The following is a 278,518-nucleotide window of genomic DNA, read 5'->3' on the forward strand; positions in this document are numbered from 1 at the left end:
TCTCAAAAAAAAAAAAAAATTAAATTTATGACTTTAGGGAAAGATTAATAAAATTTAAGGTAAAAAAAAAAAAAAAGTCAAGCACAGTAGTGCACACCTATAATCCCAGCTACTGAGAGTTTAGATGGAAGGATCACTTGACACCAAGAGTTCAAGACCAGTCTGGACAACAGAGACCTCATCTCTTAAAACTAAGGAAACAATATGTCTAAATTTTTTTTTCTAAAAGCCCCATAGCCTCAATTCTAGAGAATAGCTATAGTATTTCCTAAATCTCTTAGAACTGAGTTTTTTAGTAGGTACAGTGATTTGAATATTGAATGGTCTTTTGGAGGCTTTAGTAATTAGTTTTGCCCAAACTAATTGTGAAAAAAAGATCCAGCTGGATTTATTTATTCCCTTGTTCCAGACCCCATCCTTTGCCCTAGTTTATAGTTTAAGCAGAAGACATTTCCCCTTGGGGACAATAAAGCCAAGAAAACTGAACACCACATTAAATGTTCAACACATTGGACAACACATTAAGTGTATATACCTTTTAAAAATTAAAAAGGGCGTAAGTAAAATTTTTAAATGAATTAACACTCTCAGTGATCACCAGCCAACACTGCTCATGGCAAAAGCTCTTTCTACATTGCCAGTTTTTTTTGTTTTTTTGTTTTTGTTTGTTTTTTTTTTTTTTTTTGCCTCATAAACTTGGCCAGCTCAGAAGAATGAACGGGTAAGGAAGACTTCCAACAGCCATTGCTGCTGACCAGAAAGAAAAGTGAAGCTGGAGGCTACTTGCCTCCTCTCGGGGTGAGATGCAAGATACTTTGGCTCACCTGGAGCCTGTTGAGTCAGCCAAGTGTTTTAACAAGGTTTCTGGTGAAGACAAGCTATCAGTCTCTCGAGCAGTGGAGTTCCCCTGGCCTAGGTCAGAACCAAGTAGTAGCCATCTGGATTCTGCACCGAAAGCAGTAAAAAGGCACCAGCAGGACCAGTCAGGTCCTCACCCTCCAAGCAGCCTACAATGCGTCTGGCACACCCAAGTGTTTTTTTGTTTTATTTCTTTTTTTGAGGTGAAGTTTCGCTTGTCACCCAGGCTGGAGTGCAGTAGCACGATAGTTCACTGCAACCTCCACCTCCCGGTTTCCAGCGATTCTCCTGCCTCAGCCTCCCGAGGAGCTGGGATTACAAGTGCCCGCCACCACGCCTGGCTAATTTTTGTATTTTTAGTAGAGATGGGGTTCCACCATGTTGGCCAGGCTGGTCTTGAACTCCTGACCTCATGATCTGCCCGCCTCGGCCTCCCAAAGTGCTGGGGTTACAGGTGTGAGCCACCACGCCAGGCCACACGTGTCTTAAAACCCAACTTCACATCTACCTCTTCCTACCCCCTTGTGTACATAAGCCAAGCTGACCAGCTCTGGCATGTGGAGGGGTGGAAGGCAAACATCTGAATAACCAGATGCCAAGCAGACTAGTCAGAGGTGCCCTATGCCAGATGATGTCCAGGAAGCACCTGCCCTTCTGCCTTGTATCATGCCAGGGGCAGGTGGAGAAAAGTGGGGGCCTTACTTTTCCCTCTAATAAACTCCCTGACAACAGAAACTGGAGCATTTTTTATTTAATGAGGATGCATTTATTCAGTCATGTTTTTCCTAAGCAATAAATGTCTTTTAGCTATACAAATCTCTCTCCCCTTGACACAAAGCTGGCATTCACAGATGTTTGCTAGTTAATTGGGACACATCCCCTTAATCCCCTTCAAAGAGGTTTTTGTTTGTTTGTTTGTTTGTTTGTTTTTGAGACGTTTGAGACAGACTCGCTCTGTCACCCAGGCTGGAGTGCAGTGGGGCAATCTCGGTTCACTGCAACCTCTGCCTCCTGGGTTCAAGGGATTCTCCTGCCTCAGCCTCCCAAGTAGCTGGGACCACGGGCACGTGCCAGCACGCCCGGGTAGTTTTTTGTATTTTTTATAGAGATGGGGTTTTGCCATGTTGGCCAGGCTGGTTTTGAATTCCTGTCCTCAAGTGATCCACCTGCCTCAGCCTCCCAAAGTGCTGGGATTACAGGCATGAGCCACCGCGCCTGGCCCCCAAAGAGCCTTTTAGTCTCATTTAGGAGACGGAATATATGCTCAGCACACTCTTATCCCCCTTTATAGGGCCAGCCAGGCACACTCCTCTGCCTCTAAAATCCCTTTTTTCACCACAGCCACAAAGTATGATTCGTCCTTAAAATTCTGGACCACCTGTAAGAGTGAAGCGGGCACAAAGGCAATTTTGTTATTAGAGCCAAAGAGAACAAGCCATGCCATGGAAAAGAAAGCTTAATCTGAGGCAGAAGTGTTAGCGAGGCCTCCGTGGGGACTTGCGACAGGAAATGGCTGCCCTTTATCTGGTCACTGAGGAGAATGAAGATGCCCCCAGTGCCCTGGTGGAAAAGGCGATGGATCTGATTGGCTGGGATGGCCAGAGCTCAGCCAGTTTCCCCATCAGCTCTACAGCACTGAGTTCATCCAGAGAGATCTCTTGATAAAAGTCTTGGGGCATGGGCAACACAGAGGCAGGGGTCAGCAGGGGAAGGGAGTCCAGAGATGTGCCCACAGGAAACCAGGGGTGCCAGGAAGATGGCTATGGGGTGGGGGGAGGAGAAGAGGGAAAAGTTGGCTGGGTGTGGTGGCTCACGCCTGTAATCCCAGCACTTTGGGAGGCCGAGGGGTGGATCACGAGGTCAGGAGTTCAAGACCAGCCTGGCCAAGATGGTGAAACCCCATCTCTACTAAAAACTACAAAAATTAGCTGGGCATGGTGGCAGGCTCCTGTAATCCCAACTACTTGGGAGGCTGAGGCAGGAGAATCTCTTCAACCTGGGTGGCAGAAGTTGCAGTGAGCTGAGATCGCGCCACTGCACTCCAGCCTGGGCAACAGAGTGAGACTCCATCTCAAAAAAAAAAAAAAAAAAGGAAAAAAGTCTACTTCACCTCTCATCCCTCATCTTTTGGGAGGTGTCTGAGGGGAACCCCCAGTTTAAAGACATAGGACACCCACATATTAATGACTGGGACCCAAGTACATAACAAGATGATATTCTAATCCCATATGCTAATGGAGTGACGATCAGGTGGAGTGGAGGAGTAGAACATGGTGAATAAACCCAAGGAGACATTCTGGAAGGAGAGGGACTAATCTGGTCATGGAAGGTAGGGAAATGCCAAGAAGGGCATCCTGGGTCCCAGGAATGGTGGGGTATCACCATTCCTCTTCTAGGGAGAGGTTTCATGCAGCTACACCTGAATCTCCTATGTTCTGGAGAGAGAGGCCAGAACCTCACCTGAGTCAGGGTTCTTAGGAACCTCGTTCCCTTGCCTAGAGGTCTCCTGAGCCACATACAAAGTCAGTTGGTGACAGAAGGGCCTGGGCCAGGAAAACAGTCTATGTATCAGTCTTATACCTGAACTAACAGCTCCCACGTCTAGCCCCCATCCTAGGAGAGATCCCAGCCTCCTCCCAGGTCTCGAGGGAGGGAGGTCACTAAGTAGTTCTTAGGTATTTAACGAATGCTGGACACTAGGGGGAGAAAAAATGGGGAGGAAAAAACCCCACAGACATCTCTATCCCCAGAAATGGAATGAGGCAGGTGGGATGGCCACAGAAGGAGGAGGTCACAGGAGCCTAGCTTTTCACCCCAGCCCTGCCAGCTTTGGGTTGTGACCTCAGACTGGTCACTGTCCTTCTTGGGCCTGAGTTTCTTCTGTAAAAAGAGGGAGTGGGACTAAGTGGTCTTTAAGGTGACTTCTGGCTTAAACATTGTATGAGCCGGGCGCAGTGGCTCACTCCTGTAATCCCAGCACTTTGGGAGGCCAAGGCAGGTGGATCACCTGAGGTCAGGAGTTCAAGACCAGCCTGACGAACGTGGTGAAACCCCGTCTCTACTAAAAATACAAAAAATTAGACGAGCGCGGTGGCAGGCGCCTGTAGTCCCAGCTACTCGGGAGGCTGAGGCAGGAAAATGGCATGAACCCAGGAGGCGGAGCTTGCAGTGAGCCGAGATAGTGCCACTGCAGTCTGGCCTGGGCAAAAGACTCCGTCTCAAAAAAAAAAAAAAAAATTGGCCAGGCATGGTGGCAGATGCCTGTAATCCCAGCTACTCAGGAGGCTGAGGCAGGATAATCACTTGAACCTGAGGCAGAGGTTGCAGTGAGCCAAGATTGCGCCACTGCATTCCAGCCTGGGCAACAAGAGTGAAACTCCATATTAAAAAAAAAAAATTGTATGAAACATACCTGCTAGCTAAGTTAGTAAGGGCCACTACAGTGGGAAGGGGACCCTGGTTGGCAGTGCCCAGCACCTGGCTCTAAGAGTATTGAAAAGGCGGATCCCATCAGCAGCCCTGCAGATTTGGATAAGGTCCTGGCATGTAAGCTTCAGCAGATCCAGACCTGTAGAGTCAGACAGGGCCAGACTGAGGAAAGAGGCCTGGGATCAAGGGTGGGAAGTAAGGGACACAGTCTATTAGTCTACAAATAGCCCTAGTGTGCTCAGATATGGGAGTCAGGCTTGGATTTAAATGCCAGTTCTGCCACTTGTTAGCTGTGTGTCCTTGGGCAAGTTATTTAACCTCTCTGGGCACTGTCCTCAAGGAATAGTGTATAAATTATATGGGATAATTCGTGAGACGAGAGCCTAGCACAATGCTGGGCAACTCTTAGTCCCCAATAAAGGTTAGTTGAAGGGCCCACAACAAGCCAGGACAGAGACAGGCTTCCTGCCTGTGTGTCCCACCCACTCTCAGTCCCCTACAGGTCTGGCTCCTGCCAGACACTAGCCTCACCAGTGAAGTTGGCCAGCATCCAGCAGTAGCTGGAGAACCAGTGCTGATGCAACCATTGCTGTGTCTCTGAGATGGGGGCTTTATGGTTCAGATCCTGAGGTATAAAATGGATGGTCCAGGTAATACCAGGACCCAGGGACAGAACAAGAAAGGGAAACAGCCCCTCCCTTGGGAGGTCCCAAGTCTGAGAAGGGAGGCTCTTCCTGCCCAGTCCTATCAGGTAAGTTACAATCTATGGCCATATCACATCTGGCCACCAGGGGGCAGGGCCACTCCATTCTGGAGCTTGAGATGAAGCTGCGGAGAAGGCTTTGGGACAGTGGGGAGTGGGAAGGGGAAGGCTCACTTCAACTGGGCTACACCCCAAGGTGTCCAGAGCGAATGGCGGTGAGGAACAGAGCCTATGAGGAGGAGCAAAGGTTCAAGAACTCTGCGGAGCATTACAGCCAGTCTCCCTCCACCAACACCCTTCCTCCAGGCCTGCCCTGGGACACAGAGCTTGCTCCTGTCCTCACCCCACAAATTCCCCACCAATCCCCAGCCCTGCCCTTTGCTCCATGCCTGGGCTGGGAGCTCTTTTCTTCACTCTCACCCCAAAGGGCTGACAGGAGGTGCTCATCCTGCCTCACCTTTCTGGGGACAAGAGCCTGCAGGAGTGGGGAGAGGTCAGAGCCAGAGAGCTGAGAGGTGGCCGGGGCCTTGCAGGGGACTCCGGCCATGGCGAACACTGCAGGCAAACACACAGCAATGCTGGTCATTGCTCCCTTCTCTCCACCTGTGTATTAAGAGCTGACCAGGGGCCTGACAAGTGGACTGGGTTTCCACAGGAAGGAAGAAGTTAACCAGCCGGCGGGCCTGGGGCAGTGAGGAAGGGCCTTGGAGGAGCTGGCCAGGAGGAGCAGCAGTAGGAGGAGGGGGCCAGGCAGAGGGAGCACACAAGGAAGGAGGTGGCGATGGCCCGCGTAGGACAGGCAGCCTGGAGGGCGTCAGCTCCTGGAAGCTTCAACAACCACAGACAGGGCAGAGGGTGTCCTTTGCAGGAAGTGGTGGAGTCCCCAGGGGGCTGTGATGGGCTTGCAGCAGTCAGAGCCCTGGAGGCCTCCATTTCCCCATCTGTACCGTGAGGATCTTTTCTCCAACTCTCCCCTCCTGCTCTCGCCCCAACACACACACCTCCAAGAAGACAGTGCTCTCGCAGGCGGTCTGATACTTGTCCCTCTCATGCAGGGGCTGTTTCTCCATCTTCTCGCGGTCCATTTTCAGTTTCCGCTCCTTTGGGCTGCAGGAGGATGATGAGGAAAGCCTCAGGCTCCTTTCTTTTCTTTTTTTTTTTTTTTGAGCTGCAGTCTCGCTCCGTTGTGCAGGTTGGAGTGCAGTGGCGCGATCTCAGCTCACCGCAACCTCCGCCTCCTGGGTTCAAGCGATTCTCCTGCCTCAGCCTCCGGAGTAGCTGGGATTACAGGCTCGTGCCAACACGCCCGGCTAATTTTTGTATTTTTAGTAGAGACGGGGTTTCACCCTATTGGCCAGGCTTGTCTCGACCTCTTGACCTTGTGATCCACCTACCTCAGCCTCCCAAAGTGCTGGGATTACAGGCGTGAGCCACCGCGCCCGGCCCAAAGACTCTTTCTTTACCTGCCTGCCTCTCTTCAGTGGCTCTGTTGGATTGGCTGTGAGACAGAGACCAAGCCCCATCCCTCTGTGTACAGAAAAGGAAACAGTCCAAGAGATGGGGCACAGCAGGCTGAGGATCCACAGCAACGTGGGGCCAGAACCCACACAGCTGGCGAGGCCAGGTGACAGCCCTGAGAGAGAGGAAAATGGGCCCCATTGCTGCCTGTACCTTAAACACCTTGATGAGGCAGCCAGCTGAGTGCAGGTGGTCTAGCGGCAGCCCCTTGTCACTGGGCCTGAAGGTGTCGATCTGGAGGCGGAAAGGGATGCCTTTCTCTCCACCTTTCTTCCAAGGTGTGAACTGAGATGGAGAAGAAACAGAGAAAACAGGGCGACTCCAGATCCACCCACATGCAAGGGAGTCCACCCAAAACCAGTTACCCGCCTGCCACCTGTCAGCCACATACTACGACAGCAACTTTCCATCCCCAACCAGTGTCCATTCTGTTTTATTTTTTGAGACGGGGTCTTGCTCTGTCACCCAGGCTGGAGTGCAATGGTGTGATCTTGGCTCACTGCAACCTCCGCCTCTCAGGTTCAAGCGATTCTCTTGCCTCAGCCTCCGGAATAGCTGGGACTACCGGCGCGTGCCACCGTGCCCAGCTAATTTTTGTATTTTTAGTAGAGATGGGGGTTTCATCATGTTGGCCAGGCTGGTCTCAAACTCATGACCTCAAGTGATCCCCCCGCCTCGGCCTCCCAAAGTGCTGGGATTACTGTCATGAACCATAGCTCCCGGCCAAGCTTCCATTCTTTTTTTTTTGCCCAGGCTGGAGTGCAATGGCGTGATCTCGGCTCACAGCAACCACTACCTCCCGGGTTCAAGCAATTCTCCTGCCTCAGCCTCCCGAGTAGCTGGGATTACAGGCATGTGCCACCACACCCAGCTAATTTTGTATTTTTAGTAGAGACAGGGTTTCTCCATGTTGGTCAGGCTGGTTCACTGCAAGCTCCGCCTCCCAAGTTCACACCATTCTCCAGCCTCGGCCTCCCAAGTAGCTGGGACTGCAGGCGCCCACCACTACGCCCGGCTAATTTTTTGTATTTTTAGTAGAGACGGAGTTTCACCGTGTTAGCCAGGATGGTCTTGATCTCCTGACCTTGTGTCGTGATCCACCCGCCTCGGCCTCCCAAAGTGCTGGGATTACAGGCGTGAGCCAGCGCGCCCGGCCCCAAGTTTCCATTCTTAAAGCATCACTTTACTACGTTCTTTCCCTTGGTCAAAATCCTTCAATGGCTCCCCATGGTTATGAGACCAGAAGCAAAGTTCCTAACCCGGGTATTGGATCACCTTAAAGAGTCAAGTCAAGCGTTGCTGCATGGCTGCTCTTTCTCATCCGTCAGTGAACCCACTGACCCACCCTGCCTCCCTAATCAGGACCCCAACACACCTGCAGTTTTCCCCAGAGGCCTCTACCCAGAAAGCTCCCCTACTCACATCTGAGCCAAGACATCCCCTTCAAGGGTAGTAGAGCGGCCAGATAAAATACAGGATGCCTAGTAAAGTTTGAATCTCAGATGAACAACAAATAATTTTTAGTGTAAGTGTATCTCAACTATTGCATGGAATATACTTATACTAAAAAAAAATTTTTTTTCTTTTTTTTTTTTTGAGACGGAGTCTCCCTCTGTCGCCCAGGCTGGAGTGCAGTGGTGCAATCTCGGCTCACTGCAAGCTCTGCCTCCTGGGTTCAAGAGACTTTGTTTTAAAAAACATTTAAAATTTAAATTTGGCTGGCGTGGTGGCTCACACCTATAATCCCAGCACACAGCAGGAGACAGAGGCAAGAGGATCGCTTTGGGCCGGGAGTTTGAGGCCAGCCTGGGCAACAGAGTGAGACCTCACCTCTACAAAAAAATTTAAGAATTAGCTGGGCCTAGTGGCACGTGCCTATAGTCCCAGTTACTCGGGAGGCTGAGGCAGGAGGATTGCCTATACCCAGGAGTTCCAGGCTGCAGTGAGCTATGATTGCATCACTGTACTCCAGTCTAGGTGACAGAGTGAGACCCTCTCTATATAAAAAAAACAATAATTTAAAATAATAATGCTGGGTGCAGTGGCTCACGCCTGTAATCCCAGCACTTTGGGAGGCTGAGGCGGGCAGTTCACTTGAGGTCAGGAGTTCAAGACCAGCCTGGCCAACATGATAAGACCCCCATCTCTCTACTAAAATACAAAAATTAGCTGGGTATGGTGGCATGCTCCTGTAATCCCAGCTACTTGGGAGGCTGAGGCAGGAGAATCGCTTGAAACTGGGAGACAGAGGTTGCAGTGAGTTGGGATCACACCACTGTACTACAGCCTGGGCAACAAAGCAACACTCTGTTTCAAAATAAATAAATACAATGGGGAACAGTGGCTCATGCCTGTAATCCCAGAACTTTGGGAGGTTGAGGCAGGAGAATCACCTGAGGTCAGGAGTTTGAGACCAGCCTGGCCAACGTGGTGAAACCCTGTCTCTATTAAAAATACAAAAATTATCTGGGCATGGTGGCCTGTGCTGTAATCCCAGCTACTCAGGAGGCTAAGACAGGAGAACCACCTGAACCTGGGAGGCAGAGGTTGCAGCAGTGAGCCCAGACCGCACCATTGCACTCCAGCCTGGGCGACTCTGTCTCAAAAATAAATAAATAAATATAAATAAATAAATAAATAAATATAAATAAAGTAAAATTCAAAGGAGAACCACCTGAACCTGGGAGGCAGAGGTTGCAGCAGTGAGCCCAGACCGCGCCATTGCACTCCAGCCTGGGCGACTCTGTCTCAAAAATAAATAAATAAAAATAAATAAATAAATAAATAAATAAATATAAATAAAGTAAAATTCAAATTTGAGCATCCTATATTTTATTTGCTAAATCTGCCAATCCACTCCAGGAAGCCTTTCAGGCCTGCCACCCCGAGCAGCCTTCAGCCTCTGTGTTTGGCCTGGCACCAGGATTCTAAGGGTAAGCAGCATCTTCCTCTCTTCACACCCAGTACTCACAGTAGCCTGCCCATAATCCCATGAAAAACAGTGAAAGAGTCCAACTTTAGAGTGAGGAAACTAAGGCTCACAGAGGCTACAGGACCTGGGTAAGATCCATGCTAAGAAGTGGTAAGGCAGGCACGGTGGGTCACGCTTGTAATCCCAGCACTTTGGGAGGCTGAGGTGGGTGGATCACCTGAGGTTGAGAGTTCAAGACCAGCCTGACCAACATGGAGAAACCCTGTCTCTACTAAAAATACAAAATTAGACAGGCATGGTGGCGCATGCCTGTAATCCCAGCTACTCAGGAGGCTGAGGTAGGAGAATTGCTTGAAGCGGGGAGGTGGAGGTTGCAGTGCGCTGAGATCACGCCATTGCACTTCAGCCTGGGCAACAAGAATGAAACTCCATCTCAAAAAAAAAAAAGCAAAGAAAAAAATATATATCCTTTTTTTTCGCACCTGGCCGAGAGTCATTCTTATTTTCCCCTCACCCCTGCCCAAACTCACCTTCCTTTTCCACCTACACGGTTGCCACCCCCATCTGACCTCCAGCCTTTTCCCAGGCCCAGCTTCAGGCTCACCTGCAGGAAGAGAGATGTCCTCTTTGTTGGGTCCCAGTGAAACTCCACCATGTTGAGTTGTGAGAGCAGCACTTGGGGTTCTATCACTCCCACGGACAGTGGCACATCTGCAGGCACAGGGTGGCAAGCAGGGAGCCAGGCTCAGCCTTCCCAGTCCACAAGGACTCCTGAGCCAGAGCTCAGGCTCGAAGGGCCCCCGGCCTTTCCCCACTCATCGATGTCCAGGATGCGGTTCCTGGGCCCGGCTCCACCTCCACCCAGCCAGCTGCCGCTGCTGCTCTGTGTACTGCAGGTGCGGGTCGTGGAACACCACCTGCACCACACTCTGCAGCCACAGGAGGGCGTGGCGCACAGTCAGAGGACGCCAGCATTGAGGACCCAGTCTTCACACCTGTGTAGGCTGACCTTCCCACACCTCCCTTCCTACCCCAGGAGGCATTAGGACTTAGAATCACCAATCCGTGTTCAAATGCCCATCTGCCACTCACGACTGTGAACCAGAGAAGTAATCTAGAGACCCTGAGCCTCAGTTTCCTCATCTGTAAAAAGGGGGAGTTAATGCCTTCCCACCCTAGGCACGCCACCCATTTCTTTACAACATGTCACTGTTGGTCATTTCACAGAATATGTGTAATTACTTGTTTGTCTTAGTAGAATGCAAGCCTCCTGAGGAAGGGAGCCACATCTGTCTCATTACTGATGAATCCCTAGCTCATGGAACATTTTCTGGCATAGAATGGGGGCTAAATAGGTAATTTTTTGAGAAAAGGTCATGTGTGTGAATAACACTGTGTAAATATATTTTTAATTTTATTTTTATTATTATTTTTTTGAGACAGAGTCTGCTTTGTTGCTCAGGCTGGAGTGTAGTGGTGCGATCTTTGCTCACTGCACCCTCTGCTTCCTGGGTTCAAGCCATTCTCATGCCTCAGCCTCCCGAGTACCTGGGATTACAGGTGTGCACCACCATGCCCAGGTAATTTTTGCATTTTTAGTAGAGACGGGGTTTCACCATGGCTGGTCTTGAACTCCTGACCTCAGGTGATGCGCCCGCCTCAGCCTCCCAAAGTGCTGGGATTACAGGCGTGAGCCACTGTGGCCAGCCTACACTGTGTAAATGTGTTTCTAAATCTCAGTTCTGCTACTTGCTGGCTCTGTGTCCTTGAGAAAACACTTAACTTCTCTGTGCCTGTTTCTTCAATTCTTGCCCACCACGGAGCTGTTGTGAGGGTCCAATTAAATGACGGACGTGAGAGGGTTCTCCGTGACGATGACATCACTGTGATGACATTGGCTTCTTGCCCAGAGAAACAGTCATACCCAGCCTTTGCCACTTCCGGGGAGGAGTGTACCCACCTTCAGCAGCTGGGGGCACTGGGTGGCATCACACGGCTTGGAGCTGCAGAGCATCCGGACCTCATAGGACTGGCCTGGGAGGGATTAAGGGGTTGCGTGAGCCCCACTCTGAGGGGCAGAGTGGCACCTACCACCTCCAGCTCACCCTGAGCCCAGCTTCCGGAGCTCACTGCCCACTAGCTCCTCCCCTCTCCCAGGCCTAGCATACCCTGGTTCAGGTAGGTGAGGGTCTCCTCCTGCTGCTTCACGGCTGGCGAGGTGGCTGCACAGAGCACGTACTGGAACATGGGGCAGGGCAGCTCCGTGCCAGGGATGTTGGGCAGCTCCTCCTGCTTCAAGTAGGGCAAGGGCAGGGGCTCCCTGCCAGGAAGAGGAGGGCTCTGCCAGCTTTCTGCCCTGTCCATCCCCTTTTCTAAAGGTCTTTGACTCTCTATGCCAGACCTTCCCTCTGGGGAACCCACAGTTTCCTGTAGCAGGTCCCCAAGCTGCAGCCAGGGCCAAAGGGACCCCCATTCAGCTCCTCGGGCCTCCAGGAGGCCTCCCTGAAGGTGCTGATCTCAGATTTGTGGCTGTTCTACTCAACAGCTGCCATCAATTACTTGTCTTTGCAACCTCAAAGCTTGCCTGATACTGAGTAAATTCCCAACAAAAATGTCCTAAGTGGGATCAGGGTGTTTTTGAGATGTCCCAGGACACACTGAACTCCAGGTACATTTGACCACTTCCCCATCTCCAGAGGAGCCCAGGAATGGGAGCCCCACTCCCCTCAGCTTGAAATGGATGAGGTCCACTCCAACTTCAGACCAGCACTTTCCCCGGGACCTGGGGGATCCAGCCCTTACCTGAGCAGGCTGCTGGGGGGCCCAGGGTATAGATCCCCAGGACTGGGCCACAGATGCTCCGGCTGGTTGTGCCAAAACAGCATCTTGGAGAGAGGGCAGGGCCGGCTGTGAAACAGCTCAGCGTGGGGTTGGGCTGCACCCACTGGCCCCTCACCTGGGGCCTCTACCTTTATACACAGAAGCACACCCGCAAAAGGGTGGGGCGGGGCCTGGGCCTCTTATTGGCTGAGCACCCAGGGCTCTAGCACACTCCGGACCTGTGGGGGCAGCCCAGGTTGGGGGGAATCAAGATCTGGGTCCCAAGGGCTCCCCAGCAATCATTAACTTGAAGGGGAGGGTACAGCAAAACAAAGTCACAAGGATGGATGTCCAGTCCTCTACTGGTCCCCAAGAGGCCCAGGGGCAATGAGGGGCACCCTAATGTTTCAAGATTGGCCCCAGATCCATAAGCCACACAGAATCCTGGAGACCCCTGGGATCGGCCCCTCCCCTGACGCCACGGGAGAAGCCTGTCCACTCTAGGGGACAGGACAGGCAGACACAGCGTCACAGGGACCTGCAAAAGGGCCTCTGATGCCCACTGCCCTCCCTCCCTCCTCTGCCTGACCACACACACACACACACACACACACACACACACATACACATGCACTGGTGGCAGGACACCTGTCCTTTAGCTGGGGGCTACCTAGCTAGGGGACTGGAGTTTACAGAACACAGCCCAGCTTGTTGTGGAAACACTCCAGGGGGTGGTGCTTCCAGGAGAGGGAGGTGTGCCCAGGAGGGCTCCCCATTAGAGCAGCCCAGGAGCTCCAGTGGGGCTGGTCCTTTTGCCCCTTCCTTGCCCTGGGGCTTGGAGCAGGCCATGTTTATGGACAAATACAGTCAGCCTGGGGGCGGGCCTTTTTCTCCACACTGGGCACATGTTGTCACTGTACACAGACAGCCCCAGCCCCCTGCCCACCTCCTACTACTGTGTTTGATATAAACAGAACTAGGGCAGAGAGCAGAGATGGGGTACTAAAATGTGGCTGACTCATGGGACTCTAGCTACCCAGGCTCCCAGATTCTGAGGGGCCTGCCTGGGGGGCGGCAGAGCCAAAGAGATGCCTGTCCCCTGCTCTGCCACCTGCATCTCCAGGCACCTGGCACTTGGTCCCATGGGCTTTCTTCCCCCAGGAGTCTGGATGGAATCCAAGTGGGGAGGATGGGGGAGCGGGGTGATGGAGGCATTCCTGCTGCTAGGGCCAAAGAAGCAGCCAGAGGCCCTGAGGTCCCCTCCATACATTATCCCCAAGGCTGTGAGGACCTACCCCACGCCCTGAGTTGGATTCCAGGCTGGGAGGCACCCTCAAGACCTTGGGGAGGGCAGAGCAGGATCCCAGGAAGAGGGGGAGAGGAGGGTAGGAGGGGTCCCTGTGTGGCTTGGTGCTGGCCTGGGGGGAGTCGTGCCTGTCTGAGCAGGGCTGGAGCCTTTTTCTACTCCAACCAAAACATTTTGTTTTGTTTCCTATTCCCAGGCAACTTTCCAACCTGGAGAGCTGGAGAGTGAAGTTTGCCCCTCCCTCAAAGAAAGGATGGGCTGGGAGAGGAAGCTGTCTATTCATTCATTCATTCATTCATTCATTCAACAAACTGTTCTCGAGTGCCTACCGTATGCCAGGCTGTCTCTCAGGATACCTGGGTGGGTAGAATCCTGCCCTATCCAGAGCTCAGGCACCCCGTGCTCCCCGCATGCGGGTGGTCAAAAGGGCTGAGTCCTGAGTTCCAGGCAAAATTATGATGAAAGGGGTAGACTGGAGCACGTAGGATGTTTTTCGCTTACAGGACACACACACACACACACACACACATACACACACACAGCTGACAATACCATATGGCAATCACGGTGTGGTCTGTGCATCTGTGCACACAAATGTCTCCACCCCAGAAGTGAGATGAAGGGTCCCCGTCCCAGCTAAATGTCCCTGGCACCTCCGGGTACAGTTTACAGGGCACCATCTGCCCTGAACAGCGCCCTCTGGAGTTAGACCGTGAGTAGGGCTGGCTCAAACCCTCAGTCTTTTCCACCTGAGGTCCTCTCTAGCACCACCTTAAGTCTCTCCTGGGGAAGACTCTTTGCTCACATTTCAGACTTGCTGCCTGCTTCTTAGCCCTTCCCACAGACCCTCCAGCTGACGCTCATGTTCTCCCCGTCTGTCTCTGGGCTCTGCAGTGCTCTACCAAGGTCCTTCATGGTAATTATCCAACGTGCAGTGAAGGTTTGCGTACTTTGTCTAATGTCTTTTTTCCCACCAGAGTGAAAGCTCCCAGAGGGCAGGGACTAAGAGACGTGCACTAGTGTTGGGGTTAAGAGCACGTTTATTTTCTTTTCTTCCTTCTTTTTGTTTTTTTTTTTTTTTGAGACCAAGTCTCACTCTGTCGCCCAGGCTGAAGTGCAGTGGTGTGATCTCAGCTCACAGCAACCTCCGCCTCCTGGGTTCAAGCGATTCTTGTGCCTCAGCCTCCCGAGTAGCTGGGATTACAGGCACATGGACCACGCCCAGCTAATTTTTGTATTTTTAGTAGAGACAGAGTTTCACCATGTTGGCCGGGCTGGTCCCGAGCTCTTGACCTCAGGTGATCTGCCCGCCTTGGCCTCCCAAAGTGCTGGGATTACAGACATGAGCCACTGCGCCCAGCCAGAGCATGTTTCTTGAGATGGACTCTGAGAGTTCAAGCCCAGCTGTGTGGCCTTGGGCAAGTGACTTAACCTTTCTGAGCCTCTTGTTGCAACTGCATAAGGGGGATGATGGAGCTTTTACCCCAGAAGTAAAGACAATAATTGAGCCCTCAATAAATATTCCCCTTTTCTCCATCGTTTCCCCAGGGCCTAGTACATCAAAGGTTTATTTAACACTTAAGGATATAGGTTTATTTGTATAACACTTCTAAGTATAGAGGGTCTGTTTCTTTTTCTTTCTTTCTTTTTTTTTTTTTTGAGACAGAGTCTCGCTCTGTTACCCAGACTAGAGTGCAATGGTGTGATCTCAGTTCACTGCACCCTCCACCTTCTGGGTACAAACGATTCTTGTGCCTCAGCCTCCTGAATAGCTGGGACTACAGGCGCCCGCCACCATGCCTGGCTAATTTTTGTATTTTTAGTAGAAACAGGTTTTCACCATGTTGGTCAGGCTGGTCTTGAACTCCTGACCTTAGGTGATCCACCTGCCTTGGCCTCCCAAAGTGCAGGTGCTGGGATTACAGGTGTGAGCCACTATACCCAGCCAAGGGCCTGTTTCTTTTTTTCTTTTTTTTTTTTTTTGAGACGGAGTCTGGCTCTGCTGCACAGGCTGGAGTGCAGTGGCATGATCTCAGGTTCAAGCGATTCTCCTGCCTCAGCCTCCCCAGTACCTGGGATTATAGGCACTTGCCACCACACCTGGCTAATTTTTGTATTTTCAGTAGAGATGGGGTTTCACCATGTTGGTCAGGCTGGTCTCGAACTCCTGACCTCAGGTGATCTGCCTGCCTCGGCCTCCCTAAGTGCTGGGATTACAGGTGTGAGCCACTGCGCCCAGCCAGGTCTGTTTCTTTAGTAGGCTGTTCTTCAGTGCTCAGTGTGACTTCAGACTACTTTTCAAACTTTCTTACGTAGTAGATACTATTTTTTTTCTGTTACTCTATTATTGATCCCCATTCTATAGATGGGGAAACTGAGACTCAGAGAGGTTAGGTAGCTAGCCCAGGGTCACACAGCTAGGAGGAAACAGAGCCAGGATTTGAACCCAGGCCATCTGAGTCACAGTCCCTGCTCTTTTTTTTTTTTTTCTGAGGCAGAGTCTCACTCTGTTACCCAGGCTAGAGTGCAGTGGCGCGATCTCAGCTCACTGCAACCTCCACCTCCCGGGTTCACGCCATTCTCCTGCCTCAGCCTCCCGAGTAGCTGGGACTACAGGCACCCGCCACCATGCCCAGCTAATTTTTTGTATTTTTAGTAGAGACAGGGTTTCACCGTGTTAGCCAGGATGGTCTTGATCTCCTGACTTGTGATCCACCTGCCTTGGCCTCCCAAAGTGCTGGGATTACAGGCGTAATCCACCAAGCCTGGCTAGTCCCTGCTCTTAATTACTGCTCTATGCCCCACTCGTCAGGATACATATGTGTGGGCTTTTATTTATTTTTCTTAGAGACAGGGTCTCATTTTGTCTCCCAGGTTGGAGTGTAATGGCACGATCATGGCTCACTGCAGCCTCGACCTCCCACACTCAAGCAATCCTCCTACCTCAGACTCCCAAGTAGCTGGGACTATGTGCTCGAGCCACCATGCCTGGCTAACTACATTTTTTTTTTTTTTTTTTTTGAGACGGAGTCTCACTCTGTCACCCAGGCTGAAGTGCAGTGGCATGATATCGGCTCACTGCAACTTCCACCTCCCGAGTTCAAGCAATTCTCCTGCCTCAGCCTCCCAAGTAGCTAGGATTACAGGCACGTGCCACCACACCTGGCTAATTTTTTATATTTTTAGTAGAGATGGGATTTCACCATATTGGCCAGGCTGATCTCAAACTCCCGACCTCATGATCTGCTGGCCTCAGCCTCCCAAAGTGCTAAGATTACAGGCATGAGCCACCGTGCCTGGCCCTACAAAATTTTTCTGTAGAGATGGGGTCTCACTATATTGCCCAGTCTAGTCTCAAACTCCTTGTCTCAAGTGATCCTCCTACTTCAGCCTCCCGAAGTGCTACCATTACAGGCATAAGCCATGCCCAGCCTTTTAAAAACAAATATTGGGCCAGGCAAGGTGGCTCTTCCTATCTATTTTCACTGTGAAGGCTTTGGCCACCAGAAGGATACTAGGAGCCCACTACTTGGTCCTCTGTGTCTAGTATGCTATCCTCGGGAGCCAGAGAGACTTTCCTAAGACACAGGAATGACCCAATTACTCCTCTATGGAGAACACTCCATGGCCTCCTGTTACCCTCAGTGCCATCCTCAAGCTGGGCTGTGGAGTCCCTGGGTAACTATGGGTCATATTCCAGGCTATCCATGGCACACAATGGTTAGTGCTAAAAATCATATTTTTGGTAGGAAAACTAACACAGATATTCTTGGAGTCAAATGCAAGGCTTGCACCAATGTTTAAAATAGAGCCTTGTCTTTAAATCCCTCTCAAGTTTGGAGTGAACCACTTTGCCTGCTCCCCCCTCCCCGCCCCGCCCCGCCCCGCCCCGCCCCCCACGGTATCTCTGAATTGCTCTTCAGGGCTCCAGTGAATGAGTTCGAGAAGCCCCTTTGTGCAGAGAAAACCAGCTTCCTGATCCAGCATTCAAGGCCGTTTGTTCACTTTTTCCTGCCTTTGGCGCTCACCATCTCTCTCCCTCTGGGCTTTCCAGTAGCTCCGGAACCGGCTGTTCTGTTTCACACCTCCATGCCTTTGCCTAGGCTGTTCCCTCTGCCTAGGATATTCTAGTCCCCTCTGCCTTCCAGTCCACTCGATGGCCCCCGTTAGCTCAGCTTGATGTGGCCCTCTGTATTACCCCTCTCTGGGTCAGAATCTACAGAAGGGCCTCGAATGCAGGTACTAGGTGCCCCCGGTGCTCAGGACCATTCCATACACTTGGTAGGACCTCATGGTTTAGATGGTCTCCGATGCAGACCCTCCAAGGCCCCGCCTGAACCCCTGGGCTGCCCCGGTGCTGCTTTCTGTGCAGTCTGCAGGGGGCAGTGTGGGCCCAGGCCAGCCGCAGGTCCCCAGGCTGCTTCAGCTGGGTCTAGACTCCCCCGCCACAGGATCTCTCCCCAGGCGTTAACCCCAAGGGAGCAGTTAAAGGCAGGCTCAATCTTTCTGCCTCGAAGTCTCCTCGGCATCACCACACTCACGCTTGTCCCACACAGTAAGCCATGGGCACCCTCACCGCTAACACCCAATCCAGCTGCGACCAGACTTCATCCTGCCTCCTTTCCATACGCTCTCAGCCACAGCCCCTCCCCAGCCTGCGTGGGGCCTCCTCTCCAGCAAAAGATCCTCCATGAAGAATTCGGGGGTCCACAGTGCTCATCTCTCCAAAATTCTAACCCTCAACCATGCCCCTCCTCCGCAGGGCTCCACCCCCTTGCTTACCCCAAAGTTATGCTCTTGCTGTTACCTTGGTAACAGATGCTTTGTGGGTGGGTAAGGGGAATAGACTAGAGGACAGGAGCAGTGGCTTCAGGACACTGTTGGAAGCACAGGGGTGGGGGCTCAGTGTAGACAAACTGGCACAGGGCTGGGGAGGGGCAGCCAAGGGCTAGGACGCCCCACCCCCACCCCACCATGGCTGCTGTCAGCCCCGTGTCCCCAGCCTCAAGGAGAAAAGAAACAGAACAGAAGAGGACGTGTTCCTCGGAGAGGGGTTTTCTTCATTGAGGAAAAGGAAACAGCTATAACCTCACTATCCCTTCAGAACAACTCTCCCGGAGATCCTGGCTTTGTGGTAGGGAGAGGGGGCAGCAGGAGCGAGGGCGTGAGGGATCGCATACACAGAGCCCATGTTGTTCCCCTCCAGGAGGCCTGGGGTGCAGAGCGCGGGAACAGCTCACCCAGGGCGAGTTAGGGACAGTGCCATGGGCAGTGGGAGGGTGGCTCCATGCCAGTGTCCCAAGCTCCAGGGGCTGGAGGCAGCAGGGGGTGTGGGGGGGCCTTCTCCAGCCCCTGGGGACCTGGCTGTCCCAGATGCCACAGCCGGGAAGTATGTCAGGCACTTGCGTAAGAGCCTTCTGTATTTCCATAAAATCATAATTACCGCTGCCCTGCCATGAGCCTTAGCTCATTAGAGTGGTATATGCCTCTCGGGCCCCCAGGTGGGCTGGTGGGGGGAGGCAGGGGACGCTGGGGCAAGGCCAGGCCTCTCATTGTGGTCTCTGCATCCCTGGCCCTGCTGGGCTTGGACCCCCTTCCCTTCCCCAGCTGGGAGACAGGAACCCAGACTCAGCTCCCAACCACATTGGGCACCTCCACACTAGACACCCTGATTCTAAAGCTGCAGGGAAAGGCCAGTCACTTGTGTTTTCTGTCCTGGGTGACCCATGGGGCAGAGGCCACAGATGCAAAGGGCTTGGACTGGAGGTGTTGATGCAAGGATCACCACCATGGGAGGAGAAGCAATTCCTCACATCAGAGAATCTCAGCCACTCAGAGAGGAGAGTCCCTGGGGGTCATATAGGCCAGTGGCTCTTAATCTTTTGGGGATCTCAGATGCCCTGAGGAGCAGCTGAAAGCTCAACTCTGCCCAGAAAATGTTTATTATCTTCCATAATTTTACACAGCTTCAAGTGGTTCATGAACTCCCTGAAGCTCACTCACAAGTCCAAGGTTAAAAATCCCCAATAATAATATTACTATTAATAATAATTAGTAGTAATTAATGGTAACTAATAATAACATAAGAATTAACAGGCTGAGTTCAGTGGAACATGCCTGTAGACCCAGTTACTTGGGAGGCTGAGGTGGGAGGATCACTTGAGCCAGGGAGGTAGAGGCTGCAGTGAGCCATGACTGTGCTACTGCACTCCAGCCTGGGCAGCAGTGTGAGACCTTGTCTCAAAATAAATAAATGAATAAAATAACATCCATTTACTGTGCATTTATTCTGTCCATCTCTTTATTTTTTATTTTTATTTTTTGAGATTGAATTTCACCCTTGTTGCCCAGGTTGGAGTACAGTGGTGCAGTCTCGGCTCTCTGCAATCTCCGCCTCCCAGGTTCAAGCAATTCTCCTGCCTCAGCCTCCCGAGTAGCTGGGATTACAGGTGCCCACCACCCCATCTGGCTACTTTTTTGTATTTTTAGTAGAGATGGGGTTTCGCCACGTTGGCCAGGCTGGTCTCAAACTCCTGACCTCAGGTGATCCACCCGCCTTGGCCTCCCAAAGTGCTGGGATTACAGGCATGAGCCACCGCGCCCAACCCGTCCATCTCTTTACGTACATTAACTCATGTAATCCTCAAAAGAGTGCTAAGAGATGTATCATTATTGCCCTCATTTTAATCCAACTCCTCATTTCAAACTAATCTAATCCAATTCTGCCAGTCTGACAAGAAAGAAACTCAAGTACCTTTAGAGATAGACAGCTCTCTGCCCAAGGTCACAAAACAGGAAGCAAAAGGCAGAGCTGGGCTGAGGACTGGTCTCTCTTCATGTGCTAGACATTGTGCTGCATGCAGATTTGAAGTCATCCCTGTCCCAGGGCTCCCAAGAGCCCACTGCCCACTTTCCCAACAAGAGGCACCCCAGTAGTTCTATTGCCACTTCTGAGGGAGCCCTCCAGAGTGTGGCTGCCATTCGTCCCCCCGGCAGCACCTGGCCCTCGCTCTGCCTGCCCCTCGTTTCTGCCCTCCGAATCTGAGATGGGGCAATGCTCCTTCCTTCCCAGGAGAGGCTGGCCAGGCTGCTTCTGCCTCGTCTCTGATCCACTGCAGTGGGAGTTGTCAGTACTAAGAGCAATGACTCAGACTTAGTTCGGGAGAGACCGCTCTGAAACACAAAGGCTGCAGGCCAGGAAGGACATCCAGAGGTCATGGCATCCATCCCCCTGCCTCCGCCATGCTTGCCCCACCTCAGGCTTCTGATGTCCAGACTAGATGAGCCCCACAGTCCTCCAACTTCCCTGGCTTTCCTTGGTTGCCAGAACTACGGGTTCCCCTGGGAATTCTTCTCTGTATCTAGTTAGCATCTCTCTGTCCAGGAATCACCACTTCTGGGTTGGTTCCCCCACAGAATACCAGGCTCCAAATGGCCAAGGAAAGTGAGAGAAGGAAGCGGTTTTCTTCTCTCTGCCTCAGAGAAAGCACTGGGAAGGGACAAATTTCCCAGAAGAAAGGAGGGAAAGAAAAATAATGGCCGGGCGCGGTGGCTCACGCCTGTAATCCCAGCACTCTGGGAGGCCGAGGCGGTCGGATCATGAGGTCAGGAGATCAAGACCATCCTGACTAACACGGTGAAACCCCGTCTGTACTAAAAATATAAAAATTTAGCCGGGCGTGGTGGCAGGCGCCTGTAGTACCAGCTACTTGGGAGGCTGAGGCAGGAGAATGGCGTGAACCCGGGAGGCGGAGCTTGCAGTGAGCCGAGATTGCACCACTGCACTCCAGCCTGGGTGACAGAGCGAGACTCCGTCTCAAAAAAAAAAAAAAAAAAAGAAAAATAATGGACTTTCCTTGACTAGACGTGGTGGCGTGTGCCTGTAATCCCAGCACTTTATCAGGGAGGCCAAGTCAGGAAGATGGCTTGAGGTCAGGAGTTCAAAATGAGGCTGGGCCAGCAAAGTGAGACCCCCATCTCTACCAAAATAAACACTTTTTTTTTTTTTTTAATAAATTTTCCTGTCTTGTCTGGGCTAAGTGCCACTCTACACTATCTCATTCATTCTAGCAGTGGGGTAGGCACGATCACTGTTTTTCAGATGAAGAAACCAAGGCTATAGGCCAGACACGGTGGCTCATGCCTGTAATCCCAGCACTTTGGGAGGGTGAGGCAGGTGGATCACCTGAGGTCAGGAATTCCAGACCAGCCTGGCCAACATGGTGAAACCTCTCTCTACTAAAAATACAAAAAATTAGCGGGATGTAGTGGCGGGCACCTGTAATCCCACCTACTCGGGAGACTGAGGCATGAGAATCACTTGAACCAGGAGGCGGAGGTTGTGGTAAGCCGAGGTCCTGCTATTGCACTCCAGCTTGGGCAACAAAAGCTAGACTCTGTCTCAAAACAAACAAAATCTCTAAAAGATTGAGTTATCTGCCCGAGGTCACACACTTAATTAGTGACCAAAGAGGTACTGGCCCCTAAGGAACCCAAAGCCCCTGCTCTTTGGGAGGAGACAGGGGCACCTCCCCCAGAAGATCTCCAAACTCAGAAGAAGGCCCTGTGTGTTCCAGCCCAGGATAAGTGGAGGGCCTGATGTTGCTGTCTCAATGCTGCAAGCATCCCAGCATCTGAGCTGCCCAGAGAGGGAAGGCTGGACTGGCCTGGGCTGGGCAGGAGGGAGAAGGACAGTCCAGTGGGAGATGGGGGAGGGTTGGCCATGAACAGGCCTTTGGGGAGACTGATTTGATGGCGCTCAGGCTCCATCCCACCTTCCCCAGGAAATCTCGAAGTCAGAGCCCCTACAACCATGAACCCTCACTGTGCCCTTGTCCTACTTCTGCCACTGGCAAATAAATCTCTATTCCTGGACAGGGTAACCTGAGCAGGGCTCCAATGGTGAGCTCGTGCTTGGGAGGGCAGAGATCCTATGAATGGCTGTGTGCATGGGGGGAGGTGAGTAGCGGGTGGAGGTGTTCACCCCACCCCTCAACTTCCAGGCTAGCATGAGGGCCCCCTTCAGCACCTCAGGCCCCCCATGTGGCACCCCCCACCCACAATCTTACCACCCACAGCAGAGGAGGAGGGAGACTTAAACCCAGAAGTCTCTCCACCCACACCAGGGAAAGGTTCTCTCAGCCACCAGTGCATCTCCCTTTTCTTGGGCAGACCAAGAGAGGAAGCCAGATCTGCTGGTCAGAGCCAGAAGGGGCAGAAGGAAAGAGGGCTGGAGGTGAGGGAGGGGGACCTGAGAAAATGGGTCCCAGATAATCAACACGCATTAGAAGAGGTATCTTGGTCAGGTGTGGTGGTTCACACCTGTAATCCCAGCACTTTGGGAGGCTGAGGCAGGAGGGTCACTTGAGCCTAGGAGTTTAAGACTAGCCTGGGCAACATAGCGAGACTCCATCTCTACAAAAAATTTTAAAATTAGCTGGGTGCAGTAGCATGTGCCTGTGGTCCCAGCTACTTGGGAGGGTTGAGCCCAGGAGGTCCAGGCTACAGTGAGGTGTGATCAAGCCACTGCACTACAGCCTGGGCAATAGAGCAAGATCCTGTCTCCAAAAAAAAAAAAAAAAAAAAAGAAAGAAAGAAAGAAAGAAAAAATAAGAAGAAGAGAAGGAGAAGAAGAAATATTGGAAATATCTTGAACGGGCGCAGTGGCTCACGCCTGTAATCCCAATACGTTGGGAGGCCAAAGTGAGAAGATCGCTTGAGCCCAGGAGTTGGAGATCATCCTGTGTAACATAGCAAGACTCTGTCTCTACCAATAAATTTTAAAAATTAGCCAGGCATGGTGGCGTATGCCTGTGGTCCCAGCAACTAGAGAGGCTGAGGTGGGAGGATTGCTTGAGCCTAGGAGTTTGAGACTGCAGTGAGTTATGATCGCACCACTGCACTCCAGCCTGGGTGAAAGAGTGAGACCCTGTCTCTAAATAAAAAAATAAAAAATAGAAGGTTATTGTGGAGAGAGGGGCACCTTGGATGGTGATGGTGGACCTCTTCCCCCACCTCTCCGTATTATCCCCTGATCTAACTCCAGTTGTGGTAGGATCTTTAGGAGGGGAGCGTGTCTCAGAGAAGTTTGGGGACTTTGGGTGTGAGGACTGAGCCCCCATCTCTGCTGAAGTTCAGACGCCAAGACTGGGAGGGGATAGAGTCATCCTGCTTTCCATCACAAGGAGGAATTGTCCGGCCTGGCCTTTGACACATACACCATAGTCCAGTTGTGTGTATATTTGGAGAGAGCCTTTTCAGGGTATAAAGTCATCCAATTAATGGCACAGATGGGTCCCCATTCTTCCTTCGCCAACCTCTGGCATCTATCAATCTTCACTCTTTGGAAGTCCTAACTTCGATCTCACTCTCCGCTATCTTGCTGCGGCCCCAACCTATTTCTATTCCCTGCAACCCATCCAGACGCTACTATGATCTCCCCAAGCTTCCCTCAATCTGGTCACGCCCCTCCATCCCGGGTTTTTCAGTGTGAAACTCCCTCCTCCGCCTCTTTCCCCGCCAAGCCCCGCCCTATCGTGTCGAGCCCCCCAAGACTCCGCCCAGTTCGCCCTCCTGGCCACCGAGGCAGCCAATAGCTGAGAGCCTGATTTGCAGGGCTGCGCGGGGGAGCGGCGTAGGGCAGGGGGCGGGACCAGGCGACCTCCTAAATCAAAGTTGGGCGGCGAGGACTGGGCGGAGGGGCCGCCGGGTGCCGGGCTGGGGCCGGCGGGGGAGGGGAGGGGATGGGGGGCGGGCGCAGCGGACGGCGGAGCCGGCTGGACACGGACAGCTCCTTGGCTCCCTCCCTCGGCTCATCCCCGCGGCCCCACTTCCCTCCTCCCCGCGCTGCGAGCAGCATCCTCTGCAGACCCTCGGTCCTCGCGCCCGGGGTCGTCCCGCTCCTGAGGCTCAGCGTGGTGGCCTCCCCTCGCCCTCCACCCCGGCAACTTTCTCTGCCCGCTCCCGCGGGTTGGGGGCTGCCGTGCCGGGGGCTAACTGGGGGCAGCCTCTGGAGAAGGGCTTCAGAGTCCCGGAGACGCCCGCCACCCGCAGCCCGCCCGCGGTGGGCCTGCCGTCGGATCTCGGCACCCTCTCCTCCCCTCTCCCCGAACCATGACCGAGATGAGCGAGAAGGAGAACGAACCGGATGACGCGGCCACCCACAGCCCCCCAGGGACCGTCTCCGCCCTCCAGGAAACCAAGGTAACTTGGGGGGCGCGAGGCCTGTCCGCGCCCCTGGCCCGGGCGCCCTCTTCCCGGCGGGGTCCTCCTGTGGGCCCGGGCGTCCTAGGGTCGCGGTCGCGAGGCCCGCGTGACCACTGAGGCTCCGCGCCGCTCCCGGGGGTAGGAGTGGGTTGGCGACGAGGGGCCACAAGGAGCCCCCGATCACACCGGCACCGCACGCCCGCGCGCGCCTTCGCGACCTTCCAGGGAGGCGGCCACTGGTCTTCGTTGGAGAGATGGGCGCAGCGAGGCCGGAGGGCGCGCGTGGAGCGGTGCGGGCGGGGTACGCGCCCGGCTGTGCGTGCGAGGCGCACCCTCCAGCGGCCGCCGGGTCCCAGTCCCGGGTTCAGTCCGCGCCTCTATCCTCGCTCGTGTCTCTGAATTTGTCTCTACAACCTGCGTGTCTGTGTCTTGGTGTCTCTGTGTGCGTCTCTCCCCGTCTCTCCCGGGGTCTCCGGGTGTTTATCTCCGCGTCTCAGGGCGTCTCTCCCTGCCCCTCCGCAGTCCCGCATTCCCCGCTCCTAGCCCTGTTGGGCTCGGGGACGCGAGGCCGCGGCCGGGGGTGCGCAGCTGCGGAGTCGGCGAGGGGGCCTGCAGCAGCGCCGGCCGTCGGTCACGGGCGAGGACGGGGGCCTGCGGTTGTGGCTCCAGACCAGAAAGACAGGCAGCCCCGCGCCCCACCACGGGAGCGGGACCAGAGGAGGGGGAGCGGGTAGAAGCAAAAAGAGAAGTCATCGTAATTAATGAATGTCATCATTAACCCTAATTATGGATGATTGTTACTCCTGAGGGAGTCACCATGAATAAATTACTCCCCACGAAGGCAGGCGGAGCCCAGACTCCTGGCGCTGAAAGGGGTGTGGGGAGGCCGCCGCTCACACTCAGCACTCCCCCGACCTCTAATCCGTCTGCTCCCTTCCCAAGTTCTAGGTGCTGGCGACTGGCCCGCGAGAAGTTCTGTTTCTGCGGGATCAACCTGAGCGGGCCTGGGGTTGGGATAGAAAGGGCTGTGCCAAGGGCGCGCCCTGTCACCTCCCAGACTTCAGGCCAAGACCTCCTCCCTCCCCCTTCCCCCGGTATTTTGTTCCCATCCTGCTCCTGTTCTCCAGAGGCGAAAGGGGACAGTGAGGACCAGAAATGATGGGAGCCTGGGCTCCGGAGGCGTCCTGGGTTCGCTAGGCTTCTTTCCACTGTCCCCCTTCCTCCTTCCTCCATCTTGACCATCCCGCAGGAGCTGAGGTTAATTCAAGGTCAAGGTCATCAAGGGAGTGACCCGAGGAGGAGGCTGTAGGGTCAGGGTGGAGTCTGGCAGAGGCACCCCAGGGAGCCCCCATCCTGCACCAGGGGACCCAGCAGGTCTCCACATTCAAGTCTTCACATGCACACCTGACTCTCTCTTGCCCCCTTCTAAAAATGAGACTGTGGTCTGTGAGGCCAGAGCTGACTCCCCTTTAGAGAGCCAAGTCTCAGTCTCTCCTGGGAAAGGACTAAGATGTTTGGGTGGGGGGATATTGCTTGGAATATTTGTGACAACTTCTGTCAAGCAGAAGGTCTAGGAGCTGAACCTCCCCTGAGTTCCAATGCCCCTGATTTCGGTTGCCCTCTAGTCACCTGGGTAGACATACACAGTCCCCCTGCTTGCCTCCAGGGGCTTGGGGGCCTCCCAGGCCCTGCCCTGTTTCCCACACCAAGGCCTGTCCTCTCCAGCCTCCTCCTATGTGGGAGTGCTGGAAGGCGGGCAGGAGTGTGGGGTAGTGCTGCTTCAGTACTCCAGCAAGCTGCCTGCTCAGCTGTGTGGGGAGGGAAGGTCAAGGGCCGCAGGTCTGTACCTCTCCCTCTTCCCAGGCCAGGGACCCTCCAATGTTGTCACCTCTGGGTCTGAGCTTGGAGATTCAAGGAGTAGGGGAGGGGAGGGGTTACACCCCTGATCCGGCCCTTCTGTGTCAGGCCAGCTGGAGCCCCGGCCCTCCGCCCCTCCCCTATACATCACTCTTGTGAAGGATTCTGCACTAACACAGACTGGGCTGTGGGTTGGGTCGGGGGTATTCAGCAGGGCAGAGGTGGGCAGAGAGAGAACTCAGGACCCCTGCTAGCCTCCTTCCATCCTGCACCTCAACCTGGCCCAAAGAAGCTCCTGTCTCCAGACTGTGGGTGGAGATGGAAAAGAGTACAGTTGGGTGCCGCCCACCCAGCTCAGCGTGAGGCAGGTACAACAGAGGGGGCCAATGCCCTTCAGGCAGTGATGCCAACATTCCAGGCTTATTCATCAGTGTTGGTGCCCCCTGGGAATCACTGGCCAGCCTCCTGCTTGCCCCCAGGCTGAATCAGCCCTGCACCCAAGCCACCCAGCAACCTTCCTAGCGAGTCCTCCTCCTCTCTTGGTCTCCTTCCCTTCTTATCACATAGGGCCTGCCCATCACCCTTTGTTGCCACCCCTGGGAGGACCACCCCATGCCATCTCTGCTGTGAGTCAGCTTGTGCCACGTCTGCCACCACCCACTGCCAGATGCCTCATGCCCTTTCAGGAGACGCCGTGGGGAATTGAGGAAATAAGGGGCCGTCCAGGATATGGGGAGGTGGGGAGGAAACAGGCAGGCCAGGCCCTGTCTCTGGGAGGGGATTCAGAAGAACAGACTTTGTGGTCCAGGCTCCTAGCCGGACAAACTCTGGATGCGTTGGGAGGGAAGAGTGACCAGGCAGGCCCACTTGCCAAGGTACATGGCAGCTTCTCCCCATGCCAGAGAATGGGTCCCAGGGAAGTGAGGGCACCAAAAGTATAGTGGGGAGAAGAGATGGGCAAAGGTCCTCTCCAGGAATGAGGAGCCCCAGGAGCCGGAATACCTGGCCTGGCTGAGCCAAAATGTGGTTTGGGTAGCCAAGCCCGATGTCTCTGAAGTGGTCAGGCATCAAGTCATTTGGCAGAGATGCCCCAACCCAGACCTGTAGCCACAGTCTGATCTCTGCCAGCCACCCCAGGTAGCATGTCATTCCTTCTCGCTTCTCCACCCCCCTGGGATCTGGGGCCCACAGCCAAGCCAGGGAGTCGGCCGGCAGAGTCGGGGCTGCCCTGGTACCCGGGAACATTCTGTTCCAGAGGCCTCCGGTACCCAGCAGAGGTGGCTCTTGGCACTGAGACCAAGGGGTACCAGGAAAGGACACAGCCTGGAGGGTAGGGAGACTTGGAACCTCCTCCTATGAGGATTACTATGGAAACAAGGGCCTGGGGATGGGGGGAACATGACTGATGATGTCTTCAAATATTTGAAGGGCTGAAGTGTATGAGAGGGAGTAGCCCTTTCTGGAGCCAAGGGAGAAAGAAGGGCTGATAGGCGAAAATCCCAGGGAGGCAGGTTTCAGCTCTATATAGGGAAGCACTTTCCAGCGATTGGAGCTGCCCAAAGATGGAATGACTGTCCCAAGAGACTGCTTGCTTCCCATCACAAGAGGTGACCAACTCTTGAGACAGGATGTGGCCAGGCCATCGCAGGGTGATGAGTTGGGGACTGCTCTAGGTGGCCAGTCTTCCAGGTCCCTTCTCACCCTAAACTCTCTGATTGACCTTGTGGACAAGCCCCTGGCCCAGCTGAGAGGTGAGGGTGATGGCCCAGGCAGGGCCCAGCTGAGAGGCAAGGGTGAGGCCCAGGCAGGGCCCAGCTGAGAGGTGAGGGTGAGGCCCATGCAGGGCTCAGCACAGCAGGATGCTCCTGGTGCTTTGGGCTCAGCAGCCGAAGCCGCTGGTTCAAGTCCTGGCTCTGCTGTTTACCAGCTGAGGACTCCTGGGTGAGTGATTTAACCTTTATAAGCCTCAGTTCCTCATCTGAAAAGTGGGACAGTAATTATCACTACTTCCAAGGGCAGCATCAGGATTAATGAGATGCTGCATATAAAGTGCTAGCTCAATTCCAATGTTCTGACCATGACAGCCCCTCAGAGATGTAAGTTTCTGGGGATATTTGGACCTAGAGCCTTTTATTGGTTAGAGAGTGTCCAGTCTTGGCCAGGCGCGGTGGCTGATGCCTGTAATCCCAGCACTTTGGGAGGCCAAGGCGGGCAGATCATGAGGTCAGGAGTTCGAGACCAGCCTAGCCAATACGGTGAAACCCCATCTCTACTAAAAAAAATACAAAAAATTAGCCAGGTGTGGTGACAGGCGCCTGTAATCCCATCTACTTGGGAGGCTGAGGCAGGAGAATCGCTTGAACCTGGGAGGTGGAGGTTACAGTGAGCTGAGACCGTGCCACTGCACTCCAGCCTGGGCAACAAAGCAAGACTCCATCTCAAAAAAATAAAAACAATAGGGCAGGCATGGTGGCTCACGCCTGTAATCCTAGCACTTTGGGAGGCCGAGACAGGCGGATCACGAGGTCAGGAGATCGAGACCATCCTGCCTAACACGATGAAACCCCGTCTCTACTAAAAATACAAAAAATTAGCCAGGCGTGGTGGCGGGCGCCTGTAGTCCTAGCTACTCGGGAGGCTGAGGCAGGAGAATGGCGTGTACCCGGGAGGCGGAGCTTGCAGTGAGCCAAGATTGCACCACTGCACTCCAGCCTGGGCGACAGAGTGAAACTCCGTCTCAAAATAAGTAAATAAATAAGTAAAATAAAAAATAAAAATGATAGGCCGGGTGCAGTGGCTCACGCCTGTAATCCCAGCACTTTGGGAGGCCGAGGCGGGCAAATCACGAGGTCAGGAGATCAAGACCATCATGGCTAACACAGTGAAACCCCGCCTCTATTAAAAATACAAAATTAGCCGGGCATGGTGGCAGGAGCCTGTAGTCCCAGCTACTCGGGAGGCTGAGGCAGGAGAATCACTTGAACCCAGGAGGTGGAGGTTGCAGTGAGCTGAGATCGCGCCACTGCACTCCAGCCTGGGTGACAGAGTGAGACTCCATCAGAAAAAAAAAAGAGTATCTAGGCCTCCCTCTTGGATGTGGGGAAACTGAGGCTCAGAGAGAAGAAGTGGGGTGATTTGCCTTCAGGCAGTAGGTTTAGTTTTGCCCCCAGCCCCAGCACATCCTCCGGCGACCCTGTGTGCTCCATGCCTGAGGTCCCTGGACAGAACAGTGGACGGTTCACCTGCCTCTTGGGGCCCATCCAAGCCCCCAGAGCCACACTTGGTCCTGGCTGGCCCAGAGCCTGACCTGGGCTGAGTTTTGTGTTCTCATTAATTGTCTCTCCAGCCTTCTACCTATGCTCCAAGGCCCAGGCATCTGGGGCCTGGGGCCTTGCTTCTCATAGATACACAAAGAAGCCCACAGTGCTATCCAGGAAGCTGGGTTTGGAAGGCACTGAGCCCTTCAGTGTGCCAGACACCCCAGGGCTTTGGCCTCCCAGCTGGCACACCAGAGCCTGCCTTGTGCCCAAACATCCCCTCTGCTTCCCCCTCTGTCTTGCTGCCTGCTGGCCTCCCGGAGGCTGGTGGGGCCACCACTTCCATCCCCTTGGCAGGGTGGCCAGGCAGGCAGCCATGGCACATAGGCTACCCAGTGTGCCAGCTGGGAACCCTGGCCAATCCCTCTGCCTGGAGCCAGGCTGCTGGCCCCTGTTTCTGTCTCTAATAGAAAGGAGTGGGCAGGGGTAAGCCGCCTCTCAACGGGAAGGGAGACGGCCAAGGCTCTGGGTCAAGAGGTTTCCAGACCTCTCTCTGGGAAGACTCAGTAGGGTGTGTTTGAATGAGAGGTGGAAATAGCTCTGGCCTCACCGCAGAATCGACCCTGCCCTCCAGAATGTAGGCTTCAAGGAGAGTCCAGCCGCTGGCTCATGTATTCACCAAAGGCTGCTGATTGAGCACCTACTATGTGTTGAGAGCCTGCGTGGGGATTTGAAGCCAGCAACTGTGTCCGTCCCCAAGGGGCTCACAATCTCCTGGGGGAGTGAGAAATAAATAACAAGCATCACCCGAGTGGAGCTGTGGTGGAAGTTGGGCTGGATGCAGTGGACACCAGAGGAGGGAGTGGGTCATGAGACAGAATTCCTGCAGAAGAGAGTTCCTGGAGGAGGAAGGACCAGTGGAAGCATATTGGCAGGATAAAGAGGGTATGAACTGAGTGAGGCAGAGAAGAGGACAAACATGTCAAAAGCTCAGAGGCATAAAAGCATGGATGAGTTTGAGAATTGAGGATTCTCAATTCTCAATGAATTGAGAAATGAGTTTCTGGGCTGCAAAGGCACAGGTTGGAAGGACAGGTTTGACCAAGTTGCAAGGAGAGTCTCGTGGCTGGGGCGAGAGCCTTGGACGGTGTCCCGAGGAGTTAGGAAGGGTTTTTAGCAGGGTCAGGCATCACCTCCGCAACAGCGGTATGGAGGACAGGTGGAAGAAGGGGGCTGGAGGGGAGGCTGTGGCCTTGAAGCAGACTGGGGCATCAGGGCCTGAACTAAGGGCTGTGAGGTGACGAGTCAATGGGAGGGAGGGGAGGGCTAGAGAGACTTTCTGGCGGGGAGAATCAGTCCCAAGGATGAGGGTCCAGGACGACCACTCCTCACCCCCCACCAGCCTGTTCGAGAACACAGGTGGATATTACGTTGCCCAGGCTAGTCTCCAACTGCTTGGCTCAAGCGATTCCCTCCCACCTCAGCCTCTCAGAGTGCTGAGATTATAGGCAGAAGCCACCATATCGTGCCTATTTTTTTTTTTCTAAACTTGAGTAAATGGTACACCCATACAACAAAATACTTTGTAGCCATAAAAAAGAATGATGAATCTATTTATGTATGGGTATGGAATGATTTCCAAGATTTACTGTTTATGAAAAAAAGCAAGGCACAGGAAATATAGTATACTACCATTTCTTCAAAGAAAAATGGAATTAAACCACTTAAACTTGTTTCTATCCAATTTCACATAAAAGTCTAGATTTCTTTTGAAAAACTAGAAAACCTGGCAACAGCCTCAATTGGCTTGAGGAGACCTGCAGCCACTCCCTGGCCATCCAGTTTGCCACAGTCCCCACTGCTCTTGATTGCTGCCCACCTGGCCAGAACTCCTTTCTCCATGGAGGTCACCCACCTGGCTTTTGTGGCACCTGAGATTGCGAAGTGTCGTCGGGACCTGGGGAGCCTCTCTCTTGCTGTTTCATTTCGCTCTGGCCCTCAGTCCCCACGCTGCTGCTGCTGCTGCTGCCGCCCCTACCGCCAGAGACACCCTGAAGGGAAGCCCGCCCTGGCCAGCCCCCTCTAGGCTCCCACTCACAGCTCCCTCTTTTTCTCCCAGCTCCAGCGATTCAAGCGCTCCCTCTCCCTCAAGACCATCCTCCGAAGTAAGAGCTTGGAGAACTTCTTCCTTCGCTCGGGCTCTGAGCTCAAGTGCCCCACCGAGGTGCTGCTGACACCCCCAACCCCACTGCCCCCTCCCTCCCCACCACCCACAGCCTCGGACAGGGGCCTGGCTACCCCCTCCCCCTCCCCATGCCCAGTCCCACGCCCCCTGGCAGCGCTCAAACCAGTGAGGCTGCACAGCTTCCAGGAACATGTCTTCAAGCGAGCTAGCCCTTGTGAGCTGTGCCACCAGCTCATCGTAGGTAGGTGCCTGGGCACTGAGGCGGCCACGGGGAGGGGCCAGCATGGGTACTGGGGAGTGGGCCCATGTTGTGCCCAATATTATTGGGCTCTTGCTGTTCAGGAGCCCCAATACTAATTGTGCCTCTGTGCCTCTTTTTTTTTTTTGAGACAGAGTCTTGCTCTGTCTCCCAGACTGGAGTGCAGTGATGCAATCTTGGTTCACTGCAACCTCCACTTCCCTGGCTCAAGGGATCCTCCTGCCTCAGCCTCTGTAGCAGCTGGGACTGCAGGCACACACTACCATGCCCAGCTAATTTAAAAATATTTTTTGTAGAGATGGGGTTTTGCCATGTTGCTCAGGCTGGTCAAACCCTGGGCTCAAGCAATCCATCCACCTCAGCCTCCCAAAGTGCTGGGATTACAGATGTGAGCCATTGCACCCACCCCCAACTGTGCCTCTTACCCAAGGCAGAGAGAGGAGCACCACCAAGGGTGGGGGTATACTCAGTGTCACTGCCTCAGTGTTTACTAACACTGCCGTGTTTACTAACGACTCTGGCTTCCGTGCTCCCTCATACCCTGACTGTGTGAGGGGTAGGTGCTGGGCCTCAAGGCTGGCATGAGAATGCCCAACCCCTGCTCTCCTCATCCCCTAATGTGCCCCTCCTTTGCCCGTTGCCCACAGGGGTGTCCTCAATTGCTGAACCCAAATTCTTCCTAGGAAACTCCAAACAGGGCTTGCGATGTAAGACGTGCAAAGTCAGCGTCCACCTCTGGTGCTCTGAGGAGATCTCCCACCAGCAATGCCCAGGCAAGACGGTGAGCGGGGACCCAGGCAGAGATGGCCAGCTGAGTGCTGCCAGTACTGTCACATGGGGGAATGAGTATCCCTCAGGGCTGCTCCTTCCTGTGGGGTGGGCCCTGGGCTTGGGAAGGACCAAGTTCTCCATAGGCCATGACCTCCTCAAAACCTCTCTGCCCTCTCTTGCCATAGTCCACCTCCTTCCGCCGCAACTTCAGTTCCCCTCTCCTGGTGCATGAGCCGCCACCAGTCTGTGCCACAAGCAAAGAGTCCCCACCCACTGGTGAGTGCCCCCCCTGGCCGCAGTCCCTGCTCCCACTGTGGTGTGATGAGAAATCGACATCCCTGACCAGCCTGGCCAACACAGTGAAACCCCGTCTCTCAATTGCTTGAACCCAGGAGGTGGAGGTTGCGGTGAGCCAAGATCACGCCACTGCACTCCAGCCTGGGCTACAGAGCCAGACTCCATCTCAAAAAAAAAAGAAAGAAATCAACATTTCTGAGATGGGTACCTGAGTCACACTGGCACAGACAGTTCCTACCATTTCCCTTCTCTGGATGTTCCTGTCCTGAATTTGGGGTTCATTCATTCATTCACTCATCATTCCTTCAACAAGCACTTTATTAAGCACATACTAAGTGCCAGGCACAGTGCTGGACTCTGAGACACAGTAGTGAAGAAGGTGGAATTTATTGTCTGGTAAAGGAGATAGGACTGAAATGGACAGTCATGCAAATCATCAATCAATCACCATCAGCATGAGCGCCTTAAGTGGGGAAGATAAGGAATAGAGCATAGAATGTGTGCTGAAAGCTGGGTGTGGTGGCTCATACCTGTAATCCCAGCTACTTGGGAGGCTGAGGCAGGAGGATTGCTTGAGCCCAGGAGTTGGAGTCCAGCCTGGGCAACATGGTGAGACCCTGTCTCTAAATTAAGAGAAAAGAAAAAGCTCGCTGTCTTCATCTGCAAAATCAGGGAAGACTTCCCAGAGATGTGAAGGATGAGGCATCAGGGGTTCATCCATTTAGGATCTGGAAAGACTGGTGTGGGGCAGAGGGAAGCCTGAGAAAGGAAGGACAGGGAGTTAAAGAAAGGGCAAAGTGCCAAGTGTGGTGGCTCACGCCTGTAATCTCAGCACTTTGGGAGACCGAGGCGGGCGGATCACAGTGTCAGGAGTTTGAGACAAGCCTGACCAACATGGTGAAACCCCGTCTCTACTAAAAATACAAAAAAATTAGCTGGGTGTGGTGTCAGGCTCCTGTAATCCCAGCTGAGGCAGGAGAATTGCTTGAACCCAGGAGGCGGAGGTTGCAGTAAGCCAAGATCGTGCCATTGCACTCCAGCCTGGGCGGCAGAGCGAGACTCCATCTCGAAAAAAAAAGAAAAAACGAGACCATGGGTACGAGGCCTTGGGGTCCATTTTAGGGTAGCCTTTTGGACTTTCTTCTAAGGGCAATTTGTGTGTTTCTACAAAAGCTTTCTGGCTGCTGTGTGGATTGGCAGGGCTAGAGTGGAAGCAGGGAGACCAATTGAAAGGCCATGACAGTTGCCAAGAGAGTGTGGTGATGTGAATTAGACTGCTAGCAGTGGTGATGGAGACATGTGGATAGGTTGTAGGGATGCTAGGAGGGAGGACTAGGTGGCAGAGTGGCTGTGGGCAGTGAGGAGAGTGAGGAGTCAAGGATGCTCCAAGTTTCTGCATGGGCACCATGGGAGGACCCAGAGCCATCTCTGGGATGAGGAAGACCTGGGAGGGACAGGTGAGGGGGCAGCTGGGAAGCTCAGCCTGGGGCATGCTGAGCCGGGACTAGAGATGCAGGGCTTTGGGGCAGAGCCAGGCCTTGAGGGTGGATAATCTGCAGGGGACAGTGGGAAGGTGGACCCTGTCTACGAGACCCTGCGCTATGGCACCTCCCTGGCACTGATGAACCGCTCCAGTTTCAGCAGCACCTCTGAGTCCCCGACAAGGAGCCTGGTATGGTGGGCAAAAAGGGGGGGTCTTTTGGGGTGGGGTGTCTGAGCATGACAGTGGGCTTGGGGGCTGAGCCCTCTCCTCTCTCTGTCCCTAGAGTGAGCGGGATGAGCTGACCGAGGATGGGGAAGGCAGCATCCGCAGCTCTGAGGAGGGGCCTGGTGACAGTGGTGAGTGGTGGTGGGCATCAGGGGCAGGAATGGGGTACAATGGAGGGTGCTCCCTGCTGCCTCTCACCCTTTCCCTCTCCTGCCCCTAGCATCTCCAGTATTCACAGCCCCAGCAGAGAGTGAAGGGCCAGGACCAGAGGAGAAGAGTCCTGGACAGCAGGTGAGCCTGTACTGGCATTGGCCTGGAAGGTCAGGGTGGGAAGCGGGTGTAATTTCTCCTTGCCATTGATTCATAGGGGGGCAAGAGCATGGTGCGTGGGGATTCACTGCTTCCTCACTTATCCTCAGGGATGGGCAATGCCAGGATGAGAGGGCATGGGAGGCAGAAGGAGTTACCCTCCCACCCCCAGCCCACTGCCCATTGCACCCATTTCTGCTCTCCCAATGGCAGGCAGCCCCAGGGTACAGCAGGCAGAAGGGGGCTCCCCTCTCCATGCCCGTCCCAGTGCCCTTTGGGGTGGGTGAGCATAGCATGTATGAGGGTCTCACTTCTCCCTGCCGTTGACCCAGGACTCACTGTGTCCCCTCACAGCCCCCAGGGTAGCACACTCAGAGCGAGTGGAGAGTGGGGGGAGTGAGGGTGCTGCTTTCCGGTCACCGACCCAGAGATTCTCCCGCAGCCCCCCAAAGCCACCCTGCGGAAGGATGTGGGGCCCATGTACTCCTACGTTGCACTCTACAAGTTTCTGCCCCAGGAGAACAATGATCTGGCTCTGCAGTAAGTCCTCTTTGTGACCTGGCCCCGCTGGGCAGCTCTGCGCTCCCAGACCTTGGAGCACAGTGTGAGGGGGGCCTTCAGGAACCTTCTTGCATGCTTGAGGCTGCTGAGCCCAGACAGGAGCTGGAACTGCCCAGGGTCTAAGAGTGACTCATGCTAATGTCGTGTCTCCCGCCCTCTGACTGGGCTGCCCAGCGAGTGCCTGCTGTACCTGTGGTCACATGGTGTCCTCTGAGGGCATCAAGAATCCTCTCCCAGCGGGGCGCAGTGGCTCACCCTTGTAATCCCAGCACTTTGGGAGGCTGAGGCTGGCAGATCACTGGAGGTCAGGAGTTCGAGACCAGCCTGGCCAACATAGTGAAACCCCATCTGTACTAAAAATACAAAAATCAGCCAGGCATGGTGGCAGGTGCCTGTAATCCCAGTTACTCGGGAGGCTGAGGCAGGAGAACGGCTTGAACCCAGGAGGTGGAGGTTGCAGTGAGCCAAGATCGTGCCTCTGCACTCCAGCCTGGGTGACAGAGTGAGAGCCTATCTTAAAAAAAAAAAAAAAAAAAAAAGAATCCTCTCTCCCAGCTGAGGACTGCAGTGTCCCCCAGGTGCCCAGGGGCTGCTAGGATGGGGAGGGGCACTACTCCCTGCTCCATATGCGACCCTAGCTCTGTCCTCCCCAGGCCTGGAGATCGGATCATGCTGGTGGATGACTCTAACGAGGACTGGTGGAAGGTGACTTGGCAGGGTGGGGAGTGGAGGGACACTGGTAGGCACCCCAGCAGCCCCCACCCCCAATGGGCACTGCCCCCACCTTCTCTCCAGGCCCCAAAGACAACCTCTCCTCCAACCACTGGTCCCAGCCAAAACTAGGACCAACCCTTGGGACGCCCTCTCAGTTTTGACTCTCCTTGCCTCAGCTTTGTCCCTCTGCTCACCTTATGCTATTCCTGACCCAGAAGCCACCTGGCTGGGGGCTGGAATCCGGAGAGCCCTAGATCTGGAGGATGATGGCATTGGTGCTGAGTGGGAACCGGGTCTGGAGAAAGCAGTGGTGGGCAGCAGGGGTGGGGTGTGGCGCGGGTGCTCATTGCCAATCTCATCCCCAGGGCAAGATCGGCGACCGGGTTGGCTTCTTCCCAGCTAATTTTGTGCAACGGGTGAGGCCAGGCGAGAATGTTTGGCGCTGCTGCCAACCCTTCTCCGGGAACAAGGAACAGGGTTACATGAGCCTCAAGGAGAACCAGGTGAGTGTCTGAGGCCCAGCCCAGGCCCTATGGCGGAGGGAGGGAGTGGGCGGGGGAGACAGGCTGCGGTGTGGGGGTAAATGCTCTGCAGGAGGAGGCTGATCTTGGCAGTTGAGGGGAAAGCGGGTTAGAAAGAAAGGGTTGCAGGGCCCTCCTACCAGCCCCTGCTGGGGAATTTGGGCTGGTGACCAACAGAGACAGGAGACTGAATGACATTAGAGGGAGCTTGGGTTAGCGCAGGAGCACTGGATTCAGAGTCTAAAGCTCAGGTTTGAATGCTAGCTCTGGCTTTTTGTGTAATTTGAGGCAAGTCCTTTTCCCTCCACCTCCTCTGTGATGGGGGTGAGGCAGGGCAGTACAGCGGCTAATCCCCAAGGTCAGCCCTGAAGCGCTGCTGGGTGTCTGCTGACGTGCTGGTCTTGCTGCTGAGGCCTCTACACTCCTGGGATCTGGTCCCATCACTCCAGCAAAGGGCTCCATCCACATCTGACACTGATCCCATCATCCCCCAGGGTGGGTCCCCTGGGGGCCATGGGCAGGACTCAGGGCCAGGGCTGCAGGCCATGCCAGGCCTCAGCTCCATGTCTCTCTGGCTCAGATCTGTGTGGGCGTGGGCAGAAGCAAGGATGCTGACGGCTTCATCCGCGTCAGCAGTGGCAAGAAGCGGGGCCTGGTGCCAGTCGACGCCCTGACTGAGATCTGAGAGGAGCCAAGGGAACCCAGATGCCACCCTTGCCCATGCCTGGACCTTGCTTCTGGCCAGGGAGGGGATCAGGCCCCCTTGTCCACTCCATACCCTTCCTCCCTCTGTCCCTCTCCTAGGTGCCACTTACCGTGGCTTAGGAGCCTTTTGTACTGAGGAAGATTTTATTTCTTGGGTGGGGTGCCCTGAGTGGGTTGATCCTCTGGGACTTGGCGGGGATGGGGTGGGGTGGGAGGGAATGAGGAAGCTACAGGTAGGTCCACCCAACGCCCAGGCACCCCAGTCTACTTGCTGGGCTAAGTCCAGCCCTGGGGAAGATTCCCGGGGAATTTATTTGCTGCTTCTCCCAGCCTTCCCCTGCCCACACCACCTGCGCATGCCTGGCACACCCCTCTCCCCACAGAGCCTCTGCTTGGGTCTATGTGTGTGTGACTGTGCATCTGCTCCTTTGCAAGTGGGGTCTTGGGAGCAGGCCTTTTTGTGTCCTCGGCCCTCCACCCTTGGTGGGGAGGGGACCCAGGACCATAGGAAGGTCCTGAGTTCACCTCCTGGTCTCCACCTCTGTCATTCCGTCAATTCTCAGGAAAGTTTTGCAGGAATCTCTCCCGTTACTTGAAACCTGGGCAGACAGATGAGGGGAAGGCTGAGGTCCCTGGAAGGTGTAACAAATCAGAGACTATCTGTTCAAGTAGAAAACCCAAGAGCTGGCCAGGTGTGGTGGCTCACGCCTGTAATCCCAGCACTTTGGGAGGCTGAGGTGGGCAGATCACCTGAGGTCAGGAGTTCAAGACCAGCCTGGCCAACATGGTGAAACCCCGTCTCTACTAAAAGTACGAAACTTAGCCAGGCATGATGGGGGTCTGCCTGTAATGCCAGCTACTCCAGAGGCTGAGGCAAGAGAATCATTTGAACCCGGGAGGCGGAGGTTTCAGTGAGCCGAGATTGCACCATTGCACCCCAGCCTGGGCAACAGAGCGAGACTCCGTCTCAAAAAAAAAAAAAAAAGAAAGAAAGAAAAGAAAACCCAAGAGCTGCCTGGACACACGGAAACCCAACTGAGAACAAAATCCTGGCCCGTGCTTGGTCAAAGCAAACCCATTTCACTGTCAGGACCCCCGGTCACACAGGAACCACCCGCCAGGGGAGCCTGTGACTGTCAGTTCCTGTCCCAGGCTTTGCCCGGCCGCCCCAGGAACCCAACCCTCTGGGCTGACCTTTCTCCTGCTTCTCTCCAGGCTCTGCAGGGGACAGGGCAGGTGCTGCAGGAGTCCCTTTGCTGGCTTTATCTGCTCCCTTGTTCTGGACACAGAGCCCTGGGAAAAAGAGGGGGTGGAAGACAGACAAGGAAGGTGGAACGTTCTGTTTTGGCCACCAGGAAATGGGGTGGGGTGGGCATACACAGAGAGGACCCCTCTCTTAATACAGCTGCTTTTCTCGGTGCCAACCTCCCTCCCCCAAGCTCAGATCCTCCTCTTATGCCCTTGATTGTGCCAGCCCATGCCACCCCCATCCTGGGCACAGTAACACCCTCCCATGCAGTGGGAGAAACACAGACCCTCGTACCCAAAGGCCCCTGCCCCACTTCTCCCCCACAAAGCGGGGTCTCAAGCCACACTGCCCTGTTTGCTGCCATGAGGCCCTCCCCAGCAATATCCCAGGGGCGGGCCCAATGCCCACTGTACATGAGGCTGCATGATGGGTCTGGGGCCTTGCTGATTCCCCAGACCCCTAATTAAATGTTTCTTGTCCCAGCCCATCTGCTCTGTGTCTCTCACTGGGACAGAGGAAGGAAAGGGGCAGGGAAGTGGGGAGTGGGGTCTGGGGATGCTGAGAGGGGCAAGGCTGAGGGTGGAAGAATTCCTCCGTCTCTGAAAGGAGGGGTGCTGGGCAGGCGGCAACATGGCAGGGGTCCCAGGCCTCATCCCTTTCCTCCAGCAGCCCGAGGAGGGTGGGGTCTGGGGAGAGCCAAAAGGGGACCTGAGGAAAGTGGGAGGAGGTCTGGGGACGCTGGAGGGAAACGGCTTGGGGCTGCGGTCACTTTCCGCCTCCATGTGCACCTGAGTCGCGCAGGGGCGGACATGCTCCTGCGCGCCAGGGCCGTCGAGACCGATCTTGCCCACCCAGAGGTGCCCTCCGAGACCGGGCGTGCCGGGGGTCTGGGAGGGCTCAGTACCCATCCGAGGTCAGCCTCGTCCCCGCAGTCCCCCAAGCCGGAGACAGAAACGCTGGCGGCGGGGACAGTCGTGGTTCGTGGGGCCCCGGGATGACTCAGTCGCCCCTGTCATCGGAGCCCAGCATGGAGGGGCCGCACCCCTCCCGCCGCCGCGCTCGCCGCCCACCGCTCTGGCAGAGCTGCCTCCTTCCCCTCCGCCTGCCCAGCCGCGTCATCGCCACGGCGAGCACGTCCTGTGCTATTTATAGGCGGAGGGGAGCGGGGCGCCAAGGAGAGGCGGGCTGCGGGGGTGCTGGGGCACTGCTGGCGCTGCCCGGATGCAGAGTGGGGGCTGCCTTTCCTGATGAGCGCCCCCTCCTCCACCGGTTCCGTTTTACAGCCCCCGCCCCCTGAGCCAGGTAGGCCAGGTGGGCCCAGACCTTGGGTCCCCTCCTTGAGCTTTCTTTGGGCTCCTTGACTTGAGGAAGGCCCTGGAGGTTGGGGGTCGAGAGAGCCGGGAAAGGAGGGTGACCCTCCCCCTCCTAGGATCCCCAGCCCTGGGAGTGGAAGAAGGGGTCACAAGACCAGTGTGAATGCTTAAAGAGAGGGAACTCATAAATAGGCACCTACTGTGCCCAGGGAACCGTGCCAGGAACTTGATGTTACTTAATCCTTTCCAGGATCTTGTGAGGCGAGTGGGGGTGTCCTCCTCTCACAGGGAAGAACTGAGGCACAGCCAGGTTAGGTGGCTTATCTAAGGTCACACAGATTACCCAGCTCAACACTGCCCTCTTTATACATGGGGAAACTGAGGCCTGGAGTGGGCTAATGACTTGTCCAGGGTCACACAGCAAATGAGTGATCAAGCCAGTCTTGGAAACCGCGGCTTTTTCTTCTCCTTTCAGCTCTTTCCCTCCCCTGCCCTGGCTTCCTCAATGCCTTAAACTAACAAAATGGAGACAGAGACACCCTGAGACGCTGGGCCAGAGGCTCCAGGGATCAAGAGCCTGAGAGCCTTGCAGCCACACCTTATGCACACCCAGCCGTGTGTCTGCCACCAGCCGGCAGCTGGCCTGGACGCCCATCCCCCTCCAGCCTATTTGCCGCACTGCTGAGCACAGCAGCTTTTTTGGGTGGCTGAACCCCATGCAGCATGCTCACAGCCTAGGGCCTGGGAACAGTTGGTGCCCCACTGTAGGCTTTGCCCTCCTCTGTGACCACTCTGGGGGTGGACGGACCAGCAACACTACTGGCCTGGGGCAAAGGATGCCTAGGAAGCTACTGGTGATCCCAAATCCCACCATTTGGCTCTGTTGTCTCTGACCCACATGTGCCCTTCATGCCCCCCTACACAGAAGCTGAGCTTCACCTGGCTTGTGCTGTGTGAGATGAAGGTTCCCTGGACTTCAGGGAGATGCAGAAAGAGGAGGGAGTCTGGAGAGATGGATGCTGGAGGTGGGGAGAAGAGAGAATGAGCCCCTCGGTGCAACCCTACTCATTTTGCCAGCACTGCTTCCTTTGGCCCCTTCAACCTTCTTCACCCCCATTCTTACCCCCTGTCCACCCAATGCCTGGGCAGGTGGGGGCACCTGCTGAGGAGTGCAAGGAAGGCAGCCTCAGCCTCCCTGTGCTTTGCAGGAAGCCAGCCTAGGTTAGCCCTGCCGTAGCCTCAGAGGCAGTACTGGAAGGAGGCCAGGCCCCTCTGTACCCTCTTCTCCAGCTCACAGCCCTGCAGTAGCAGCTGTGCTCAGTGCCTCTGCTGCACCCCAATCTGAATCACACCCTCCCACGTTGGGAGACTGCAGCCTAGGAATCAGAGTCAGGCGCCAGTGTTCGTGCAGCACTGAGGTTCTGCACACCCCACTTGTGTCTGCCACCAGCCAGTAGCCAGCCTAGCCCTCCCACCCCCGGCCTGTTTGCCGCACTGCTGAGCACAGCAGAAGAGTCACTGGCTCCTCTGGGTCTCTGTTTCCTCCTCTAGAAAATCAAGCATTGGGTTTGCTCAGGGATTCTTTACGTGGTAAGGGTGTGGGTCACGAGCTCCTTGAAAGGGTGTGGAATTATATGATAGGGACACTTGTATGCTCTTGAAAGAAAAAACATTTTTTTTTACAATTTTTTTTTTTTTTTCCCCTGAGATGGAGTCTCTGTCACCCAGGCTGGAGTGCAGTGGCTCAATCTCGGCTCACTGCAACCTTTGCCTCCTGGGTTCAAGTGATTCTCCTGCCTCAGCCTCCCGAATACCTGCAATTACAGGCGCATGCCACCACGCCTGGCTAATTTTTGTATTTTTAGTAGAGCCAGGGTTTCACCATGTTGACCAGGCTGGTCTCTAACTCTTGACCTCAAATTATACACCCGCCTCGGCCTCCCAAAGTGCTGGGATTACGAGCGTGAGCCACCGTGCCCAGCCTACAAATTATTTTTGATATTTTTGTTTTAGAGACAGGGACTTATTATGTTGCCCAGGCTGGCATGCGGTGTCTATTCACAGGCACCGTCATAGCTCACTGCAGCCCCAAACTCCTGGGCTCACGTAGCCCTTCCCAGTCAGCCTCCAGAATAACTGGGACTACAGGGTCACGCCAATGTGCCTGGCAGGACACATCTTTTCTTTTTTCTTTTTCCATAAGTAAGGAAACAAGAGGACACATCTTTTCTTTTTTCTTTTTCCATAAGTAAGGAAACAAGAGGACACATCTTTTAATCAGATTTTCTCAAGGCTACAGGACCCGGAAAAGATCCAGCAGTTACTTTAGGGGTTCTTTCTGCTTGGGGCTCCTGTGGGAGTGGATCCCTCCTAGGCACTGGCCTGGGAAGGGGTTGGAGGCCCACGGTGGAAAGAGGCCAACTTCAGGCCTGGGGTGAGGTTAGGAAAGAAGTGGGGAAACCCAAGGCCTTCCAAGAGGTGAGTTCCTACAACTTCCTAACCCATCTCTTTCTCCCGCCCCCGAGAACAGACAAAAACAAAACCAAAAAAAAACTCCAGTGAGGCAGCAGCTGACACCTGCATCGACCTGTGAGCGAGTAGCACCATCTTCTGGTCCAGGGTGGAAACCAGCTTCTGCGCTGCGGGCTCTGGAATCCTGGGAGGGTCTCATATTGGGTTACCTCATTCTCCTTCCTGGCATTTTTTTTTTTTTTTGGTTGGGGGTTGGGGGGAAGGGTCTGGCTCTGTCACCAAGGCTGGAGTGCAGTGGTGCAATCTTGGCTCACTGCAGCTTCCACCTTTCGGGTTCAGGTGATCCTACCACCTCAGCCTCCTGAGTAGCTGGGACTACAGGGGTGCACCACCATGCCCGGCTAATTTTTGTATTTTCTGTAGAGATGGGTTTTCCCCATGTTGCCCAGGCTAGTCTCAAACTCCTGGACTCAAGCAGTTCTCCCGCTCGGCCTCCAAAAGTGCTGGGATTACAGGCGTGAGCCACCACACCCAGCTTCTCCTTCCTGTCATCTCTCTACTGCATGGAGGGGTTGGGGGTGGGCAGTCTCCACTACCCCTCCTCCTCTGGGCCAGGCCTGGGAAGCAGGTGTCCCACACACCAAGCTGGGAGCTTGGCCAAGACCCTTCCCTTTCTAGGCCTCAGCTTCCCCACTTCAAAGGGCAAGAGCTAATGGGTGAAACACGCTGGCCGCTCCAGTGGCCAGGGGGATCCAGAAGCCAGTGTCCTCTCATCCCAGGCTGTGAGGCATACGATGGGGGGTCCTCTGGACATTTTCTTTTTCTTGAGATGGAGTTTCACTCTTATTGCCCAGGCTGGAGTGCAATGGCTCTCGGCTCACTGCAACCTGTCTCCCGGTTCAAGCGATTCTCCTGCCTCAGCCTCCCAAGTGGCTGGCATTACAGGCATGTGCCACCATGTCTAGCTTATTTTGTATTTTTAGTAAAGATGGGTTTTCTTCACGTTGGTCAGGCTGGTCTCAAACTCCCGACCTCAGATGATCTGCCCACCTTGGCCTACCAAAAAGTGCTGGGATAACAGGCATGAGCCACTGTGCCCGGCTTCCTTGGGACATTTCTAAGTGTGGGCTTCCCTGCCTTCTGCTACCCACCTGCCCATCCTGCCCAGAACGGCATGAGGACGCCAGAGGCAGAGCTAGGAGGGGTCTGCTGGCCCTGACACCATAGCCAACCTGCCATTCCCTCTCAGGTCTTGCCCTTTTCCATCAGCCCATTACATGCCCTGAAAGGCACGCCAGCTCATCACTCCAACAGAAGAGTTCCTCAGAAAAGAGCTGGGGGGCCAGGCACAGAGGCGGGTGGATCATCTGAGGTCAGGCGCTCAAGACCAGCCTGACCAACATGGCGAAACCCCGTCTCTACTAAGAAATACAAAAATTAGCCAGGCATAGTGGTGGGTGCCTGTCATCCTAACTACTCAGGAGGCTGAGGCAGGGAGAGTTGCTTGAACCCAGGAGGCAGGGGTTGCCGACTGCACTCCAGCCTGGGTGACAGGGTGATTCTGTCTCAAAGTTTCAACTGTATCTCAATAAAGCTGTTTAGTGACAGCTTAGGTAGTAACCAGTAGTCCAAGCTCAGGTCCCATTTGTAACCCCCACTTGTCAGCTAAGAAGTATAAACACCCTAAGTATTTCCTATGGCTTTTGTAAAGACTGATTCCTTAACTGATGTCACAACTACTGGTCCCAACCAACATTCTGAGACCACTTCTCAGGTGTCACTCGTGCTTCAAAGGGCAGTTCTGAGGCACAGTATGTTGGAGGCTTGCATAGAAGCCATTCCTTTTCTCCCTACATCCCACTAAAACAAGGTAAAAGACTCAGTGAGCAGGCCAAGTGTAGTGGCTCACGCCTGCAATCCCAGCATTTTGGGAGGCCGAGGCAGGTGGATCACTTGTGGTCAGGAGTTCGAGATCAACCTGGCCAACAGTGAAACCCAGTCTCTACTAAAAATACAAAAATTAGCTGGGCGTGGTGGCACACACCTGTAATCCCAGCTACTCAGGAGGCTGAGGCAGGAGAACTGCTTGAACCTGGAGGTGGAGTTTGCGGTGAGCCAAGGCTGCACCATCGGACTCAAGCCTGGGCGACAGGGCAAGACTCATCTCAAAAAAAAAAAAAAAACCTCACTCAGTAACCGTAAACCTTGCAAGAAGCAGAGACGAAGGCAGATTAAGGCTTGTTTTATTTTAATGGCTGATCTTTGTCATCACAGAGGCCAGTATGTACAGACAAAGTGGGAGGTTTTATTTCTTGGTCTCTTCCTCCTTGGATAAAGTCTTGATGATCTCCTCCTTCTTGGCCTGGAGGCGCTCTTCACGGCGCTTGCGTGCTTCCTTGGTCTTAGACCTGCGGGCCTCAGCCTGGTCACTGGTCAGGGAAGAGAAAAGACGGGTCAGTTTGGGAAGAGATGAGATGCTGGGGAGACAGAAGCACATCCCCAGACCTCTCCCTTTGAGCCTAGTCAGCTTCTGGAATGAGTTGCTGGGCCCACCAAGAGCTCCTGCTTCAACTAACCTCTAGTCCCTACGAGACAGGAGGAGTGGGTGTGTACAGGACAGAGGAGTGGGTGCCTCTAAGGAAACAGCTGTATTCCTAAGACAGACTACGTGCAAGTCAAGACTTAGGCATTGGCACATTTTAAGTATCTAAGAACAACTCTCAAAGGTCTAAGAATGTTCCCCTAAGACTCTGAAAAGAAACTTACGCCAGGAGCTTCTTGCGGGCCTTGTCTGCCTTCAGCTTGTGGATGTGTTCCATGAGAATCCGCTTGTTTTTGAACACATTCCCCTTCACCTTCAGGTACAGGCTGTGATACCTGCAGGGTACACGGAGTGAAGAGATGCTGGTTGGTGATGGATCAGAGGCTGCCCTGTGAGCTGTTCCTCCACCCAAGGTCACTAAGCTTGTAGCTTCCTTTCTTTTCTCCTATTGCTGCATGAATTACTTCCTAAACCATGACTTTTTTGTGTGCAGTTGCTAGATAGAACTTGCCTGGCAAATAAACTGTTGGGCTATCCTGATGACATATGGGGAAAAAAAGAAAGACCAGAATAGAAAAACTTTCTTAGAAAGGCTCCCTACCCATGGCTGGGCGTGGTGGCTCAGGCCTGTAATCTGAGCACTTTGAGAGGCTGAGGCGGGCGGATCACTTGAGGCCAGGAGTTCGAGACCAGTCTGGCCAACGGTGAAACCACATCTCTACTAAAAATACAAAAATTAGCCAGGCGTGGTAGTACATGCCTGTAATCCCAGGTACTTGAGATGGTGAGGCAAGTGAAGTGCTTGAACCTCGAAAGCAGAGATTGCAGTGAACCAAGATCGTGCCACTGCATTCCATCCTGGGTGACAGAGCGAGACTCTGTCTCCAAAAAAAAAAAGCTCCCTACCCAAGGCCAGTAAGACAGATCGCTGCGGGCCAGGCATGGTGGCTCATGCCTATAACCCCAGCACTTTGGGAGGCCAAGGCGGGCGGATCACAAGGCCAGGAGATCGAGACCATCTTGGCTAACACAGTGAAACCCCGTCTCTACTAAAAATGCAAAAAATTAGCCAGGTATGGTGGCACATGCCTGTAGTCCCAGCTACTCAAGAGGCTGAGGCAGGAGAATAACTTGAACCTGGGAGGTAGAGGTTGCAGTGAGCTGAGATCGCGCCACTGCACTCCAGCCTGGGTGACAGAGCAAGACTCCATCTCAAAAAAAAAAAAAAAATCTCTGGGAAATGAACTAGCCATCAAAGCAGCAAATGGGTACTGGGCCCAAGAGGGTGTGCTTACATGTGGCGATCGATCTTCTTAGATTCACGGTATCTTCTGAGCAGCCGGCGCAAAATCCTCATTCTCCTCATCCATGTGACCTTCTCTGGCATTCGGGCATTGGCTGTACCCTTCCGCTTACCTGTGGAGAAGATGAGTTAGGAACGGGCCACTATCCAGGCCCACTGTGTATAAGTACACCAAGTGAATATAGTTTCAAGTCAGGGTCCTTAACTCATTTAATCCTCACAACCTCATTTTAAGTAGCATTACTTCCATTTTCCAGATGATGATCCCAACTACATAAGTTCTTTCGTTTACTCAATTTTAAAGGAAGCACAAATACAGCAATAATTCCCCATTCACTTCATGCAGAATGTGGGTGTAACAGGCAGTGCACCAAGGCAACACAGCACGTTGTAAGGAGCTTCCTTCGATCATTCTGAAACTAGAAAGTACAGAATCCTTGGCATAGTGTAGGTAGGGACTTAGTAAATGTGACCTCCTACCAGGGATACTCTCAATTCCAATACCAGCACCAACTTTCTGATTTGCACACAGGCAGAAAACACATCAAATATCAAGGAGTAAGAAACGGGCTCAAGATGAGACAGAGTGCTTAGATCCTGAATATATTTCAGCATAGACGCCAGCACCTATCATTTCTTAAGGAGAAGATGACCACACTTACCTATGCCCATGTGCCTGCCCTTCCGGCGGGCCAAGGTGTTTTTCCGGCATCGAGCCCGGGAATGGACCGTCACAGGCTTGCGGATGATCAGCCCATCTTTGATGAGCTTCCGGATCTGCTGACCTGGGAAAGCATAATGCACCTGGTCAGTCAACTGGGGCCCAAGCACATCCCAGAGTCCAAATAGGCCAGGCCAGAGACACTGCTCACATTCTTGGCCCCACGGTCTCAAAAAGGATGGAAACACTGGAACTTATTTCTTGCCTTCGAAAACCCAAAAAACCTCTATCTTTTCTTTTTCCTTCACAAACAGAGGTTGTGAGAAATACCCTTTGTCTTTGAGACAGTCTCCCTATGTTGCCCAGGCCGGTCTTGAATTTCTGGGCTCATGATCCTCCTGCCTCAGCTTACCAAGTAGCTGGGATTAAAGATGCCTGCCACCATGCCTGGCCATTTCTACATTTTAAATATATGAGAGCACACTCAAAAGAACAAGCCTGATACAATGACTCCTCCATTTTATAGACACTCTGAATGAACTTTCCTAGGTTTGTAACAAGTCAACACAGGCTAGGTGTGGTGGCTCACGTCGATAATCCCAGCACTCTGGGAGGCTGAGGTGGATGGATGACCTGAGGTCAGGAGTTTGAGACCAGCCTGACCAACATGATGAAACCCCATCTCTACTAAAGATACAAAAATTAGCTGGGTGTGGTGGCACGTGCCTTAGTCCCAGCTACTTGGGAGGCTGAGGAAGGAGAATCGCTTGAACCTGGGAGGCAGAGGTTGCGGTGAGCTGAGATCCTACCACTGCACTCCAGTCTGGGTGACAAAGTGAGACTCTGTCCCAAAAAAAATAAAATAAAATATAAACAGTAAATTAGCTGGGCGTGGTGGTGCACACCTCTAATCCCAGCTACTCAGGAGGCTGAGGTGGGAGAATCACTTGAGCCTGGAAGCAGGGGTTGCAATGATCAGATGGCACCACTACACTCCAGCCTGGACAACAGAGCAAGATTGTCTCAAAAAAAAAAAAAAAGTCAACACAATTGTGTTATCATTAATCTGACGCAGGAGAAAAGAAGGAAGTAGGGTGAAGAGACAGATCCCAGGTACTCACGGGAGTTGGCATTGGCGATTTCATTGGTCTCATTGGGGTCTAACCAGACCTTCTTCTTACCACAGCGGAGGACACTAGAGGCGAGCCTCTTCTGAAGCCTGAGCATACTAGACACACAAAAAACATGATTAGACTCTGAAAGCCAATCCTGGGCAAGAATGAACGTCCCCATCAAGACCTGCCCTTTGTGACCCACACCACAGCCGCGAAATAAGACTCTTCCCTAAATCATCTTTAAGGCTCTGGGCTGTGCAGCTGGCCCCCTTGGGTTTAAGACTTCAAAACCCACGCTATGCCTTCACCTCTCGGAGCCTCATGTTCGCATTTCTCCTCTGGAAAGTCAAGCCAAGGACTTATTGGATTGAACAGGGCTTATGCCATTTCTGGTACTCAGCGTTTAAAGAATATTCGAGGTGAGTAGACCTGATTTCTAGTCTAGGAATACAGGCAAGTTACTCTGTTTTCTGGGCTTATTTCCCTGTTTTATCACAGTAACAGTTCGGCTATTCGCAGAGATTTCCTTTATGAGAGGCCAAAGGAGTGAATGGAGTCAAGAGTTAGAGATCACCTCTCTCGGCAGTCGGAGGCCTGGGGCCTACACTAGGCTTGCCCTACATCACGTGAAAGCAGAGATCGGCTCCGCTCCGGGTGTGCCAAGCAAGAAAGGGCCCACGGCTTGGTCTTGTTCGCTCCCTTTGCTCTGCTCCCGTGGGTCGACCGGACACGTGTGCGGCGCCAGCCGGGGCAGACTTTTCCTGGTATCAGTTGCTGCGACGCTCCCCGACCCCCTCCCCACTCCGGCGGCCCGGGACGAAAGTGCTCCGGCCTACCCCAAACCCCGGGACCGGCCGCTTTAGGGCGGCCTCCATTTCATCTCCCCCAACCCCAGCTGCGGTCCCAAGACCGACAGTCCCTTGCCGACACGCGTCAGCGCCTGATGGAGACCAGCTCGCCCTCACCTCATGGCTGCGGCCGCAGCAGCGAAAGGAAAGAGCTCGCTCGGGCCAGGCTCCTCCCATTATCTGCGAGGGGGAGAGCCCAAACCCTGCTCCAATTTCGTCCGTATTCCTGTCCGGTTCTTTCATCTTCTGCCACACTAAACTCACTCATAGCCTCCATATAGGCCTGAAATGATAAAAGTCTAATATCAGAAATCGGTTTTAAACTTAAAAACATAAAAAAGTACCCCTTCCGTAGGGAAAGTGGTATAGTCCGACTTCCTACTAGACATGCGCAGCAAGGGTTCCCAATCACGTGGTTATCTGTAACCGGAAGTTAGCTGGATTGCGCAGGCGGAGTGAGAGAGGTTTTGCTAGAGTGGCCTGGTGTTTGCGGGCGTTCGGGGGGTTGTGGGTGCATGTTTTATTAGCTGAGAAAAAATCAGTTAAAGAAGCGAGAGAGAATGACAACAGATATCAGACAAAGGCGAACTCTTATTCACTCTTGTAGTAGATTGAAAACCCCTGGAGTGCAGAATCGATCACTAAAAGATGTTAGTGTTTTTACGCCACTGCGGGTCTTTAATTTCTTGGTGCCTCAATTTCCTCCTCTGTAAAGTGGACCTAATCCCAATATTTCTGTCATCAGTTGTGGAAATTACGTGAGGTAACGTTTGCAATTAGCAAAGGAAGGCATTAAGACAGCAAGCTCTTGGAAGGCGGGAACTAGTCTCAGTCTCATTTGGCTCACAACTGTACTGCGGCAGGCATGGATCCGCGATCGAACACACCTGAGAAATACCGCACTGGCTGAATGGATGAATGATTGCAGAAAGTAAAATTAAAAAAAAAAAATTGGGTTGGGCTCGATGGCTCATGCCTGTAATCCCAGCACTTTGGGAGGCCAAGGCAGGCGGATCACTTGAGGTCAGGAGTTCGAGACCAGCCTGGCCAACATGGTGAAACCCTGTCTCCACTAAAAATGCAAAAATTAGCCGGGCGTAGCGGCGCGTGCTTGTAATTCCAGCTACTGGGGAGGCTGAGGCAGGAGAATCGCTTGAACCCAGGAGGCGGAGGTTGCAGCGAGCCGAGATTGTGCCACTGCACTCCAGCCTGGGCAACAGAGTGAGACTCCGTCTCAAAAAAAAAAAAAAAAAAAAAAAAAGCAGTCCTTTTCTTCTGATCTGGAACACCCAATGTAAAAATCCAAGAAGAACATTCTGGGGTTTAAGAAGTCTACATCTGAATTGAGGCTCCACCTCATGATTGGTTCCTGCTGATCACCCTATCCGTTTCATCTCAACTTTCCTGGCTGAGAAAGTAGAAGAGAGAGAAAGGGAAGCAACATTTATGCTACTTCCTCACAACAACACGATTAGCGTTGCCCTCATTTTACAGCTAAGGTAGCAGATTCAGAACACAGATATTTCTGATTGCAAAGCCCATACTTTTGCGGTTATGCCAGCCTTTCTTGTCTCCAAGGGGCAGGTGGAAACCCTGCTCAGGGTTGGAACTCTCCTGGAACGTTTCTAATGGGCTTCATCTTCACTCACTGCTCCGCCTTCCCCAAGGTGTTGTGATCAGAGGAATGACAGACTGACCATTCACTTGCTATTAGAGTTGGGTGAGGAGGAGGAGTCCCATAGTCTCCTGTCCTGCGGAACACAGCAAGGTGGTGGCCTTATTTTAAGGTCACTTGACCTGGAGAGGGTCTTCTCCATCTCTCCTTTCTGTGGAGCAGGAGAAGGGGTGGAGTAGGAAGGGAATGGGTCCTCCTGTCATGAGTGACCCCTTCATTGAAACTTACAGCTTCTCCAAACACCCCAGCAATTCATTTAATTCTCCCTCATCCTCCCAATAATACCAGGTGACACAGACTCCACAGTACCAGCAACCCCATTTTATAGGAGAGGAGGAAACTGATGCTCAGAGAGGTGATTTGTCCTGGGCTATACAACCAGAAACAGCCTGAGCCAAATTGGCGCCAGGGTCTATTGCCCAGAATCTCCTATTCCTCTTCTCTCCACCAGTCATGGTGGGTGGCATCCAGATCTTGGATGTTTCTCCCTAAATCAGGGGTAAAGGTGGCGCAATTCTAGGTCAAAGGTCATGAGATCTGATTTTACCAGCTTCTCCTCTCTCAGCTCCATATTTCTTCCTCTTTTCTCATCCAAGAGCAGGGACCTCACCCAGCCCCATTCCTGGCCTTTTGGAAGAACAGGGGTTGGGGGGGCGGTGTATCCTAGTGACTGATTAGGGCAGAACTCCTGGACCCCTGGGATTTATTTTGCTGTCGCTATTGGACACCCTCCCCATCTCAGCCTCAGCCTCCCACCGGCAGCCCCAGAGCCATGTTGGAGGGAGAGGCTTTTCTGTTTGGTTTGAGGCAGCCTGGGCCCCACACTGGGGAGAAAGGAGTTAAAGCCAGGTCCCAGGATCACCGGGACCGGGAAGTTCCGGTGGCCCAAACAGGAGTGGGTTGGAGGGACCCGCAGGAAGAGAGGTTTGGGACAAAAGGGGGGTGGTGCCAGCCATGCCAATCCCCATCAGCGCTCGGCATCCACTGGTAGACCGCCCCCCCACCCCTCCCCCAAGTTCCACGCCTAGTTTCTCCCTTCCCGCCCCAGCGGGCCGCCTGCACCCCACGGCCAGTCAGAGGCCTACCTGCGGCCACCTAGAGCCGAGAGGGGCTTGCCTCCCTGCTGCCGCACGCCCATTGTGTGCGCCGAGCCGGCGGAGGGGCTGCGAGGGGCGGGGCCGCGCGGGCGGAGGGAGGGAGCGAGGGAGGGGCGCGGGGAGATGCTGAGCCTACGGGGGAGGCGGCGGCGGCAGTGGAGAGAGCGGGAGGAGCGAGGGAAGGCAGAAAGGAGGCAGCCGAAGGCCGAGCTGGGTGGCTGGACCGGGTGCTGGCTGCGCCGCGCTGCTTTCGGCTCCCACGGCCTCTCCCATGCGCTGAGGGCGCCCGGCTGGGCCGGGCCGGCGGCGGGAGGGGAGGCTCCTCTCCATGGTCCAGAAGACCAGCATGTCCCGGGGCCCTTACCCACCCTCCCAGGAGATCCCCATGGAGGTCTTCGACCCCAGCCCGCAGGTGAGGCGTGGTGGCCCGGCCCAACGGGAGGGGGTCGCTCCCGCGGACCGTGTTGAGGTCGGCTCGAGAGGCGCGGGAGAGGAAGGGGTTATATGCCGGGCGCGGAGGAGAGAGGGATGCCTGCGCGCCCCCCATCCTTGCAGGTTGTGATTGATGGGCGCTGGGCCTGGGGCTGGGTGGCGATGCTGCGGAGCGGGGAGGGGGCGGGTGGGCTGCCTGTCACCCTCGCCTCCTTATCTCCCCCGCGTCAAGGTTCCTGCCGCTTGGGCACCAGCTTCAGTGGGCTGAGCGTGGGGGTGCTGGTGGAGGGGGATCTGGGCCTTGAGAAGGGGAGGTTGAAAGAGGCTAGAAAGCGAGCCAGGCAAGGGGGGCGACGCAGAGCACGCTCGGGGGCTCCAGGCGGGTGTGGGTGGGGCGGGGGTGGCACGAGGAGGTGGCCGAGGCGATGGTCAGAGGGCGGTGCCAAATGCCAACAGGCCTTCAAAGCCGCAGACACTGGTTCTCGAGGGTGGGGAAAGAGCCAACCCCGGTCGAGGTCCCCTCCCAGCCACCTGGGCTCCATCTCTATGTCGGACCTGCTCCCCTCCCCCACACCCACGTTGATTTACCCCACCCCCACCCCCGCCCCACAAACGCCTCCAAAGTTTGGAAAGTTGGATGGATGCCAACTCATAGGAGGGGGGGAAAGCTGTTTTACCTGGGGGAGGGGTCTACTTCTCCATCCCCACCCGCACACTTTTCCTACACCCCTGGTTACCCCCAGGAAGTGGCATTCTTGGGCGCGGTGGGTTCCCATGGGGTGACCAGCAGGCTCTGGGATGGTCGCGCCAGGGGATTTCTTTGGGAGTGTCCTTCTCCAAGGATAGCATTAACTCTTCTGTTACTGTGGCCACCAGCTGTAACCACCATGATAATGTGACTGATGGGTATGTAGAGGGGTCAAGTCAGACCTAAAAATACCTTCCTCCACCCCAGGCCCCTTTGAGCCTGGGAGGCAGCTGACTGGGGCCTTCCTTTCAGCTGTCCCCTGTCCCTCTGAGTGCCACTCCCTTTGCCCAGCCTGGCAGTCGGGGGGAGGGTGGTGTCTGGGATTCACTGGGTGATCCTCCTAGGTTTGTAGGGAGCATCACAACTTGAGTTGGGGTATATGTCTGGTTTGAGAGAAGGGCGGGGAGGGGAGGATCTTGGAAGGGTCCCCAGGGGCCCTCCTCTCCCATTTTCCATCCTCTTTCTTGTACCCTGATCCCAGCAGCCAAAGCCCCCAGTCTGGTCATGGCCCCTCCAGGTTCTTTGGCCAAAGAAAGTCTAGGATGGAGACCAAGGGCGGGGACTTGGAAGTCTGAGCCCTCACTCACTCTCCCCATTCTGAGCTGGGCTGAGGCCAAGTGTGTGTGGGTACAAGCTGGGGAGGGCCAGAAGCAGCTCTTCTTACAAGAGGACTGGAAATACCTGACGCCCTTAACCTGAACGTGTGGCTTCCTGAATGGTCAGGCGGTATTTCCTCCATCCAGTCTCTGAGACTGAGCCAGCTTACCCCCTAGGGATCTGTGGGGCTGTGTCCTAGGCTCATGTGGTGCGGGGCCGAGGGACATTTAGATTGACATAGCCTGATGGGTACCATGGGCATGGGGCATGGGCAGTGGCAGCTGGGGGCCACAGGGTAGAAGCTTGATCCCTCTTGCCCCCTTGGGGAGGACTGTAGCTACTGTGATTGTGAGAGAGGGAGCTGAGAAAAAGTCCTGTCTGGGCAAGGGATGAGAGTGGGGAGCAAAATCTGCCCCCATAGTGCCAGGGATCAGGCTGGATGTTTACTCTCCAAATACAGTTCCATGCCCCTACTCCCTCCCCAGAAATCTGGCTCTGAGTCTCCAAGAGAGCTGTCATCCCCTCCCTACTCTGTGAATAGCGAAGGGAAGAGTTGGGCACAGGGGAGAAGCCAGGCTGGGCCCTGGGTTGGCAGTTCCTCCTCTCTGGGGGCCACCAACACAAACAGCCCTGCTCTGCTCCTGCGGAGGGGGAGTGGGGGTGACTTTCCCGCTCTCCCCACCCAACACCCAGCACTGCCGGCTGCCTCTCCCTTCCTCGGAGGCCTCTGCAGTCTGCCCAGCATCTTAATTAGCTCTGCTGCCTAATGAGCCTCCAGCTTCTCCGCGCCTCCCCCCTTCCCAGCCTCTCTGGCTTGGTTTGGGGGTTTCCGTGTGGGCCTTCTGGGGCTCTCTTGCACTGGTCCCCACTCCTGGCTGTGCTCTGGGCCCTCTCCATGAGGATGGGAGACCCTCCCTCCCCTTGGGTCGTACCACCTCAGGAGGAATGTGCAGGGGGGTGGAGGTGGGGCTGGGAGTGCTGTTCCCAAGCTTGGCTGTAGCTCTGGGGCTGGCAAGATGAGGGTTGGGAAAGGGCCCTTCTGATTCTACTCTTGTTCCTTTCCTGGCCTCTTCAGGGCAAATACAGCAAGAGGAAAGGGCGATTCAAACGGTCAGATGGGAGCACGTCCTCGGATACCACATCCAACAGCTTTGTCCGCCAGGTAATGGGGAGGCTGGGCGGAGAAGAGGGAGGTGGCTGGTTGGTGGAGACCAGCATTGGTGAGCCAGGTCTGCGGTATTGTCCAGGCACCCTACCCTGTGCCATTTGTCACCTGCCTGGAGCCACCCCATCACCCTGACACCCCATGACCTCTCCTGGATGTGCTGTCAGCGGCACCCACTCGCTCAGCCCCCGCCCCTGCCGGGCCCCTCCCCCAGCACCAGGCACCCTCCCCTGCTGCCTGCTGGCCTGCGTCATCTCATTCAGGGACAGCCTGGCCTGCCTCCCTCTAGCTTGCTTCGGGCTGTCACCCACTCCCCCTGCCGGCTGTCTGCTTCCATGTCCTCCCCCAGAATCTGTGACAGGGTTGGGTGGAGGCAGGTCCTAGGAAAAGCAGAGCAAGGATGTTTGGGTCCCTGTAGTCCTGGTGAGGTCCTGGCCAGGGAAACACGCTCCTCACCTCGAGACATGACTGTCTAAGAAGCGCAGAGAAAGGGTGATGGTGACGGGGGTGGGGGTGGTTGAGGCATGAGGTTGTTGATTTTATAATAGAGAAGACGGTAGCCCAGTACCCCTGCCTGAAAGGGTGTAACTGAGAATAGCTTTCTGGGGTCTTCTGTGCTCAGTCAGTAAGCGGCTGCTCTCATCTGTCAACCCTGGGCCATCTTAGGCTCAGGGTGAGGGACTGAGAGAGGCATGTGGTTGCTATGACTACTTAGCATCTCACCAAAGTCTGGTACCCAAAAAAGGCGAGAGGGGCTTGGGATTAGACAAGGAAAAGGCGTGTATTGAAGAGGAAATGGGCAGGGCATTTGAGGGCAGAAGACAGCACAGAGGAGGGGTCCTCTGGAGATGAGCCCCTCCCCTCCACCTTGGGCCAGGAGCGAGGGTGATGCCAGGCAGATCCACCACTAATTAGAGTGAGGCCCTTCTTTCCGTTTCTTCTGTCTCTACAGCACTTGGCACATGTGAGCCTCAGTCTGACTTGGGAGGTTCAGGAAGGGGAGGCTTCATTCTAGCCTTTTCTAAGTATAGGAACAGACAGGAAGTCCTTTCTTCAATCACTCCCTCATCCCTCCTGTTGCAGGACATGGCCAGGGCTAGGAAGAATGACGCTGTGCTTTTATTGCCCCTCTTGGCAGAAAAGGACCTTGGCTCCTTCAGTGTTTGCCAACCCAGGGAGTCAGACCCCAGCCTCCAATTCTTCTTCCTTTTAGCTCCCCAGCTCTGATCCCCGGTAGGTGGTGGGGAGTGGTGGGGGGGGGCAGTCCTTGCCACATCTCTGAGCTAAATATACCCTAGCAGTTTGCACATGTAGCAACTCTGCTTGTAACCTGAGCCCCCAAGGGAACGGGCAGTTTGGGCCACCCCCTAGGCCAGCAGGGCCAGGCACTGAGGGTGCCGGGATGGAGGCGCCCAGCCGGACCCTGGTGGTGGTGAGCTGGGGATGGAGTGGGGTGGCAGCGGGTAGAACAGCCTCTCAGGAAAGCTGACGGAGGGCAGCCTTTACTCCAGCGTGTCTCCACTGTTTCCTGTCTTCTGCCATTTCTGATGTGTGCGTGTGTATGCGCGTGCATGTGTCTGCATATGTGTGTGTATGTGTGCGCATGCCTACATGTGTGTCTGTGTGCACCTGTGTGTCTGCATATGTGTGTGTGTCTGCCCGCACATGTGCATCTGCATGTGTGTCTGTGTGTGTGCATGTAACTGTGTGTGTATGTGTACACGTGCGCGTGCCTGCATGTGTGTTGGGGTCGGTGAGTGTGTACGTGCGTATGCCTGCATTTGTGTTCGGGTTGGTGAGTGTGTGTGTGCACGCGCATGCCCGCGTGTGTGTTGGGGTCGGTGAGTGCCTCTCTGCTAGTCTGTCTCCCTGTCTGTTTCCCTGGCTCTTTGACTCTGCGTGCTCCCATCAGGGTGGAGAGGGGGAGCTACGCTGGTTTTCTCTCCTTCTCTCCTTCATGCCTCTTTCCCCACTTCTGTTAGTGACCCCCACTCCACCCCAACCCTTCCTCCATGGGTCTCCCATTTTCATTATTTGGCTGGGAAAGAGATGGGCAGCTGCACCAGCTAATGACCTGAGGCCCCTGGGGAGAGGTGGGACTTTGTTTCTGTCTTTCCCAGGTCCCCTCCATGCCAAACTTATGGACCTTCCTGGCCAAGTGACCCTTTTCTGCCCTCAGGAAAGAACCCCTACATCCCTGCAGTCCTCCTCTTTTGCCACATAACCTCCTATGCCTTGTCCAACACCACCCCTGCATAGTCACACAAATCCACACCTCTTGCCTCCTGCCCTCACATGTCCCCCAACCTCAGGGTCACAGATGTCTGGGAGCTCCCCCCCAGTACACTCACATGTGTCTGTACACACACAGTCATATGCAGCCAACTATAGAGCACACCCTCCTCCACACACTTGTACTTGCACATCCACACACACACATGAAGAAGCACGTGCATTCCCACTACCAGGTCTGTACGGGCAACATGTGTCTTACACATATGTGTGCATCCCTAAAGGAGTCCCTTGTGTTCTGGGTTGGTCATTGTGGTCAAAGCCAGCTGTCTGGCACCCAGCAGCCCTCATTTCAGGGAAAGCCCTGTCCCATATCCTGCTCTTAACCTGCCTCTTCGGTCTTTACCAGCCTGGAACTCTTGGGTTCTCTTGTGTCCTAGGAGAGCCTGAGGACTGGGGCTGTAAGTAGTGAAGTTTGATTCTGGCAATACCAGTTAAGAGGAGCAGGGGAGGTAGGAGTCTATCTCCCTCTACCCTTGAACAGAAGCTGGCAAAATCTGTGGTGGCCCCATCCTGCGGAGCAGGCCATCCACGGCTGATAGTGCAGAGAGCTCAGGCCGAAGCTGGTGGCTGCAGTCCCTGGAATGGATGCCACTGGACCTCAGCTGAGTCTATCTCAGCGGGTGCTGGGGGCAGGGGAGGGAAGGAGCAGTGGGAGTAGAGACTCGTCCCTGGCATTCCTCCCTTGCCTTGTGCCCCTATCAGGTTCCCACCCCTCCCTGGGCCCCAAGCAGCTGTCCTTGGGCCTGCCTTCATCTCCTGCTTGCTGCTGTCACCCTCACTAGGGCCACACTTTCCCCAGGGGCCTGAGAAATCTCAGCTCCTGGTCCCTTCCACCTAGTACCACCTTGTCTTAGCCCTTGTGGTGTCATGCTGGGCTGGCTGGGGCTTGAGGCATCCATGATGGGTGGCACCTCCATGCCTTCCCAGGCCCAGGAGCTGGGAGGGGCAGCAATGGCCCTGATCTGGCTCTCTCTATTTTCAGGGCTCAGCGGAGTCCTACACCAGCCGTCCATCAGACTCTGATGTATCTCTGGAGGAGGACCGGGAAGCCTTAAGGAAGGAAGCAGAGCGCCAGGCATTAGCGCAGCTCGAGAAGGCCAAGGTGAGAAAGATGTGGGGAGGGGCTGTGCTGGCATGATTTCCCCCAGTCCTGGGCTGTAGAGAGAGCCCAGACAGAACCAGGGCCAAGTCTTGACCCAGCCACTTCCTAGTACCCCTGAACCTTGCTCCTCTGTCCTTCACCTGCACAATGTGGGCTATAATACCTGCCTGCTTATACAGTATAATAAGTATAATAAGTGCCTGTTATTATACTGTTTACACACATAATAAGGACTTGATATGTGCCAAAAATTTTTTTTTGTTGTTTTTTGAGTTGCAGTCTTGCTCTGTCACCCAGGCTGGAATGCAGTGGCGCGATCTCAGCTCACTGCAACCTCCGCCTCCCGAGTTCAAGTGATTCTCCTGCCTTAGCCTCCCAAATAGCTGGGATTACAGGTGCGCACCACCAAGCCTGGCTAATTTTTGTATTTTTAGTAGAAACAGGGTTTCACCACGTTGGCCAGGCTAGTCTCAAACTCCTGACTTCAAGTGATCTGCCCGCCTCGGCCTCCCAAAGTGCTGGGATTACAGGCGTGAGCCACTGCACCTGGCCAGTGCTAAAATCTCTACGTCTTCCTGGAATCAAACTTCCTGGGCTGGAATCCTGGTCCTGACTCTTTTTTTTTTTTTTTTTTTGAGACAGAGTTTCGCTCTTGTTGCCCAGGCTAGAGTGCAATGGTGTGATCTTGGCACACTGCAACCTCCACTTCCTGGGTTCAGGCGATTCTCCTGCCTCAGCCTCCTGAGTAGCTGGGATTACAGGCATGCTCCACCATGCCCGGCTAATTTTGTATTTTTAGTAGAGATGGAGTTTCTCCATGTTGGTCAGGCTGGTCGTGAACTCCCGATGTCAGGTGATCAGCCAGCCTCAGCCTTCCAAAGTGCTGGAATTACAGGCTCTGGTCCTGACTCTTTTTTTTTTTTTTTGAGACAGAGTCTCGCTCTGTCACCCAGGCTGGAGTGCAGTGGCATGATCTCGGCTCACTGCAAGCTCCGCCTCCCGGGTTCACGCCATTCTCCTGCCTCAGCCTCCCAAGTAGCCGGGACTATAGGCGCTGGCTGCCACGCCCGGCTAATTTATTGTATTTTTAGTCGAGACGGGGTTTCACCATGTTAGCCAGGATGGTCTCGATCTCCTGACCTTGTGATCCGCCCCCCTCAGCCTCCCAAAGTGCTGGGATTACAGGCATGAGCCACCGTGCCTGACCTGGTCCTGACTCTTAATAGCTGTGTGATCTTAGGAAAGTCACATTAAAAGGAAGATAATAATACCACTTAACTTCAGAGGATTTTTTTATTTTTGTGATGAATATAAATGAGAGAATATGTGTTAAGTATGTAACATGGTACCTGGAACACTAAATGGTCATTACTGTCATTACTGTTTTTTTTAATTTAATTTTAGGCCAGGTGCTGTGGCTCACGCCTGTAATCCCAGCACTTTGGGAGGCCCGGTTGGGCGGATCACTTGAGGTCAGGAGTTCGAGACCAGCTTGGGCAATGTGGTGAAACCCCGTCTCTACTAAAAATACAAAACTTAGCTGGGTGTGGTGGCGTACGCCTGTAATCCCAATTACTCGGGAGGCTGAGGCACCAGAATCGCTTGAACTAAGGAGGCGGAGGCTGGAGTGAGCTGAGATCGCACCACTGCACTCCGGCCTGGGTGACAGAGCGAGACTCTGTCTCAAAAAACATAATAATAAATAAATTTAAATATTTATTATTTTTATGAGACAGGGTCTCTCTCTGTCACTCAGGCTGAGTGTAGCGGCGTGATCACAGCTCATTGGAGCCTTGACCTCCCATCTCAGCCTCCCGAGTACCTGGAACTATAGAGGCATACCACCACACCTGGCTGATTTTTTATTTTTTGTAGAGATGGGATCTTGCTATGTTGCCTAGGCTGGTCTTGAACTCCTGGGTGCAAGTGATCCTCCTGCCTCGGCCTCCCAAAGTGCTAGGATTACAGGCATGAGCCACTGTGCCCAGCCCCTTTTATTTATTTATTTATTTTTGAGATGGAGTCTCGCACTGCCGCCCAGGCTGGGGTACAGTGGTGCGATCTCGGCTCACTGCAGCCTCCGCCTTCCAGGTTCAAGCGATTCTCCTTGCCTCAGCCTCCCAAGTAGCTGGGATTATAGGCGCCCGCCACCGTGCCCGGCTAATTTTTTTTTGTATTTTTAGTAGAGATGGGGTTTCACCATGTTGGCCAGGCTGGTCTCAGAACTCCTGACCTGGTGATCTGCCTGCCTCGGCCTCCCAAAGTGCTAGGATTACAGGCGTAAGCCACTGTGCCCAGCTGCCCCTTTTATTTTTTAAAAACCGACAGGGCTGGCTGGGTGCGGTGGCTCACGCCTGTAATCCCGGCACTTTGGGAGGCTGAGGTGGGTGGATCACCTGAGGTCGGGCATTTGAGACCAGCCTGACCAACATGGTGAAACCCCATCTCTACTAAAAATACAAAACTAGCCAGGTGTGATGGCGCATGCCTGTAATCCCAGCTACTTGGGAGGCTGAGGCAGGAGAATCGCTTGAACCAAGGAGGCAGAGGTTGCAGTGAGCCAAGATTGCGCCATTGCACTCCACCCTGGGCAACAAGAGCGAAACTCCATCTCAAAACAAAACAAAACAAAACAAAACAGACAGGATCTCCCTATATTGCTCAGGCTGGTCTCAGACTCCTTCCCTCAAGCCAGTATTGGGATTACAGGTGTGAGCCACTGTGCCTGGCTGCTATTATTATTATTATTTTATTTTATTTTATTTTGAGACGGAGTCTTGCTCCATCACCCAAGCTGGAGTGCAATGGCACGATCTTGGCTTGCTGCAACCTCTGCCTCCTAGATTCAAGTGATTCTCCTGCCTCAGCCTCCTGAGTAGCTGGGATTACAGGTGCGTGCCACCACGCCCAGCTAATTTTTGTATTTTTAGTAGAGACGGGGTTTCACCATGTTAGCCAGGCTGGTCTCGATCTCCTGACTTCATGATCCACCCGCCTTAGCCTTTCAAAGTGCTGGGATTACAGGCATGAGCCATTGCGCCCGGCCTATAACTATTATTTAATTAATTTATTTTGTTTTGTTTTTGAGACGGAGTTTCGCTCTTGTTGCCCGGGCTGGAGTGCAGTGGCACCATCTCAGCTCACTGCAACCTCCACCTCCCAGGTTCAAGTGTTTCTCCTGCCTCAGCCTCCCAAGTAGCCAAGATTACAGGCATGTGCCACCACACCATGCTAATTTTGTATTTTTAGTAGAGACAGAGTTTCACCATGTTAGTCATGGCTGGTCTCGAACTTTTGACCTCAGGTGATCCACCTGCCTTGCCCTCCCAAAGTGCTGGGATTACAGCAGTGAGCCACCGTGCCCGGCCTGCTATTATTATTATTTTTTCTGGGTATCATTGTGGGCTTCCCCACCCCCAACCCTTTTCATTCCCGAGTGCCCCGCCTCTACCCTGAGAGGGCTGAATTCCACATTTTGCTTTCTTGTTTTTTATTGTGAAAGTTAATATACATGGAGAAAACCACACAAGCCAATTCAGTATACATTTTTTTTTTTGACGGAGTCTCACTCTGTCATCCATCCTGGAGTATAGTGGCATGATCTCGGCTCACTGCAACTCTGCTGCCCTGGTTGAAGTAATTCTCCTGCCTCAGCCTTCCAAGTAACTGGGATTACAGGCATCTGCCACTGCGCCCAGCTAATTTTTGTATTTTTAGTAGCGACAGGGTTTCACCATCTTGGCTAGGCTGGTCTTGAACTCCTGACCTCATGAATCCACCTGCCTCTGCCTCCCAAAATGCTGGGATTACAGGCGTGAGCCACTGCGCCCAGACTTTTTTTTTTTTAGACAGAGTCTTGCTCCGTCATCCAGGCTGGAGTGCAGTGGTGCCATCTTGGCTCACTGCAACTTCTGCCTCCTGAATTCAAATGATTCTCATGCCTCAGCCCCCTGAGTAGCTGGGATTACAGGTGTGTGCCACCATGCCCGCTAATTTTTTTGTATTTTTAGTAGAGGCAGAGTTTCACCATGTTGGCCAGGCTGCTCTCAAACTCCTGGTCTCAAGTGATCCACCTGCCTTGGCCTCCCAAAGTGTCAGTATACATTTTGTTGTTGTTGTTGTTTTGAAATGGAGTCTTGCCCTGTTGCCCAGGCTTGAGTGCAGTGACACAATCTCGGCTCACTGCAACCTCCACCTTCCAGGTTCAAGCAACTCTCCTGCCTCAGCCTCCTGAGTAGCTGGGATTATAGGCACCCACCACCACGCCTGGCTAATTTTGTATTTTTAGTAGAGACGGGGTTTCACCATGTTGTTCAGGCTGGTCTCGGACTCCTGACCTCAGATGATCCACGTACCTTGGCCTCCCAACGTGCTGGAAATACAGGTGTGAGCCACCACACCCTGCCCATGTCCATACACATTTCAAGGAACTATTAGAAAGCAAACATCCAAGTAACCACCACTACTGTCAGGAAGTTGTACATTACATTGTGGTTTGCCCTCTAGTTGCCATCCTCCCCTGTGTGCCTCCTCTAGACCAAGCCAGTGGCATTTGCTGTGCGGACAAATGTTGGCTACAATCCGTCTCCAGGGGATGAGGTGCCTGTGCAGGGAGTGGCCATCACCTTCGAGCCCAAAGACTTCCTGCACATCAAGGAGGTGGGTATCTGGAGGGAGGGCAGGGAAGTGGGTGCCAGGAGACAGGCAGCCAGAGTGCTAGTGGACAAAAGGCTTCTGAGCCAAGCAGAGCCAGGCTGAATCTGCTCTGTGACCTTAGACAAATCTCTCCACCTCTCTGAGCCTCTTAATTTTCTACTGGAAAAATGAGGTGGTAATGCTTAGGTCAGAAGGTTGTTGGGAGGGCTTGTTAGGGGGCCTGAACTGGCATGGCGGTGTGCCAGGGACATGTAGGTATCCGCATTTACTCCAGCGGCCTTTGTAGAGTAGGGTGGGCACATGGGGAGAAGAAGGACTCTCAGAATTGCATTGGGCCAGTGGCAGGGTGGTCCATGGCCAGAAAGCATGCTGGTCCTGGAGTTGTCCTGAGAATTGGCAGCTCCACTCAGAGGCTGGAGCCAGGGCTGGGGATTTTTGAGGGTGCCACCCCTGGGCTGGGAGGTGAGTCTGGGCGTTTCCCCTAGAGAGTGACTGCTAGCTTGCCCCTGCAGTTTCCCTCTTGCTCTTTCCACCCACCTGCCATATTCTTTGCAGAAATACAATAATGACTGGTGGATCGGGCGGCTGGTGAAGGAGGGCTGTGAGGTTGGCTTCATTCCCAGCCCCGTCAAACTGGACAGCCTTCGCCTGCTGCAGGAACAGAAGCTGCGCCAGAACCGCCTCAGCTCCAGGTGTCTGGGTGGGGCAGGGGAAGGGGATGCTGCCAACCCCAGGAGAGGCCATACAGCCTGGACTAGGCCTCAATGGTTGCCCCTGGCCCTGAGGGCACAGAGCTGCCTGTGGCATCACCAGTGGGGCTGGAGCACCTCCGGGGGTGCCGCATGTGAGAGGATGAGAGCCCCCCACGCCCACCTCTTTGCTCACAAGCTCGGTTTGCCTCTGCCCACACAGCAAATCAGGCGATAACTCCAGTTCCAGTCTGGGAGATGTGGTGACTGGCACCCGCCGCCCCACACCCCCTGCCAGTGGTAAGAGCCATCGCCATGCAGGGGTTTGGGAAGAAGCTCCTGGGTGGGGTGGTCTCCCCACTCCCTGAATCCTCCTTTCCCTGCAGTAGGAAACACCCCAATCCTGAGTCCCCCAAGCACATGCAGTGGTTCCCCCTCCATGAAGAGTAGGATACCCCTCAAGCTGGGCCTGTCATGTCTCTCCTCTCCCTTTTCTTTGGTAGCTCCATCTCTCTGCCTGATTCCCCTGCCCTGCCCCCATTCATTTCTCCCAGCCCTGTTCCATTCACCTCTTCTTCTTTCTTTTTTCCCCATCCCCATCCCTGCGTTCTGTACTTGTGTCTCCACGTTCATCTCACTCCTTCTCCCCACCTCGCCTCCCTCCTCCCTCTCTCCTGACTCTCCGGTCCAGGTAATGAAATGACTAACTTAGCCTTTGAACTAGACCCCCTAGAGTTAGAGGAGGAAGAGGCTGAGCTTGGTGAGCAGAGCGGCTCTGCCAAGACTAGTGTTAGCAGTGTCACCACCCCGCCACCCCATGGCAAACGCATCCCCTTCTTTAAGAAGGTAATTCTCGCTGTGTTCTTGCAAGAGGTGGGGGAGTCAGGGCCAGCACTTTGGTGGAGGGAAGGGGGCTGTAATGGATTCAGATGTGGTACCAACCTGTTCTGTGGGCATCAGGGCTTCCTGCTGAGGTGGAGGGAAGGGTAGCATGGGCACATCCCCCTCCACACACAACTCCACCCTGGCCCGATCTCCAGGAAGGAGATCTTGCCCTTGGAAGATTGCCCCCACACCTGGGGCAGCAGGGTTTGGTGGTCATGAACCCTGACCTCTCCCCTCACTCCCAGGGGCCTGCTCTGGTGTTGGTGTCTACCTTGGCATGTGAAGCAGGACATGGGATGGCATTCCTTCTTTGCCCTTTTTTGACTCTCTAGGTGGGCACATAGTGGGGGGTGGGCTGCTGGCTGCAAAGCAAGACAGTTAAGGGAACCCCTAAAATGGGCAGGTTGGCATGCACTGGGGGCAGGAGATGGGCACCAAGATAGGGGCTGTCACCCTCTCCAGCTCTTTTCCAAGACCCAGAAGAGGGTAGGATATGTCTGAATATTCCCACATCCACTGGACTGACTGTCAGTCCTGCTCCCAGCCCTGATCCAGGGCCACCTCTGGCTCCCCCTTGGCGTGGGGTCCCGTTCCCCGTCTCTGGCTCTGTCTGTCACTAACACGCATGCCCTGTTATCTCTCCTCGTCTGCCCGGCTCTCCCTCCCTCTCTTGTCCTGGCTCCTGCCTTGCCCTCTGCCCCTGCCTGGGTCCCCTTCCCTCTCTCCTCCCCCTTCCCTCTCTCCTCCCCCTTCCCTCTCTTGGCAATCTCTGGACCCAGCCAAACAGAAGCAGAAGTCGGTGAGTATCACAGCTTTCTGTGTCCTCCTCCCCACTCCCTGGGATGAGCTAGGGGGACCTTCTAACACCCATTCCCACATCTGTCCCCCATTTCCCCCACCCTTCCTGGTTCTCCCTGGCCATCCCTCCCCACCCCCACCCTGATCCCCACATCTGGGCTCTGGGACCAGGGTGGGGGAAGGCTGCATGGGGGAGCCTGGAGTCTGGGGGAGAGGATCTAATGTCATCTCCACTCTGGGGTTTCCCCTCCCTGCTTCCCCCCCCAGACAGAGCATGTTCCCCCCTATGACGTGGTGCCTTCCATGAGGCCCATCATCCTGGTGGGACCGTCGCTCAAGGGCTACGAGGTAGGACTTCCTAGAGGGTAGTGGATGCAGAGGGGCCTTAGAAAGATCTTCAGACCCCAGAGAGATCCCCTAGAGGGCCTGATCCCAAGGCATCCTCCCAGGAGGGCTACAGACTTTCAGAGACAACCCCCAGGGGGCCCAATCCGCAGAAAGACCCACTCAGAGGAGCCCCGTCCCCCAAAGAAACCCTCAGAAGAGCCCTCCCAGAGATGCCACTTACAGGGACCTTGGAACCAGAGACCCCAGTGGAGGCCCCTCAGACTCAGACCCCCGCCCGCCGTAAAGGCCTGTCCAGAAGAAAGTGGAACATGAGGGTACAAATACCCAGCGACTCAGAGTCTGAGCGGCTTTAAATGCCTGCCTTCTCCTCCCTCCCTCCCCACAAACCCCCACCCCCAGGTTACAGACATGATGCAGAAAGCTTTATTTGACTTCTTGAAGCATCGGTTTGACGGCAGGTAAGATCTTGGGAGCTGCTCCTCGCACCTGCCGTTGCTCTCTGCTGCTGGGGATGGGCAGGATGCCTCGAATCACAATCCTGGGACTCGGACTGAGGAACAGAAGGCGGGCCTGGAACTGGGGAGTGGGCAGGGCATTCCAGCCCACCCTGACCCCTGATGCCCCTCTTGCCCCATTCCCCAGGATCTCCATCACTCGTGTGACGGCAGATATTTCCCTGGCTAAGCGCTCAGTTCTCAACAACCCCAGCAAACACATCATCATTGAGCGCTCCAACACACGCTCCAGCCTGGGTGAGCCTACTCCTGCTGTCTTCACTCCCCCTTTCTGGGCCGGATGTGGGAGGGGTGGGAGGTGTGGGAGGTAGTGGGCAGGGCCATCTCCAGAAGTGTTCCCTCCACCTGCTGTTCCTGGGAGGCCACCTGACATTCCCCCATCCACATGACTCCATGCCCCCAGCTGAGGTGCAGAGTGAAATCGAGCGAATCTTCGAGCTGGCCCGGACCCTTCAGTTGGTCGCTCTGGATGCTGACACCATCAATCACCCAGCCCAGCTGTCCAAGACCTCGCTGGCCCCCATCATTGTTTACATCAAGATCACCTCTCCCAAGGTGGGTGCAGGAGCCTGACCCTGGCCAGGACAGCGTGGTTTAAAAGGGCTGCTTGGGTTTAAATCCCAGCTCCACTGCTTACTAATTACGTGAATTAATCTGCCTGAGTCTTAGTTTCCTTCTCTGTAAAGCTCCATCGTATTGTCAAGTGTTTCAACCTCATATGAATGTATAGCACTTAGCAAATGGTCTGATACAACATGTTAGCTATTATTTACTATTATTAGGGTCATGCAGACCAGTCCCCTGTCTCCACTCTGATTGACCTCCCACCCTTGGACTGAAAGAATTCTGTGCTTTTTGTTCCAGTGCCACCCAGCTACTTGGCAGTTGGGAGGTCTTTCCTTTCTTCTTCTTCTTCTTTTTTTTAAGTCAGGATCTCGCTCTGTCACCCAGGCTGGAATGCAGTGATGCAATCATAGTTCACTGCAGCCTCTACCTCCTGGGCTAAAGCAATCCACCCACCTCGGCCTCCCACATAGCTGGGACTACAGGTGTCCACCACCATGCCTGGCTAACATTTTTATTTTTTAGAGATGGGATTAGCTGTGTTGCCCAGGCTGCTTTCCTCTCTTGATATCAGCCCTTTTTGCTGCAGTGTCCTCATTTGGACTTTGATAGAGGGGAAATCGGTAGGAAGGCTGCCTTACTTTTTCCTTGTATTGCAGCACCATTAACTTTCCCTTCTAGATGCCAGTGGGGATCTGAGAAACACGGAGGAAGAGTTGAGGTGAAGGATTTGAAGTTAGAAGACAGCATGGGCTTGAAATTCTAGCTCTGATTGGTTTACATATTGATTTATTCTTATTGTTGGTTGTTTTTTATTGAACTTGGAATCTTGGGGGAATTATTTAGCCTCTGATTCTCTATTTCTCCACCTATAAAGTGGGGTTATAATCCCTCTCTTGTGTTATTGTTGAGAGGATTGCTGTAAGGAGCCCAGTATACTCTCTGATTTATTTATTTATTTATTTATTTATTTTAGACAGAGTCTTGCTCTGTCACCAGGCTGGAGTGCAGTGGCGCGATCTTAGCTCACTGCAACCTCCACCTCCCAGGTTCAAGCGATTCTCCTGCCTCAGCCTCCTGAGTGGCTGGGACTACAGGAGTGCACCACCACGGCCCAGCTAATTTTTTGTATTTTTTAGTAGAGACAGGGTTTCACCATGTTGGCCAGGATGGTCTCGATCTCCTGACCTCGTGATCTGCCCACCTCGGCCTCCCAAAGTGCTGGGATTACAGGAGTGAGCTACCGCACCCAGCCTACTCTCTGATTTATGAGGGCAGCCAATAGTGGTAACCATTATCATCCCATGAGCTGGGCTCCCTGGACCAGTTACTTAACCTTTTTTTTTTTGAGACAGCCTTGCCCTGTCACCCAGGCTGGAGTGCAGTGGTGCGATCTCACTCACTACAGCCTCCGCCTCCCAGGTTCAAGTGATTCTTGTGTCTCAGTCTCCCGAGTAGCTGGGGTTAGGATTACGGGCACACACCACACCTGGCTTTTTTTTTTTTTCTTTTTGAGAAGGAGTCTCACTCTGTCACCCAGGCTGGAGTGTAGTGGTGCGATCTTGCTCACTGCAACCTCCGCCTCCTGGGTTCCAGTGATTCCTCTGCCTCATCCTCCTGAGTAGCTGGGACTACAGGCACACGCCACCACACCTGGCTAATTTTTATATTTTTAGTAGAGACGGGATTTTACCATGTTGGTCAGGTTGGTCTTGAACTCCTGACCTCGTGATCCACCGGCCTCGGCCTCCCAAAGTGCTAGGATTACAGGTGTGAGCCACTGTGCCCGGCCACACCTGGCTAATTTTTGTATTTTTAGTAGAGACAGGTTTTCACCATGTTGGCCAGGCTGGTCTCAAACTCCTGACCTCAAGTGATTTCTCCTGCCTCAGCCTCCCTAAGTGCTGGGATTACAGGCGTGAGCCACCGCGCCCAGCCTACTTAACCTTTCTGAGTCCTCTGTTTCTAATGAGATAAAGGGGATGATGGGATTTAAGTACTTCCTGAGGGGAGTTGAAAGGACCAAATGAGATAATGGATGCAAAAACACTGAACTAGAAGGTAACTAATGCTTCCATTTCCCCCACTAAGGTTAAGAGGAGGGACTCTGGAACCAGGCAGCCTGGACCTTCTACTCCAGGGCTGTCACTTACTGGCTCTGTGTTCCTTTGGCAAGTGGCCAAACATCTCTATGCCTTGGTTTCCTCATCTGCAGCATAGGCATACTGGGTTTGTGAAGATTAAATAAATGGGTTAACCATGAAAAATGCTTGGTATTGGGCCAGGCACGGTGGCTCACACCTGTAACCTCAGCACCTTGGGAGCCCGAGGCCGGCGGATTGCCTGAGCTAAAGAGTTCAAGACCAGCCTGGGCAACATGGTGAAACCCTGCCTCTACTAAAATTCAAAAAATTAGCTGGGCATGGTGGTGGGCACCTGTAATTCCAGCTACTCAGGAGGCTGAGGCACAAGAATTGCTTGAACCCAGGAGGCGGAGGTTGCAGTGAGCCGAGATTGCATCACTGCACTCCAGCCTGGGTGACAGAGCAAGACTCTGTCTCAAAAATAAATAAATAAATAAATAAAAATAAATGCTTGGTATCCCAGAACTATATCTGTTCCATTTTGTAAGAAGATTTTCATTTTCAAATAATTTCAGATTTACAGAAGTGTGGCAAGAATAGTATCAAAAAAATCTTATTTTTTGAATATTCTTCACCAGGATTCACTAATTTTTTAAACATTTTATTGAGGTAGAATTCCCATACCATTAAGTTCAGCCATTTAAAGTCTATAAGCCAGGCTTGGTGGCTCACACCTGTAATCCCAGCACTTTGGGAGGCTGAGGCAGGTGGATCACTTGAGCTCAGGAGTTGGAGACCAGCCTGGGCAACATGGCAAGACCCTGTCTCTATTAAAAAATAAAAAATAAATTAAGTGTACAGTCTAATTTTTTTCAGATTCACAAATTTTGAAACATTTACTTTTATCTTTCTTTCTCTCTTTTTTTTTTGAGGGGGGACGAAGTCTCGCTCTGTCACCCAGGCTGGAGTGCAGTGGTACAATATTGGCTCACTGCAATCTCTGCCTCCCAGGTTCAAGTGATTCTCCTGCCTCAGCCTCCCAAGTAGCTGGTATTACAGGCGCCCACCACCACACCTGGCTAATTTTTATATTTTTAGTAGAGACAGAGTTTCACCATGTTGGCCAGGCTGGTCTCGAACTCCCGACCTCAAAAGATCCACCTGTCTCAGCCTCCCAAAGTGCTGGGATTATAGGCGTGAGCCACCATGCCTGGCCTATATTGTGTTTCTTAAGAACAACATCATTATCTTACACAACCATGATGCAATTGTAAAATTCAAGAATTATTTCTAAAATATAGTCCATATTAGTTAGTTTTTTTTTTTTTTTTGAGCTAGGGTCTCACTCTGGCTGCCCAGGCTGGAGTGCAGTGATGCGATCTTGGCTGACTGCAGCCTCTGCCTCCCTAGTTCAAGCAGTTCTGCCTCAGCCTCCTGAGTATCTGGGATTACAGGCGCCTGCCACCATACCCAGTTAATTTTTGTATTTTCAGTAGAGACGGGGTTTTGCCATGTTGGCCTGGCTGGTCTCGAACTCCTGACCTCAGGTGATCCACCACCCCCCCTGCCTCCCAAAGTGCAGGGATTACAGGCGTGAGCCACTGTGCCGGTATAGAATGCCCTTCATAGCAACATTTGCCCCAATGCAGGAACCAACCCAGGATCACTTGTTGCCTGTTGTTTTTTAGACAGAGTCTTGTTCTGTCGCCCAGGCTGGAGTGCAGTGGCACGATGTCAGCTCACCTCAACCTCTGCCTCCCAAGTTCAAGTGATTTTCATGCCTCAGCCTCCTGAGTAGCTGGGACTACAGGCATGTGCTACCACGCCAAGCTAATTTTTGTATTATTATTATTTTTTAATAAAATAAAGACAGGGTTTCACCATGTTGGCCAGGCTGGTCTTGAACTCCTGGCCTCAGGTGATCCACCCGCCTCAGCCTCCCAAAGTACTGGGATTACAGGTGTGAGCCACTGCGCCCGGCCTAGTTTTCTTTCTTTCTTTCTTTCTTTCTTTCTTTCTTTTTTTTTTTGAGACAGTCTCACTCTGTTGCTCAGGTTGGAGTGCAGTGGCGATCTCAGCTCACTGCAAGCTCTGCCTCCCAGGTTCACGCCATTCTCCTGCCTCAGCCTCCCAAGTAGCTGGGACTACAGGCACCTGCCACCATGCCCGGCTAATTTTTTTAGTAGAGACGGGGTTTCACCATGTTGGCCAGGATGGTCTTGATCTCCTGACCTCGTGATCCACCCACCTTGGCCTCCCAAAGTGCTGGGATTACAGGCATGAGCCACTGCACCCGGCCCTCTTTTTTTTTCTTTTTTTTGAGACGGAGTCTTGCTCTGTTGTCCAAGCTGGAGTGCAGTGGCACCATCTTGGCTTACTGCAAGCTCTGCCTCCATTCTTCTGCCCCAGCCTCCTGAATAGCTGAGACTACAGGTGCCTACCACCACATCCGGCTAATATTTTGTATTTTTAGTAGAGATGGGGTTTCACCATGTTAGCCAGGATGGTCTCGATCTCCTGACTTCAAGATCTGGCCGCCTTGGCCTCCCAAAGTGCTGGGATTACAGGTGTGACCCACTGCACCCAGCCAGTATAGTTTTCTTTAATCTGGAAGGCTTCCTCAGCCTTTCTTGAATTTTCCAGAGACTGACATTTAGGCAGAGTACAGGACAGCTATTCTGTAGACTGTCTGTCCCTCAGTGTGCGTTTGTGTGATTGTTCCTCATGATTAGTTTCCGGTTTTGCATTATTATAATTATGGTTCTTGTTGTTGAGATGAGAATGATAATAGCAGCTATCTAACAGGATTGTTGTCAGGACTCAATTGATCATGTGAAAAGCACAGAACAATGCTGGTATGTAGCAAGTGCCCCATAAAGGAAGACTGTTGTTGTTGCCGTTGTTAATATAGAGGGTGTGGCCGGGCTCAGTGACTCACGCCTATAATCCCAGCACTTTGAGAGGCTGAGGCAAGTGGATCACTTGAGGCCAGGAGTTTCAGACCAGCCTGGGCAACATAATAAGACCCTGTTTCTACAGAAAAATTAAAAAAAATTAGTGGGGTATGATGGCACGTGCCTGTAGCCCTAGTTACTCAGGAGGCTAGGCTGGGGGCTCGCTTGAGCCCAGGGTAGAGTGAACTATGTTCACACCACTGCACTTCAGCCTGGGTGACAGAGCGAGAACTAGTCTCTAAAATTAAAAAAAAAACAAAAACAAAAAAAAAGGAGGGTGGGCGGGCCTACAAACAATGTTAGAGAAGTTGAGAAGGAGAATCACTGCCCTTCATATAGCCCCTAAGGAAGGCTGGCATAACACCAGGAGAGAGCCTGAGCTTTGCATAGGGTAGACACAGGGCTGCTGAGGTCCTTTCTGCAGAGGTGCCCAGGGCTGAGAGTTATGGAGCATTCAAGGGTCTTGACACTGGCTCTCCATGCTGATCCAACCAGGACCCGCCTCTCTGACTGGGTGCATTGCCTGAGTCCCTCTAGCTCCTCTTCCTTTTCTCTCTCCCCAAACCAGGTACTTCAAAGGCTCATCAAGTCCCGAGGAAAGTCTCAGTCCAAACACCTCAATGTCCAAATAGCGGCCTCGGAAAAGCTGGCACAGTGCCCCCCTGTGAGTGCCTAGATCCCAGGGAAGGGAATGGAGGGAGAACATTTGGGTTGTCCTGGTTTCCTCTGGCCTACATGAGAGACAGGGTGACCAGGAACACCTGGGTCAGGCCTGTGGGTGCAGACTGGTCTTCCGGGAAGAGCGCAGGTCCCATCAGTCAAAGACTGGGTTCAAGCCCCAGAAGCACCCTTCTGCGTGGAGAGTCTAGCCCTGTCTCCCAGCCTTGGTTGCCTTATCTCTAGAATGAGGGAGTTGGACTGAGTGCCAAAACTTCTTGCAGTTCTGCCAATCTGTAGATCTGAGAGCTCTCCTTCCCTTCTACATCCAGAGGCCTCTTTTTAACCTTGTCCTTCAATCCCTTGACTCTACCCACTGCACCCAGGCCACACCCTCAACCCCCTTGGCCATGCCCCACTCATCCCAGCCCTGCCCCCTAACCCCGCCTTCACAGGAAATGTTTGACATCATCCTGGATGAGAACCAATTGGAGGATGCCTGCGAGCATCTGGCAGAGTACTTGGAAGCCTATTGGAAGGCCACACACCCGCCCAGCAGCACGCCACCCAATCCGCTGCTGAACCGCACCATGGCTACCGCAGCCCTGGCTGCCAGCCCTGCCCCTGTCTCCAACCTCCAGGTACAGGTGCTCACCTCGCTCAGGAGAAACCTTGGCTTCTGGGGCGGGCTGGAGTCCTCACAGCGGGGCAGTGTGGTGCCCCAGGAGCAGGAACATGCCATGTAGTGGGCGCCCTGCCCGTCTTCCCTCCTGCTCTGGGGTCGGAACTGGAGTGCAGGGAACATGGAGGAGGAAGGGAAGAGCTTTATTTTGTAAAAAAATATGATGAGCGGCAGCTTCTGGTGTCTGTGGTTTTTGATGGGTCTGGGGCTTCTGGTGCTGTCTTCCTGGGCCTGGTGCCATAGGAGCGCATCTGCTGCCCGCTGGATATGAGGCCTGATGGGAGCGCTTTTAAGACAAGGGACTAGGAAGGACATGCGAGGAAGACTGATAAACTGATTCGCTGGACTCCACACCCTTTTTAGACCCAACAGAGCAGGGGCCTTCAGAGCCAGGGAAACCTACGTTAAACCTGGACTCTCCCTCCCTGGAGCCCTGACTCCACAAGGCCCCTCAAGAGGGACCAAGAATGTGGCATCTTCTATGACTTGATGCTGAACCTTCCACCATTCTCCCAGTTAAAGTCCAGGAAAGGACCTCCCATGGGAGACCCATCCTGCCTTGCCCTCCTCCCATGGGAGCCACAGCCCACCTCTTGATTGCACACCATTAAGTATAAGGTCTTAAGAGCCAGAAGAAACCCATGAAATCATTCTAGACTGTAGCTTTCAAATTTGTTTTCAGCAACAGAGCCCATTTGTTCAATGAATCTTACGTGGAAGCTGAGGATGTAGATAATGCATCCTTGCTCTGCCCTGAGGGAGCCAGGGGAATGGCCTCCCCTCCACCTCCATGGGGACCCCTGAAGCACTTCTGTGCCCTTCCCACCCAACGCCACCCCAGATCTCTAGGTAACAGTTTGGAAACTGCTGCTCAGGTCTAACCCCCATCACATTACAACCAAGAAATGAGGCCACAGAGAGGGGAACTGTTTGCTTAGGGTCACACAGCTTGACATGGCAGGGAAGGGACTGGAACCCCTCTTGTGCCCCACCTCCACGTGACATTTGATGATAAGGACACTGGGCCACCTCTTCATCTTCAGTAGGAGGAGGAGACCCAGCAGCCTTCCCCAGCTTGCTGCTTTGAGTGCTTGTTGGGGGCAAGGGAGGAATCCCATCAGCCTTGGAGATGGTGTCATCTGACTAGGGAATGGTGGGAGAAGCATGGGGTTTCTGGAAGCCTGAGATTGGGGTTTGGTGTGGGTCAAAGAAGCCAGGGTCAGCAGGTTTGAGCTGAAATCCCGTTAATATATTTGGAAAACCAAAGGCAATGACTAACCGAATCAACCACTAATGAGTGGCAATACTGAGCTGTTAATGACAATTAGCCCCAAGATAGCATTAATGACCTGCACTGAGGAAGCGGTGACTCATGGCTCACGGCTGTTGGCCATAGTTGCCCTGAGAGTTCATATGTCCTCACATCTGTTGAAGGTCGGGTGCCCCCTGTCCCGAGAGAGGAGCAAATGCCCTGAGGTCTGTCCTCTGGCTGGGCTCCAGAGCCATTTGTCCCCGGGGCCCCTCCCCTAGAGCCAGCACCCTCTTCATCCAGGCCGGACCTCTTAATGCTGTCACTAACTTGCCTTGCTTTGTTGTGTTTTTCTCACCCCTGCCTGATCTGCATGGTGTGTGCTGTCCGTCTGCTAACCAGGGACCCTACCTTGCTTCCGGGGACCAGCCACTGGAACGGGCCACCGGGGAGCACGCCAGCATGCACGAGTACCCAGGGGAGCTGGGCCAGCCCCCAGGCCTTTACCCCAGCAGCCACCCACCAGGCCGGGCAGGCACGCTACGGGCACTGTCCCGCCAAGACACTTTTGATGCCGACACCCCCGGCAGCCGAAACTCTGCCTACACGGAGCTGGGAGACTCATGTGTGGACATGGAGACTGACCCCTCAGAGGGGCCAGGGCTTGGAGACCCTGCAGGGGGCGGCACCCCCCCAGCCCGACAGGGATCCTGGGAGGACGAGGAAGAAGACTATGAGGAAGAGCTGACCGACAACCGGAACCGGGGCCGGAATAAGGCCCGCTACTGCGCTGAGGGTGGGGGTCCAGTTTTGGGGCGCAACAAGAATGAGCTGGAGGGCTGGGGACGAGGCGTCTACATTCGCTGAGAGGCAGGGGCCACAAGGCGGGAGGAAGGGCTCTGAGCCCAGGGGAGGGGAGGGAGCGAGGGGCTCACACCTGACATGTATTCGCCTCCAGGGGGCGCTGTCTCCCTCCTTTCAGATGCCTTTGCTCAAAGCTTGGGGTTTCTTTGGTGTTACCATCCCAGCTCCCGGGAGGCCCTTAAGCCCCAGCTGTCGGTTTTTACCTGCCTGTTGTGGATGGATGGGGGATACCCACCTTTCTGAAGTGTCCCCTTTCTCCCATCTTAAGGGGCTCTCCTCCCTCACCCTCCTAGAGAAAAGGTGCACTTCCTTAACTCTTTCTACTCGGGGGCCTAAGTGACGGTCCTAAGTGGGATGGCTCTCCTTCTCCCAAGCTGCAGTACTGGGGAAGGGCTGGGTGCTTTTCCTGGAAAGGGAGGCCACAGATTCTTTCCCATGGGGGCTCTCTTCCCCAGACCCCAGATCCAAGGTCCCTCACCCTGCCTGCCCCTTCCTCCCAGCTTCCTGGCAGCATCGTCTGGTCGGTGAAAGCCATAGCATGGACACCCCATGGGGAGCTTGTCTTGGGGAGGGTTCTGGGTGGAAGCTGGCAGGCATACAGCACCCTCTACCCTCCGTGGCCATGGCAACGTCCAGGGCCCAGAACCCTGAGGAGTGAGCGGCCAAGACGCTGCTCCCCACCCCCGACCTCCATGCCTCAGCCTTTGCCTACCCCAGGAATGAGCTTGGCCTCCAACATCCCTTGCCTGCTGCCATTAGAAGAGGGGGCCCCTCTGCATCTGAGCCCCCCATCCCTGTGCCACCTGGGTGTGGAGCCCATGGAACACTCTGGTCCGCCTCATTTTAAACCAAAAAACTGCTCCTTCACCCTCACCCTGAGGCCCCAGGGGAGAGGACCCGTGGGATGGTGCCCAGGGGTTGCCTTGGGACCTCGGATCTCCTCTGGGGGGCTTGGCTGCTGCTGTTGCTGCTCTGTATTTGCCTCTCGTGATTCTGTTTGTTACCCATGTTCACTTCCCCCAGGAGAGGCCTTGGTACCCCCTCTCCCCTGGGGCATCCCTCTGCCTTGGCATCCCTGTAGCCCAGCAACCCTGCCCCTCCCCAGCATCCCAGCTGGGCCAGAGAGAGCCAACTGTGCCAACAAGGACTGGGCCCTGCCCGGCTGCCCGCCTCAGGGATGGGCACCTCATGCCTGTCTCGCCACCTCCTGTGCCAATGTCCCACCCTCCACCTGGGGGTGGGGTGCAGCTTCCACTTACTGATTAGAAGACACCACTGCCCTCCCTTCCCCCCTCCCTGTCTGGTGTCCTGTGCCCCCATCTGTCTGTCTATATTTGTCTGTACTCCCCTAGGAGAAGTATTTTGCCACATATAAAACCACTGTCCTGTCCTTTGTGGCTGCCTCCCAAGCCTGCTTCTTTGTCCTCGCCACATAGTCGTCAGCGTAGGCACCTGGGAGCTGCTGATATGCACGGGGAGTTGAAAGGGTGGGTGCCTGAAGATGTTGTGCCCTGAGTCATTGACTCAAAAGAAAAGATGATCCTTTGATTTTGGCCCTCTGATGTATTGTGCCCAAGCCAGGAGCTGCTTGGGCAGTCCCAGCTCCACACTGGCCCTGAGCCCCTTCACTTACCTGTCTCTCCACAAGTAGAGCCAAAGGCAATAGGAAGCTCAATGTTGCTCGGTGGGTGAGATCCAGACCCACTGGTGCAATGTCTTAAATACACATGACTGTTTTTCTGCTCTTGTGGCCTCACTGTGCCCCAACACCTCAGGAGAGGGAGGGGCTGAGCTTCTGGCTCCACTAATGCCCCCCTCGTTCTTGCTAACCAGCTTTGGGGACAGGGAGGCAGACTACTTGTGGGGGCAGGTCAGAGAAAATCAGGGATTCTGCCAGTCCCAGACTGAAAGTCAGCAGGTGAGTGTACCCATTCCTCCCATCCCCAGCTGGCAGGATGTGGACTTCTGACAGTTACTGCAACCACCTGTGTCCTGCCTCACACAGTACCCTCAAACTATTTCCCCTCCCTCCTGGTTCTTTTTCTTTTTCTTTTTTTTTTGAGATGGAATTTCGCTCTTGTCGCCCAGGCTGGAGAGTGCAGTGGTGCGATCTCGGTTCACTGCAACCTCTGCCTCCCAGGTTCAAGTGATTCTCCTGCCTCAGCCTCCCGAGTAGCTGGGACTACAGGCACCTGCCACCACGCCTGGCTAATTTTTGTATTTTTAGTTGGGACAGGGTTTCACCATGTTGGCCAGGCTCCTGACCTCAGGTGATCCACCCACCTTGGCCTCCCAAAGTGCTGGGATTACAGGCATGAACCACTGTGCCCACCCTGGTTCTTGTTTTTTGTGCTGGTGGCCGTGGAGGACTAAAATTCCTGAGTCCGCTGAGTGCTGAGGCCCAACACGAGTGAGTGTGTATGTGTGTGTGTGTGTTTGTGTGTGTGTGTGTAGGGCAAAAGACATCCCCCAAGACCCTACAGATGAGGAGTTAGTGGATCAAACGAAAGGGAAACTGGGCAGGCCCAGAGGTCAAGTGGCTGACCCCAGTTCCCTGGGGAGCCAATGGCAAAGTTGATGAGAGCCTAGTCTCTGCCTCCCAGCATAGTGCATTTCCCACTGCCTTCCTACAGAATCATTCATTCCTGTGTTTCTTCCTTGAACAAACATTTATTGAGCACCTCCTATGTACCAGGCACAAGTCTACGTAGGGGCCATAGATTATTTCAGCACAGCATAATGTACTCTCTGCTGTGGGAGCACTGGGTACTGTGGGAGCATTGGGTACTGTGGGAACCTGAAAGAGGGGTTAGTCCCATAACCTGGGGAGGTCAGCTGAGGCTTCCTGGCAGAGGTGAGGCTTGAGTAGAATCTAGAAGCATGGTTAGCAGACAAATGGGGAAAGTGTTCAAGGCAGAGAAAGCAAGGGACATGCATGACATATTCTTGGCACCTCACCACCAAAGTGTGCTCTCAAGGTGGTGGCCAGAGAGGAATTGGCAGGAGCAGGTCACAGTGGGCCTTGAGTCATGTTAAGGAGTTTGGGCTTTGTCCTGAAGCTCGTGTGCAGAAATGGAAGGATTGTAAGCAATTAGCAAGATTGCTTTGTTTGCAGTTTGGCGCATAAATTGGAGGCCTAGCTTAGAAACAGCTGTGATAATCCAGGTGCGAAAGGAGGGTTTGCCTTACGCCACAGCAGTGGGACTGGAAGGGAGGCAAAGAGGCCAGAGAGATCTAGCAGTCAGATGGCCAGGCTTGGTGGCTTATGCCTGTAATCCCAGCACTTTGGGAGGCTAAGGGGACAGGAATGCTTGAGCCCAGGAGTTTTAGACTAGTTTATGCAACATAGTGAGACCCACCTTTTTACAAAAAATTTTTAAAATTAGCTGGGTGTGTAGTCCCAGCTATTCAGGAGGCTGTGATAGGGAGGCTGAGGTATGGTGGATCTCTTGAGCCCAGGAAGTCAAGGCTGCAGTGAGCTATGATCACACCACTGCACTCCAGCCTGGATGACAGAGCGAGACCGTGTCTCAATAAAGAAATTAAATTAATAAATAAATGTTAGCATCTTGAGCTCTTGGAGAGCAAGTGGAGGCGGCTGATAAGAGAAAGGAAGGTGAGGCCGGGCACGGTGGCTCACGCCTGTAATCCCAGCACTTTGGGAGGCCGAGTTGGGTGGATCACAAGGTCAGGAGTTTGAGACCAGCCTGGCCAACATGGTGAAACCCAGTCTCTACTAAAAATACAAAAATTAGCCAGGCGTGGTGGCGGCGCCTATAATCCCAGCTACTCGGGAGGTGAGGCAGGAGAATTGCTTGAACCTGGGAGGTGGAGGTTGTGGTGAGCTGAGGTCACACCACTTCACTCCAGCCTGGGTAACAGAGGGAGACTCCGTCTAAAAAAAAAGAAAAAAAAAAAAAGAGAGAGAGAGAGAAAGAGAGGTGGCCAGGTGTGGTGGCTCATGTCTGTGATCCCAGCACTTTGGGAGGCCGAGGCGGGCGGATCACCTGAGGTCAGGGGTTCAAGACCAGTTTGGCCAACATGGCAAAACCCTGTCTCTACTAAAAATACAAAAATCAGCCGGGTGCAGTGGCACACGCCTCCAGCTACTCTGGAGGCCAAGCAGGAGAATCGCTTGAACCCAGGAGGCGAGGCTGTGGTGAGCTGAGATCACACCACTGCACTCCAGCCTGGGTGACAGAGCAAGACTGTCTCAAAAAAAAAAAAAAAAAGGGAGTGACTGCTGATGGTGGTCTTCTCAGCAAAAGCAGGTAAAAAAAAACCAAAGAAGTTAGGGGCAGAAGTGATCAGTCCATCTTTGGTCAAAGTGGGTTTGAGGTTCCTGTGGGACATTCAAGAAGAGAAGCAGAGGCTGGGCGTGCTGGCTCATGCCTGTAATCCCAGCACTTTGGGAGGACCAGGTGGGCAGATCAATTGAGGTCAGGAATTCGAGACCAGACTGGGCAACATGGTGAAACCTCATCTCTACTGAAAATACAAAAATTACCTGGGTGTAGTCGTGGGCGCCTGCAATCCCAGCTACTCAAAAGGCTGAGGCAGGAGAATTGCTTGAACTCGGGAGGTGGAAGTTGCAGTAACTGAGAACACGCCACTGCACTCCAGCCTGGGTGACAGAGCGAGACTCTATCTCAAAAAAAAAAAAAAAAAAAAGAGAGAGAAGAGGAAAAGACAGCTGGGTACATGGTCTGGAGCTCCACAGAGAGGTCTGGAGTGGAGTCTGATGTTTTGAATTAAGGTCAGGTATTATTAACTCCAGTTTACAAAGTTCAGAGAGGTTAAACTATTTGACCACAGTTATACAGCCATGAGGCAAGGATTTGAACTCAGATATATAGATGTCAAGTTCTGTGGTGCCTTTGACCCCCAAGTTCAGTGCTAATTCCCTTGTCCCAGGATGCATCAGCTTCTGCAAAGGTGGGGGCTGGGGGTTTGAGAAGGAGGAAGCAGGTGTCTGAGTGTATTTGTGCCCCATGTGCCTTCTGCCTGAAATTGCATTTGCAGCCCGGACACGGTGGCTCATACCTGTAATCCCAGCACTTTGGGAGGTCGAGGTGGGTGGATCACTTGAGGTCAGGAGTTCGCAACCAGCCTGGCCAACATGGTGAAACCCCCATCTCTACTAAAAATACAAAAATTAGCCGGGCGTGGTGGTGGGCGCCTGTAATACCAGCTACTTGGGAGGCTGAGGCAGGAGAATCGCTTGAACCCGGGAGGGGGAGGTTGCAGTGAGCTGAGATGGAGCCACTACACTACAGCCTGGGCGATGGAGGGAGACTCTGTCTAAAAAAAAAAAAAACAAAAGAAAAGAAATTGCATTTGCCTGGAACTTGCAGGAAAGGCATTTCTAGCTGGCTTGGAGATAGCGAGAGATGGGGGCAGATTCTTGTTTCTTGGTAATCAGAAGCTCTCAATTAACTCTGGCTACACCATCAGCAAGTTAGTGGTTGTCCATGTGTGAGGATTTCGACAACCATGAAGTCAGCCGAGACCAGGCAGGAACCGAGGGACTGGGGACTTCTGCTACCTGGGACCCTTTGTTTCCTTCCCTGACTAGCTGCTCCTGTTTTTGCAGTGGGTTCTGTCCCAGAATGAGGTGATGTGGGAGAGGCCCAGGTCCTATGTGTGGCTTAAGGTTTCCACTGTTCTACACTAAAGAGAACTAGGCTGAGGCCACCATGGTCCAGGGACAAGGGGCTGTCCCAGTTCAGTATCTTAGAGAAAAATTTTGTCTTAGCTCCAATAATCTTTTTGTGTCCAGAGTTGGTTCCTGCTGGTGGGGTTCGTGGTCTCGCTGACTTCAAGAATGGAGCCGCGGACCTTCGCGGTGAGTGTTACAGCTCTTAAAGATGGCACGGACCCAAAGATTAAGCAACAGCAAGATTTATTGTAAAGAGCAAAAGAATGCAATAGAACTAAAGCTTCCACAGCATGGAACGGGACCCGAGCACATTGCTGCTACTGGCTGGGAGGTGGCCAGCTTTTATTCCCTTATTGGCCCCGCCCATGTTCTGTTTCTGTCCTATCGGAGTGTGCTTTTTTCTTTTTCTTTTTTTTTTCCTTTCTTTTCTTTTCTTTTTTTTTTTGAGATGGAGTCCCACTCTGTTGCCCAGGCTGGTGTGCAATGGCCCGATCTTGGCTCACTGCAACCTCTGCCTCCCGGGTTCAAGCAATTCTCCTGCCTCAGCCTCCTGAGTAGCTGGGATTACAGGTGGGCACTACCACGCCCAGCTAATTTTTGCATTTTTAGTAGAGATGGGGTTTCACCATGTTGGTCAGGCTGGTCTCAAACTCCTGACCTCGTGATCCGCCCCACTCGGCCTCCCAAAGTGCTGGGATTACAGGCCTGAGCCACTGCACCCTGCCAGAGTGCCCTTTTTTTCAATCCTCCCTGTGATTGGCTACTTTTAGGATCCTGCTGATTGGTGCGTTTTACAGAGTGCTGATTGGTGCATTTTCCAGAGCACTGATTGGTGCATTTTACAAAGCACTGACTGGTGCATTTTACAATCCTCTTGCTAGCTACAGAGCACTGATTGGTGCATTTTTACAGAGCACTGATTGGTGCATTTTACAATCCTCTTGCTAGCTACAGAGCACTGATTGGTGCGTTTTTACAGAGCACTGATTGGTGCATTTTACAATCCTCTTGCTAGCTACAGAGCGCTGATTGGTGCATTTTACAATCCTCTTGTAAGACAGAAAAGTTCTCCAAGTCCCCACTCGACCCGGGAAGTCCAGCTAGGTTCACCTCTCATTTTCTTCAGAGAAGGGTGCCTTGCTTTCCTTCTAAATCAGGCCTTCCTACTGTCTCTCAGAGGGGTGTGTGTGTGTGTGTATCTGTCTGTCTCTCTAGACCACAAGCTCCATAAAGACCCAGACTGGGAATGGGAGCAGTGGCTCATACCTGTAATCCCAGCACTTTGGGAGGCTGAGGCGGGAGACTGTTTGAGTCCAGGAGTTGGAGACCAATGGTGAAGCCCATCTCTACAAAAAAAAAAAAAAAAAAAAAAAAAAAAAAAAAAAAAAATTAGCTGGGAGTGGTGGCTTTCACGTCTACTCCCAGCTACTCAGGGAGCTGAGGTGGGAGGATCACTTGAGCCTGGGAGGTTGAGGCTGCAGTGAGCCGCGATCCTGCCACTGGACTCCAGCCTGGGTGACAGAGCAAGGTTCTGTCTCAAAAAACAAAACAAAACAAAACAAAAACATAAAGACCTGGACTAGGTCTGTTTTGTCTACTTCATGCATTTCCTGGCTCATATTTGTCAAATGAATGAATGAACGAATGAATGCTTCTTAAGATCCGGGTCCTGGGCCTCAAAGTGGAGGCAGATCTTCTCGTCTGTTTTTCTATTTTCTTTTCTTTTTTTTCTTCTTTTCTCTTTTAATTATTATTATTTTTTTATCAGGCAGCTTCCAGAGCCAGAGTATGCTCAGAGAGATGGCCTCTCCTTGTCTGTTTACTGAATGTGTTTCCAGCTTGCAGAGTGTTACTTTCAATTCTGCAAAGAGGAGGTGGGGAGGGCAGCATGCACTAAGATGTTCCTCCCCTCATCCCACTACCCCCAGGAAACAGATGGTAAAATGCTTAAGACACTGCTGCTTCCCTCAGCATCCTTGGTGCCCCACCCCCCAGCCCCAGACTTGGCTCCTTCTCTCCTAAGGCTGAAATGCAATCAGCCCAGATGGGCTCTGGCAGTCAACTCTATCCTTCTAACTCTGGGCACCAAGCTGGGTGGGATGAAAGTCTGTATTTAGTGAGCTATTTTCCTTCTTCTTCCCGCAAACTTCCCAGCCTTCCTCAGTCCTCTTAAACTTGTGTTCACATTCCTTTTTTAATACTCCAAGTGCCATTTCTCAGGCTGTAGCTTAACTCATTCTACATCAGTCTGACAGCAACACATTCCTCCTGTGTGCAGGGTTCTGGACCAGGCAGGGAGTGATTGGGCTGGCGGGGGAGGTCATATGCTGGTTAACAAGATATGAATCCCACCCTGGTACTCACAGTTGATGGGAGGAAACAGACTTGCCCGTCTATAAGCCCAGTGTAGGGAGAAGCCCCATGTGGCTGGAGAACCAAGTCAGGGCTGGGGAAGCAGGTGGCTTTTATGGCAGGGCAGCTAATGGGTCTCAGGCATTCTCCTTTCTGAGAAGGTGAAAGGCACTCAAGGAGGAATTGCAGAAGCAAAGGCACCATCAGAAAGAGCCAGGCATGTGTAGGCAGGAACCAGTAGATACAGAGCCTGGGAGATAAACCTGTGAAGGCAGGTGGGGGCTGTTCGTGGAAGCTCTTGAAGGTCAAGTAGAGACTGATCTGAATCCAGTGAGCAATAGGGAGCCATTGAAGATCTATGAGCTGGGGGAGTTACAGACCCTGAGCTGTGCTTTAGGAAGGTTAATAGGGGCCATGGAGAGGATGCCTTGGGAAAGGAGAGGTAGATGCAGGGAGACCAGTTAGAAAGTTGTTACCTTAATGGAGGGTTGTTACCTTAGTGGAGGCTGCAGGAAGGCAGTACAGTGGGGTGGAAGGAGCTGGCTCCCTGGTGTGTTGGCTGGATCTCCTGCTAACCATTCCTGCAGCCTGAGGGCACGTTGCCTTTTGGACTTCTCCTTTTGTTATCTGATTTTTTGTTTTTTTCCCCCCAGCTTAAGCAAAGAAAGAAATTCACAAGCAACAGCAGGAAACTCCGCCTTCCATTCCCTCCTCAGGCCTGGCCTCCTGGTTCTCTGTTGGCCCACGTACTCCTCTGCCAGGTATCTGGGGCCTCTCTGCAGGGTCTCCAGCCGGAGGATCTCTCTTCATGTTCCATCCTTGTCTTCAGGCGCCCACTTTTGGGGATCAGGAAGCTGTGCCTGGGCAGTAGGTTTGTCCGTGAATTGTAGGAGTACTGATTTATCCTAGAAGTTGCCAAGCATCAAGGGGAGACCCTGCCCTTCCCCAGGGGAATGCAATTTGAGTGGGCCCACAAGACCCACGCTAGTGAACCAACTGCACATCTGTGGAGGGTTGGAATATTCTCCCAGCTCAGAGAGGATCGGTGAGCCCTGTCTGTACTACACAGCTGGTAGGTACAGAAAGTGGGTCGCCTGGGGTTTTGCTTCAGTCTAGTGCCCTAGACATGGCACTCAGAGGAGGGAGAGCTGGGATCCGGTTCCGCGCGCAGTGCTGAGTCTCCCCTGATTTGCGGTAGTGGAGCAGTCCACCCGGAGAACTCTGGAGTTTTCGCAGGGCGAGGGGGAGGGCTGGAGCCTGGAACCCCCATATTCCTTGCACCTCTCGGGCCCGGGACAGGCAGCCCTTAGTCACTGGGGTGTCCATAGTGCCCACGAAGGGCCAGCGTCCCAGAGGGTTCCCAGGTCAGGTTGGTGACGTGTGGGGCTTCCCTAACTTCATAGGCAAAATCTGCCAGACCCTCCCGGGGGAGCGGAGCTCCGAGTACCAGGGCCGACTCCGCTCCTGAGGCCGCTGAGCCCTCCTGCACCTGTCCGGCCCGGGAAGTGCCATGGGACAGCTGATCGCCAAGTTAATGAGCATCTTCGGGAACCAGGGTAAGGGGCGCACAGGGCATCCAAGCGAGCGCTTTGATCTCGCTCTCTTCTGGGACTCCTCTGATCTGTGGTCGGACGCACGGGGGGACCTCGGGCTCCGAGGGTCGTATATGGGCGCTCCTCGACTGCCCCGCGGCCTCCCCTGCCCCCGTCCCTGCCTGCTCCTCTTGGGTCCCGGCGCTTCGGTGCGCCCCAGGACGCAAAGCTGGGCGAGCCTCCTTTCTCCCCGCTAAACGGCGCCAGCGGCGGGGATGGGGGGCTGCTGCGAGTTTCCTGCGATTGTGACTTCGCGTTAGACTCTTTCTCTAAACACCGTCTCTTGGCAAGCCCAGAAGCGCCCTGGGCCTTTCAGACACTTTTCTAGAATGTGAAGGGAGGTGGGGGCTCAGCTGTCTTTTCCACCGTCCCGGAGTGGGGCAGGTGTCGGAGTCGGGTGGGAAGCAGACGCGGTACGGTGGGCAGAGGTCCCCAGCCTGCGGGGAGCGCTATCTCCTTCCTGGGAGGTCTGGTGGGGGCACACAGTCCCTTGGTCTTCGGGTTTGGCCCTGACGCTGCCCTTCCTCCGACGCTTCCAGAGCACACGGTCATCATCGTGGGACTGGACAATGAAGGAAAGACCACCATTCTCTACCGGTTGTAAGTGACTCTCGGGCGGGGAGGGTAGAGGGCTCGGCCTCCCACCAGACTGACAGGCAGAGGGACCAATCACTGGAGCTCTTCCCTGGGTTCCCGGGCTCCTCTGTAGTCCGGAGGAGCGATTGGGCACGCTGCTTGGACCTTCCTAGTACTGAGGCTCCTCGGTCTGGCATTCAAATCCTGCACCGTACAGGCAACCCTAGCTCCCACTGCTTTCCTCCATCTTCCCGGGGGTCCTGCCAAACCCAGCTCCAGGCCTGCCAAGTGTCCCAAACTGCCTCCCTGCTCTTCGCTCCCTCTAGCGGCAGGTCCCTCCTTTCTCACCCCTGTCCCCTCTGCCAGTTAACTTTCTTCCCCTTCTTCAAACCCAAAGGCTCACTGAGGCTCTGTAGCTCCTGGTCTAGCAAGCCTGGCACATATGGGTGGTGCTGAGTAAATACCGATTGCAGCTTTCCCCGATATTCGCTCTCTGGATGGCACCTCTCCCATTTTACAGCCTCCAAAGTACTTTACTTAGGAGAAGCTTTTCCATGAAAAAGTAATACATGTAATGATTTTAAAAAATTATAAAGGAAAATTTCAAACAATGGAGGAATACACGGTGAAAAGTAAGTTTCCTTCTTGCCTCTGGCTCCTAGTTTTCCTCCTATTGTAACTTTGCGTAACTTTTCAGAAGCATTATTTACATATAAAAGCATGTGTATATTTTCTATGTCACTTTAAACAAAGCACCTCTCTGATGTCCCTCACTGTGTCTGTCTCATTTTTCTAAACTCTTGCTCCTCAAAGTGTGGTCTACAGACCAGTCACATAGGCATCACCTGAAAGCTTATTAGGAATGCAAAACCATGGCCGGGCGCGGTTGCTCTCAAAGTGCCTGTAATCGCAGCACTTTGGGAGGCCGAGGCGGGCGGATCACCTGAGATCAGGAGTTCAAGAGCAGCCTGGCCAACATGGTGAAACCTCGTCTCTACTAAAAATACAACAACAACAACAACAACAACAACAAAGGGCTGAGCAAGGTGGCTCACGCCTGTAATCCTAGCACTTTGAGAGGCTGAAGTGGGTGGATCTACCTGAGGACAGGAGTTCGAGACCAGCCTGGCCAACATGGCGAAACCCCATCTCTACTAAAAAAATATAAAAATTAGCTGGACGTGGTGGCACATGCCTGTAATCCCAGCTACTCTGGAGGCTGAGGAAGGAGAATCACTTGAACCCGGGAGGCAGAGGTTGCAGTGAGCTGAGATTGCGCCACTGTACTCCAGCCTGGGCGACAAAGGGAGGCGGAGGTTGCAGTGAGCTGAGATTGTGCCACTGCACTCCAACCTGGGCGACAGAGAGAGACTACATCTCAAGGAAAAAAAAAAAAAGCAAAACTGTGGCCGGATGCGGTGGCTCATGCCTGTAATCCCAGCACTTTGGGAGTCCAAGGTGGATGGATCACTTGAGGTCAGGAGTTCGAGACTTGCCCGGCCAACATGGCGAAACCCCGTTTCTACAAAAATACAAAAATTAGCCTGGCGTGGGGGCGTGCGCCTGTAATCCCAGCTACTCAGGAGGCCGAGGCGGGAGAATTGCTTGAACCTGGGAAACATGATCGTACCTACACTCCAGACTGGGCGACAGAGTGAGACTCTGTGAAAGAAAGAAAGAGAGAGAAAGAAGGAAAGAAGGAAAGAAAGAAAGAAAGGAAGAAAGAAAGAAAGAAAGAAAGAAAGGCAAAAGCCTGGAGCCCTGCCCAGACTCACTGGGTCAGAATCTGCATTTTGACAAAACTCTCAGGTGATTCAACTGCATATTAAAGTTTGAGGAGGCTGGGCTCTGTGGCTCATGCCTGTAATCCCAGCACTTTGGGAGGCCAAGGCAGGAGGATCTCTTGACAGGAGCCCAAGGTCAGGAGTTCAAGGTAAGCCTGGGCAACACAGTGAGACCCTGTTTCTATAAAAAGAAAAAAAGAGATAAAGTTTGAGGAGCCTCCTCTAAGATGTTTCCCTTCTCTGGGGTCCAAGCCAGGGCAGGGCTTGGTCTCACTCCTGTCTTCATTCCCCAGGGCCCAGCACAGGGCCTGGCTCCCAGCAGGTGTTTGGTGAACCTGGGTGGACTTGTTCTGAGTTAGATTCAGACTGCTTTGGGAGTAGAGCATTTGGGGGCCAGAGTTGGGAGTAGGCTGGACTGAGCTCTTGGTGCCCACTCCTACCTCCCCAGCTTGATCAATGAGGTGGTCCATATGTGTCCCACCATTGGCAGCAACGTGGAGGAGATCATTCTGCCGAAGACCCACTTCTTCATGTGGGACATAGTGAGACCTGAGGCTCTGAGCTTTATCTGGAACACATACTACTCCAACACTGAGGTGAGGAGGGCACCAGGGCTGAAGGGTCTCCAAGGCAGGCGTGTGATATCAGACTGTCATGTAACCTTTCTGAGCCTTGGTTCCCCAACTTGTGAAATAGAGATTATAATGGTCGGTTCCTGTGGCTCACACCTGTAATCCCAGCACTTTGGGAGTCCGAGGCGGGTGGATCACCTGAGGTCAAGAGTTTGAAACCAGCCTGGCCAACATGGCAAAACCCCACCTCTACTGAAAATACAAAAATTAGCTGGGCATGGTGTCAGGCACCTGTAATCTCAGCTACTCGGGAGGCTGAGACAGGAGAACTGCTTGAACCTGGGAGGCAGAGGTTGCAGTGAGCCGAGATCACGCCATTGCAACTCCAGCCTGGGCAACAGAGCAAGACTCTGTCTCAAAAAAAAAGTTTTATATATACATATATATAATGATCTCCCTAAGTTGTTGTGAAAATTAAATAACAAACCAATATGTAATGTATATATGTCAGATACTCAACACAGTGCAGTGCCTGCCTGTTAACGTGTTTGAATACTTTCTGGCAGCTGCTGGCAGCTTTCTGTTTGATGCACTGGATGGGTAGGCCCCTTCTCTCTAGGGGCCTTACTTTCTTACTCCAGCAGGAGTAGAATTCAGTGGTTTAATTCTTGGACCGAGACAGAGCTGGGTTCCATTTCCAGCACTGCTACTCACCACCTGTGTGGTCAAGAGCAAGATACATAGCCTCACTGAGCCTCAGTCTCTTCATTTGTAAAATGGGGATACTAACAGTACCAAGTCCACAGGGTTGTGGTGAGGCCTAAATGGAGTCATGAACACCCAGTGCTTATGTAGCACAGCCTCTGCCACACAGTCAGAGGTGTGCTATTCCCATGTCTGGATAGAAAAGACAATTACAGGCCAGGTGTGGCAGCACACCTGGTGGTAATCCCACCACTTTGGGAGGCTGAGGCAGGCAGATGACCTGAGATCAGGAGTTTGAGACCATCCTGGCCAACATGGCGAAACCCCGTCTCTACTAAAAATACAAAAATTAGCTGGGTGTGGTGGCACGCGCCTGTAATCCCAGCTACTTGGGAGGCTGAGGTGGGAGAATCGCTTGAACTAAGGAGGCAGAAGTTGGAGTGAACCAAGATTGCGCCACTGCACTCCAGCCTGGATGACAGAGCGAGACTCCGCCTCAAAAAAAAAAAAAAAAAGACAATTATAATGGAAGCAGGGTGGTGAAATCTTGAGGCTGCATGCTTTCATTTCTCTGGGGCTGGCATCTGGGCAGTGCAGAGACCAGTGGGGAAACAAAGAGGGCAGGAAACACATTTACCAAAGAGAAAGCCTGTCTCTCACGGCTTCCCTCTGCTGCCCAGTTTATCATCCTTGTGACTGACAGCACGGACCGGGATCGGCTGCTGACCACTCGGGAGGAGCTATATAAAATGCTGGCCCATGAGGTAAGCCCCCTGCAGTTGGGAGAGGGCCCAGTGGTACTAGCTGTGTGCCCTCAGGCTGGTCACTTAGCTTCTCTGAGATTCATTCCTGCTGTCCCAGTTTCTGAGAGCCTCTATACCAGCAGCATGAGGAGGGCTGGTTTGTGCCTGATGAAGGGCATCAGTACCCTCAGTGCAATTGACTATAGAAGCCAGAGTTGCTGGTTCAAGTTCTAACTCCATCTTTCATTCACTGTAGGACTTTGGACAAGTGACTTCACCTCTCTAATCCTCAGTTTCCCCAAGTATAAAATGAGGAGGATCATCAATTCCCACCTATGGGATTGTCATAAAGAGGCTTTCCTTGAGCTGCTGATGTCATTTGATATGGTTGCTACCATTGTGGCAGGGCCCCCATCTCTGCCCCATCCAGGCATGGGCCTCTCTTCCTGGGACAGCTGGAGAGGGAGCCAGAGAGCGCCTGTGAGGCAGTAGGAAGGAAGGCTGGGCACTAGCAGGCTGACTGGGGCTGGGCTCCTCTGTCCACAGGCTCTACGGGATGCTTCAGTCCTGATATTTGCCAATAAGCAGGACGTGAAGGACTCCATGAGGATGGTGGAGATCTCCCATTTCCTTACTCTCAGCACCATCAAAGACCACTCGTGGCATATACAAGGCTGCTGTGCCCTCACCAGGGAAGGGTTAGTGGCTGCCCTACCTGGATCTCTAGGGCCTGGCTGAACCAATGGATGACTGACCATCAGAACCCTTCTCCTGCCTCTCTCCTATGAGAATCTGGTTCACAGTTGGCTCCTGGGCCAAGCCAATTGGGCATCTCCCCACAGGTGAGATGTGGTGGGTAAGCCACGAGCAGACAGCATCCCTGCTCTCAGGGGCTTGTTCTAGTGGAGAAAGAGGTAGCACTCCGCCTAAATGCAATAATCTCTCTCTCTCTTTTTTTTTTTGAGACAGAGTTTTGCTCTTGTTGCCCAGGCTGGAGTGCAATGGCATGACCTCAGCTCACTGTAACCTCCGCCTCCCACGTTCAAGCGATTCTCCTGCCTCAGCCTCCGGAGTAGCTGGGATTACAGGTGCCCGCCACCACGCCTGGCTAATTTTTATATTTTTAGTAAAGATGGGGTTTCGCCACGTTGGCCAGGCTGGTCTTGAACTCCTGACCGCAGATGATCCACCGGCCTCGGCCTTCCAAAGTGTTGGGATTACAGGCATGAGCCACTGCACCTGGCCGCAATAATCTTAGGTGCTGAGAAGTGATGTGAAGAATCCCACTGGTTACCAGAAATGGAGGGGAGAAGGATAGGTCTGATTTAGTTCTGGTGGTCAGGGCTGGCCTCTCTTAAGAGGTGACTTTTGAGCTGAGACCTGAGTGAAGAGTAGGAGACAGCCACAGGGAGACCTGGGGAACAAGCCTTCCAGGCAGAAATCATTGACTCACTCTGACTTCAGTTTCTTATCTGTAAGGAAGAGGATCATTATACCTCCTAGAGTTTCTGTAGAGTAAATGACACCATTCAGTACACAAATCTTTCTTGAGCACCTCCTTTGTGCCAGGTACTGTTCTAGGCACTGGAGAAACAGCAGCGAGCAAAACAGACAAAAATCCTTGCCCTCATGGAGCTTACTTTCCGGTAGGGGAGGCAGATGATAAACAAGAAAAATATATAGTCAGTTAGAAAATGATGGCGGGGCGCGGTGGCTCATGCCTGTAATCCCAGCACTTTGGGAGGCCAAGGCGGGCAGATCACCCGAGGTCGGGAGTTCGAGACCAGCCTGACCAACATGGAGAAACCCCGTCTCTACTAAAAATACAAAAATTAGCCTGGTGTGGTGGCAGATGCCTGTAATCCCAGGTACTTGGGAGGGTGAGGCAGGAGAAGCGCTTGAACCCAGGAGGCGGAGGTTGCGGTGAGTCAAGATCATACCATTGCACTCCAGCCTGGGCAACAAGAGCGAAGCACCATCTCAAAAAAAAAAAAAAAAAAAAAAAAGAAAAAGAAAATGGTAAACGGCTTGAGCCCAGGAGTTTGAGAAAAGCCTTGGCAACAGAGCGAGACTCTGTCTTTACCAAAAAAAAAAAAAAAAAAAAAAAAAAAAAAACGCTGGATGTGGTGGCACACACCTGTATTCCTAACTGCTCATGAGGTTGAGGCAGGAAAATCACTTGAGCCCAGGAGTTCCAGGCTGCACTGAGCTCTGACCATGTTGCTGCACTCCAGTCTGGTTAACATAGCAAGATCCTGTCTCAAAAAAAAAAAAAAAAAAAAAAAAACAAAAACAAGTGATAAATGATAAGGTGAATAAAGAGTAAGAAACAGAGATTGGGCCAGCATGGTGGTTCATGCCTGTAGTTCTAGCTACTGGAGAGTCTGAGGCAGGAGGATGGCTTGGGGCCAGGAGTTGGAGTCCAGCCTGGGCAACATATCCAGACCCCCATTTCCAAAAGCAAAAACAAAGAAAAGAAAAGGGAGAGTGGAAGTGTGTGCAGGGAATGTTGCAATTTTAGGTAAGTTATCTGACAAGGGACACTAAGCAGGTAGATATTGAGTAATCACCTGGAGGATTTTAAGGAGCTGGGCCACGTAGAAAGGGCCTTACATCAGGCCTGGAAAATTTCCCTTTCCTCTTACCTGTCAAGTGGAATCATGGCAGGCTGGGCACACAGGTATCTTTTTTTTTTTTTGAGGCAGGGTCTCCCTCTGTCACCCCCCAGGCTGGAGTACAGTTGTGCAAACATGGCTTACTGCAGCTTCAACCTCTTGGGCTCAAGCGATCCTCCCACCTCAGCCTCCCTAGTAGCTGGGACTACAGGCGCACACCACCATGCCCTGCTAATTTTTGTATTTTTGTAGAGACACGGTTTTGCCACGTTGCCCATGGCTGGTGTCAAACACCTGAGCTCAAACGATCTTCCTGCCTCGGCCTCCCAAAGTGAGGATTACATGAGTGAGCTACCACGCCTGGCGCAGATGTGTTTTTTGAAGAAGGGGAGACTTCAGGCAAGTCAGTCCAAGGGACCACACGTTTCTAGCAGTGTCCTTGCCACCCGCTGGGTCAGGAGAACCCTCTTCCACAACCCACAGTCAGTTCAATCAGCATTTTCCCTCCCTTCTTTCCCTCCCTCCCTCCCTCACTTCCTCCCTCTCTTCCTCCCTTCCTTCCTCCCTCCCTCCCTCCTTCCCTTTCTTCAGAGCGACTTGCTCTGTTGCCCAGGCTGGAGTGCAGTGGCGCAATCTCAGCTCACTGCAAGCTCTGCCTCCCAGGTTCACGCCATTCTCCTGCCTCAGCCTCCCAAGTAGCCGGGATTACAGGCATGAGCCACCACGCCCGGTTAATTTTTTTTTTTTTTTTTGTATTTTTAGTAGAGACGGGGTTTCATGGTGTTAGCCAGGATGGTCTCGATCTCCTGACCTCATGATCCGCCCGCCTCAGCCTCCCAAAGTGCTGGGATTACAGGCGTGAGCCACTGCGCCCGGCCACTTTTTTCTTTTTTTTTTTTTGAGTGGAGTTTCACTCTTGTTGCCCAGGCTGGAGTGCAATAGCATGATCTCAGCTCACTGCAACCTCCGTCTCCTGGGTTCAAGCGATTCTCCTGCCTCAGCCTCCCAAGTAGCTGAGATTACAGGCATGCGTCAACATGCCCAGTTGATTTTTGTATTTCTAGTAGAGACGGGCTTTCTCCATGTTGGTCAGGCTGGTCTCGAATTCCCGACCTCAGGTGATCCACCCGCCTCCGCCTCCCTAAGTGCTGGGATTACAGGTGTGAACCACTGCGCCTGGCCCAATCAGCATTTTCTAAGTACCCCCCATGTTCCCTGTGCAGTGCCAGACCAAGGCTGAGGATGATACAGAGATGACCAAGACTCCACCCATGCGCCGGAGTTGCTTACAATCTAATGGGGTAACTTGCGTAGGGAACCTCTTTCTGGCACAGATCACCGTGAAGAATCCTTGCCCAGAGACACAGCTAAGGGGCCCACCAAGGTGAGTCTCCAGGCTCCTTCCTCAGAGAAGCCCTCCCTGACTCTCAGGCATCCAGAGGCCTCTGTATATTTCCTTTATCACAGTATGTAATTACAGAATTATGTGTCTGACCATTTATTTAGTATCCATCTCTTCTACTAGACAGTAAGCCTCAGGGGCATGTCTGCTTTTTCACCAGTAACTCCAGAGCCTTGCACAGTACCTGATGCACAGCAGATACTCAAGCCAGTTCATCTCTGTTAATTGAATTATTGGATGTAACTTTGGTTCCTGCACCCAGTCCGATCTGGGCAAGGGCTGGAGACTTGAAGGCCATCATTCTCTTGGGATAGGCTGACCCCTCCTGTTCCTTCCTCCCTGCAGGCTGCCTGCCAGACTCCAGTGGATGGAATCTCAGGCCGCTGCTAACTGATGTTCCAGTCTGAGGTCAACCAGAAACTTTGGGGTTTTGCATGGTCAACATGAGTGGAAAATCAAGTGGCTATTTATTACTTTTCTATGGTTCTCTAGTGGGAGCAGTGGCTGCTATGGACAGTGAGATTGACACCATTCTCCCAACCCGTTGCTGAGAAGCTGGACTGCATACCTTGGATTCCTGCAGACAGCACAGCAGAAGAAGCTGCTCCTCTCTCCATGGCCGCAGGCATCCTTCTTGGAGACGTCAGGGAAATGCTGGATATGTTGCAGATTTAGGGAGTGGAACTCTCTCCCTCTCCTCAGCCCTCAGTCTCTCCGTAGGAATAATGTGTGTGTGTGTTGGGGGGGGCAGATTAAGAGACCCCTGAGGCTGGGCGCGGTGGCTTACGCCTATAATCCAGCACTTTGGGAGGCTGAGGCAGGAGGATCACTTGAGGTCAGGAGTTGGAGACCAGCATGGCTAACACGGTGAAACCCTGTCTCTACTAAAAATATAAAAATTAGCTTGGTGGTGGTGCACGCCTGTAGTCCCAGCTACTCGGGTGGCTGAGGCAGAAGAATTGCTTGAACCCGGGAGGTGGAGATTGCGGTGAGCCGAGATTGTGCCATTGCACTCCAGCCTGGGTGACAGAGCGAGACACCGTCTCAAACAAAACAAAGCAAAACACAAAAATTAGCCGGACGTGGTGGCGGGCGTCTGTAATCCTAGCTACTCGGGAGGCTGAGACAGGAGAATCCTTTGAACCTGGGAGGCGGAAGTTGCAGTGAGTTGAGATCGGGCCACTGTACTCCAGCCTGGGCGACAGAGAGAGACTCCGACTCAAAAAAAAAAAAAAAAAAAAAAAAGACCCCTGGAATTGCTCTTCATTTCCTCAAACCTCCTTCCACCCTCAGGCTTTTTAGCCCCTCAGCCATTTTTGTCCCATTCCCTTTGGGCAAAGGAGATTCTAGCAAGGTGAAGAAGGTGGGCTCAAGGGGAGGAGGGCAGAGGCAAAAACTGGAAGGGGAAATGGAGGAGGACAGGACGTCCCAGATAGGGACAGCCCTTTGCACTGCAGGGATTCCACTTCTCCTCGTCTTCCCATTCCCTCTGAGATGCTGACTCTGACCACAGCTCTTGGACTTTAAGCCACCCCACAGCATCCCCTTTACTTCTAGTGTCCTTCCAATGTGAATCCCACTCCTCCCAAATATACCAGATTCCTAAAGGGGCTGCTTGTTTGTCTTTGTGTAATGATTTTGTTGTTGTTGTTATTGTTGTTGGAGTCTCGCTCTGCCGCCCAGGCTGGAATGCAGTAGTGGCGCGATCTCGGCTCACTGCAACCTCCGCTTCCCGGGTTCAAGCGATTGTCCTGCCCCAGCCTCTCGAGTAGCTGGGACTATAAGCGCGCACCACCACGCCCTGCTAATTTTTTTGTATTTTTAGTAGAGATGGGGTTTCACCATGTTGGCCAGGATGGTCTCGATCTCCTGACCTCGTGATACGCCCGCCTCGGCCTCCCAAAGTGCTGGGATTACAGGCGCGAGCCACCGCGCCCGGCCAGGATTTTAAAAAAATACTGTATTAGGATTTTTATAAGGCTGTAGTAAATGCTATTGAAAAATGCTTACCTCTTATTTCAGCCTTCTCCTCTGTCTGTTCCTCAAACTGGCTTTTGGTTTGAGAGAAGGGGAGGAGCGACCCTGGGGTTGGAAAAACCCAGGAGACAAGATGGAGATCCAGTCTGTTCATCTGTACATCCCTGGACCTGGGGCGGTCCTGGGGACAGTCCTTTTCTCAAGCCGGTCAGTGGACATTTGGGGGAGAGTCTAGGCACGGATATAGAGGACCCAATATTCCTTTTTTTTTGAGACAGAGTCTCGCTCTGTCGCCCAGGCTGGAGTGCAGTGGCGCGATCTCGGCTCACTGCAAGCTCCGCCTCCAGGGTTCACGCCATTCTCCTGCCTCAGCCTCCCGAGTAGCTGGGACTACAGGCGCCCGCCACCACACCCGGCTAATTTTTGTATTTTTAGTAGAGACGGTGTTTCACTATGTTAGCCAGGAGGTCTCGATGTCCTGACCTTGTGATCCACCCGCCTCGGCCTCCCAAAGTGCTGGGATTACAGGCGGGAGCCACCGCGCTCGGCCCAAGATTCCTTAATCTAGTTGGTTTTCCGAAAGCGTGGCTATGAAGGAAGAACTCAGGAGTTCTAGCCATTCCCATTGTATTTTGTGTTTTTTTCAGTGGGTATCCCGACGCAACCCTCAGATTAAAACTTTAAGGGAAAATGAAGACCACACCCCTATTCCATAGAAATTAACTCTAATTACACCGTGGTGGCGTGGCGGGGGTATAGCTCAGTGGTAGAGCATTTGACTGCAGATCAAGAGGTCCCCGGTTCAAATCCGGGTGCCCCCTCTACGCTCCGGAGTTACCTCGTTTTGTTGGTCTCCGGAGGTCCTCTAAAGAGTTCCCGCACAGATGGAATGGGAGGGAGTCTCGAGCCCTGCCACCCTTTTTGCTTTCGCAGGCGAGTGAGGATGGAGTCCTGGCCCCTGCCAGTGGCTCAGCCTTTGTGTGTACCCAGGGTAGAATGCAATGCGAGTGAGGGCGAGGAGCTCCGGGCTGACCCTTGGAACACGGTACGGGTGGCTCAACCTCGCAATGGCAGGGCGGAGGCGAGCGCACCCCCAGGTCAGCCTGGCTCTTTCATGGCGGGAAGGAGGCTGAGTTTCTAAGGGCTGGGCTGGGGAAGACAGGTCGGGAGAAGCCGCGTGAGCATGTGGGAGGGAGAAAGAAGCTCCGAGACGTGGCAAGGGGTCTTCTGCAGGGCAGGAGAGTGGGACGCCCCCGAAGTGAAATATTTCGAGAGACTTCTCCTTCCACACCCCAGGAATATATTTTCTTACACTGCCAGTGGGGATCTTCAGCTCAGAGCTTCAGGGAACAACCCCTGCTTCCAAGTGAGTAATTCTTCTGGGAGTTGTATTTTTTCCATCTCTTGTAAACGTCTTACCCTACTTCCACTTCCCTTCGGGAACGCCACACAGCGCCTGCGCAGCAATACCACTAAACGACTACGTGCGGTCGGTTTGTCGGCAGAGGGGGTATAGCTCAGTGGTAGAGCATTTGACTGCAGATCAAGAGGTCCCCGGTTCAAATCCGGGTGCCCCCTCTTTGGCCTTTTCGAGATGCTGTTTTTGTCCTGGGTGTCGATTTTTCCTAAGCTGTTTGCTTTTACTCCTACTGGCAGACGAGGAGCAGTGAGGGACTGAAAGAAACTGGGGATTCAACAGCAGTGGCTCTCAAAATGTGGTCCTGGGACCAGCAGCATTACCTGGGTACGCTCGGGCCTCATCCCAGACCTAGTGAATTAGAAACTTGAGGGTGGAGTCCAGAAATCTGTGTTTTCATATACGCTCCCCATCGCTTGAGTCCGGGAGTTGGAAGCTGCAGTGAGCGATGATCGCAGCACTGCACTCCAGCCTAGGCAACGTGCGAGAACCTGTCTCAAAAAACTAACAAAATACATACACACACACACACACACACACACACACACACACACACACACACACCCTGCAGGTGATTACGATCTCAAGTTCTAGAGGCTTACATTAAAATTTACACATTTGCTTCTACTATTTACAAGTTTATGTTTCAGCCTGAGCTCTTCTTGTAAGACAGACCACGAGGTACCCCAGATGGAGGAATGTGCAAAGACGCCGGGGCTGGAGCTGGAATCCGTCCCGAGACTTCTCACCTTGACCTCGAGTAAGGCAGGAGGTCGGAGACAGGGGGTGGGCAGGCCGGGGAAAGAGGAAACCCTCAGGACGAGAGGGTTGTGGCTCGTCACGTGGCCACTTGAGGGCAGCAAGTAGCTGCAGCTGGAGGTAGCTGCCTATCTGATTCTGTTTGAGAGTCCGCCAAGTTGGGATTTAAATTAGACATCAAGAAGAATTTACAGACCGGCCTTGCCTTGTTCCACGGTAAGGGGACATTGGGTTTAGGGCTGGAGGAGGTAGTCTCTGGGACTCTGGGCCCGGCGGAAGGAGGAACCGGCGTTCTAAGAGATTAGAGAGCCTTTAGTTGTTTCCTTTCTTAGGTGTTTTTTTTTTTTTCTTTTTTTTTTTTTAACCTCAGTGCCACGGAATCCGTCTCTTCCAGCCCACAGTGTACCTTCTCCTGTCCCCACCCATATCCCTCCTCCTGGAAAATTTCTCCAATGGCGCTCAGCGTTCGCACCCTTCCTCTCCGCGGTTTTCTAGTCCCTAGGCCCCAGCCCACTAGAAGCCAGGATGCCCCCTCACCCCGTCTCCCACTCTCCAGCGCCCCAGCTCCTTGCCGTCACAAGAACGAAGTAGGTCAGGGGAGGGAAGAGGCATCTTCGTGTCCTGACCTGATTCCTTGCCGTCTATTAAATATCCTACATTGCGGGTATTTTTATTCTGTCCTGGAAGAAAAAATAAAAAGATTATCTATCCCCAGAGCCTGTTAGAAGGTGGTGGCAGGTGGGGTGAGCCATTTCCTCGTCTGGGGCTGGCTCTGAAGATTGATTGGGTCTGGCCCTGAGTAGGCCTGGAGACCCCAGAGAGGCAGGAGGCCTGGGTTACCTACTCGTGGGGAGGGGTCCAGACTGCTGCAGAGTAAGGGGTAGCCAGGCCCCCTCCACCCTCACGTCTGCTAGGCTTGGGGGGCAAATCGGTGCTGGAAATGGGGGGTGGAGGGATAAGGTGGAGTCATGGAAGGGGGGTGGGATTCAGGCCCCTCTTGGGGAGAAAAGCTGGGGGTCTTTGCTGCAGGGGGAGATTTCTGGGGGTGGGGGCTGGAGGACAAAGCATCAGAGACGCACAGAATTCCGAAGAACAGCTCAGGAAGTCGCAGAGCTTGAAGGAGCTGGGGGCGGGGGACAGGCAGGGGCCCGTGACCCAGGGATGGGGCGCCTGTCCCTTCCAGGGGTCCAGTCCTCGGGCCTTCTCTCTGCAGCTTTCCCGGCGGAACGGAGGAGGGAAAGGGAGCCAGGAGCTCAGTGAGGAGCGCGGGGCGGCTGATGCTTCTAGGGGTTCTCTCAGCCCGAGGGGCTCCCGCCCTGTCCCCTACTCTGCACCCCTTGCCTTGGGAGCGGCTGCAGGAGCTCTAGGGGAGCGCTCCGGTAGGGCTGAGGGCAGGCGCCGGGAGAGCCCCCAAAGACGCCGCGCCCCCCGCCCCGCCCCCTGCCCCAGCTCCCCCCCACCCCCACCGACCCAGCGGCCCCCCCAGCTCCCCGCCTGCTCCCGGAGGCCGCAGCCTCCCGCTCCGCTCGCGCTCTCGCCGCTTCTGCCGGCTCGCCCGGCCCCGCGCTCCGCCGTCTCCTCGCCGCCCGCCCCTCCGCCAGCCCCGGGGACCGCGCGGCCGCAGCCTGAGCCAGGGCCCCCTCCCTCGTCAGGACCGGGGCAGCAAGCAGGCCGGGGGCAGGTCCGGGCACCCACCATGCGAGGCGAGCTCTGGCTCCTGGTGCTGGTGCTCAGGGAGGCTGCCCGGGCGCTGAGCCCCCAGCCCGGAGCAGGTAGGACTGGCGGGAGCCGCCCCGGGTGGGCCGGGGGCGGGGAGGGACGGGCAGGCAGGTGTGGGCATGGGCAGGTGTGGACGGCCTGGCGATGTCCGCGAGGGGGGCATTGTCCGCAGGAGGCCAGGAGCGCTGTGGGCTGTGGGCAGGTGGATAGGGACCCCACTTTCCCAAACACATAGGGTGTGTGAGTGACGGTGAAGACACCGATGCCCGGACCTCTCCTTCTCTCCTGGAAGGATACTGGAGGGACCTTAGGAGAGGGGGCTCTATGTGGCCATGGGCTCTGAAAGGGGACAGCGGGAGAGTCATCAGGACCCCTGATCACCCCAGGCAAGGCTGAATTCTGATGAGATGGGAGCCTGGGGAGGCCCCTGCCCCAGCCATGCCTTCTTTTCCTCTTCTCTGCCACACCCCCGACCCCAAAGCTGATCCAGGCTAGGGATAGGTGGGAGCAGCCAGGGGGATGGTGGGGACACAGCGTCTCTGCCTGGGAAGGCAGCAGCCATTCGGTCACCTTCCCTTGCCTATTTGGTGTCAGTAGAGAGGCAGTGGGCCCAGGAAGAAGCAACTTGCTGCTTCTGCACCCCCAGCCTCAAGAGTCCCCCTCCTCACACCTGCTCCCATTTGCCCTGGCAGCCTTTGGCTTTCAGCTACTCTGGCTCTAGATGGGGCACTGGGGTAGGGGGTGGAGGGAGGCGTCCCATTCTGCACACTCCTCTTCCCCCCTACCAGTTCTCCAAACTCATCTCTCCCACCTGGAAGTCCTTTCTGAGATCTACCTGGAATCCCTCATGGTATAATTTTCATAGTCTCTGTTCTCCCCTAAGCACCTAGACTTTCTCTGGGGTTGGGGAGATGGGTAATTTGCAGCCTGGCCCCTCAGCAGAGATGATTAAGAAGATAGAGACCTGTGCATCATTGGCATGGGTGCCCCTCAGGTGGGGTGAGGGAGGCGCTGTTGAGGTGAGTGCTGTGGTTGACCTGCTGTGTCTCAGGGGTGTGCTGGCACCAGGCACAGTGTCAGTGGCAATGTTCTTGACTTTAATGGTCCCAGCATGTAGCTGAGACAGACCTGGGTCCCTATTGAGAAGAAGAGTATGTGGGGGGTGGGACGGGAAGGAAGCTGACAGTGGGAAGTGTGGGCAGAGGGCAGTGGAGCTGACGAACCGAGAAGCTGCTGGTGAGAACCACCAATTTTCAGGGAGACCACACAGAGGGTGGCCAGAGACGTGGCTTCTAGTCCCGCCATCTCACTTGCTGTGTGACTTTAGGCAAATTACTTTCTCTCTCTGGACCTATTTTTGCATTTATAAAGTGAGGCTGTTGGCAAAATCTTTGACTCTTGTGCGTGGAATAATGAAGGATCTTTTATAATTGCCTTTCCTTTTCATATTTGTTAGGGTCTTTATGGGTAACTGATACTTTAAAAAAATCAAGGTAAACAGGACAGAGTTGGATATGTTATGAATATTTTCTGGGCTCCTTTGAATCCTCAACCTGGTGTGATCTTCTGAACTCTGGGTGTAACAGAGTTTATGAGGGGAGGATCTGAACCTTTGGCTGGATTGTGTGAACCACAGAGAGCGCTAGGGAAGGGGGAATTGGGAGTTAACAAGGATGGGCTGGGAGATAGGCCAGACCCGGGCCTGGCTGAGGGCGGCCCCTTCAGAGTAGGGTTGGGGTAGTAGACGGTTGAGGAGACCAGGAAGAGTGGGGCAGGCAGAGACTTGAATCACTTCTCTAAGTAGAGGCCACCCTGTCTTCTTGGCTTTGACAGAGATTGAGCCAGGAGAAATGCACTTTTTCTGCAGCAGGAGGGATAGAGGTTAGACTTAAGGAATCTGTAAGAAGCCAGAGGCGGCAGCTGTTGACTCCCAGTCCGGTGCCCTTTTCACAGGCCAGGTGGGATTTCACAGGCAGGAGGACCTATGAGGAGGAAGCGGGTGTCTGGGGAGGCCAGATGTAGGAGAAGGACATTCTGGGGGAGAGTTGCTAAGGAGGAGCAGCCTGACCTGATTGATGGCGGAGTTGTTGTGACCAGTGGAAGGGCAGCTGGGAGCAGGACCTGAAGAGATGCTAGCATCCTTCCCCAAGGCTCTGGGTTTGCGGGGCTGGTGGGGGGCCTTGGGAAGTAGCTGAGATCTCCCCTCGCTCCTGATGGACAGGCTTGTTTGGTAGAGCCTTGAAACCTCATCTATCATTAGAACAGCAGCAGCAGAGAGATGAGTGGCCCAAAGATAGAGTCAGACAGCAGGGGAGACCAGGCTGACAGACAGGAAGATGGCCTTGGGGTGCAGAGCAGGGGCCCGGGGAACTGACAGTCTGGTCAGATGGAACCAGAGGTGCATATGACAGATAAAGAAGAGGCAGCGAGAGTTGGCATCCTGGCCTGGGAGTCCTGCAGGAGGCCAGGCTCAATACCAACTACTGGTGACCCTGACAGCTTCCTCCTTTCTCTGAGGAAGGTTTCCCCGTCTATAAAATGGGGGCTTGCACCAGTCGTGGTGGCTCATGCTTGTGATCCTAACACTTTGGGAGGCTGAGGTGGGAGGATAGCTTTAGACCAGGAGTTTGAGACCAGCCTGGGCAAAATAGTGAGACCCCATGTCTATAAATGATTTAGGCCAGGCAGGGTGGCTCATGCCTGTAATCCCAGCACTTTGGGAGGCCGAGGCCGGCGGATCACCTGAGGTCAGGAGTTTGAGACCAGCCTGGCTAACATGGTGAAACCCCGTCTCTACTAAATATACAAAAATTAGTATATTTAGTATTATTATTAATATTAGTATATTAGTAAAAATTAGCCAGGCGTGGTGGTGCATGCCTGTAATCTCAGTTACTCAGGAAGCTGAGGCAGGAGAATAGCTTGAACCCGAGAGGCAGAGGTTATAGTGAGCTGAGATCGCACCACTGCACTCCAGCCTGGGCAACAGAGTGAGACTCTGTCAAAAAAAATAAAATTAAATTAAGATAAAAAATTAGCTGGGCATGGCGGTGTGCGCCTGTAGTCCCAGGTACTCGGAAGGCTGAGGCAGGAGGATCGTTTGAGCCCAGGAACTGGAGGCTGCAGTGAGCTATGATCATGCCACATAGTGAGGGCAGCATAGCGAGGTCCCATCTTTTTTTAAAAAAAGGAGGGAAGGAGGTTGGACCAGATTGTCTCTAGGGCTCCAACAACCTGAGACTAAAATGCGAACTTATGGAGGTCAGGCAGCCCCTCCCTCATCCCACCATCTTCTCTAGCTCTCCCCAGATTCACCCCTTAACCCACTCCAGCTGCCGTCCCCTCCGATCGACAGATAACTAACTGGCTTCTTCTCATTCAGGTCTTAATCAGCTCAAGGGGACCCTCCTCAGAGAGGCCCACCTCATGGCTCTGTGTAGAGTAGCAACAACCCCAACCCTTTCCTCTGTCTGATTTTCTTCATAGCCCTTACCAAATAATTCATTTTGTATGTCTCCATGAAGAAAACTAGACTCTTCCTGGGTACAGGGCTTGTGTCCCCCCAGCACCCAGCGCAGTGCCTGGGACTCAATAAAAGTGTATTGAATGAATGAGTGAGTGACTGAGTGAGTATATCAGAGGTGGCACAGATCCCAGACTCTCCCCTCAAGGGACACACATAGAGAGCTGAACTCTTCTTGCTGTCCCTCCCTTCCCCTCCCCTCCCCTTCCCTCCCTTCCTCTTCCCTTCTGCTACCTGGTGGTCCCTCCCTGCACTTCCTTTGACTCCTTCCCTCTCCCCAGGTGAGGGTCCTCAGTGGGTCCCTGCCTGCCAGAGGAAAGGGAGAGGGTATGGTTAGGGGCTTTGTAACTTGGAGGCAGGATTTCAGTTTAGGGTTTGGAGCCTTCCCTGGCCCCTCTGAAAGCTGGTCCTGTGACCCTAACCGGTGTGTTGCCCACGGTGCAGCAAGTTGACACACCAACACCGAGGGTGCAGCAGAGAAAGAGTTTCATCATCGTGGGGCAGCATTTGGGGCTAGAGGTTTTATGGGGTTTGGGGTGGGGTGGTCAAGGTGTGGGAATTGTTAATTGGTTGAAGAGTGCATGAAGAAATAAAGAAACTGCATTCTCATGTTAAATCAGTTCCTCGGCTGGGCGCGGTGGCCCACGCCTGTAATCCCAGCACTTTGGGAGGTCGAGGTGGGTGGATCACAAGGTCAGGAGTTCAAGACCAGCCTGGCCAATATGGTGAAACCCTGTCTCTACTAAAAACACAAGAAAATTAGCTCGGCGTGGTGGTACATGCCTGTAATCCCAGCTACTCGGGAGGCTGAGGCAGGAGAATTGCTTGAATCCGGGAGGCAGAGGTTGCAGTGAGCCGAGATCGTGCCACTACACTCCAGCCTGGGTGACAGAGCGAGACTCCGTCTCAAAAAAAAAAAAAAAATCAGTTCCTGTCTGAGGGTCTTCGAATTGGCCCTTCTGCTGGAATTCAGGATCCGAAAACCATCTTAATCCTTGTTGTTTTTTTTTCTTTTTTGAGACAGGGTCTCACTCTGTTGTTCAGGCTGGAGTGCAGTGGTGTGATCATAGCTCACTGCTGCCTCAACTTCCTGGGCTCAAGTGATCCTCCTGCCTCTGCTTCCTGAGTAGCTGGGACTGCAGGCATGCACCACCACACCTGGCTAATTTTTAAAAATTTATTATTAATAATAAATTAAATTTTATAATACCTTTTTTTGTTATAAAAAAGACAAGGTCTTGCCATGTTGCCCAGGCTGATCTCCAACTCCTGGGCTCAGGTAATCCTCCTGTCTTGGCCTTCCAAAGTGCTGGGACTACAGGCATGAGCCACCATGTCCAGACTTTAAAAAAAATTTTTAGTAGAGATGGGGTCTTGCTATGTTGTCCAGTCTGGTCTCAAACTCCTGGACTCAAGTGATCCCACCACCTCACCCTCCCAAAGTGCTGGGATTATAGGCATGAGCCACTGCACCTGGCCTTAAACAATTCTTAAATAAAAGCTGGCCAGGCACGGTGGCTCATGCCTATAATCCCAGCACTTTGGGAGGCCGAGGCGGGAGCATCATTTGAGGTCAGGAGCTCAAGACTAGCCTGGCCAACATGGTGAAACCCTATCTCTGCTAAAAATATAAAAATTAGCTGGGTGTGGTGGCACACTCCTGTAGTCCCAGCTACTTGGGATGGTGAGGCAGGAGAATTGCTTGAACCTGAGAGGTGGAGGTTGCAGGGAGCTGAGATCACACCAATGTACTCCAGCCTGGGTGACATAGCGAGATTCCCTCTCAAAAAAAAAAAAAAAAAAAAAGGAATGGGCCAAAGTGCGGCCTGATTAATGCTTAATTACTCCTATACTTCTGCCCAGAACCCGGCATGTAATTCTTGTTAACCCTGAGAAGACGGTTTCAGTCCTCATGTGAAACCCAGGGAAGGCAGGGCGACTTGCTGGGTGCTCTGTGTATACGATTTTGTTAAAGTGTCAAACCTACCAAGTTTATGTTTTATCAGCCCCATCTCACAGATGAGGAAACTGAGTCTTAGAGAGTGTATGTAATTTGTCCAATGTCGTAGTTAGTAGGTGGTAGATTCAGGGTTCAACGTCTAGCTTGTCTGATTCCAAACCTGTGTTGTTTTACTGCTCTGATACTACAATGAAGTTCCAAGGGAAGGGTGTTTCCAGTTTGGTGTATCTCAGGTACTCAGGGCATTTAAAGATGCTCTCCCTTCCCTCCCCTCCCCTCGCCTCCTTTCTCTTCTCCTCTTTTTCTCAGCCTGTGGGACAGGATGAGCCAGGGACAGGTGAGCTGGAAGCCGGAGAGAGATGGAATCAAGTTCACCCTCTAGGTGGCTTGTCCTGGCTATGGTGGGGGAGATTAGCTCTAGGGCATTAAGGGTGGAGGCTGACCCAGGATAGAGGCTGTGGTAACCTGAGCTATGGGGTGGCCCAGGGCTGGGATGCCAAGTTTGGGTGTTGGGTGAGATGAGGATAGCTTGGCCCAGGCTCTGGGCCCGCACAACCTGGCCTCCTGAAGTCAGCCCCATTCCCCCTTGCCCTGAAATGGGACCAGTGCCAGCTGAGGGGACTGGGACGCTACTGCTGGGCTGTACCCTGCATGCTGGGGGACACAGTCTCCCAGGGAAGCTCTCAGGTTCAGGCCCAGTGGCAGCCTGAGTAGGGCCCTCCAAGAACCTAGCCCACATGCCAGCCCCACCCCGGGGCTGCCCCTGCACCCTGGGAAACAGTGGGGATTGTCGGTCACTTTTTACTGCACTTTCTGTGGTTCTGAGTAGGCTCTGGAGCCAGCCTGCCTGAGTTCAGATCCTGCCATGGACTGGTTCTCTGACCTTGGGAGGTTCCTTAACGTCTTTGTGCCTCAGTTTCTCCATTTGTAAAATGGATTTTAAACTAGTAACTATTTCATGGGATTATTGTGGGGATTAAGGGGGTGAATGTGTTTAAAGCCCCTGGAATAGTGCTAGCACAGAGCAGCATTCTCTGAAAGTCAGCTATCATTTTTATTACTAGGGTGATTATTATGGCATCCCACTGGACTGCACACTACTTGGGGCCGTGAGTGAGTGAATCAATGAATGAACAGCTTGTGTTCCGGAAGCTCCTTGGCAACACATGCAGGCGGGTGCTCTCACACATGCAGGCGGGGAACGGGTCCAGGGAAAATGGAGCTCTCTCCAGTGGAAGGCAGGTGGGGTGAGGAGTGGCTGAGGGTTGGGCAGGTGTCCAACTTGTGTGTGAGCACATACGGGAAGGCCGAGGCTTTCAGGCAAGTCTTTGTGAGCATGTGCACAGGCACGTGGGCCCCTGCACATACACGTGAGCAACCAGCTGTGTTGGCTTCTTTCATGAGTCGTGGGGATGACGTCCTGTCCCAGGCAACAGGGAAGGAAGGGTGGCCAGGAAACAGATGTAGTATGGGTTGGAAGAGTAAGATTCAGGGCTAGGCCGGGGTAGGCCAGGGTCCTGGTCAAGCTCCCTCTCCATCCCTCGCCCTGCCCTCTTTCATGGACTCTTTACCTCTTACCCTGGCCTGAGCTCTCTATAAAACCTCATTTGTGTTTCTCACTTGACGCTTATGGCAGCCTGTACTGTGGGCACCATCGTCAAATCCATTTGAGTCACTAGGGAGCTGAGGATTAGAGAGGAAAACTGATGGGGCTAAGGTCCCATAACCTGTGAGTGGCAAGACTGGGTGTCGAGGTCAACCCAGTGTCTCTTCCCTGGCCACCCCCAGCTGGGCCCCCTCCCTGTCCTTCCCCGTGCTGCAGGCCTCCACCATCCCGCCTCCTGTCTCGGCTCCAGGTTTGTGAATCCTGAAGATCCCCAACACTCCTCTCTGAGCCGCTGAGCCCCTCCACTTGTTCACTACCCGCTCTATCCTGTTCTGGCTCCTGCCCAGGCCCCAGGGCTGCTTGCAGGAAGACCTGGGGAGCTGGGCAGAGCAGCCCAGCACAAACAGCTCTGTCTCCAGAAGCAGCTGTGGGCCCCACCCAAGAGAGACCAGACAGCCCTGGCTTGGGCCTGGGCAGTGGGCAGGCTGCCTTCCCAGCCCTGGACTCAGGTCCATCTGTGGGCAGCCAGTGGGCATCTTGGGGAAGGGGTCTGGGGACTGCCCTCCTCCCCACGTGCTCCAGCAGCATCTGGTTGCTATTAGGGGCAGAGAAGTGAGAGGGGGCCGGCAAGGGTCCAGTAGGCGCCAGCAGCCAAGAATGACTTAATTGGATACAATGTCTAATGACAAAGCAGGGCCCCACAGCAGAGTTCTGGCCTCAGGCCTGGGCCTGGGCCTGGCCAAGCCTGGTCTCAACCTCTGTCCTTGCTGGCTCCCAGGAGCTACCCTATGCACTGCGTCCTCAATTCTGCAGTGATGGAGCACCTGCTGTTTGCTGGACATGCCAAATTTGAAGAAGGTGGAGAGAATCCTGGGGGAACTCAAATTTACCAGGGAGATAGGCACATAGTTGCACACGTAGGTGCTCTAGGAGAGGGAGAGCCACATCCAGGAGCTCTGGGGAGTGGGCTGGGGGAAGGCAGAGGTTGAGACAGGTATCTGACACAGGGTGGGCCTGAAATGGATGAGGGTCATAGGTGGGGAATGTCAGATCCACCTATCTGATGGTCTGTTCTCATATATACATCCATAGTAGGTGTGACCATTAGAATGACAATAAAAGCCACAGCTTTGGGGGGCATAAATCTTTTTGAAGTGGAAAAGGATGGTTTTTGTGTTGTTTATTTATTTATTTGGAGAAGGAGTTTCGCTTTTTTGCCCAGGCTGGAGTACAGTGGCGCAATCTCGGCTCACTGCAACCTCTGCCTCCCAGGTTCAAGCAATTCTCCTGCCTCAGCCTCCCGAGTAGCTGGGATTATGGGTGCCCGCCACCATGTCCGGCTAAATTTTTTGTATTTTTAGTAGAGACGGGGTTTCGCCATGTTGGCCAGGCTGGTCTCGAATTCCTGACCTCAGGTGATCCACCCACCTCAGCCTCCCAAAGTGCTAGGATTATAGGTGTGAGCCACCACGCCCGGCCTTTTGTTAGAACTAATTTAACAGACCTGGTGCAGTGGCTCACGCTTATAATCCCACCACTTTGGGAGGCCAAGGTGGAAGGACCGCTAGAGCCCAGGAGTTCAAGGCCAGTGTAGGCAACATGGTGAAACCCAGCCTCTACGAAAAATACAAAATAAAATAATAATAACTAGCCGGGTGTGGTGGCATGCAACTGTAGTACCAGCTACTCAGAAGGCTGAGGTGGGAGGATTGCTTGAGCCTGAGAGGTCAAGCGTACAGTGAGCTGTGATTGTGCCACTGCACTCCAGCCTGCATGCTAGAGTGAGACCCTGTCTCAAAAAAAGCATGAATTTAACAACCTAGAGGGAACTGGAGAGGAGATCATGGAACCTAAAGCCATTTCGCAACCTCCAGAAATGGAGGTTCGCATGGCCGCGAAATGGCCTGTGTGTAGTCACTTTCCAATCCTGTGCCCATGGCAGACGTTGCTTATTGATCTTCACAGTCCTTCCTGCTAAATACAAGAGGAGCCTTTGCATTCTCAGTTGGAGTGCCTCTGGCTGTCACGAATGGATTGCAGATGGCATGTGATATGAAACCTATTTGCCATCCTAGACAGTATCTAGGTAGTGATAGGAGTAAAACAGTAAAAAATTACCCCTCCCTCAATGGGGCAAGGGAGGGGTAATTTTATTCCCCAGGGGATATTTGGCAATGTTTGGAGACATTTTTCATTGTCACAGCCTGGGATGGGGAGGAGCATGGTGCTATTGGCATTTAGTGAGCAGGGGCCAAGGCTGCTGCTGCTAAACATCTTACAGAGCACTGGAGAGTTCCCGCATAACAATGAATTATCCAGTCCAATAACAATCCAATTTAAAAACAGGAAAAATATTTAAATAGACATTTCTCCAAAGAAGATATACAAATGGCCCACAAGCATATGAAAAGATGTTCGGCATCACTAATCATCAGGGAAATGCCAATTTATAAAAACGATGAGATATAACCTCATACCTGTTAGGATGGCTACTATAAAAAAAACAGAAAATAACAAGCATTGGCAAGAATGTGGAGAGATTGGAACCCATGTGCACGGTTGGTGGGAATGTAAAATGGTCCAGCCATTTTACATGGAAAACATTTTATATGGAAAACAGTATGACAATTCCTCAAAAAATTAGAAATAGAATTACCATACAACCTAGCAATTCCGCTTCTGGGTATATATCCAAAAGAATTGAAGGCCAGGTCTCAAAGAGATATTTGTACACCCATGTTTGTAGCAGCATTGTTCACAATAGCTAAAACGTGGAAGCAAAACAGACATCCATTGATAGTTGAGTGGGTTAGCAAAATGTGGTATATCCACACAATGGAATATTATTCAGCCTTCAAAAGGAAGTCAATTCTGCCATATGCTACGACATGAATGAACCTTGAATTTATTATGCTAAGTGAAATAAGCCAATCACAAAAAGACAAATATAGTATGATTCCATTTATATGAGATACTTAGAGTAGTCAAAATCATAGATACAGGCTGCGCGCTGTGGCTCATATCTGTAATCCCAGCACCTTGGGAGCCAAGGCAGGAAAATTGCTTGAGACCAGGAATTCAAGACCAACCACCCTGAACAAAATAGTGAGACCCTGTCTCTATAAAAAGTAAAAAGATTAGCTGGGCATGGTGGCGCATGCCTATAGTCCCAGCTACTTAGGAGGCTGAGGTGGGAGGATCGCATGAGCCCAGCAGTTGGAGGCTGCAGTGAGCTATGATCGCACCACTACTCCCCAGCCTGGGTGACAGAGCAAGGCCCCATCTCTTAAATAAAATAAAATAACAGGGGTGAATAGGGAGTTATTATTTAACGGGTACAGAATTTTAGTTTTACAAGGTGAAAAGAGTTATGCAGATAGATGGTGGTGATGGTCATACAACATTAGGAATGTATTTAATGTTACTGAATTGTACACTTGGAAATGGTTAGATGGCAAATTTTGTTATGTGTATTTTGCCACAATAAAAAAATTGGAAAAGGAATTATCCAGTCCAAATGTCAATAGTACCGAGGTTGAGAAGCCCTGAACGAAAAGAACTCTCTGGCTTCTAGTCCCCTGACCCCACTGGGAAATAGGATTATGTGCCATTTCTGCCAGAGAAATAAGAAACTGGTTTGGAAGGCTCAACGGCAATGGTTCTCACCCTTGCCTGCAGAGTTAAGTCCAAGACTCCTCAAAATCTCCCCTGAGGCTCTTTTAAGAAATCGAGGCTAGGCGCGGTGGCTCACGCCTGTAATCCCAGCACTTTGGGAGGCCGAGACGGGCGGATCACGAGGTCAGGAGATCGAGACCATCCTGGCTAACACGGTGAAACTTCGTCTCTATTAAAAACACAAAAAATTAGCTGGGCGCGGTAGCGGGCGCCTGTAGTCCCAGCTACTCGGGAGGCTGAGGCAGGAGAATGGCGTGAACCCTGGAGGCGGAGCTTGCAGGGAGCGGAGCTCGGGCCACTGCACTCCAGCCTGGGTGACAGAGTGAGACTCCATTTCAAAAAAAAAAAAGAAAAGAAATTGAATGCCCAGGCTACACCATAGACCAGTTACAAGAGATCTCTAGGGTGGGACCCAGACATCAGGAACTTTTGAAGCTGTCCAGGTGACTCCAGTGTATAGCTGAGGTTGAGAATAATCACCCTTTGGAGGCAGATCAGCTTGGGTTTGAAACTTACCTGCATGCCTAACCCACTGCGTGACTTTTAACCTCTGAGCCTCTGGTTCTTGTTTGCAAAATGGAGAACATCCTAACTACTGCGGAGAGCTGGCATGAGGATTAAAAGGATATGTGCGAAGTGCTTGGCCTGGAGCTGGGCACGTGACTCTCAGTACACATTGGGTGTCTCCTGTCCTGGTAGTCAGTCAAGTGTCTGCAAAGTCTACAGTGGCATGGTGTTGGGGCCCTTGCAGAATAACTGGGCTGGATTCCCCTCCTGATCTTCATTCCGGACTGCTGGCACTCAGGTTTCTGTCCCCTTCTCCCAGGTCACGATGAGGGCCCAGGCTCTGGATGGGCTGCCAAAGGGACCGTGCGGGGCTGGAACCGGAGAGCCCGAGAGAGCCCTGGGCAGGTGTCAGAGCCGGACAGGACCCAGCTGAGCCAGGACCTGGGTGGGGGCACCCTGGCCATGGACACGCTGCCAGATAACAGGACCAGGGTGGTGGTGAGTGCTGGAGGAACATGGAGGGGGAGCGAAGTGGGGGTGGGGGAGGTCTCACCAGCTGCCCCAGGTGTGCTTGTCCTACATGCAAATCACATATCATTTGGGGTTGGCCCTGGAGGACAGGGTGGAGAGAAGAATCCCAGGGGAGGGGATGGAAGCAGGGCCCAGACTGGGTCATAAAATCACAGCATCTCAGCGTTTCATAGGCTGCCTACTCCCTCCTGGACCCAGAGACATCAAATGGCTTGTATCAGGATGCACAGCCTGACCACAGCATTCCTGATACTGGACTCTCCCATGACTTGGGGAAGAAAAAGCTGACAGTGGCATTATGAGTCACATCTCAGCTGCCAGATGGGGCCCTTCCCCACCCCATTTCTGCCCCATCTACAGACTGGGGCGCAAGAGGATTAATGGCTGCTTAGCCTAAGGGCTGGGCACTCAGCAGGGGGCTGAGTAGAGAAGGCAATTAGGGTGCAGCTCCTGGAGACAACCTCCTTGGCCTGGGGCAGTTCTGGGGTGCTGGCACAGGGAGGAGAGGCCTGGAGGGAGTGCTCTTCTCTCAGGATTTCCGGGAGGCTCTTGGAAGCCTCGGTGTGTCTGGGGGTGAATCTATTAATATAATTGTGCGTTTCTGGGAATGGGTGTGTGTGTCATGGACGCTGGGTTCGCACCTGTGTCAGATGATTTTGTATATTATGTATGTGTACCTGTCTGTCACTGTGGGCTGTTTGTGGGTGTTTGTGATGAGCATGTGTAAGTGTGAGTGTGCCTGTGGCTGTGTGTGTAGGTGCCTGCGGCTGGGAGTGATGAGGGTGGATTCTTAGGATGCAAGAAGCAACAAGAGGACCTTCTTCTCAGTATAGATTTATTTTATATTTTAGTAACTATTTTCTTAAATTAGTATGTGCTGACAGTTAAAAAAAAAAAAAGGTTAAATAGTGCTAAAATCATAAAACAAAACAGCAGTCCTGCCCCTCCTCTCCCCTGGGGCCTGCCCCCTTCCCTTTCTCAGAAGGCTCTGTCTGGGCTGTTTCCTCTGGAGTTTACTTCCATATTTCCAAGGGATTTGCTTATACTGTACTGCTACCTCTCTGTGCACTGGTTTTAGGCCGTACGTATTCATGGCCTGCTGCGGCTCAGGGAGATTTGGCTTTTGTATACTCCCGCTGAGCAACCTTTCACCCTGACGCCCAATCTTCCTGTTCAATCCGTGTGCTCGGTTGTGGATTGTGAGGATCATGTACATAGTGTTCACTTCTAATCCAGGCAGGGTCATAACATTGTTTCTTTTCTTGTATGATTTTGGCTCTTCCTGGATCCTGGCCCCCTCTCCTGCCCTTGCTTACTTAGTTTTCTGTGCCTCCCGTAGCTACATTTTCCTACACGTCCCCTAGCCTCAAATGTAATTTCCAGTGTGGGCTGGGCATGGTGGCCCACACCTGTAATCCTAGCACTTTGGGAGGCCCAGACGGGTGGATCGCTTGAGCTCAGGAGTTCCAGAATAGCCTAAGCAACATAGTGAGACCCACATCTCTAAAAAATTAAAACAAAAATTATCTGGATGTGGTGGTTTGCCCCTGTAGTCCCAGCTACTTGGGAGGCTAAGGCTGGAGGATTGCTTGAGCCTGGGTGGTCAAGGCTGTGCTGAGCTGTGACCTCACCAGCCTGGGAAAAAGAAGAAGACTCTGTCTCTGAAAAAATATAAAAGAAAGAAAAAAAGATAATTCAGGGTGGTCAAACCTGTCAGTTCCTTTATCCCCCCGAGAAACTTCTCTCCTGTCCTGCACTCCAATCCCGCCCAGCCACTGGCCTGCTGGTACCACGGGTGCCATCCTGGGGCCTCCCTTTCTGTTCGTCCTGGGAACCCCTTTGTCTCCCTCCTGTGTTGGATCCTCTGTTCCCTTGACCCTGTGTCTTCTCTTTCCTGCTTCATCCTTTTGTTTGTTTAGCTTCCTGGGAAAGGTTGCACAGAGGGAAAAATTCCCTTGAGAACGTGCATGTCTGAAGATGTCTTTATTCTGTCCTTTCATTTGACTGGTGGTTTGGCTGAATATAGAATTCTAGATTGAAAATAATTTACTTTTTCTTTTTTTTGAGATGGAGTCTCGCTCTGTCGCCAAGGCTGGAGTGCAGTGGCACAATCTTGGCTCATTGCAACCTCCTCCTCCTCCTGGGTTCAAGCGGTTCTTCTACCTCAGCCTCCTGAGTAACTGGGACTACAGGTGTGTGCCACCATGCCCGGCTAATTTTTTGTGTTTTTAGTAGAGATGAGGTTTCACCATGTTGGCCAGGCTGGTCTCAAACTCCTGACCTCAGGTGATTTGCTAGCCTCTGCCTCCCAAAGTGCTGGGATTACAAGTGTAAGCCACCGCTCAAGGCCTTGAAAATAGTTTTCTTTCACAAGTTTGAAGGCATCTCTCCATTGTCTTCTGGCTTCTGATTCACTGTTCAGAGGCTTGGTGTGATTCTTATTTTTGACCTTTGTGTATGCCGGTTTTCCCCTGACTTCTGGAAGCTCTCAGGGTACTCCCTGTAACTCCAGCATTCTGAAATTGCAGTGACATGCCCTTCTCTGGCTGTTTTTGTTTGCCATGCTGGACGTTGGGGGACTGTTTCAATCAAGAGACTTACATTTGTCAGTTCTGGAAAGCGTTTTTGCTTTATTTCTTTCAGATTTCTCCTTTCTACAATTCGTCATGGTTAGATGTCCATTTCTGGAATTGATCCTTCAATTTTTTCTTCTCTCTTCTGTTGTGCGTCTCTTTTGCATTTTTTGTTGTTTATTTGTTAGTGTGCTTGTTGTTCTTCTTTCTGGAGGATTTTCTCAATCTTATTTTCATAATGTCACTGATTTTTTTCTCTACTATCGTATTGTTAATTTCTAAGAGCTCTTTTTTATTTTCAGATTTATTTTTCTTTAACAAAAAAGCATCCTGTTCTTTTTTTGTGGATGTAATATCTTCTCTCTCTGAGGATATTAGAACAATTTTGAGATTTTTTTCCCCTCTGCTCTCTGCATTGTTTCTGTTACTGCTTTTTTCCTTGTATCTCAGGCTCTGAAATGGTTTGGAACCATGACTAAACCTGTATTTCTTTAAAACTTTGGGCCGGGCACGGTGGCTCACGCCTGTAATCCCAGCACTTTGGGAGGCTCGAGGTGGGAGGATCCCTTGAGGCCAGGAGTTGGAGACCAGCCTGGGCAACATAACGAGAACTTGCCTCTATAAAAAACATAATAAACTTTTGATATTCTGTTCATCAAAATATTATTTTTTTGTATTCATTTTGATTTTTTAAAATATCGCATTGAAGTATTCTCTATCTTGATTCCTGAGTTTTGGTGCCATCTTAGATGTTGTACCCAAGGTAGGTGCCTCCTCACCTCACCCTAGTTTGGGCTCCTAGTTTGAGGTGGAACTTCAGGGGACATGGCATCACTCCCTTCCCAATCTGCCCTGTCTTCTTGATCCTGCAGAGCAAGGAGCAGGACTGCCATGGTGAGATGGTGGAGTGGAAGGACAGAGTAGGAGAGGCCCCTGATTAAGGAGACACCTGGCAGTTCATCCCTGACCCCACAGCTTTATTGGGCCATTGGTTGAATAACTGATAACCTGCTCAGGACCAGACACACAGGTCAGAAGGATTATGTCCCAGTCTGCACAAAGAGGACCTTTCAGAAAAGAGCCATGGAGACTTAGATTTCTGGAAGCAATTGTTCGTGGGTGTTCGGAAAGGACAGTGGGGTTCATTAAGAGCCAGTATGGATTCAATAACGCCAGAGCTTAAAAAACACCACAAATTCTCAGGCTCCACCCTGGATGGACTGGTTCAGAAACACTGGAGCAATGGATTTTGGGAATTTGTTGTTGTTGTTTCAAGTTCCCCATGTGTTCCTGGCGAAGTTGCAGAGATTTAAAAATGTGATTCTGATGGTCATGTAGGTGTGGGAACTTTTTTTTTTTTTTTTGAGACGGAGTGTTGCTCAGTTGCCCAGGCTGGAATGAGTGGTGTAATCTCGGTTTACTGAAGCCTCTGGCTCCGAGGTTCAAGTGTTTCTCCTGCCTCAGCCTCCCAAGTAGCTGGGATTACAGGCATGCGCCACCACGCCCAGCTAATTTTTGTATTTTTAGTAGAGATGGGGTTTCACCATGTTGGCCAGGCTGGTCTCAGAATCCTGACCTCAGGTGATCTACCCGCCTCAGCCTCCCAAAGTGCTGGGATTACAGGCGGGAGCCACCATGCCTAGCCGGGAACTTCTGATCTATAAGATTTCAAACCAATTTTATAATTGGTGACCCGCTCGATTGTCAGAACATGAGGCTTCCACCATCTCAGGGGCTTTGTGATCCCCTCTGCAGCTACACATCGAGGGTCCACACAGGAGCAAGGCCACCTGGAAGGAGGTCCCTCTGACAGCCATAGGGCTTGTCCCCGGCTCTGCCTAAAGACAGGAGGACCAGGCTTTAAGGGATAACTTATCTGGAGAGTGCAGATGTCAGGTCAGGAACCCGAAGGCCTCATGGGCAGGCTGGAATGACATCTGCCTCGGAACAGATGAAACTACTGGGATAAATATAAATCCTGGCATTTAAGTTTAGAATGAGTTGGGAGAGATGTGGTTTAGCAGCAGCTCACGAGGAAAAGATTTGGGGATCCCCACTTCTTGTGGGCTAGGATGAGTCAGGCGCATAAAGTGGCTGCCAAGGCTGGAGGTGGGAAAGCCAGCTGCATGATGGAAACCTGGGGACTGGGGCTGGGGCTCTGGGGGTCCTGCGGGCTATTTCTTGGGCCTGACTGCCATTGAAGGGCTTGTGCTCCCCTTTCAAGTGGTTTCCCAGACACAAGCAGAGTCCAGGGGAGGGCAGCTGGGGTGGTGAAGAGGCTTGCACTCTTGTCCCTGGAGGAATGGTAGAAGGCGTTTGGGGTATTTAGCCTGGTACAGAGAAGGTTCTAGATGTGGTTGTTTTCTTTCTTTCTTTTCTTTTCTTTGTTTTTTCTTTTCTTTTTTTTTTTAGAGACAAAGTCTTGCTCTGTGGCCTAGGCTGGAGTGTGATGGCATGATCTTAGCTCACTGCAACCTCCGCCTCCCGGGTTCTAGCAATTCTCGTGCTTCAGCCTCCTGAATAGCTGGGACTACAGGCACGTGCTACCAAGCCCAGCTAATTTTTTGTATTTCAGTAGAGACGGGCTTTCACTGTGTTGCCCAGGCTGGTCTTGAACTCCTGAGCTCAGGCAATCCACCCGCCTCGGCCTCCCAAAGTGCTAGGATTACAGACGTGAGCCACCACGCCCGGCCAATGTGGTGGTTTTCCAGCAGCTGCAGGGCTGTGACTGGGGCACAGGGAATAGACTTTATTATTTTTTCTTTTCTTTTCTTTTTTTTTTTGAGATGGAGTCTTGCTCTGTCGCCCAGGCTGTAGTGCAGTGGCACGATCTCGGTTCACCGCAAGCTTCGCCTCCCAGGTTCACACCATTCTCCTGCCTCAGCCTCCCAAGTAGCTGGGACTACAGGCGCCTGCCACCACGCCCGGCTATTTTGTATTTTTAGTAGAGATGGGGTTTCACCGTGTTAGCCAGGATGGTCTTGATCTCCTGACCTCGTGATCCGCCCACCTTGACCTCCCAAAGTGCTGGGATTACAGGCGTGAGCCACTGCACCTGGCCTATTTTTCTCCGTATTACTTATCACCTCCTGCATCAAATTATGTGTATCAGCCAGTCACAGTGGCTCACGCCTGTAATCCCAGCACTTCGGGATGCTGAGGTGGGAGGATTGCTTGGGGCCAGGAGTTTAAGACCAGCCTGGGCAACACAGTGACACCCCCATCTCCACAAAAAATCCATTTTTAAAAAGTTAGCTAGGTATGGTGGTGCACGCCTGTAGTCTTAGCTACTTGGGCTGCTGAGGCTGTAGGATCGCGTGAGTCCAGGTGTTGGAGGCTGCAGTGAGCCATGGTCGCGCCACAGCACTCCAGCCTGGGTGACAGAGCAAGACCCAGCCTCAAAAAAATAGAAAAGAATGATCCATGTATTGGTGTCTGTTGCCTATATTCCCCCTGGAATGTAAGCACAGGAGAGCCGGGACTGTGCCTGGTCCATGACAAGCACTCCTTTGAATGAACAAAGGAAGTAGGGTTTTCGACATCCTAGTCTCCAAAAACAGGGTTGTAGAAGGGAAGAGTTGTGCCTGGTGTGATTGTCCCTGGTGTGAGTCACTGGACACAGGAGCCTCTAAGGACCCCAACTCTGCTAACTTGGATTCCCACACACATGAGAGAATGTCAGTGCTTACACACACCAGGGTGTCTGCACACGCCCGAGATTCAGGTGGCTCCATACCCAAACTCTACCCTGCCCTCGTCCTGTTAGGCCTTGTTCTGGGTGGTGTTCACCTGAGAATGCTGGTGATACCCCCAGCAGCCAGACCGCAAACGCCCCTTCCCACTATCTGCCCACCCCCAACCTAGAGAATGGGTGGCCCTGGCTGGGAGTCCGGCACAGGTGTCCAGAGTCACCTGTTTCTCCCATGCCTCTGACAGCTCAGCATCACTGTGGCCTAAGGAAGTCTCATCTAGATGATGGGTTGGCGGCAGAGGGTGGGCAAGATAAGAGGAGAGTGGCAGGAAGGGGCTGTTTCAGCAAGTTTGATTTGGTCTGTCTCACAGAGTTTTCTTGGGTTTCAACAGGAACACTTACTCTGTTCATCTGGTATCACAGCCGGGTTTGGCCAACAGCAACCAGGCTCTGGGACCCTCTGCTCTGGGGCCATATCAAGGGAATGAGGGCTGGCGGGTGGCCTGCCATGCCTTTTGCCTCCCCCTACACAAACCCCAGTGCCCCATCACCCTCCTCCAACGTTCCTCAGTAACCCTCCTGGCTGCGGACCTCCCCTCTGGCTCAGCCCCCTTGACTCAGCTCCTCCATCCAGACCCTCTGCCCAGCAGCCTCCATTCAGCCCTCTCTGCCCAGTGCCTCTGCCAGGCACCCCCCGCCAGGCCATCTCACCACAATGCTCCTTCCAATTCAGAACCTCTTGCTTTGGAGGCCTCGAGGCGTCTGGCCTGCCCTCCCAGTCCCAGGGTGAGCTGGCAGCTCTGAGGACCCTGGTCAGAACCATCTCCTCCCTAAAATGCATTCCCACACCCAATCTACCACCACATCACAGTGGAAACAGGACTCTTGTCCAGACTCAAGATTTCCGGAGATTTTCCACGAAGACCAATTCTGAGGCCCTGGGGACACTGGGCGTTTCGGGGACGGGAGCAGGAGAACTGGGGAAGCCATAGTGCTGAGTCAAGAGATCCTGGGATGTGCTGAGTCAGAGATCCTGGGATGTGCTGAGTCAGAGACCCTGGGATGTGCCACAATTTATTCTCAAAGAGGCTGGAAAGGGGAGGAGGTCTTGGCAAAGATTCTCTTCCTTTGAGGATTTCAAAATTCTACTCCAATGTTTACTTGTCCATGGTTCAGGTTTAGAGCCAGAGTTTGGGGGAAATCAAGCATAAGAACATTTAGATTTGAGGAGGTGCCCCTCCCTTTCACCCCCCTTACCTCCCAATCTCCCCCATGGCCCAGCGTCCCTGAATTCCTCTCTCTTCTCTGGCTCAAGCAAAACCTCCTGGCTTGTACATCACCATAGCAGGCCCCAGGAATGCGAGGGACCCTGTGTCAGGGCAGGGACCCCATCATCCAAGACAGTTGGCAGGGAGAGTGCAAGACCTGCCTGGTTTCTACAACCTTCCAAAGGAGGCAGCTCCCGAAAGAAGGTTTTCAGAACGCAGGGCCTTGGGAGACAGGAAGCCAGTCAGACTCCTCGCACAAACCACAGGGGGCAAGCAGTGCTCCTCCAAGAACCCGGCCCCACCAGGGTGCTCAAGGGAACGAGGTAAGGAGGCCAATCCTGGAAGATTCTGGGAGCAGAGTTGGGGAGTGGGTGGAGGGAGGGGAAAGTTAGGAGCCAAGTTTTGAAGAGAGAGAAGATAAAGGTTGTCTGGGCATGGTGGCTCAGGCCTGTAATCCCAGCACTTTGGGAGGCCGAGGAGGGCATATCACTTGAGGTCAGGAGTTCAAGACCAGCCTGGCTAACATGGTGAAACCCCGTCCCTACTAAAAATACATAAATTAGCTGGGCGTGGTGGTGCACGCCTATAATCTTAGTTACTCGGGAAGCTGAGGCAGGAGAATCGCTTGAACCTGGAGGTGGAGGTTGCAGTGAGCCAAGATCATGCCACTGCACTCCAGCCTGGGCGACAGAGCGAGATTCTGTCGCCTAAAAAAAAAAGAAAAAGAGAGAAGAGATTCTGTGAGAAGAAAGCATGTCCAGGGAGGCAGGAGGTGGAGTGCAGATGTCGTCTCCAGTGCTGTGGAGGAGCCCGGCAGTCCTGGCCCTCGATCTTGGTCCTGACACAGACCAGCTGCATAGCCTTGGGCTGGACACTTAACCCCTCAGTTAACGAACCTGACATTTAGAGCCCCTCCAAGCCCTTGCTAGCTTCACATTTCCCAAATGGATGGCAAATACCAATCTCACAGAGTTGATTTAAGAGCAGAACATGAGGCCCATGATGGTTCTTGGTCCTGGTGGTCTCCCCTCTGCTTCGGGTCACAACACTGCTCCCGGCTACTCAGCCCCAGGTGGTTTTCTCCCGGTCCGGTTCCTCTTGCAGGCCATTTTCCTTTCTCCTTGGGCAGGGTGGTGTGTTGGTTGGTTGGTTACTTTCTTTTTTTCTTTTTTGTTGAGATGAAATTCACATAATATAAAATTAACCATTTTAGGCTGGGTGTGGTGGCTCATGCCTGTAATCCCAGCACTTTGGGAGGCCGAGTTGGGTGGATCATTTGAGGTCAGGAATTCGAGACCAACCCGGCCAACGTGGTGAAACCCCGTCTCTACTAAAATAATACAAAATTAGCCGGGTGTGGTGGCATGCTTGTAATCCCAGCTGCTTGGGAGGCTGAGGCAGGAGAATTGGTTGAACCCAGAGTGGAGGTTGCAGTGAGCTGGGATCACACCACTGCACTCCAGCTTGGGCGACAGAGCAAGACTGTCTCAAAAATAAAATAAAGTAAAATAAAATAAACCATTTTAAAGTGAACAATTCAGTGGCATTTAATAAATTCACAATGTTGTGCAACCAACCCCCCATCCAGTTCCAAAACCTTTTCTGTTTTGTTTTTGTTCTTGAGAAAGGGTCTTGCTCTGTTGCCCTGGTTGGAATGCAGTGGTGGGATCATGGCTCACTGCAGCCTCGACCTCCTGGGCTCAAGGGATCCTCCCACCTCAGCCTCCCAAGTAACTGGGACTATAGGCATATGCCACTACAACAGGCTAATTTTTAAATTTTTTGTAGAGACAAGATCTCACTATGTTGCCCAGGGTGGTCTTGAACTCCTAGACGCAAGTGATCCTCCTGCCTTGGCCTCCCTAAGTGCTGGGATTACAGGCATGAGCCACCGTGCCTGGCCCCAAAACATTTTCATTACCCAAAAGAAAACCCTTTACCCATTAAGCAGTTGCTCCCTGTTCACTCCTCCACCCCAACCCCTGGCAACCACCAATCTGTGTTTTATTTCTATGAAGTTACCCATTCTGGATATTTCATATAAATGGAATCATATAATATGTGATGTTTTATGTCTGGTTTCTTTCACTTAGCATAATATTTTCAAGGTTTATCCATTTTATGGCTGAATAATATTTAATCGTATGAATGTACCATAATTCGTTTATCCGTTTATTTATTGATAGACATTTAGGCTGTTTCTACCTTTTGGCTGTTGTGAATAGTGCTGCTGTGAACATGTGTAAATGTATTTAAATTTCTTTCCCTTTCTTTCTTTCTTTCTTTCTTTTTCTTTCTCTCTTTCTTTTCTTTTCTTTCTTTCTTTCTTTCTTTCTTTCTTTCTTTCTTTCTTTCTTTCTTTCTCCCTCTCTCTCTCTCTTTCTTTCTCTCTCTCTCTTTCTTTCTCTCTCTCTCTCTCTTTCTTTCTTTTCTTTCTTTCTTTCTGACAGAGTCTTGCTCTGTCGCCGAGGCTGGAGTGTAGTGGCGCAATCTCAGCTCACTGCAACCTCCGCCTCCCAGGTTCAAACGATTCTCCTGCCTGAGCCTCCCAAGTAGCTGGGACTACAGGCGTGTGCCACCATGCCTGGCTAATTTTTGTATTTTTAGGAGAGACGGTGTTTCACCGTGTTATCCAGGATGGACTCGATCTCATGACCTTGTGATCCACCCACCTCAGCCTCCCAAAGTGTTGGGATTACAGGATTACAGGTTTGAGCCACTGTGCCCAGCCTGTTTTTTTTTTTTTTTTTTTTTTGAGACAGAGTCTCGCTCTGTCGCCCAGGCTGGAGTGCAATGGCATGATCTTGGCTCACTGCAACCTCTGCCTCCTGGGTTCAAGCAATTCTTGTGCCTCAGCCTCCTGAGTAGCTGGGATTACAGGTGTGTGCCACCACGCCCAGCTAATTTTTGTATTTTTAGTAGGGATGGGATTTTGCCATGTTGACCAGGCCGGTCTTGAACTCTTGGCCTCAAGTGATCCACCTGTCTTGGCCTCCCAAAGTGCTGGGATTACAGGCGTGCACCACCGCATCTGGCATGAGTATCTGTTTTTTTTTCTTTTTTGAGATAGAGTCTTGCTCTGTTGCCTAGACTGGAGTGCAGTGGCACAATCTCGGCTCACTGCAACCTCCACCTACCGGGTTCAAGCCATTCTCCTGCCTCAGCCTCCCGAGTAGCTGGCACTACAGGCACGTGCCACCACACTCAGCTAATTTTTCATACTTTTAGTAAAGACAGGGTTTCACCATGTTAGCCAGGCTGGTCTCGATCTCCTGACCTCGTGATCTGCCCATCTTGGCCTCCCAAAGTGCTGGGATTACAGGCGTGAGCCACTGCACCCGGCGAGTATCTGTTTTGAATTCCTTGGGATCTATACCTAGGAGTGGAATTGCTGGGTCATATGGTAACTCTGTGTTTAACTTTTTGAGGAACTGCCAGACTGTTTTCCACAGCAACTGAACTATTTTACATTCCCACCAGCAATGTATGAGGGTTCTGATTTCTCTACATCCTCGCCAACACTTGTTATTTTCCCTTTTTAAAAAAATTATACAGCTGGGCGCTGTGGCTCATGCCTGTAATCCCAGCACTTTGGGAGGCCTGGGTGGGCGGATCATCTGAGGTCAGGAGTTTGAGACCACCCTGGCCAACATGATGAAACCCCGTCTCTACTAAAAAAATACAAAAATTAGCTGGGCATGGTGGCTTGTGCCTGTAATCCTAGTTACTCAGGAGGCTGAGGCAGGAGAATCGCTTGAACCCAGGAGGTGGAGGTTGCAGTGAGCCGAGATCGCGCCACTGCATTCCAGCCTGGGCAACAAGAGTGAAACTCTGTCTCAAAAAAAAAAAAAAAAAAAAAAAAAAAAAAAAATATATATATATATATATATATATATATAGAGAGAGAGAGAGAGAGAGAGAGAGAGAGACAGAGAAAGAGAGAGAGAGAGCGAGCTGTCCTAGTGGGTATGAAGTGGTACTTCATTGTAGTTTTGATTTGCATTTCCCTAATGATTACTGATATTGAGCATCTTTTTTTTTTTTTTTTTGTGAGATGGAGTCTCACCCTGTCACCCAGGCTGGAGTGCAGTGGTGTGAACTCCACCTCCTGGGTTCACGCCATTCTCCTGCCTCAGCCTCCCGAGTAGCTGGGACCACAGGTGCCCGCCACCATCATGCCCGGCTAATTTTTTGTATTTTTAGTAGAGATGGGGTTTCACTGTGTTAGCCAGGATGGTCTCAATCTCTTGACCTCGTGATCCGCCCGCCTCGGCATCCCAAAGTGCTGGGATTACAGGCATGATGAGCCACTGCACCCGGCCTTATTGAGCATCTTTTCATATCTTTTTGGGCTATTTTTATATCTTCTTTGGAGGAATATCTATTCAAGTCATTTGTCCGTTTCTTCCCCCTTGCCAATTTTTTAATTAGAATGTTTGTCTTTTTGTCTTGGGCAAGTTTCTTAGCCCCTCTACTCAGGAGCCCATTTCTTCATTGTCTAATGGGGATGCTATTGTCTGAAGTGTTATTGCAAAGGTGTTGTGCGGTAATGTCCATTCAGGGCCTAGCACACAGTGGGAGTGGGAAGCATGAGCTGACTTGGAATTCGGCTCTGGTCTAGGGGATCAACTATCCCGGGTTTCCCAGGATGGTCCCGGCTTTAGTTCTGACAGTCTGGCATCCTGGAAATTCCTAAGTTCTATGTAAACTGGGGCAGTTGCTCACCCTCCTCAGGTCGCAGATGAGGTAGACCGTGCGTATGCTTGCTGGGCCTTAACTCTAAACCTGTTTCCTCATCTGTAAGGTGGGACTGATCATTTCTCATAGGGTTGTTCTAAAAATCAGATGCACTGATTGCTTGAGAAAGTTAGCTAGAAAGATCCCTCCCAGATCTTACCTGAAAGTACAAAAATAGGATTATAGTCACAAAAGAGGATTTCCTGGCCTTGAAGCTTCAGGTGTTATCTTTCATATTCTTAATACTCTTCAAGGTGTGGGAAGGGACCGGCAGCACTGGCAGTGCCTGGGAGCTCGTGGGAAATGTGGAATGTCAGAGTCCTCAGACCTGCAGAATCAGAATCCGATTCCCAGGTACAGCAGGTCCTCCAATGACATCGTTGTGGTCACCGTTGTTTTGTTGTAGTGTTGATGAGAAAAAAATAAATGGATTCCCAGCTGGGGGCACCACTGGTGTGGAGTTTGCATGTTCTCTTCATGTCTCCAGGTACTCTGGTTTCCTCCCACATATCAAAGATGTGCACTTTAGGTTCACTAGAATGTCTAAGTTGTCCCAGGATGAGTGAGTGTGAATGTGTGTGAGTGTGCCCTGTGATAGAATGGGCTCTGAGTCAGTTCCCGCCTTGTTCCCTGAGCTGCTGGGATAGGTTCCAGCCACCAGAGACCCTGAACTGGAATAATTGTGTAAATAATTATTCTAACTTGTTTTTATGAGTCTTTTTTAAATGTATGTGTTACATAACTCACATTTATGTCTGTTTAATATTAGAAGTGTTTTGGTCTTTATTTAGTAGTTTGACTTTATTTAGAAGCAACTGGAAATATGCCCTAGGAACTTAACTCTTGCTTATATCAATTACTTTATGGTAAAATTGGTTTCATTATACGTTGCTTTGCTTACAGTCAAAGTTTCCAAGAACCCATCAACAATGTTAAGTGAGGGCTTACTGTAATTCACATGCACACTCTTTTTTGTTTGTATGTTGGTTTTTTGTTTGTTTGTTTGAGACGGAGTTTCACTCTTGTCACCCAGGCTGGAGTGCAGTGGTGCGATCTTGGCTCATTGCAACCTCCACCTCCTGGGTTCAAGCGATTCTCCTGCCTCAGCCTCCCAAGTAGCTAGGATTACAGGCATGCGCCACCACATCCGGCTAATTTTTATAGTTTTATTAGAGACAGGGTTTCACCATGTTGGCAAGGCTGGTCTCGAACTCCTGACCTCAGATGATCCTGCCTCAGCCTCCCAAAGTGCTGGGATTACAGGTGTGAGCCACCGCGCCCGGCCCATGCGCACTCATGTTTGAGAAGCATTGCTTTATACCAAAGGCTATGAAGCAGAGGAAGTCATCCAAGATATGGAAAATATATCAACAAGTTCATCACAGTAGTATTTATAAAAGCATCAAAATTGGAAGCTACCTAAATGCTCAATAAAAGAGAAATAGTGAAGAAAATTGTGGGTTTTCTCCTGAGTGGACTGTCATGCAGCTGTTACAAATGATGTTTGGAAATACCTTGTTTACCATCAAAAGCTGCTTTTGATATCATGAAATGTGACAGAAGCGGTCCATGAAACTGCATGATCAGCAGAACTGTGACTGTGAAATTAACATACATATGAAAAAACACTAGAAGAAAATAGGCCAGCATGGGACCAGATGAGGGATGGGGAAGGCCTGTTTTTGTTTTTGTCTGTCCTTGTCCTAATTCTCTGTGGCTATATGGTCTATATTTACCCTATCACAATCCCTCAAAAAGCCCACATTTGGGTCATTGCCAGGATAGGATGATTTTTCCATTTCCATGAACTGTTAGGGGTATTAAGAAATGCTTAATACCCCCAATGCCAGTCCATATCCTCTGTACAAGCCTAATCCAAAGCCCTGTTTCCAGGGCTTTCTTAGGTCAGCCTCACTCACTCTGACATCTCTCTACCCCAGACCCTCAGCGAGGCAGAGCTCTTTGTCTAGCCTGGATCTCCCCTTTCAGGGTTATACCAGGGGACATACTTTCTGCATTTCTGTGATGACAAATGTTCTGTGTGGGTTTATTTCAACCTGAGGTTTGGCTATGTCCAGAGGGCAGCTGGGGGTTATTGTATGGATACATGAGGTGAGAGAAAATAACAGGGGACATTAAAAGGAATTGCGCTTCAGGCCTGTAATCCCAGCACTCTGGGAGGCGGAGGGAGGGAGGATTGCTTGAGCCCAGGAGTTTGAGACCAGCCTGGCTGATAGGGTGAGACCCTGGCTCTACAAAAATTACAAAAAAAGTTAGCTGGGCGTAGTGGCCTGTGCCTGTAGTCCCAGTTACTCAAGAGGCTGAGGTGGGAGGATCACTTGAGCCCGGGAGGTGGAGGTTGCAGTAAGCTGAGGTGGCACCACTGCACTCCAGCCTGGGTAACAGAGTGAGACTGTCTCTAAATAAATAAATAAGCCCTTCCTGAGTGCCAGCCTCATTGTATGGCTTTATGTTTAATCCACACAACTACCTGATGAGGGAGGCATGTCTCTCTTTAGCTATCTGGAACAGAGAGGTGAAGTTGCCTATTCAGGATCACACAGCCAGTAAGTGGCAAAACCAGGACAAGAACCCAGGTCTTTGCCTTCAGAGCCTAAGCTCTTTCTCACAATTTAACTTAATTTAATTAAAAAAATATTTTGAGATAGGGTCTTGCTCTGTTGCCCAGGCTGGAACACAGTGGCGTGAACATAGTTCACTGCAGCCGTGACCTCCTGGGCTCCAGTGATCCTCCTACCTCAGCCTCCCTAGTAGCTGGGACTACAGATGTGCTCCACCACAACCAGCTAGTTTTGTCTTTCTTTGTAGAGATGGAGGCTCCCTATGTTGCCCAGGCTGGTCTTGAACTCCTGGCCTCAAGTGACCCTCCCTCCTTTGCCTCTCATAGTATTGGGATTACAGGCGTGAGCCACAGTGCCCAGGCAGTCTGAGCTCTTACCCACCGTCTCTTCAGGGACAAAAATGAGTGACGTGTTGATGCAGAAGGTACTTCTGGACCAGGACCTCTGAAACTGTGCTTTGCAAAAAATCCCCTTGGAAGTGCTTCCAAAGGCAGATGCCGATTCAGCAGGCTTGGGGTTGGGCCCAATAATCTGAATTTCTAACGGGCTCCCAGTGATGCTGATGTTGCAGCCCAGGGGTGCTCTTGGAAAAGCAGGATCTAGAATGCATTTCTGTTGGCCTTGTAAGGCTTCCTGGTATATGTGCCCTGCGATCGAAGGGCAGGGACTGGGATGTCCCCCTCCCCACAGTAATCCCATCCACGCCTCCTGGGTTGGACCCAGCTGCCTCAGCACCATCCTGACCAGCCTGGCCGGCCAAGCCTCTCTAGCAGCCCTGCAGGACGTCCTTGGTTGCTTGCCCCAGCATTTCCTCCTGCCAGTTGGCTGGCAGGTGATGGGCCGACTGTGACAGCTTAGCCAGAGTTCCTGTCCAGAAATGTCTTGAGCTCAGCCAAGGTAAATGCTGCCCCGCTGTCAGAAATGAAGTGCCTCTCGGGCCTCTGGGCATGACTAATTGAGGCGGAAGAAATACTGTAACTGCTGACGTTTCAGATGGAGCTGGGGGTTGCTTTGAGGAGGCAGCCTCCACAATCAAGCCCTTTCCTGGAAAGGCCCAAACAAATCAGGGTAATAGCTCCCACTTCTCAAATACCTCCTGTGGGCCAGGCACTGGGCTAAGAGCTTTGTGTTGATATGTTTTGTCTAATCCTTTCAAGAAACCCCTTTCAAGAACCCTGCAAGAGGCCAGGCGCGGTGGCTCATGCCTGTAATCCCAGCACTTTGGGAGGCCGAGGCGGGTGGATCACCTAAGGTCAGGAGTTCGAGACCAGCCTGGCCAACATGGTGAAACCCTGTCTCTACTAAAATTACAAAAATTAGCTGGTGTGGTGGCTCACATCTGTAATCCCAGCTACTTGGGAGGCTGAGGCAGTAGAATCACTTGAATCCAGGAGGTGGAGGTTGCAGTGAGCTGAGATGCGGCTATTGCACTCCAGCCTGGGCAACAGGAGTGAAACTCCGTCTCAAAAAAAGAGGAACCTTGCAAGAAAGGTCACTGATGAGAGAACTGACCCTCAGAGAAGAGAGGAATGCTGGACACCAACCATTACATAATGGAGCCCATTTTGGAACTTGGGTCTGTCTTACTCCACAGACAATATGTTTGATCCTAGAGCAATGGTTTTCGAATTGTGCTCCATGGAACCCCGAGGGTCTGAGGAGCGCTTCACGGGCTGCTGTGGGAGTGAGGGTGGCAGAAAAGGAAGTAGCTCAGCAAGCTAGGCTCCAACCCTTCTCTGTCCTTCTCCCAATGTGGCTTTACTTTGATGTGATTTGTGTATTGAGCTTCTATGAAAGATTTGTTGGAAGAAATGATTTCAGGACCAAAAATGTTTGAAATCCATATCACACTGCCTCCCAAAACAAATGTGGATTATTGATCAGGGCTTCTTGCACACATTTCAAGGAAACATCATTCCATTTGGTGGACTTGCCAAGCGGCGTGGCTCTTGGAACCCTCACTGAGCTCCTTTGTAATGTCAAGTCATCCCGGTCAGAGCTTCTACAATGGGCTTTGAATTGTGTGAATTCCTTGGGAAGGTTCACTGCCAGGCAAGGTCTCCACATCCTTTTTAAGAGGCACATCAATATGGATTATAGTGACCATACCCTGGGATAGACTGGCCTGGTGTTGGGGGCCTAGGTTCCTGCTATCTTGCGGCTCTGCCTTCTAAAACATGTGCTTTCCATTTTGTAGCTCAAGATGGCTATTTCAGCTCCCACCATCACATCTGCATCCCAGCCAGGCAGAGAGAGGGCACCCCAGTCTTTTTTTTTTTTTTTTTTTTGAGACAGAGTCTCGCTCTGTCACCCAGGCTGGAGTGCAGTGGTGCGATTTGGCTGAAGTGATTCTCCTGCCTCAGCCTCCTGAGTAGCTGGGATTACAGGTGTGCCTCACCACGCCTGGCTAATTTTTAAATATTTTTAGTAGAGACGGGGTTTCAACATGTTGGCCCGGCTGGTCTCAAACTCCTGACTTCAAGTGATCCGCCTACCTCGGCCTCCCAAAGTGCTGGGATTTCAGGCGTGAGTCACTGCACCCAGTCCCCCCCCCCTTTTTTTTTTTTGACAGAGTCTTGAACTGTCAACCAGGCTAGAATGCAGTGGCGTGATCTCGGCTCACTACAACCTCCACCTCCTGGGTTCAAGTGATTCTCCTGTGTCAACCTCCCGAGCAGCTGGGATTACAGGCGCCCACCACCACACATAGATAATTTTTGTATTTTTAGTAGAGATGGGGTTTCGCCATGTTGGCCAGGCTGGTCTCGAACTCCTGGCCTCAAGTGATCTGCCGGCCTCAGCCTCCCAAAGGGGTGAGCCTCCGGACCCGGTCACCCATTCTTATTACGGGCAATCTTTCTGCTCATCTTCCATTGGCCAGACATAGTCATGAACCCATACCTAGCCATAAGGAGGGCTGGGAAATATGGTTTAACTGTGTGACTGTGTGCCTAGCTATAACTGGGAGCCTCTGCAACTCAAGGAAGAAGGAGAGAGTGGTTATTGGGAGGCAGTTCTTAGTCTTTGCCATGGGTGGGGTTCCTCCATCAAAACTGCCCATGTGGGTGGCAGCGTGATAAGGGGCCTATGGTGGCAGTTGGGAAGTATCCCCAAAGTTGGTGAATTTCAAGCCATGGGACTCTTTTTCCCAATGGCCAGCCAAGAAGCTAGCAGTGATTGACTTTAGAGAAGAAGAATCACAGTGGTGTTGGCAGAGAAATCAAACTAGGAGGTTTATTCTGAGCCTCTATGAGCGATTGCAGCCTGGAGAAAACACAAACCCAAGAAGCCTTGAGTAAGTGATCCTGAGACAGGTGACAACTCTACTTTATACATTTTAGGGAAGCAGAAGTTACCGGCAAAGTCATAAATTAATATATGGAGTTTATATGTTGCTTTGGCTCAAAAAAGGTGAGCTATCTTGAAGTGAGAGCTCACAGGTCATAGGTGGGTTCAGAGATTCTTTAATTTGCAATTGGTTAATGGAGTAAGGCTTTGTTCAAAAACCTGGAGTCAGTAGAGGCCAAGTGCAGTGGCTCATGCCTGTAATCCCAGCACTTTGGGAGGCTGAGGTGAGAGGATCGCTTGAGTCCAGGAGTTTGAGACCAGACTGGGCAACATGGTGAAACCTTGACTCTACAAAAAATTTAAAAATTAGCTGGGTGTTTGGCCAGGTGCAGTGGCTCATGCCTGTAATCCCAACCCTGTCTCTACTAAAAATACAAAATTATACAAAATTAGCTGCGCATGATGGCGCATGCCTGTAATCCCAGATACTTGGGAGGCTGAGGCAGGACAATCACTTGAACCCGGGAGGTTGCAGGGAGCCGAGATTGTGCTATTGCACTCCACCCTGGGCAACAGGAGCAAAACTCTGTCTCAAAAAAAAAAAAAAAAAATTAGCTGGGTGTGGTGGCATATGCCTGTGATCCCAGCTACTCAAGAGGCTGAGGCGGAAGGATCACTTGAGCCCTGGAGGTCGAGGACTGAGGCTGCAGTGAGCCATGATCAGGCAACAGAGTGAGACCCTGTCTCAAAAAAAAAAAAAAAAACTAAAATAAATAAAAATAGAAAACTTGGAGTCAGTGGAAAAGAATGTTTAAGATAAAGAAGTTTGCTAATCATCATGTGATCTGCCAATCATATCATGCCATGTATGGTATGATCTGCCAGAGTCACATCATCTCATGCCTTATCTGATATGTCATGTGATATGTCAGAACAAGACTCAATATGCTGGGTCAGGCCAGGCGCAGTGGCTCACGCCTGTAATCCCAGCACTTTGGGAGCCCGAGGAGGGTGGATCACCTGAGGTCGGTCTCTACTAAAAATACAAAATTTAGCCGGGCGCGGTGGCGGGTGCCTGTAATCCCAGCTACTTGGGAGGCTGAGGCAGGAGAGTCGCTTGAACCTGGGAGGCAGAGGTTGCCGTGAGCCGAGATGGTGCCATTGCACTCCAGCCTGTGTTACATGAGCGAAACTCCATCTCAAAAAACAAAACAAAAAAGCGCTGGGTTACAGTGGCCTGCAGGGGTGCGTGATTTAACCCGTGCCTATCATGGCCTTAGGTCCTGTTTATAATTTGATATCATATTGCCACAGAGTCCATTCTGTCTGTCTTCTGATCTCTATTTTAATATTAATGCTGGTAGTTGTGTCTAAACTGCAAAAGGGAGGGGTTACAATGAGGTGTGTCTGGTCTCCCATCCCATTATGGCTGGGAACTCAGCTTTTCTGGGGTCCCATTGGCCAAGAGGGGGTCCATTCAGTTGGTTGGGGGACTTAGGATTTTATTTTTAGTTTACAGTGGCTGATGTGTTGCCAGGGAAAAGTTCTCCCAGAAATTTAGTTTCTCAGTTCTCTCTTCTCATTCATATTCTTTTTAAAAATGAAGTTAAAAAAAATTTTTTTTGAGACAGGGTCTCACTCTGTCGCCCAGGCTGGGGTGCAGTGGTGCGATCTTGGCTCACTGCAGCTTCGACTTCCCAGGCTCAAACGATTCTCCTGCCTCAGACTCTGAATAGCTCGGACTACGGGAGCACGCCATCACCCCTGGCCAGTTTTGGTATTTTTTGTAGAGATGGTGGTTTCAACATGTTGCCCAGGCTGGTCTCGAACTCGTGAGCTCAAGTGATCCACCCACCTGGGTCTCCCAAAGTACCAGCATTACAGGCCTGAGCCTCCATGCCCAATCTAATTTAATTTTTTAATTGACAAATAATTGTACATATTCATGGGGTACATAGTAATGTTTCAATACATATAATGTATAGTGATCAGATCAGGGTAATTTGTACATTCATAATCTCAAACACGTATCCTTGCTTTGTGGTGGGCTCATTCAGACTCTTGCTGTCTGTACCAATGAAGGACTGCCTGGGCTCACCCTGGAGGTTTTTCCTCTGATCACCTCATAAGCAAGGCTGTTCTATTTAAGGTCCTTTTGGTTCTGAGGAGCTATTTGAGCTGTCCCACAGAGAAGGATTATCGTGAGGGTGCAGAAGACGATCATGGGAGACCCAAGGGCTGGACATGAAGGACAGCCAGACCTCAAGGAAGCTGGAAAGCTGTTGGGAACCAGGTCCCCTCCCCCAGTTCTTGCCTCCTTTTCATTAATTCATCATATGTTTATTGAAGCCAGATGTATATAAGGTCTGCCTTTCCTTTCTGTGGATCAGAAGTCTTCTGCAGACAGCTCAGGATGGTTTCGGTTCCTTTTTTTCTTTTTTTCTCACAGACTCTGTTCATCTTGAATGGTTTCAGTTCCTAAGTCTCCAAGATCTTTCAACTCAGCTCTCTTGCTGCCAGCTTCTCAGTTTCCCAATTTCACCCTCCCGGGTGGTGATCTGATTGGCTCAGGCTGCACAAGCTGTAGATTGTACGCTTCCAATAGATGAGCTGCTTCTGAATCATGTGATTACCTATGTCCAATCAGTCTGAGGAAGCACAGGGTCACGTAGGAGACTGTGATGGGTGTAGTCAACTCAGCAGGGCCTACGGGTCGGGGGGCAAACATCATTGGGATGGGGATGGAGCATCCTAAAACATGTCTGGTACAAGGATATTATTTAAAATATAATGTCACTCCTGAAATTTTAGTTAGCAGGGCTCCATACAACATTGATGTTTCAGGAGCATCAGAAATTGTAGACTAGGCGGACATGGTGGCTCATGCTTGTAATCCCAGCACTTTGGGAGACCAAGGTGGGTGGATCACCTGAGGTCAGGAGTTCAAGAACAGCCTGGCCAACATGGTAAAACCCCTGTCTCTATTAAAAATACAAAATTAGCTGGGCGTGGTGGTATGCACCTGTAATCCCAGAGACTCTGGAGGGTGAGGCAGGAGAATCGCTTGATCCCAGGAAGCAGAGGTTGCAGTAGCCCAGATCTCACCATTGCACTCCAGCCTGGGCGACAAGAACAAAACTCCATCTCAAAAAAAGAAGAAAAGAAAAGAGAGAGAGACAGACAGAGAGAGAAAGAAAGAAAGAGAAAGGAAGGAAGGAAGAGATTGAGAGAGAGAGAGGAAGGAAGGGAGGGAGGGAGGGAGGGAATTCTAGACTAAAAGGACTGGCTCTAGAACGCTGCGGGTAGGTGGCAATAGCTTTAATTGCATCACTGATGCTCAGCCCTGAGGAACCTGGGTAAACTCTGGCCTCATAAAGAACTGGATGGAGACAATCAATACAGGCAATGGAGCAGCCCTGCCCCAGCTGAAGTCTCTTCTTTTTCATTCCACAAGGCCTGAGTGGTTGGCAGAATTGTTGCACCTCCCTGGGCATGTGGACAGATTGGAGGATGCTGGCCAATCAAACCCTTTACTCAGCTCTGCTTCCAGAAAGTAAAAGGCATGTCTCTTGGTTTTGTTTTGTGACAATGTCTTCCTCTGTTGCCCAGGCTGGAATGCAGTGGCATGATCATGGCTTACTGCAGCTTTAATCTCTTGGGATCAGGCAATCCTCCTGCCCCAGCCTCACAAGTAGCTGGGACTACAGGTGCATGCCACCATGCCCAGCTAATTTTTGCATTTTTTTTTTGTAGACTTGGGGGGAGGGTCTCACTATGTTGCCCAAGCTGGTCTTGAACTCCTGGATTCAAGCGATGTTTCTGCCTCAGCCTCCCAAAGTGCTTCTTGTCTTTTGAGAGTACTGGTTCATTGGTTGGATTCAGATGGCAAGTGGACATTGCGGTTGACTTTTCAACATATATTTTACCTTACAGTCTTGTACAATAGGAATGGGATCTTGGGTTCCATGATAATCCTACCCCCCAGCTGGTGTTTGGTTTAGGTGGAAGCTGTTTAGCATCTAGGGCTTCCTAGTCCAGAGGTGGCAGGGGACCCAGGTTGACCCTGCCATCTTGAAGCACACGTGTTCATTCAGTGGTCGGGGAGAGGTGTGCTGTGCCTGTCTTGCTTCCATGAGCCAGGGCTAGTTGCCACTGTCAGCCATCCCGTCACTACAAGATGCCTAGCCTTACAATGAAGCCCACACTGAAAGTGGCAGAGAAGAAAGACTGAAAGAGCTTGGTCTTGGTCATTGAGCCACATTCCCCGTCAACCCTGATGTCAGGCCTTTGCTCACCCAGCTTCCATTCCCCATTCCTAGCGGAGCCATGATCCCCAGTTCCTGGGGGAAGTAGACTGGTTTAACCAATCTGGCATGCCCTGGCCCTTGTAATAGTCGGGGGCCACATCAGACTGAAGGGAAGATCTTGTGTTCCACTCTTGGTGCGAGGTTTCTCCTTTTGAACCCGACAAGGAAGCATGCTGCCTCAGTGGCTATAGGCAGCCCTCTTTGGACCAGGAGGCAGTCACACTTAGGACAATGTCCTGATGACACGAGGATCATCCATGTTCCATGCCTGCTGCCAGGCTCTCAGACGCTTGGTCTAACACATGTCCTCCGTGTTGAAGCTGGGTTTCTCTTCCTTGCCCCCAAAGGTATCTGCCTTGTTGGCTTTACTTCCTCAGAGAAGAAATTGAGGAATCCAGAGACACCTTCCTGTGTCCAGGATGTCCCAGGTTTGGGAATGCTGTCTATGGGCTTGGATTCCCAGAGGAGGCAGCTGGTTCCTCCACAAGTGGCTTTGGTGTCACCTGCCACTGGAGATGGGGGAGGATGCTGTCCTTGTCAGAGCCACACTGCACATTCTCAGCACAGTCTTGACACCATTGGCTGCAGAATCCTTGTGATTCAGCTCATTTGGCAAGCAGATGCTGAACACCCACCAGATGCCAGGTGCCAACCCCTGCGCTAGGGAGGTGCTGGGGGCGGAGATGAATGTGCCACCATCCCTGAGCTCCAGCCTCCAGACAGTGGTCCTTCTGATTGAGAGTTTAACCGATGACTGGTAGGTAGCCTAAGTCACCTTCCCGGAGAGCTGTTGCTTAAAGATCTCAGAGACAGTGGATAGAGGAAAGGTCACTGTCTTTGAGTGGAACTGACCTGGTTTCATACAGTTACATTATTTCTTTTTATTTTTTGTTTTTTTGAGACGGAGTCTCACTGTGTCACCCAGGCTGGAGTGCAGTGGCGCAATCTCGGCTCACAGCAACCTCCACTCCTGGATTCAAGCAATTGAATCTACTGCCTCAGCCTCCCAAGTAGCTGGGATTACAGGCATTTGCCACCACACCCAGCTAATTTTTGTATTTTTAGTAGAGATGGGTTTCACCATGTTGGCCAGGCTGGTCTTGAACTCCGGACATCAGGTGATCCGCCCTGTCTCAGCCTCACAAAGTGCTGGGATTACAGGCATGAGCCACCATGCCTGGCCTAGTTACATGATTTCTAGTCTCAGTTTCCCCACTGAGAAAATGGGACTAATATTAGTGCTCACCTCCTAGGGTTGCCCTGCAGTAACAAATATGAAATGCCCAGCACTCTCCCATCACCACTCAGCAAATGCCAGCTTCCCTTCTCCTTCCTCCCACGCTCCCAAATGCTCCCCTGCAGGCTTTGTGCTTGGCTCTGCCCAGGAGTGATCCCACTGCAAGTCGCCCCCTCCCTCCAGGGTGCAATTTGGCCTCACCCATCACTGTGTGGCCACCCTCAGCCAGAGCTGAGTAGATATGGCTCCTGGCTTCACTGTCCTGGAGTAATAAAAGTCAGGCGTGCCAGGAGGGCAGTCTGTTGGGCCTGTTTGGGACCTGCAGCAGATTCTGCATGGCATTGCCCTTGAGCCAGTCCTCCCCCTGGCAGGCCAGCTGTACTTGGCACTTCTGAGGCCTGAAGCAGAGCTTGGCCTCACCCTCGCTGGCCTAAGTAGGGCATCGTTAGGCTTCGAGGCTCTTGCCTTCCCTGGGATCTGCTGACTCATTGGAGAGAATCAGCTTAGGAGTTAGAGGCAGCAGCTCGTTTCATTTCTGACTTTCCTTGAGTCAGAATAGGTGGAAGTTTTCTGTCAGTTAAGAGGTGCCATTGCAGGGGTCATTGGGAACTCCAAGAATGAGTCCAGGGATCATCCAGGTGTCAGAGCTGAGACACGTGACACAGGGCCTGGTTTCTCTGCAGAACAGCACTAGTTTGGATCAGACTGCTTGTCTTTGCTGTGAAGCAGAGAACTCTGAGCAACGGGCCAGGAAGATGCATTCCCAGGAAGCTCACGCTTTGCAGTCTTAGCTGAGGCGGCAAGAGACACGTCAGCATCTGTTTGGGCTTCACAACTGCAGAGCGTGGCTTCTGTCCCGGGCACTCATTTCAGACGCCCGGAGGTTTGGGGAAAGCTCTCGCTGTGCGGGGCCCAGGAAGCAGGCTGATTGAAACCAGACCTTTCTCCAAGCCTCAAAGCAACCGTCTTAAACACTGGCCCGCTCAGGTTCCCAGGTGGAAGCTGTATTCAGTTGACTCTGAGACTTACCTGAGAGCACCTGTTTAGCATCTGCAGCTGTCCTGCTTTGTTTGGTAAAATGATCCTATCCTGGACTTCAGAATATGTAGTGGTACCTGTAAAACAGGCAGCTATACTTTGTGGTCATTCTTTGCTCAACAAATCCTCCATTGAACACATACTCTGTGCTTAAACACGATAAATAAAGGCTGACCTTACTCTTGGGGTCTTACGATCTTACAGGAAAGGCAGACATGAAGATGTGTATAAAATCCAAGTAAATTGTCACAAGTGTGCAAAACACCAGGAGAAAGAAGCACAGGGTGTGATGGGAATGCAACAGGGAATCAGAGAGGCTTTCTTGAGGAAGTGACTCCTGAGCTGAGGCTGGATAGGTGAGGAAGGGTCAGCTCCTGAACAGGGAAGGGAAGAAATTTTGAGGCACAGGCGGCACCAAGGTCCTGAGGCAGACAACTGTGTGGTGATTCCCAGAACAAGAGAGCAGGGGAGAGGAGGAGGTGCTGAGTTGGGGCCAGACCACCATACGTGGGGAAGGATTTGTGTTTCCGTTTAACAGAGAGCTAAACCCAGGGACTTAAGAAGCAGCCCTCTAGCATGTCATCAGGGACCAAGTCTCCATCTAGTTGTCCACTTCACCATCCTTAGGGTGTGGCTCTTGTCCTTATACTCACAAGATGGCTGTTGGAACTCCAGCCATCATGTCTGCATTCCAGGCAGGAAGAAGAAGGGCAAAGATAAGAGGGACAAGCAGTCAAATTTGATCTTTTTCAGAAGGCTCCACTAGAACCTTCAGCTGATGTCATGAGCCAGCCTGTGTCACATGGTAACCCTTAAGACATCCAGGGAATGAGGTTTATTAGATGGCTACATCATCGCTGGTTGCTACAGAATCAATCTTTTTTTTTTTTTTTTGAGACAGAGTCTCACTGTGTCACTCAGGCTGAGTGCAGTGGCTCAATCACAGCTCCCTGCAGCCTCGACCTCCTGGGCTTAAGGGATCCTCCTGCCTCAGCCTCCTGAGTTGCTGGGACTACAGGCATGCACCACCATACCCAGTGAATTGTTTTATTTTATTGTATTTTTTGTAGAGACAGGGTCTCACTATGTTGCCCAGGCTGGTCTTGAACTCCTGGCCTCAAGTGATCCTCCAGCCTCGTCCTCTCAAAGTGCTAGGATTACAGGCATGAACCACTGTGCTCAATCCAAAATCAATTTTCTATTAGTAAAGAAGAGAAGGGAATGGCGGAAGGGGCGTAACCTTTGTTCTGAGTGCAACTGGGGAGCCACAGAATGGCCTAAGCAAGGGGATGATGTGGAGCAGGGAAAACAATTTCAGGTTGTCCCAACTGGGCCACAGTAACACACACCTGTGGCACAGATATTCATTTCCTAGGGCTGCCAGAACAAATTACCACAATTTTGGTAGCTGAAAACAATAGAAATTTATTCACTTGCAGTTCTGGAGGCCAGAAGTCTGAAATTAAGGTGTCAGCAGGGCCACGCTCCCTCTCAAGGCCCTGGGAAAGGAGCCTTCCTTGTCTTGTCCTAGCTTCTGGATCTCCTGGAAATCCTTGGTGTGCTTGGTTTGTAAACAGCGTCACTCTAATCTCTGCCTTCATTGTGACAGGGATCCTCCCTGTGTCTCCTCTGCAACTCTGTATCCACATCTCCCTCTTCGTTTACATAAAGACACCGGTCATTGGATTTAGGGCCCACCCTAATCCGGTCTGCCTTCATCTTGACTTGTTTCATCTGCAAAGACTATTTCCAAATAAAGTCACATTCATAGGTACCAGAGGTTCACACTTGAACATATCGTTTTGGGTAACACAGTTGAAACTCACTACAGCATGCAAAAGGATGGAAAGGCTATCTGGTGCTGGCTGTGCTAAGGTGGGCCACTCGTTTTCCCCTCACCCACAGATCATAAGATAGCCCAGGATTTAGGGAGGCAGGTTTATTTCCCTAATTTTAACACATTGCAAAGCACCAGTCCCCCTACCCCCACCTCCAGCAAACACTTCCTAAGCATGGAGGAAGTGAGGGACCTTGAGCCATAGGCACAGAGGTGACCTTGCCCATCCCTGCGTGTCAGGGGCTCGTAGTTCAGGGGCAAACAAACATTTAAATGATGGGCTGGGCTGGGCATGGTGGCGCACACCTGTAATCCCAGTTACTTGGGAGGCTGAGGCATAATAATTGCCTGAACCCAGGAGGTAGAGATTGCAGTGAGCTGAGATCGCACCACTGCACTCCAGCCTGGGCGACAGAGCAAGACTCCGTCTCAAAAAAAAAAAAAAAAAGAAAAAAAAAGAAAAAAAAAAAGATGGGCTGAATAGCATCTAAACTTGGTTTCCTTTCTTCAGGCAAAATTTTAGGCTAACTGATGTCTCTTAATAAGCCACTTTTTTGTTTGAACTGGGGGGGAAGAGGGCAGGCTGTAGCTATGGCCGTGGCAGGTGGTCCCAGGTGAACCATAACCAGCTTCAGAGTTGGAGTCCTACAGACTATCAGATGTACAGTGTTGGGCAGGGCCCCCTATATTTTTTTTGCTTGGAAGTGGAATAAAAACTGCTCACCTGTGAATCCAGGAAGCAGGCTGGGAGGCGGCCATCGGACTCTTCCTTTGTGCAGATCTCTCTGCACAGAGTGCTACGCACGGAGCTTTGTTTCTTGATGGGTGATTTTTTAAAAAATTGAGATAGGGGTCTCCAGCAGAGATGGGTGGAAATAGGAGAGACAGACACCAAGGAAAAACATGAAGGATTAGTTCTCCTGGAGGATGGGGAAAGGGGCAGAAACAGAGGGAGCTGCTTTCCCGAGGGAGGCTAAGAGCTCTGGGCAGAAGCAGTGGCTTCAGTGCCTGTGGGCAGAGCTGGAGAGCAGTGCGTCCCCCTCTGGGTACCCTCCCGAGACTCCAGGGCTGGTGGCTGTGGCAGCAATGGGAAGCAGCATCCTTAGCCCTCACCCCAGGGGCCGTGGCATCAGGGCAGCCCCCCTACCAGGTGGCTTTGTGAGTAAAACCAAGAATCCAACAAGAGTGGCCCCATGTAACTCTTGCAAATAGTACATATGAGTCACCCCTTGAGGACTCCCTGAAATAAGGGATGGTGGAGGCCACTTGCAGGGGGTGGAGGTCCTCATTGGGGAGGTAGGGGTGAAAGGCTGATAAGAAGGCAGGGTTTGGCTAGGCGCGGTGGCTCACACCTGTAATCCCAGCACCTTGGGAGGCCCAGGTGGGTGGATCACTTGAGGTCAGGAGTTTGAGACCAGCCTGGCCAACATGGTAAAACCCCGTCTCCACTAAAAATACAAAAATTTGCTGGGCATGGAGGCGTGTGCCTGTAATCCCAGCTACTTGGGAGGCTAAGGCACGAGAATCGCTTGAACCCGGGAGACGGAGGTTGCAGTGAGCCGAGGCCATGCCATGGCACTCCAGCTTGGGCGACAGAATGAGACTCTGTCTCAAAAATAAAAGAAGGCAGAGTTTAAGCCGAGTGTTGAATGACCAGGAATCTGTCAAGGGGAGAAGGCGAGGGTGGCCATTCCAGACAGGAGGACCAGCGTGGGCAGTGGCACGAGTGACCATTGGTGGCTTGAGGCTGGCAGGGGAGTCTGGTCTGGGGGGTGGGCACACAAGGATGCACAAGGTGGTGAGAGGAGAGAGAAGGAGCTAGAGAGAGGCTGGGGCTGGCTGATGGTGGGATCTTGCATGCCAGCCTAAGAGCTTTGGTTTTCGTCTCGAGGACAGTGTCTTCAGGGAGCCCTGGATAGCCTGTGAACAGAGCAAGGTGTTTTTGATTGGTTTGACTGCCGTGCTGAGGATGGGTGGAGGCATGGGCTGTCTGGAGGCAGGAAGGGAGGGCAGTGGCAGAGGGAATAGCCCCCGACACCAACCAACCATGCTTCTTCCGCTCATCGTCCCCCAGCCTGCCCCGACCCCAGGTCTCCAGATTGTGTCACTTATCGTAAGAGCAGAGTGCCTTCTGGCAGGTGAGGAGTGCAGGAACCCCTTGTCCCCGCTCACGCTGCGCCCAGGGCAAGGGCCGGCTGGGCAGCTGGCAGCCTGGCAGGGAGAATGTCGTTTACTCTGCTGTGTCTGCCGCCACCACCGCTGGGCAGCCTGATTAATGACCCAGGGCTCCTCACAGGTCAGCGGTCCCACCTCTGTGGCGGTGGCTGCCAAGGGAACCTGCCTGCCCTGCCTCCATTCCTCCTGCGGCTGGTGCTCTTGGGTCGGCTCCAGGAAGGGCTTCCACATCACCCCTCTCTGGCTCTTAAGTCTTTCTGCCAGCCATTTCCCTGGCCTCCTTTAAAGCCTGGCCCAAGTGCTCCTCTGCAGGAGAGCCTTTGCAGAATGAACCCCCAGCCCATAGCATTCTAACTTCTTTATTTCATCTCCATCAGGCACACAGCAAAGGCTCAAAGATATGCCTCGAAGGAATCCTTGCTGCTTCTCTCCCCTTCCCACCACCCTGGTGATGCTGTGTGGACTCTGGGTTCTGTATTAGCTCTGCTTGAGGGTCTGTGTCTGCTCCTCTGTTTATATAAGTCCCATTCCAGACTGGAAACTCCCCAGGACCAAGAGGCAGCCTCCTCCTTTAGACTGGTGCCTTCTAAGATCCAGATTTTTCTCCTTCTTTTGAGACAGAGTCTCGCTCTGTCGCCCAGGCTGGAGTGCAGTGGCGCGATCTTGGCTCCCGAGTTCAAGTGATTCTTGTGCCTCAGCCTCCCAAGTAGCTGGGATTACAGGCGTGTGCCACCAGGCCACACTAATTTTTGTATACTTAGTAAAGACGAGGTTTCACTGTTTTGTCCAGGCTGGTCTCGAACTCCTGACCTCCCGTGATCTGCCCGCCTCGGCCTCCCAAAGTGCTGGGATTACAGGCGTGAGCCAACGCGTCCAGCCCAGATTTTCCTTTTCCATTAAATAGGGTACTCTTCCAGGACAGGGACTATGACTCTCCCTCGGCCTGGAAGCTCCCTGAAAACAAGGGCCCGGTTTGAGGCCATCCTGTCTGTTCCTCCCTCATGCCCCAAGCCAAGCTCAGCCTTGGTCCTGGTCTGAAGGGATGCAGGGGCTGCCGGCCTCCTGGCTTGTCTGGGAACAGGAGGGCTGAGCATGAGGGCAGCAGGTGTGGATTTGGCTGTGGCCAGGCCTGTTGGGGCACCACTAGGGGCCAGCTAGTGAGCTGTCTGGGGCCAAGGGGGAGCCCAGGGGGTCCTAGGCCTAAACCAGCCCTTGGGGCCACAGGTCCAGTACCCTGGGAGGGTGGTGACTTCCTGTACCCAGAAATCTGAGTGGGGAAGGGCGGAGAGTCAGTCCTGGCATGCTGACTACTCACACCTCCTGTGGGCTTTATCTTGGGTGCCGGCAGGAGGACAACCACAGCTATTATGTGTCCCGTCTCTATGGCCCCAGCGAGCCCCACAGCCGGGAACTGTGGGTAGATGTGGCCGAGGCCAACCGGAGCCAAGTGAAGATCCACACAATACTCTCCAACACCCACCGGCAGGCTTCGGTGAGTGCCCCAGTCCCCAGCCATGCTTCCCTGTGCTGGGAGGCCGGGGGCCAACCCACCCTGCCTGGTCAGTGGGCATGGCTGTGGCCCGAGGTCTGTGACCTGGGAGGTACCTTCCAGGGATTCCCATGGGACTTTGCCAGAGTTGGGGTGCCCAGCAGTGGCCCTGGGCATGCCTGCTCCCCACTCTGTCCAAACAAGCATGAGGCAGTGTGGGTGCCCAGGCCCCTGGCCTGCAGCTTGGCCCGTGCTGACTTTCTCCCATCCCCTGCAGAGAGTGGTCTTGTCCTTTGATTTCCCTTTCTACGGGCATCCTCTGCGGCAGATCACCATAGCAACTGGAGGTAAGGCCACGTCGTGGGGCCCCGGGGAGGGTCTGGAGACCTCAGCCCGAACTCAGGGGCCCTCCCAGGGGTGGCTCACTGGAGACAGGGTTATATGAAATGGGAGGAATGCACATTTGGCTCTAATAGGAGTCTGATTCTCAGGAGGGGGGTCAGTGGACGTCAGAGCATCCCCCTTGCATTAGCTGACCTGCTCATGTGCGTGCACGTGTGTGTCTCCTCGGGCCAGCACGAGTCAGTGTGGACAGCCCTGTGTCCCGGAGTCGCTGAATAAGAGGGAGAGGGAGACTCCACTGAGAGCTTGGGCTCCTGGGGCCAGGCTCCCTGTTGATAGGAGGCACCTGTCTTTAATCCCTGCACTTCAGTTCCACATCCCACTTCCCCAGGGATGGGGAAAGCTGTGAGTCCCCTCCTCTTCCTGCCCCCTCGCCCTATAGTCTGTGCCCTGCTGAAGGGACAGGGAGGACCTTCTCCTATCTGGGGTCCTTTGGCTCCATACACACCAGACCCAGAGCCCGCCAGATGGGGATGGGCGACAGAGGTCTCAGGCTCACTTCCAGCTCTGCCTGCGCTGCCCTTCTTGCCCTTGGGGAAAAGGCCCCCAAAGCGGCCCCTCTGGGCCATTTCTGGTGACTCCTCTGCACCTCTCCCACCCTAGGCTTCATCTTCATGGGGGACGTGATCCATCGGATGCTCACAGCTACTCAGTATGTGGCGCCCCTGATGGCCAACTTCAACCCTGGCTACTCCGACAACTCCACAGTTGTTTACTTTGACAATGGTGAGACTGGATCTCAGAATTTAAGTCACTCAGCTCCAGGGATCCCTTGTCCAGTCCTTTAGAGGAGCACAGGGACTAGAGAGGGCAAGGGTCCCACAGTCCCACAGCAAAGCGGCCACCTACCTTTCTCTGCTCAGTTTCCTGACCTGTCAGATAGGGGCAAAAATGCCTGCTACCCAGAAGAATCTGATGAGATAACAAAACGACAGTGCTTGGCTCTTAGTCGAGGTAAAATAAATGTTAGGGGCCTTTATTGTTACTTACATTCACCAGGATGTCCCTTGAGCCCCGTCTGAATCCAGGAGAACAGACATTCCTCCTTCTTTTATCTCAAGGAGTCAGAATAGACAAGAAGGAAAGGGAAAGAGATGATCAAGTACAGTATCTGGGGCTGAAGCAGGATCTTCTGGCTCCTCTGCTGCTTGGAAGCCACCCTGCTTTAGTGAGCTGCCCAGCTCCTGCCTCCTTACATTTGCAAACTTCCCCATCATCCCGAAGGGACCCAACCTGTGGCCACTGCCCTCCGACTGGCATTTCTGTAGGGCCCTGCTCCTTGCATGATCTCCCATCCAGCTGGGTCTCTGTTCTTCTCCCCAGGGACAGTCTTTGTGGTTCAGTGGGACCATGTTTATCTCCAAGGCTGGGAAGACAAGGGCAGTTTCACCTTCCAGGCAGCTCTGCACCATGACGGCCGCATTGTCTTTGGCTATAAAGAGGTGAGTGGGCCCAGCTGCAGAGACAGCTGGGTCTTGGAGCCTTTCTTCATTCAGCAAATATTTAGAGAATTTGCAATGTGCCAGGCATGGGGCTTGCTGCTGGGAATACAGCAGTTAACAAGATGTTTGCGGGTCCTACCCTTTTGGAGCGGTAAGTCTGGTTGCGGAGGTGGACAATAATTACAGGGACAAATGTAGAATGACCACTGTGACAAGCGCTCCCAAGTAGAGGTGGCTGGTGCTAGCTGAGCCTTTCACAGACCTCTTAACCTTGGCAGAGGCCAGGGGAGGCTTTGCTGAGGAAAAGAGTTGAAATCTGAAGGATAAATACGAGTTCAGGAAGCAAAGAGGAGAGTGAAGTATGTTCTAGGAGAGACAACAGCACACAGCACGTGCAAAAGTCCTGAGGCAGGACAGAGCACGGCTGGCACAAAGCACTGAAAGAAGGCAGCATGGGCCAGGCGCGGTGGCTCACACCTGTAAACCCAGCACTTTGGGAGGCTGAGGTGGGTGGATCATCAGAGCTCAGGAGTTCGAGACCAGCCTGGCCAACATGATGAAACCCCATCTCTACTAAAAATACAAAAATTTAGCCGGACGTGGTGGCAGGCACCTGTAATCTCAGCTACTCAGGAGGCTGAGGCAGGAGAATAGCTTGAACCCAGGAGTTGGAGGTTGCAGTGAGCCGAGATTGTGCCACTGCACTCCAGCCTGGGCAACAGAGTGAGAATCTGTCTCAAAAAAAAAAAAAGAAAAAAGAAGGCAGCATGATGAGCCAGGGTGGTGGCTCATAACCCCAGCACTTTGGGAGACTGAGGCGGGAGGATTGCTTTAACCCAGAAGTTCAAGACCAGTCTGGAGAACATAGTGAGACACACACCTCTATTAAAAAAAAAAAAAAAAAATAGAAGAAGGCAGCATGGTTGGAAGGGAGAGAGTGAGGGGCAGGACGGGGCAAGGGAACCACAGATATGCCCTTGAGAAAAGTCACTCTGGCTTCAGAGTGGAGAACAGGTTGTTGGGGGCTTAGAGGGAATACTGGGAAGTAATTTAGGAGAAGGGTGACAGCAGCTTAGAGTAGGATGAGGGGAAATGGAAAACGGACAGATTTGAGAGCCACTTAGCAGGTTTAGCAACAGAATTTGGAGATGCATTAGATGGGGAAGGGAAGAAATGAAAGAAAGGGAAGGGAAAAGGGTGAGTCCCGGGTTTCCGGCCTGCATGGAGTGCCATTCACCGAGACAGAGGAAAGAAGAAAATGTGCTTGGAGGTGGTGTGGAGAGGACTTGGAAGTTGGGTGGGGTCCCACTGGGCTTCCAATGTCTTGGAGTCCTCCAGGAGATGGTGCCATCCAGAAAGATGGGTCTGGAGCTCACAGGGGAGGGCTGGGTGGGCCCCAGAGCGTTTGGGAGGTGGACGGAGTCTCTTCTCCCTGCCGCAGATCCCTATGTCTGTCCCGGAAATCAGCTCCTCCCAGCATCCTGTCAAAACCGGCCTATCGGATGCCTTCATGATTCTCAATCCATCCCCGGATGTGCCAGGTGAGTCTTCAGGGACCCCGCAGAGGCCTTGATGGGGGTAGGACTCCGCTCAGACTGAACCTGAGCTGCTGGGGGGATGGCAGTGGCAGGGAGTAGACAAGGGGCAGAGAGTTGAGAGGGAAACCAGGCAGGAAAGGATGCCCAGTGACTTCCAGCTTTTCTTTGTTATAGCAGAGGGACCATTTTCTCCAGCAAAATCTCCAATGGGAGGCACTGCTCTGGTTGTTGAGGTGAAAGGGAGCCACAGCCCTTCCACTCAGCCCCTGTTCTATGTAGAAAACCTCCAAAGATGCCCTAGTAAGGGGTTTGAGTCCTCCCAGAATACAACCATTGTGGCCTTCCCACTCCAGGTGATAAAGGGAGCATCATAGGATGCCAGGAGACAGGAATCCAGCCTCGGCCATGCTGTTACCTCCCTGTCCTTCAGCAAACCACATCATCTCTCTAGCCTCAGTTGCCTCATCTATAAAATGGGATAGTAGCTGAAGGAGTGCTTCTCCCTCCCAGGCCCTCCTCCAGTGCTGACATCTTAGGAGGTCATAGCTCTTTCTCCCCTGCTCCCGACCCCCATTGCGTGCTCACGAGGGTCTTGGATTTGTACTCCTGGGGAGCGCGGCAGGCATCCCATCCACTGCCGCTCCTTCTAGACCCTTGTCTCAGAGACTTTTTAACCTGACCTCTTCTGCTGAGCCGTATGCACAAGTTCTGCCATGTAGGACCCCGGGAGGTCTGGGGAGGAGCCTTTGTCTGCCCTTCCCACCCCACCTGGGCTTTGATGGGGCATGGGGGCATTCTCAACTCCACTCTTGCCATGCCAGGCTGGACGGAAGGACACGCTTGGGAGCCCCCAAGTCACCTTCCTGTAGAAGGGCAAGGTACCGCCGTTCTGTGAAATCAGGGCTTCCCGGGGGAGGCATCATTGCCTATTTCTGTTCGGTTCCATCAGTACACGTGTTCTGAGTTCCTGCTTACACACTGGGCCACTATGTTCCAGGCACTGTTGAGATACAGTGAAGAGGAAGGGCATCTGCCCTTGAGGCATTCAGTATCTGAGCACAGCCTTTTTTTTTTAAACAAAGTCTTGCTCTGTCATTCAGGATGAATGCAGTAGTGCAATTTCTACTCACTGCAGCCTCCACCTCCCAGGTTCAAGTGATCCTCCCACCTCAGCCTCCCAAGTAGCTGGGACCACAGGCACATGCCACCATGCCTGGCTAATTTTGTTATTTTTTGTAGAGACAGGGTCTTGCTATGTTTCCCAGGCTTGTCTCAAACTGCTGAACTCACACGATCCTCCCATCTTGGCATCCCAAAGTGCTGGGATTACAGACGTCAGCCCCCATGCCCCACCCCAAACCTCTGTCTTTAACAGAAATGTTAAGGGTTGGGGAACAATGGGGCCTTTAATCTATTTTTTTTTTTAATTCGAAGGAAAGGACCAGGGCTTAGTTAAAAGGCCTTACCCAGTACCTTCTATATGCAAAGTTCAGTGGAGTGTTAGGGGCTCAGCTCTGGAACTGGAAGCCTGAGCTGGAGTCCACACTTTCCACAAGCATCTGACCTCTGGTGAGTCACTCAACCTCTCTGCGTTTATTTCTTTATCTGTAAAATAGGGATAAGAGTGATACTTTGCCCCTACAGCTGCTGCAAACACGCAGGCGATAGTGTATGTAAAGTGTTGGGCCTAATGTCTGGCACATCAGGTCTGTGAGTCCGGTATAAGAATATCTCACTACAGTAGACTTTATAACTCAGCATTTTATAATCCAGCAGGACACCTTGTTCTGTAGCGAACAGTGCAGGACTAGGAACAAGCAGTGTCCTCATGCTGGTGTCGCAGGTCAGATGCCACCACAGCACTTTCACACTTTCATGCAGCTTTTGTGACTAGGGACAAAAAGTCACATGCTATAGTGGCGCAGAGTTTCCCTACCTTTACTTGTTTGCACATCCCTCTTTGAGATTTTTGCCATTTCCATGAATTACTATTCTTTTTTTTTTTTTTTTTTGAGACGGAGTCTCGCTCTGTTGCCCAGGCTGGAGTGCAGTGGCACGGTCTTGGCTCACTGCAACCTTTGCCTCCCGGGTTCGAGTGATTCTCCTGCCTCAGCCTCCTGAGTAGCTGGGATTACGGGCGCCGGCCACCACGCCTGGCTGATTTTTGTATTTTTAGTAAAGACAGGGTTTCACCATGTTGTCCAGGCTGGTCTCAAACTCCTGACCTCAGGTGATCTGCCTGCCTCGGTCTCCCAAAGTGCTGGGATTACAGGAGTCAGCCACCGCGCCCAGCCATGAATTACTATTCATTATTATTATTATTATTAGAGACAGGGTCTCAGGCTGGAGCGCAGTGTCCCCATCATAGTTCATTGCGGCCTCAAACACTTGGGCTCAAGCCATCCTCCCACCTCAGCCTCCCAAGAAGCTGGGGCCACAGGCACATGCCACCATGCCCAGCTAATTTTTAAATGTTTTTTTGGAGAGATGGACAGGGTTTTCCCATGTTGCCTGGGGTGGTCTCAAACTCCTGGGCTCAACTTAACCTCCCCTGCAAGCCTCCCAGTGCCCAATGTGCTGGGATTACTGGCCTGGGTCACTGAGCCCAGCTTATTTAGTAATGCATGTCTCTTTTTTTTTTTTTTTTTTTTTTGAGACGGAGTCTCGCTGTGTCGCCCAGGCTGGAGTGCAGTGGCGCGATATCAGCTCACTGCAAGCTCCGCCTCCCGGGTTCACGCCATTCTCCTGCCTCAGCCTCCTGAGTAGCTGGGACTAGAGGCACCTGCCACCACGCCTGGCTAATTTTTGTATTTTTAGTAGAGATGGGGTTTCACCATGTTAGCCAGGATGGTCTCGATCTCCTGACCTTGTGATCCACCCTCCTTGGCCTCCCAAAGTACTAATGCATTTCTTTATCTTCATTTATAAAGTTATATTTTTTCATGAATAAGTGTATCTGGTCTAAAATGCAAAAGATATAAAAGGATGTACAGAGATTAGGTTTTTCACCTGCCCCTGAACCCTGTCTCTCAGTTCGCCATCTCTCAGCTCTCCTCCCTGGAGGCAAAGGGAGGGGAAACCAGGGTTCTGGGTTATCTCCAGAGCTGCAAGCCTTCAGGTGAGTGTGTGTGTGTGTGTGTGTGTGTGTGTGTGTGTGTGTGTGTGTGTGTATTTGATAGCATACGATGTCAGTGTTTCTGCACTTGAACAGCGTACATCCTGCCCACTGTTCTGTCTCAGCACACAGTGAGCTGCCTCATTCTTCTCTTTAATGGCTGCCTGATAGTCCATTCCATGGATGGACGTTAATTTAACCTGTCCCCTGGGGGTAGACTTTTCAGTTGTTTTAAATCTTGGGCTATAACAAATAATACAGTAGGTACTTTCATGCCCCCGTGTGAGTATTTCCGTACGCTATATTCTCAGTGGTCCAATCATTGGGTCAAAGGGCAGGGGCATTTACAATTTTGATAGCTGTGGCCAAAGTGGGTTCCACGGAGACTCTGGCACTTTACCCTCCTCATAGGTGTGCATGCCTGTCACCTACTCTTTCGCTTGCCGTGTGTCCCAAGGCAAGGTCTGGGCTGTAGCTGTCACCATCTAATGAGTTGCCTCGAGCTACCTCAAGGGCTGTGGTGAGGATTAGCTGAGATATCCATGCACAGAGCACCAGGCACTGTGCCTGGCTTGGACGGGGTGCCCAGTAAAGGCTGGTTAGCACCCACCAAGCATCTCGCCCCAGTCCACACCTTCATCTGGGCAGATCTGTGGGTGGGGTGGGTGGCACTCAAGGGTCAAGGGGCTGGTGAATGGGGCCTGGTTAATTCCCAACAGGCCAGGAGTTCTTTCCCCTCTTCAGAAATTCACCAGCTTCTTTTTCTTCCACCTTCCTACAACCTCCCTTTCTATTCTTTCTTCCCAATATCTGCCTGCCTGCAGCATTCCCAGCTGGTAAGTAGGCATAGACTTGCTCCCCGAAGCATACCACCTCTCGGTAGGGCCAGCCGCTAGACACCCTTCCCACGCAACATTGCATGATATCGAGGGAAATGGCAGAGGGCAGGGCATTGGAGTGGAGGGGCATCTGATTTGCATATGCTACTAGAAAGGAGTTTTGTGGTCAAGTTTTTGCTGCTTCTACTTGGGACTAATTCAGCTCTCAGCATAACTAGGGTGGTCCCGGCTTATGGTTCTGGGAGCAAATGGCTCTGGTGGCTTGAGGGCAAAGCGCCCACTGCTAAGCGGCAAATAAGGAATCCTTCCTCCCTGGTCAGCATTTGGGTGGGTTATAGTCTTGATCCGTGAGCCAGTTGGCTGGTGGCTGTACCCCAGGCCTAGCCTGCCACAGAAGTGTGGGGCTCGCACCTCACCCTCCCTTCCCTTCTTCTCCGTCTCCCTTTTTAGGGCCCCGTGCCCTCTGTCTCCTTTCTTCCACAAAACTGTCCTAGATGCTGTGACTCATTGCCACCCATACCACATGGCTCCTCATGAGGCCTTTGTGCCCCAGTGGCCTAGACTTGGATATAAAGCTGGGCAGGGTGTCTGTCAGACAGCAGGCACCTACTCGATACGTGATACGTGTGAATGTCCCTCCCTCCTTCCCTTTCTCAAACATGGCCTTGAACTCTTCTGCGCGTTTCTGATATTTCAGTGCCTCTGTTATGTTGCTGCTACACGAGGAACTGTTTTTAAGCTAGTAGAGCTGTTTTCCTGTCTTTGCCATATGTGTATGGAGCAGTCTTTGAAACTGCACACAAGCGGCAACAGCAGAAAACTCTTCCTTCAGCTCCAATGTGTGGCTTCCCTTGCTCCATGCCATGGGGCCCTGTGGATATCACCTTATCCTTTAAGGCCCAGTTCCAACCCTAGATATTAGATCCTGGGCTGATAGTCAGTGCACCCCACTACAGTTGTATCAGTTGTCAAAATATTGAAATACCTGCATTCTTGTTGGCAAATTGCTGCTGATTTGAGCCCCCTCGTACCTCCCACGACCCCTCCTGCCCTCCCCTTAGCCCCCTGCACTCCCAGTCCTCTATCAAGTATTACAGCCTGGGCTCCAGGACCCGGCTCCATGGCTGCAGGCAGCATCTGCTCTGACTGGTTGGTAAACGCCTGTGTTGAGCCAGTTGATAAATCATCTCCGTATCACCTGGTTGCATTAGTTAGCTACAGCTGTATAACAAATTGCTCCACAATTTAGTGGCTTAAAACTGCAACATATTATCTCAGAGTTTTTATGGATCAGGAAGCAAAGCACAATTCAGCCAGGACCTCTCATTCAAGGTCTTTCACAGGCTGCGACTGAAGTGTTAGCCAGCGGCCAGGCACGGTGGCTCACGCCCGTAATCTCAGTTCTTTGGGAGGCCAAGGCAGGGGATCTCCTGAGGTCAGGAGTTTGAGACCAGCCTGGCCAATATGTCGAAACCCCATCCTTACTAAAAATACAAAAGTTAGCTGGGTGTGGTGATGGGTACCTATAATCCCAGCTACTTGGGAGGCTGAGGCAGGAGAATCGCTTGAACCCGAGGGGCGGAGCTTGCAGTGAGCTGAGATCGCACCACCTCACTCCTCACACCACTCACTCACGATTTCACTGGGTGAAAGAGTGAAACTCTGTCTCAAAAAAAAAAAAAAAGTGTTAGCCAGGGTCACAGTTACTCCCGTGATGGGGTGGCAGGTGGGGAGGGTTGGGACCGGCTTCAGAGCTTTCATGTGGTTTGGCAGGATTCAGGATTCAGGATTCAGTTCCCCAAGGAGGCCTTCTTTGGCTCCTTGCCTGGTAAACTTCCCCATGATATGGCAGCTGGCTTCCATCAGAGCAGGCAAGCGAGACAAAAGCAGAGGGCGAGGAAGACGCAAACCAGGGTCTTTTTATAGCTTAATTTTACATGTAACATCCTATCTTTTTTGCCACATTCCGCTGGCTAGAACCAAGTCACGGATCCAGTCTACGCTCAGGGACTGGATTGCACCTGGGTGTGGATACCAGGCAGCCACCGTAGAGGCTCTCTGGGGGCCATGCTAGCGTCTGCCTACCACACTGATTATAATCCTGTTTCCCATGCACTAAGCTGGACAGTGTCTTGGATCTTCCCCATTGTGAGTTTGTACATTTGTCCCTTTCTAAATGAGGACACAAATGTTCAGAGAGGTAGAGTGACTTATCCGTGGTCACACAGCTATGAAAGGAAGAATTCAAGTCCAGATCTTCTCCATTTAAATCCTGGAGTCCACCACTGAGCCTTTCTTAGACTGGCCCACTCCCATTCCACCCAGGGGAATCTTTTCCTCCTCAGCTCCCCCAAACACCCACAGAGTGGGGTGTGCAAACTCCCCAGGCTGCTTCTTGGGACTGTTCTTGGTGTCTGTGCCTTATTTCCTTCCCTATCCTGCATCCCGTGTACATTACTGAGCCCACTGTCGGGGCAGGGATGTGTCTGTTTCATCTGCACCTCCCTCACAGGGCTTCTTCCAGGCAGAGTCTCAGGAAACGTGTGCCTGATCAAGCTGTGGAATGAGGGTGAATTAGAGGGGGTCAGATCCCCGGTAGCATCTGCCTCTGAGGCTCCTCTGTGATTCTGGAATGAGAAGCTCCTTTAGAGCAAACCAGAGAGATGAGGGGTGAAGGGGGCGGGGAAGCACAACCCACCTGAAAGAGCAGGGAGGCTATGTCTGCTCTGCAGGATCAGGAGGAAATCTCGGTGGTGGGAGTGGTTGGAGTCTGACTCCAGGTGCTGTGTGCTGAGGTGTTGGGTCTACCTGCCAGGTGAAAGCCAGCACCTGACCCCCAGACACTGCCAGCAGCTCCCGGCCTTGTCCTCCTTCCCTCTGTCTCCTGTTCCTCCTTGTCACCATCAGATCCGATCACATCACTCTCTGACTCCTTGCTGCCCACAGGTCAGGTCAAAATCCTCAGTGTGGCATTCAAGGCTGGGCACAGCTGGGTGCAGTCAACCACGCAGGCGCATTTCCAAACCCTCCCTCTGCTCACCGCCCTCTGCCTGGGCAGCTCTGGTCTGTGTCCCCTGGGTTCCCTGAACATGCTAAGGGCTGTCCACATCGGTACGACACAGTCCCCTTGTATAAAACGCCTCTTACTCCAATCTTTTTTACTGCTTGGCACCATTCTCCCTCTCCAGCGGCCCAGGTCAGATGCTGTGCAAGTAACCACTCCGCCATGCAGTGGAATTCACGGCTTCCTCTTCTTCCCCCCGGCACTTTGCTGATACTTTTTTCTTCTTCTTCTTTTCTTTCTAGTGGTGGCGAGAACAAATGCTGATACTCTTAACATAGAACTTATCGTCCTCCCCAGCTAGGTGTGAATTCCTTGGGGGCTCTCTATGGCCCCCAGCACTAAGCCCAGTGGGCAGGCACTAACATTTTTAGAAAATGAGTAACTACAAGAAAGTGGACCTAGTTGCTGGGGTTAGGGCACCGCTGAAGGGAATGGACATAGCATAGACCTTGTCCTCTGCTCTATTGTGACTCTAGGTGAGAACAGGGGTCTGACACCACTTGAGTTTGGGAGTTGAGTGTTTTGGAAATTGCATCCCTTTTTGTCAGAGGTTTTTAGCTTACAGGAACAGGCATAAAATTCAGGAAGTCTGGGAATCTTAAAATTGTATATGGATTTTTTTTTTTTTTTGAGATGGAGTTTCACTGTTGTTGCCCAGGCTGGAGTACAATGGCGCAATCTCGGCTCACTGCAACCTCCACCTCCTGGGTTCAAGCAATTCTCCTGCCTCAGGTGCCCGCCACCATGCCTGACTAATTTTTGTATTTTTTAGCAGAGATGGGGTTTCACCATGTTGGCCAGGCTGGTCCTGAACTCTGACCTCAGGTGATCCGCCCACCTTGGCCTCCCAAAGTGCCGGGATTACAGGTGTGAGCCGTTGCACCTGGCCTTTTTTTTTTTTTTTTTATAGACAGGGTCTTGCTCTGTCGCTCAGGCCGAAGTGCAGTAGCACAATCATAGCTCACTGCAACCTCAACTTTCTGGGCTTAAGCGATCCTCCTGCCTCAGCCTCCTGAGTAGCTGAGACTATAGGTGTGCACCACCATGCCCAGCTTATTTATTTATTTATTTATTTATTTATTTATTATTTGTAAAGACAAATAATAAAATAGGGTGGTATTGAATTCTTATGCTCAAGCCATGCTCCGGCTTTGGCCTCCCAAAGCACTGGATTACAGATGTGAGCCACCGTGCAAGGCCTGTATGTGGAGTATTGAAATGCAAGTGGAACATGTTCACATCCATGCGTTTTTTTGGGACAGTATCCATGGCCCTCATTGGGGTTTAAAATGGGCCACAGCCTCTGCTCCTGGGGAGAAATGGCTTTTATGTGGCTAAGGGGTCAGATGACTTTGGGTCTCACATTCAATCCGGCAAGCAGGGAATTTGTTTGGATTAGATTGAGCTGCAGGTAATAGTAAACCCCAAATGATCATGTCTTAAAGGAAACAAGTTCAGGAAGAGCCATCTGGTCTGTAGACCCTATGATCACCATGGATAATCCTATTGACCAAGCCCACCTGATCATACAGAATGGGTGGCGTCACTGTCCTTGTGCCCAGGTTTGACTGCTCCCTGCCTGGGGCAGTGTGAGGAGGGGAGTTTGATTCCTCACTATTTAGGAATCCTCAGCCACTGAACCCTGTCTGGGGAAAACTCTCCTCCCCCAGGTTCTAAACACTTTCCTCCCCACCCCTGCTAGCGAAGGGGATGGGAGGTGCGATGAGGAGGACTCTTCACAGCCTCACTCCTGGGGGAGAGGGTACAAGAGGCTGAAAACCACAAGAGTTCTTACCAGTACTTCCTCGTATAAACTCTTCCGCAGGCTTTTCAGCAGAGTCTGCAAAGCATCTTTGGTGAAAAGAAAAGTCATGTGCAATTAGCAGCATCTGTTTGCAGAGGCACTCAAAACACACAGGACAGTGTATCCGCTATATGGCTGGGGAGACCGCCAGAAGTCAATATTATTTCCTCTGTTCATTTGCTTAAGAAACTCTTTATTTCATGGTTAGCATAAAAGCAACTTTAGCATGGCCAACACTGAAACTGACAGGGATTCTGAATTAGTGGGATCAGTTAGTGAGGATTTTCTTACAAAGAGCTCCAGAATGTAGCCTGCCCCTTGGCTGGCCCCGAATGGCCTCGGATGGCCCCAACATGCTGGTCTTCCTCCTTTACCGGAACTTTCCTGTCCTTTCCGAGGCAGACTTGAGTCCAGATATATGTCAGGGCCTGAGCTGTGTGTACCTTCCTGCCAGGCTGCAGGTAAGGGAGGGGTGGGTCCCAGAGCTGGCTACAGAAGGGATCTAGGGGCAGCCACGTGAGGAAGTGGGTGCAGGGAGAAGCTGAGGATCTGGCCGATTTTGCCTTTTCTGATAAAGGATCCTTTAAAGTGCCCTTCGTTGGAAGTTTTTAATCCATCTGGGGGCCCATCCTTCCCTCTTTTCCCTTCTCACTTCTGTTTTTCCCACTACTCTGCTCCCTGAGTCATTTCTGGCCTCTTCTTTCTCTACCTTTTTCTGCTTTGCTTCAATGCTGAGGGACCCCCCTACTTCTCCCCCGTGGGGCAGGGTCCCCTGCTGGGGCTCCACTCGTGATTATTGAATGAATAATCACATGAGCCAAGGAACAAAAGAATGCATGAAGACTTTTTCCCAACCCAACCTCTTAGATTTTTTTATACGGTAACCACCCATTCCAGGTGGGAGTTTGTGGATCGACCTGTCATCTCCTAACTTCTTCTGGCCAAGCCAGCACTCTCCCATGGGCATCTGGCATTGAAACACAAAGGGACATGCAAACCTCTCACTTGAACCATTAACATTACTTGTTTGGGGCCAGGCATGGTGGCTACGCCTGTAATCCCAGCACTTTGAGAGGCTGAGGTGGGTGGATCGTTTGAGGCCAGGAGTTTGAGACCAGCCTGGCCAAGATGGTGAAACCCGTCTCTACTAAAAATACAGAAATCAGCCAGGTGTGGTGGCGGGCACCTGTAATCCCAGCTCCTCGGGAGGCTGAGGCAGGAGAATTGCTTGAACCCGGGAGGTGGAGGCTGCAGTGAGCTGATATTGTGCCACTGCACTCCAGCCTGGGCGACAGAGCAAGACCCTGTCTCAAAAACAAAAACAAAAACAAAACACAACCCCCCCCCCCCCCAAAAAAAAAGACAAAAAACAAAAACATTTCTTGTTTGGGCAGCAGTGTTTGCCAAGTCTGGACCTGAGTATTTCTGAATCTTTGATGCCTGGAAGCAGAGATAAAACAGAACGCCTTAAACTGCCAGAAATGGTGCTCTGGGGCAGCCTGCGTCTTGGTTCCAGAAAGGATCTGTTGGTCATGGAGATGGAAGTCATTGTCTTGGGCAAGCTCCAGATGTTGGTGAAACAATCCAAAACAAATAACCCAGGTGGGGGGGGGGGCGTAAGGATTCTTTTATTAAAAAAATAAAAATATCACCAAACCCACACTCGAACAAGTACAAGCTGGCAGTTGAAGTGAGCAAATAGTTTCAATTAGAGATATAGTTCCACCCCCCACCCTCATCCCCCTTTCTGCCACCACTCAGCCTCCCCGACTCCGCTGGAAGGACTGTATTTTCAGAGGACAGCTGGCGTCCCTGGCTGCACCCATGCTTGGGGCACATCCCCAACTCTACCCCCCAGCCTGGATGGTGGGGAAACCCATCCCTAGAGCCTGGTGTGAGGTTCCTAGGAGACTTGCCTTCCCTGGCTGCCACTTGTGTCTCTATCCTCGAACTCAGTTCCCTTGAAAAGTCCGAGTCTCTATCCGTGCCCCACCCTGAGTCCCTTTGTCCCTCCCATTTCCCCTTCCTTCTGATGAGGGAAAGCTCTGCCCTGCAGCCTTGCAGGTGGAGAAATCCTGAAAGCCAGCTCTCCTCCCGCTTTGGGCTCTAGCTTAGGAGGGGGCATATCTGGTTTACTGTGGTCTTTCAGGGTTGTCCTTTTGAGAATGGCAGTAATTTGTGGTGGGCTGGGGAGGAAGGGCGTGCTTCCTTTGGGCTGTGGGCTGACGTTATAAGTTGCTGAGGTTTTCATGACTATTTGTAACCCATTCATTCACTCACAGTCATTTCTTAAGGTCCTGTTAAGTGCAAGGCCTGGTGCTAGGGGATGAGGTACAGAGATAAATTCCATGCAGACTCTGTCTTAGCGGAGCTTGTGGTCTGGCTGCGGGAGTGGCCAGGAGAGCAGATATTGACCAAGCGATGTAATGGGGGACACTGGACATTGCTCAGGGAGTTGTAGACTCAGAGTGGGGCTGGGTCGGGGGGCAGTCACTTTGCCTGAGAGTGGGGGAAGTCTTCAAGGAGGGGACGTCATTTGAGCTGAGTCTTGAAGTATGAGGCAGTTGAAGCAAGAAAGGTTGACATTGGACTCTAGAACCTATGGCCTCAGGCACCCTGGAAGTCAGGACATGGGAGACTTGGAGTTTCATGTTTATTTTTGATCCCATTGCATTTTGGTGCTGAAGGGGAAGGAGAGATGGCCCCTGGGAGTAATGAGTGGGGATGGTGTGTGAAAGTCTGCTTCAAACTTTCCATCCTCATCTAGATATTCCCAGGCCCCCAGGCTTACTCAGAGCCCAGGCCACCTTCTCATAGCCATTGGCATCACTCAGGGGCACCTGCAGCACAGGTGGCCTTGGTGCCACCTCTGGGCATGTGAATTACAAAAAGGTGCCCATCCTCCAATCTCTGTCAGATCCCACTCGGGCTTGGCAAAGGGTCTTTCTTGTGTCAAAGGGTCGCATATGTGTGTGCATATGAGTATGTGCTCATGTGCAGGTGTGTGTGTGTCTTGGAGGGCTGGGGTGTGCACATGCGTGTGCGGGGCTCTGTGGACCCCTCGCCACCTCAGCTTTCCATGGAGGGTTCCCTCCTCTTAGAGCCACAGTGACTCTGTAGACACCTGGCAGTTACTGCCTGATATTCACGAGGCTTGCCACGGGGTCTCCTGTCTCAGACTTAGGGTTCTTTAGGAGACAAACACACAGTCATTCCATCTTTTGGATTTTGGCTTAATTATATGTGTGTGTGTGTGTGTATATATATATATATTTTTTAAGACGGAGTCTTTCTCTGTCGCCCAGGCTGGAGTGCAATAGTGCAATTTCGGCTCACTGCAGCCTCTGCCTCCCGGGTTCCAGCGATTCCCCTACCTCAGCCACCCGGGTAGCTGGGATTACAGGCGCGTGCCACCATGCCTGGCTAATTTTTGTATTTTTATAGAGATGAGGTTTCACCATGTTGGCCAGGCTGGTCTCAAACTCCTGACCTCAGGTGACCCGCCCACTTTGACCTCCCAAAGTGCTGGGATTACAGGCATGAGCCACTGTGCCCGTAATTTTTAAATAAATTTTTTTATTTTTAAATAAACAACTGGGCTCGGTAAATTGTAAAGAGATGTGGCCTGACGCAGTGGCTCGCGCCTGTAACCCCAGCACTTTGGGAATTGGAGGCGGGAGGATTGCTTGAGGCCAGGAGTTTGGGACCAGCCTGGGCAACATAGGGAGACCCTGTCTCTACCAAAGAATAAAAAAAAATTACCAGGGCATGAGCCTTTGGTGGGGGAGGTGGAGCTGGGGGCAGGGACTGAAGTGGGAGAATCACTTGAGCCCACGAAGCCAAGGCTGCAGTGAGCCGTGATTGCACCACGGCACTCCAGCCTGGCAACAGAGTGAGACCCTGTCTCGAACAAAACAAAACAAAACAAAAAAGAAAGAAATGTAAATGTTTCCCTTTGACTCTTTTAGAAACACAAATCAGGAAGCTCTCAGCAGGGGTGTGCTGGAGATCATGTATGCAGCTGGGTTAGAGGCAACTGAACATGTCTCTTCCTAACTCCATGTTCAGTAACTTTTTTGAAAGGGTAGCTGGAAGTCAGCTACCGTGGAAGTATTTACACCACAGAAATTGGCAACAACAGCAATTCAGGACTCCTCTGCCCCTACCTGCACCCCAGCCCCCAGGCAGTTGTTAAATATTTATCTGCACTCACAACTTTGGTGACTTTCTGGAGCCACAGTGGCTTCCAGCCCTGAGGTTTTTTAAAAGTCTAGCCTCTGATTTTAAAACAAAGACTGTGTGGCTTTGGGCAAATAACGTCCCCTCTCCGATCTCACTTTTCTCCTTTGTAAAGTGGGGAGAGCAGCGATGTCTGTCTGTGCACCTCAGGAAGTTGTAAGGGGAAATGAGATGGTGCAGCTCCAGGGAACCTGCAAGGCTGCGAGCTCACGGAGTGCTCTGCACTCAGCACAGCCCCTGCACAGAGCAGGTGTCTGCACCAACATGCTGAAGGAGTCAACAAATGTGCTGCATGGTGGCGCTGTGCTCTTGTAGTTTTCTCGTTTAAGTAGATGTTTTCCGTCTACTTAATGGCTAGGCTTGGTAAATTGTAAAGAGATGTGGCCTGTGTGGTGGCTCATGTCTAGAACCTCAGCACTTTGGGAGGCCGAGGCAGGCAGATTGCTTGAGCCCGGGAGTTGGAGACCAGCCTGGGTAGTACAGGGAGACCCATCTCTACTAAAAATACAAAAATTAGCCAGGCATGATGGGGTGTGCCTGTAATACCAGCTACTTGGGAGGCTGAGGCAGGATTACTGAGCCTGGGAGGTCAAGGCTGCAGTGAACTGTGATTGCGCCATTACACTCCAGCCTGGGTGACAGAGCGAGACCCTGTCTCTAAATAAATAAATAAATGAAAAAGTAAAGTGCTATACAAAGTTGTATCCGTCTATGGGTTAATCTGTCTGAACCTCAGTTTCCCCACTTATGAATGAATGGCAAGACAACTTGATTTTTTTTTTTTTTTTGAGATAGAGTCTCACTCTGTTGCCCAGGCTGGAGTGCAGTGGTGCAATCTCAGCTCACTGCAGCCTCCACCTCCCGGGTTCAAGCAATTCTCCCGCCTTAGCCTCCCAAGTAGCTGGGATTACAGGTGCTCACCACCACGCCTGGCTAATTTTTTAAATTTTTAGTAGAGACGGGGTTTCACCATGTTGGCCAGACTGGTTGCAAACTCCTGACCTCAAGTGATCCACCTGCCTCGGCCTCCCAAAATGCTGAGATTACAGGTGTACAGCCAACTTGACTTCTTAACTCCCTTGCTCTCTCAACCTGATATGTCTGAGTCTCTGCAGCTGTAGCTCATCTCCTCTCTCATAAAGCCCACACCTGCGCAGTGCTCGCCTTGGGGACCACCTGGACTCCTCATCCCACCCACTCTGTCCAGCTGCTTTCCTGAGGAGGAGCAAGTTCCCTGATCTGCCTGGGATGGAAGGAAGGGAGGGAGACGTGGGAGGAGGCCTGGATCTCATTCTAAACCATCCGGCTCCAGTGCAGGAGTCGGGCGAAGGAAGGAGCTGCAGGGCTAGAGCTGTCATCCTCCTGGTAGGAAAGGAAGACCAAGGCTAAAGTCCTCTCCACCGCCTCTCCCCATGGGAGTCAGTGGGTGTGTGTTGCGGGGAGATGGATTCCAAGATAAGTACTCTCTGAGCAGCCCTCAGAGGGGGCGTGGGAAATTCACCTCAGTCTCCAGGGTCCCCAGTCCATTCACCACCTGAGCACTGCCGTCCCCCACTGCTCCCATGACCTCATTCTCCAGTGGTGGTAAAAGCAAGAAACAGTAATCAGGAAGAAACAAGGGGAAGCTAGGGTGGGGGCAGTGGCATCCACAGCAGGAGAAGCAGGCAGCCTGGACTGTGGGGGCAGCAGAAGAGAGGAGAGGCCTGCAGGATGACGGGTGGGAACAGGGCGTCTGGAGTGCCAGCACAGTACCGCGGTCAGGCCGCCTCTGTGGGCCTCCTCTCTCTCCACAGCAGCGGGGAACTGGGGGACCCATCAGACTTGCTGACAAGAAATATGCCGTCCTAGAGAGAGAGAGAGACAGAGGGAGAAAGACAGAGTAAGGACAGGAAAGAGAAAGCAATGCATGCCATCCTTCCTCCTCATGTTCAAGTTTATAAACATTGCTTAAGGTGGACTTTGAGGGGTTAGAAGAGGCTGAAAATGCCCTAGAGTCTCAGCCATGAGAAGAACAGCAAAAAAGCAGTCGGGGCAGAGAGAAAAGGGGCTCACATGCTTCGAGGGCTCCTGGGGTCCTTGTGCGTTGAGTGTCTCCCTTAATTCTCAGGACAACACCATTCGCATGGCATCACCAGCCCCATGTGTGGATGCGGCTCACTGAGTCCCTTGTCCAAGGTCACACAGGCGGTAAGGGCAGAGCCTGTCTGCCCAGCTGCGGCAACCCTAAGCCTCCTCTCCTTGTGTGGTCACCCTCCGGGGGCCGAGCTTCTTTTCCTCCATGCTCTCATCAGTGCCCCCATCTGCTTTCCCCTTTCCACTCGGCCTGGAGCAGCATCTGGCCTGTGGGTAGCAGGTGCACCCTCCTAGTGGCATGGGAGTGGGGGGCACCAGCATTTCAGACATAGGCCTCAGGGATGTAGATGCTGCTCAGCTCCAGGGAATCTTTACTGACACCAATGCCAGAGCAGTCTTCTTTTCACTGCATGGAATGACATTCCAAGGTCTTGAATGTTTCAGGGGCTGAAGTGTCCTGCAGCAGGGCATTGTGTTGGGAAGAGAGCATGCTTTGGTGCCAGACCCACGGGGGCGCAGTCCCGGGTTAAGTAGGAGGGACTAATTCCAACGTTAAGGATAAATAAATAATGAGATACAGGCCAGGCATGGTGGCTCACACCTGTAATCCCAGCATTTTGGGGGTCTGAGGCAGGCATATCACCTGAGGTCAGGAGTTTGGGACCAGCCTGGCCAATATGGTGAAACCCCCTCTCTACCAAAAATACAAAATATTAGCCAGGTGTGGTGGTGGGCACCTGTAATCCCAGCTACTCGGGAGGCTGAGGCAGGAGAATTGCTTGAACCTGGGAGGCAGAGGTTGCAGTGAGCCGAGATCATCCCACTGCACTCCAGCCTGGGTGACAGAGTGAGACTCAGTCTCAGTAAGTAAATAAATAACGAGATACTATGTGAACCATGGACAAAGCTCCTCTAGATTCCTTACATAGGAGGGGATGTGGGGGTGGGGCACCCAGCAGTGGCACAGGACGCCCACCCCTTTGTGGATGCCCCTACTCAGGTCTTCTGCCACCTTGGGAAATTTTCCTCCAAACCACCTTCAGCCGAGCGAGAAACGTATGTCCCCACCTACTTCTAGTGACGAAAACCCAATTCAAACTCGCTTAAATGGAAAAGGGGGGTGCACGGAGGATACTGAAGTAGCCCAAAGAACCAAAAGAAGAGCTGAATAGTGGGGCAGGTCCTGGAACCCCAGGGCCCAGAACATACCAGCACTTCCTGTTTCTCTCCATGAGGTGGTTTCATTCTCTGCCTTTCCCCATGAGCCCGGTACTGTGGCCATTCACAGGCTCTGAGCCTGCATCTTCTCAGCTTCATTACCAGACAGCAAAAGGCCTCTTGGTTACAGTTGAAAAGTCCCAGGGGAGGTCTCTGATTGGTCCAGCTCACAGCCGATACCCAGGCCTGGAACAATCACAGCGTGGCCAGAGAGGCAGGATCATGGAAGAAGACGGCAGCTGTGGTTCAGTCCACCTGTAGGAATGGGCCAGGCACAGTACCCCAAGGGGAATGCTGCTGTTTCCAGAAGACGAAAGGGTGTTGGGCGGACCAAACACTGAGTGGTTCTTTCCTCTTGTGGGGTAACTCATTCTCAAAGCTCAATTCCTGGCTGTCTGCTTCTTATTCTTTTTTCTTTCTTTTCTTTCTTTCTGTTCTTTCTTTTCTTTCTATTCTTTTTCTCTTTCTTTCTTTCTTTCTTTTTCTCTCTCTCTTTTTTTTTTTTTTTCAGTCTTGCTCTTGTCACCCAGGCTGGAGTGCAGTGGCACAATCTCAGCTGACTGCAACCTCTGCCTCCCAGGTTCAAGCGATTCTCCTGCCTCAGCCTCTCAAGTAGCTGGGATTACAGGCGTGTACCACCACACCCAGCTAATTTTTGTATTTTTAGTAGAGACAGGGTTTCTACTAAAAACCCTGTTGGCCAGGCTGGTCTCGAACTCCTGACCTCAAGTGATCCACCTGCCTCGGCCTCCCAAAGTGCTGGGATTACAGGCATGAGCCACCATGCCTGGCTGGGCTGCCTGCCTTTCAAAATTGAAGAAAACCAACCCCAAGTCATGGTTCCTGGGTGGGTATCGTGGCCTAGAGAGAAGTATCAGAGCACCTCAGATTGTCATTTTAAAAAAGAAGGCTTTCATCTACAGTTCCAGCTTTTTCCTCCCAAGGGTGTTGTGGTAGGTGTTTCTGTCTTTCCACTCCACAGACAAGAAACTGAGGTCCAAATGACTTGCCTGAGGTTATCCAGCAAGTCGTGAGCAGAACTAGAACGAACTTGGATCTCCTGACTCTGAGGTCCTGTGAGAAGTTTCTGCAGGGACCAAAGTAGGACTTGAGCCTGGCTGCAAGCCCTGAGCCTTGCTGGGGGATTTGTCCAGGAGGGGTGAGGTGGATGGTGGACAGCAACATGCAAAAGTCAGCCTGTCCATCTGCAGACATTCACAGAGCACTCAGCGAGGTTCAGGACCAGATGATCATGGTCTCACACATCCCCAGCCTCCAAATAGACCCTCATGTCCACATAGTGTGGTGAGTGCAGTGGGAGGGGGGCACCTGGCCTGAGCCAGGCAGAGGAGGGAGCTGGCCAAGGAGGGCTGCTCAGGGGAAGTGGCCCTTGAGCTAGATCTGCAAGGATGAGCTAGACAGGAAGAAGGGGTGGAAGAACATCTTGGGTCAGGGGAATAGCAGTTGTGAAGGCACAGAGGCAAGGAGAAGCAAGCATGGGATCCCATTTGTCCTGCCCCCAAGAGCAGCCAGGACTCTGCGTTGAGTCACTTAGCCTCACACCACAACACTCTCCTCTCCAGGTCCGCACCTGTCCCTGTCTCCAGCAGCGCCAACATCATTGTCCCAGGCTGCTGGGTGCACTTACTGCCTTCAGTGCAGCAGGCTGACCTGTCAGACTGTCCGGGAAGAGGCCTCGATGCCCTCTGCCTGTGATATGCTCCTGACAACAGGCTCTGCCTCTGTTTCAGAATCTCGGCGAAGGAGCATCTTTGAATACCACCGCATAGAGCTGGACCCCAGCAAGGTCACCAGCATGTCGGCCGTGGAGTTCACCCCATTGCCGAGTGAGTAGGGGTCATTCCACCATCCCGGAAAGAGCTCTGGAGTCAAGCAGACTGGCTTCACGTCCCAGGCCCATGACTGACTCCTGTTTTGTGCAGCCACCTAACTTTTCAGGGCCCTCCATTTCTCTTTTGTAACCCGAGCCTGATGCCACCTCCCTCCCAGAGATAGGGTAAGGGTGAGAACCACCTAGGTGGAGTTGAGCACATCAGCCGCAGCTCTGACACTGATGGGTCCATTCTGGGTTTGGGGTGGGGGTTAGGGCTTGATCTAGGACAGCTATTGTTATTCCCACATAACTGAAACCCGGGAAAGCTGTACCTCTGAGAACGCCTAGACTGAGCCCCCAGAAAAGGTGATCCAGGAACTAGATGGGCCTCAGTTTGTCATTGTATTCTCCTTAGAGGAGGTGATGCTGCGGTCCACAGGCAGGAGGCAATGGAGGGATTTAGCAGGTGGCCTCCATAAACCATGGGACCCTGGCCCTCTGCACCCCACTCACCCATGCTGAAGGCAGCCACCTGCTGTTGTGGAGCCCACAGGATCCGCGGTGGATGCTCCTCGGGATGGGGCTGGGACAGCTGAGACTGCGGGAAGGAGGACAGCATCTTCCTTCTTGTTGTTTTATGAAGGTCTTCATTTCCTCTCCCATCTTGTGGTGCCCCCAGCTTCCTGCTGAAGCCATGGCCTTCTCCCTGCCTCAGTGGCATTTCTTCTTTTTCTTCTTCTTCTTTTTTTTTTTTTTTTTTTTTTTTGAGACAGTCTCACTCTGTTGCCCAGGCTAGAGTGCAGTGGTGTGATCTCGGCTCACTGCAATCTCTATCTCCCAGGTTCAAGTGATTCTCCTGCCTCAGCCTCCCAAGTAGCTGGGATTACAGGCACCCGCCACCATGCCCGGCTAATTTTTGTATTTTTGATAGAAATAGGGTTTCACTCTGTCGGCCAGGCTGGTTTTGAACTCCTGACCTCAAGTGATCCACCCACCTCGGCCTCCCAAAGTGCTGGGATTACAGGTGTGAGCCACCACGCCTGGTGCTGGGATTTCAGGCGTGAGCCACCATATCCAGTGTTGGAATTACAGGCATGAGCCACCATGCCCGGTCTTCAGTGGCATTTCTTGCCTCTCTTTACCCCTGCTTCCTCTTCCTTGGAGGTCCTGAGAGCAGGGGGTGGAGAAGGAAGAGGAAGAGAAGGAGGGAGGATCTTCTCAAATGCTAGGCCATGTCTCAGACAGGGCTCAGCAGGTGTCTTTCCCTGGACAACAGAAAGGACTCAGACACCAGGGGGGTCACAGGGCTGGGACACTTTAGGGGTCACAGCCATACCCCAACCCTATCACTCTCCATCGGGGCAGAAGGCTCAGGGCCTGAGAACCAGGGTTCCTCGAGGACTGGTGAGAGCAAACCTCAGGCTCTATGATGTGGATAAAACTGCATTTAGGAGCAAGGACATCCAAGGGCAGGGCTGACTGCCTGGGTGGAAGCAGTGAAATGTTTTGGGAATGCATTTCTGGGACACTGTACATTTAAGGTACTTCTCACCCCTCCGGTGAATTTTGTGAGCATTTAATAGCATTCAGGCCATCTGAAATGTTGACGAGAAATAAAGGTCAGTAGGTGTTATGAATACCCCAGGAGGATCCCAGGAGTTTCTCTGTGGCCAGTTTGACTGGAGTCTTTTAAGGGGCCTCCAAAGTCACTGGGAAAGGCAAGGGCAGGGCTCCCACCTGGAAGCAGCTGGTGAAGGAGGGGTAATGCTATCAAGGCTGTGATTTGAGCCCCTGGGAAGCCAGATAGGGAGAAAACTCTCTGTATCCCCTGGCTTCTCCCTTACCATTTGGGTGTGGGAAGGACTTGTCCAGATTACTTCAGAGGGGTGAGTGGCTTATCTCCAAGCCATCGCATTCTGTAGCTGGTCCCTCCTGGTCCCTCTTCTAGGAGAGACCCATAAAAAAGTGGCCTGGGGTGGGAGTGAGAACTGAGGAAGGGGCAGGGGAAACCCACAGTGAAACCTCAAGGCTAAGAGCTCGATCTCTATGTTCAAACAGACCTTGGTTCAAACCCAGACCTCTCACTGTCAGCTCCACGACTCTCTCCAAGCCTCAGTTCCCTCCTCCATAAAATGGGGATAACAAGAGCACTTATATATTGATTCGACATACCATGTGCCAGGCACTGTTCCAGACCCTCTGGATACACAGGGAACAAAAGAGCCAGAGAGTGCTCATCCTCCTGCACAGGGCAGCCCCTGCTTCTTTCCTGCCTATGGCTCTTTCCATCCACTCTCCCAGGGCCTTCAACACCACGGCAGACAAAAGGACACAGTGCCACCCACTGCCAGTCCCTCCCAGAGTGACTGAAGGTGGCCACACTGTGCCCATGCAGCCTCTCTCCCACTCACCCAGGGCTGGTTCCCAGCTGCCATCTTGCTGGGGCTCCATGTAATGCACATTGGCTCCTGAGTTAATGGATCACATGAGAACTCACACAGGAAGAAACGCATGCAATGTTGATCAAATGAGTGGTCATTTTTCTGTTGTTAGTTGTCACTTCTTGTGGCTATCAAGGTGTTCTGTTCTGTTGCTTATAAGATAAGCCCTTCTGCACACAGTTGTTCTGGGTGAGTGCCTGTCTCTCTTTGCAATCAAATATACGGGCTTTGTGACAGCTACTTACCGCTCAGAGGTCATCTGGTTCATTAAAGTGAGTAGCACTGGATTGCAAGTGAACAGCTCTTAAATCCAGCCCCCGTGCCTACTGCGCCCCCTGCCCTGCTGCTCCTGTGCCTGGCCTGTGCCAGAAGGGTTCACGCACCCTCCAGCAACCTGGTCCCACTAATCTCTCTGCTCTCTGGCTTTGTCCTGCCCAGGCTGGGCCCCAGCTGTCGCTCCCTCTTCATTCGTACTAATTCCAGCCCCTTCACTCTGTGCAGCCTGGTAGCAGTTCTGGCTGCTGCTGGGACCACGTCTGGGCCGTTCCCCTCTCGGCTCTGCACATGGGACCTTTCTGCCTTGACTTCTTCTCTCCCAGGAGAGCTGTTTTCTCCCCATGGACCGAACATCAGGAGTGGGCAGTGAGTGCCCCCAACAAGCACTGGGGGCAACCAGAGCATCTTTTAAAACAATAACTTTTATTGTACATATTTCAGGTATACAGCATGATGCTATGGGATGCATATAGACAGTGAGATGGTTACCATGATGAAGCAGTTAACATATCCATCATCTCACAGTTCCCTTAGATTTTTTGTTCTTGTGGCAAGAGCAGCTAAAATCTACTCATTTAGCATGAACTCCACATACAGTACAATTTTATTACCTACAGTCCTCATGTTATACAGTAGATTCTAGCCTTGTTCATCCTACATACCTGCTACTTTGTATGCTCTGACCTTTAAAAAATCCCTTTCAACCCTTTGACTGTGGGATACACACCTGAAAGTATAATGTCTCCAACTAGGTGAGATTCCTTTGTACACACTTACAGCACCTTGTGATTTGCCGTCATAGACCTCATGACAGTTCTAATTCTGTAGTGATTTTTGATTATCTGTTTAGTGTCTGTGTCCCCATATGAGTCTAAGCCCTAAGAAGGCAGGGACTAGGTCTCACTGCTGAATCCCCAGCACCCAGTTTAGGGCCTGACCTTCTAGTGAGAAGGAAGGAAGCTAGGGAGGGAGGAAGCGAGGGAGGCAGGGAACAAGGGAGTGAGGGACAGAAGAAGGAAAAAAGGAAGGTAGGTAGGGAGGGAGGGAGAGATGGTGGGGAGGCTGAGGCAGGAGGATCACTTGAACCCAGAAGTTCGAGGCTATAGTGAGCCATGATCAGGTCATCACACACCAACCTGGGCAACACAGCGAGACCTCATCCCTTAAAAAAAAAAAAAAAAAAAAGAAGTTAGGAATTGGGGCTGGACTGGACCAAGGGAGGTGGCATTAATGACCTTAAAGGTCTCCTCAAAGTCAGGGGCTCCATAGTTCTGTAAATACCAGGAATTCAGAGTTGCACCCTTTGGAGCCCAAGGAGAGGCTCAGTGCTGAGCAGCCACTGCCTTCTCTCTTGCAGCCTGCCTGCAGCATAGGAGCTGTGACGCCTGCATGTCCTCAGACCTGACCTTCAACTGCAGCTGGTGCCATGTCCTCCAGAGGTTTGTGCCCAGGGTTACCTGCTGACTCCCACTGGCCGACCGTGGAGGGGAAGAGGGTGGCATGGCCCCGTCCTGGCCTCACTGCCCACAGTCAGCCAACATGAGAGTATCTCTGGCCAGTACCACTCTGACTCTTAGGACAAGAACATGGCCTGGGGGCTTCTGGAAGACCATTTAGGGATTCCAGCTACTCAGACTCCCTCCTCACACCCAGGAGGAGAGGGTTCATCCTGGAACAGGGCTTCTCAGAGTGTTCCACAGCTGTGGGCATTAGACCCTGGGCTCCAGTTAAACACACTGGATTCCTGGGACCCATCCCAGACCCTCTGTATCAGGATCTCTGGGAGAGAACCCAGGAAGCTGCATTTTAACATCATGCTTCATCTGCAAACAAGTGTGAGAACTGCCAGTTCAGAGACAAAGTCTGGTCCAAAGACCCATGACCCCAAAACACCACCTCAAGATGTTTCTTGGGCTGCAAGGGATTTTTCTGAAGACCAGGGGTGTGGACTACAGGCATCCATGGAAAGTTGGGAGAGCTAAAAAGCTGTGTTTGCTTGCTTTTAGAAGCTCAGAAAATTCTGGGTGAGATTCAGTTTCAGTGATAATGTTCTTAAATCCATCTCCTCTTCCACTCCTTGTTCTGAAATCATTTCCTCACAGATTAGACTCAGCATTCAAGCTCTGTTCCCTGTCCAAGATAAATAAATGACAGGAGGAGGGGGAAGAAAAAGATTTCCTTGGGGACTAGAGTTCTCATGAGAGTGGGAAGTCCTATGAACTCCAAGGGCTTTTAAGGCAATCTTGAAAATTGCTAAATTATAGTCTCTGAGTTCCTGTGCAGCTGTCGTGCTGCTCCTTTCCAATGCTCCTTTCCAGTGCTTTTTTTTTTTTTTTTTTTTTGAGACAGAGTTTTGCTCTTGTTGCCCAGGCTGGAGTACAACGGTGTGATCTCGGCTCACTGCAACCTTTACCTCCTGAGTTCAAGCGATTCTCCTGCCTCAGCCTCTTGAGTAGCTGGGATTACAGGCACACACCACCACACCCAGCTAATTTTTTTGTATTTTTCTAGTAGAGATGGGGTTTCACCATGTTGGCCAGGCTTGTCTCAAACTCTTGACCTCAGGTAATCCATCTATCTCGGCCTTCCCAAAGGCGTGAGCCACTGCCCCGGCCACAGTGATTTCCTTTGCCTCTGCACCATGGCCCACTCTGGAGTCTAAGAGTAACATTAATTCCAGGATTCCTTTGCTCCTTTCCAATATCCTGCTGCAAATGTAGAAGTTCTCGCCTTTATAGGCAGCCTGCCTAGCACACAGGACACAGCTCTGGGCCCAGAGGGGATGGGGTGTGCCCATCAGGTCTCCCAGGTGTTCTTCCCACCAGCTGTGCTTTTATTCACTCTCTTGGGGCCTCAGATTGTTTACCCTGTAAAATGGGCTGGGGTCATGTGATTCAGGAAGATGTGGGAACAAACACACTGTTATTTAAACTCCTCAAGCAGTTTTTGTTTTGTTTTGAGACAGGGTCTTGCTCTGTCATCCAGGCTGGGGTGCAGTGGTGCAATCACAGCTCACTGTGGCCTCAACCTCCTGGCTCAAGCAATCCTCCTGCCTCAGTCTCCCCTGTAGTTGAAACCACAGGTGCACACCACCACACCCGGCCATTTTTCTAATATTTTGTAGAGATGGGGTCTCACTTTGTTGGCCAAGCTGGTCTTGAACTCCTGGGTTCAAGTGATCTGCCCTCCTCGGCCTCCCAAAATGCTGGGATTACAGGTGTGAGCCACTGCACCCAGGCTATCAAGATATCAAGAAGCATTTTTTTTTTTTTTTGAGACGGAGTCTCGCTCTGTCACCCAGGCTGGAGTGCAGTGGCGCGATCTCGGTTCACTGCAAGCTCCGCCTCCCGGGTTCTGGCCATTCTCCTGCCTAAGCCTCCTGAGTAGCTGGGACTACAGGCGCCTGCAACCACGCCTGGCTAATTTTTTGTATTTTTTTTTTTTTTTTTTTTTTTTAGTAGAGATGAGGTTTCACCGTGTTAGCCAGGACAGTCTCGATCTCCTGACCTCATGATCCGCCCGCCTCGGCCTCTCAAAGTACTGGGATTACAGGCGTGAGCCACCACGCCCAGCCGCAAGAAGCATTTTTACAAAGCATTCAGCATCCTTCGCATGAGACTCACAGAGCCTCAGAAAGAATATGTAGGATAGACCCCAGGTTGGTTCTTCCTGGAGCAGAGCGTTGCAGAATAGTCTGCAGACTGTGAGGCTCTCCTTATACCTGGAGGGCTTGTAAAATGCAGATTCCTGGGCCCCATCCCACTCAATATGATCCTCTGGAACCAGGATCCCAGAAATCTGATTTTTGAAGTGGTCCCTCTTGTGTACTTTCAAATTTGAGAACCATGGTCTAAGCAACGGAGAGATGGCCTCAGATGAGCCCTGGGATCCTGGGGCTGGCTGCCACCACATGACTCAGCTTTCACAAGCGCTGAGCCATGAGAACTGCAAAATGGGTCAGATGACAGCCAAACTCTCCCATCAACACAACCCCCATTTAAAGCATATGCCCAAATTCAGAGACTATGAGTTAAATGAGGGTTGAGCCCTCCTCAACATTAGGAGGTTGGTCAGGCTGGGGGAAGGGCAAGGCCTCTGACTGTGTGCATCTGCAGGAGTTGTGTCAGCAAAGAGGAGCACAGAGAAACTCCACCTGGGGGAGCACGGCTGGTGCAGGCTGAAAATCATCCCATCCCCAGGCGCCCCATGGGCCTGGGCTCACTCCTGCACATTGTCCCTTCTTACAAGCTCTCTGGAGCCTCAGCTGCAACTGAGAGCTGAACCTAGGTCCCTAAAAACCCGGAGGGCAGGGCCAGCTGACATGGTCTCTCTGCCAACAGCTGCAGTCAGTCCCTGCATGGTTCTCTGCTCCCCTCCCCTCCACCCACTTTGCCTTTCACAGCCTCCCAGAACTTTTCTCCTTGCTCTTGGGCTGGAATGGATTTAAACAATTTCATCTCTCATGGCAGATGCCTGCCCGCCCCCGCCCCGCCATGACCCACTCTGGAGTCTAAGGGTAATGTTAATTCCAGGATTAGCTCCAGAAATGGGGGTCATAAACCCATACCAAAGGCTCAATCTTTGAAAGAATCAGTTAGCACAGTCTAAAAGAAACTTTTTTTTTTTTTTTTTTTTTTTTTTTTAAGAGACAGGGTCTTGCTCTGTCACCCAGGCTGGAGTGCAGTGGTGCCATCATAGCTCACTATAGCCTTAAATTCCTGGGCTCAAGCAATCCTCCTGCCTCAGCCTCTCAAAACGCTGGGATTACAGGCATGAGCCACCACACCCAGCCCTAAAAGAAACTTTAGTTCTCAGCCTCCAATAGCCTTCCTAATCCTCCATCCCCCAAAGTAGTGGGCATAGAGGACCTGACAGAAGGAGAGTGTGGCTGGCTCAGTTCAGCCATCCCTGCTGCAGGAGGAGCAGCTCAGAGCCCAGAGGCATCTGTAGAAGGAAAGACTGACAGCTCCTGGCAAGCCTTGGCCCTTGGCCTCACCAAACCTCAGTGGGTGCTGGTGCAGTTAACCTGCTGAGAATTCCTTCTTGGCACTGGTGGTTCATGATGTTATTCTTCCCATGCAGACATCCCTGGGCTTGAGTAGGGCTTGGTGGGTTCCCCTAGCACCAAAGAGTAAAGAACGAAAAGTTGGGAATGATGCATGGAGAACATTCTCTGGTGCATCGTCATGCCGCCATCCTTTCCCTACAGGGGCGCTTGGTGTCTTCCAGCCCAGCTGAGCTGTCCAATGCCCTCTCCAGAGACCCTTGTCAGTCAGTTGTCTCCCAGCCTCTGGCAGGACCGTCAGAAATGCCCTTGAATGATCACATGGGGAGGTGTTGACTAAGTCTGCTGAGGCCTACCTTTAGCCCTACTCTCTTTCCCAAGTTTAGGTCCCTCAACAACCAGGATGAAAACACGTATGTGAATTGCCTGGATTCTCAGCAGTGTCACGGCAGCTCAGAGTCAAGGCGACCTTGAGGATCACTGGAGCTCATGCAGTCCTGCTAGCCCCTACACCTACTCACATGGGCAGATGTGGCCTTGGTCCTGGGGAGCTGGGTGGGAAGGAAGGCAGGGATGCCACAAATACCTTCATCTTCCGGGGAAGTAGAGGGAATGGGAGTGCCTGACTACCTCAGCCTGGGGACCTTGGCTCCTCTTCTCACTATCAGCAGAGAGCTGTTACTGAACAGTGAAAGGGGAAGGCTTCTTTGTCGATCCCATCGTAACTCTGTCCTTTTGGTCCTCCTGCAGATGCTCCAGTGGCTTTGACCGCTATCGCCAGGAGTGGATGGACTATGGCTGTGCACAGGAGGTGAGAAGCATAAGTATCTGCTGCAACTCCTGTGCCAGGTGGTGGGGAACAGGAGGGCAGCCAGTAGGGCCTGCCCCTGGAAACTCTTCTCAAGGTGGCATTAGCTCTTGGCAATATCCTCCCTTCCATCTAAGATTTGTTTTCCAGACTGCCTTGAGCCAATCAGACCCACTTTGGAAGGTTTCAGAGGGCTCTGTGGGTCTCTGAGACGAGCATTCTGATGCCTTGACCTTAAGTGGGCAGCTCTCAAGGAATTCTTTTGGTGCATGCAGAGGGGATGTTGGGCATGGCCTCAGCCACTGCTGGCTCCTCTGGGAGACTGTGCACCTGCTGACCTTAATGATGCACCTGCTAAGCCTCTGGTCCTCTGGCTTTTGAGGAAGGCAGTCATTCTGGGAGTGAGGAGGGTGGTTCCAGGCATCTCCTCTTTAGAATCCCATCCAGGTTCCTTCTCACTGCAAGAATTTTCCAGTACACTCAACACTGATTCTGGGTGGAAAGCATCCTATTCTCACACCATAGACTAACATAGATGGGTCTATTCATCTGTGCCCTCTTTTTTGCCCCCTCCCTTTATATCTTCTTGCAAAGCAAGCATGCTGCATGTGCCAAGCATGTCACTGTGAGTTGCCCTACCCTCGCTCTTATTTAACCTGAACCAAAAGCTGGGGGCCATTGCCCCCATTGGTCGATCACAGGGGAAAACTGGGGCTCAGAGAAGTTTGATGAATTGGCCTGCATCTCGCCGCTAGAAGGTGACGGGCCCAGCATTTAAATATCAACTCTCCAGACCCCGTGGCTATACACTTACCACGGTCTATTTATTAGTCTGAGTCTGGGCTTTAAAAAAATCCTGTCCAGCCACCTACTTTTGAAGTTAGCTGTTGGTGACCGTTCAGATTTGCTCTATTTATTTAAGATTGGCATCTCAGCCCCTTCCTTGAGGAAGGATTTGAAGCAGCTGACAGATAAATTGCCCTGTAAGAGAAGATGCTTTCAGGATGAAGGGAAAGGTGTAAATGCATTCAAGACACAGCACTGGCTCTCTCCTGCAGGCAGAGGGCAGGACGTGCAAGGACTTCCAGGATGAGGACCACGACTCAGCCTCCCCTGACACTTCCTTCAGCCCCTATGATGGAGACCTCACCACTACCTCCTCCTCCCTCTTCATCGACAGCCTCACCACAGAAGGTAAGTTCTGAGCCCAGGTGGGGAGCACAGAGGAGGCCAGGAAGGAGAGCTACCCCCTCTGGGGCCCCCTCTCTGTCCCTGACAGGGATGATCTCATGGGATGGGAACTGCCCCATCCTTTTATAGCTAAGGGGGCCTGAAGTTCAGACAGTTTAGGTCACTTGCTGGTGAGAAGCAGAGCCAGATTTAGAACTTGAACTCTACTCCTGGGCTCTAACCACTATACTGGCCCACATCAGGGCTACAGACAATTCACTGTGAAGAGGGGAAAAATTAATAGCCCAGGCCAGTGCCAGGTATTTTATATAACTTATCTCAGCTAATCTTAATAGCAGTCCTCACAGAACCTGAAAAGGCTCATCCCTGTAGCAGGTATGAACTCAGTCCATACACTCAGGCGTGAGAGAAAGGCTGCCTTGTTTTTCTGTAAGTTCACCTGGCTTCTCACTTTCAGGCCCTGGAGTGATGGATGGGGAATTCCACCTCAGCTGTCCATCCACCCTGACTATTCAGGTCTTGCAATCTAGGGGCTCCCCTGCTACCTGGAGGCCTGGGGGTCTTGTTTGAAGCTGCCAGAGGTCCATCCCCGTGAATGCACCAGGCGGTGTCCCAGGAAGCCTTGTGCAGGCTCCTCCGGTCCTAGGCCTCAAATCTCTTCCCTTTCTGCCATGCCCCCTCCAGGATTCTGTAGCTATGTCTGAGACATTCCTCTCCCTTATCCTTTTTCAATACCCTGCATCTCGGCCAGGCACAGTGGCTCACACCTGTAATCCCAGCACTTTGGGAGGCTGAGGTGAGTGGACCACTTGAGGTCAGGGGTTTGAGACCAGCCTGACCAACATGGTGAAACCCCGTCTCCACTAAAAATACAAAAATTGGCCGGGCACGGTGGCTCACGCTTGTAATTCCAGCATTTTGGAAGGCCGAGGTGGGAGGATCACGAGGTCAGGAGTTCGAGACCATCCTGGCCAACACAGTGAAACCCATCTCTACTAAAAATACAAAAATTAGCTGGGCGTGGTGGTGGGCGCCTGTAATCCCAGCTACTCGGGAGGCTGAGGCAGGAGAATTGCTTAAACCTGGGAGGTGGAGGTTGCAGTGAGCCAAGATTGTGCCACTGCACTCCAGCCTGGGTGGCAGGGCAAGACCCTGTCTCAGAACAACACAACACAACACAACACAACACAACACAAAACCCTGCATCCAGCTTTGAAAGCCCCTTCCCCTTAGGCTAAGACTGAAAGACTTTTGGGTTCTTTACAGCCTCCCCTGAACCAAATATCTGCTTGAAAGGAATAATGGCAAGAAGGAAAGGAAAGAAGAAAAAAGTTAATATTTTAAAACATTATTCAGCCACGATTTTCTTCCCCCTCTAACCCTATGTTAGGAATTTTTTTTTTTTTTTTTACTTTTTTTTTTTGAGACAGGGTCTCACTCTTGCCCAGGCTGGAGTGCACTGGAGTGATCATGGCTCACCACAGCCTGCAACTCCTGGGCTCAAGCAATCCTCCAACCTCAGCCTCCCAAGCAGCTCGGACTGCAGGCATGTACCACCATACCTGGCTAATTTTTAAAAATTTTTTGTAGAGATGAGGTCTCACTATGTTGCCCAGGCTGATCTCAAACTCCTGGGCTCAAGCGATCCTCCTGCCTCAGCCTCCAAAAGTGCTGGGATTACAGGCCTAAGCCCCCATGCCTGGCCCATAGTCCTTTCTTATAAATAAAGAAAGAGGCTCGTAAAGGGGCAAAGTAGGTTATTCAGGGTTATGGGAGGGGTAAGTGGTGAGATGTTCTTTCCACAATGTCCCCTTTCTTTTTTCTTTCTTTCTTTTTTTTTTTTTTTTTTGAGACTTAGTCTTGCTCTGTCACCCAGGCTGGAGTGCAGTGGTACAATCCCAGCTCACTGCAACCTCTGCCTCCCAGGTTCAAGCAATTCTCCCACCTCAGCCTCCCAAGTAGCTGGGACTACAGGCGCACACCACCACACCCAGCTAATTTTTGTATTTTTAGTAGAGACGGGGTTTTGCCATGTTGGCCAGGCTGGTCTTAAACTCCTGACCTCATGTGATCCACCCACCTTGGCTTCCCAAAGTCTTAGGATTACAGGCGTGAGCCACTGCACCTGGTGTGTTCCCTGCCTTTCTAAACGTTACCTAGAAAACTAGAGAACAAGGTCAGTGACCCATGGACCTGGCTAGGGGGAGGTTGTGGAGGAGAAAGAATGAATGATAGAAAGCACCAGCATTTGTGGGGACCAACTATATGCCCAGTAGGGTGCTAAAGTAGCGCATAAATTAACATTCAGTCCTCCCAACAATCCTGGATCTTGATACTGTTATATCCCTGTTTTATAAAGAAGACACTAAGGCTCAGAGAGGCAGATGACTTTCCCAAGGTCACACAGCCAAGAAGGGATAGAGTCAGGTTTCATCTAGCTCCAAAAGCAGAGATCTTTCCCCTCAACCCCACTGCCTTTCTTGGTGCTGAAAGAAATGGAAAAGGGTCTATGTGAATTCAGGGTCAGGGCAGAGTAGCAAAGTGTGAAAAAGTGAGGCAGATTCCGACAGCTCCCATTACTCCGAAGTTGCTCTGGAATAACAAGGAGCTGGCACTGAGAGCAGAGCACGTGGTGGTGCTGCAGGGGATTCAATGAAAAAGAAGCAGAGGCTGGGAGAGGAGGCTTACGCCTGTAATCCCAACACTTTGGGAGGCTGAGGCAGGCAGATCACTTGAGCTCAGGAGTTCGAGACCAGCCTGGGCAACATGGCAAAACTATGTCTCTACAAAAAATCAAAAATTAGCTGGGCGTGGTGGCGCACATGTGTAATCCCAGCTACTCAGGAGGCTGAGGTGGGAGGATTGCTTAAGCCTGGGAGGTTGAGGCTGCAGTGAGCTATGATTGCACCACTGCACTCTAGCCTGGGTGACAAAGTGAAACACTGTCTCAAAAAAAGAAAAGGAAAGAAAGAAAGAAAAAAGAAAAGAAAAAGAAGCAGAAAGAAACTTTGCCCTTTGGGGAGCTGGTGACAGAGTCCAGGGTTAACCTTCCAGTCAAAGAAAGCTCCTCCTACAAGGAGGTAGTCCCTGATTAGTTACTGCCAGTTAACCCCCTAGGCTTACTGAGGGCATGTTCTGAGCCCAGCACTGGGCCAGGGCGGGGAGGGGTGCTACAAACACACCCTGCCCCACCCAGAGGGTTTAGCCAGACAGTGTCTGGTGGAGGCACAGTGTCAGAGGCTAGAAGGGGGTCTGTGGTGGCGTGGGGAGCCCAGGGCACAGCACTTGAGGGCCAAGCCTAAATCCTGACTTGTTATTACTGAGCCCCCTGGGCTGTCCTACAGCCCACCATGTAGGTCCTCTGTCCTACAGAGGTAGCGAGTTCTGTTTGCCAGTTTTATTATCTGTGTGCATCCCCTGCCAGCTAAGGAATGGGTCTCATTTCCATGTTTTGTGTAGTGGTTCCCAACAGAAAACACTCATTAGAGTAAAAAGTGAAGACAGTTAGGGCTCTATGTCCTTCCAGTCCTGGAAGAGGTGGCAAAGATTCTGAAGTTACATCTATAAGAGAAAAAACTTTTTGGAGGGTAGAACAGGATCTTGCTATGTTACCTAGGCTGGACTTGAACTCCTGGGCTCAAGGATCCTCCCACCTCAACCTACTAAGTGCTGCAGGTACATGCCATTGTGCCTGGTTTATAAGAAAAAACATTTTTAATGATGACTTCCCCCAACATGCCCAACTTGCAAGGCATCTTGGCAGGACAGTTTGAGTCACTCTCCTGCCTGTGTGGTTACAGCCCACACAGGGAGACTTGCAGAGGCAGGTGTGGGATAGAGTCTTTCCCAAACATTCTATGAGGGTACAGGCTCTAACAGGGAGATTGAATGAAGGGACCCAGCACTCCAGCCAGAGGGGCCTGCCTGGGCAGGCAGAGGTAGAAAGCAGCAGGGCAGGAGGAGTGGGAGACATGGGGCCTGGATTTAAGAGCCGTTCACTTGCAGTCAAACGCTACTCACTTAAATGAACCAGATGACCTCTGAGTGGCAAGTAGCTGTCACAAAGCCCATGCATTTGATTGCAAAGAGAGACAGGCACTCACCCAGAACAACTGTGTGCAGAAGGGCTTATCTTATAAGCAACAGAACAGAACACCTTGATAGCCACAAGAAGTGACAACTAACAACAGAAAATGACCACTCATTTGATCAACATTGCATGCATTTCTTCCTGTGTGAGTTCTCATGTGATCCACTAACTCAGGAGCCAATGTGCATTACATGGAGCCCCAGCAAGATGGCAGCTGGGAACCAGCCCTGGGTGAGTGGGAGAGAGGCTGCGTGGGCACAGTGTGGCCACCTTCAGTCACTCTGGGAGGGACTGGCAGTGGGCGGCACTGTGTCCTTTTGTCTACCAGTGGTAGGTGCAGACTGAGCCATAATTGATCTTCAATGGTCTAGATTTGCAACAAGTTGATTCAAATCAAGTTAATTTGCCCAGTGATATTTAAGTTCCTTTGCTTAGTTTTGATGAATCAATTCATTGTTTTCAATTTGCAGTAACGAAATAGATTCAAAGTTGTGTTTAAATACCTTGTTAGGCCAGGTGAGGTGGCTCTCGCCTGTAATCCCAGTGCTCTGAGAGGCTGAGGTAAGAAGATTGCTTGAGCCCACGAGTTGGAGACCAGCCTGGGCAACACAGTGAGACCTCATCTCAAAAAAATCTTTTTTAATTAGCCAGACGCAGCTACTCGGGAGGCTGAGGTGGGAGGATCACTTGAGTTCAGGAGGTCGGGGCTGTAGTGAACTGTGATTGTACCACTGCACTCCAGCCTGTGTGACGGAGCAAGACCCTCTCTCTAAAACACATAAATAAATAAATAAAGTTCAGGTGCTTAGGGCAAGAATCTTCAGTCATTTACAGCATTCTCCTGACATGGAACTCTTGCTTTTCTTTCCCCATAAAAATCTGCATGGGAAGGAACCACAGGAAGGGTGGACCCTTGAAACTTACTTAGAAAGCCACAGGCTACAGGCCTCGAGGTATAGACAGAAAGTGGGTTGGGACTCTCTCCTGCACACTGCAGCCCCAGGGAGTCTCCAGGCTGATCTGACCTTGTGACATAAAGCCCCTCTTCAAACCCTTACACATCTCTCTGTCGCCCCACAGAAGAACATGCATGGCCTCCTATTGCTCTCCAGGCAGCCGGCCCTCCACTCCCAGCCTCATCTCTCACCAGTCCCCGCTCATTTACTCCCCAGCCTCCAGCTACACTCAACTGCTGTGTGACTTGAGCAAGTCTCCTCCCCTCTCTGAGCCTCAGTTTCCTTACCTCTAAAATGAAAGTTTGGGCTGAACTTTCATCCCATCTGGACTCAGAGTGACAAAGGCTGTAATGATTCCACTAATCTCGCTCCTTCTGTCTTCTCTCTTTGAAGATGACACCAAGTTGAATCCCTATGCAGGAGGAGACGGTGAGTACAGAACTGCCTGCCCTCAGCGTCAGACCCAGCGCCTCTTGGACCCACCCCAGAAGAGGGTGCAGCAGTCGCCTGGGCTATTTTTATGAGTGCGGAGAGGGAGCAACGGCAGCCTGAGCATCCCAGACCTCCTGCTGGGTGGGGAGGCAGGGGGGCTTCTGGGCACAGGTGCCCTAGATCGAAGGAACATGTCTACCCTAGACATTTCTCATCTCAGCCCTGAACCTCCTGTGGTTCTTCTCCTGGCTCTCTGTCCTTGAATATTCACTGCCCAGAAAGGAGTGGGAGGAGGGGAAGGACTAAGCCAGGGCAGGTATAGGTGGGGCCTGTGGCCATCCCCTCTGATCCCCATGGGCTCATAGTCAGCAAGGGGTGGAGAGCAGCTTCTCTTTCCTCACTCAGGCTGGCAGAGGACATAAAATTGTCCGCTACAATTTTTGCAGGATGCCAGAAGGTGGGACTCCCTGCAGCCTCCTAGGATTACCTAGAAGGATAATCTCCTTTCTGAGGGTGGGAGCTGCCCCCACCTCCCCTGCCCTTTGCCCAGAGCCAGCTCAGGCCTTTGCTGCAACCTGTGCAAGAGTAGAGTTGAAAGTGCCTTCCAGCTCCGGGGGATGGAGATTGTCATCAGGGCTTCCAGCAGGAGAGGAAAGATTATTAATGCAGCACAGTGTGATGGTGTCCCCCAGCAGAGGTGGAGCCATTGCTCCTCCATAGGCAGTGGGTGTGTGTGTGTGTTGTGGGGGTGGCTGGGCCATAATCCCCTCGCTGTGCACCATGTGCTCATCAGCAGAAGCCTTCATCATCAAATCATCAGAGCCACTGCAGGCTGCGGGCTGACTGCCATCCAGGTCAGGGGAGGCTCACCTGGGGCATTTCACCTCAGTCCTCCCACCTGTTGGCAGACAGAGGCCCTAGCCATGCCCTGGAGTGCCCCAGGATAGTTTCTCTCCTGGGTGTCCTCTGCTTACAGAGTGCAGAGCAGAGCAAAGGGGATGGGGAAGACAATGGTTCTGAGTGCATGCAACATCCCATTAAAACTTGCCACCCCTAGTTCCCTCCCAACCCACCCACTAGCTATGTAGGAAGAATGCAACATTTTTGTTGCCAACCTGCTCATCTGTCTTCTCTACCTCTTTATCTCCTTTAGGATAGGGTGAAGAGGCAAATAGCCACCCAAGGTAGTGTCAGGGAACTAGGTTTTTTAGTGGTGGGCACTGAATTTGTGTGTCTGTGGGGAAATCACTTAACCTCTCTGTTATTTCCATTACCTCAGTCATGCACAAAAGGGGTTGAGCTTCCAGCTCTGTGGAAAATACTCTCTCCCCCGGGACGTATTTCAAATGCCTAGGATGTTCTCAGAGGGTGACTGTTGGCTTATTAGCTCCAGAGGACCTAGATCATTCCATAGACTTTCTTTGAGCTTCTCTGACGGGCCTGCCAGTTTTGTTGTTTTGTTTCGTTTGAGACGGAGTCTCACTCTATCGCCCATGCTGGAGTGCAGTGGTGCGATCTCGGCTCACTGCAACCTCCGCCTCCTAGGTTCAAGCTATTCTCCTGCCTCAGCCTCCTGAGTAGCTGGGACTACAGGCGCGTGCCACCATGCCTGGCTAATTTTTGTATTTTTAGTAGAAACAAGGTTTCACCATGTTGGCCAGGCTGGTCTTGAAATCCTGACCTCAGGTGACCTGCCTGCCTCGGCCTCCTAAAGTGCTGGGATTACAGGGGTGAGCCACTGCGGCCAGCCCCTGCCAGTTTTTCTAAGAGCTGAGGACACAGAGGTGAATAAGACATCATCCTTGCCCTGCAAGAGGTCACAATCTGGGAGTGGACAGTGATAGGAAAAACTATGGTCATTTGCCATCATAATAGCTAATACTTATTGAAGTCATCCAAAATGGGAGACATGGTCCTCAGTGCTTGACATGGATCATCTAATTTTAACCTTCACAATAACCCTATTAGGTGGGTATTATTATCCTTGTTCAACAGAAATGATAATGAAGACACAGAGAGGTTATATAATTTGCACAAGGTCACACAGCTAGTAAGTGGCAGAGCATAGATTTCAACCCAGGCAGCCAGATTTCAGATCCCAAACTCTTAGCCCTCCGATGCCCTTTGTGAATTCCTTAATAGCACTTATGTAGTGGCACAGATATCAGAGAGAACTTCTCTTATGATCCTTATTAGACATTTGGGGCAACTTTTACATGATTTTGGAAAACTACCCAGATGGTGTCAAGAACATGAATGCCTTACTCATAATGATTCCAACTCCCACCCAACCTCTTCCTGTATTGGATAAGTGGACCCAAAGGCTCTGTCGGCTTTCATCTCTGAGACTTTGTTAGAACCCAAGACCCCATGGTTCGACCTTCCCTGCTCCCCTGCAGCCCCTGTCTGCCCTAATGATCTCTCCACAGGCCTTCAGAACAACCTGTCCCCCAAGACAAAGGGCACTCCTGTGCACCTGGGCACCATCGTGGGCATCGTGCTGGCAGTCCTCCTCGTGGCGGCCATCATCCTGGCTGGAATTTACATCAATGGCCACCCCACATCCAATGCTGCGCTCTTCTTCATCGAGGTCCGTGTCATCTGTGGCCACAGGGCTCCTGTCTGCTTCTGCGTCGGCGTCTCCTGGGCCATTCGGTCCCTGCCTCTCCCCTTCTCCCTCTCCCCTGCCACATACCTGAGAAAACTTCATCCACCCCATCCTGGCACATTTCGAGATGGCTGGCGCCCGTTAAGTCCTGCACCCTGATAAATCAGCACCTCAGAACTCCCTCGGCCCTCCTGTCCTGTGGAACAGCCCCTCTGCTTTTGTTGCCCCATTTGTGAAATCAGAAAAAATCCCCAGAGGAAAGAAAGAAGGCCACAGTGCCACATAGTGCTCATCTAGTGGCTGTGCAGCCTATCTCCAGTGATTTATGGTCTCTCATGCCCAAATGCCAGGCTCAGTACTTACTCAAAGCCATGAGGGAACCAGGGTCTCTGCCTCTTTTGCCTACTGATACTTGCTTTTAAGGCTAAAATTGAGGGGCAGGTGCAGTGGCTCCTTCCTAAGATCCTAGCACTTTGAGAAACCAAGGCAAGATTACTTGAGCACAGGAGTTTGAGACTAGCCTGGGCAACAGAGCGAGACCCCGTCTCTACAAAAATTTAAAAAATTAGCCCAGTGTGGTGGCACGTACGTGTGGTCCCAGCCGCTTGGGAAGCTGAGGTGGGAGGATCCCTTGAGCCCAGTGGTTTGAGGCTGCAGTGAGCCCTGACCATACCACTGCACTCCAACCTGGGCAATAGAGGAGACACCATCTCTAAAATAGAAATAAAAATAAAATAGACAAGCCAAATAATGATAAGAGCTGCCCTCTGGGAGCTTTAATTGAGGATACTAAGTTTTGAATGTCTCAATTCTGAAGAGCCAGCCTGAGGGGCAGCATGGGATGTGAGGCTCAGCCCCCTTCACTCGGGGCTGCAGAGCTCAGCAGCTCCTGCCCCCAGTCCTCCACTTCTGGCTTCTTATGAGTTCCCCACAGAGTGCAGCAGTGGTGCCTCTGTGACCCTAGTTTCCTCCACGTGGGTCACAAGTCCACCAGCCTCATTAACCCACAGGCCTAGGTCATTCCCCCAGTTTCTTAGGAGGCTTAGTCATTCTGAAGTCTTAGCCTACCTGGGTAACACCTGGGAACTGCAGATCCCTGGGCCACAGGGATTCTGATAGGGCAGGTCTAAGGCAGGCCCAGGAATCTGCATTTTATTTATTTATTTCAAGACAGTCTCACTCTGTCGCCTAGGCTGGAGTGCAGTGGCACAATCTTGGCTTACTGCAGCCGCAGCCTCCTGGGTTCAAGCAATTCTGGTGCCTCAACCTTCTGAGTAGTTGCGACTACAGGCACATGCCACCACACTCAGCTAATTTTTGTATTTTTAGTGGAGACAGTGTTTCACCATGTTGGCCAGGCTGGTCTTGAACTCCTGGCCTCAAGTGATCTGCCCATCTTGGCCTCCCAAAGTGCTGGGATTACAGGCATGAGCCACTGCACAGGCCAGAATCTGCATTTTAATAAGCCCCCTGTTGACTCTGATGTGGATCCTGTGCTACCTTGGAGGGTTATCTTGGCATTTTTCAGAGCCTCAAGCATCATGCCAGCCATCTCGGAGCCACTCCCTCACATTGCAGTCCTAGGTCTCCACTTGGTGTATTGCTGAACCTTTCAGCTGTGAGTTCTGCAGACTACACAGTGAAGGATAAAGTGTCCTCCTTCCACACTCTAGCTTCCGGCAGGTTTCCCAGTGGTTGGGGGATCACAGCACAGAACATTTTAGGGAGAGGGTCCCTGAAGGTCAGTTGTGTGGCTCCTGGTAGGCCCAAGTGCCCCAGGGCCCTTGTAAGAGACAGTCTTAGTTGGCTCTGTCGCTCAGGAGTGTGGGGTCCCCATGGGGGCGGGGGCATGCCCACTGACTTTGCCTCTGTGCCTTCTGCAGCGTAGACCTCACCACTGGCCAGCCATGAAGTTTCGCAGCCACCCTGACCATTCCACCTATGCGGAGGTGGAGCCCTCGGGCCATGAGAAGGAGGGCTTCATGGAGGCTGAGCAGTGCTGAGAACACCAAGTCTCCCCTTTGAAGACTTTGAGGCCACAGAAAAGACAGTTAAAGCAAAGAAGAGAAGTGACTTTTCCTGGCCTCTCCCAGCATGCCCTGGGCTGAGATGAGATGGTGGTTTATGGCTCCAGAGCTACTGCTCGCTTCGTCAGCACACCCCGAATATTGAAGAGGGGGCCAAAAAACAACCACATGGATTTTTTATAGGAACAACAACCTAATCTCATCCTGTTTTGATGCAAGGGTTCTCTTCTGTGTCTTGTAACCATGAAACAGCAGAAGAACTAACATAACTAACTCCATTTTTATTTAAGGGGCCTTTACCTATTCCTGCACCTAGGCTAGGATAACTTTAGAGCACTGAGATAAAACGCAAAAACAGGAATCATGCCGTTTGCAAAACTAACTCTGGGATTAAAGGGGAAGCATGTAAACAGCTAACTGTTTTTGTTAAAGATTTATAGGAATGAGGAGGTTTGGCTATTGTCACATGACAGACTGTTAGCCAAGGACAAAGAAGTTCTGCAAACCTCCCCTGGAACCTTGCTGGTGTCCAGATGTCTGCGGTTGTCAGCCCCTTCCTTTCCCCGACCTAAACATAAAAGACAAGGCAAAGCCCGCATAATTTTAAGACGGTTCTTTAGGACATTAGTCCACCATCTTCTTGGTTTGCTGGCTCTCCGAAATAAAGTCCCTTTCCTTGCTCCAACTCCTTGTCTCTCAACGTATTGGCTATGACGCAGCAAGCAGAATGAATTTGGACTCAGTTACAGGCTGTCAATGGTCTGCTCTGTAGCAGTCTCAGAGCCTCCCCGACCCACTACCTGGAGATAGCCAGATAGCCAGATGCCCTGCTCCTGGCCACCTTTAAAGCCCCTGCATATGACACAGGTTAACTAAATTCAAGATTGGGGCTGCTGCATTCCAGGTTCCCTAGACTCACAAGCTGGTCCTTGGCCAGGTGCGGTGGCTCACGCCTGTAATCCCAGCACTTTGGGAGGCTGAGGCAGGCGGATCACCTGAAGTCAGAAGTTTGAGACCAGCCTGGCCAACATAATGAAACTGTCTCTACTAAAAATACAAAAAATTAGCTGGGTGTGGTGACGCTTGCCTGTATCCCAGCTACTCAGGAAGCTGAGACACGAGAATCACTTGAACCTGGGAGGCAGAGGTTGCAGTGAGCTCAGATAGTGCCACTGCACTCCAGCCTGGGTGACAGAGCGAGACTCCGTCTCAAAAAAAAAAAAAAAAAAAAAAAAAAAAAAAAAAAAAAAAGAAAGCAGATCCTCATGGCTATAGAGTTGGCATTTTAGCCCCAGCTTCTGTAGCTCTGAAAGCCTAAAGAAGGTATTCTCTCCATCTGTTAAACACAGTATAGTGGCTCTCAGCCCTTGGGGCATGTTATCATGGGAGGGAAGTCAAATAAGAGGAGAGAAAAGAACTCAAGGGGGAAACTGCATTTTTAGGCTTTGCTCTCTTACCTTGCCCTTTCTACTCAGAACCAATAACTTCTGCATCAAAACATGTTACAGCCTGCATCAAGGGCTTTACCCCAACCTGCAGCCCAGCCTTCCCTGGGTGAGCTTGCTATGCGCAGCCACATTTACCATGTGGGGCTCCCTATTCTGATGGCCCGTTCAGTGCCGGGTTTACTCACTGCCCTGTTCTGATGTCAGTGCCTGTACATACCTCCAAAGGCAGGACTTGCCTGATAAATATTTTTCCTCCTCTGAACTGGATTTTATAGGCATTAAAGACAAGTCGGGTGGCTAGAGGGCTCCTTGAGACATACCTAGCAGGGAACTGCAGGTGGATTCTGTTGAGAGGCAAAGCACCTGAGTGGTTGGGACACAGGCAGCTGGCATGGGAGGGACTTTTTTTGAGACAGGGTCTCACTGTGTCGCCCAGGGCAAGGATGCCCAAAGACACCAGGTTGGAGAGGCACCTGCCAACTACTTGCTTTCCCTGGAGCCTGCATGTGCCTGTGGGGTGGGGAGGCCTAGGGGTCTACGGCTGCCTGAGATGGGTGTGCACAGTGTGTGAAGTACCTACCTCCTTGCCTTGCTGGACTGTCAGCCAGTCGTAGGGCCGGCCACAAGACCCATGTCTCCATCTGGTCATACTCCATAGCTACCAAGTTAACCTGCTCTAAACTTTGGAGAACTGGATCTGTCCAATAAACGCTTATTTGGCCAAGCCTGATGGCTCGTGCCTATACTCCCAGCACTTTGGGAGGCTGAGGTGGGAGGGTTGCTTGAGCCCAGGGGTTTGAGACCAGCTTGGGCAACAACAACAAAAATGCCAGGTGTGGTGGGGTGCACCTGTAGTCCCAGCTACTAGGGAGGCTGAGCCAGGAGGATCACTTGAGCCCGGGAGGTTGAGGCTGCAGTGGGGGGTCATAATCATGCCACTGTACTCCAGCCTGGGTGACAGAGTGAGACTCTGTCTCCGGAAAAAAAAAAAAAAAGAACGGAAAAAGAAATGCTTACATTGTCAGGGATCCTGTAGACAATCATTAACTCTATGAGATGCTTGGTTCTATTTTTTTGGGAGACTTTGTCCAAGTGTTTTGGCTTAAGAAATCCATAGGCCTCTCTTGGTGACACATCTCTAGTACTTTTTGTCATAAACAAACAGGCCATCTGCCACCAAATACGTCCACTCCCCATGCCACTGACATCCTATGGGTCAGCCAGGCTTGCTTTGACTGAGGCCGAGGCATATGGAACTTTCTCTGCCTGCAGGGGCTAGCAGCAGAGGCTTCTCTGCATCACCACCCCTTCCTCCACTCCTGACATTCTTTCCCTTCAGGGATCCAAAATGGTTGGCCGAGCTCCCAGTGGGAAAACGTGTGCTAGAGTTGGGGAGTGAGATGAGTGGTGCTGTCCATGGAATCAGGCCACAGCAGGAACTGCCCCACTGGCCATTTGAGACACACACAGGTGGTAAATGCTCTGCTGGTGGGCTGTGCTTCCCTCATTCAGAGAGCTCTGTTACAGCCCACTGTGTCCTTTAGAAGCTTGAAAGGAACCCAACTCTTTGCTGCACTGTCCTTTTTCTTCCTCAAATTCAGACCCTCCTTCCACCGGCACCCCCCTACTCCACCCTCAGCTCTTCCTTGCCTGGTTTATCAAGCAGAGCTGAGGCCCCATGTTTCCAACTCTGATTGTCACTCGCATCTTCACAAAGGATAAACCACGGAGCAACTGGAAAACCATCAGCCAAGCGTTCGGATGAGTCTGGTTATTGGTCCACCCCCAACCAGATTCCCTTACACTTAACTCACTTCTTTCTTTGGCAATGACTCTCATGACATGTATAAATGGGTATGACTAAGAAGAGGCTGTGATCTAACATTTATTTGCTGCCATTTTTTACTCTGGGGAGAAGCAGCCCCAACTCATCACTGGGAAAGAACTCCCCCTGCAAACCAGCTAAATTTGAGAATTTAAACCCCCTGCCCCTAAAACTTCTCACAGAGCTGGGGAGTTGGTGGCAACTTTCCAAGTCAAGGTCTTGCTTAGAAAGTCCTTCACTACATGGCCAGGTGCAGTGGCTCACACCTGTAGTCCCAGGTACTTGGGAGCCTGAGGCAGGAGGATTGCTTGAGCTCAGGAGTTCAAGGCTGCAGAGAGCTATGATCATCCCACTGCATTTGTTTAAAAATAAATTTTTAAAATTTGTGTGTTTTATCAGGGGTCTCCTGTACAGTGTATCTGTGTATGTTTGTGTGTGTGTTTGTATACAGCCTTGTTTAATGTTTTGAGCAATAAGATATGCACACACAGGTATTTTGTTGCTAAAGAGATTGGACAAGGTTGTAGCTGTGCTCAGGCTTCAGCTTGGTTTGTTAAATTGAGAGATAAACAATGACAAGAGCTGCCAGCCAGCCACACTATTCAAAAAGCAAAGTGTTCACCACTAAAGCTAACCATTCATCTGGTTGCAGGCAAGGCTAAGGCTCTCTCTCCTCTAGTTCCTGGAACAGACTCACAGATTGGCATGAAGCACTGATCAGGGGCTGCACTCAGACTCCCTGGCCAAGCAAACCTACACCAGAAGAGTCAGTGTCACAGATATGATGCAGCCAATCTCTGTCTCCAAAAACCTACCTGAACTTAATGGTAGAATTCAAAGATCTGGGGACTGAGGGCACCCAGCCTTCTAAAACACAATTTATTCATGTGTTTAGTGTAAACTCTCTGCATGGATTCTCAGTGTTAATAATAAAAGGAAGCATTCTTTTACAACTCCTGCTGTGTGCAAAAGAAAGTGCAAAGGATTTGGAGTGGCATTCCGAAGATCACCACACATACCTTGGTTCTGATGGCTGCTGGACTCCGACTTCTTCGCTGAGACATGACTGTGGGAACAGCCTCCAGCTATCTGCTCATCAGAGGTGCTTTCCTCAACCTCCTGCACCACCTCCAAGAGAAACAGCCTAAAAAGAAACCCCAGCTGTTTACTTATATTGGTCTGTAAATCCCTGGAAGTAAACCCCATGCATTTTTATCTACTGTCTGAGGACATACAATAAATCTGAGAAAGTCTATGCTGTCACATTTCTGGATGCTTTGCATTTGAACAACTTTAGTGGCCTCATTGTGTTTTTATTACTTTGTGGTTTTGCTCACAAAACATGGTTTAGCGAGCCAAAACAAAGAGAGGAAAAATGTGAACACGTCACAGCCAAAATCAGTGATGCCACATTTCAGGCTCCAAACAAGCCAATTTATAAATAAACATGCTGTGTTCGCCAAATCAAGAGGAATGTGTTAAGAGAAGACAACATGAACTGATGGAGAAGGTGCTGAGCTGGACGGGGAGTGGGAAGGTGGGAGCTTGGCCTCAGCCCTGCCCCTGAGTAGCTGGGTGATGTGGACAAGTCACTGGACTTCTCTGGGCTGGCTTCCACCCCTGTGAAATAGGAGGTACTAGACTAACTGGTCTAAAGTGGGACCTGAGCAATCAGCTGCCTGGTCCTTTTTCAGGTCACACAGCAACTTAGACCAAAGCATGCCTTTCTCTTTCATTATCCCGATAGGGTGACCAAATTGTTCTATCCAGGACTCTCCTGGTTCTAACACACAAAGTCCTGCATCCCAGGAATCTCCTCAATCCTGGGCACATTGGAATGTTATAGAACCAAACCAGGTCTTCTCACCTGGCGCAATAACACCAGATGTCCACACTGAGACTTTGCAGCAATAGAGAAAGGAAGGCATTTGTTTGCAGGACTCCAAGCAAGGAGAATTGGGTGGCTTATGCTTAAGATATGAACTCTTGATGGCTTGCAGGTAAGGTTTTTTTGTTTTTTGTTTTTTTTTTTGAGAGAGTCTCACTCACTCTGTTGCCCAGGCTGGAGTGCAGTGGTGCGATCTCAGCTCACTGCAACCTCTGCCTCCTGGGTTCAAGTGATTCTCCTGCCTCAGCTTCCTGAGTAGCTGGGACTACAGGCATGCACCATCACGTCCAGCTAATTTTTGTATTTTTAGTAGAGACGGGGTTTCACTATGTTGACCAGGCTGGTCTCAAACTCCTGGCCTCAAGTGATCTGCCCACCTCGGCCTCCCGAAGTGCTAGGATTATAGGCATGAGCCGCTGTGCCCAGCCACAGGTAAGGATTTTAAAAGGCAGGGGTAAATTTCAGGAAAGCAGATGTTACAGGTAAAATCATAAATCAATATATGGAAGCTATACGTTGGTTTGACCTAAAAAGGCAGGACGTCTCAAAGCAGGACCCACAAGTCATAAGGTGGGTTCAAAGATTTTCTGATTTGCGATTGGTTCAGGAGGCGAAGCTTTGTCTAGACATGTGGGATCAGCAGAAAAGAATGTTAGCTCTGGCTCATGGGCATGGCCTCCTCCAGGTCCCTCAGGAAGAAATTTAGAACAACGAACTATAGTCAGAGTCAGTCCTCAGCACCTGCTTATCTGAGGTCTACATGCCAGCGGATCCCTTTTGGAGGGGTCTGGGCTCCTGAAAAACAACTCAGGGACATACGTGAAGATGTTGTCTTTAGTTTGTAGAGAGGGGAACCAAACATCTCCTGGCTCTAACTTCCTCAGCTATTGTTTTAGACTACTATTACCTTCCTGCTTATCAAGTTGCTGATTTACTTCTCAGGGCTAGCTAGGATTTCCCTGAAGGAACTCAAGATTTTCCTTTATCCCCATGTGTGGGTGTCCCCAGCTCCCTCGCCATGTTTGGTCCCTCTACCCTTGGCACAGCCCTCCCACCCCATTGGCTGAAGAAATAATGATTTCAAGCACCTGGAAAGCACTTTAGAATATAGAACCTTGCTAGTTAAAGTCTGGTCCAGGGCCAGGCACAGTGGCTCATGCCTGTAATCCCACCACTTTGGGAAGCTGAGGTGGGAGGACTATTTGAGCCCAGGAGTTTGAGACCAGCCTGGGAAACACAGGGAGACATTTTCTCTCAAAACAAAACAAAAACAAAAACAAAACAAAAAAAATTAGCTGGGCAAAGTGGTACATGCCCTGTGGTCCGGTCCGAACTACTCGGGAGGCTTGGGCCCAGGAGTTCCAAGCTTCATTGAGCCATGATCACGCTACTGCCCTCTAGCCTGGGGGACAGAGCAAGACCCTGCTTTAAAAAAAATGTAAATCTGTATAATAAAGTGTGGTCCAGGCCAGGTACAGTGGCTCATACCTGTAATCCTGCTCTCTGGGAGGCCAAGATGGGAGGATGGCTTGAGGCCAGGAGTTCAAAACCAGCATGAGCAACACAGCGAGACCTTGTCTCTACAAAAATAAATAAATAAATAAAATAATAAAGTGTGGTCCAGCCAGGCAGCATTAGCATTCCCTGGGGTTAGCTGGAAATGCAGCACTCAGGCCCCCCAACCCCAGAACTACTGAGTCCGAATCTGCATTTGAGCAGCTCCTTAGGTGACTCCTGTGAAGGGCATGAAAGTTTGAGATGCACCATTTAGGAAGCAATTCTACCTACATGATCGCAGCCTGTTGGAGAAGCACTGTTTTTCCTTTCCCAGATGAGGAAACTGAGGCTCAGGGAGGTGGCTTACTTATTTATTCACTTGATCCACATTCATTAAACGCCTGTGTGCCAGGCACCATTAAGTGACTTGCACAAGGTCACACAGCTAGTAAGTAGAGAAAATCCCCAAGTGCAGATTTTTGGATTCCCATCTGAGGTTGTTCTCTGTGTACCTCAGGGTGTTGCCAGAACCACATGGCCACAGTTTAATATAGAAGCAGATTATGGATTATGACAGACAGACTGCTCCAGGCCTGTAGAGATCCTCGAAGAGATGCCTAGTGATGACTGCAGATCCTCGCTCTTGGCTCACGAAACTGTGAGCTTACCATCTATTTATTTGCACAGTCCCAGGAGCTTGAGAATGTCCTAGTTGTTGCTGCCTCCTTCTCATCCCGCTGCTCACACTAGCGACCCTCCCACATGAAGAATTAGAAGTACTCCTCACAAGCCTTACAGAGCACCAGGCGATGCCTCCATCTAATTTATCTTCTTGGATGGAGGACAATGGATTACTTCCTTCGCCAAGATGGGGCCGGAGGTGCAGGGAGGAAGGAAGAGGGGTAGAATCTTTACTTCAACTGTGAAATCCAAAGAGAAATTTTGTGGGGAATGATTTTTCTGATGTTCATAAAACATTTTTACATTTGGTCCCTAGAGATAGCTAAATTACACCTACAGTTTTCCACAAAGCTAAAAGCACTGAAAAAAAAATCACCTGAATATGGGCCAATAAAATTTCATCATACCTTCCCAGAGTCTTGGGTTAGAACCTTCCCTTCCAGCTTGTCTTTCCCCTTTTTCAGTCTTTCCCCCTCAAAGTTTGTGTGGTTTTGTTTCTTTGTGTTTTGAGACAGGGTCTTGCTCTGTTGCCCAGACTGGAGTGCAGTAGCACGATCTCGGCTCACTGCAGCCTTTGCCTCCTGGGTTCAAGCGATTCTCCTGCCTCAGCCTCCTGAGTAGCTGGGACCACAGGTGTGAGCCACCATGCACGGCTAATTTGTGTGTGTGTGTGTGTGTGTGTGTGTGTATGTTTGAGACGGAGTTTCGCTCTTGTTGCTCAGGCTGGAGTGCAGTGGCGCGACCTCGGCTCACTGCAACCTCCACCTCCCGGGTTCAAGCGATTCTCCTGCCTCACCATCCCAAGTAGCGGGGATTATAGACATGCACCACCACGCCCAGCTAATTTTGTATTTTTAGTAGAGATGGGGTTTCTCCACGTTGGTCAGGCTGGTCTCGAACTCCCGACCTCAGGTGATCCGCCCTACTTGGCCTTCCAAAGTGCTGGGATTACAGGCATGAGCCACTGCACCCAGTCAATTTTTGTATTTGTAGTAGAGACAGGGTTTCTCCATGTTGGCCAGGCTGGTCTTGAACTCCTGGCCTCAAGTGATACGACCACCTCAGCCTCCCAAAGTGCTGGGATTACAGGCATGAGCCATTGTGCCCAGCCTTAGATCCCATTTTTAATTAAGAGATGAAGATGCTGCTCTCAGCAAACCTGTGCACTGACTCTGCTCTCCTAAGGAACATTAAGCAATTCCAAGAGCCCCTCCTCAAGGCCAAAAGGGCAGCCTCCTGTAGGGCCTACCTTCCCATTCTCAGAGCCTCCCTTTTCTCTCTCTTTTTTTTCTTTCTTCTTTTTTAGAGACAGGGTCTCAGTCTGTTGTCCAGGATTCAGTTCAGCGATGCAATCATGGCTCACTGCAGCCTTGAACTCCTGGGCTAAAGTGATCCTCCCACCTCAGCCTTCCAAGTAGCTGGGACTACAGGTGGGAACCATCATGCCTGGCTAATTATTTTATTTTTTGTAGAGATGGGGTCTTGTTTTTCTGCCTAGGCTGATCTTGAACTCCTGGGCTCAAGCAATCCTCCCATCTCAGCCTCCCAAAGTGTTGGGATTATAGGTGTGAGCCACCACGCCCGGATGGAGCCTCCCCTCTCTACAGCTGCTGACACCCCTCTCTGTTCCCTGGGGCTCTTCTCCCCCAGGCCCATTACAGACTGAGCAGAATCCTCCCAGCTGTGCTCACTCTTCCCTCTGCCCTTAGCCCTCTTTAGCCGTGAAGAAGGAGCCACAGCTAACAAAATTAGGCAGAGGTAAACATTACTTAAAACCAAAGGTCCTGGTCTACTGACTTTTGGACTCTGGGATGGTACTGCTGGTGGTGCTGCTGGCAGCTCACATTTACTGGGTGTTTCCTATGTTCCAGGCACATTTTAGGAGATTTACTTGTATTGTCATCTATGGGGTGGGTGCCATTGCTACCTCTACCCTACACAGGAGGCCACTGAGGCACAGCGCAATAGGGAACTGTATTTTTTTGTATTTTTAGTACAGATAGAGTTTTGCCATATTGCCAAGGCTGGTCTCGAACTCCTGGTCTCAAGTGACCCGTCCGACTCAGTCTCCCAAACTGCTGGGATTACAGGCATGAGCCACCGTGCCCAGCCTGATCTTTAAATTTTTTCTGTAGAGATGGGGTCTCACTATGTTGCCCAAGCTGAGATTTCTTAAAAAGGGACAGCATAAAATGACATGGGGTTTAGCATCAGTAGGTTGGAGTTCAACCTTAAGCTTCCATAATTCTTGTCAGGAACCTTAAGCAAGTCAATTAACCATCCTGAGTTTCTTAACCTAAAAAAACCAGAGAGCTGGAAGATTAGTGTGGCAATGCATCTGAAAATATTCTGTAAACCAGAGTGCTGGACAAATGCTAATCTATTATTGAATTCAGCACTTCATTTCAGCGGAGCTAGGAATTCCATATTTGGAGCCACCTTGACAGGAGATGTCTGAAAAAGCTGCTTCCGGTGGCATGCCTTTTGGGCTCCGTGGACAGCCATTGCTGAATAAAACTTAATGACGCCATAGAAACCAGAATGGGCCACTGCAGCATTTGGGAAGACCCGGACTGAATACAAAAGGTCAAACTGGGAAAATGCTGTGAACAGTGAAAGCTGTGGGGGTGGTCCTACGCCAAATAAGCGCATGAAATCTCACGCCCAGAAAACAAAACCGCCCATGCCTTCATATTCCCCAAACCCTTCTTCGAGAAGGATGCAATTCAAAACACTTCCCACTTAACCAACAAGTTTTCTTCTTAAGATCCTAAACTTGAAGAAGTCCTAGAAGGTAAAATGTGCTGACTGGAGAGGTACCTCTCCGGGACTCTAAAAATCTGTTTGGGGTAGCTGTCTGCTGGGGTCCCCTCTAGAATTAAGAGTCCTTCAGCGGGCCAGGCGCGGTGGCTCACGCCTGTAATCCCAGCACTTTGGGAAGCCGCGGCGGGCGGATCACCTGAGGTCAGGAGTTCGAGACCAGCCTGGCCAACAAGGTGAAACCCCCGCCTCTACTAAAATACAAAATTAGCCAGGTGTGGTGGCGGGCACCTGTAATCCCAGCTACTCCGGAGGCCGAGTCAGGAGAATCGCTTGAACCCGGGAGGCGGATGCTGCAGTGGGCAGAGATCGCGCCACTGCACTACAGCCTGGGCAACAGAGCAACAGTGTGTCTCAAAAAAAAAAAAAAAAAAAAAAAGAGTCCTTCAGCAGAGGCTGAGGCAGGTGAGGTGCTGAAGCAGGACTCTGGAACTCCCAGTTAGCAGGTGGGCGGCTTTCTCCATCCCTCCCTCCATCCTGGCCCAGGCTCACATGCAAAGCGTCGGCCGTGGGTCCAGAGCTCAGCTCCCACACTAGCAAGGTTTTGTCACTCTTGGTGGGAACCGCAAAAGGTAGCAGATCCGCCATCCTCCCTTCACTGAGCCTGCGCGGCTAAGGCTCGCGCAGCACTGCGCCTGCGCAAGGCACGCCCGCGCTTTTTTTAAAAAAAGAGGCGCAGGCGAGGGGAGGGGCGGCGCCCGGATCGCTCCCTCGCCCCTCCTACCTGGGGCCGGCCTCTGAGCCTGTTCCTGTCCTCCAGCCACACCGCCACGATCCCTGAGTTTAGAACTTCCATTCAAGTGCATGTTTAGGGTACAGTCCCAAAATGGCCTGACAGCATGAAAGGGTAGGGACATATTTATAGCAGCCAGTTTCATCTTCACTCCTGCTGGAGATTAGGGTACTAAGTATTAGCACTACCTACTGAGCTTGTGGGAAATAACCATGAAAGATGCAATCTTTTGACTTAAGAGGTTTTTTTTTTAAGGAGTTTAACATATTCAAATAAAAGTATAACTCACTAAGCTATTAACAGTCTAGCATGAAATCCTTAGAAAGAATTTCCTAGTTGTCCTACATGATTCTGGGGAATTGTGTACGTGAACTTGTGGAGGTCAGATGATGTGGGAGATGGGAGGTTTGAATGAGAAGTAGAGATCAATTTTGAAAAAAAAAAAAAATTCAAAGAATAGGTCCAAATTGGAGCTGATGGTGTCTGGGAGGGGTAGGTGTCATAATCAGCTACGTGGTAGAGCAGTGTAATCACCTGATGGGTTCATTGTACCCACCGCCCAGAAAAGCCGATTTACTGAGACAGCATTATTGAAATAGAGAAAGAGTTTAATAAGCACAGAACCAGCTAAATAGAAGACTGGAGTTTTATTATTACTCAAATCAGCCTCCCTGAAAATTTGGAAGCTAGGGTTTTTTAAGGATAGTTTGGCAGGCTGGGGGCTAGGGAGTGGGAAATGCTGATTGGTTGGGTCAAGGATGAAATCATAGGGTGTCAAAACTTGTGTTCTTGTGCTGAGTGAATTCCTGGTTGGGGGCCACAAGACCAGATGAGCCAGTTTGCCAATCTGAGTGGTCCCAGCTGGTCCATCAGAATACAGGGTCTGAAAAATACCTAGAACGCCAATCTTAGGTTTTTTTTTTTTTTTTTTTTTTTTGAGACGGAGTGTTGCTCTGTTGCCCAGGCTGGAGTGCAGTGGCGCAATCTTGGCTCACTGCAAGCTCCGCCTCCCGGGTTCAGCCATTCTCCTGCCTCAGCCTCCCCAGCAGCTGGGACTACAGGCACACGCCACCACGCCCGGCTAATTTTTGTATTTTTAGTAGAGACGGGGTTTCTCTGTGTTAGCCAGGATGGTCTCGATCTCCTGAACTTGTGATCCACCCGCCTCGGCCTCCCAAAGTGCTGGGATTACAGGCATGAGCCACCGCGCCCGGCCCTTAGGTTTTACAATAGTAATATTGAAAGGAGTTAGTTAGCTTGCCTTAGGTAGATAACAAGGGAAGGGTCCCCAGAGAGCTCCCGGCCCACAGGTCAGTGCCTCATCCCCACATAACAGAAAAAGCAGCCTGGGAAAACATTCAAGCTGCAGGCACCCATAAGGGAACAGGCACAGGGTGTTGTGCCTGGAGACATGCCCACGGCTGCACAGATAGAAAAACCTCAGGTCCATTTGGATAAAAACTTCAACAAACTTCCATCTCACTCACATAAAGGAACAAGGCCTGGCATAGAAATGTCTTTGTCCTTTGTATAGTCAGCGGGCTCCCAGGACAAAGTTTCTTCTCCTTTTGTGGGCGTGGGTACAGTGGGCTCCAGTGGGTTCCAGTGGACACTCTACTTTCCTTTTTGGACTATAAGTTTGGCCTCTATGAATTATCACTTCAGCCCTTGATAGGTCCGGGGCCAAGCTTTCACTTCAGCTCCTGATAGGTCCTGGGCCAAGCTAAGCAGCATCTAGGAATCATCATTTCAGCTCGTGATTGGTCCTGGGCCAAGCTAAGCAGCATCTAGGAATCATCATTTCAGCTCCTGATTGGTCCTGGGGCAACTAACCACATTCCTTCCCCTTCCCAGTCTTTAAAAACCCTGGACATCAGCCTCATAGGGGCACCCGTGCGGGACTCCCTTTCTGCTGGCAGAGAGCTTTCTTCTTTCGCTTATTAAACTTTCACTCTAACCTCACCTTTGTGTCTGCTCTCCTTAATTGTCTTGGAGGTAGGACAAAGATAATGGGGCGCATTATCTCAGACGAGGAGCGACTGTTAAATCTTGGTGCATTGCTGAGACTATAACAATGTTATGGGGTTTTTTTTGTTTTGTTTTGTTTTGTTTTGTTTTTAGACAGTCTCCCTCTGTTGCCCAGGCAGTGGCGCAATCTTGGCTCACTGCAACCTCCGTCACCTGGGTTCAAGCGATTCTCCCCCGTCAGCCTCCTGAGTAGGTGGGGTAACAGGTGCCTGCCACCACACCTGGCTAATTTTTGTATTTTTAGTAGAGACAGGGTTTCACCATGTTGGCAAGGCTGGTCTTGAACTCCTGACCTTAAGTGATCCACCCCCCCACCCCAAAGTGCTGGAATTACAGGCATGAGCCACTGTGCCCAGCCTACAACAATGTTATCTATAGGAGCAATTGGGTAGGTTTGAAATCTTGTGGCCTCTGGCTACATAATTCCTGAGCTATAATATCTAATCTTGTGGCTAATTTGTTAGTCTTACAAGGGAGGTCTGATTCCCAAGCAAGGAGGTGATTTGTTTTAGGAAGGGATTATCATCTTTGTTTCAAAGTTAAACAGTAAACTAAATTCCTCCCATAGTCAGCTTGGCCTGTGCCCAGGAATGAGCAAGGGCAGTTTGGAGGTTAGAAGCAAGATGGAGTCAGTTAGGTCGGAATTGTCATAATTTTTGTAAAGGCAGTTTCAGTAACACAAGAGGGAAAGTGGGTCCTACTGCTCTTTACTTTAATCCTAGAATGTCAAAGCCAGATGAGACCCTGCAGGACAAGTCTCTTGTGGTTTCTAAATAATGGTCCTCAGACCCATGCTGTGATAAAGTTTCCACCCCTACTCTACAAAATGAGGACAATATGGAAAATATAATTAGGGTTTTAATAATTTCATAAAATAAAATAGATTCCACTCCATTCTCCTACAAGTATGACCTCCCTTCATAAAAAGATGCTGATAAATAGAGGATAGTTGGATAAATATAGTTGCTTTAATGCTCTTACTTGGATATTATAATTAAAAATTTAAAATCTCAGGTTTAATTTTTTTTACACTTTATGAGCTGTGAAAAACAAAAGTCTAGGAACCACTGAATAGTCAAATCTCTCCTTTTATGGTAGAAGCAGTTAAGGCTCAGAGGTAGAGAAATGAGGGGTCCAAGATAAAACCCCAGCTTGGTCAGTCACTACTGATGGTGGCTTTATGCTGGATATTCCTTCAACTGTCGCTTTTCTGCCTTTGCCTTTTCTTTAAACATGTTCTACTCCACATCAACACCCTCCAAGCAAATCAGATCCTGTTCAGAGAAGCCTTTTTTAAAATCATCTAGATCCTGGCCTATTCTCCCAAATTACCCCCAAATCATTGTCATCTGCCACTATTTCTCCATCCCATCACCACTTTCTCCACCCCAACACCAGACCCTTAGCCTCACCCATTGCCTACTTCTGAGCTTTCTGTTTTACTTCAAAAATTGTTCTTCGGAGGAATTTTTGGACGCCAATACTGTTTCAAAGCAATAATTATGGATTTTATTATATATTTAATAATCTCTTGTAATGTTTGTGGATGTCTCTGCTTCTCCACCTAGATTATGAACACCTCAAGAAAAATAGTTTTGTTTTATCTTCCTTCTCGTACCTAGTACACTCCTACTGTCTTATGTACTCAAATATACATAGAATTAGTAATGAATAAATTGACACATTCTTTGCAGAGTGAATGCTTTAATATTTCAAAAAAAAATAGAGATTTGTTTATTGTGGTCCTCTTGGTTTGCAAATGACCAACAGGAACCAGGGGACTGGGTCCAGATGGGAGCAAGAAGGAAGCCAAGAAAACCATTTATTCCCGGGGCTCAGGTCAGTTTTACTTGTAAATGGGAAGGGAAGAAAATAACATGAAGTGGAGGCAATAGGAAGAAGAAATGAAGAATCCCTGAGTGAGAACAGGAGTCTTGGACTGACTCCGTGGTGCACACACACCCTGTTTCATCTCAGGCAGCATCCTGTCAGCCAGTAGGAGAGTGGCCGGCCCGAACAGTGCAACCTCCATTCTACCCTGTGGAGAAAAAAGACATGGTTCTTGCCTCACACTCAGTAACTTCTCCACACATGTGACCCAGTTCTTGCTGAGTCTCCCATGTAGAGCAATGCCCAGAATCCCCTTCACTGCTAGCCCTCTGGCCTTTCCTCCACTGGCCTTCACATAGAATAATAATCTCCAATCTCATCCAGGTCACTGCAAATGCTGTCAATTCATTCCTTTTTAAGGCTGTGTAGTATTCCATTATATATATATACCACAGTTTCTTTATCCACTCATTGATTGATGGGCATTTGGGTTAGTTCCATGATTTTGCAATTGTGAATTGTGCTGCTATAAACATGTGTGTGCAAGTAACTTTTTCAAATAATGACTTCTTTTCCTCTGGGTAGATACCCAGTAGTGGGATTGCTGGATCAAACGGTAGTTCTACTTTTAGTTCTTTAAGGAATCTCCACACTGTTTTTCTTAGCGGATGTACTAGTTTACATTCCCACTAGCAGTGTAGAAATGTTCTCTGATCACCGCACTACGCCAACATCCGTTTTTCGATTTTTTTAAATTATGGCCATTCTTACAGGAGCAAGGTGGTATCACACTGTGGTTTTGATTTACATCTCCCTGATCATTAGTGATGTTGAGCATTTTTTCATATGTTTGTTGGCCATTTGTCTATCTTCTTTTGAGAATTGTCTATTCATGTCCTTAGCCCACTTTTTGATGGGGTTTTTTTTTAATCTTACTTTGTTTGAATTCATTGTAGATTCTGGATATTAGTCCTTTGTCAGATGTATAGATTGTAAAGACTGAAAATCTGGGGCTATTTCTGTCACTGAGGGAAGGTATGTCCTTCCCCTAAACTAGGTGTATGCTGCTGAGGGGGTAGAGGCCTGAATTTTTCCATCTACCACCTTCAGGTGTCAGGCGGTTTCTGCTTGGACAAGATGGCTACCCTGGTGGGCTTGTTTCCTCTCTGGTCTCTTGTTCTGTCTCACTCCACAGCGGCCTGAGCTTGGGGCCATTCTTTTGCTTTTCTCATCCTCCTACTCCCAGAGCTGACAGATTCAGCAAATAAAATTTACAAGATCCCCTGTTAAATTAGAATTTCAGGCAAACAACAACTGACTACACCACACTAACTCAGGAGGGTCACTCAGAGATAGGTGTCGCTGAGCCTCGGGAAGCAGGAAGCTCCATCCTTGCCCATTAAGCCCCCTCTTGGGGCCCCTCAAGGAAGACAGTGGCTCCAGAAGGTGTGCTTGCATCCCCTTTCACAGCCTACCTCTCTCCCATCCCTCTCTGACCCCAGGTTCCAGCTGGCCCAGGAATTTCTGGGAGGACCCGTAGAACAAGGCCGTCTGCAGTAGGAGCCTCCTCTTCCTCGCCACCTACGCTTCAGCCCTGTCTAACTAATAGCTCTCCGTGTTCTAAAGAAGGTGGGAGTGCCGGGCCACCCCAGCCTTCTGGAACCCCAGTTCTGTAACATCGTCCATCTCCTGGAAATACACTGGTTTTAACCAGGCAAATTGGCCAAACGTCAGGCAGAAATAGCAGCTGGGCCTGGAAGGACAGGTGACATCTGTGAGGAAAATGGCCAGGCGGGACAGAGTGGAGAGCACTGACTCTTCCCTTCCTGTCTGAGAACAGCACTGCCTTTGGGGGAACTCCTTCCCTCACAGGGCTTTAGTGGGGGCTGCCAGTCCCAGGGCCCTGTCCCCCGCCACTCCCCCCATAGGCATAGGAATGCTTGTGTGCCAGTCACTACATTTGGAAGTGGAAGCAAGTAAAGCTGCTCAGCTTCTCACAGGAAGCCTGTGGGTGCTGGGCCAGAGTACACAGCCCATCTGAGGCGCTAAGCCTCCGTGAAGAGGGGGTAGAGTCTGGATGGGATTCTAGTCCCACGGTTCACCCTTTCTGGGACCCAAACGCACCCTTCCCCTTCCTTCAATTCTGAGGTTCAAGAAATGTCCCTACTCACAGAACAGGTTTGAATTGGGTTTCTGTCACTTGCAGCCAAAGGAGACCTGCCTGTTATGGTTGGCATCGGGTCAACCATCTGTGAAATGGATGACCTGACAACCTGTCTCCTCCCAGTGAAGGCCACAACATCCCAACATCATTAGTTACCAAAGAAGTCTGGGACGAATTTCTACCAACTGTAGCAAAAAAGGGGCAAGACAGAAAAAATTTTGTTACTGACAGACCACTCTTCCCTCTGGAACAGGGCGGCAGGATCTGACAGAAAGAAAGGACAAGGGGCTTCTAAGCTGGCAGTGCTGCCCTGTGCCCCTCCAGACTTCTCTTCCCAGCAGGGCAGTAGCACGTGGCACCCTGAGATAGGAAGCCTGCAGGGGTTGGGGGGAGGCTGAACATCCTGGGGGCACCACTTTATGAGGAACCATTTGTGGCCAAAAATCTTCAGGGGCCTCAGATGACCTGAATGAACTCGTCTCTGGAGAGTGAGAGTCCCAGGCAGAAGGAGAGGTTTCCATAGCCCAGGACCACATGCTGGAAATTGGTTTCTGCAGCATTCAAAGGGGTACCAGAGGGACCCTCCATCCCAGCCCCACAGCTGGGAAAAACATGAGCCCTGGGTAGATTCCTACCTATTCAAAGAACTGGAAAACCCAAGCTGGGGCCTATGAGTCAAGTCTGGACGTGCAGCTCAGGGCAAGAGGACAGATGGATGCCACAGGCCATCTGTCTCAATATTTGCAAATTATAAATTAAACTAAAAGGCTGTTAAATAAAGTACATTCTATTCTGATCCTCTGACAAATATTCCTTTAAAATTATTTATTTTTATTTTTTAGACGGACTTTTGCTCTTGTTGCCCAGGCTGAGTGTAACGGCACATCTCGCCTCACTGAAACCTCTGCTTCCCAGGTTCAAGAGATTCTCCTGCCTCAGCCTCCCAAGTAGCTGGGATTACAGGCGCCCGCCACCACGCCTGGCTAATTTTTTGTATTTTTAGTAGAGATGGGGTTTTGCAATGTTGGCAAGGCTGGTCTCAAACTCCTGGCCTCAAGCGATCCTCCTACCTTGGCCTCCCAAAGGGCTGGGATCATAGGTGTGAGCTACCACATCCAACTAGAACTGACTTTTAAACTGTATTTAATTTGTATTAATTTAAATTTAAATTTATTTTTTGGGACAGGGCCTTACTCTGTTGCCCAGGCTGGAGTGCAATAGTGCAATCATAGCTCACTGCCACCTTGACCTCCCGGGCTCAAGCTAGTCTCACACCTCAGCTTCCTGAGTTGCTGGGACTACAGATGCACACCATCATGTTTGGTTACTTTTTTTTTTTTTTTTTTTTTTTTTGAGAGACAGAGTCTTGCTCTGTCACTCAGGCTGGAGTGCAGCAGCACTATCTCAGCTCGCTGCAAACTCTGCCTCCCAGGTTCAGGCGATTCTGCCTCAGCTTCCCAAGTAGCTGAGACTACAGGCGTGCATCACCATGCCTGGCTAATTTTTGTATTTTTTAGTAGAGACAGGGTTTCACTATATGTTGGCAGGCTAGTCTCAAACTCCTGACCTCAGGTGATCCACCTGCCTCGGCCTCCCAAAGTACTGGGATTACAGGCACAAGCCACTGTGCCTGGCCAATTATTACATTTTTAAATTTTTTTGTAGAAAAATGGTTTCACTATGTTGCCCAGGCTGTGGCCTCAAGTTATCCTCCCACCTTGGCCTCCCAAAGTGCTGGGATTACAGGCATAAGCCACCCTGCCTGGCCTAAATTTATACCTAAGTAGCCATATGTGGCTAGTGGCTACTGTATCCCACCACACAATTCTGTACAGCTAATGCACAGCACACAGTAGCATACTATACACGCCCTCCTACATCTTGCTTTACTCCCTTAACAGCACCTATGTATTCTGGAGACAGATTGCCCCAGTCTGCCCCCCCCCCTTTATTTTTTTTTGAGATGGAGTTTTGCTCTTGTTGCCTAGGCTGGAGTGCAGTGGCGCTATCTCGGCTCACTGCAACTTCCGCCTCCCGGGTTCAAGCGATTCTCCTACCTCAGCCTCCCAAGTAGCTGGGATTACAGGTGCCTGCCACTATACCCAACTAATTTTTGTATTTTTAATAAAGACAGGGTTTCTCCATGTTGGTCAGGCTGGTCTCGAACTCCCAACCTCAGGTGATCTGTCCACCTTGGCCTCCCAAAGTGCTGGGATTACAGGCGTGAGCCACCTCACCTGGCCTAGTCTGCCTCATTTTTAAAAACTGCTGCATAATATCCTCTTGTAATCTACAAAGGCAATCCCTCACCCAGCCTGGAGAGCAATGGGTCATCATGTTTTTACAACAAGCTCTAAAATCTTCCACATATACCGTAACCAAGACACTTCGAAACAACCCTAGGTTCTTCACACCTCCACTTTTGTCGGCCTGAGCCTGAGATAGTTTGACATTGAATAGTCAATTTTAGGGGCTGGGGGAGATAATTTACCATGAATCACTGCTCTAAAATATACTCTTCACCCATGAGGCCCATGCCTGGCATTCAGTAGTGCTGGTGACATTCTTTAGAGTTAATCATAGTTCTAAGTGGTTCTCCTTTAAAGAGCAAAGTCTCCTGAGAAAGATGGCCATTAAGGCAAAACATCTGGGGCTGCTCTTGCTTTTATCCTGATGAGAGGGGCCAAGGGGCTTTGTAGAGCAGCAGGGGCTCTGACGGTGAGCCTCACTGTTCTTAAAATTGTCCTTAAGAGGACAGGTGCTTTGGCTCATGCCTGTAATCCTAGCACTTTGAGGGGCAGAGGCAGGAGGACTGCTTGAGTCCAGGAGTTTAAGACTAGACTGAGCAACACAAGGAGACCCCGTCTCTACAAAAAAAATCTTAAAAAAAATTAATTGGGCATGGTGGCACATGCTTGTAGTCCCAGCTACTTGGGAGGCTGAGGTGAGAGGATCACCTGAGCCCAGGAGCTTGAGGCTTGCAGTGAGCCAAGTGCACCACTGCATTCCAGCCTGGAAGACAGAATGAGACTGTGTCAAAAAAAAAATTGTCCTTAAGTCCCATCTGGATCCCTAGACAGCCTTCCTCTTAGGGCATTTCAGGTGGTGAGCCTCTTTCCAGCTTTAAATGGCCTTTAGAGAGATTTCACTAACCTGCCTTGGTGTTTGGCTCTGTATAAACCCTTTCTTCTGGAGGGCAGCAGTAGACATGGGATTTGGTGGTCTGACAGATCTGGGGACAGATCCCAGTTTCAAATGGCAGAGTCTGTTTACAGCTTACAGGGGAAATACTTAGCACTATGTGCTGATCTTTAGGAAATAAGTCTATGTTTCTTTCTTTCTTTTTTTTTTTTTTTTTTGAGACAGAGTCTCACTCTGTCGCCTAGGCTGGAGTGCAATGGTGCAATCTCAGCTCACTGCAACCTCCACCTCCTGGGCTCAAGCAATTCTCCTGCCTCAGCCTCCCGAGTAGCTGGGATTACAGGCACACGCCACCATGCCTAGCTAATTTTTGTATTTTAAGTAGAGATGGGGTTTCACCATGTTGGCCAGGCTGGTCTTGAACTCCTGACCTCAGGTGATACACCTGCCTCAGCCTCCCAAAGTGCTGGGATTACAGGTGTGAGCCACCACGCCCGGCCCAGTCTATATTTCATAACAAGTGTTGCAAACAAATGCTTGTTCCTCAGTGCCGCAAAGAAGAACCAGCACTTAGACAAATAATTTTCTCAGCAAGGCAAATTTACTTTCTGCAGAAAGGGTGCTTCTTGGAAGCTGGACTGCCACGAGAGCACACTGAACAAAGAAAGGCAGGAGTTTTTATCCCTGACGCACTGGGCTTCTACTGCTGTGTCCTACCTCCACTGGTTGGAGCTGCACCTCACAATCTAAACTGATCCCGACTGGCTAAAACCTTGAAATTTTCCTAAATAGGTAAAGGTGCAATGGGGAACAAAGGAAGGGAGGGGACTTTTTACAGGAAACTAGGAAGGCAATAACATTTCCAAATAAGGAAGGGGCATAGGCTGCAAGCTGGGACATGCCTGGGCATGTTCAGGCATGTCTGGACAGACTTAGGGAAAAAATGAGATAGGCCTTGGCTACAATATAAGAACACAGAATATACTCACTCTTTTACTCCATTTAACAACTACTTGGGCTTAACAAAGAATTATTAGTAGAATAAAAGATCTGTTAGGGTGAGATATGAAAAGCTGTGGAGATTTAAAAGAAATATTTAAATAAATCCCTTTTATTCAAAAAGGTGAACTTGAAGAGGCACTTATCTTTATCAACAAGTCACATGGGGATAATGAAGGAATGGCCTAAAATGCTCTCAGTAATATTCCTGAGTCATCCCTGAGGGCCAGGCTTGGTGTTAGGCATGGTGGGGAAGGGAGTGGGGTTGTGTGCAGAGGAGGACATGATTCTTGCCTTGTCAGGGTCCCTGACCTGATGGCGATCCATGTTGTCATGTTCATAGTGACAGACACCACAGCAAGAGCAGACCCAGGTTGTGCAATCCCCCAAGCAGGGCTCCTCACTCACTTGGATACATAGAACTATTGGCCTCAATTCCTCAGCCCTCTTTGTACCTACCGCTTGCCATGGTTTCGTTGTGGGTGGAGGATACTTCCTTGCCCCGGCTTCAGACTTGCCCATGTGGCTTGCTTTGGCCATGGAATGAAGCAGAAATGAAAGCCTGCCAGTTCCAAGCCCACACCTGAAGATATCTTAGGCGGTTCTGCGGGCCCGCGTGTGCTTCCACCTTCATCCAGATGCACTTCTCTGGTGCAGCAGCCGCTTCTTCAGCTTTGGCCCAGAAGGAACGGAGCCCCCTGGTGGATCCGCAGGCCTGCAGGGAGCCACAGAGCACATCCAGCGTTCACTGAGGGGATGACTGCGTGTCACCCGCTGCCCAGCTAGAATGACACCTCTCCAGGCCTCTCCACCACATTACTCCACCATAGACTCCCTGCCTGCTTCTTCTGCAAAGCCTTGGACACCCAAACACCTACCAAAAAGTGGGTAGGGTGCCAGGACACCTCCAAGTATAAGTGGGGCTCCCCACCACGCCTAGATGTGGAGGTATGCTGCAGAGTGGTGGCTGCTTGTGACACTCATTTCACCCCTGTCTGTGCAGGTGCCGGAAGCCCAGGAACCACACGTCAAGTCTCCTTTGCCAGCAGGGTGCTGCCAAAAAAATGCAGTCATGTAAAATTTGGAATATGGAAAGGAGGTAGAAGTCATCCTTTCCTCCTGGCTAGCAGCAGACATGCAGGCTCCGGTAGTCAGCTGGACTCCATATTCCCCCATCAGTCAGCAGCCTGGGGACCATGGAGCTGGAAGGACCTCAGCAGCAGTTTCCCAAGTTTGCAGAGGCCTGAGGCCTGAGGTCCTCCCAGGGGACCTCACATTCCTCCCGCTCAGCAGCCAGACGACTTTCTGGTTTGAGTTTTCTCTGTTGGGGCTTCGCTGCCCCTGGGATAGGAATTAAAATGCCAAGGTTGTTGATTCTTGAAAGGAGCAATTCAACTTTTCACTCCCTCTTCATTTTAGATGGGAACCACGAAGGCTCTGTCGTTTACTCCACGTCCTTGTGAAAGATGTCATCCTTGTTGGAAGACTCCTTGCCGTGAGGTTTCTGTGCCATGTTTTTCACGCGTGTAGCACTGGGAGGTCTGTACATACCCCTAAGCCAGAGTGGCTGTCTTAACTAGAAAAAGCCATCCTGGAAGGTAGGGAAATATGCATTTTGCATGTCCTCTGCTTTCTCTGGCCACAGCAATGAATCCTCCAATGTACCTGAGTTTCAGTTCGCCATGAGCATCTCCTATGTGGCAGAAATCTGAAAATGCCTCCGGGGAGACACGTGGACAAGACAGTGAGTGATGCTGCCGTTCCCACGCCTCTCACAATGTACTTCTCTGGTCTTATTAGGACTAAATGAGTACCTCAGTCCATAGTAACAGTGATTAGAACCACTGCAGACCACATACCTGGGGTCTTGAAAATAATTCCAAGCATGCGGGACTTTCAGAAGCTCTCCATGTCTGTCCGGAAGGGCCCCACAATGTCTCAGGGAGACTTTGTATGTGGCTCAGCATGGAGCCTGAGCAGGATTTTCAGCCCCACTCACCCCCTTGGCCAAGTGCTCTCGTGCAGTGAACACCCATGCTGGGCAGAAGCATTTTACATCAGTCCCCTTCGGAGTTAGTCTCCTTGGCATCATTTGATGGGGGGTGGGAAATGAAGTAGTTCTTGGCTAACTTCTTGGCCCCTGCACCATGTGAGGCTGTTCCAGCTCCCTTGGGGCTGGACTCCTGAGCCTTTTTTTCTTTGGCAGTGTTCTCTACAAATGCCCGGGCACCCTGTGATCCGCCCGCCTCGGCCTCTCAAAGTGCTGGGATTACAGGCGTGAGCCACCACGCCGGGCCAAGGTATAGCCTTTCTACATTGCAGAGTCATTCAGTTTCCAAAATTATGGAGCTTGTATTATTAGAACCAATGAAGTGAGTAAGAAAATTTTTAAAAATAAGCCATCAATCCGGACCTGTGTAGGTAAATGAAGGAGAAGCACTTTAAAGTCAGGGAAAAAATATGTACATACTTAACATTTAGGATTATCAACCACTGCTGGTTTTCCATAGACCATTTCATTCCTGATTTCATCTGTAAGAGATATGATTATTGCTACCATTCAGAGGGGGACTTTGATTGTTAACTGCCTGGTCCTCCTTGCTTGGCGCCCTGCAAACCAATGTGCTCCTTTCTCCCACTGCAAAACCTCGGAATGGTTTGGCTTTACTGTGCTGGGCCAGTGGACCCCAGTTAAGTCCGCTAATAAGCTCTTGCTATATCCTTGGGATGGGTTTCAGATTCAAAATAGACTGACCCTACCACACCGCTAACTCGGCTGATCAGTATTTGTCAATAACATAGAGGCTTCATTCAAAATTGTAATTATTGGAACCCAGGGTGATTTCAGGATTTTATGGGGCCTGAACCTTACCTATTAATAATAAAAACATGGAAAAGTATGAATATAACGATTCCCAAGGGCCTCCCAGGACCGTGCAAGTGAGAAGCCCTGATGCTGAGGCTCTATTCAATTCATCATCATTCCACCACAGCTGGGGCCCCCTTTTTTTTTTTAAACAAACTTTTGTAATGCAATAAAATATACTGTTTCAACTTACAAACACCACAGAATAGTGTCATATCGGTCACAAAATTACTGGCAGCTTCGCTTGGCAACTTGCCTTTGGAAAGAAATGCAATGGGCATATATCTCACTGCAGCAAATGTTTCCTGAAGCAAATTAGTTTTGTTTACTAGAAAGGTTAGACCCAAAACAAAGGAGCCCAGCCCCCAACATACATTTGGTGTGTTGAGACCATTGTGCCAATAGGGTCACTTGTTTCATGCCTTTTCTTGCCCATGCCAAAGGTCAGAACTAGGAAAAGCAGGGCAGGTCATATATAAACTCTATAAGTTTCTTGGCCTCTTCGTACTTTAGTTTCCCCATTTGAAAAAACGAATGGATTTAAGACATGCTTTTCAGAATCCATAATGGGCTTATACCCAGCTAACCAATAATTGTATGAGGTTCTTACATGTAAATAGTTGTTTACATGTATTCATCTTCTATTTCACTTACAACTTGTGTAAAAACTGCATTCCGTGCCAGGCCTGAAATGTTCCAAAGCTCAGTTCTGTCAGTAAATTGCAACCAAGATTCCTACCAAAAAAGACACAAGCCAAAGAAGAAAAATATGTATGTTCTTTCAGAACATGTATCACTTGCATTGATTCTAATTTATATAGGATGGAACATAACCTCAATACTTTATGCACTAAAGAAATCTCACTGTGGAAGATACTGGCTTATGATTTATACTTTAACATTGTACATGTGGTGCATTAGATACAAAACAGTGAATGCTCAGTAAATACTTATGTTAAGTGATCTTTATTTCTGTAGGACAGGATTTCACAACTTCAGGGCCATCGACATTTTGGACTATATAATTCTTTGCCGTGGGGGTTTGTCCTGTACCTCGTAGGATATTTAGCAGCATTCCTGGCCTCTGCCCACCAGATGCCAGGAGGACACCACAGTTGTGACAACCAAAACTGTCTCCAGACATTGCCAAGTGTCACCTGGGTGCAAAATCACACTGGTTGAGAACCACTGCTCTCTGATGATTTACTATGATCTGTGTAGTAATTCTTACACTAATCTTTCCTAGAGACAAAGAGGATTTGCTATATAATTTTAGTAACTTTCTACTTTTAAAATTTTAATCATATTTCAAAATGAATAGCAAAGAGGTTTATCATTAAGTTTTATTAAAGTTCTAAATGTAATCGAGTTATATTTGTAATTTACATAAACTGCAAAAATGGTAGTGGTTCAAATGTATGTCTTTCAATAGGCTGTATTTTATTGCAGGATAAATCTCTAGGAAAAGTAAAAGGAAAATATTGCCTTGATTAGTTATTAGATGTCAAATTAGTAGGAATAAATAGGAAGAGTTTAGAGTAACATTGAATACATGGTTTTCGTCTAAACTCTAAATCTTTAGACTTGTATTTGAACTTCCCAGAGTCCCTAACCCTGCCAGTACCTCTCCTAGAGTCTCACCTTCATAGTTTTAATAAATAAAATATACAACTATAGATCTTGATAGACTTTGGAATTAATTTTTCCTGAGAGCAGTAGACTTGATTAGATGATCTTTTGTAGTCTCATCAAATCCTAGATTGTAAGCTCAAAGTTTTTATCCTTATATATAGTTTCTGATATTAAAAGGAATAGTCTCACCTTCCTAGTTTAGGTCTGTTTTCCTAAGCCAGTTCAATATCAGAAGAAATAAAAGACATCCTTTCACATCATTTGAAAGGAAGTTACCCCTTTAACTAATACATAACTTTGAACTAATTCAAATCATATTAATATAATTAATTTCTGTCATATTAATATAAATTCTTTTTTGGTTTCATATTGCTTTAATATTCCATGAAAGCAATTTCTTCACTTATACAGTGATGGGGCAACAAAACAACATGGAACTGGATTTTTATTTTTCAAATAAAAACGGGTGTAGTCAACACCCATTCTTGACTCCAGTTAACTCTTACTTCCATTGATTCCAGCTTGTCAGCTTGGCCCTCCCTCTTTACCTGGATGGTGTAACGTCATCTGGCTGATGTCTCCATCTCTAGTCTCTCCCTTCCTAAACCATCCTGCACACAGTCATCAGATAAACTCTCCAGAAGTGGCTTGCAAAGACCAGCATCTCCTAGGAAATTACTGAAGATACAAATTTTTGGTCCCACTCTAGACCAACTGAATCAGTAACTGCGAGGGTAGAGTGCAGAACTGAGTTCTAACGCGACCTCCCAGTGATTGTGATGCAGCTCTATCTCACAGCACTGCTGTGATAACACTGGTCCGTATGATGGCTCCTTAGCTTGACATTCAAAGCCCTAGAAGATCGGGCTCCAATTTCCTACTCTCCCTCCTAGTACTCTACAGGTACTCATGGTATTCCTCAAATACTTTCCTGTGTTTTGCCCTTCTCCCATTTTCCTTTTGCAAGTTTAGAATCTTTTCCCCAACATGTTTGTCTGATGTGACGCAGCAGCCCTTCAAAGTCCTATTCAAATGGCATTGTTCTAGTAACATCTTCCTGGGTCCAAATTGAAGTCGATCTCCTCTCTTCTATGCTCCAGAAACAATGTATCCCTCCTAGTGCCCACATCCATTTCTTCTTTTGAATGTACTTATTTTTCATCCCATTTCTTCTGAGCATAAACTCCTTGAAAGCATGGACTAGCTCTTGCTCATCTGTGTTGCCCACCATGTTTAAAACTGACACATGGAAATAAAGTGAACTCACATATTTATAAAATAAATGAATAGCTGGGGCAGTGAGTAGAAGGAAAATGACTATTTTAAAGGAAATATAGTTTTATTACTTCATGGCCTCTGTAGCGCTTTGGCATCCACCTGAGGGTCTTTACACCCACTTTCCTTAAGCCTTCTACATTTGAAAGAATCTGTTTGCGGAAAAGCATCACTAATGAGCTTAATGAGGATTAATGACATATACACCTCTAAACCATGGGCAAAGGATAAAAATCCAGCTTTCATAGCAATGAACATAGTATCTTCTTATCTCTAAACAGACAGAAATACTATGCAGGTATCCCTTCCTTGGTAACAGGGCTGAGGACATAGTTATTTTGTAATTAGTGAAGAGTTAGGGGCATTTCTGATATGCTTACTTACTATAAACACTCTAGCTCTACCACTTAACCATCATTTTAAACATCTGTTTTAATATAACAATTCCTGAAGTGAAATCCTTAATACCAGGCTATTCTTTTGGTAGCTTAATATTCTTGATAATATTATTTACATAATTCAGCTGCTTATTATTTAATATGTAAATGTTAATTTAATTTAGATTAAATTATCAAAAAATTCTGGATTAATGATATTCAAATGAATGTAGGTGGTCTATATTTTCTTCTCCTTTAGGCAACAATCTGAAGTTAACTTTAATTCCTTTCATTCTACTAAAGCAACTTTTTCAAATCTTTCTTTTCTCTTTTTTTTTTTTGACGGAGTCTTGCTCTGTCGCCTAGGCTGGAGTGCAGTGGCATGATCCTGCAACCTCCGCCTCCTGGGTTCAAGAGATTCTCCTGCTTCAGCCTCCCGAGTAGCTGGGATTACAGGCGTCTGCCACCATGCCTGGCTAATTTTTGTATTTTTAGTAGAGACAGGGTTTCACCATGTTGGCCAGGCTGGTCTCAAACTCCTGACCTCAGGTGATCCTCCCGCCTCGACCTCCCAAACTGCTGAAATTACAGGCGTGAGCCACCGTGCCCGGACCCAAATCTTTTTTGGGAAGGTCAGATGGTAAATATTTTAGGCTTTGTGGGCCGCATGTGGTCTCTGTTGCATATTTCTCTTTGTTTCTTTTCTTTTTCTTTCCCAGTCCTTTAAAAGTGTAAAAACCATTCTTAACTTAATGGGCTATTTAAAAACAGACTGTAGATTAGATTTGATCTATTGGTTGTAGACTGAATATAGGAAGATGAGATGTGAACACTTTTTATAAAACAAGGTTCATATGGGTGTCAATCACTGCTCAGATCTTATTACCATGTGAAATTCTTTTCTGTCTGTATTCTGTCTATATAATTAAAAAATTGAAAATGCGTAGAAGGTATTAATGCTAGAGATGGGCTGAGACCCTATACAAACTTACAGAATTGCAGAATTGTATTGCTGAAAGAAATCTTAGAGATTATCTAATTTGAACCCCTATTCATTTTACAGATAATATGACTAAAAACTAATAAATATGATTAACTAACTAACTTACAAATACTGGAGGGATAGCAGGCCCTTCAAATGAATCCCTATGTAATTCAGTCAAATAATTTTCATTGAGAATTCTGGAAAATGAAAAAGTTATTTTCTAGATCAAAATGCAAACTACAACTATTTGCTACACAGGACTAACTCCTACATGTGGAGGAAATCTGGGTCATGATAATTTCAAGATGGTGGTATCTGTTCTGCTTTCATTAAAAGCTTTTCTTACATTTTCCTTTTTGTGTCCATCTGTCTCCACCACCACCACCACCACCACATACACACACACACACACACACACACACAAGCACACCCCTACCCACTCTTCCCACCAAATTGTATATTTAACGCCTCCTCTCTAGATCACAAAGTCCCTGTTAGAATCCAACTCTGGGTGGCACCAAGATCAGCAGAACTTCCATTTCCTCCTCTCTTTTCCCAAACCTTGTTGTAAAAGCCCCACATGGAACTATGTCAGGGCTGCAAGTGAAGCCATTTGACGTTTTTCTCCCATTAAAAATATTTGAGAACTACAATGTGCATAAAGTGCACATAACATAAATGTTGTTTTTATTTTATTTTATTATTTCTGAGATGGGGTCTCACTCTGTTGTCCAGACTAGTCTCAAACTCCTGGGCTCAAGTGATCCCCCTGTCTCAGCCTCCCAAAGTGTTGCAATTACAGATGTGAGCCACTGCACCTGGCCAAATATTCAGTTTAATAATTATAAAGCAGATACCCATATAATATCATTACGAAAGATCATTGCTAGCATCCCAGAAGCCCCAGGTGTGCCCCTTTCCAATCACAACCCCCTCTCTAACCCTTATAGATATCCACTATCCTGACTTTCGTTATAATTTTCTTGCTTTTAAAATGTAGCTCTGGCCTGGCACAGTGGCTCACACCTGTAATCCCAGCACTTTGGGAGGCCAAGGCGGGTGAATCACCTGAGGTCAGGAGTTCAAGACCAGTCTGGCCAACATGGTGAAACCCCATCTCTACTAAAAATACAAAAATTGGCTGGGCATGGTGGTGGGCGCCTATAATTCCAGCTACTTGGGAGGCTGAGATGGGAGAATTGCTTGAACCCAGGAGGCAGCGATTACTGTGAGCCGAGTTTACGCCACTGTCCTCCAGGCTGGGCGACAAGAACAAAACTGCATCTCAAAAAATAAAATAAAATAAAATAAAATAAAATAAAATAAAATAAAATAAAATAAAACAAAATAAAATAAAATAGTAAAGTAAAATGTAGTTCTGGCTGGGCACAGTGGCTCACACTTGTAATCACAGCACTTTGGGAAGCCAAGGTAGGAGGATTGCTTGAGCCCAGAAGTTCGAGACCAGTCTGAGCAATACAGCAGGACCTCATCTCTAGACAAATTTTAAAATTAGCTGGGCATGTTGGTGCACACCTGTAGTTCTAGCTACTGGAGAGGCTCAGATGGGAGGATCGCTTGAGCATGGAAGGTCCAGGCTGCAGTGAGCTGCATTTGCACCACTGCAGACCCTGTCTCAAAAATAAATAAAATAAAATAAAATAAAATAAAATAAAATAAAATAAAATGTCGTTTTACCTATTATATGTCAGTCATAAACAACATATTTTAGTTTTGCCTACTTGAACATTATATAAATGAAATCATATTACACATATTATTTTCTGTATCACTTCTTTCACTCAATAATCTGTTTGGACATTTAAGATGTATGTTGCTGAGATTGATTCATTTCAAGGCCTGTGTTGTGCTTCCAATAAGGTAGTCACTAGCTATATTTGGCTACTGTTAGTGACTAGTGTGACTGAGGAACTGAATCTTTAATATATTCATTTTAATTATTTTTAAATTTAAAAGCTGATACTCAATGTAGTCATTAGAAAATTTATGTTTGCAACAACTTGGGTATATGATGCTACTTTTTCAACTGCAAATTTTACAAAATCTAAATATAGACTAAGGTGTTTTGTTTGTTTGTTTGTTTTGAGACAAGGTTTCACTCTGTTGCCCAGGCTAGAGAGCAGTAGCACAATCACTGCGTACTGCAGCCTCGACCTCCCAGGCTCAAGTGATCCTCCCACCTCTGCCTCCCTAGTAGCTGGGACTATAAGCACACACCATCATGCCTGGCTAATATTTTTAATTTTTTGTAGAGATGTGGTTTCATTGTGTTGCCAGGCTAGTCTTGAACCACTGGGTTCAAGTGATCCTCCTGCCTATGCCTCCCAAAATGCTGGGATTACAGGCATGAGCTACCTAACATCCAGCCAGGTTAAGTATTTTTATTATTATTATTTACTTTTCTCCCTAGACTGCTGAGCAGAACAGATTAAGGTTTTTTTTTTAATAAAAATTTAGCAACCAAATTAAGACTTCGAAGACTTAGTATGGAAAAAAGAATGTAAACTCCCCAATTAATTTTTATACTAACAACATGTAGAAATGATACCCCTTTGGATATTTTGAAGACTTAGTATGAAAATAGAATATCTCATTAATAACATATATAATGACTGCATGTTGAAATGAAAATATTTTGGATATAATATATTAACATGTTTCACCTGTTTCTTTTTTAGTTTTATTTTTTAAGTGACTACCAGAAAAGTTAAGATTATGTATGTGGCTTGCATTATGTTTCTAATGAATAATAGAAGTATTAATAATCCTTCTATTCAGTATTACACACACATAATACTTTTAATAAGTATTAATAATACTTCTATTACTATATAAAGTATTAACATACTTCTATTATTATATAATAGAATAATAGAGTATTCCATTATATGATTCTACTGCAATATATTGATTCATCTACTGGGTATGGATACTGAGATATTTCTAGTTTTTAGTTATTACAAAGAATGCTGCTTTGAACATTCTTATACTTGTATCCTGATAGTACTCTTGCCTGAGTTTCTCTAGGATATAATAAGGGTACAAAATTGTTTTCCTAAGAAGTGGTATTTCAAGTGGCAGATTGAAAACATGCCAAGTCTCTACCCATCCAACCTCTAGCAAATCTCTAAAAATCATAGAACAGAAATAATTTAAAAATCCACAAACTTAGCTCAAAATGTGGAAGCATCTCTACAAATGATCCCCTGTCAGAAATGCCCAGGAACTACCTACAAGTTATTGGTTGGGACAGTGGAGTGGGAGAAGCCAGAGGCACATCAACCACATATCTTTCTTCCTTGGGCCAGGCAGCAAAGAGTGTCTTCCTCCAGGCAGGAACAATTGGTGTTAGAAAGGGGGCAGGGTCCTGGAGCCCTGGAGGAAGGGTGTACACTCCCTTACTAGCCATCTCCCACACCTTCTTGTTATCAGGAGACTCCATCTGGAACACAAGCCGCAGAATCCCATCTCTCCTCTAGAGCTAGAAAACAGAATTGTCTGGTTCTAGCATTTTTTTTTCTTACCAATAAGATATCACACTAAGGGTGAGGGAAACTATTTTAAAGTGGTCATAACTCCTCTTCTTAGATGACTATGATTGTCATGTGTTTTATTTTTAATTTAGAGCTCGTGTATAACTTGTCTATGTAAGTTGAACTAATAATGTGACACACAAACTGTTGTAAAAAATGCCAGTTACTGCCCGGGGGTGGCGGCTAACGTCTATAATCCCAGCACTTTGGGAGGCCGAGGTGGGCGGATCACCTCAGGTCAGGAGTTCAAGACCAGCCCGGCCAACAAGGCGAAACCCCATCTCTAAAAATAAAAAAAAATTAGCGGGGCATGGTGGTGCGCACCTGTAGTCCCAGCTACCCGGGAGGCTGAGGCATGAGAATCGCTTGAACCCGGGCAGTGGCAGTTGCAGTGAGCCAAGATGGCGCTATTGCACTCCAGCCTGGGCGGCAGAGCGAGACTCTGTCTCAATTAAAAAAAAAAAAAAAAAAAAAGCCAGTTACTTTGAATGTGAGCATTTTTTCCAAAATCATTTATGTGTCGAATTCCTTCTATAAATCAATGCGAAAATGATTTTAAAAATTCAACGAGATCATGAACAAAGGACAGAAAACTCAGAGAAGAAACACAAATGTTCAATAAACACATAAAAACATTTCATTAAATTCATAAGTAATCAGAAAAATTTAAATTTAGATGGGATACCTTTTATTCATCCATAACATCAACAAAAAGTTGGAGAATAGCCAGTGGTGAAAAGGTGTGGGGAAATGAATGCTGTCATACTCTGCTGACGATAGTGTAAGTAGGCACAACATTTTTGACGGCAATTAAAATTTCATATCTACATAGGCTTCACTCCAACAATTCCATTTCTAGATATCTATTCTACAGAAATACTTGCCCATGTTCACAAAGAAGCATGGATTTCATTGCAGCAATGCATGTAACAAGAAAACTAGACATAATCTAAACATCCATCAATGGGGGAACTATTAAATAAACTATGATACATCCATACTATGGAATATTATGCAGGAGTTTAAATGAATGGGGTAACCCTCTAAGTAATGGGAAGGAAGGAAATCTAAGACACATCATGAAGTGAAAGAATCAAGTTGCAAGATGTTACCATTTATGTAAAGAAAAAAGATTTTTAAAACCACACAACAAATCTATTTTGCTTTATGTAAATATGTATGTAGGCAAATGGGAAAAAGTCTGGAAGGTTATATACTAAACACAGAGTGTTACCTCAGGGATGAGGGAGTAGGACACAAGGAAGATTTTTGTTATAGCTGTTATTTCATTTTTATACATTAAGAATATAATCATGGGCTGGGAGTGGTGGCTCTTGCCTGTAATCCCAGCACTTTGGGAGGCCAAGGTGGGAGGATCACTTGAGCCCAGGAGTTTGAGACCAGCCTAAGCAACATAGGGAGACCCTGTCTCTACAAAAAATAAAAAATTAGGTGGGAGTGGTGGCATGCACCTGTGGTTCCAGCTACTTGGGAGGCTGAGATGGGAGGATCACTTGAGCCTGGGAGGTGGAGGCTGCAGTGAGTCGTGATTGCACCACTGCATTCCAGCCTGGGGAACAGAGTAAGATCCTGTCTCCGAAAAAAAAAAAAAAAGAAAAAAGAAAAAGAAAAAAAATACCCATGTATTATTTGCATAATAAAAATAAATTTAAATTGACTCTTATTTTAAAGAGAGCCTACCAAATTTAATTTTAAAATTACCACACGATTGCAATCAACAGAGGTTCATTTGGGGTATGGAGGGGAAACATGTTTTCTCAGAGGTACCGACCTCAAAATTCTGTACCAAGAAGGATCTTACAATGCAGTTAGTTTTTTGTCATATTTGGAGAGAATATACTCACAGTTTCTCAGTCCAACTGTATGCTTTCCATACATCTTCACCAATGTAAGAAATATAGTTTCCTTGGAAATTTCTGTGAAGAAACACAGTTCATATCCTTGAATAGGTAGGAAAAGAATGAACAGGATAAGTAAAAGAATCATGGCAACCTTGTGGGGGATATTCAGAAAGAGAGAATAACACCTGCTTTCTCATTTCCGGAGCTATCAGCTTCCCAGTTTGCACAATTAATCAAGAAATAATGTGGGACCACTGGCACAAATGAGGCATCTCCCGGAAGCTTAACTTCCTATCCATCCCATCTCTTAGACAGATAATGCCGGTTAATTACTTTGAATGTAAGGACTTTATCCAAAATCACTTATGTGTCTAAACTAACTCCTTCTACAAATCAAAAATGGTAAATACCTCAACAGAAAAATGGGCAAAAGCTTATTATTATCAACAAATAAGAAGAAAGAAACCCTATGCCGGATAACACCAAAGCTTTGGCCCAGTGCCCTCAGTTGAAACATCCTAGGCTTTTTTCTTTTCACTCCTATCACAACCAATCTGATTTAGCCCCTTCACACTTTACTCCTAGATTTTGCTAGACCTTTCTATTTTGTCTCCCTGAATTAAGCTTTCCCCTCTAGGGCATTCTACATATGGATTCTAAAATAATCCTTTGCATGTCTACACTTGAACATTATGCAAAAAATAAAATAATCCTCCCTGTTTTAATCATTTAATCTCTCTTGGTTGGAAACTTTCAATGGCTTTCCATATCTCACTGTGTAACTTTTAAACTCCCATACCTGATAATCAAGGTTTTACATAATCATTTCTTCATCGCTCCCTCGCCTGATTCTTTGCAGCCAGATTGGTCTACTAAATTCTCATCATATCTGTAGCCATGCCTTTGCCTAGATTGTACTCCCATTTTTTTCCCTATTTAACAAATTATAGCTACTTTTTAACCCCCACGTAAAGTTTTAGCTTATCCATGTAGCTTTCTCTGACCTCCAAATCTCAAGATCACAGATTTTGGTGAATTCTAGCACCGATGGTCTGCATTATCTTTTAGTACTTAATTATATATACCTCCCTTTTTATGCCTATTCTCTTTCTTCCCTCCTACCATTTTCATGTTCTAGGGACAGTAGCATACTTGGCTCTGGGTTGGACACAAAATGAGTGCTACATATAGAAAGCCAGGGACAAAGATGGGTTCTGGACATAACTCAAAGACTGAGTAATCATGTTCACAGCCAACCCTCCTGCATATGCTAGGCACTGATGAAGTGTTTCATATATTCACTCACCTAAATTTCACAACAATCCTATGAAATGGTAACTAGCATAATCCCCAGTTTAAAGATGAGGAAATTAAGTCACAGAGCAGAATAACTTGCTCAGGGTCACCAAGCTAATAAATGACAGCCCTGGGTTCAAACCCAGGCAGCCTGGCTCTAGAATCAACTCTTAACCATTTAGAGCATCATCACTGAGATGGGGAGAGGGACAGGCTGCTGTGAAGAGGGTGAAGCGAAAATGGGAGGAGAGCAGCAGTTAAGCAATGATGCGATGGGGCTAAATGAAAATGGATAAGAAAACAAGTAAGAGCAATCACAAGTAAAAGACTGGAGAAGGGGCCTAATAGTAAAGGAGAACGACGAGAAAGAAGAGATTACCGGCAGAGGTGAAAGCAGAAAGTTAGTTGTCAGTATAGCTTGGGGAGATAAAGAAGGCCCAGGAAGGCCTCCAGGAAAAGGCTGCCATGTGAGGCAGGACACAGAAGACAATGGAGGAAAGGTGATTCTTACAAGATGGTGAAGGTGCCATTGTAGGTGTTGGGCTCTGGCACAGGCACTCAGCGGAGCCTCTGCTTTGGGCTGAGATCAATACACAACAGCGTCTCATCTCCGCAGGTACAGAGATCACATATGTTGGTGCTTGTGGAGGCCTTCTGTTCCTCTGGTGCAGTTAAAGCCTTATTTTGGGCGTAATTTTCAGACTGCACCAATGAATCCTGAGTAGGTTCTAGTTCAGTAGGTGGACCTGTGACTTCAGTCAGGTTTCGATGCTGAGTCTGAACCTGGTCTGGACGTGGAGCTATAGTCTTCTCCAGGGCTGTAGAATATCCAATCTCTGTAGTGGGTTCTGGAGTGATGGCAAGCCCCAGGTCTGGAGACTGAGTTGAGGTCTCCTCCGTGGTTGGAGACGGTTTAACATCTATAGTAGGTTCTATAGTTATGGTAAGCTCCAGGTCCAGAGGTTGAACTGTGACTTGAGTCAGGTTTGAATGCTGAGCCTGACCCTTGTCTGGCGGTGGAAGTGTCACCTCAAGGTGCTCTGGAGGAGGAGCTGTAGTCATCAGGGCTGTAGACGGTTCAACCTTTGTAATGGATTCTGGAGTGATGGTAAGCCCCAGATCCAAAGGTTGAACTGTGACTCTGGGTGATGTTGGATGCTGAGCTTGATCCTGGCCTCGTGTTGGCATGGACATCTCATAATACACAGGAGGTTGAGCTACAACCTCCTTACGTAGCTCTGGAGGCTGAGTTGGGGTCTTCTGCATGGTTGGAAAAGGTTCAACCTCCATAGTGGATTCTGGAGTTAAGGTAAGTTCCAGATCCAAAGGTTGAACTGTGACTTGAGTCAGGTTTCAATGGTGAGTCTGAACCTGGTCTGGATGTGGAAGTGTCACTTTAGGGTGCTTGGGAGGAATCTTCTTCAGGGGTGTAGAATGTTCAACCTCTGTAGTGGGTTCTGGAGTGATGGTAAGTCCCAGGTCCAAAGGTTGAGCTGTAACGCTGGGTGACATTGGATGCTGAGCTTGATCCTGACCTGGTGTTGGAACTGTTACCTCTTGATATGCTGGAGGTTGGGGTACAACTTCCTTAGGAGGCTAAATTGGGGTCTCCTGAATGGTTGGAGAAAGTTCAACCTCTGTCGTGGATTCTGGAGTGATGGTAAGCCCCAGGCCCAAAGGCTGAACTGTGACACTGGGCAGTGTTGAATGCTGAGCTTGATCCTGACCTGGTGTTGGAATTGTCACCTCATAATGAGCTGGAGGTTGAGCTGCAACCTCTGTAGATGTCTCTGGAAGCTGAGTTGAGTTCTTCATGGTTGGAGGAAAAAAACATGGTTGCGGAGTTGTGGTAAGTTCCAGGTGCAAAGGTTGAACTATGACCTGTTAGGTTTGTGTGCTGAGCCTGAACCTGGTCAGGAGGTGGAAGCATCACCTCAGGGTGTTTTGGAGGAGCTGTAGTCTTCCTTGGGGTTGTAGAATACTCAGCCTCCATAGTGGATTTTGGAGTGACGGTAAGTCCCAGGTCTAAAGGTTGAAATGTGACACTGGGTGATACTGGAATCTGGGCTTGGTCCTGGCCTGCTATTGGAATTGTCATCTCATGCACTGGAGGTTGAGCTGCAACCTCCTTAGGTGACTCTGGATGCTGAGCTGGGACCAGCTGCTGGCTTGAAGGTTCTACCTCCATAGGGGGCTCTGGAGTCTGAACTGTGGCCTCCTGCTGGATTGGAGAAGGTTCTGCCTCCACAGGGGGCTCTGGAGTCTGAGCTGGAACCCCCTGCTGAGTTAAGAGATGGTTCCACTTCCTGAGGGAGCTCTGGAGGTGAAGATGGGGCCATCTGCTGGGTCTGAGAGGGTTCTATGACCACAGGGGCCTCTGAGGACTGAGCAGGGCCTGCCTGCTGAACTGGAGAGGATTCTACCTCTTTAGGTGGCTCTAAAAGCTGAGTTGGGGTCTGCTGTAGGACTGGAGATGGTTCGACCTTCTCAGCTGGCTCTGATGGCTGAGCTGGTATCTCCTGCTGTGGTGGAGGACTGACCTCTTCAGTGGACTTTGGAGGATGACCTGAGGCTTGCTGCTGGGTTGCAGATGGTTCAACCTCCTTAGGGGGCTCTGGTGGCTCAGCTGGGAACTCTTGCTGGACTGGAGAAGGTTCTACCTCCTTAGGGGGATCTGGAGTCTGAGGTTGGGCCTCTTGCTGGGCTGGAGAAGACTCAGCCTCCTCAGGGGTCTGTGGATGCTCAGCTGCAGCTTCCTGCTGGGTTGGAGAGGGGTTCTCATTATTAACAGGTTCTGGAGATTGAACTGAAGTCTCCTGTTGACCTGCTAAAGGTCCAGCATCTTCTGATGACTCTGGACGCAGAGGTGCACCGCCATGCTGGGTGGCAGAAGGTTCTACATCATTCCCTGGCCCTGAGAGCTGAGCTGTAGCCTCCTGGTGGATTGGAGAACTTCCCACCTCTGCAGTAGGCTCTGTTGCTATAGTGAGCTGCATGTCTGGAGGCCTAATAGTGACATTGGGCAAATCTGAATGCTGAGCTTGACGGTGACCTGGAGGTGAAACTGTCACTTCATGATGTTCTGGAGGCTGAGCTGGGGCCTTCTGCTGGGCTGGAGAAGATTCAGCCTTCCCAGAAGAAATAGAAGGCTGAGCTGGCTGCTCCTGCTCACCGGGGGAACGTTCAGTTTCCACAGGAGGACCTGGAGGCTCAGTTGGGGCCTCCTCCTGGCTCGCAGAAGGTTCCACTCCTCTGAAGGCTGAGCTGGGGCCTCCTGCTGGGCTTTGGAAGATTCAGTCTCCTTGGTAGGCTCTGAAGTTATGGTAACCTCCACATCGACAGGTTTAACTGTAACGTTGGACAAGTCAAAAGGAACTTGATCCTCACCTGGAGGGTGAATGGTCACCTCATGATTCAGTGGAGTTTGAGCTCCACTCTCCATAGAAGACTCTGGAAGTTGAGTTGGAGCCTCTTGCTGGGCCTCAGAATGTTCAACCTCCCAGGAAACACAGAAGGCTGAGCTGGCTGCTCCTGCTCACTGGGGGAAGGTGCACACTCCATAGGAGGACCTGGAGGCTCAGCTGGGGCCTCCTCCTGGGTTGCAGAAGCTTCCACCTCCTCTGGAGGCTGGGTTGGGATCTCCTGCTGGGATGGAGAAGATTCTGCCTCCTTGGTAGGTTCTGAAGTTATGGTAATCTCCACATCCGCAGGTTTCACTGTAACGCTGTAATGCTGGGCAAGTTATAATGAGCTTGATCCTCACCTGGAGGGTGAACTGTCACCTCATGCTTTGATGGAGTTTGAGCTGCACTCTCTGTAGAGGACTCTGGAGGCTGAGCTGGGGCCTCCTGCTGGGTCTCAGAAGGTTCAACCCCCCCACCCCCCACAGGAAACTCAGAAGGCTGAGCTGGTTGCTCCTGCTCACTGGGGGAAAGTTCAGCCTCCACAAGAGGACCTGGAGGCTCAGCTGGGGTCCCTTGCTGGTTGCAGAGGGTTTCGTCTCCTCAGGGCGCTCTGGTGTCTGAGCTGGGGCCTCTAATTGGGTTGAGGAAGAGCCCACCTCTTCGGCGCGCTCTGGAGGCTGAGCAGAGGCCTGTTCCTGGCTTGACATAAGTTCCTTCTGGCTCTGGAGTTAGCGCAAGCTCCACATCCACAGGTTTGACTGTGACACTGCGCAAGTGTGAGTGCTGAGCTTCACTCCAACTTTTCAATGGAACATTTACCTCATGATGTATCAATGGCAGAGCTACAATCTCTTCAGAGGCAGGTAGTTGCTGTGCTGGGGCCTCCTGCTCTGTTGAAGAAGAGGGGACCCCCTCAAGGCAGAGCTGGGGCCTCCTGCTGGGTTGAAGGTTCTGCCTCTTCAGTGAGCTGTGGAAGCTGCTCTGGGGCTTCTTCCTGGAATGAAGAGGACTAGATCTCTTCAAGGGTCTCTGGATTTTGAGTTTCAGGCTCTACATGGAATTGAGAAAGTCCAACTCTCTCAGGGGGCCCTGGAGGCTCATCTGAGTTCATCTGGAGTTCTGGAGGCAGGCTGCCGGGATACACTGTATCCATACTTGAATCTAAATACTCATCCTGCAAAGTTTGTTTCTGACACTGAGGTTTTGATACAAATAGGTGTGGAGTTCCACACAACAACCTTAGCAAGCTTCAGATACTTAGCTAGATCTTTGTTCAGGTTCTTGGGCAAAACAGTAAACTTGGTTGCTTTTGAATTCTATCTTATTTATTTTATTTTGTTTTTAAATTTATTTTATATTTATTTATTTATTTATTTTTCTTGAGATGGAATCTTGCTTTGTCACCCAGACTGGAGTGCGGTGGCACGATCTCGGCTCACTGCAACCTCCACCTCCCGGGTTCAAGCGATTCTCCTGCCTCAGCCTCCCGAGTAACTGCAGGCGCGTGCCACCAAGTCCTGCTAATTTTTTGTATTTTTAGTAGAGACGGAGTTTCACCGTGTTATCCAGGATGGTCTCTATCTCCTGACCTCGTGATCCGCCCGCCTCAGCCTCCCAAAGTACTGGGATTATGTGAGCCACCGCGCCCGGCCTGAATTCTGACTATCTAGAGGTGGAACAAGTAAAGTATTTAATTTGCCTGATGATCTGCAGCCTGATCTAGATCTGCAGTATGAACCTTACTTTTGAGGCGAGGAGGCCGAGCAAGGGTCTGTTTCTGATCCCAGTCCAGCACTGAGACCCCCTCTGGGAGCCTTTCTTGCCAAGTCAGCTTGTCATTCAGGTCCTGGTGTGCAGCCGCTAACTGCTCTGGCCCCGGGGCCAGCTCTCCAGCTGAATCTGTGTCCAGGAATGGAACCAAAGTCTCGGTCAAAGTCTCAGTCGATTCCTGAGGCGGAGCTGACATCTGGGAGGAAGCAGAGGACCCCAGGTAATCAAAGTCCCCGGGGTCTGCCGGTGGGGGCGGGGGTCGGGGGTAAGCGCAAAGGGAGATTCGGGTGGGAGACTGGGGGAGCGGGAAAACCAGGGCTCAGTCGGCCCCAGAGGGTCGGAAGTCGGCTGGAGCGGGTCCTGGACCCACTCCAGAGGCTGAGCCTCCTGGACTAGTAGCCACAGTAGTTGCCAACCTGAGGAGGGGCCGTGGGACCCAGAGGCGCAGCTGGGACATGACAGGCGCTGGCGCCGCGCCCTGAGCCGGAGCCATTCTGGCAGCCCCGAGACGCTTGCGCCCCTGACAACCGCGCGCCCCGCCCCGTCCTTTATGACACCTGTATTTACACCGCCTTTATTAGGCTCGGGTCCAGATCCGCTCCGCGATCTTATCCCACAATCCCATCCAAATCCCACTTCCTGTCCCACCCCACCCCCGAACACCCCTCCCCTCCCCTTAGCGAGGAAAGATTTGGGATCCTGTTTGAAGGGAATTCTAAAAGGTCTGTGTTCAAGCAGCCCAGCACTCTTTACTCCTGGGTGGTGGGGGGAGACTAACCCCTTTCCTGTGTCCACAACTGTAGTAATACTCTAACCGTCCTCAGTTCTGCTCTCCAAACTTCAAATAAGGGGTCAGAGACATGGGTCAAGACTTCAGGAAAAGCCCCAGAAATACCCTGCACTCAAAAGCAGTTTCAGAGTTTCACATTTTCCTGAGAATGAAACAAATTATCCTCCAAATTCTGCTGCTTGTTTTGAATTATGTTTACACTGGTTATGTTACCAGTGAGTTTTTATCTCCACATACTTGAATTAAACCGTGTAGTTCTTCTTTACATCTGACACCTACAATCTCTTCACTGGGTCTGTACTTCACAGCTATTTTACCACTTTCTGAAATAAAGTTAGCAAGGATCAATTCAGAATCTTTTTCGTTCTAAAACTTCCTGCACAGGCCGGGCGCGGTGGCTCATGCCTATAATCCCAGCACTTTGGGTGGCCGAGGCAGGCAGATCACCTGAGGTCGGGAGTTCGAGACTACCCTGACCAACATGGAGAAACCCCGTCTCTACTAAAAATGCAAAAAATTAGCCGGGCGTGGTGGTGTGTGCCTGTAATTCCAGCTACTGGGGAGGCTGAGGTAGGAGAATCGCTTGATCCTGGGAGGCTGAGGTTGCAGTGAGCCGAGATCGCACCAATGCACTCCAGCCTGGGCAACAAGAGTGAAACTCCATCTAAAAAAAAAAAATCCTGCGTATAATGGTAGTACCCCATGATGAGACATTTTTTTTTTTTTTTTTTGAGACGGAGTCTCGCTCTGTCACCCAAGGCTGGAGTGCAGTGGCGCGGGCTAGGCTCACTGCAACCTTCTAATGTGAAGTGTCTACTAGCCCAGTGGTCTCTATTCCATCTTTGAACTTACTTTGATTCCCACCTGATGCCTTACCATTTCATCTTCTGGTTTCTAAAAGCAGAAAATAAGAGCATTTTTCTGAAAGTTTCCTCATCTCCTCATCTCACACTTGTTTTCCTTCCTTCCTTCCTTCCTTCCTTCCTTCCTTCCTTCCTTCCTTTCCTTCCTTCCTTCTTTTTATAGGGGCTCACTCTGTTACCCAGGCTAGAGTTCAGTGGCACTATTATAGCTCACTGCTGCCTGGAATTCCTGGGCTCAAGTGATCCTCCTGCCTGAGCCTCCAGAGTAGCTGGGACTACAGGTACACACCACTGTGCCTGGGTAATTTTTTTTTTTAAGACATGGTCTCGCTTTGTTGCCCAGGCTGGTCTCAAACTCCTGGCTTCAAGTGATCCTCCTGCCTTGGCCTCCCAAAGTGCTGAGATTACAGGTGTGAGTCCCCATGTCCGGGCTCACACCTCAGTTTGTTTTGTTTTGTTTTGTTTTGTTTTTTGTTTGTTTGTTTTGAGACGGAGTCTCGCTCTGTCACCAGGGCTGGGGCTGGAGTGCAGTGGCGCGATCTCGGCTCACTGCAAGCTCTGTCTCCTGGGTTCACGCCATTCTCCTGCCTGCCTCAGCTGGGACTACAGGTGCCTGCCACCACGCCTGGCTAATTTTTTGTATTTTTAGTAGAGATGGGGTTTCACAGTGTTAGCTAGGATGGTCTCGATCTCCTGACCTCGTGATCCACCTGCCTCGGCCTCCCAAAGTGCTTGGATTACAGGCGTGAGCCACCACACCCAGCCCTCAGTTTTGAACATATGTATAAAATATTAACTGTGTTTGGTTCAAAGGACTTTATGATCTTACAGATAGGAACTAAGGAATAATAACATAAGAAATACAAAACTGTGGAAACGAAAATGTTCAATCATAATATGATTAAATGGTGGCCAGGCGTGGTGGTTCACGCCTGTAATCCTAGCACTTTTCGAGGCCGAGGCAGGCAGATCACCTGAGGTCAGGAGTTCAAGACCAGCCTGGTCAACGTGGTGAAACCTTATCTCTCCTAATAATACAAAAATTTGCCAGGCGTGGTGGCCCACGCCTATAATCCCAGCTACTTGGGAGGCTGAAGCATGAGAATTGCTTGAACCCGGGAGGCGGAGGTCGCAGTGAGTCAAGATCGCGCCACTGCACTCCAGCCTGAGTGACAGAGTGAAACTGTATCTCAAAAATAATAATAATAATATGATTAAATTCTAAGACATAATAAGGTGGGGGTCAAAGTAAGTTCAAATCTGGAATAGAGACCACTGGGCTGGTAGACACTTCACATTAGAAGCAAGGGCCAGGTGTCTACTCCCTGAGAACCAAAATTCCACCAGATACAATGAACAAAGTTTCAGAGAAAGAGAACATTTAAACATTTTATTGGCAGAAACTGGCACACATACTCTATAGACAATACAACTTCCTTCCAGGCAAACTAGAGCCATAAGGCTTTTGTTCTAAGAGGTTTTGAAGGTGTGCAAGGGATACCTTCGCGTATGAGGGAGAGGTAAACAACCCACACATTCAGTTTGGTTCTTAAAGGTTGTTACTCAGACTTGACAGTTGATGACCAAGGAAGTAATACTTTCACTAGCAGGGCTGCCCAGGTTGGAAAGCTGAGAGCAATCAGGGCCGTCTCTTACAAGCAAATAAAGGTCTGTGGTAACTTAATTAGGATCTCTCAGTCTCTAAGCCTTCAGCGCTGTGAAGCAGGAGCAACTCTGTTCAGGGACTCTTTGTTAATCATCAGGTTTCCTTTAGGCACAGCCTATAACATTTGTGCCACTGTAGAAGTGAATGGGGAATACAAACAATGCCATTCAATAGCATGACCACTTCCAAGGTTCACAGCAAAGCCGCTGATTATTGTATAAGAATCATACTTATGGCCCGCGCGGCAGCTCACGCCTGTAATACCAGCACTTTGGGAGGCTGAGGCGGCAGGATCACCTGAGGTCAGGAGTTCGAGACCAGCCTGACCAACATGGTGAAACCCCGTCTCTACTAAAAATACCAAAAATTAGCCAGGTGTGGTGGTGCATGCCTGTAATCCCAGATGCTCAGGAGGCTGAGACAGGAGAATCGCTGTAACCCGGGAGGCAAAGGTTGCAGTGAGCCAAGATCACACCACTGCACTCCCGCCTGAGCAAGAAGAGTGAAACTCCATCTCAAAAAAAAAAAAAAAAAAAAGAAAAGAAAAGAAAGAAAAGGAAAGAAAAAGAGAAAAAGAGAAAAAGGTTTGGTTGGCTGGACATGGTGGCCCATGCCTGTAATCCCAGCACTTTGGGAGGCTGAGGCAGGTGGAGGCCAGGAGTTCAAGAACAGCCTGGCCAACATGGTGAAACCCCATCTCTACTAAAAATAGCCGGGTGTGGTGGCACAAATAGTGGAGAAAATTATGGATACCACCCTCCAAGTGATTGAGATTATTAATTCTAGGTAGCAGGCCAATTCAGACATATCCACTTATCCTCAATGGCAGGAGGCCTCATATCTCCTCGCTACAACCCAGTTCAATATTTCTGTCTAAAGTCTAGGATTTCAATGTTGAAAGGAGAATAGGGTTGGTGAAAGAAAATCTGCAAGGTTTGCCCTGATGATCCCTTTTGACCATCCATTGAAACCAAAGTAGCAATTTGTCAGTTCTTGGCATCGGGAGCTGTTTAGGGCAATGGCCTGACATTGAACTGCCTTATGTCTGGTGCCGAGACGAAACTACAGTCACAAGAGATAGACCCATAAATATCACAACCTGCCAGAGATTTTATTTTGGATACACCTGACATTTATCAATACCAAGTGTGCAAAGAAAAGAAATAGTCTTCCCATTCAGTAGCTCCTGCTTGAGTATGTGACCTGAAGAACAGGTAAAAAGAACCCACCACCCATCCCCCTCCCCAAGTGACTAACCCGTGTTAAATGAAGAAATACATGTACCTCTATGAATTTTACAAGCAACTAAAACAACTAGAGGTTCATCTGCATTTATAAGCTTATTTGGGAATGCAAGTATCTACTGAGTGTTAATTCTTGAAATAATTTACACATTCCTGTGGATTTCTTACATCATCAATTCTTTTTTTTTTTTTTTTTTTGAGACAGTCTCGCTCTGTCACCAGGCTGGAGTGCAGTGGTGCCATCCTGGCTCACTGCAACCTCCACATCCCGGGATCAAGCGATTCTCCTGCCTCAGCCTCCCAAGTAGCTGCAACTATAGGTGTGCAAATCAATAAAGAATTAACTTTACTGTTAATTCTTATTAATTTCTAATACAAATAGATTTGACTTCATTTGTATCATTTGAATTTCATGAATATAATCATATACTACACTTAAAGAATAGACATATAAGAAAGAATTGGTGATGTAAGGCCAGGCGCGGTGGCTCACACCTGTAATCCCAGCACTTTGGGAGGCCGAGGCGGGCGGATCACAAGGTCAAGAGATCAAGACTATCCTGGCTAACACGGTGAAACCCCGTCTCTACTAAAAATACAAAAAAAAAAAAAAAATTAGCCGGGTGTGGTGGCGGGCACCTGTAGTCCCAGCTACTCAGGAGGCTGAGGCGGGAGAATGGCGTGAACCCAGAAGGCGAAGCTTGCAGTGAGCCGAGATTGCGCCACTGCACTCCAGCCTGGGCAACAGAGCGAGACTCTATAAAAAAAAAAAAATTAAATTACTTTCTCCAACTGAAGAGAAGGAGAAATGCATGTTGGGAAGGAGAAATGAAGACTAATTTTCGCATGTTGAGTGCTACCGGGAAGACTGGCCTGTATCATGAGTCACGGTGGAGTCTTTCTGGACAACCAGGATGCTTCAGAAGGACTCGGAGCTGCTGGGTGGTACAGACATTTGTCACCTTGGATAACCTTGCCACAGTTCTTGCTGGCAACAATTTCCCTTCATTTCACTGAAAAACAAAAACAAAAACAAAAACAAAACCCTCTCAGGTGCCTTAGGCCTTTCCTTGATTTTATTTTAAAACATTATTCTCTTTTCTGTATTTATAAAAGGCAAAAAACACAGAAACTAGGTGTATGTGCTAAAGTAGAAAAGAACACTTAAACTAGATAACAGTGGGGGTCGAGTAGTAACCCCAGGCTCCAAGTTCAGTAAATAAATAAATCTAATATGAATTACATTTCTCCTCTCACCTGTCTGTTGAGTTGTAGAACATTTCCTTCATTGCTGCATCAGTGATGGGCTTTATGCTGTGAAATTCTCAAAACCTAAATCTTATGAAATGGTCTCAATGTCCAAAGAGCACTAAAAACTCATTACTTACAAAATGATACCAAGTAACTGTTTCATTTTTTTTTTTTTGAGACGGAATCTCGCTCTGTTGCCCAGGCTGGAGTACAGTGGCACGATCTTAGCTCACTGCAACCTCTGCCTCCCAGGTTCAAGTAATTCTCCTGCCTTAGCCTTCTGAGTAGCTGGGATTACAGCACGCGCCACCATGCCTGGCTAATTTTTGTATTTTTAGTAGAGACGAGGTTTCACCATGTTGCTCAGGCTGGTCTCGAACTCCTGACCTCATGATCCACCCACCTCGGCCTCCCAAAGTGCTGGGAATACAGGCATGAGCCACTGCACCCGACCCGTTTCATAATCTTTACCGTACCTTTATATTTGAATGGCTATGTGAAATGGTCACAGGTTAGAAATAGATCATAGTCCAAAAGTTAAATAATACCTCGCAGGTAATTGTTTCAGTTACAGGAAGTGGAACCAGGACTGAAGAGGATTTTTATGGGTTCAGAATGGGAGAGTGTGTGCTGACTGGTTTGTGAGTATGCCAAAAAGGCTAAAAAAAAAAAAAGGCACCACTTAAAGATGGGCACAGCGTAAAAAAACAGGGAAGAGTAGGCATATGTAAAATAGGTTAAAGGCAGGGATCGATCAGAGGAAAGCATGCCAAACAGAAAGAGAGGTTCTCAATCTGTCCATGGATTTATCCAAGACTTGTAGCTTGGCTTTCAGCCTTTAAACTGTCTGGTTTGGAGGTCAGCTTTCATTGGGGACCCACCCCTGTCTGCCTAGGATCTGTCTGCCTCCTGCCGCTATCAATACCTTAACTTTAAAATATTGCCTAAAAAATGCTGACAATCATCTGAGCCTCTAGCAAGTCATGATCTTTTTGCTGGTGGAGGGTCTTGCCTCAATGTCATGCCTGCTGACTGATTAGGGTAGTGGTTGCTGAAGGGTTGGGTGGTCATAACAATTTCTTACAATAAGACAACAATTATGTTTGTCACATTGATTGACTCTTCCTTTCACAAAATATTTCTCTGTACCATGCACTGCTGTTTGATAGCATTTTACCCCCAGTAAAACTTCTTTCAAAATTGGAGTCGATCCTCTCAAACTCTGCTGCTGCTTATTAACTAAGCTTATGGAATATTGTAAATTCTTTGTTGCCATTTCAACAATGTTCATAGCCTCTTCACCAGGAGTAGATTCCATCTCAAGAAACCACTTTCCTTGCTCATCCATAAGAAGCAACTCCTGGCCTGACGCGGTGGCTCACGCCTGTAATCCCAACACTTTGGGAGGCTGAGGAAGGCAGATCACCTGAGGTCAGAAGTTCGAGACCAGCCTGGCCAACATGGTGAAACCCCATCTCTACTAAAAATACAAAAATTAGCTGAGCATGGTGGCAAGTGCCTGTAATCCCAGCTAATCGGGAGGCTGAGGCAGGAGAACCGCTTGAACCCGGGAGGCAGAAGTTGCAGTGAGCCGAGATCACACCACTGCACTCCAGCCTGGGGCACAAGAGCCAGACTTCATCTCAAAAAAAAAAAAAAAGGAGCAACTCCTCATCCATTCAAGTGTTATCATGAGATGGCAGCAATTCAGTTTCATCTTCAGGCTCCACTTCTAATTCTAGTTATCTTGCTATTTCCACCACATCTGCAGTTACTCTCCACTGAAGTCTGAACTCCTCAAAGTCATCCATAAGCATTGGAATCAACTTCTTCTAAATTGTTGTTGTTGTTTTTGAGATGGAGTCTTGCTCTGTCACCGAGGCTGGAGTGCAATGGCGTGATCTCAGCTCACTGCAACCTCTGCCTCCTGGGTTCAAGCAATTCTCCTGCCACGGCCTCCCAAGTAATTGGGATTACAGGCACTCACCACCACGCCCAGCTAATTTTTGTATTTTTAGTAGAGACGGGGTTTCACCATGTTAGCCAGGATGGTCTTGATTTCCTGACCTCGTGATCTGCCTGCCTCGGCCTCCCAAAGTGCTGGGATTACAGGCGTGAGCCACCACGCCCAGCCAAGAGGAATCACCATCTATGTCAGCAATAGCCTTACAGAATGAACTTCTGAAATAATAAGATTTGAAAGTGGAAATTACACCTTGATCCATGGGCTGTAGAACAGATGTTGTGTTAGCAGGCATGAAAACAACATTGATCTCCTTGTACATTTCCATCAGAGCTCTTGGATGACCAAGTGCATTGTCAATGAGCAGTAATATTTTTTAAAGAATCTTTTTTTCTAAGCAGTAGGTCTCAACAGTAAACTTAAAATATTTGCTAAGCCATGCTATAAATATGTGCTGACATCCAGGCTTTGTTGTTCCATTTATAGAACACAGGCAGAGTAAATTTAGCATGATTATTAAGGGCCCTAGGATTTCTAGAAAGGTAAAAGACCATAAAGTCACCAGCTGCATTTGCCCCTATCAAGAGGGTCAGCCTATCCCTTGAAGCCAGGCATCGACTTCTCTCTAGTTATGAAAGTCCTAGGTGGCATCTTCTTCCAATAGAATGTTGTTTCATCCACATTGAAAATCTGTTGTTGAGCGTAGCCACCTTCATCAGTGATCTGAGCTAGATCTCTCGACAACTTGCTGCAGCTTCTCCATCAGCACTTGCTGCTTCACCTTACACCTTTATGTTACAGAGACAGCTTCATTCCTTCAGCCAACCTCTGCGAGCTTCAAACTTTTCTTCTGAAGCTTCATCGCCCCTCTCAACCTTCATAGAATTCAAGAGAGTTGTGACCTTGCTCTGGATTAACTCTTCATCCAAATTAACTCTTCATCCTCAGCACCCAAATATATGACTCATAGGCAGTTCCACTGCATAAACAAACAACACAAAATGAGGAAATGGGGAGCAAAGTGCCAGACACTGCAAGTGTTTCTGGAATAAATTCCTTCCTGGCCCGGTCTTTGCAATCCAGATTGTCAGTTTCTGGGGAAAATAACTTTCTGTCATATAAACATCAGAGGAGCAAGGAGCGTAGGAGGCCTGGGACCATGGCTCAGGGTGGATTAGAATCATGCACCAAAAAGCTTAAAGGAATTTCCGCTTTCCTTTGTTTATGGTGATTTACCAAAAGGCCTTTTGAGGAAGTAGTTCTGCCTTTGAGACCTTAGAGAAGCAGACAAGCTCCTGCAGGTTTCCTTCAAGCTTTCCCTCAGTTCTCCTCCTTGGGTCTGATTATTAAAAGACATAACCACCTCTGTGGTTTCTGTTACTTCCATCTTGGTTTCTTCTTTTCAAGGAACTGTGTGGATTTGACACCCAGCAATTACAAGAACCTGGATGAATGCAGGTCTCTTGCACCAGTTATATTTCCTACACTCTAGTAAAACAAAGCTCCTCGTCAGTCTGGCATAGCTGATACTCCCACTCCCGCCTCCACCCCTGCTCATCATAAAAGGATCCCTTGGATAGGACTTTACAGCTTTCAAGGCACTTTCACACGTGCAAGTCTTAAAGGCAGGGCAAGCAGAGTGCATGCAGAGGTGGGGCCGTCCCGGCACCCGCTGCGGTCTCTCCCCCTGCCCAAGCCCAAGCATGATGCTGAGCTCAGTGCAAGTTTAATGATACTTTAGATTGATGGATCCCCTTAGTTTTCTAAACACTTTCTCAGAATATCTCATCTGATCATCATATTAAAATACAAAAAATTAGGCTGGCCGTGGTAGCTCACGCCTGAAATCCCAGCACTTTGGGAGGCTGAGGTGGGTGTATCACCTGAGGTCAGGAGTTCGAGAGCAGTCTGGCCAACATGGTGAAACCCCGTCTCTAGTAAAAATACAAAAAAATTTAGCCGGGTGTGTTGGCGGGTGCCTGTAATCCCAGCTACTCGGGAGGCTGAGGCAGGAGAATCACTTGAACCCTGGAGGCAGAGGTTGCGGTGAGCTGAGATCACGCCATTGCACTCCAGCTTGGGCAACAAGAGTGAAATTCCATCTCGGAAAAAAAAAAATAATAATAAATACAAAAAATGAGCTGGGCATGGTGGTACAAAAGTAATGCAGTTTTGCTATTGCTTTTAATGGCAAAAACCACAATTACTTTTGCACCATCCTACTAGTTCTTTGAGGTTGGCAAGGGGGGAATTCGCATCCCATTTCAGGGATGAAGGAAACTGAATCTCAGAGCCCTGAATGATTTTCCAAGGCCCCCCTGCAATGTAACCCTTCTGAGAAGATCTCATCAGAACTTCAACTCTGCCCACTACCAATAAGAGAACAATAAGAGCTAACATTTACCGAATGGCTCGCCTGGTGCAGGCGGTGCTTAGCGCCTCATATGTGCTCCACATCAGCAGGTAGAAAGAAAGTGGTTATCTTTAACCATTGTTGGATTCCCAAGGATGTCAGTCCAAACACGCTTCTTGGGCACTTATCCTGGGCCCAGGAAAGCAGTTCTGAAAATACAGAAAACAAGAACTAGTCGCACTTACAGTGCTTACTGTGGAGTCAGTGAGGCAAGATGAAATCACAAGAGGCTGGCGCAGTGGCTCACGCCTGTAATCCCAGCCCTTTGGGAGACCGAGGTGGGTGGATCACCTGAGGTCAGGAGTTCGAGACCAGCCGGACCAACATGGTGAAACCCCATCTCTACTAAAAATACAAAAATTAGCTAGGCATGGTTGTGGGCCCCTGTAATCCCAGCTACTTGGGAGGCTGAGGCACAAGAATCACTTGAACCCAGGTAGCAGAGGTTGCAGTGAGCCGAGATCACACCAGTGCACTCCAGCCTGGGCAACAGAGTGACACTCTGTCTCAAATAAAAAAAAAAAAAAGAAAAGAAAAGAAAAAAAGAAATCACATGAAAGCAATGAGCCACATGAACCTAATCCATGGGTAAGCAGGATGTGGTGTCATGATGTAGATTAGGTAATATCCACGGTTCCCAGCTCAAACTCTCTCTAACCATGTTTTTCCTCTACTCTCACACTACAACAATCAACACAGAAGGCTTCTGTGACCATGTGTGTGGAGGTTTGCCTCCACACACCAAGGACTGGACACCAGCTGGGTGTCCTCTAATTCTGTTCTGACACTATCTACATGGAGATAGTGTCAGATCCCACAGGCTGGGGGCTCAGTGTCCAAGACTGCCCCACTCCCACACCAGTCGCAAGTCCAGGCCTCCAGAACTTCTGGCCAACAGGCTTCAAGTTAGGCTTCCCATGACCCCTCTTTGGGTTCAATTAATTTGCTGGATCAGTTCACAGAACTCAGGGAGACACTTACATGTACTGGTTTATTAGAAGGATATTACAAAGGATACAGATGAAGATGATACAGAAGGGCTGGGCTCCCAACTAAACCCCACCCTTAAGCCTGGAACCATGGCCCTAGGTGAAAACAGCTGAACCCATTCTTCCACCCACACGTTGCCTTTTTTGGCCTGCCCCGCCCCTATCCTGTTCCCATAAAAGACTTCAGCTGGCACAGCAACACAAGTGGCTGAGAGTCAGGATACAAGCATGTGAGCTGTGACCAGAGAAGCAACTGAGCGTCGGAGACTACGGATAGATGCAGCTAACTTCAGATGGTGCAGCTTCTGAGAGGGGCCCAGCTGGAGATGGCCAGGCTTCAGGGAAAGATCACCTTCCCATCCCCTTTCCAGCCTCCCTTTCCACTGAGAGTCACTCACCACTCAATAAAGTCTTCCGCATTCATCACTTTTTTTTTTTTTGAGACGGAGTCTCACTCTGTCTCTCAGGCTGGAGTGCAATGGCACGACGTCGGCTCACTGCAACCTCCGCCTCCCGGGTTCAAGCGATTCTTGTGCCTCAGCCTCCAGAGTAGCTAGGACTACAGGCACGCGCCACCACACCTGGCTAATTTTTGTATTTTTAGTAGAGGCGAGGTTTCACCATGTTGGCCAGGCTGGTCTCAAACTCCTAACCTCAAGCAATCTGCCCACCTCAGCCTCCCAAAGTGCTAGGGTTACAGGCGTGAGCCACTGCGCCTGGCCATTCATCACATTTCAAACAGTTAATGTGAGCTTATTCTTCCTGGATGCTGGACAGGAATCTGGGTGCCGAGAGGGCAGGGGCTCCCACTCTGACCCTCCACTGAGCTAGTTGGCACTCGACCAGCCCTGGACAGCAGAACTGAAAGAGCATTGGTTGTAACATGCTTGGATGCTGTGCGGGGCCCACACAGAACCTGATGCAGCCAGAGAGGAGCGAATGGCCGGTTCCAGCATTTGTCCCCTCGGGTTCCCACACTTATTCACTCACACTTTCCCTCCCATGAGGAGTGGCCAGTGACAGGCTGAGTGCCACTCCAGTTCCCACTCGCGAAGGGGGTTGAGGGAAGTATCCCATCTAAGAGACATGTAGGGTGAGGTGTGGGGGAAGGGGTACGTAGCTTCCACACCCTCCCTGGGCCCATCACCCTCCAGGAAGCTCCAGTGTTCAGCTATCCAGAAGCTCACTGGGCCCTGTCCTCTTGGGGCTTGTTTTGTTTTGTTTTTGAGACAAGGTCTTGCTCTGTCACCCAGGCTTCAGTGTAGTGACGCAATCTCGGCTCACTGCAACTTCCACCTCCCAGGCTCAAGCAATCCTCCCACCTCAGCCTCCTGAGTGGCTGGGACTACAGGAGTGCACCACCAGGCCCAGTTACTTTTTTGTATTTTTAGTAGAAATGGAATTTTGCCACTTTTCCCAGGCTGGTCCCAAACTCCTGGCCTCAAGCAGTCCTCCTGCCTTGGTCTCCCAAAATGCTGAGATTAGAGGCGTGAGCCACCAAGCCTGGCCTCTTGGGTTTTTATGGAAGCTTCATGATGTCAGCATTCCTTCCCCCAGGGTGTGGTCTTCAGACTCACAGTCATGAAATCAGGGGAACATTCAGGTGAAAGGAGGGCAGGAGAAGGTCAGAGGCCTGCCCCTGAGGCCTAACACACCCAATGTTCTAACAAGACTGTAAGAAGGGCTCTGGGAGTTATCAGCCAGGAACAGCCCAACGAGTTCACCTTGCCTGCTGCCTAGACTGAGCCCGTTAGTCAAGACGGGAACTGCAATAGAGACAGTAATTCACACAGAGCCAGCTGTGTGGGAGACCAGAGTTTTATTATTTCTCAAATCAGTCTCCCCGAGCATTCAGGGATCAGAGTTTTCAAGGATAATTTGGTGGGTGGAGGGGCCAGTGAGTCGGAAGCGCTGACTCATTGGGTCGAAGATGAAATCATAGGGAGTTAAAGCTGTCCTCTTCCAGAGTCAGTTCCTGGGTGGGTCCACAAGATCACATGAGCCAGTTTATTGATCTGGGTGATGCCAGCTGATCCATCAAGTGCAGAATCTGCAAAATATCTGATCTTACTTCTTACAATAGTGATGTTGTCCCCAGGAGCAATTTGGGGAGGGTTAGAATCTTGTAGCCTCCAGCTGCCTGGCTCCTAAACCATAATTTCTAATCTTTCGGCTAATTTGTTAGTCCTACAAAGGCAGTCTGGTCCCCAGGCAAGAAGGGGGTTTGTGTAGGGGAATGAGCTGTTATCATCTTTGTTTCAAAGTAAAACTATAAATTTAAGCTCCTCCCAAATTTAGTTCGGCCTACTCCTAGGAATGAACAAAGACAGCTTGGAGGTTAGAAGCAAGATGGAGTTGGTTAGGTCAGATTGCTTTCACTGTCTCAGTTATAATTTTGCAATGGCAGTTTCAGAACCATAGATGAAAACCAATATATATCATAACACCACACAGACTACACTGTCAGAGTTACAGTAAATCAAAGGAGAGCGAAGATGGACGATTTAGTGCTGCACTGTTCAATATGGTAGCTGCTAGCTATATGTGACAATTGAGCACCTAACACGTGGCCAGTCTAAACTGAGATGTGCTGTAAGTGCAAAAAACACAACAGAGTTTTAAAACTTGGCACAAAAATAAGATTATAAACATATCTCGTTAATAATTTTTATATTGATTACATGTTTTGAGGACGTTGGGTTAAGTAAATTATTAAAATTAATTTGGTGGGGCACAGTGGCTCACACCTGTGATCCCAGCACTTTGGGAGGCTGAGGCAGGCGGATCACCTGAGGTCAGGAGTTCAAGACCAGCCTGGCCAACATGGTGAAACTCCGTATCTACTAAAAATACAAGAAATTAGCCAGTTGGGGTGGCTCATGCCTGTAGTCCCAGCTACTCAGAAGGCTCAGGCAGGAGAATCGCTTGAACCTGGAAGGTGGAGGTTGCAGTGAGTCGAGATTGCACCACTGCACTCTAGCCTGGGTGACAGAGCGAGACTCTGCCTCAAAAAATAATAATAATAATTTCACTTGTTTATTGTTTGTTACTGTTTTAGTGTGGCTACAAGAAAGTTTTTAATTACATCTGAGACTTACCTCATATTTCTAGGAGTCAGGGCTGTTTCCAAATAACGATCAATCACCTTTTTTTTTTTTTTTTTTTTTTGAGACAGGGTCTCACTCTGTCACCCAGGCTGGAATACAGTGGTGCGATCTTGGCTCACGGCAACCTCCACCTTCTAGGTTCAAGCAATTCTCCTGCCTCAGCCTCCCGAGTAGCTGAGATTACAGGCATGTACCACCAGGCCTGGCTAATTTTTGTATTTTGTAGTAGAGGTGAGGTTTCACCATGCTGACCAGGCTGATCTTGAATTCCTAACCTCAACTGATTTGCCCGCCTCGGCCTCCCAAAGTTCTGGGATTACAGGCATGAGCCCCCGCACCCGGCCTATCAACATGTTTTAGATGCTTAACTAAACGCTAAGCGTGTTATGTGTGTTTCATTATTTAATATTTATGTAATCTTCACAATTTCATTATTATTTCATTTTACAGGTGAGGAAGCCATGGTTTAAAGCAGAGATCACCAACTGCTGGACCACAGACCTGCACGAGTTCACGGCCTGTTAGGAACCGAGCCACACAGCAGGAGGTGAGTGGCAGCCAAGGGAGCATTACTGCCTGAGCTCCGCCTCCTGTCAGATCAGTGGCAGCATTGGATTCTCATAGGAGCACAAACCCTATTGTGAACTGTGCATGCCAGGGATCCAGGTTGCACACTCCTTATGAGAATCTAATGCCTGATGATCTAAGGTGGAACAGTTTCATCCCAAAGCCATCCACGGCAATCCAGTTCTTGGAAGAACTGTCTTCCATAAAATCAGTTCCTGGTGCTAAAAAGGTTGGGGACCACTGGTTTAAAGGACTTAGGCACATAGCTATTAAAAAGGATAAGTGAAATAAGCCAGGAAAGACAAACTTTACATGTTCCCACTTATTTGTGGGATCTAAAAATTTTAAAACAATTGAACTCATGGAGATAAAAAGTAGCCTGAGGGTTACCAGAGGCTGGGAAGGGCAGTCAGGGGTGGGTGGGAAGTGAGGATGAAGCAGGAAATGTCCCCAACCCCTTCACCGGTGGGAACCGGAGTGCACGGGCACTAGAACTAGCCGGCCGCTAGGGTGCCGGTGCTGGCAAGGACAGACTCCACTCACTCAGTCCTGCTTTGTTCCCCGCCTTGCAGGAGGGGAAGCACAGGTGAGTGAGTGCAGCAGTCGGGGCGAGCGCTTTTGGGTGCCAGGAGAAGCAAAACTCTGAGCAGTCCTGCGGTAGCCTCTAGGGAGATGCCCATGACCCCTGAAGCCCCAGAAAGAGTTACAGTCAGCGCTCTTTTAGCTTAGCCATCCACGGACAGCTTAAGTGTTAACAGCTCAGTGGGGGGTCAGTGTCTTTTGTACCCGCACCTGAGTTCTTGTCTGGCATCCAGGAGGAATGAGGTCACACAAAAGAATTGGAGATAGTAAGTTGGGGGGATTTTATTGCCAATGAAAGTGGCTCTCAGTGGGAAGGGGAGCTGAAATGGGGATGGAGTGGGAAGATAACCTTCCCCTGGAGTCCAGCCATCCCCCACTGCACTCGTCTCCGAAGCAATGCTGTCAAGCTGTCCCTCTGAAGTCAAGCTCCTTCTCTGTAACATCCAACTCATAGTCTCAGACATCCCGCTGCTTCTCCTTTTCTCCTCTTTTCTCCTCTTCTCTGCTGGCAGAGCCTAGGTGTTTATGGCCACAGGATAGGGGGCAGGGTGGGCCATGGGTGGTTTTATAAAGGCAACATTTGAGCAGGAAAACAGGAATGCATGTTCTCACTTTGCACTGCAGTTCCAGGCTTGAGGACGGGGCCCTCACCAGGGACCTGCCCTCTTCTGCCCAGAATTTCCCTGCCTCCTATCCTATCAGAGATAATTAATGGGTACAAAAAAATAGTTAAAGAATGAATAAGATCTTTATTTGATAGCACAACAGGATGACTTATAGTCAATAATAATTTAACTGTACATTTTAAAATAATTAAAGAAGGCTGGGCATGGTGGCTCACGCCTGTAATCCCAGCACTTTGGGAGGCCAAGGCAGGAGGATTGCTTGAACGTGGGAGTTCAAGACCAGCCTGGGCGTCATGGTGAAACCTCAACTGTACAAAAAATACAAAAATTAGCCAGACATGGTGACAGGCGCCTGTGGTCCTAGATACTCTGGAGGCTGAGGTAAGAGGATTGCTTGAGCAAGGTCAAGGCTGCAGAGAGCTGTCCTCTAGCCTGGGTGACAGAGAAAGATCCTGTCTCAAAAAAAATAAAATAAAATAACTAAAAGAGTGTATCTGGGTTATTTGTAACACAAAGAATAAATGCTTGAGGTGATGGATACCCCATTTACCCTAATGTGATTATTACACATTATATACCTGTATCAAAACATCTCATGTACCCGATATATACACCTACTGTATATATGTACCCAGAAAATTACCCACAAAATTTAAAAATGTACCCACAAAAATTAAAAATTAAAAAAGATACATTAAAACTGTACATATTAGGATAGAAAGTGTCCATAATAAATTTTTTTTTTTTTTGAGATGGAGTCTCACTCTTTCGCCCAGGCTGGAGTGCAGTGGCGCTATCTCGGCTTACTGCAAACTCCGCCTCCCAGGTTCATGCCATTCTCCTGCCTCAGCCTCCCAAGTAGCTGGGACTACAGACGCCCGCCACCACGCCCAGCTAATTTTTTTGTATTTTTAGTAGAGACAGGGTTTCACCGTGTTAATCAGGATGGTCTTGGTCTCCTGACCTTGTGATCCACCTGCCTTGGCCTCCCAAAGTGCTAGTATTACAGGTGCGAGCCACTGCACCTGGCCAATAAATTTTTTTTTATAATTATCACCCATTATCAGAAAAATAAAATATACCTATATAATTTCATAAAGAAATTAAGTGTCTTGCCCAAGGCCATCTAGCCAGCTAGCTGTACAGCCAGGACTTGAACCCTGGGCCTATGGTGACTCCAAGTTCACCCTTTACACCATGAGAACCAATAAAGGTAAAGAGACTTTGGAGGACATAAGAGGCAAACTCTCATTCATGTCAGGTCTTCTTTTTGCAATATCCTTGGAAGGTGGCCAGCCAGCATCTGCTTGAATACTTCCAACAACAGGGAGCTCATTACCTTCCTGGCAGCATGCTCCACTGTTGGCAGCTGGTTATTAGAATTTTCCTCCATCAAATGAGGAGAAATCTGTGCATCCTAATATCTGATCTTGAGTTCTGGATCCTCACAGAGGAGGTGACCCCCTTCAGCCAGACCAAAACTGGGCTGGCTTGCACTGGTCCCTAAGGAGAGACTTCAGGAGTGGGTCCAGTGGGTTCCACACTGCTTCATGGGGAAGGGAACACGAATCCATCCTATATCTCACTCCTCGCACCTCCACTGACCAGCACTTCCTGCAGACTTGCCCAGGTAAAGCTTGTCTGCTGTATGCGCACTGCTTCCATGATGGGGCTTTGGGGCCTCAGCTGCAGAAATGCCTGAATTTCCATTCATGGTAGGGCCTCCCACCCTTGAAAGAATAATTATCTGCCTGCTGAGCTGATAGGTTCCCATCTGGTGAGGGCTGAATGCCGTAGTTTTAGAAAAGATACCAGAAAAGGCAAGCTCCTGAACTGGCTTTGACAGATTCCCCCAGCTACTCTAAGGGGAAAAAAAAAAAAATGACTGAGGCGGGTGTCGGGTAGAGGGTTGGGGAGAAGGCCTAGAAAGGAAAAGAAAATGAATATGGGATGCTAATGAATTCCTGTGATCTCACTGTCTCCTATTCCAGCACATGCTCCTCTGCAGAAAGTGATGGGGCTGCCTTGCCAGCTGGAGCCTGAAACTGTGCCCAGGTAGACAGAACCGCGAGTCCCAGGACAGCCTGGGAAGTGTTGGCTGCCTGGTAATGGATGAATGTCCAGGGTGGAAAACAAGAGGCTGGATCTGCAAATGACATTGTATTTCAGGGGTCTGCTTTCCTGGTCTGCCCCTCCCCACCTCTGTAGCTCCCTCACAGTGACAGCAGAGCTGTGAACCCAGGGACAAACCCCACCATTGCCCCTGTCCTCTCTCATCTCTACTTTCCACATTGAAAAATAATAAAAGAGGCCAGACATGGTGGCTCAAAACAGCTATAATACCAGCACTAGGAGGCCAAGATGAGAGAATGGCTTGAGGCCAGGAGTTCAAGACCTGCCTGAGCAACATAGAGAGACCCACCCCCCCAGTCTCTGCAAAAGCTAAAAATTAGCTGAGCTTGGTGGGATGCACTTGAAGTCCCAGCTACTTGGAGGCTAAGTCAGGAGGATCACTTGAGCCCAGAAGGTTGAGGCTGTAATGAACCATGATTGTGCCACTGCATTCCAGCCTGGGTGACAGAGTGATATCCTGTCTCTAAAAAACAAATAAGGTAATAATAATAAAATAAATGCCCTCCAGGAGTTTCAGTAAAGGGTCTGAAGTATATAATTTGTACTTGTACCTCAGGCCAGCCTTCTGCCAGTAACCATGATTGCAGGCTGATCCAAAAAGTCGTTGTCTTCATCTGTTTTATGCTACTATAACTGAATACCACATGCTGGAAAATTTATTAGGAATAGATGTGTACTTAGCTCACAGTTCTGGAGGCTGGGAAGTCCAAGAGCATGGCACCAGCATCTGGTGAGGTCCTTTATGCAGCTTCATCCCATAGTGAAAGGCAGAAGGGCAAGAGAGCACGAGAAGGAGCAAGCAAGAGAGGGCCAAATTCGCTTTTATAACAACCTGCCCTCTCAATAGCAAACCCACTTCTGCAATAACAACATTAACCTATTCATAAGGGTGGAGTCCTCATGACCTAATCACCTCTTAATAATCCTACTTCTTAGAACCATCACAATGGCAATTAAATTTCAACATGAGTTTTGGAGGGGACATTCAAACCATAGCTATACAGTTTATATAGCTAGCATGGTCAGGCTCAAGTAAAGCTATCGTAGGATTATTGATTGCCAATCATGTTCCAGGCTATGCCTTAAGTGCTTTGTATACTTGCAACAAATTTGTGAACTGAGAATTATTCTTATGAGTGTTTTCCAAACGCGGAAACAGGGTTCAGAAGACTTAAATAGGAAGGTTGCCCAGACAAAACAGCAGGAATTTGAACCCAGAGGGAATCTGAACCCAGAGGGAATTTGAACCCAGGTCTGTTCTGCTCTAAAATCTGTGCTCTAAAAAAACAAAACAAAATTTCTGTTATGGCAAATTTCTAATATACACAAAAGTTCCACAAACTAGTACCATGAATCACCACATATCTGCCACCAAGTTACAATAACCATCAACACAGGGCCACTCTTGTTGCATCTCCCCCTTCTCCCTAATTTTTTTTTTTTTTTTTTTTTTTTTGAGATGGAGTTTCACTCTTGTTGCCAAGGCTGGAGTGCAATGAGGCGATCTCGGCTTACTGCAACCTCCTCCTCCTGGGTTCAAGTGATTCTCCCGCCTCAGCCTCCAGAATAGCGCCCACCACCACGCCCGGCTAATTTTTGTATTTTTAGTAGAGACAGGGTTTCACCATGTTAGCCAGGCTGGTCTCAAACTCCTGACCTCAGGTGATCTGCCCTCCTCAGCCTCCCAAAGTGCTGGGATTACAGGCATGAGCCACCATGCCCGGCCTACTTTTTGTATTTTTTTTTTTAGTAGAGACAGGGTTTCACCATGTTGGCCAGGCTGGTCTCGAACTCCTGACCTCAGGTGATCCACCCACCTCGGCCTCCCAAAGTGTTGGAATTATAGGCATGAGCCACCACGCATGGCCAATTAAGTCATTTTTAATGAAAATTAGATATCATGTCATTTCACCCATAAACAGTTCAACATGTGTCTCTAAAAGATAAAGACATTCTTAACCCCCTCAAAATAATATCTTTAGGTGAGAGATTACCAAGAAAATGTCTTGTTGTTCTTTGAAACAGAAAAATGGCAATATTTGCATTACCCCCAAAGGAAGAAAGCATTTCTTCGGATGTCTTGTGGCATTTTAGCATAACGTGGTGGGTGGGGCATAGTCATTGTCTGCTGAGTCCAGGAATGCCCATTGGGCAGCCCCTTAATCACAAGGATCTGTCCACCTTGCCCCGTGGAACAAGCTTTTCTGCATGTTACCCCTAAGTAACATCAATTGATCCATAAAGAAAACCTGCTCATACCTATAATCCCAGCACTTGAGGCGGGCAGATCACCTGAGGTCGGGAGTTCCAGACCAGCCTGACCAACATGGAGAAACCCCATCTCTACTAAAAATACAAAATTAGCCAGGTGTGGTGGTGCATGCCTGTAATTCCAGCTACTCGGGAGGCTGAGGCAAGAGAATCGCTTGAACCCGGGAGGCAGAGGTTGCACTGAGCTGAGATCCCGCCATTGCACTCCAGCCTGGGCAACAAGGGCAAAACTCTGTCAAGAAAAAGGGGAGGGGAGGGGAGGGGAGGGGAGGGGACGGGAGGGGAGGGAAGGGAAGGGAAGGGAAGGGAAGGGAAGGAAAGGAAAGGAAAGGAAAGAGAAAGAAAGAAAGGCATGCCTACTGGAAACCAGATGTAACCGGCTGTGCTGTCTCAGAACCTGTTACATGGTTCCCTGGTGTGTGTGTGTGTGTGTGTGTGTGTGATAAGATTCACATTTCTGAACATACCTATGTCTCAGACATTAAGCTAGGTGCTTTCAGATGTGCCAAGAACCTAACACTCAGGTTTTAAAATTTTGATTAGATTCTTGTAGTTCAGATTCCCATTTGGTTCAAAATTCCATTCTGTGCTGGAATAGTACGGAAGAGAAGATACTCCCTTCAGAGGCTAAACCTATCAATCAGCAGCATTTCTTAAGAGAGAGCAAGAGAAAGAGTGTGTGAGTGTGGGTGAGTGTGTGTGTGTGTGTCAGCCACCCTGAGAGTCACCCTGGAAAGTACCAAGACTAGGCTATGGTTCCTCCCCTATCCTGCCATGGAAGAAATCTCCCTGCATTGGAGTCCACGGATACTTAGTAATCTCCTTCTCCCATGCTCCAGGGCTTGTGATCACTGTCCTAACAAGCTTGGGAGTTTAGTAGTTAGGGTGGATGAGACAAAAGTACACAAAGAGCCAGGTGCGGTGGCTCAAGCCTGTAACCTTAGCACTTTGGGAGGCTGAGGCAGGAGGTTCGCTTGAGCCCAGGAGTTCAAGACCAGTCTGGGAAACATAGTGAGCCCTCATCTCTACCAAAAATAATGTTAAAAATTAGCTGGGCATGGTGGTGTGCACGTGTAGTCCTAGCTACTAGGGAGGCTGAGGCAGAGCTTGAACTGGGGTGGTTGAGGTTGAGTGCAGTGAGCTGTGATCATGCCACTGCACTCCAGCCTGGGTGACAGATCTAGCTTCTCTCTCTTAAAAAAAAAAAAAAAAAGGTACACAAAGAAGTGGATCTTGGCCGGGGGCGCTGGCTCACGCCTGTAATCCCAGCATTTTGGGAGGCTGAAGCAGGCAGTTCACCTGAGGTCAGAGGTCAGGAGTTCGAGACCAGCCTGCCCGACATGGTGAAACCCCGTCTCTACTAAAAATACAAAAATTAGCTGGGCATGGTGGCGCACGACTGTAATCCCAGCCACGCAGGAGACTGAGGCAGGAGAATCACTGGAACCCGGGAGGCGGAGGCTGCAATTAGTCGAGATCACACCACTGCACTCCAGCCTGGGCGACAGAGTGAGACTCCGTCTAAGAAAAAAAAAAAGTAGATCTCCTAGGCAAAAGGTACCAAATACCACAGCAGATGTCATGAGGGGCAATACGGAAAAGCAGTAGCATCAACGTGTGATGAGAAAATCAGGAAAGCATAGGGGAGGAGCTGGTGGCATGTGAGATGTAGAATGTGCCCCAGAACTGTGAGCAGTTTGCTCTACCCAGCCATGTACTATGGACTCTAGAGGCCACACGATGGGTTCTACTCTGCAGTGCCTCCTCGCGATGATGCTGCTGATGGCCCTTATGGCGTGTGGGGGGCTTTGGTCCTATTTGTGCTCTTGGATAAGTGCAAGGTTTCCCCTGACTGCTCAGGGGTGTCTGCCCCTAACACGGGACCCTTGTTGCTGGTGGAGACGGCTCTTGGGGTTTGCTTGTTAACCCCACAAAGCTGGGGGTTGCTGCAGCTCTCTGTGACTCTAGCAGATGGTTTGCTGGTTTAATCATTCGTTTTGTGCCACAGTGAGAATGACGAGGGGGTTGGAAGCACTGCTGGAGGGAAGAGTTATACCTGCTGGAGTCACGGCTCAAAATAGACCCATGGTTAGGATTTTTTTTTTTTTTTTGAGTTGGAGTCTCACTGTCACCCAGGCTGGAGTGCAGTGGTGCAGTCTTGGCTCACTGCAACCTCCGCCCCTCAGGTTCAAGCCATTCTCCTGCCTCAGCCTACCGAGTAGCGGGATTACAGGCTTGCGCCACAACGCCGAGCTACTTTTTGTATTTTTAGTAGAGATGAGGTTTCACCATGTTGGTCAGACTGGTCTCAAACTCCTGACCTCAAGTGATCCGCCTACCTCGGCCTCCCAAAGTGCTAGGATTACAGGCGTGAGCCACCGCACCTGGCGATAATTTGAATTTTTACAGCCAGAGTGATGGGGGAGGGAATTATAAGAAGAAAGGCACAGGGGCAGCAACAATGCATTTTCAGAGAATTCCCAGTAAACGATGGGTGGTGGAGAGCAGGAGAGGAGAACCCTGGAGACGCATGTAGAGAAGCAGGATGGGGAAATTTTTAAAAACCCATAAAAATGTACTGAGGACTTAGACATAGCAATGGACAGCCAATGAAGGGGACTGGCGGAATTGTCACAAGACCTGAGGAATATTAATCTAACACAAATTAATAACACCATGGATTGGGAAGGAGGAAGAAATGGGGGCCAGGAGACCAGCTGGAAGGCCCTAAGTGCAATTATACCCTATTGTGATTGTGGCTTACTTCTCCAGGGCCCCCACCGGAATGCGGGGCTCTTGAAATAAGTGCTCTGCTGGCTTTCAAAATCTTGGGATTGGGACTGCACTGCATTAACTTTTTATTTTTCCAGTGCCTGGCACATAGTAGGTGCTCAATAAATATTTATTGAAAAGGAGAGAGAAAGACAGAAAAGGAAGGGAGAGAGAGACAAGGAGGGAGGAGGGAGGGGGAAGGGAAGGAAGTAGAAAAAAAATTATGAAAGCCAAACCTGTAAGGCTATGGAGATGGTTTAGATAGAGGTAATGAAGGCCTTTCTGGAGGGCACTCCAAACACGAAGGTGGGGAAACCACAGATACTTCTGTAAGAGGATCTATAGGACTTGGCAAGTGACTTGATGTGGGAGGAAAGCAAGAGTGAGGAATCTAGACGATCGGGAGAATGAGGGCACCATTAATAGAAATAAGACAAACGGGAACTGAAGTGGGTCGGTGGGAAAAGCAGTATGAGGATGATTTTCCTTTTTTTTTTTTTTTTTTTTTTTTTTTTGAGATGGAGTCTCACTCTGTTGCCCAGGCTGGAGTGCAGTGGCATGATCTTGGCTCACTGCAGCCTCCGCCTCTTGGGTTCAAGGAATTCTTGTGCCTCAGCCTCCCGAGTAGCTGGGACTACAGGCATGCATCACCACGCCCAGCTAATTTTTTTGTATTTTTAGTAGAGATGAGGTTTCACCATGTTGGCCAGGCTGGTCGTGAACTCCTGGCCCCAAGTGATCCGCCTGCCTCAGCCTCCCAGAGTGCTGGGATTACAGGCGTGAGCCATGGTGCCCAGCCATGGATGATTTTCATCTTGGACATTTTGAGTTTCAGGCGCCAGCAGGACCATCAAATGTAGCTGTCTAGCCAGCAGCTGGATACATGGACCGACAGCTCAGAAAGGAGCTCAGTGCTAAACGGCAGTCTGGGAAGACATCTGCAAAGAGGGCCTGATGGCAGTCCTGGGAGTGGGTGAGATCACGAAGCAGGAAGGAGAGAAAACAAGAGGCCAAAGGGCAAGAGTCTCGAGGATGCCAACACTTACGGGAAGAGAACAAGCAACTGTTGGAGAGAGAAAAGGAAAATGGGGAAAGTTCAGGATCCCTATCGCCAAGGAGGAGGGTTTCAGCAGGGCCAGATGCTTCCAAGATCAAGCCCGAGAAGAGCCTGCAATCCAGCAGCAATAGGAGGTCACAGGAGTTCTCAGAGGATCCACGGACTGTGACGTGCTGAGGGCGGATCCAGATTGTGCTGATTAAGAAAGAAGTGGGTGGTGAGATCCGGAAGCCGCCAGTAAAACACTCTTTGAAGGGCTTTGGCAGCAATGGGGGGAAGAAAGGAAGGACTGTGGCTCGAGGGGGAGGAGTGATGGGAGGAAGACTTGTTTTTAGAATGGGTGAGCCGAGAATGGATTTGTAGGTGGAAAAGAAGAAAACAGCCAGATGGAAAAGGAAGGAGGCAGAGGGCATTTGGTGGAGCAGAGAAGGCCCCGGAGAAGGAGGGGGAAATGAACAGAGTACATTTTTCTAAAGCACACTAATTGAAGTTGCACATCCATGGTAATAAGAAGTCCTTACATTTGAAAAGCAATGAAATGCAATCTCCAAAGTATTTTTATACACTCTATCTTATTTAATCCGGTGGGAGGTAGAGTACATTTATCTCTACTAAAATGTAAGGAGGTTAAATGATTTACCCCAGATCACCTCGCTCATCAACAGAAGAACTTGGGGTCAAGCACCTGTTGTGTCAGCACCGTGTGAGGTGCCTGAGAGCCCAGAAGGGACCGATAGAGGCTCCTGCCCTCAAGGAACTCAAAGCCCAGGAGACTGATCTTCCTTCTACTGGCAAAAATGCCCCAAAACATAATGTGCACAGAGGAGGACACTTTTTCAGACCGGGGAAGGGAGAGGAGTGGGATTCAAGGGAGGCTTTCCAGAGGAGGCGATGTTTGGGCTGAGCCTGGAAGGAAAAACCGCAATGACCCGGCTAAGTGGGCGGCGGCAAGAGGAAGTCCACTCCCAGCGAAGGAGGTTTGTGTGCAAGAGCCTGGGGCCTTTGGGAACTGTGAGCAATTCACTCCGCTGGAACACAGGGTAGGCGTGGCTGGGTACAGGAGAGGAGTGTGCCAAGATGGGGGTGGGAGGAACATGGCAGCCACCCTGAAGAATTCTAATTCCTTCCTTTTAAACCAGTGAGGCGTTTTGATCAAGGGAAAGATATCAGATTTGCATTCTAGAACACTCACTCTGGAGGTCCCCTGGAGGTAGTGCAGAGGATGGATTCAAGGAGGATGTTATGGGAGGCAGGGAGACTAGTTAAGATGCAAATACAGTGGCCTGGGCAAGAAAAGGGGAGGGCCTGGAAGGGGCAGTGGCATTTGTAATGGAACAGATAATGACTCTCTGTCTGTGAAGAAAGAACTGGTCAGCCTTAGAGGAAGAATGAGATGAGGAAATAGGGAAAGGAAGGGTCTAGGATGATTTCCAGGTTCTGGCTTGAACAGAAGCAGGAAGAAAAGCAGATATTAGTGAGGATGGGGAGTTGGGTAGCAAATAAGTTCAGGACACATTGAGTTGAGAAGCCTATGGGACATCCAGGTGGAGGTGTCCACTTGGAGACAGAGGTCTGGAGCTCCTGGGGAGGCCGACCTAGAGATAATCTTTGTGAGTCATCAACATAAGTCACCAACATGAGCCACCGGTGGGAATGAGTGTTTGGAAGGAGAAGAGAAAAGGGCCTCTCACACAGCCTGGAGGAGCACTGGCATTTAAGAAGAAGGTGAAAGAAGCCAGGTGTGGTGGTTCACACCTATAATCCCAGCACTTTGGGAGGCCAAGGCAGGAGGATCACTTGAGCCCAGGAGTTCGAGACCAGCATGGGCAGGATGGCAAAACCTCATCCTACAAAAAATAAAATTAGCTAGGTGTGGTGGCATGTGCCTGTAGTCCCAGCTACTCGGGAGGCTGAGGCTGGAAGATGGTTTGAGCCTGGGAGGTCGGGGCTGCAGTGAACTGTGATTGCACCACTGCACTCCAATTGGAGTGACAGAGCAAGACCCTGTCTCAAAAAAAAAAAAAAAAAAGGAAGAAAGAAGTAGGTGAAAAGGAGGTTGTGATATGACCAGTTGATATACAATAGATAGTAAAAAATGTTAAAACTATTTAAAAACAAAATGACGTTTTAAAAAATTGTAAAAATAGGCCGGTCGTGGTGGCTCACACCTGTAACCCCAGCATTTTGGGAGGCCGAGGCAGGTGGATCACTTGAGGTCAGGAGTTCAAGCCCAGCCTGGCCAACATGGTGAAACCCCATATCTACTAAAAGTACACAAATTAGCTGGGCGTGGTGGCAGCTGTAATCCCAGCTACTCAGGAGGCTGGGGCAGGAGAATCGCTTGAACCCAGGAGGCAGAGGCTGCAGTGAGCTGAGATTGTGCCACTGCACTCCAGCCTGAGCGACAGAGCGAGACTCCATCTCAAAATAAACAAACAAATTAAATAAATAAAAATAAAGATACAAAAATTAGCTGGGCATTGTGGCACGCTCCTGTAATCCCAGCTACTTGGGTGGCTGAGTCACAAGAATAGCTTGAACCCGGGAGGCAGAGGTTGCAGTAAGCCAAGATCACACCACTGCACTCCAGCCTGGGCGACAGAGCAAGACTGTCTCAAAAAAAATTTTTTAAATGGCAAAAATAGAAAAGAAAAGGAGGTGAGGAGAGGCCAGAGAGGCAGGAGAGAGAAAGTGATGTAGGAGAAGACATAGAGCTTGAGGGGGTCCTGTGGGAGGATGGTACTGAGAGTGAGAAGAGCACCATCTCGTTTGCTTTCAGGGGGAGGGGAGATGGCTTCCCCCAGGCTGGTCAGAGAAGGCTTTAGGAAATAGAAAAAACGGAGAAAAAGAAAAGCCCTTTCAAGCTGAGAAATGGAAGGGGAGAGGGTTGAGTTCCTCTTCGCTGTGTTTTCTTGACTCTTGCTGCCATAATCGGTGCATTCACAGAAAATAAAGCCTAGTCTCTGGTGAAATGTGGAGAATCAGATGTTCAAAATGTTTCTATTATGTGCTTCAAAGCCAGACTCGCTGAAAATGGAGACTATCCAATGTGATCATGCTGTCCTTAAAAACATTCCCTTGATAAACATTAAACTGTTCTGTTTACCAGAAATGTTAACAAGGAAAATAAACAGGGCTATTTAGGAGTATTTCAAGATTAAAGTTTAAAACATAAGAGAAAACAGGAGGCACACAAAAAAGAAAAATCCAAAACTTCATGAACATTGCAGACCTCAGCTGCCCTTGAAATCTTTTTCTCTGCCTAACATTATGTAATTCTTCATCAGCCAAATATATGTTTCACATGCTAAAATTCACTGTGTATGTGTCATACTTAAAGGACATGGTATTGAAAGGAAACAATAATATAAAGCTATGTACAAAGGTTTTGGAACCAATGCACATATAGACCTGAGAGTTATCTAAAGAAACTTTAAGGATATTATTGAAAAATAAGTGAGGGGGAACCAGACGTGCCCCTCAGATGGTGTAATTGACCCAGGCGCCCTAACTGATCCTCGTGCTGAAAACAACTAAAAATTCTGGATCAAATACTAAAAATATCTTCCTCTAAATAAATGAATGAAAGTAAGGAATATTCAGCCAAACCATGTGACAACAGATACCCAGAGAGATAAACAGAGCAATTGCCAAACCAGTAGCTTTCAGTTTTTAAGACCTTAAGGAGCTCCAGGGACAGAAGACAGAACTCAAGGTCTGCCCAAGATGGAGATTCTAATTGCATATTCTCTCACACAGGTGAGACCCTAAAGCTATACCCTTACTATTAGGCTAAACTAGAAATAAATCTGACCACAAGGGGCTATAGCCAAAATGGCCTTGGTTCTTGGTACTACATAAAAGTGAAAAAGGGCCAGGTGTGGTGGCTCACGCCTGTAATCCCAGCATTTTGGGAGGCCGAGGCGGGTGGATCACGAGGTTGGGAGATCGAGACCATCCTGGCTAACACAGTGAAACCCCATCTCTACTAAAAATACAAAAAATTAGCCAGGCGTGGTGGCAGGCGCCTGTAGTCCCAGCTACTCCGGAGGCTGAGGCAGGAGAATGGTGTGAACCCAGGAGGCGGAGCTTGCAGTGAGCCAAGATTGTGCCACTGCATTCCAGCCTGGGTGACAGAGCAAGACTCCATCTCAAAAAAAAAAAAAAAAAAAAAAGTGAAAAAGAACTCCTGAAAAATATATAAAAGCTAGTCCTAACAATTTGCAGTTTAGTTTCACAGGGTCGAATCGTCTGAAAAGCCTCCAGCAGAGATTTTAATTTAAAGTGGTCCTAAGGGCCAGGTGTGGTGGCTCACGCCTATAATCCCAGCACTTTGGGAGGCCAAGGCAAGCGGATCACCTGGCAAGTGGATCACCTGAGGTCGGCAGTTTGGGACCAGCCTGGCCAACATGATGAAACCCCATCTCTACTAAAAATACAAAAATTAGCTGGGCTTGGTGGCAGGCACCTGTAATTCCAGCTACTCAGGAGGCTGAGGCAGGAGAATCACTTAAACCCAAAAAACGGAGGTTGCAGTGAACCAAGATGGCACCATTGTACTCCAGCCTGGGTAACAAGAGTGAAACTCCACCTCAAAAATAAATAAATAAATAAATAAAATAAAACAAAGTGGTCCTAAGTACCTGAAGTGCTAGAAGAAGCATATGCAATTCTCTCTAGAACAACCCACCTTTATCTCAGGCCTCAAAAAATTCCCACATATAGTTTTGATAAATATAACCACAGAATCAAAAATCACAAAACCGAAACAAACTAGGCACCATGAGCAAAAGAAGCAGAAATATAGACAGCAGAATCAGACCTACAAAGACTGTAGATATAGAAATTATCAGAAACATGACATAAAATTACTATTTTAGAGCTTTTAAGAAATAAAAATGAGGCCAGGCATGGTGGCTGACACCTGTAATCCCAACACTTTGGGAGGCCGAGGTGGGCGGATCACGAAGTCAAGAGATGGAGACCATCCTGGCCAACATGGTGAAACCCTGTCTCTACTAAAAATACAAAAATTAGCTGGGCATGGTGGTGCATGCCTGTAGTTCCAGCTACTCGGGAGGCTGAGGCAGGAGAATCGCTTAATCCCGGGACTGCGGAGGTGGCAGTGAACCCAGATGGCGCCACCACACTCCAGCCTGGGTGACAGAGCAAGACTCTGTCTCAAAAAAAAAAAAAAGAAAAAGAAAAAGAAAGAAAGACAGAGAAATGGAATTAATAATAAAAGAATATACAAATGACCAAGCAGTTTTTAAAAAAAAAAAAAAATAGAATTCTGGAGATGAAAAATATAGTAATAAAAATTTTAAATTCATTGGACAGATTTAATAGCAGGTTAGACACAACTGAAAAGAGAAGGCAGTTCAGAGGAAGAAGGGGTGAAAAAAAGCAGAGAAAACAGAGCGAAAGAAATGATGCAGGTGACAGCACAGTGAGAAAAATAAATGGAAAATGAGCCGGGTACTGTATCTGTAATCTCACTGCTGGGATTATGGGCTCACACCTGTAATCCCAGCACTTTGGGAGGCCAAGGCAGGAGGATTGCTTGAGGCCAGGAGTTTGAGACCAGCCTAGGCAACATAGTGAGACCTAGTGTCTGCAAAAACACAAAAATTAGCCAGGTGTCGTGGTGCATGCCTGTAGTCCCAGCTACTCAGGAGGCTGAGGCAGGAGGATTGCTTGAGGCCTGGAGGTGGATGGAGGTTGCAGTGAGTTGTGATTGCACCACTGCACTACAGCCTAGGTAACAGAGCAAGGCCTTGTCAAAAAAAAAGAAAAAGAAAGGGGAGGGCAGGGGAAGGGAGGGGAGAAAGAAGGGAGAAAGAGAGAGAGGAAGGGAAAGAAAGAGAGAGAGGAAGGGAAAGAAAGAAAATAAATGGAAAATAAGATACCCAGATTCAAGAACCTCAGTAACTTCATAACAGAAATAAAAGGAAATCCACATTTCAACACATTATAATAAAATTGCAGAGCACTGAAGACAGAGACTAGATCTTAGAAACAGACAAAAGAGGCTGGGCGCGGTGGCTTATACCTGTAATCCCAACACTTTGGGAGGCCGAGGCGGGTAGATTGCTTGAGGTCAGGAGTTCGAGACCAGCCTAGACAACATGGCAAAACCCCATCTCTACTAAAAATACAAAAAATTAGCTGAGCGTGGTGGCAGGCGCCTGTAATCCCAGCTACTTGGGAGGCTGAAGCAGAAGAATTGCTTGAACCCAGGAGGTGGAGGTTGCAGTGAGATGAGATTCATGCCATTGCACTCCAGCCTGGGCAACAAGAGGGAAACTCCATCTCAAAAAAAAAAGAAAGAAAGAAAAGAAAAGAAACAGACAAAAGAGTCAGAAAACTTCAGCCTGAAACAATTTGATTGACAGCTGATTTCTCAAGAGCAACAATAAAAGTAAGATGATGATGGAATAATACCTTCAATGTGCTGAGGAAATTACCATCAACCTAGAACTCTATACCCACTGAAAATATCTATAAAGAACAAGGGAGAAGAAGGAGGAAGAGGAGGAGAGGAGGAGGAGGAATATCAAACAAATAGAACCTAAAATCATTTGCTACCAAAGACCCTTTTCTTAGGAAATTCTTAGGAAACGACAGATAAACAGACAGATGCCAGGCACAGTGGCTCACATCAATTACCTCAGCCTGAAGTAAATACTTCAGGCAGAAGGAACGTAACCTCAGATGGAAGGAATGAGATAAAGGAAGGAGTGAATCACATGTGAACTCTGTATTTTATCTGATCTGCTACTGACTACATAAAACTACAACAAAATCTACAGCTAACATCTAAAAAGCTAACAAGAGGGTGTCCACTGCCATCCGGACCCCCAGGGCCACAGGGTAGGCCCAGCCGTGGCTTGGTACTCCCTGTGGGCCTCAACAAGGGTCATAAGGTGACCAAGAGGGAGAGCAAGACAAAGCACAGCCCCCTGGCAGGCATGGCGCCAAGCACACCAGGTTCTTGGGGGCGTGATCTGAGAAGCGTGGGCTTCACCTGAAACAAGCCAGCAACTTGCCCGCGGAGCTGTTCCAAATATCCACGGGAGATCTGGCCCTCACATTCATCAAGAAAAGGGTGGGGACATACATCTTCAGCAAGAGGGAGTGGGAAGGACTGAGCAGGGCTCCAGTCTTCATTAGGAAAGCAGCTGCCACAAGGACTGAGCTCCTCCTCTGTCTGTGCATAATGAAACCTTGATGGAATAAACCAAGACAGAATAAAATACACAGCCCATAGCATAGAAGTCAGAAGGTGAGCGATTGGTGTTCAAGTGTTCTAAGGCCATTGTGGTGTATGGGAGAAGGTAAAAGGATAAAGATTTACTGTGGATTTTGGTAAGTCAAGCATGCACAATAAATTTTTAGGTCAGCCACTAAAAGATGAGAAATAGAATATTTAGCTTCCAAACTAGTAGAGGGGGAAAAATAAGAAAAAAATGAAGTGATGAAAAGTAATTGATCAAAAAGAAGAGAGAAGAAAAAAGTAAGCATAAAAAGGAAGAATCAAATAGACAATAAAAATGTGAGTGTGTTTATATATATATACACACATACATAAACTTTCAAATGGTTTCAAACACACACACACACACACACACACATACTTTCAAATGGTTTAAATATATATATGGCCAGCTGAGTGGCTTATGCCTGTAATCCCAGCACTTTCGGAGGCTGAGGTGGGTGGATCACCTGAGGTCAGGAGTTTGAGACCAGCCTGGCCAACACGGTGAAACCCCGTCTCTACTAAAAATACAAAAATTAGCCGGGTGTGGTGGCAGGTGCCCATAATCCCAGCTACTCAGGAGGCCGAGGCAGGAGAATCGCTTGAACCCAGGAGGCGGAGGTTGCAGTGAGCCGAGATCATGCCATTGCACTCCAACCTGGGTGACAAGGCAAGACTCCATCTCCAAATAGATATATAATGTATATATGTATGTGTGTATATATAAAAGATAGATGATTGATTGACAGATAAACAGGCAGATGCCAGGCATGGTGGCTGACATCCGTTACCTCAGCCTTTTGAAAGGCTGAGATGGGAGTGATTGCTTCAGGCCAGGAGTTTGAAGCCAGCCTGGATAATAGTGAAACCCTGTCTCTACAAAATATTTTAAAATTAGCTAGGCACAGTGTCATGCACCTGTAGTCCCAGCTACTCCGGAGGCTGGGGTGGGAAGATCACTCCTTGAACCCAGGAGTTTGAGGCTGCCGTGAGTTATGATTTCACCACTGTACTCCAGCCTGGGCAACAGAGTGAGTCTTTGTCTCTAAAATTAAAAAAAAAAAAAGTAAAGGTAGATAGACAAAGCAAAAATGATAAAATGTTAACAATTGTTGTAACTAGGTATTTGTGTGCTGATTGTACTGTTCTTTCACCTTTCATATACACTGACAATTTTTTGTAATGAAAAGTTATAGCTGGGTGCATTGGCTCATGCCTATAATACTAGCATTTTGGGAGGCTGAGGTGGGAGGATTGCTCGAGGCCAGGAGTTCAAGACCAGCCTGGTCAACACAGTGAGACACTGAATCTAAAAAAAAAGTTTAAAAAGTAAAGTAGCTGGGCGTAGTGGCTCACGCCTGTAATCTTAGCACTTTGGGAGGCCGAGGCAGGTGGATCACCTGAAGTCAGGAGTTCGAGACCAGCCTGGCCAACATGTTGAAACCCCGTCTGTACTAAAAAATACAAAAATTAGCCAGGCATGGTGGCACACGCTTGTAATCCCAGCTGCCCGGGAGGCTGAGGCAGGAGAATCGCTTGAATCTGGCAGGCAGCGGTTGCAGTGAGCCAAGATCGCACCATTGCACTCCAGACTGGACGACAAGAGTGAGACTCCGTCTCGAAAAAAAAAAAAAAAGAGAGAGAGATACTTTATAATAGGATCAAATATATGAAGTACAGAGTAATAAATCAAACAAAAGATGTGCCAGAGCTCTCTAAGGAAAAAATAATAAAACTTTATTAAAAGATTTAAAGAATACTAAAATAAATAGAGCACTGTGTTCATGCAATGCAAGATACACATTTATAAAAATGTCAGTTCTCCTTAAATTGATCTACAGATTCAATGCAATCTCAGTCAAAATCCCAACAGATTTTGTGAAGAATTTGACAAACTTATTCTAAAATGTAAATGAAAGTACAAAAGACCAGGAATAGCCAAGACAAAAAAAAAGGACTTCCTTTCCAGATCTAGCCTCTTTAACAGTCAACAATGATTAAGGAAGTGTGATATTGGAGCAAGGTCAGAAAAGTAGAGCACTGAAAACAATAGAAAGCCCAGAAATACACACCTGCCTCCACGCCACTTGATATATAACAGAGGGGGGCTTGTGGATAGATAAGTGCAATAAATAGCACTAGCACATTGAGGATCTATACAGAAAAAAACAAAACGAACTCTACTTTTCACCACATACAAAATTCAGTTCCAGGTGAATCAGGAATCCAAATATGAAAAGTGAAAAATAACATAAAGCTTTTAGAAGATAATAAAAGAGAATATTTTCATGACCTCAGAATAGTGGAGGATTTCTTTTTCTTTCTTTCTTTTCTTTTTTTTTTTTAGACATCGTCTTGCTCTGTCGCCCAGGCTAGAGTGTGGAGCGTAGTGATGCAATCTCGGCTCACTGCATCCTCCACCTCCCAGGTTCAAGCGATTCTCCTACCTCAGCCTCCTGAGTAGTTGGGATTACAGCTATGTGCCACCATGCCCGGCTAATTTTTGTATTTTTAGTAGAGACGGGGTTTCACCTTGGCCAGGCTGGTCTTGAACTCCTGACCTCCAGTGATCTGCCCACCTCAGTCTGCCAACGTGCAGGGATTACAGGTGTGAGCCACCACGCCCCACCAGAATAGTGGAGGATTTCTTAAACAGGAGGCAGAAAGGCAATGTTGCTCTCCAGGGCACTTTCAGCAATGTCTGGAGACATTTTTGGTTATCATAATTTGGGCAGAAGGGTGCTATTGGTATCTAATGGACAGAGGCCAGGGATGCTGGTAAACCTCCTACAATATACAGGACAGCCCCCAACACACACACACGCGCGCACACACACACACACAGTCACACACACAAAAAAAACAAGGAATTTTCCAGCCCAAAATGTCAATAGTGCCAAGATTGAGACATTCTACTACATTCATACTAAAGAACATCTATTCATGAAAAGATACCATTAAGAGACTAAAAATTATCTAGGATACAGAAAGAAGCACAATCAATAAAAAGACAACACAATGGGAAAATGGGAAGACACGGGTATATCCTTCAGAAAAAAGGAAATCCAAAGACTAACAAACCAAGCATACAAAAAAGATGCCCAACCTAAGTAGTAATCAGAGAAATATAAATTAAAAATCATTGGCCAGGTACAGTGGCTCATGCCTGTAATCCCAACACTTTGGGAGGCTGAGGTGGGAGGATTGCTTGAGGCCAGGAGTTGGAGACCAGCTTGGGTAATGTAGGGAGACCACTGTCTCTACCAAAAAGAATTAGGCAGCCATGGCAGTGTGCATCTGTAGTCCCAGCTCCTCAGGAGGCTGAGGCAGAAGGATCGCTTGAGCCCAGGAGTTCAAGGTTACAGTGAGTTATGAAAGTAACACTGCACTCCAACATCGGTGACAGCAACTCTAAATAATAATAATAATAATGAGATACAATTTACAACTATGGGACAGGCGCGGTGGCACACGCCTGTAATCTCAGCACTTTGGGAGGCTGAGTGGGTGGTTCACCTGAGGTCAGGAGTTTGGGACCAGCCTGGCCAACATGGTGAAACCCCATCTCTACTAAAAATACAAAAATTAGCCGGGTGTGGTGGCAGGCACCTGTAATCCCAGCTACTCAGGAGGCTGAGGCAGGAGAATTGCTTGAACCTGGGAGGCAGAGGTTGCAGTGAGCCGAGATCGCGCCATTGCACTCCAGCCTGGGCGACAGAGCAAGACGCAGTCTCAAAAAAAAAAAAAAAAGAACAATTTATAACTATCAAATTGGCAAAAAATAAAGTCTTACTACTAAATGTTAGGCAAAGGTATGGAACAACAGGAAATATATACTGGAATGAGAGTATAAATTGTTACAACCACGTTGATAAACAGTTTGTCAGTTGAAGATGTTCAGTTTCTAAGACCCAGCAATTCTGTTTTTAGCTACACACCCCAGATAAATGCTTCTGCACTTGCACCAGGAGATCTTTTAAAAATATATACATTAAAGCATTATTTATAATAACAAAATAATGTAAACAACTCAGACATTCCTCAATAGTAGAATGGATAAATCATGGTACATTCATTTATTGGAATGCCATATATCAGGAACAATGAGTAAGTTTTAGCTACATATATCGATATGAAAGACCCTCCATATTCTCACACTGCTATAAAGAACTACCTGAGGCCAGGCGAGGTGGCTCATGCCTGTAATCCCAGCACTTTGGGAGGCCGAGGCAGATGGATCACCTGAGGCCAGGAGTTCGTGACCAGCCTGACCAACATGGTGAAACCCCGTCTCTACTGAAAATACAAAATTAGCCAGGCATGGTGGTGCATGCCTATAATTCCAGCTACTCACGAGGCTAAGGCAAGAGAATCGCTTGAACCCAGGAGGCGGAGGTTGCAGTGAGGTGAGATTGCACCACTGCACTCCAGCCTGGGCAACAAGAGCAAAACTCCATCTCAAAAAAAAAAAAAAAAAAAAAAAAAAAAAAAAAAAAAAAAAAAGAACGACCTGAGACTGGATAATGTATTTTTAAAAAGAGGTTTAAGTGACTCACAGTTCCACAGGCTATATAGGAAGCATGGCTGGGAGGCCTAAGGAAACTTACAGTCATGGCAGAAGGCCAAGGGGAAGCAACCACCTCTTACTGCGGCGGAGCAGGAGAGAGAGAGCAAGCGGGGAGGTGCCACACACTTTTAAACCATCAGATCTTGTGAGAACTCACTCGCTATCACAAGAACAGCAAGGAGGAAATCCACCTCCATGATCCAATCACCTACGACCAGGCCACTCTTCCAATTCCACAGATTTGCGTAGGGACAAAAATGCAAACTGTATCGGGGGGTCTTGCAAAAATATTGTGAAAGTGCAATATTCAATAAAGAAGCAAGCTACAAGAGTATATATACTGTGTGATTCCACTGAAAAAATTTATGAGACAAAATTAAATAATAAACAGGTTAGAGATACTCTATAGGAGGTAAAAATTATTTTTAGAATGATTATGGTACTGCATAAAGACAGAAAAATAGACCAATAGAATAGAATAGAGCCCAGAAAAAAACCCTTGCGTATTTAGTCAAATGACTTTCAACAAGGATGCCACGGCCTTTCAGTGGGGGAAAGGACAGTCTTTTCAACAAATGGTGTTGGGAAATGCTGGACATCCACATGCAAAAAAAATGAAGTTGGACCCTTACCTTACTATGTACAAAAATTAATTAAAAATGAGTCAAGGCCAGGCACGGTGGCTCATGCCTATAATCCCAGCACTTTGGGAGGCCGAGGTGGGCAGATCACCAGGTCAGGAGTTCCAGACCAGCCAGACCAACATGGTAAAACCCCGTCTCTACTAAAATTACAAAAATTAGCCGGGCGTGGGGGCGTGCGACTATAATCCCAGCTACTCAGGAGGCTGAGGCAGGAGAATCGCTTAAACCAGGGAGGCAGAGGTTGCAGTGAGCCAAGATTGCGCCACTGCACTCCAGCCTGGATGACAGAGCAAGACTCTGTCTCAAAAAAATAATAATAAAATAAAATAAAAATAAAAAATAAAAAAAAGTGAGTCAAACAACTAAAGATCTTAGAAGACGGGAAAACTTCATAACATCAGATTTGGAAATGATTTCTTGGATATGACACCAAAACACAAACAATAACTACAAAAAAATAGATAAGCTAGATTTTGCCAAAATTAAGCAACTTTTGTGCATCAGAAGACACTATCAAGGCTAGGTGTGGTGGCTCACATCTGTACTCCCAGCACTTTTAGGAGGCTGGGGCAGGCGGATCACTTGAGCCCAGGAGTTCAAGACCAGCCTGGGCAACATGATGAAACCCCATCTCTACTAAAAACACAAAAATTGCCCGGGTGTGGTGGTACGTGCCTATAGTCCCAGCTACTTGGGAGGCTGAGGTGGGAAGATCACCTGAGCCTGGGAGGTTGAGGCTGCAGTGAGACGTGATTATGCCTCTGCCCTCCAGCCTGGGTGACAGAGCAAGACCCTGTCTCAAAAAACCAAAAACGCAAACAACCCCAAAACACTAACAACAAAGTGAAAAGGCAACCCTTGGAATGGGAGAAAATATTAGCAAATCATTTCTTTAATAAGGAATTGATATCTGGAATAGATAAAGAATTTTACAACACAACAACAAAAAAGCAAACAACCTGAAGACTTGAATAGACATTTCTCCAAAGAAGATATACAACTGAAAAATAAGCACATAAAAAGATGCTGGCCGGGCGCGGTGGCTCACACCTGTAATCCCAGCACTTTGGGAAGCCAAGGCAGGCGGATCACGAGGTCAGGAGATCGAGACCATCCTGGCTAAAACGATGAAACCCTGTCTCTACTAAAAAAAAAACAAAAAATTAGCCGGGCGTGGTGGAGGGCGCCTGTAGTCCCAGCAACTCGGGAGGCTGAGGCAGGAGAATGGCGTGAACCCGGGAGGCAGAGCTTGCAGTGAGCCGAGATCGTGCCAGTGCACTCCAGCCTGGGGGACAGAGCAAGACTCCGTCTCAAAAAAAAAAAAAAGATGCTCAGCCGGGCGCAGCGTCTCACGCCTGTAATGCTAGCGCTTTGGGAGGCTGAGCTGGGGGGATCACCTGAGGTCAGGAGTTCAAGACCAGCCTGGCCAACATAGTGAAACCCTGTCTCTACTAAAAATACAAAAATTAGCTGGGCATGGCAGCAGGCTTGCTTCTTGGGAGGCTGAGGCAAGATAATCGCTTGAACCTGGGAGGTGGAGATTGCAGTGAGCTGAGATCATGCCATTGCCACCCAGCCTGGGCAACAAGAGCAAAACTCTGTCTCAAAGAAAAAATATGTTCTCAACATCACTTATCATTAGGGAAATACAAATCAAAACCATAATGATAATTAAAACAAAGCATCACCAAAAACATGAAAAAGAAAGAAAAAAATGAGCTATCACTTCACACCCATTAGGATGCCATTGTCAAGAAAACAGAAAATAACAAGTTGTTACTGAAGATGTGGAGAAATTGGAACACTTGCACATTGGTGGTAAGAATGTAAAATGGTGCAGCCAGTGTGGCAATTTTTCAAAACATTAAACCTAGGGCCGGGCGCAGTGGCTCATGACTTGGGAGGCCGAGGTGGGCAGATCACCTGAGGTCAGGAGTTTGAGACCAGCCTGGCCAACATGGTGAAACCCCGTCTCTACTAAATACAAAAACTTAGCCGGGCATGGTAGCACATGCCTGTAATCCCAGCTACTTGGGAGGCTGAGGCAGGAGAATCACTTGAACCCGGGAGGTGGAGATTGCAATGAGCTGAGATTGCACCATTGCACTCCAGCCTGGGCAACAAGAGTGAAAATTCCGCCTCAAAAAGAAAAAGGAAAAAAAAAAAAGAAAGTAAAATGATGCAGCCATGTGGCAGTTTTTCAAAAAATTAAACATAGGGCCAGGCGCTGTGGCTCACACCTGTAATCCCAGCACTTTGGGAGGCCGAGGTAGGTGGATCACCTGAGGTAAGGAGTTTGAGACCAGCCTGGTCAACGTGGTGAAACCCTGTCTCTACTAAAAATGCAAAAAAAAAAAAAAAAAAAAAAAAAATTAGCCAGGCGTAGTGGCACTCACTGTAATCCCAGCTACTCGGGAGGCTGAGGCAGGAGAATCACTTGAACCTGGGAGGCGGAGGTTGCAGTGAGCCGAGATTGCACCATTGCACTCCAGCCTGGGCAACAAGAATGAAACTCCATCTCAAATTAAAAAAAAAATTAGACATAGAATTATCACATCATCCAGTAATTCCTCTTCTGGGTATATACCCAAAAGACGTGAAAGCAAGGACTCTAATGGTATTTGGACATCCATGTTCATAGCACAATTTTTCATAATAACCAAGAGATAGAAACAACCTATGTCCATCAACAGATGAATGGATAAACAAAATGTGGTGTGTACCTACAATAGAATATTATTTAGCCTTTAAATGGAAGAAAATTCTGACACATACTACAACATGGATGAACCTTGACAACTTTACAGTAAGTGAAATAAGCCAGTCACAAAAGGACAAATATTGAATGATTCTACCTATATGAGGTAGCTGGAGCAGTCAAAATCACAGAGACAGAAAGTAGAATGGGTGGTGCCAGGGACTGGGGAGAGGCAGGATTGGGTAGTTATTGTTTGATGGATACAGTGTCTCATTTGGGGAAGATGAAAAAGTTCTGGAGATGGATGGTAGTCATAGTTGCACAGGAATGTAAATGGACTTAATGCCACAGAACTGTACACTTAAAAATGGTTGGCCGGGTGTGGTGGCTCATGCCTGTAATCCCAGCACTTTGGGAGGCTGAGGTGGGCAGATCACAAGGTCAGGAGATCAAGACCATCCTGGCCAACATGGTGAAACCCCGTCTCTACTAAAAATACAAAAATTAGCCAGGCTTGGTGGCACATGCCTGTAATCCCAGCTACTCGGGAGGCTGAGGCAGGAGAATTGCTTGAACCCGGGAGGCAGAGGCTGCAGTGAGCCGAGATTGCGACACTGCACTCCAGCCTGGGCAGCACAGCAAGACTCCGTCTCACAAAAAAAAAAAAAAAAAAAAAAAAAGTGGTTAAAATGTTAACTTTCATGTTGTGTATATTTTACACTATAAAAAGTGGTTAGTACAATTCCAGATAGTATTCTTCTCTCGGAAGAAGAAAGGAGATGCAATTGGAGAAGTGGCACATGGGCTCCCTGAACGTGAGACAATGTTCTCTTGCTTGACTGGCAAAAGATTCATGTGTGTTCATTTTATTGTTTTTTTTAATTACTTTTTATAATTTTTTTTTTTGAGACGGGAGTCTCCCTAGTCTCACTTGGTCACCCAGGCTGGAGTGCGGTGGCACAATCTGTGCTCACTGCAACCTCCGCCTCCTGAGTTCAAGCGATTCTCCCGCCTCAGCCTCCCGAGTAGCTGGGACTATAGGCGTGCCACCACCACACCCGGCTAATTTTTGTATTTTTAGTAGAGACGGGGTTTCACCATGTTGGCCAGGCTGGTCTTGAAATCCTGACCTCAGAGGATCCACCCATCTTGGCCTCCTGAAATGCTGAGATTACAGGCATGAGCCACTGCGCCCGACCCTTTATTTTATTTTTGATATAGGGTTTCCCTCTGTGGCCCAGGCTGGAGGGCAGTGGAATGGTCATAACTCACTGCAGCTTTGACTTCCTGGGCTCAAGCTGTTCTCTCACCTTAGCACCCTAAGTTGCTGGGACCACAGGCACATACCACTGCCAGGCTAATTTTTTTTTTTTTTTCAGTAGAGACGAGGTCTTGCTATGTTGCCCAGGCTGGTTTCAAACTCCGAAGCTCAAGCAACCTTTTTGCCTCAGCCTCCCAGTGTACTGGGATTACAGGCATAAGCCACCACACCCAGCCTTAAATCATTTTTTTTTCATGCGTGATTTTCTTTTTTTTTAATGGAGTCTCACTCTATTGCCCAGGCTGAAGTGCAGTGGTGCGATCTCAGCTCACTGCAACCTCCACCTCCCAGGTTCAAGCTATTCTCCCGCCTCAGCTTCCCAAGTAGTTGGGATTACAGGTGTGCACCACCACGCCTAGCTAATTTTGTGTTTTTAGTAGAGACAGGGTTTCACCATGTTGGTCAGGCTGGTCTCGTACTCCTGATCTCAGGTGGTCCATTCGCCTTGGCCTCCCAAAGTGCTGGGATTACAGGCGTGAACCACTGCGCCCAGCCAACATGCATGATTTTGTATGCATGCTATATTTCTGTTAAAATTTTAAGCACTTATATACATATAAATATTAGGAATACAAACACATGTGGTAAAACTATAATTAAAAACAAAGGAATTTAAAAACATGAATTCAGGATAATGGTTACCTCCAAGGAGAGAAAGAAGAGAGGGGACCTAGGAGGGAATCCCAGTGGACTTCAAAGTTCACAATGATGTTGTTCCTCACGTTTCTTACACTGAGTGGTGGGGAATACATAAGGGTCCATTGTATCATGATTCTTTATTACTTTATATATTTTGCAAATATTATTTTGATCTCTTCAATATTTAATAATTTTTTTGAGACAAGGTCTCACTCTGTCACCCAGGCTGGAGTGCAGTGGCGTGAACGTGGCTCACTCTAGCCTCAACCTCCCAGGCTCACGTGATCCTCCCACCTCAGCCTCCCAGGTAGCTGGGACTACAGGTGGGCGCCACCATGCCTAGTTCATTTTTTACATTTTTTGGTAACATTTTTGGTTTCACCATGTTACCCAGGGTGGTCTCAAACTCCTGGGCTCAAGTGATCCTCCCATGTCAGCCTATCAAAGTGCTGGGATTATAGGTATGAGCCACCACACCTGGCCATAAAAGTAATTTTAAAAGACATTCCTAACAATATAGTTTTTTTGTTGTTGTTTAAGTTTGGGCTTTATTTGTAAATCTGGCTCAGTGTCAACACCAAGGCCATCTACTTGATTGGACTTGTCTAGACTGCTTCTTTTCCTAATGCCTTTGTGGTGCTGTGTGATGACCATAACCCTCAGAAAAAATACTTGTGATGGACAATTTCAATACATAGTAAACTATCATTCTTCTTTATGCAAGTGGCTAAAAGGAGAAAATGGCCCTTTTCAGGGTAAAGTTTTACTGAGGCTCCTCAGGTACCTCGAAGGGTACAAACCGAGCCACTATGTCCTTTGGCTGCGTGCAGCCCATTAGCTTCCTCGGCCATTTTCCAACGTTAACAAAGGAACAATACCTAAAATACAGCCTCAGGACAGACGTGGCGCCTCACTCCCATAATCCCAGCACTTTGGGAGGCCAAGGAGGGCGGATCACTTGAGGCCAGGAGTTCAACACCACCCTCACCGACATGGTGAAACCCTGTCTCTACAAAAAACACAAAAATTAGCCGGGTGTGGGGATGCATGCCTGTAATTCCAGCTACTCGGGAGGCTGAAGCAGGAGAATCACCTGAACCTGGGAGGCAGAAGTTGCAGTGAGCTGAGATCATATCACTGTACTCCAGCCTGGGTGATGGAACAAGACTCCGTCTCAAAAAATAAATAAATAAAATAAATAAAATACAACCACATAAGTAGCCTGTCATGTTTGATAATAAAAACATTTTTCTAGGATAAAGTACCAAGTATCTCTACTATTACATCAGAAAGTATGTACAGCTTATTATAATGGGAGTCCAGAGAGCTGCTTAGCTGAGCCCCCATTGTCACAAAGGGTCATCAAATTCAAACTTTGACGTCATCTCCAAATGAGAGCACAACAGTCTCAAAAATGAGCAAGAATGAAGATATCCCTACAACTTTATGTTGTTGCTTTGAAAAAAAAAAGAATAAATGAAGACATTCATTATACAGCCTTAAGCATATGTCCCAATACCAGCCCACACACTTTCTTTAGTGCCCTGTGAATTAATATTTCATATGTCCTATTATTACCTTATGACTGGCACAGTTATATTGCAATGTATTCCTTGGTTTGGAATTCTAACTTATTAAACATAAATTTTTTTAATGTAACACAAATTTTATAACACTGCTTTGGTGTTTCTTCGTTTTGTAATATGAGCTTTTAAAATTTTGGGTTGGTTGTCTTTGACTTTGTAATGAAAAAAAATTGACAGGGCACGGTGGCTCACACCTGTAATCCCAACACTTTGGAAGGCTAGGGCGGGCAGGTCACCTGAGGACAGGAGTTCAAGACCAGCTTGGCCAATATAGTAAAACCCTGTCTCTACTAAAAAAAAAAAAAAATACAAAAAATTAGCCAGGTGTGGTGGCAGGTGCCTGTAATCCCAGCTACTCAGGAGGCTGAGGCAGGAGAATTGCTTGAACCTGGGAGGCAGAGGTTGCAGTGAGCCAAGATTATACCACTGAACTCCAGCCTGGGTAACAGAGGGAGACTCAGTCTCAAAAAAAAAAAAAAAAAAAAAAAGGTGGAGAGAGGGGAAGTTCTGGAAATATTCTAAAGCTTTTTCTATCATAACTTAATATTATATTTTTATGTCTAATTAAATTTGCAGCCAGGTACAGTGGCTCACATCTGTAATCCGAGCACTTTGGGAGGCTGAGGCAGGAGGATTGCTTGAGCCTATAAGATTGAGGCTGCAGTGAGCCATGATTTGTGCCACTGTACTCCAGCCTGAGTGACAGAGCAAGACCCTGTCTCCAAAAATAAAAATAATTTTGCTTACACTGAGCATAATATGCATATAAGTGAAATCTGCATAGTGTGACATATTTCAAGGAATTTATTTATTTATTTATTTATTTATGACAGGATCTTGCTATATTTCCCAGGTTTTAATTTGCAGTGTATTCACAGGCACAATTATGTGCACTATAGCCTAGAACTCCTGGGCTCAAGCCATCCTCCTTTTTCAGCCTCCTGAGTTGCTGAGTCTAGACTACAGGTGCATGCCATTGCTCCCAGCTCTCAAGGAATTTATTTCTTTTCTTTTTTTTTTTGAGACAGAGCCTTGCTCTTCCACCCAGGCTGGAGTGCAATGGCTGATCTTGGCTCACTGCAACCTCCGCCTCCTAGGTTCAAGTGATTCTCCTGCCTCAGCCTCTTGAGTAGCTAGGATTACAGGCGTGCGCCACCACACCTGGCTAATTCTTGTGTTTTTAGTAGAGATGGGGTTTCACCATGTTAGCCAGGCTGGTCTCAAACTCCTAAACTCAGGTGATCTGCCCACCCGGGCCTCCCGAAGTGCTGGGATTACAGGCGTGTGCCACCATGCTCAGCCTCAGGGAATTTATTTCAATAAAGAATTTTGCCTAAGAAACTCAGGTAATCTCTTTGGAACTCAGCTTTCTCATCTGTAAAATGAGAGTGTTCTGTGTCAGCTAAAGTGCTTTCCAGTTTTCTGCCTTTAGGATATCCCCCCGCTTCATTTGAAAAATCATATTGTCGTATACAGCTTTCTGCTGCCACCTTCTGGGAGAATTGCAGCACACATTTCTCCTTGAAAATGAGCTCTTCAGTAACAGTCCCTTCGATACTGTGGCTTGTTTACTTAGTAATTTCAGTCAACTAATAAGAATTATAGTTTTCTGGGTTTTCCAAGTTTCAGTGTTTTTGATTTTTAAAAAATTCCACATGAGTCAAGCCTGAACTTTGACCATCTGGAAATTAATTTTTTAGCAGTTTTTCCCACATGGGAGTATTTTTCATACTTGTCTAGTGCTTTGCAGTGACTGACTTGCCAATTCTATTCACACAGAATTTGCTTCAATAAGTGTCTTTGGTGTTGCACTCATGAGGTCTGATAAGAAGTATTTAATAGAACATAAGAAGTATTTAATAGAACATAAGAAGTATTTAATAGGACAGAAAAAATATTTTATTTAAATTATCCTTTTTTTTTTTTTTTTTTTTTTTTGAGTAGGAGTTTTGCTCTATTTCCCAGGCTGGAGTGCAGTGGCACGATCTTGGCTCACTGCAACCTCCGCCTCCCGGGTTCAAGTGATTTTCCTGCCTCAGCCCTCCGGAGTAGCTGGGACTACAGGCGCCCACCACCACACCCAGCTAATTTTTGTTTTATTTTGTTTTGTTTTTGTTTTTTGAGATGGAGTCTCGCTCTGGTCACCTAGGCTGGAGTGCTGTGGCGTGATCTCAGCTCACTGCAGCCTCTGCCTTCGGAGTTCAAGCGATTCTCCTGCCTCAGCCTCCCGAGTAGCTGGGATTACAGGCACGTGCCACCACACCCAGCTAATTTTTGTATTTTTAGTAGAGGCTGGGTTTCACCATGATGACCAGGCTGGTCTCAAACTTCTGACTTCAAGTGATCCACCTGCCTCGGCCTCCCAAAGTGCTGGGATTACAGGCGTGCGCCAATGCACCCAGCCGTTCTATAGGTTTTGACAAATGTATAATGACATGTATCATAGAGTTCCTTTATAGTATCATACGGAGCATTTTAACTGCCCTAAAAATCCTCTATCTCCCCCTAACCAATCCCTGGCAATCATTGATCTTTTCACTGTCTCCACAGTTTTGCCTTTTCCAGAATGTCATGTAGTTGGAGTCATACAGTATGTAGCCTTTTCGGATTGGCTTCTTTCACTTAGTAACATGCATTTAAGTTTCCTCCATGTCTTTTCATAGCTTGATAACTCATTTTTTTTTTAGCACTGAATAATATTCCATTGTCTGAATGCACCACAGTTTATTTGTCCATTCACTTCCTGAAGGACATCTTGGTTGCTTCCAAGTTTTTGGCAATTATGAATAGAACTGCTATAAACATCTGTATGCAGGTTTTTGTGTAGATAAGTTTTCAACTGATTTGGGTAAATACTAACTAGTATGACTTCTGGGTCATATGGTAAGAGTATATTTAGTTTTGTAAGAAACTGACAAACTAAGCTGGGGATGGTGGCATTTCCTGTAGTCCCAGCTACTTGGAAGGCTGAAGTGGGAGGATCACTTGAGCCCAGGAGTTCCAGGCTGCAGTGAGCTATACTCGCACCACTGCACTCCAGCCTGGTCAACAGAGCAAAATGCTGTCTCAAAAAAAAAAAAAAAGAGCTCAGGAGTTCAAGAGTTCGAGAGCAGCCTGGGAAACATGGCCAAATCTCATCTCTACAAAAAATTTTTCAAAAAAGAAAAGAAAGAAAAAATAAACTACCTAACTGTCTTCCAGAGTGTCTGTACCATTTTGCATTCCCACCAGCAATGAATGAGGGTTCCTGTTGCTCCACATCCTTCAGCATTTAGTGTTGTCAGTGTATCACATTGTAGTTTAAATTTGCAGCCAGGCGCGATGGCTGACACCTGTAATCCCAGCTGTCTGGGAGGCTGAGGCAGATGGATCACTTGAGGTCAGAAGTTCGAGACCAGCCTGGTCAACATGGTGAAACCCCATCTCTACTAAAAATACAAAAATTAGCCGAGCGTGATGGTGGTGGTCGCCTATAATCCCAGCTACTCAGAAGGCTGAGGCAGGAGAATTGCTTGAACCCGGGAGGCAGAGGTTGCAGTGAGCCGAGATCGCGCCACCGCACTCCAGCCTGGGTGACAGAGCAAGACTCTGTCTCAAAAAAATACAAAACAAAACAAAAACTAACATGGGGCAGTGCACTTCTTTTGAAAGAAGTCAGGAAAAGATTTTGGGAAAATGAGGTAATGCTTACTCACGGCTGTGCTATTTGTCCCTCTGTCTCTTAATTTCCCAGACAAAACTATTAACTGGCTTAGATATCTGAATACACTTATTTATTGCCATCTTTCAGTTTATAATGACACCCACTTAAAAATATCCAAAACTACTTTCCAACCCTTCTCTATCTCTTCCATTTGTGGTAAAATAATATACAACAGTGCATATTTTAAATATTTTTTCTAATGACACAAATAACATAGGCTGGGATAGAGATAGCTTAGAAAACCCAGAAATGCATAAAAGAAAAAAGAACTTGAACCTCCCTTAATCTTGCAGTGCAAAAATAACTACTGCTGACATATTAATAGTGTCATCATCCTTTCCAGTCTCTTATATACTTATATGTACATTTCCCTCATAAAATAGGATAATACAGCACATATGATTTTATAGTTGACTTTTTAAGATAGCACTTTCCCAGACAAAATTTGACATGATCCAGATGTAATTACACAAACTGGCTTCATGCCAGGATACTGGGGCGGAAAACCTTGGGAAAGGCTTTTACCTCCTTGGGCCTTGGCGCCCTTGTCTGAAAAATGAGGAATTTTTTTCCAACCCTAAAAACCATTCCTCTGCCAAAGCATGTTTTTGGATGAAATCTTGTCACCATGTCACATTCTCATGTGAGACGGCCCCAAGTGCCACATAGCCTTAGTTTGTACATACTTTTATTTTCGGTTAGTATATATTTTTTTCTTTTCTTTTCTTGTTCTTTTTTTTTTTTTTTTTTGAAACAGGGTCTTGCTCTGCACGGTGTTGTGATCATAGCTCACTGCAGCCTTGACCCCCAAGCTCAAGCAATCCTCCAGCCTCAGCCACCCAAGTAGCTGGGACTATAGGTGCGCACCACCACACCTAGCTAATTTTTGTAGAGACGGGGTTTCACCATGTTGCCCAGGCTGGTCTCTGAACTCCTGGACTCAAGTGATCTGCCCGCCTCCCAAATATACTGCTGGGCACTGTGGCTCATGCCTGTAATCAGCTGTGGCTCATGCCTGTAATCCCAGCAGTACATTTTTTCTAACTACCCCATGCAAATCACTTGAATATGCCTTATTATGTTTGCTAGCAACTTTTATGATTCACCTGACTAGTCTTTAAAAATAACAAGTAAAAAGAAAATATTCTGCTGGGTGTGGTGGCTCATGCCTGTAATCCCAGCACTTTGGGAGGGCGAGGCAGGTGGATCACTTGAGGTCAGGAGTTCGAGACCAGCCTGGCCAACATGGTGAAACCCTGTCTGTACTAAAAATACAAAAATTAGCTGGGCATGGTGGCGCACACCTGTAGTCCCAGCTACTCAGGAGGCTGAGAAAGGAGAATCCTTGAACCCGGGAGGTGGAGGTTGCAGTGAGCCGAGATCGTGCCATTGCACTCCAACCTGGCTGGCAGAGTGAAACTCCGTCTCAAAAAAAAAAAAGAAAAAAAAAATCCGTCTTTTTAATAAAAACAAGGAGGACAGGCCGGGTGCGGTGGCTCACGCCTGTAATCCCAGGACTTTGGGAGGCCAAGGCAGGCGGATCACGAGGCCAGAAGACCGAGACCATCCTGGCTAACATGGTGAAACCCCATCTCTACTAAAAATACAAAAAATTAGCTGGGCGTGGTGGCGGGCGCCTGTAGTCCCAGCTACTCGGGAGGCTGAGGCAGGAGAATGGCATGAACCTGGGAGGCTGAGTTTGCAGTGAGCCAAGATCGTGCCACTGCACTCCAGCCTGGGCAACAGAGTGAGACTCCGTCCTCCGTCTCAAAAAAAAAAAAAAAAAAAAAAAAAAAAAAAAAAAACCAAGGAGGACAAAAGGGAAGTTAAAAACCCATCAATTGTTCAGCTTTACTCTTAGTATTTAAATAAGTAAATAAACGAAAGTATAGGATGAAGTCACTATATTTCAATTCAATTCGATTTAAACAAGTATAATTTTGTAGGAAAAAGAGATAACAAACTTAGGGACCAAAGTAAAGCAACATCAATAAAAGATGAGAAATATCTCAGGATGGAATAAGGTTTGGAAACTTGAAGCAAGTCAAGCTAGAAAGGAAACTACTTTGTCTAAAGAAGGGAAGTTAGAAGTAGATTTAATTGTTTTCAATTATATAAAAGACATAAGTCAATTATGTTTCTTCTCTATCAAGAACAACAGGAAATTGGTTTAGGTTGTTGTTAGATTAATGTAGACATTAAAAGGCTATTGATTAAGGAATGGGAAACAGAAGGTAAAATGTATCAAAAATGAAAAATGTGCTTACCTTTTACAGGGACTGCTGTCATACCCTGATATCTGCTCCTCCCTTCTCTTTTTTTTTTTTTTTTTTTGTTTGGCACACAGTCTCACTCTGTTGCCCAGTCTGGAGTACGATGGCACAATCTCTGCGCACTGCAACCTCCACCTCCCAGGCTCACGCAATTCTGCCTCAGCCTCCCGAGTAGCTGGGATTATGGGTGCTCACCACCATGGCCGGCTAATTTTTGTATTTTTAGTAGAGACGGGGTTTCACCATGTTGGCCAGGCTGGTCTCAAACTCCTGACTTCAAATGATCCGCCTGCCTTGGCCTCCCAAAGTGCTGGATTACAGGTGTGAGCCTCTGTGCCCTGCTCCTGTCTTCCTATATAATAGTAGAATCCGCTATTTTTTAGCTGGGCACAGGGCCTTCCAAAATATTTTCCCATTGGTAGTGACCATGTGACTAAGTTCTGGTCTTTGAAGTATATGTGTGTAGGGGTCCCTTCTTCCCCACTTCCTGCCGGCTGAGATGTGCACATGATGGCTTGAGCTTAAGCAGCCACCTTGGGCCATGAGGTGGAAGCCACAGGTTGAGGATGCGGCTCAACAAGATAGGAGGAGCCTGGGTTTCAGATGATTGTGGAGCTGTCACACCAGTCCTGACTGCTTATCCGAGGACTTTATGTGAGAAAAATAAGCTTCTATCCTGTTTAAAGTACTGTAATCTGGGATTTTCTGTCACTTGCCTATGATAATTTTAAGCAACATATTCTTTTTCCTTTTAATATTTGGCTTATTAGACTTACACAATAAAATCCAAGTTTTCCCTTATGCTTCCAAATTCAGGTTAAAAATCTTAATATTCTATTTATGAATCTAATAAATTTTAACAACCACGTTTAGTGGACTTTGAGCCTACTTAGACCTATTTACAATCACATCTCCAAATATTTTAAATTGTATTTGTCTAAAAACTGCATTTTTTTTGTTTGTTTTTGAGACAGGGTCTCACTCTGTCACCCAGGCTAGAGTGCAGTGACATGATCATGGCTCACTGCAACCTCTGCTTCCTGGACTTCAGTAATCCTCCCACCTCAGCCTCCCCAGTAGCTGGGACCACAGGCACATGCCATCATGCCTGGCTAAATTTTTGTATCCTTTGTGGAGATGATTTTTTTTTCAAATATATATATGTGTATATATATATATGTATATATATATACGTATATATGTATATATATACGTATATATATATACACACACACATATATACACATATATATACACACATGTATGTGTATATATATACACATATATACACATATGTATATATATACACATATATACACACATATATGTATATATATACACACATATATATGTGTATATATATATATATTTTTTTTAATTGAGACAGAGTCTCTCTACGTTGCCCAGGGTGGTCTCAAACTCCTGGGCTCAAGAGATCTTCCCTCCTCAGCCTCCCAAAGTGCTGGGACTACAGGCATGAGCCAATGAGACCAGACTTTTTTTTTTTTTTTTTTTTTTGAGACAGGTTCTCACTCTGTCACCCAGGCTGGAGAGTGCCGTGGAGCAATCTAAGCTCACTGCAGCCTCCACCTCCTGGGCTCAAGCCATTCTCTCACATCAACCTCCTGAATAGCCGGGACTACAGGCACGTGGTAATTTTTTTTTGGAGATGGAGTTTTGCTCTTGTTGCCCAGGCTAGAGTGCAATGGTGCCATCTCAGCTCACCGCAATCTCCACCTCCTGGGTTCAAGCGATTCTCCTGTCTCAGCCTCCCGAGTAGCTGGGATTACAGGCATGCACCACCAGGACCGACTAATATTTTTTAATCTTTTGTAGAGACAGGGGTCTCACCACATTTCCCAAGCTGGTCTCAAACTCCTGGACTCAAGTGATCCACCTGCCTCATCCTCCCAAAGTGCTAGGGTTACAGGTGTGAGCCACTGCACCAGCCAAAACTGCATTTTTATATGTACTCTCTTTTTTATTTATTTATTTTTTATTTAATTTTTATCCTAGTTAACAGATATAATCTCTTTTTTAAAATGCTTTTTTTTTTTTTTTTTTTTGAGGCTGGAGTGCAGTGGTGCGATCTCAGCTCACTGAAGCCTCCACCTCCCAGGTTCAAGCAATTCTCCTGCCTCAGCCTCCCGAGTAGCTGGGATTACAGGCGTGCGCCACCATGCCTGGCTAATTTTTTTTTTTTTTTTTTTTTTTTTTTAGTAGGAATGGGGTTTCACCATGTTGGTCAGGCTGGTCTCGAACTCCTGACCTCATGTAATCTGCCCACTTCAGCCTCCCAAAGTGCTGGGATTACAGATGTGAGCCATCACACCCGGCCTTAAATGCATTTTTAATTGTGGTAAAATACATGTAAAATTTACCACCTTAACTATTTCCACATGTACAGTTCAGTGGTATTAAATACATTCATAATGTTGTGCAACCATCACCACATCCTGTCTCCAGAAACTGAAATTCTGTACCCATTAAACAGTAACTCTGGACGGGTGCAGTGGCTCACGCCTATAATTCCAACACTTTGGGAGGCTGAGGCGGGTGGATCACCTGAAGTCAGGAGTTTGAGACCAGCGTGGCCAACATGGTAAAAGCCCGTCTCTACTAAAAATATAAAATTAGCTGGGCGTGGTGTCAGGCACCTGTAATTCCAGCTACTCAGGAGGCTGAAGCAGGAGAATCACTTGAACCCAGGAGGCGGAGGTTGCAGTGTGCTTGAGATTGCACCACTGCACTCCAGCCTGGGCAATAGAGTGAGACTTCATCTCAAAAAAAAAAAAAAAAGTAACTCTCCATTGCCCTCTCCCTCCAGGCCGAGGCAATCACCATTCTACTTTCTGTGTCTATGATTTTGACTACTCTAACTTCCTCATAAAAATTGAATCCTGGGCCGGGCGCAGTGGCTCACGCCTGTAATCTCAGCACTTTGGGAGGCCGAGGCAGGCGGATCACGAGGTCAGGAGATCGAGACCATCCTGGCTAACATGGTGAAACCCCGTCTCTACTAAAAATACAAAAAATTAGCTGGGCGCGGTGGCAGGCGCCTGTAGTCCCAGCTACTCGGGAGGCTGAGGCAGGAGAATGGCGTGAACCCGGGAGGCGGGGCTTGCAGTGACCTGAGATAGCGCCACTGCAGTCCGGCCTGGGCAAAAGAGCGAGACTGTCTCAAAAAAAAAATTGAATCCTGGCCGGGCACGGTGGCTCACACCTGTAATCCCAGCACTTTGGGAAGCCGAGGCAGGTAGATCACCTGAGGTCAGGAGTTCGAGACCAGCCTGGCCAACATGGTGAAACCGGGCATGGTAGCATGTTCCTGTAGTCACAGCTACTCAGGAGGCATTTAGCAGGGCATGGTGGCATGTACCTGTAGTCCCAGCTACTTGGAGGGTGAGGCCAGAGAATTGCTGGAACCCAGAAGGCAGGGGTTGCAGTGAGCCCAGATCATGCCTGGGCGACAGAGCAAGGCTCCATTTCAAAAAATATATATACATATATATATTTTTTTTTCTTAAAACCAGAAATAGGATGATGATGATGATGACAATGATGATAATTAAGAGCCATTGGGATGATCTCTCAGTTCTTCGAAGGCTATACATTTCAAAAGGTAATTTTATAAATGCAGAGTAGCAGGAATAGTACCAAGAGCATTTCTTATTCCTGAATCCTTTGGGGGAAAAAAATTTTTTTAAATTATCTTTTGAAAGTTTATCCTAAAAGAATATACAAAGTGATTATTGCAGCATTGTTTAAAAAGAAAAAAATTAGATGGTTGCTCACGCCTGTAATCCTAGCGCTTTGGGAGGCCCAGGCAGGCATATCACTTGAGGTCAGGAGTTCGAGACCAGCCTGGACAACATGGTGAAACCTCGTCTCTACTAAAAATACAAAAATTAGCCAGTCACAGTGGCATGCGCCTATAATCCCAGCTACTCAGGAAGCTGAGGCAGAAGAATCGCTTGAACCCGGGAGGCGGAGGTTGCAGTGAGCCAAGATCGTGCCACTGCACTCCAGCCTGGGCAATAGAGAGACACTTGGTCTCAAAAAAAAAAAAAAAAAAAAAGGCAAAAATTGGAAACAATCTAATAATGATGCAGAACCAATTAAACAAATTTGTATGATATATCTTTATGGTGAAATGCTATGTAGCTAGTAAAAATGAAAAATGATGATATGTATGTATATTTCTTGGCCAGGAAAGAGTCCTTTAGGAAGGAAATATACTAAAGTGTTATCAGCAGTTACCTCCTGGTAGAAATATTGGATTGATATGGGGAGAATAGAGAGACTTGTGTGTAATTTTTATATTTTTCTGCAGTGAACACTGATTTCTTGTGGGAATTTCAAAGTGATTTGCTTTCTTTCTTTTTTTTTTTTTTTTAAGAGAGAGACAGGGTCTCACTCTGATGCCCAGGCTGGAGTGCAGTGGCTCAATCACAGCTAACTGCAACCTTTAACTCTTGGACTCAAGTGGTCCTTCTGCCTCAGCCTCCCAAGTAGCTGGGACTACAGGCATGAGCCACCATGCCCAGATTATTATTGTTTGTTTGTTTGTTTGTTTTTTAATTTTGTAGAAACAGAGTCTTGCCATGTTACCCAGGCTGGTCTTGAACTCCTGGCAATAATCCTACCTCAGCCTCCCAAAGTGCTAGGGTTATAGGGATAAGCCACCATGCCCAGCCTAAATTAATAATTTTATGAAAAAATCTAGGCCGGGCATTGTGGCTCATGCCTGTAATCCCAGCACTTTGGGAGGCCAACGCAGGTGGATCATTTGAGCTCAGGAGTTCCAAATCAGCCTGACCTACATGATGAAACCCCATCTTTACTAAAAATACAAAAATTAGCAGCTGGGCTTGGTGGCGCATAACTGTAATCCCAGCTACTTGGGAGGCTGAAGCAGGAGAATCTCTTGAAACCCAGAGGTGGAGGTTGCAGTGGGACGAGATTGTACCACTGCACTCCAGCCTGGGCGACAGAGCAATATTCCATCCCCTCCCCACCGAAAAAATATTGTTTCAGTCAAAGGAATCTGTGGAATCTCCTTCCCTGGAGTTTTTTTTTTTGTTTTTGGGGGTTTTTTTGAGACAGAGTCTCACTCTGTTGCCCAGGCTAGAGTGCAGTGGTGCAATGTTGGCTCACTGCAACCTCTACCTCCCAGGTTCAAGCAATTCTCCTGCCTCAGCCTCCCAAGTAGCAGGGACTAGAGATGCGCACCAGTACACCTGGCTAATTTTTGTATTTTCAGTACAGACAGCGTTTCATCACGTTGGCCAGGCTGGTCTCAAACTCCTGACTTCAAGTGATCCACCCGCCTTGGCCTCCCAAAGTGCTGGGATTACAGGCATGAGCCACCGCGCCCAGCCTCCCTGGAGTTTTTATAGAATGTTACAGGTAATCAGCTGTTTTTAAATAATTTAGGCTAGCCCTCTTCCTACTCTGCAATTTACAGATGAAGATATAATCTTATCACACAGCACCAGACAAAGGTAAAGAAGGTTATATTAGTCAGGCTCAGTGGCTCACGCCTGTAATCCCAGCACTTTGGGAGGCTGACGAGGGTGGATTACCTGAGGTGGGGAGTTTGAGACCAGCCTGACAAACATGGAGAAACCCCGTCTCTACTAAAAATACAAAATTAGCCAGGCGTGGTGGCGCGTGCCTGTAATCCCAGCTACTCTGGAGGCTAAGGCAGGAGAATCTCTTGAACCTGACAGGCGGAGGTTGAGGTGAGCCGAGATCAGGCCATTGCACTCCACCCTGGGCAACAAAAGTGGAATTCTGTCTCTAAAAAAAGAAAAGAAAAGAAAATTATATTAAAGACTTTCATGACATAAAATAATAGTTGTATGCTTGTTTTATTAAGTAAAAATAATTGCAACAGATCTTGCCCATGCATGGCATTCACATTTGAAAGTCAATTTATATTTGAATCCTTGCAAAATTCTGAGGATCAACTAAAACACCAGTACCACCTAGATTTGGGTGGGTATATGTATGTGTGTGTGTGAATGTTCCCAAGCCAACTAATTCATCAAAGTGGAGATTCCACTGTTACTGCCTTCAAAGACCTCACAACCTAACAGGAAAACTAAGTCTTGTGCATAATTAACCACAATTCAAGGTGAAATAAAGTGCCCAGAGAGAAGTACCAGCAAAGAATGAATGAAGAGTTCAAAAGAGGAAAAACGTTGTCTCATTACAGGGATATTAAAAGATTTCGGATTCCTCAAGGAGGTAGCCTGTGAAATGGCCTAAGTTACTATGTCTCAAACTTTACTGTGGATCCTATTCAAATGCAGATTCCCATTCACTAGCTTTGAGATGGTGTCTGAGAGTCTTCATTTCTAACAAGCTCTCAGTTAGGTTGTTGGTCCAGGAACCTCTCTTTCAGAAGCAAATGCCGAAGGATATTTTAGGATGGGAAAAGGTGAAAGCGGGAAGAAGTGGTAACTCACGCCTGTAATGCCAGCACTTCAGGAGGACAAGACAGGCAGACTCTTGAGTCCAGGAGTTCGAGACCACCCTGGGCAACATAGAGAGACTTCGTCTCTAAAAAAATAGAAAAATTACCTGGATGTGGTGGTACACACCTGTAGTCTCAGCTACTTGGGAGGCTGAAGCAGTAGGATTGCTTGAGCCCAGGGGGGTTGCAGTGAGCCATGATTGTGCC

The 278,518-nt window shown here is 49.8% G+C and overlaps 7 protein-coding genes, 1 long non-coding RNA gene, 2 other non-coding genes and 2 pseudogenes across 21 annotated transcripts; 6 read left to right on the top strand and 6 right to left on the bottom strand.

The window, feature by feature from the left end:
* Positions 1–5,461: 5,461 nt before the first annotated feature.
* Positions 5,462–12,412, bottom strand: LOC104002840 (transcription factor CP2-like protein 1). Of its 2 annotated transcripts, XM_016930781.3 has the most exons (6): positions 12,243–12,411; positions 11,609–11,760; positions 10,045–10,151; positions 6,662–6,793; positions 5,992–6,097; positions 5,462–5,545 (listed from the first exon to the last, which is right to left on the bottom strand). In XM_016930781.3, exons 1-5 carry the CDS (start codon positions 12,323–12,325, stop codon positions 6,038–6,040), a joined length of 534 nt encoding a protein of 177 aa, XP_016786270.1. In that variant the 5' UTR covers positions 12,326–12,411; the 3' UTR covers positions 5,462–5,545; positions 5,992–6,037. The 2 variants fall into 2 exon arrangements, with proteins under 2 accessions (XP_016786270.1, XP_054527576.1); XM_054671601.2 differs by lacking the exons at positions 5,462–5,545; positions 5,992–6,097 and having other exon boundaries at positions 6,286–6,793; positions 12,243–12,412.
* Positions 12,413–24,235: 11,823 nt separating this feature from the next.
* On the top strand, positions 24,236–39,646 carry STAC2 (SH3 and cysteine rich domain 2). The gene is made up of 11 exons (XM_016930782.3): positions 24,236–24,768; positions 32,005–32,311; positions 33,013–33,110; positions 33,286–33,376; positions 34,957–35,069; positions 35,164–35,236; positions 35,326–35,396; positions 35,857–35,954; positions 36,629–36,680; positions 37,055–37,192; positions 37,791–39,646. Exons 1-11 carry the CDS (start codon positions 24,679–24,681, stop codon positions 37,893–37,895), a joined length of 1,236 nt encoding a protein of 411 aa, XP_016786271.1. The 5' UTR covers positions 24,236–24,678; the 3' UTR covers positions 37,896–39,646.
* Positions 39,647–45,175: 5,529 nt separating this feature from the next.
* On the bottom strand, positions 45,176–52,270 carry RPL19 (ribosomal protein L19). Of its 3 annotated transcripts, none has more exons than XM_054671602.2 (7): positions 52,179–52,270; positions 49,536–49,701; positions 48,577–48,683; positions 47,457–47,579; positions 46,787–46,907; positions 45,716–45,826; positions 45,176–45,378 (listed from the first exon to the last, which is right to left on the bottom strand). In XM_054671602.2, the coding sequence occupies exons 2-7, from the start codon at positions 49,538–49,540 to the stop codon at positions 45,255–45,257; spliced, it is 591 nt and encodes a 196-aa protein (XP_054527577.1). In that variant the 5' UTR covers positions 49,541–49,701; positions 52,179–52,270; the 3' UTR covers positions 45,176–45,254. The 3 variants fall into 3 exon arrangements, with proteins under 3 accessions (XP_054527577.1, XP_511450.1, XP_063654698.1); XM_511450.7 differs by lacking the exon at positions 52,179–52,270 and adding an exon at positions 50,963–51,170; XM_063798628.1 differs by lacking the exon at positions 52,179–52,270 and having other exon boundaries at positions 49,145–49,568.
* A 37-nt stretch (positions 52,271–52,307) lies between these two features.
* CACNB1 (calcium voltage-gated channel auxiliary subunit beta 1) lies at positions 52,308–76,869 on the top strand. 5 transcript variants are annotated; one of them, XM_016930783.4, is made up of 14 exons: positions 52,308–52,602; positions 55,043–55,129; positions 58,410–58,529; positions 63,066–63,188; positions 63,741–63,877; positions 64,098–64,174; positions 64,566–64,720; positions 65,825–65,905; positions 66,305–66,363; positions 66,548–66,657; positions 66,824–66,975; positions 72,591–72,686; positions 73,135–73,320; positions 75,013–76,869. In XM_016930783.4, exons 1-14 carry the CDS (start codon positions 52,519–52,521, stop codon positions 75,475–75,477), a joined length of 1,932 nt encoding a protein of 643 aa, XP_016786272.1. In that variant the 5' UTR covers positions 52,308–52,518; the 3' UTR covers positions 75,478–76,869. The 5 variants fall into 5 exon arrangements, with proteins under 5 accessions (XP_016786272.1, XP_016786274.1, XP_016786275.1 ...); XM_016930785.4 differs by lacking the exon at positions 64,566–64,720 and adding an exon at positions 65,539–65,558; XM_016930784.2 differs by lacking the exon at positions 52,308–52,602 and adding an exon at positions 52,680–52,745.
* Positions 76,870–76,961: 92 nt separating this feature from the next.
* ARL5C (ADP ribosylation factor like GTPase 5C) lies at positions 76,962–111,019 on the top strand. Its single transcript, XM_063798629.1, has 8 exons — positions 76,962–85,041; positions 85,617–85,677; positions 87,886–88,033; positions 89,395–89,478; positions 90,004–92,471; positions 93,296–93,456; positions 93,820–96,817; positions 110,937–111,019. Exons 1-5 carry the CDS (start codon positions 84,996–84,998, stop codon positions 90,193–90,195), a joined length of 531 nt encoding a protein of 176 aa, XP_063654699.1. The 5' UTR covers positions 76,962–84,995; the 3' UTR covers positions 90,196–92,471; positions 93,296–93,456; positions 93,820–96,817; positions 110,937–111,019.
* On the top strand, positions 96,201–96,272 carry TRNAC-GCA (transfer RNA cysteine (anticodon GCA)). The gene has a single exon. It is a non-coding gene; the product is annotated as a tRNA-Cys (tRNA).
* On the top strand, positions 96,958–97,029 carry TRNAC-GCA (transfer RNA cysteine (anticodon GCA)). The gene has a single exon. It is a non-coding gene; the product is annotated as a tRNA-Cys (tRNA).
* PLXDC1 (plexin domain containing 1) lies at positions 99,153–183,457 on the top strand. 3 transcript variants are annotated; one of them, XM_016930789.4, is made up of 14 exons: positions 99,153–99,399; positions 110,937–111,115; positions 141,230–141,373; positions 141,648–141,717; positions 142,376–142,498; positions 143,096–143,214; positions 144,656–144,755; positions 162,856–162,951; positions 167,013–167,094; positions 171,411–171,471; positions 172,527–172,662; positions 178,099–178,134; positions 180,567–180,727; positions 182,629–183,457. In XM_016930789.4, the coding sequence occupies exons 1-14, from the start codon at positions 99,324–99,326 to the stop codon at positions 182,746–182,748; spliced, it is 1,503 nt and encodes a 500-aa protein (XP_016786278.1). In that variant the 5' UTR covers positions 99,153–99,323; the 3' UTR covers positions 182,749–183,457. The 3 variants fall into 3 exon arrangements, with proteins under 3 accessions (XP_016786278.1, XP_063654697.1, XP_063654696.1); XM_063798626.1 differs by lacking the exons at positions 99,153–99,399; positions 110,937–111,115 and adding exons at positions 118,721–119,003; positions 171,047–171,073; XM_063798627.1 differs by lacking the exons at positions 99,153–99,399; positions 110,937–111,115; positions 178,099–178,134 and adding an exon at positions 118,608–119,003.
* On the bottom strand, positions 153,200–193,564 carry LOC129137761 (uncharacterized). Of its 3 annotated transcripts, none has more exons than XR_008540543.1 (6): positions 193,424–193,564; positions 187,065–187,189; positions 177,993–178,117; positions 177,253–177,518; positions 163,452–164,105; positions 153,200–159,657 (listed from the first exon to the last, which is right to left on the bottom strand). It is a non-coding gene; the product is annotated as an uncharacterized LOC129137761 (long non-coding RNA). The 3 variants fall into 3 exon arrangements; XR_008540542.2 differs by having other exon boundaries at positions 161,096–164,105; XR_008540541.1 differs by lacking the exon at positions 153,200–159,657 and adding an exon at positions 189,422–189,513 and having other exon boundaries at positions 161,096–164,105; positions 193,424–193,554.
* Positions 193,565–218,406: 24,842 nt separating this feature from the next.
* Positions 218,407–219,488, bottom strand: LOC134808861 (leucine-rich repeat-containing protein 37A3-like; annotated as a pseudogene).
* A 93-nt stretch (positions 219,489–219,581) lies between these two features.
* On the bottom strand, positions 219,582–220,957 carry LOC134808862 (leucine-rich repeat-containing protein 37A3-like; the record flags this gene model as incomplete). Its single annotated transcript, XM_063798630.1, has 1 exon — positions 219,582–220,957. A coding segment is annotated over one exon (1,155 nt), but the record flags the coding sequence as incomplete, so codon positions are not given.
* A 1,726-nt stretch (positions 220,958–222,683) lies between these two features.
* LOC468230 (leucine-rich repeat-containing protein 37B-like) lies at positions 222,684–223,383 on the bottom strand (annotated as a pseudogene).
* Positions 223,384–278,518: the final 55,135 nt, after the last annotated feature.

This window comes from Pan troglodytes, chromosome 19, assembly GCF_028858775.2.
Source record: "Pan troglodytes isolate AG18354 chromosome 19, NHGRI_mPanTro3-v2.0_pri, whole genome shotgun sequence".
Classification (NCBI taxonomy): Eukaryota; Metazoa; Chordata; class Mammalia; order Primates; family Hominidae; genus Pan; species Pan troglodytes.

Excerpts from the sequence above, each read along its gene's own strand:
- CACNB1 (XM_016930783.4), top strand. The coding sequence starts at position 52,519 with ATGGTCCAGAAGACCAGCATGTCCCGGGGCCCTTACCCACCCTCCCAG. Across the intron at positions 64,175-64,565 it reads CCCCACACCCCCTGCCAGTG|GTAATGAAATGACTAACTTA; the intron begins GTAAGAGCCATC and ends TCTCCGGTCCAG. Across the intron at positions 64,721-65,824 it reads GCATCCCCTTCTTTAAGAAG|ACAGAGCATGTTCCCCCCTA; the intron begins GTAATTCTCGCT and ends TTCCCCCCCCAG.
- PLXDC1 (XM_063798626.1), top strand. The coding sequence starts at position 118,770 with ATGCGAGGGACCCTGTGTCAGGGCAGGGACCCCATCATCCAAGACAGT. Across the intron at positions 171,074-171,410 it reads AACAACCAGGATGAAAACAC|ATGCTCCAGTGGCTTTGACC; the intron begins GTATGTGAATTG and ends GTCCTCCTGCAG. Across the intron at positions 172,663-178,098 it reads CGACAGCCTCACCACAGAAG|ATGACACCAAGTTGAATCCC; the intron begins GTAAGTTCTGAG and ends CTCTCTTTGAAG.
- LOC104002840 (XM_054671601.2), bottom strand. The coding sequence starts at position 12,325 with ATGCTGTTTTGGCACAACCAGCCGGAGCATCTGTGGCCCAGTCCTGGG. Across the intron at positions 10,152-11,608 it reads CCTCACCTACCTGAACCAGG|ATGTGCCACTGTCCGTGGGA; the intron begins GTATGCTAGGCC and ends CTGTGCCTGCAG. Across the intron at positions 6,794-10,044 it reads GGACATCTCTCTTCCTGCAG|TTCACACCTTGGAAGAAAGG; the intron begins GTGAGCCTGAAG and ends TCTCCATCTCAG.
- ARL5C (XM_063798629.1), top strand. The coding sequence starts at position 84,996 with ATGGGACAGCTGATCGCCAAGTTAATGAGCATCTTCGGGAACCAGG. Across the intron at positions 88,034-89,394 it reads CATACTACTCCAACACTGAG|TTTATCATCCTTGTGACTGA; the intron begins GTGAGGAGGGCA and ends TCTGCTGCCCAG. Across the intron at positions 89,479-90,003 it reads ATAAAATGCTGGCCCATGAG|GCTCTACGGGATGCTTCAGT; the intron begins GTAAGCCCCCTG and ends CTCTGTCCACAG.
- RPL19 (XM_054671602.2), bottom strand. Across the intron at positions 45,827-46,786 it reads AAGAAGATCGATCGCCACAT|GTATCACAGCCTGTACCTGA; the intron begins GTAAGCACACCC and ends TGTACCCTGCAG. Across the intron at positions 45,379-45,715 it reads GCCCGCAAGAAGCTCCTGGC|TGACCAGGCTGAGGCCCGCA; the intron begins GTAAGTTTCTTT and ends TTCCCTGACCAG.
- STAC2 (XM_016930782.3), top strand. The coding sequence starts at position 24,679 with ATGACCGAGATGAGCGAGAAGGAGAACGAACCGGATGACGCGGCCACC. Across the intron at positions 24,769-32,004 it reads CCGCCCTCCAGGAAACCAAG|CTCCAGCGATTCAAGCGCTC; the intron begins GTAACTTGGGGG and ends TTTTTCTCCCAG. Across the intron at positions 33,111-33,285 it reads AGCAATGCCCAGGCAAGACG|TCCACCTCCTTCCGCCGCAA; the intron begins GTGAGCGGGGAC and ends CTCTTGCCATAG.